A 275,483-nucleotide genomic window follows, 5' to 3' on the forward strand; every position below is an offset into this window, starting at 1 on the left:
TAGTTCACTCCTAGTAGTGTGATTGCCCCTTTTTTATTTCTTAGCTCAACCCATATGGCCTCGATTGATGATCCATTTAGTGTATCATCCCTTCTCACAACTGTAATTAATTCTTTAACCAATAATGCTACACCCCCCTCCTCCTTTTTATCACCCACTCTATCCAGCCTAAAAACTCTATATCCAGGGATATTGAGCTGCCAATTATCCCCCTCTTTCAGCCAGGTTTCCGTTATAGCAATGATATCATGCTGCCAATTGTCTATCTGTGCCCTTAGCTCATCTGTTTTGTTTGTAATACTCCTTGCATTGAAGTATATACCCTTTAACCCCGTCAAATTCCTGTGCTGAACACTATTTAACCTTTGCTTCTTTTGCTTTTCTGAGTCGCTAACTACGTCACTAACTGCTTTTCTACTTCCTGTTTCCTGGTCTGAATTTATCCTATCTGTACCTGCCCTTTAGTTCCCATCCCCCTGCCATACTAGTTTAAACCCTCCCCAACAGAACCAGCAAATGCCCCCGCGAGGATATTGGTCCCGGTTCTGCTTGGGTGCAACCCGTCCAGCTTGTACAGGTCCCGCCTTTCCCAGAATCGGCCCCAATGTCTCAGGAATTTAAACCCTTCCCTCCTACACCATCTCTCAAACCACGCATTCATCTGGTCTATTCTCCCATTTCTGCTCTCTCTAGCACGTGGCACTGGGAGTAATCCTGAGATTACTACCTTAGAGGTCCTGCTTTTTAATTTATTTCCTAACTCCCTATATTCGGCTTGCAGGACCTCATCCCTTTTTTTACCGATGTCGTTGGTACCGATATGGACCACGACCTCTGGCTGTTCACCCACCCCCTTCAGAACGTTCTGCAGCCGCTCCCTGACATCCTTGACCCTTGCACCAGGGAGGCAACATACCAGCCTGGAGTCATGTCTGCGGCCGCAGAAACACCTATCTGTTCCCCATACGATGGAATCCCCTATCAGTATTGCTCTCCCATTCTTTCTCCTCCCCTCCTGTGCAGCTGAGTCACTCGTGGTGCCATGGTCTTGGCTCTTGCTGCATTCCCCTGATAAGCCATCTCCCCCAACAGTATCCAAAGCGGTATATCTGTTTGAGGGAGATGGCCCCAGGGGACTCCTGCTCTACCTGCCTAGTCCTTCCACTCTGCCTGGCAGTCACCCATTTCCTTTCTGCCTGCGTAATCTTTACCTGCGGTGTGACCACCTCACTGAACATGCTATCCACGATAGTCTCAGTATCGCGGATGCTCCACAGTGAATCCACCCGCAGCTCCAGCTCTAAAATGCGGTTAGCCAGTAGCTGCAGCTGGACACACTTCCTGCACACATGATCGCCAAGGACACTGGTAGTGTCCATGACTTCCCACATAGTGCAGGAGGAGCATATCACGGGTGTGAGCTCTGCTGCCACGATTTGCCTTAGATTAAGCTCGTTAGTTACTCCCTTTAAGGAGTTTACTCCTTTAAATTACTCTTAATTTAGAGAATGTTAACTATACTAGGGACCTCGATTCAGTAAAAAACACGACATGCCATAACTAAATTAAGTTTAGCTTTTTAAAAAAAATGTAGTTTTATGCTATAAGTTACTGAGCCCACAGTCCTAAGAAAGAAGAAAACAGAAGAGAAACTCACCACCAACCACCTACCTGCCTTACCTGTGACGTCACACTGCAGTTTTGTTTTGTTGTTGCTGTGACCCGCTCTCGGTACTCTCCTCTCCACTCTCGGTACGCCCCTCTCCACTCTCGGTACGCTCCTCTCCACTCTCGGTACTCTCCTCTCCACTCTCGGTACTCTCCTCTCCACTCTCGGTACTCTCCTCTCCGCTCTCGGTACTCTCCTCTCCTCTCTCGGTACTCTCCTCTCCACTCTCGGTACTCTCCTCTCCACTCTCGGTACTCTCCTCTCCGCTCTCGGTACTCTCCTCTCCGCTCTCGGTACTCTCCTCTCCACTCTCGGTACTCTCCTCTCCACTCTCGGTACTCTCCTCTCCACTCTCGGTACTCTCCTCTCCACTCTCGGTACTCTCCTCTCCCCTCTCGGTACTCTCCTCTCCCCTCTCGGTACTCTCCTCTCCCCTCTCGGTACTCTCCTCTCCACTCTCGGTACTCTCCTCTCCACTCTCGGTACTCTCCTCTCCACTCTCGGTACTCTCCTCTCCGCTCTCGGTACTCTCCTCTCCGCTCTCGGTACTCTCCTCTCCTCTCTCGGTACTCTCCTCTCCACTCTCGGTACTCTCCTCTCCACTCTCGGTACTCTCCTCTCCACTCTCGGTACGCCCCTCTCCACTCTCGGTACGCTCCTCTCCACTCTCGGTACTCTCCTCTCCACTCTCGGTACTCTCCTCTCCACTCTCGGTACTCTCCTCTCCGCTCTCGGTACTCTCCTCTCCTCTCTCGGTACTCTCCTCTCCACTCTCGGTACTCTCCTCTCCACTCTCGGTACTCTCCTCTCCGCTCTCGGTACTCTCCTCTCCGCTCTCGGTACTCTCCTCTCCACTCTCGGTACTCTCCTCTCCACTCTCGGTACTCTCCTCTCCACTCTCGGTACTCTCCTCTCCCCTCTCGGTACTCTCCTCTCCCCTCTCGGTACTCTCCTCTCCCCTCTCGGTACTCTCCTCTCCACTCTCGGTACTCTCCTCTCCACTCTCGGTACTCTCCTCTCCACTCTCGGTACTCTCCTCTCCGCTCTCGGTACTCTCCTCTCCGCTCTCGGTACTCTCCTCTCCTCTCTCGGTACTCTCCTCTCCACTCTCGGTACTCTCCTCTCCACTCTCGATACTCTCCTCTCCGCTCCCGGTACTCTCCTCTCCACTCTCGGTACTCTCCTCTCCGCTCTCGGTACTCTCCTCTCCACTCTCGGTACTCTCCTCTCCACTCTCGGTACTCTCCTCTCCACTCTCGGTACTCTCCTCTCCACTCTCGGTACTCTCCTCTCCGCTCTCGGTACACTCCTCTCCGCTCTCGGTACTCTCCTCTCCACTCTCGGTACTCTCCTCTCCACTCTCGGTACTCTCCTCTCCGCTCTCGGTACTCTCCTCTCCACTCTCGGTACTCTCCTCTCCACTCTCGGTACTCTCCTCTCCACTCTCGGTACTCTCCTCTCCGCTCTCGGTACACTCCTCTCCGCTCTCGGTACTCTCCTCTCCGCTCTCGGTACTCTCCTCTCCACTCTCGGTACTCTCCTCTCCACTCTCGGTACTCTCCTCTCCGCTCTCGGTACTCTCCTCTCCACTCTCGGTACTCTCCTCTCCACTCTCGGTACACTCCTCTCCTCTCTCGGTACTCTCCTCTCCACTCTCGGTACTCTCCTCTCCGCTCTCGGTACTCTCCTCTCCACTCTCGGTACTCTCCTCTCCACTCTCCGTACTCTCCTCTCCACTCTCGGTACTCTCCTCTCCACTCTCGGTACTCTGCTCCCCACTCTCCGTACTCTCCTCTCCGCTCTCGGTACTCTCCTCTCCGCTCTCGGTACTCTCCTCTCCGCTCTCGGTACTCTCCTCTCCGCTCTCGGTACTCTCCTCTCCGCTCTCGGTACTCTCCTCTCCGCTCTCGGTACTCTCCTCTCCGCTCTCGGTACTCTCCTCTCCGCTCTCGGTACTCTCCTCTCCGCTCTCGGTACTCTCCTCTCCACTCTCGGTACTCTCCTCTCCACTCTCGGTACTCTCCTCCCCACTCTCCGTACTCTCCTCTCCACTCTCGGTACTCTCCTCCCCACTCTCCGTACTCTCCTCTCCACTCTCGGTACTCTCCTCTCCACTCTCCGTACTCTCCTCTCCACTCTCGGTACTCTCCTCTCCACTCTCGGTACTCTCCTCTCCACTCTCGGTACTCTCCTCTCCGCTCTCGGTACTCTCCTCTCCACTCTCGGTACTCTCCTCTCCGCTCTCGGTACTCTCCTCTCCACTCTCTGTACTCTCCTCTCCGCTCTCTGTACTCTCCTCTCCGCTCTCGGTACTCTCCTCTCCGCTCTCGGTACTCTCCTCTCCGCTCTCGGTACTCTCCTCTCCACTCTCTGTACTCTCCTCTCCGCTCTCGGTACTCTCCTCTCCGCTCTCGGTACTCTCCTCTCCGCTCTCGGTACGCTCCTCTCCACTCTCGGTACTCTCCTCTCCGCTCTCGGTACTCTCCTCTCCACTCTCGGTACTCTCCTCTCCACTCTCGGTACTCTCCTCTCCTCTCTCGGTACTCTCCTCTCCGCTCTCGGTACTCTCCTCTCCACTCTCTGTACTCTCCTCTCCGCTCTCGGTACTCTCCTCTCCCCTCTCGGTACTCTCCTCTCCGCTCTCGGTACTCTCCTCTCCACTCTCGGTACTCTCCTCTCCACTCTCGGTACTCTCCTCTCCACTCTCGGTACTCTCCTCTCCACTCTCGGTACTCTCCTCTCCACTCTCCGTACTCTCCTCTCCACTCTCGGTACTCTCCTCTCCACTCTCGGTACTCTCCTCTCCACTCTCGGTACTCTCCTCTCCGCTCTCGGTACTCTCCTCTCCACTCTCGGTACTCTCCTCTCCGCTCTCGGTACTCTCCTCTCCACTCTCTGTACTCTCCTCTCCGCTCTCTGTACTCTCCTCTCCGCTCTCGGTACTCTCCTCTCCGCTCTCGGTACTCTCCTCTCCGCTCTCGGTACTCTCCTCTCCGCTCTCTGTACTCTCCTCTCCACTCTCGGTACTCTCCTCTCCGCTCTCGGTACTCTCCTCTCCGCTCTCGGTACTCTCCTCTCCGCTCTCGGTACTCTCCTCTCCACTCTCGGTACTCTCCTCTCCACTCTCGGTACTCTCCTCTCCGCTCTCTGTACTCTCCTCTCCACTCTCGGTACTCTCCTCTCCGCTCTCGGTACTCTCCTCTCCGCTCTCGGTACTCTCCTCTCCACTCTCGGTACTCTCCTCTCCACTCTCGGTACTCTCCTCTCCACTCTCGGTACACTCCTCTCCGCTCTCGGTACTCTCCTCTCCACTCTCGGTACGCTCCTCTCCACTCTCGGTACTCTCCTCTCCACTCTCGGTACTCTCCTCTCCTCTCTCGGTACTCTCCTCTCCTCTCTCGGTACTCTCCTCTCCTCTCTCGGTACTCTCCTCTCCACTCTCGGTACTCTCCTCTCCGCTCTCGGTACTCTCCTCTCCGCTCTCGGTACTCTCCTCTCCGCTCTCGGTACTCTCCTCTCCGCTCTCGGTACTCTCCTCTCCGCTCTCGGTACTCTCCTCTCCACTCTCGGTACTCTCCTCTCCGCTCTCGGTACTCTCCTCTCCGCTCTCGGTACTCTCCTCTCCACTCTCTGTACTCTCCTCTCCGCTCTCGGTACTCTCCTCTCCGCTCTCGGTACTCTCCTCTCCGCTCTCGGTACGCTCCTCTCCACTCTCGGTACTCTCCTCTCCACTCTCGGTACTCTCCTCTCCACTCTCGGTACTCTCCTCTCCACTCTCGGTACTCTCCTCTCCTCTCTCGGTACTCTCCTCTCCGCTCTCGGTACTCTCCTCTCCACTCTCTGTACTCTCCTCTCCGCTCTCGGTACTCTCCTCTCCACTCTCGGTACTCTCCTCTCCGCTCTCGGTACTCTCCTCTCCACTCTCAGTACTCTCCTCTCCACTCTCGGTACTCTCCTCTCCACTCTCGGTACTCTCCTCTCCACTCTCGGTACTCTCCTCTCCTCTCTCGGTACTCTCCTCTCCGCTCTCGGTACTCTCCTCTCCGCTCTCGGTACTCTCCTCTCCGCTCTCGGTACTCTCCTCTCCGCTCTCGGTACTCTCCTCTCCACTCTCGGTACTCTCCTCTCCGCTCTCGGTACTCTCCTCTCCGCTCTCGGTACTCTCCTCTCCACTCTCGGTACGCTCCTCTCCACTCTATGTACTCTCCTCTCCACTCTCGGTACTCTCCTCTCCACTCTCGGTACTCTCCTCTCCGCTCTCGGTACTCTCCTCTCCACTCTCGGTACACTCCTCTCCACTCTCTGTACTCTCCTCTCCGCTCTCGGTACTCCCCTCTCCGCTCTCGGTACTCTCCTCTCCACTCTCGGTACTCTCCTCTCCACTCTCGTTACTCTCCTCTCCACTCTCGGTACTCTCCTCTCCACTCTCGGTACACTCCTCTCCACTCTCTGTACTCTCCTCTCCGCTCTCTGTACTCTCCTCTCCTCTCTCCGTACTCTCCTCTCCACTCTCGGTACTCTCCTCTCCACTCTCGGTACTCTCCTCTCCACTCTCTGTACTCTCCTCTCCACTCTCGGTACTCTCCTCTCCACTCTCGGTACTCTCCTCTCCACTCTCGGTACTCTCCTCTCCACTCTCGGTACTCTCCTCTCCACTCTCGGTACTCTCCTCTCCACTGTCGGTACTCTCCTCTCCACTCTCTGTACTCTCCTCTCCGCTCTCGGTACTCTCCTCTCCACTCTCGGTACTCTCCTCTCCACTCTCTGTACTCTCCTCTCCACTCTCGGTACTCTCCTCTCCACTCTCGGTACACTCCTCTCCACTCTCGGTACTCTCCTCTCCACTCTCGGTACTCTCCTCTCCACTCTCGGTACTCTCCTCTCCACTCTCGGTACTCTCCTCTCCACTCTCGGTACGCCCCTCTCCACTCTCGGTACTCTCCTCTCCACTCTCGGTACTCTCCTCTCCGCTCTCGGTACTCTCCTCTCCTCTCTCGGTACTCTCCTCTCCTCTCTCGGTACTCTCCTCTCCACTCTCGGTACTCTCCTCTCCCCTCTCGGTACTCTCCTCTCCACTCTCGGTACTCTCCTCTCCACTCTCGGTACTCTCCTCTCCACTCTCGGTACTCTCCTCTCCACTCTCGGTACTCTCCTCTCCGCTCTCGGTACTCTCCTCTCCGCTCTCGGTACTCTCCTCTCCGCTCTCGGTACTCTCCTCTCCACTCTCGGTACTCTCCTCTCCGCTCTCGGTACTCTCCTCTCCGCTCTCGGTACTCTCCTCTCCGCTCTCGGTACTCTCCTCTCCGCTCTCGGTACTCTCCTCTCCGCTCTCGGTACTCTCCTCTCCACTCTCGGTACACTCCTCTCCGCTCTCGGTACTCTCCTCTCCGCTCTCGGTACTCTCCTCTCCGCTCTCGGTACTCTCCTCTCCACTCTCGGTACTCTCCTCTCCGCTCTCGGTACTCTCCTCTCCGCTCTCGGTACGCCCCTCTCCACTCTCGGTACTCTCCTCTCCGCTCTCTGTACTCTCCTCTCCGCTCTCGGTACTCTCCTCTCCACTCTCTGTACTCTCCTCTCCACTCTCGGTACTCTCCTCTCCGCTCTCGGTACTCTCCTCTCCGCTCTCGGTACTCTCCTCTCCGCTCTCGGTACTCTCCTCTCCGCTCTCGGTACGCCCCTCTCCACTCTCGGTACTCTCCTCTCCGCTCTCGGTACTCTCCTCTCCACTCTCGGTACACTCCTCTCCACTCTCGGTACTCTCCTCTCCGCTCTCGGTACTCTCCTCTCCGCTCTCGGTACTCTCCTCTCCACTCTCGGTACTCTCCTCTCCACTCTCGGTACTCTCCTCTCCGCTCTCGGTACGCCCCTCTCCACTCTCGGTACTCTCCTCTCCACTCTCTGTACTCTCCTCTCCGCTCTCGGTACTCTCCTCTCCACTCTCTGTACTCTCCTCTCCACTCTCGGTACTCTCCTCTCCACTCTCGGTACTCTCCTCTCCGCTCTCGGTACTCTCCTCTCCGCTCTCGGTACTCTCCTCTCCGCTCTCGGTACGCCCCTCTCCGCTCTCGGTACTCTCCTCTCCACTCTCGGTACTCTCCTCTCCTCTCTCGGTACTCTCCTCTCCACTCTCGGTACTCTCCTCTCCGCTCTCGGTACTCTCCTCTCCGCTCTCGGTACTCTCCTCTCCGCTCTCGGTACTCTCCTCTCCACTCTCTGTACTCTCCTCTCCGCTCTCTGTACTCTCCTCTCCGCTCTCGGTACTCTCCTCTCCGCTCTCGGTACTCTCCTCTCCGCTCTCGGTACTCTCCTCTCCGCTCTCTGTACTCTCCTCTCCACTCTCGGTACTCTCCTCTCCGCTCTCGGTACTCTCCTCTCCGCTCTCGGTACTCTCCTCTCCACTCTCGGTACTCTCCTCTCCACTCTCGGTACTCTCCTCTCCGCTCTCTGTACTCTCCTCTCCGCTCTCGGTACTCTCCTCTCCGCTCTCGGTACTCTCCTCTCCACTCTCGGTACTCTCCTCTCCACTCTCGGTACACTCCTCTCCGCTCTCGGTACTCTCCTCTCCACTCTCGGTACGCTCCTCTCCACTCTCGGTACTCTCCTCTCCACTCTCGGTACTCTCCTCTCCTCTCTCGGTACTCTCCTCTCCTCTCTCGGTACTCTCCTCTCCTCTCTCGGTACTCTCCTCTCCACTCTCGGTACTCTCCTCTCCGCTCTCGGTACTCTCCTCTCCGCTCTCGGTACTCTCCTCTCCGCTCTCGGTACTCTCCTCTCCGCTCTCGGTACTCTCCTCTCCGCTCTCGGTACTCTCCTCTCCGCTCTCGGTACTCTCCTCTCCACTCTCGGTACTCTCCTCTCCGCTCTCGGTACTCTCCTCTCCGCTCTCGGTACTCTCCTCTCCACTCTCTGTACTCTCCTCTCCGCTCTCGGTACTCTCCTCTCCGCTCTCGGTACTCTCCTCTCCGCTCTCGGTACGCTCCTCTCCACTCTCGGTACTCTCCTCTCCACTCTCGGTACTCTCCTCTCCACTCTCGGTACTCTCCTCTCCTCTCTCGGTACTCTCCTCTCCGCTCTCGGTACTCTCCTCTCCACTCTCTGTACTCTCCTCTCCGCTCTCGGTACTCTCCTCTCCACTCTCGGTACTCTCCTCTCCGCTCTCGGTACTCTCCTCTCCACTCTCAGTACTCTCCTCTCCACTCTCGGTACTCTCCTCTCCACTCTCGGTACTCTCCTCTCCACTCTCGGTACTCTCCTCTCCGCTCTCGGTACTCTCCTCTCCACTCTCAGTACTCTCCTCTCCACTCTCGGTACTCTCCTCTCCACTCTCGGTACTCTCCTCTCCACTCTCGGTACTCTCCTCTCCACTCTCGGTACGCTCCTCTCCACTCTCGGTACTCTCCTCTCCTCTCTCGGTACTCTCCTCTCCGCTCTCGGTACTCTCCTCTCCGCTCTCGGTACTCTCCTCTCCACTCTCGGTACTCTCCTCTCCGCTCTCGGTACTCTACTCTCCGCTCTCGGTACTCTCCTCTCCGCTCTCGGTACTCTCCTCTCCACTCTCGGTACTCTCCTCTCCGCTCTCGGTACTCTCCTCTCCGCTCTCGGTACTCTCCTCTCCACTCTCGGTACGCTCCTCTCCACTCTATGTACTCTCCTCTCCACTCTCGGTACTCTCCTCTCCACTCTCGGTACTCTCCTCTCCGCTCTCGGTACTCTCCTCTCCACTCTCGGTACACTCCTCTCCACTCTCTGTACTCTCCTCTCCGCTCTCGGTACTCCCCTCTCCGCTCTCGGTACTCTCCTCTCCACTCTCGGTACTCTCCTCTCCACTCTCGGTACTCTCCTCTCCACTCTCGGTACTCTCCTCTCCACTCTCGGTACACTCCTCTCCACTCTCTGTACTCTCCTCTCCGCTCTCTGTACTCTCCTCTCCTCTCTCCGTACTCTCCTCTCCACTCTCGGTACTCTCCTCTCCACTCTCGGTACTCTCCTCTCCACTCTCTGTACTCTCCTCTCCACTCTCGGTACTCTCCTCTCCACTCTCGGTACTCTCCTCTCCACTCTCGGTACTCTCCTCTCCACTCTCGGTACTCTCCTCTCCACTCTCGGTACTCTCCTCTCCACTGTCGGTACTCTCCTCTCCACTCTCTGTACTCTCCTCTCCGCTCTCGGTACTCTCCTCTCCACTCTCGGTACTCTCCTCTCCACTCTCTGTACTCTCCTCTCCACTCTCGGTACTCTCCTCTCCACTCTCGGTACACTCCTCTCCACTCTCGGTACTCTCCTCTCCACTCTCGGTACTCTCCTCTCCACTCTCGGTACTCTCCTCTCCACTCTCGGTACTCTCCTCTCCACTCTCGGTACGCCCCTCTCCACTCTCGGTACTCTCCTCTCCACTCTCGGTACTCTCCTCTCCGCTCTCGGTACTCTCCTCTCCTCTCTCGGTACTCTCCTCTCCTCTCTCGGTACTCTCCTCTCCCCTCTCGGTACTCTCCTCTCCACTCTCGGTACTCTCCTCTCCACTCTCGGTACTCTCCTCTCCACTCTCGGTACTCTCCTCTCCACTCTCGGTACTCTCCTCTCCGCTCTCGGTACTCTCCTCTCCGCTCTCGGTACTCTCCTCTCCGCTCTCGGTACTCTCCTCTCCACTCTCGGTACTCTCCTCTCCGCTCTCGGTACTCTCCTCTCCGCTCTCGGTACTCTCCTCTCCGCTCTCGGTACTCTCCTCTCCGCTCTCGGTACTCTCCTCTCCGCTCTCGGTACTCTCCTCTCCACTCTCGGTACACTCCTCTCCGCTCTCGGTACTCTCCTCTCCGCTCTCGGTACTCTCCTCTCCGCTCTCGGTACTCTCCTCTCCACTCTCGGTACTCTCCTCTCCGCTCTCGGTACTCTCCTCTCCGCTCTCGGTACGCCCCTCTCCACTCTCGGTACTCTCCTCTCCGCTCTCTGTACTCTCCTCTCCGCTCTCGGTACTCTCCTCTCCACTCTCTGTACTCTCCTCTCCACTCTCGGTACTCTCCTCTCCGCTCTCGGTACTCTCCTCTCCGCTCTCGGTACTCTCCTCTCCGCTCTCGGTACTCTCCTCTCCGCTCTCGGTACGCCCCTCTCCACTCTCGGTACTCTCCTCTCCGCTCTCGGTACTCTCCTCTCCACTCTCGGTACACTCCTCTCCACTCTCGGTACTCTCCTCTCCGCTCTCGGTACTCTCCTCTCCGCTCTCGGTACTCTCCTCTCCACTCTCGGTACTCTCCTCTCCACTCTCGGTACTCTCCTCTCCGCTCTCGGTACGCCCCTCTCCACTCTCGGTACTCTCCTCTCCACTCTCTGTACTCTCCTCTCCGCTCTCGGTACTCTCCTCTCCACTCTCTGTACTCTCCTCTCCACTCTCGGTACTCTCCTCTCCACTCTCGGTACTCTCCTCTCCGCTCTCGGTACTCTCCTCTCCGCTCTCGGTACTCTCCTCTCCGCTCTCGGTACGCCCCTCTCCGCTCTCGGTACTCTCCTCTCCACTCTCGGTACTCTCCTCTCCTCTCTCGGTACTCTCCTCTCCACTCTCGGTACTCTCCTCTCCGCTCTCGGTACTCTCCTCTCCGCTCTCGGTACTCTCCTCTCCGCTCTCGGTACTCTCCTCTCCGCTCTCGGTACTCTCCTCTCCGCTCTCGGTACTCTCCTCTCCGCTCTCGGTACTCTCCTCTCCACTCTCGGTACTCTCCTCTCCGCTCTCGGTACTCTCCTCTCCGCTCTCGGTACACTCCTCTCCGCTCTCGGTACTCTCCTCTCCACTCTCGGTACTCTCCTCTCCACTCTCGATACTCTCCTCTCCTCTCTCGGTACTCTCCTCTCCACTCTCGGTACTCTCCTCTCCGCTCTCGGTACTCTCCTCTCCGCTCTCGGTACTCTCCTCTCCGCTCTCGGTACTCTCCTCTCCTCTCTCGGTACTCTCCTCTCCGCTCTCGGTACTCTCCTCTCCGCTCTCGGTACTCTCCTCTCCGCTCTCGGTACTCTCCTCTCCACTCTCGGTACTCTCCTCTCCACTCTCGGTACTCTCCTCTCCACTCTCGGTACTCTCCTCTCCACTCTCGGTACGCTCCTCTCCGCTCTCGGTACTCTCCTCTCCGCTCTCGGTACTCTCCTCTCCGCTCTCGGTACTCTCCTCTCCACTCTCGGTACTCTCCTCTCCTCTCTCGGTACTCTCCTCTCCACTCTCGGTACTCTCCTCTCCGCTCTCGGTACTCTCCTCTCCGCTCTCGGTACTCTCCTCTCCGCTCTCGGTACTCTCCTCTCCGCTCTCGGTACTCTCCTCTCCGCTCTCGGTACTCTCCTCTCCGCTCTCGGTACGCTCCTCTCCGCTCTCTGTACTCTCCTCTCCACTCTCTGTACTCTCCTCTCCACTCTCTGTACTCTCCTCTCCACTCTCGGTACTCTCCTCTCCGCTCTCGGTACTCTCCTCTCCACTCTCGGTACTCTCCTCTCCGCTCTCGGTACTCTCCTCTCCGCTCTCGGTACTCTCCTCTCCACTCTCGGTACACTCCTCTCCGCTCTCGGTACTCTCCTCTCCGCTCTCGGTACTCTCCTCTCCGCTCTCGGTACTCTCCTCTCCACTCTCGGTACTCTCCTCTCCACTCTCGGTACTCTCCTCTCCACTCTCGGTACGCCCCTCTCCACTCTCGGTACTCTCCTCTCCACTCTCTGTACTCTCCTCTCCGCTCTCGGTACTCTCCTCTCCACTCTCTGTACTCTCCTCTCCACTCTCGGTACTCTCCTCTCCACTCTCGGTACTCTCCTCTCCGCTCTCGGTACTCTCCTCTCCGCTCTCGGTACGCCCCTCTCCACTCTCGGTACTCTCCTCTCCACTCTCGGTACTCTCCTCTCCGCTCTCGGTACTCCCCTCTCCGCTCTCGGTACTCTCCTCTCCGCTCTCGGTACTCTCCTCTCCACTCTCGGTACTCTCCTCTCCGCTCTCGGTACTCACCTCTCCGCTCTCGGTACTCTCCTCTCCACTCTCGGTACTCTCCTCTCCACTCTCGGTACGCTCCTCTCCGCTCTCGGTACTCTCCTCTCCTCTCTCGGTACTCTCCTCTCCGCTCTCGGTACTCTCCTCTCCGCTCTCGGTACTCTCCTCTCCACTCTCGGTACTCTCCTCTCCGCTCTCGGTACTCTCCTCTCCGCTCTCGGTACTCTCCTCTCCGCTCTCGGTACTCTCCTCTCCGCTCTCGGTACTCTCCTCTCCGCTCTCGGTACTCTCCTCTCCGCTCTCGGTACTCTCCTCTCCACTCTCGGTACTCTCCTCTCCACTCTCTGTACTCTCCTCTCCTCTCTCGGTACTCTCCTCTCCGCTCTCGGTACTCTCCTCTCCGCTCTCGGTACTCTCCTCTCCGCTCTCGGTACTCTCCTCTCCGCTCTCGGTACTCTCCTCTCCGCTCTCGGTACTCTCCTCTCCTCTCTCGGTACTCTCCTCTCCACTCTCGGTACTCTCCTCTCCACTCTCGGTACTCTCCTCTCCACTCTCGGTACTCTCCTCTCCGCTCTCGGTACTCTCCTCTCCGCTCTCGGTACTCTCCTCTCCACTCTCGGTACTCTCCTCTCCACTCTCGGTACTCTCCTCTCCGCTCTCGGTACTCTCCTCTCCGCTCTCGGTACTCTCCTCTCCCCTCTCGGTACTCTCCTCTCCGCTCTCGGTACTCTCCTCTCCACTCTCTGTACTCTCCTCTCCACTCTCGGTACTCTCCTCTCCACTCTCGGTACTCTCCTCTCCACTCTCTGTACTCTCCTCTCCGCTCTCGGTACTCTCCTCTCCACTCTCGGTACTCTCCTCTCCTCTCTCGGTACTCTCCTCTCCGCTCTCTGTACTCTCCTCTCCGCTCTCGGTACTCTCCTCTCCGCTCTCGGTACTCTCCTCTCCCCTCTCTGTACTCTCCTCTCCGCTCTCGGTACTCTCCTCTCCCCTCTCGGTACTCTCCTCTCCACTCTCTGTACTCTCCTCTCCGCTCTCGGTACTCTCCTCTCCCCTCTCGGTACTCTCCTCTCCACTCTCGGTACTCTCCTCTCCACTCTCTGTACTCTCCTCTCCGCTCTCGGTACTCTCCTCTCCCCTCTCGGTACTCTCCTCTCCCCTCTCGGTACTCTCCTCTCCACTCTCGGTACTCTCCTCTCCGCTCTCGGTACTCTCCTCTCCACTCTCGGTACTCTCCTCTCCGCTCTCGGTACTCTCCTCTCCGCTCTCGGTACTCTCCTCTCCGCTCTCGGTACTCTCCTCTCCGCTCTCGGTACTCTCCTCTCCACTCTCTGTACTCTCCTCTCCGCTCTCGGTACTCTCCTCTCCACTCTCAGTACTCTCCTCTCCACTCTCGGTACTCTCCTCTCCACTCTCGGTACTCTCCTCTCCGCTCTCGGTACTCTCCTCTCCACTCTCAGTACTCTCCTCTCCACTCTCGGTACTCTCCTCTCCACTCTCGGTACTCTCCTCTCCCCTCTCAGTACTCTCCTCTCCACTCTCTGTACTCTCCTCTCCACTCTCGGTACACTCCTCTCCACTCTCGGTACTCTCCTCTCCACTCTCGGTACTCTCCTCTCCACTCTCGGTACTCTCCTCTCCACTCTCGGTACTCTCCTCTCCCCTCTCGGTACTCTCCTCTCCACTCTCGGTACACTCCTCTCCACTCTCGGTACTCTCCTCTCCTCTCTCGGTACTCTCCTCTCCACTCTCGGTACTCTCCTCTCCACTCTCGGTACTCTCCTCTCCACTCTCGGTACTCTCCTCTCCGCTCTCGGTACTCTCCTCTCCGCTCTCGGTACTCTCCTCTCCACTCTCGGTACTCTCCTCTCCGCTCTCGGTACTCTCCTCTCCGCTCTCGGTACTCTCCTCTCCACTCTCGGTACTCTCCTCTCCGCTCTCGGTACTCTCCTCTCCACTCTCGGTACTCTCCTCTCCACTCTCGGTACTCTCCTCTCCGCTCTCGGTACTCTCCTCTCCGCTCTCGGTACTCTCCTCTCCGCTCTCGGTACTCTCCTCTCCGCTCTCGGTACTCTCCTCTCCGCTCTCGGTACGCCCCTCTCCGCTCTCGGTACTCTCCTCTCCGCTCTCGGTACTCTCCTCTCCGCTCTCGGTACGCCCCTCTCCGCTCTCTGTACTCTCCTCTCCACTCTCGGTACTCTCCTCTCCACTCTCGGTACTCTCCTCTCCACTCTCGGTACGCTCCTCTCCACTCTCGGTACTCTCCTCTCCACTCTCGGTACTCTCCTCTCCACTCTCGGTACTCTCCTCTCCGCTCTCGGTACTCTCCTCTCCACTCTCGGTACTCTCCTCTCCACTCTCGGTACTCTCCTCTCCGCTCTCGGTACTCTCCTCTCCGCTCTCGGTACTCTCCTCTCCGCTCTCGGTACTCTCCTCTCCGCTCTCGGTACTCTCCTCTCCACTCTCGGTACTCTCCTCTCCACTCTCGGTACTCTCCTCTCCGCTCTCGGTACGCTCCTCTCCACTCTCGGTACTCTCCTCTCCGCTCTCGGTACTCTCCTCTCCTCTCTCGGTACTCTCCTCTCCGCTCTCGGTACTCTCCTCTCCGCTCTCGGTACTCTCCTCTCCACTCTCGGTACTCTCCTCTCCGCTCTCGGTACTCTCCTCTCCTCTCTCGGTACTCTCCTCTCCTCTCTCGGTACTCTCCTCTCCGCTCTCGGTACTCTCCTCTCCTCTCTCGGTACTCTCCTCTCCGCTCTCGGTACTCTCCTCTCCTCTCTCGGTACTCTCCTCTCCTCTCTCGGTACTCTCCTCTCCTCTCTCGGTACTCTCCTCTCCACTCTCGGTACTCTCCTCTCCTCTCTCGGTACTCTCCTCTCCTCTCTCGGTACTCTCCTCTCCACTCTCGGTACTCTCCTCTCCACTCTCGGTACTCTCCTCTCCGCTCTCTGTACTCTCCTCTGCACTCTCGGTACTCTCCTCTCCACTCTCGGTACTCTCCTCTCCACTCTCGGTACTCTCCTCTCCACTCTCGGTACACTCCTCTCCACTCTCGGTACTCTCCTCTCCGCTCTCGGTACTCTCCTCTCCGCTCTCGGTACACTCCTCTCCGCTCTCGGTACTCTCCTCTCCGCTCTCGGTACTCTCCTCTCCACTCTCGGTACTCTCCTCTCCACTCTCGGTACTCTCCTCTCCGCTCTCGGGACTCTCCTCTCCACTCTCGGTACACTCCTCTCCCCTCTCGGTACTCTCCTCTCCACTCTCGGTACTCTCCTCTCCTCTCTCGGTACTCTCCTCTCCACTCTCGGTACTCTCCTCTCCGCTCTCGGTACTCTCCTCTCCTCTCTCGGTACTCTCCTCTCCGCTCTCGGTACTCTCCTCTCCGCTCTCGGTACTCTCCTCTCCGCTCTCGGTACGCTCCTCTCCGCTCTCGGTACTCTCCTGTCCACTCTCGGTACGCTCCTCTCCGCTCTCGGTACTCTCCTCTCCGCTCTCGGTACACTCCTCTCCGCTCTCGGTACTCTCCTCTCCACTCTCGGTACTCTCCTCTCCACTCTCGGTACTCTCCTCTCCGCTCTCGGTACTCTCCTCTCCGCTCTCGGTACTCTCCTCTCCGCTCTCGGTACTCTCCTCTCCGCTCTCGGTACGCTCCTCTCCGCTCTCGGTACTCTCCTCTCCGCTCTCGGTACTCTCCTCTCCCCTCTCGGTACTCTCCTCTCCGCTCTCGGTACTCTCCTCTCCACTCTCGGTACTCTCCTCTCCGCTCTCGGTACGCTCCTCTCCGCTCTCGGTACTCTCCTCTCCGCTCTCGGTACTCTCCTCTCCCCTCTCGGTACTCTCCTCTCCGCTCTCGGTACTCTCCTCTCCACTCTCGGTACTCTCCTCTCCGCTCTCGGTACTCTCCTCTCCGCTCTCGGTACTCTCCTCTCCACTCTCGGTACTCTCCTCTCCACTCTCGGTACACTCCTCTCCACTCTCGGTACTCTCCTCTCCGCTCTCGGTACTCTCCTCTCCTCTCTCGGTACTCTCCTCTCCGCTCTCGGTACTCTCCTCTCCGCTCTCGGTACTCTCCTCTCTTCTCTCGGTACTCTCCTCTCCGCTCTCGGTACTCTCCTCTCCGCTCTCGGTACACTCCTCTCCGCTCTCTGTACTCTCCTCTCCGCTCTCGGTACTCTCCTCTCCGCTCTCTGTACTCTCCTCTCCACTCTCGGTACACTCCTCTCCACTCTCGGTACTCTCCTCTCCACTCTCGGTACTCTCCTCTCCGCTCTCTGTACTCTCCACTCCGCTCTCGGTACTCTCCTCTCCGCTCTCTGTACTCTCCTCTCCACTCTCGGTACTCTCCTCTCCACTCTCGGTACTCTCCTCTCCACTCTCGGTACGCCCCTCTCCACTCTCGGTACTCTCCTCTCCACTCTCGGTACGCCCCTCTCCACTCTCGGTACACTCCTCTCCACTCTCGGTACTCTCCTCTCCACTCTCTGTACTCTCCTCTCCGCTCTCGGTACTCTCCTCTCCGCTCTCGGTACTCTCCTCTCCACTCTCGGTACTCTCCTCTCCACTCTCAGTACACTCCTCTCCGCTCTCTGTAATCTCCTCTCCGCTCTCAGTACACTCCTCTCCACTCTCGGTACTCTCCTCTCCGCTCTCGGTACACTCCTCTCCGCTCTCTGTAATCTCCTCTCCACTCTCAGTACACTCCTCTCCACTCTCGGTACTCTCCTCTCCGCTCTCGGTACACTCCTCTCCACTCTCGGTACTCTCCTCTCCGCTCTCGGTACGCTCCTCTCCACTCTCGGTACTCTCCTCTCCGCTCTCGGTACTCTCCTCTCCGCTCTCTGTAATCTCCTCTCCGCTCTCTGTACTCTCCTCTCCACTCTCGGTACTCTCCTCTCCACTCTCGGTACTCTCCTCTCCGCTCTCGGTACTCTCCTCTCCACTCTCTCTACGCTCCTCTCCGCTCTCTGTACTCTCCTCTCCACTCTCGGTACTCTCCTCTCCACTCTCGGTACTCTCCTCTCCACTCTCGGTACTCTCCTCTCCACTCTCGGTACTCTCCTCTCCGCTCTCGGTACTCTCCTCTCCACTCTCTGTACGCTCCTCTCCACTCTCGGTACTCTCCTCTCCGCTCTCGGTACTCTCCTCTCCACTCTCGGTACTCTCCTCTCCGCTCTCGGTACGCTCCTCTCCACTCTCGGTACTCTCCTCTCCACTCTCGGTACTCTCCTCTCCCCTCTCGGTACTCTCCTCTCCACTCTCGGTACTCTCCTCTCCGCTCTCGGTACTCTCCTCTCCCCTCTCGGTACTCTCCTCTCCGCTCTCGGTACTCTCCTCTCCGCTCTCGGTACTCTCCTCTCATCTCTCGGTACTCTCCTCTCCACTCTCGGTACTCTCCTCTCCGCTCTCGGTACTCTCCTCTCCACTCTCGGTACGCTCCTCTCCGCTCTCGGTACTCTCCTCTCCGCTCTCGGTACTCTCCTCTCCCCTCTCGGTACTCTCCTCTCCGCTCTCGGTACTCTCCTCTCCGCTCTCGGTACTCTCCTCTCCACTCTCGGTACTCTCCTCTCCACTCTCGGTACTCTCCTCTCCGCTCTCGGTACTCTCCTCTCCGCTCTCGGTACTCTCCTCTCCGCTCTCGGTACTCTCCTCTCCGCTCTCGGTACTCTCCTCTCCACTCTCGGTACTCTCCTCTCCACTCTCGGTACGCTCCTCTCCGCTCTCGGTACTCTCCTCTCCACTCTCGGTACTCTCCTCTCCGCTCTCGGTACTCTCCTCTCCGCTCTCGGTACTCTCCTCTCCACTCTCGGTACTCTCCTCTCCGCTCTCGGTACTCTCCTCTCCGCTCTCGGTACTCTCCTCTCCGCTCTCGGTACGCTCCTCTCCACTCTCGGTACTCTCCTCTCCGCTCTCGGTACTCTCCTCTCCTCTCTCGGTACTCTCCTCTCCACTCTCGGTACTCTCCTCTCCGCTCTCGGTACTCTCCTCTCCGCTCTCGGTACTCTCCTCTCCGCTCTCGGTACTCTCCTCTCCTCTCTCGGTACTCTCCTCTCCGCTCTCGGTACTCTCCTCTCCACTCTCGGTACTCTCCTCTCCGCTCTCGGTACGCTCCTCTCCACTCTCGGTACTCTCCTCTCCTCTCTCGGTACTCTCCTCTCCTCTCTCGGTACTCTCCTCTCCTCTCTCGGTACTCTCCTCTCCACTCTCTGTACTCTCCTCTCCACTCTCGGTACTCTCCTCTCCCCTCTCGGTACTCTCCTCTCCGCTCTCGGTACTCTCCTCTCCACTCTCGGTACTCTCCTCTCCACTCTCGGTACTCTCCTCTCCGCTCTCGGTACTCTCCTCTCCACTCTCGGTACTCTCCTCTCCACTCTCGGTACACTCCTCTCCACTCTCGGTACTCTCCTCTCCACTCTCGGTACTCTCCTCTCCGCTCTCGGTACTCTCCTCTCCTCTCTCGGTACTCTCCTCTCCACTCTCGGTACTCTCCTCTCCGCTCTCGGTACTCTCCTCTCCGCTCTCGGTACTCTCCTCTCCGCTCTCGGTACTCTCCTCTCCACTCTCGGTACACTCCTCTCCTCTCTCGGTACTCTCCTCTCCACTCTCGGTACTCTCCTCTCCGCTCTCGGTACTCTCCTCTCCGCTCTCGGTACTCTCCTCTCCGCTGTCGGTACTCTCCTCTCCGCTCTCGGTACTCTCCTCTCCACTCTCGGTACTCTCCTCTCCACTCTCGGTACTCTCCTCTCCGCTCTCTGTACTCTCCTCTCCGCTCTCGGTACTCTCCTCTCCTCTCTCGGTACTCTCCTCTCCGCTCTCGGTACTCTCCTCTCCGCTCTCGGTACTCTCCTCTCCGCTCTCGGTACTCTCCTCTCCACTCTCGGTACTCTCCTCTCCGCTCTCTGTACTCTCCTCTCCGCTCTCTGTACTCTCCTCTCCTCTCTCGGTACTCTCCTCTCCACTCTCGGTACTCTCCTCTCCACTCTCGGTACTCTCCTCTCCGCTCTCGGTACTCTCCTCTCCTCTCTCGGTACTCTCCTCTCCACTCTCGGTACTCTCCTCTCCACTCTCGGTACTCTCCTCTCCGCTCTCGGTACTCTCCTCTCCACTCTCGGTACTCTCCTCTCCGCTCTCGGTACACTCCTCTCCGCTCTCGGTACTCTCCTCTCCACTCTCGGTACTCTCCTCTCCTCTCTCGGTACTCTCCTCTCCACTCTCGGTACTCTCCTCTCCTCTCTCGGTACTCTCCTCTCCACTCTCGGTACACTCCTCTCCACTCTCGGTACTCTCCTCTCCACTCTCGGTACACTCCTCTCCGCTCTCGGTACTCTCCTCTCCACTCTCGGTACTCTCCTCTCCTCTCTCGGTCCTCTCCTCTCCACTCTCGGTACTCTCCTCTCCACTCTCGGTACTCTCCTCTCCGCTCTCGGTACTCTCCTCTCCACTCTCGGTACTCTCCTCTCCGCTCTCGGTACTCTCCTCTCCACTCTCGGTACTCTCCTCTCCGCTCTCGGTACTCTCCTCTCCACTCTCGGTACTCTCCTCTCCTCTCTCGGTCCTCTCCTCTCCACTCTCGGTACTCTCCTCTCCACTCTCGGTACTCTCCTCTCCGCTCTCGGTACTCTCCTCTCCACTCTCGGTACTCTCCTCTCCGCTCTCGGTACTCTCCTCTCCTCTCTCGGTACTCTCCTCTCCGCTCTCGGTACTCTCCTCTCCGCTCTCGGTACTCTCCTCTCCACTCTCGGTACTCTCCTCTCCACTCTCGGTACTCTCCTCTCCACTCTCGGTACTCTCCTCTCCACTCTCGGTACTCTCCTCTCCACTCTCGGTACTCTCCTCTCCGCTCTCGGTACTCTCCTCTCCGCTCTCGGTACTCTCCTCTCCGCTCTCGGTACTCTCCTCTCCTCTCTCGGTACTCTCCTCTCCGCTCTCGGTACGCTCCTCTCCACTCTCGGTACTCTCCTCTCCGCTCTCGGTACTCTCCTCTCCACTCTCTGTACTCTCCTCTCCACTCTCGGTACTCTCCTCTCCGCTCTCGGTACACTCCTCTCCGCTCTCGGTACTCTCCTCTCCGCTCTCGGTACTCTCCTCTCCGCTCTCGGTACTCTCCTCTCCGCTCTCGGTACTCTCCTCTCCGCTCTCGGTACACTCCGCTCTCGGTACACTCCGCTCTCGGTACGCTCCTCTCCGCTCTCGGTACACCCCTCTCCACTCTCGGTACTCTCCTCTCCGATCTCGGTACTCTCCTCTCCGCTCTCGGTACACTCCGCTCTCGGTACTCTCCTCTCCGCTCTCGGTACACTCCGCTCTCGGTACTCTCCTCTCCGCTCTCGGTACTCTCCTCTCCGCTCTCGGTACACTCCGCTCTCGGTACTCTCCTCTCCACTCTCGGTGCGCTCCTCTCCGCTCTCGGTACTCTCCTCTCCGCTCTCAGTATGCTCCTCTCCGCTGACTAAACAAATGCACCTCACCTCTTACTGCACCGAATCCCCTCACTCACCAAATTCCAAATTATAGACTCAGTCGAAACCAGACTCCATCGATAGCTGCTACTCTGTGCTCCCTCATCTCGAGCAGCAATATGATCAGCTGGTTTGGGAGCCCCATCTTCCTCTTCCTCTTCCTCGGTATTGGAATCCTTGTCAGATGAGGTGTGTTGAGCCGCTTGTTCCTCCTGCACCTCGTCCTCGCTGCTGCGTTATGTTGTGCAGAACACAGCACACCATGATTATCCTGGAGACCCTCACTGGTGAGCACTGAAGGGCGTCTCCAGACCTGTCCAGGCACCTGAAACACAACTTGAGCGTGCCAACGGCTTGCTCGACGACACATCTGGTTGTCATACGGCTCATGATGTAGCACTTCTGATGTTCATCGGTGGGGTTCCTCAGAGGTGCCATCAGCCAGGTTTGAAAGGGGTATCCTTTGTCGTCTGGCAGCCACTCCTTAAGAGTGGTTCCAGGTCTGAACATGTTGGGGATGTTGGACTGTCGCAGTATGAAAGCATCACGGCAGCTCCCAGGGAATCTGGCTCAGACCTGCATGAACCTTTTCTTGTGGTTGCACACCAGCTGAGCATTGATGGGAAGAAATCCCTTGTGGTTGATAAATGCTCCTGTTTGATCAGGTGGTGCTCAGATTGTCATGTGTGTGCAGTCAGTGACACCCTGAACCTGTGGGAAGCCAGCCAGAGATGCAAATCCGAGTGAACGCTCACTCTGTCTATTGTCATCACAGGGGAAGTTTATATACCTCCTAGCCCTGGGACACAAGCCATCGATTATCTGCCTTATGCATTTATGTGCATCCTACTGTGAGACCCTCGATATGTCTCCAGTAGCACCTTGGAAGGAACCAGAGGCAAAGAAATTGAGGGCAGTGGTGACTTTCACAGCCACTGGTGATGCGTGGCCACCAGGTCCAGCAGGCAGCAGGTCTTCCTCTAGAAGGCTGCAGATGTCTGTAACCACCTGACGTGACAATCTCAGCCTTCGGAACTACTGCTCTTCCGAGGGGTTAAGCAAGCTGAGCCTCTGTCTGTAGACCCTGTTAGCTGAATAGTGACTCCTGCAACCTCGACCCCTCTGTTGCTCCCTTCTCTGCCGGCCACCTGAAGCTCCCTCCACAATAGGCCCTTACTGCTGTTGATCCTCATTCTCTTCCTCTTCTGAAGTCCAATCAAAAGCAGCCATGACATCACCCATCATGAGCTTCTCTATTTGAACAACTCAAAACTCTCCAAAGGATTCTCTCATACCAAGTACTCTCACCAAACTGTGTCCCAGAGGGAACTGAGAAAGCAGCTGTGAGCACTGAACCTTTATTCAGATCGGGCCTCCTGACCTTTAATCATCCCGATAAGGTGACACTCAATCTCGTCTCCGTTTCACTGCCGAATTTTCCGACCCCTGGGAAACCTGTGCAGCAGCGATAATTCCAAATTGGCAAATTGGGCTCCCGATTGCATTATAGGAGAGTGATTTAAATATGTTAATTAATTGTCCCGCCTCTCGGATGCCTCAATATCCACTGCCATAAAAATGGCATGTGTGCACTCTGTTGGGTCTGGTTATGCGGATTTCATATTTTAACCTCCGACCCTCTCCCGCCCGTTGTGAGGGAATTAATATTGAGGACAATGGGTCAACATAACAGTAGCTTTGAGTTTGAGGTTTAATCTTTCATTGAATTAATAATTCTGCCCATTAATATGTCTTTGATTGGCTTAAGCACCTGTCAACTATATGTAAAAGAAAGGTTTTGCATTATTATGCATGAATCTAGGACATCACATCTCAAGGAGGAAAAACAATCATAATTAGTAAAATAACCAATTAGTAAAATAATTGTTAAATTAGTGACACTGATTGGATGAAATATTCGACTGACTAAATGTAAAGCAATTAAAATCTACAAGAATATTATGAGGCAATTGTACATTTAGATATACATTTACATATACATTAAGTGGAAGTGCACATTTAAATATATATTTTATGAAGCTACTGCACATTTTCACTGCACAGTTCTTGTGGGCAGAATGCATGCTTAAATATATTTTGGTTTAATAAAAAAAAATTTTTATTCGTTCATGGGATGTGAGCATCGCTGGCGAGGCCGGCATTTATTGCCCATCCCTAATTGCCCTTGATTCCTGAGAAGGTGGTGATGAGCCGCCTTCTTGAACCGCTGCAGTCCGTGTGGTGAAGGTTCTCCCACAGTGCTGTTAGGAAGGGAGTTCCAGGATTTTGACCCAGCGACGATGAAGGAACGGCGATATATTTCCAAGTCGGGATGGTGTGTGACTTGGAGGGGAACGTGCAGGTGGTGTTGTTCACATGTGCCTGCTGCCCTTGTCCTTCTAGGTGGTAGAGGTAGCGGGTTTGGGAGGTGCTGTCGAAGAAGCCTTGGCGAGTTGCTGCAGTGCATCCTGTGGATGGTACACACTGCAGCCACGGTGCGCCGGTGGTGAAGGGAGTGAATGTTTAGTGTGGTGGATATGGTGCCAATCAAGCGGGCTGTGTTGTCCTGGATGGTGTCGAGCTTCTTGAGTGTTGTTGGAGCTGCACTCATCCAGACAAGTGGAGAGTATTCATCACGCTCCTGACTTGTGCCTTGTAGATGGTGGAAAGGCTTTGGGGAGTCAGGAGGTGAGTCACTCGCCACAGAATACCCAGCCTCTGACCTGCTCTTGTAGCCACAGTATTTGTGGCTGGTCCAGTTAAGTTTCTGGTCAATGGTGACCCCCAGGATGTTGATGGTGGGAGATTCGTCGATGGTAATGCCGTTGAATGTCGAGGGGAGGTGGCTAGACTCTCTCTTATTCGAGATGGTCATTGCCTGGCACTTGTCTGGCACGAATGTTACTTGCCATTTATCAGCACAAGCCTGGATGTTGTCCAGGTCTTGCTGTGTGCGGGCACGGACTGTTTCATTACCTGAGGGGTTGTGAATTGAACTGAACACTGCGCAATCATCAATGAGCATCCCCATTTCTGACCTTATGATGGAGGGAAGGTCATTGATGAAGCAGCTGAAGATGGTTGGACCTTGGATACTGCCCTGAGGAACTCCTGCAGCAATGTCCTATGGCTGAGATGATTAAGAGCATATGTGATTATGAGTATGTATGATGATGAGTATGTGAGATGATTATGAGTATGTGTGAATGTACACCTATATACAATGACTTCATAAAATACATATGATTGTACACCTATATATACAGTGCCTTCATAAAATACAAGTGAATGTACACCTATATATAGTGACTTCATGAAATACATGTGAGTGTACTCCTATATATAGTGACTTCATAAAATACAAGTGAACGTATACCTATATATACAGTGATTTCATAAAATACATGTCATTTTGCACATAGATATAGTGATTTCCTAAAATATGTGAGTGCACACCTATATATAGTGACTTCATAAAATACAAGTGAATGTACACCTATACATACAGTGACTTCATAAAATACATGTGAGTGTACTCCTATATATACAGTGCCTTCATAAAATACAAGTGAATGTGCACCTATATATAGTGACTTCATAAAATACATGAGAGTGTACACCTATACATACAGTGACTTCATAAAATACATGTCATTTTACACATATATAGTGATTTCATAAAATATGTGAGTATACATCTATATATGGTGACTTCATAAAATACAAGTGAATGTACACCTATATACAGTGACTTCATAAAATACAAGTGAATGTACACCTATATATAGTGACTTCATGAAATGCATGTTAGTGTACACCTATACATACAGTGCCTTCATAAAATACAAGTGATTGTACATCTATATATACAGTGCCTTCATAAAATACAGGTGAATGTACACCTATATATAGTGACTTCATGAAATACATGTGAGTGTACTCCTATATATAGTGACTTCATAAAATACAAGTGATTGTATACCTGTATATAGTGACTTCATAAAATACATGATTGTACACCTATATATACATTCACTCCATAAAATACAAATGAGTGTACACACATATAGAGAGTGACTTCATAAAATACAAGTGAATGTACACCTATATGCACAGTGACTTCATAAAATACATGTGATTGTACATCTATATATACAGTGACTCCATAAAATACAAGTGAATGTACACCTGTATATACAGTGAATTCATAAAATACAAGTGAATGTACACCTATATACAGTGACTTCATGAAATGGATGTGAGTGTACTCCTATATACAGTGACTTCATAAAATACAAGTGAATGTACACCTATATATAGTGACTTCATGAAATGCATGTAAGTGTACACCTATACATACAGTGCCTTCATAAAATACAAGTGATTGTACATCTATATATACAGTGCCTTCATAAAATACAGGTGAATGTATAGCTGTATATATAGTGACTTCATAAAATACATGTCATTTTACACATATATATAGTGATTTCATAATATACGAGTGAATGTACACCTATATATAGTGACTTCATGAAATACATGTGAGTGTGCTCCTATATATACAGTGACTTCATAAAATACAAGTGAATGTACACCCATATATACAGTGACTTCATAAAATACAAGTGAATGTACACCCATATATACAGTGACTTCATAAAATACGTGTGATTGTACACCTATATATACAGTGACTTCATAAAATACATGTAATTGTACACCTATATACACAGTGACTCCATAAAATACATGTTAGTGTACACACATATACAGCAACTTCACAACATACATGTGAGTGTACATCTATATATACAGTGACTTCATGAAATACGTGTGATTGTACACCTATATATAGTGACTTCATAAAATACAAGTGAATGTACACCTATATACAGTGACTTCATAAAATACATGCGATTGTATATCTATATACACAGTGACTTCATAAAAAAGAAGTGATTGTATAGCTGTATATACAGTGAATTCATAAAATACATGTGATTGTATATCTATATATACAGTGACTTCATAAAATACAAGTGAATGTAAACCTATATATTGTGGCTCCATAAAATACATGTGATTGTACACCTATATATACAGTGACTTCATAAAATACAACTGAGCGTACACCTATATATAGTGACTTCATAACATATATGTGAGTGTACATCGATATATGCAGTGACTTCATAAAATACAAGTAAATGTACACCTATATATAGTGACTTCATAAAATACATGTCATTTTACACATATATAGTGATTTCATAAAATATGTGAGTATACATCTATATATGGTGACTTCATAAAATACAAGTGATTGTACTCCTATATTTACAGTGCCTTCATAAAATACAAGTGAATGTACACCTATATATAGTGACTTCATGAAATACACGTGAGTATACTCCTATATATAGTGACTTCATAAAATACAAGTGATTGTATACCTGTATATAGTGACTTCATAAAATACATGATTGTACACCTATATATACATTCACTCCATAAAATACAAATGAGTGTACACACATATAGAGAGTGACTTCATAAAATACAAGTGAATGTACACACACATAGATAGTGACTTCATAAAATACAAGTGATTGTACACTTATATGCACAGTGACTTCATGAAATACATGTGAGTGTGCTCCTATATATACAGGGACTTCATAAAATACAAGTGAATGTACACCTGTATATAGTGACTTCATAAAATACAAGTGAATGTACACCCATATATACAGTGACTTCATAAAATACGTGTGATTGTACACCTATATATACAGTGACTTCATAAAATACATGTAATTGTACACCTATATACACAGTGACTTCATAAAATACATGTTAGTGTACACACATATACAGCAACTTCACAACATACATGTGAGTGTACATCTATATATACAGTGACTTCATGAAATACGTGTGATTGTACACCTATATATAGTGACTTCATAAAATACAAGTGAATGTACACCTATATACAGTGACTTCATAAAATACATGTGATTGTATATCTATATACACAGTGACTTCATAAAATACAAGTGATTGTATAGCTGTATATACAGTGAATTCATAAAATACATGTGATTGTATATCTATATATACTGTGACTTCATAAAATACAAGTGATTGTATAGCTGTATATACAGTGAATTCATAAAATACATGTGATTGTACATCTATATATACAGTGACTTCATAAAATACAAGTGAATGTAAACCTATATATTGTGGCTCCATAAAATACATGTGATTGTACACCTATATATACAGTGACTTCATAAAATACAACTGAGCGTACACCTATATATAGTGACTTCATAACATATATGTGAGTGTACATCGATATATGCAGTGACTTCATAAAATACAAGTAAATGTACACCTATATATAGTGACTTCATAAAATACAGGTGATTGTATATCTATATATACAGTGACTTCATAAAATACAAGTGATTGTATCGCTGTATATACAGTGAATTCATAAAATACATGTGATTGTACATCTATATATACTGTGACTTCATAAAATAGAAGTGAATGAAAACCTATATATAGTGACTTCATAAAATACATGTGAGTGTACACCTACATATACAGTGACTTCATAAAATACATGTCATTTTACACATATATAGTGATTTCATAAAATATGTGAGTATACATCTATATATGGTGACTTCATAAAATACAAGTGATTGTACTCCTATATATACAGTGCCTTCATAAAATACAAGTGAATGTACACCTATATATAGTGACTTCATGAAATACACGTGAGTGTACTCCTATATATAGTGACTTCATAAAATACAAGTGATTGTATACCTGTATATAGTGACTTCATAAAATACATGATTGTACACCTATATATACATTCACTCCATGAAATACAAATGAGTGTACACACATATAGACAGTGACTTCATAAAATACAAGTGAATGTACACACACATAGATAGTGACTTCATAAAATACAAGTGATTGTACACCTATATGCACAGTGACTTCATAAAATACATGTGATTGTACATCTATATATACAGTGACTCCATAAAATACAAGTGAATGTACACCTATATATAGTGACTTCATGAAATGCATGTGAGTGTACTCCTATATATTCGGTGACTTCATAAAATACATGTAATCGTACACCTATATACACAGTGATTCCATAAAATACATGTTAGTGTACACACATATACAGCAACTTCACAACATACATGTGAGTGTATATCTATATATACAGTGACTTCATAAAATATGTGTGATTGTACACCTATATATAGTGACTTCATAAAATACAAGTGAGTGTGCACCTATATACACAGTGACTTCGTAAAATACAAGTGAATGTGCACCTATATATTGTGGCTCCAGAAAATACATGTGAGTGTACACCTATATATACAGTGACTTCATAAAATACAACTGAGTGTACACCTATATATAGTGACTTCATAAAATATATGTGAGTGTACATCGATATATGCAGTGACTTCATAAAATACAAGTGAATGTACACCTATATACAGTGCCTTCGTAAAATACAAGTGATTGCACACCTATATATAGTGACTTCATAAAATACATGTGAGTGTACACCTATATATACAGTGAGTTTGTAAATTACATGTGAGTGTACACCTATATATAGTGACTTCATAAAATACATGTGAGTGTACACCTATATATACAGTGACTTCATGAAATACATGTGAGTGTACACCTATATACAGTGACTTCATAAAATATATGTGAGTGTACATCGATATATGCAGTGACTTCATAAAATACAAGTGAATGTACTCCTATATATAGTGACTTCATAAAGTACAAGTGAGTGTGCACCTATATATACAGTGACTTCATGAAATACATGTGAGTGTACACCTATATACAGTGACTTCATAAAATATATGTGAATGTACTCCTATATACAGTGACTTCATAAAGTACATGTGAGTGTACTTGCTTCGGAATTCAGATTAAAAGAACACTTCTATTCACCACCAATCAGCAATGAGGGAGCACACTACAAACCATCCAATTAAATCAATCATTTTGCAAACCTAGGAACCCAAAAGTAGTTACCACATGAGGAGCAGAGGGAGCAGGAGAGCAGGAGGAGGAGGAGTGCAAGAGAACCAGGCGTGCAGGAGGAGCAAGAATGCAGGAGGAGCAGTAGTAGTAGGAATCTAAGAGCACCAGGAAGAGCAGGAGTGCAGGAGGAGTGAAGGAGGAGCAGGAGTGAAGGAGGAGCAAGAATGGCCGGAGGAGCAGGAGTGGAGGAGGAGCAGGAGTGGAAGAGCAGGAGTGAAGGAGGAGCAGGAGTGATTGAGGAGCAGGAGTGGAGGAGGAGCAGGCGTGGAGGAGGATCAGGAGTGAAGGAGGAGCAGGAGTGATTGAGGAGCAGGAGTGATTGAGGAGCAGACGTGGAGGAGGATCAGGAGTGATTGAGGAGCAGCAGTGAAGGAGGAGCAGGAGTGATTTGGAGCAGGAGTGATTGAGGAGCAGGAGTGGAGGAGGAGCAGGCGTGGAGGAGGATCAGGAGTGAAGGAGGAGCAGGAGTGATTGAGGAGCAGACGTGAAGGAGGAGCAGGAGTGATTGAGGAGCAGCAGTGAAGGAGGAGCAGGAGTGATTTGGAGCAGGAGTGATTGAGGAGCAGGAGTGGAGGAGGAGCAGGCGTGGAGGAGGATCAGGAGTGAAGGAGGAGCAGGAGTGATTGAGGAGCAGGAGTGATTGAGGAGCAGACGTGAAGGAGGAGCAGGAGTGATTGAGGAGCAGCAGTGAAGGAGGAGCAGGAGTGATTTGGAGCAGGAGTGATTGAGGAGCAGGAGTGGAGGAGGAGCAGGAGTGGAGGAGGAGCAGGAGTGAAGGAGGAGCAGGAGTGAAGGAGGAGCAGGAGTGAAGGAGGAGCAGGAGTGATTGAGGAGCAGGAGTGGAGGAGGAGCAGGCGTGGAGGAGGAACAGGAGTGAAGGAGGAGCAGGAGTGAAGGAGGAGCAGGCGTGAAGGAGGAGCAGGAGTGAAGGAGGAGCAGGAGTGATTTGGAGCAGGAGTGATTGAGGAGCAGGAGTGGAGGAGGAGCAGGAGTGAAGGAGGAGCAGGAGTGAAGGAGGAGCAGGAGTGAAGGAGGAGCAGGAGTGATTGAGGAGCAGGAGTGATTTGGAGCAGGAGTGGAGGAGGAGCAGGAGTGAAGGAGGAGCAGGAGTGGAGGAGGAGCAGGAGTGAAGGAGGAGCAGGAGTGGAGGAGGAGCAGGAATGCAGGAGGAGCAGGAGTGGAGGAGGAGCAGGCGTGGAGGAGGAGCAGGAGTGAAGGAGGAGCAGGCGTGAAGGAGGAGCAGGAGTGATTGAGGAGCAGCAGTGAAGGAGGAGCAGGAGTGATTTGGAGCAGGAGTGATTGAGGAGCAGGAGTGGAGGAGGAGCAGGTGTGGAGGAGGAGCAGGAGTGATTGAGGAGCAGCAGTGAAGGAGGAGCAGGAGTGATTTGGAGCAGCAGTGATTGAGGAGCAGGAGTGAAGGAGGAGCAGGAGTGGAGGAGGAGCAGGAGTGAAGGAGGAGCAGGAGTGATTGAGGAGCAGGAGTGGAGGAGGAGCAGGAATGCAGGAGGAGCAGGAGTGGAGGAGGAGCAAGCGTGGAGGAGGAGCAGGAGTGGAGGAGGAGCAGGAGTGGAGGAGGAGCAGGCGTGGAGGAGGAGCAGGAGTGGAGGAGGAGCAGGAGTGGAGGAGGAGCAGGCGTGGAGGAGGAGCAGGAGTGAAGGAGGAGCAGGAGTGGAGGAGGAGCAGGAGTGGAGGAGGAGCAGGAGTGGAGGAGGAGCAGGCGTGGAGGAGGAGTGAAGGAGGAGCAGGAGTGAAGGAGGAGCAAGAATGGCCGGAGGAGCAGGAGTGGAGGAGGAGCAGGAGTGGAAGAGCAGGAGTGAAGGAGGAGCAGGAGTGATTGAGGAGCAGGAGTGGAGGAGGAGCAGGCGTGGAGGAGGATCAGGAGTGAAGGAGGAGCAGGAGTGATTGAGGAGCAGGAGTGATTGAGGAGCAGACGTGGAGGAGGATCAGGAGTGATTGAGGAGCAGCAGTGAAGGAGGAGCAGGAGTGATTTGGAGCAGGAGTGATTGAGGAGCAGGAGTGGAGGAGGAGCAGGCGTGGAGGAGGATCAGGAGTGAAGGAGGAGCAGGAGTGATTGAGGAGCAGACGTGAAGGAGGAGCAGGAGTGATTGAGGAGCAGCAGTGAAGGAGGAGCAGGAGTGATTTGGAGCAGGAGTGATTGAGGAGCAGGAGTGGAGGAGGAGCAGGCGTGGAGGAGGATCAGGAGTGAAGGAGGAGCAGGAGTGATTGAGGAGCAGGAGTGATTGAGGAGCAGACGTGAAGGAGGAGCAGGAGTGATTGAGGAGCAGCAGTGAAGGAGGAGCAGGAGTGATTTGGAGCAGGAGTGATTGAGGAGCAGGAGTGGAGGAGGAGCAGGAGTGGAGGAGGAGCAGGAGTGAAGGAGGAGCAGGAGTGAAGGAGGAGCAGGAGTGAAGGAGGAGCACGAGTGATTGAGGAGCAGGAGTGGAGGAGGAGCAGGCGTGGAGGAGGAACAGGAGTGAAGGAGGAGCAGGAGTGAAGGAGGAGCAGGCGTGAAGGAGGAGCAGGAGTGAAGGAGGAGCAGGAGTGATTTGGAGCAGGAGTGATTGAGGAGCAGGAGTGGAGGAGGAGCAGGCGTGGAGGAGGAGCAGGAGTGAAGGAGGAGCAGGAGTGAAGGAGGAGCAGGCGTGAAGGAGGAGCAGGAGTGAAGGAGGAGCAGGAGTGATTGAGGAGCAGGAGTGATTTGGAGCAGGAGTGGAGGAGGAGCAGGAGTGAAGGAGGAGCAGGAGTGGAGGAGGAGCAGGAGTGAAGGAGGAGCAGGAGTGGAGGAGGAGCAGGAATGCAGGAGGAGCAGGAGTGGAGGAGGAGCAGGCGTGGAGGAGGAGCAGGAATGCAGGAGGAGCAGGAGTGGAGGAGGAGCAGGCGTGGAGGAGGAGCAGGAGTGAAGGAGGAGCAGGCGTGATGGAGGAGCAGGAGTGATTGAGGAGCAGCAGTGAAGGAGGAGCAGGAGTGAAGGAGGAGCAGGAGTGGAGGAGGAGCAGGAGTGAAGGAGGAGCAGGAGTGATTTGGAGCAGCAGTGATTGAGGAGCAGGAGTGAAGGAGGAGCAGGAGTGGAGGAGGAGCAGGAGTGAAGGAGGAGCAGGAGTGATTGAGGAGCAGGAGTGGAGGAGGAGCAGGAATGCAGGAGGAGCAGGAGTGGAGGAGGAGCAGGAGTGATTTGGAGCAGGAGTGATTTGGAGCAGGAGTGGAGGAGGAGCAGGCGTGGAGGAGGAGCAGGAGTGAAGGAGGAGCAGGAGTGGAGGAGGAGCAGGAATGCAGGAGGAGCAGGAGTGGAGGAGGAGCAGGCGTGGAGGAGGAGCAGGAGTGATTGAGGAGCAGGAGTGGAGGAGGAGCAGGAGTGAAGGAGGAGCAGGAGTGAAGGAGGAGCAGGAGTGATTGAGGAGCAGGAGTGAAGGAGGAGCAGGAGTGATTTGGAGCAGGAGTGATTGAGGAGCAGGAGTGGAGGAGGAGCAGGCGTGGAGGAGGAGCAGGAGTGAAGGAGGAGCAGGAGTGAAGGAGGAACAGGAGTGAAGGAGGAGCAGGAGTGAAGGAGGAGCAGGCGTGAAGGAGGAGCAGGAGTGAAGGAGGAGCAGGAGTGATTTGGAGCAGGAGTGATTGAGGAGCAGGAGTGGAGGAGGAGCAGGAGTGAAGGAGGAGCAGGAGTGAAGGAGGAGCAGGAGTGAAGGAGGAGCAGGAGTGATTGAGGAGCAGGAGTGATTTGGAGCAGGAGTGGAGGAGGAGCAGGAGTGAAGGAGGAGCAGGAGTGGAGGAGGAGCAGGAGTGAAGGAGGAGCAGGAGTGGAGGAGGAGCAGGAATGCAGGAGGAGCAGGAGTGGAGGAGGAGCAGGCGTGGAGGAGGAGCAGGAGTGAAGGAGGAGCAGGCGTGAAGGAGGAGCAGGAGTGATTGAGGAGCAGCAGTGAAGGAGGAGCAGGAGTGATTTGGAGCAGGAGTGATTGAGGAGCAGGAGTGGAGGAGGAGCAGGTGTGGAGGAGGAGCAGGAGTGATTGAGGAGCAGCAGTGAAGGAGGAGCAGGAGTGATTTGGAGCAGCAGTGATTGAGGAGCAGGAGTGAAGGAGGAGCAGGAGTGGAGGAGGAGCAGGAGTGAAGGAGGAGCAGGAGTGATTGAGGAGCAGGAGTGGAGGAGGAGCAGGAATGCAGGAGGAGCAGGAGTGGAGGAGGAGCAAGCGTGGAGGAGGAGCAGGAGTGGAGGAGGAGCAGGAGTGGAGGAGGAGCAGGCGTGGAGGAGGAGCAGGAGTGGAGGAGGAGCAGGAGTGGAGGAGGAGCAGGCGTGGAGGAGGAGCAGGAGTGAAGGAGGAGCAGGAGTGGAGGAGGAGCAGGAGTGGAGGAGGAGCAGGAGTGGAGGAGGAGCAGGCGTGGAGGAGGAGTGAAGGAGGAGCAGGAGTGAAGGAGGAGCAAGAATGGCCGGAGGAGCAGGAGTGGAGGAGGAGCAGGAGTGGAAGAGCAGGAGTGAAGGAGGAGCAGGAGTGATTGAGGAGCAGGAGTGGAGGAGGAGCAGGCGTGGAGGAGGATCAGGAGTGAAGGAGGAGCAGGAGTGATTGAGGAGCAGGAGTGATTGAGGAGCAGACGTGGAGGAGGATCAGGAGTGATTGAGGAGCAGCAGTGAAGGAGGAGCAGGAGTGATTTGGAGCAGGAGTGATTGAGGAGCAGGAGTGGAGGAGGAGCAGGCGTGGAGGAGGATCAGGAGTGAAGGAGGAGCAGGAGTGATTGAGGAGCAGACGTGAAGGAGGAGCAGGAGTGATTGAGGAGCAGCAGTGAAGGAGGAGCAGGAGTGATTTGGAGCAGGAGTGATTGAGGAGCAGGAGTGGAGGAGGAGCAGGCGTGGAGGAGGATCAGGAGTGAAGGAGGAGCAGGAGTGATTGAGGAGCAGGAGTGATTGAGGAGCAGACGTGAAGGAGGAGCAGGAGTGATTGAGGAGCAGCAGTGAAGGAGGAGCAGGAGTGATTTGGAGCAGGAGTGATTGAGGAGCAGGAGTGGAGGAGGAGCAGGAGTGGAGGAGGAGCAGGAGTGAAGGAGGAGCAGGAGTGAAGGAGGAGCAGGAGTGAAGGAGGAGCACGAGTGATTGAGGAGCAGGAGTGGAGGAGGAGCAGGCGTGGAGGAGGAACAGGAGTGAAGGAGGAGCAGGAGTGAAGGAGGAGCAGGCGTGAAGGAGGAGCAGGAGTGAAGGAGGAGCAGGAGTGATTTGGAGCAGGAGTGATTGAGGAGCAGGAGTGGAGGAGGAGCAGGCGTGGAGGAGGAGCAGGAGTGAAGGAGGAGCAGGAGTGAAGGAGGAGCAGGCGTGAAGGAGGAGCAGGAGTGAAGGAGGAGCAGGAGTGATTGAGGAGCAGGAGTGATTTGGAGCAGGAGTGGAGGAGGAGCAGGAGTGAAGGAGGAGCAGGAGTGGAGGAGGAGCAGGAGTGAAGGAGGAGCAGGAGTGGAGGAGGAGCAGGAATGCAGGAGGAGCAGGAGTGGAGGAGGAGCAGGCGTGGAGGAGGAGCAGGAATGCAGGAGGAGCAGGAGTGGAGGAGGAGCAGGCGTGGAGGAGGAGCAGGAGTGAAGGAGGAGCAGGCGTGAAGGAGGAGCAGGAGTGATTGAGGAGCAGCAGTGAAGGAGGAGCAGGAGTGAAGGAGGAGCAGGAGTGGAGGAGGAGCAGGAGTGAAGGAGGAGCAGGAGTGATTTGGAGCAGCAGTGATTGAGGAGCAGGAGTGAAGGGGGAGCAGGAGTGGAGGAGGAGCAGGAGTGAAGGAGGAGCAGGAGTGATTGAGGAGCAGGAGTGGAGGAGGAGCAGGAATGCAGGAGGAGCAGGAGTGGAGGAGGAGCAGGAGTGATTTGGAGCAGGAGTGATTTGGAGCAGGAGTGGAGGAGGAGCAGGCGTGGAGGAGGAGCAGGAGTGAAGGAGGAGCAGGAGTGGAGGAGGAGCAGGAATGCAGGAGGAGCAGGAGTGGAGGAGGAGCAGGCGTGGAGGAGGAGCAGGAGTGATTGAGGAGCAGGAGTGGAGGAGGAGCAGGATTGAAGGAGGAGCAGGAGTGAAGGAGGAGCAGGAGTGATTGAGGAGCAGGAGTGAAGGAGGAGCAGGAGTGATTTGGAGCAGGAGTGATTGAGGAGCAGGAGTGGAGGAGGAGCAGGCGTGGAGGAGGAGCAGGAGTGAAGGAGGAGCAGGAGTGAAGGAGGAGCAGGCGTGAAGGAGGAGCAGGAGTGAAGGAGGAGCAGGAGTGATTGAGGAGCAGGAGTGATTTGGAGCAGGAGTGGAGGAGGAGCAGGAGTGAAGGAGGAGCAGGAGTGGAGGAGGAGCAGGAGTGAAGGAGGAGCAGGAGTGGAGGAGGAGCAGGAATGCAGGAGGAGCAGGAGTGGAGGAGGAGCAGGCGTGGAGGAGGAGCAGGAGTGAAGGAGGAGCAGGCGTGAAGGAGGAGCAGGAGTGATTGAGGAGCAGCAGTGAAGGAGGAGCAGGAGTGATTTGGAGCAGGAGTGATTGAGGAGCAGGAGTGGAGGAGGAGCAGGTGTGGAGGAGGAGCAGGAGTGATTGAGGAGCAGCAGTGAAGGAGGAGCAGGAGTGATTTGGAGCAGCAGTGATTGAGGAGCAGGAGTGAAGGAGGAGCAGGAGTGGAGGAGGAGCAGGAGTGAAGGAGGAGCAGGAGTGATTGAGGAGCAGGAGTGGAGGAGGAGCAGGAATGCAGGAGGAGCAGGAGTGGAGGAGGAGCAAGCGTGGAGGAGGAGCAGGAGTGGAGGAGGAGCAGGAGTGGAGGAGGAGCAGGCGTGGAGGAGGAGCAGGAGTGGAGGAGGAGCAGGAGTGGAGGAGGAGCAGGCGTGGAGGAGGAGCAGGAGTGAAGGAGGAGCAGGAGTGGAGGAGGAGCAGGAGTGGAGGAGGAGCAGGAGTGGAGGAGGAGCAGGCGTGGAGGAGGAGTGAAGGAGGAGCAGGAGTGAAGGAGGAGCAAGAATGGCCGGAGGAGCAGGAGTGGAGGAGGAGCAGGAGTGGAAGAGCAGGAGTGAAGGAGGAGCAGGAGTGATTGAGGAGCAGGAGTGGAGGAGGAGCAGGCGTGGAGGAGGATCAGGAGTGAAGGAGGAGCAGGAGTGATTGAGGAGCAGGAGTGATTGAGGAGCAGACGTGGAGGAGGATCAGGAGTGATTGAGGAGCAGCAGTGAAGGAGGAGCAGGAGTGATTTGGAGCAGGAGTGATTGAGGAGCAGGAGTGGAGGAGGAGCAGGCGTGGAGGAGGATCAGGAGTGAAGGAGGAGCAGGAGTGATTGAGGAGCAGACGTGAAGGAGGAGCAGGAGTGATTGAGGAGCAGCAGTGAAGGAGGAGCAGGAGTGATTTGGAGCAGGAGTGATTGAGGAGCAGGAGTGGAGGAGGAGCAGGCGTGGAGGAGGATCAGGAGTGAAGGAGGAGCAGGAGTGATTGAGGAGCAGGAGTGATTGAGGAGCAGACGTGAAGGAGGAGCAGGAGTGATTGAGGAGCAGCAGTGAAGGAGGAGCAGGAGTGATTTGGAGCAGGAGTGATTGAGGAGCAGGAGTGGAGGAGGAGCAGGAGTGGAGGAGGAGCAGGAGTGAAGGAGGAGCAGGAGTGAAGGAGGAGCAGGAGTGAAGGAGGAGCAGGAGTGATTGAGGAGCAGGAGTGGAGGAGGAGCAGGCGTGGAGGAGGAACAGGAGTGAAGGAGGAGCAGGAGTGAAGGAGGAGCAGGCGTGAAGGAGGAGCAGGAGTGAAGGAGGAGCAGGAGTGATTTGGAGCAGGAGTGATTGAGGAGCAGGAGTGGAGGAGGAGCAGGCGTGGAGGAGGAGCAGGAGTGAAGGAGGAGCAGGAGTGAAGGAGGAGCAGGCGTGAAGGAGGAGCAGGAGTGAAGGAGGAGCAGGAGTGATTGAGGAGCAGGAGTGATTTGGAGCAGGAGTGGAGGAGGAGCAGGAGTGAAGGAGGAGCAGGAGTGGAGGAGGAGCAGGAGTGAAGGAGGAGCAGGAGTGGAGGAGGAGCAGGAATGCAGGAGGAGCAGGAGTGGAGGAGGAGCAGGCGTGGAGGAGGAGCAGGAATGCAGGAGGAGCAGGAGTGGAGGAGGAGCAGGCGTGGAGGAGGAGCAGGAGTGAAGGAGGAGCAGGCGTGAAGGAGGAGCAGGAGTGATTGAGGAGCAGCAGTGAAGGAGGAGCAGGAGTGAAGGAGGAGCAGGAGTGGAGGAGGAGCAGGAGTGAAGGAGGAGCAGGAGTGATTTGGAGCAGCAGTGATTGAGGAGCAGGAGTGAAGGAGGAGCAGGAGTGGAGGAGGAGCAGGAGTGAAGGAGGAGCAGGAGTGATTGAGGAGCAGGAGTGGAGGAGGAGCAGGAATGCAGGAGGAGCAGGAGTGGAGGAGGAGCAGGAGTGATTTGGAGCAGGAGTGATTTGGAGCAGGAGTGGAGGAGGAGCAGGCGTGGAGGAGGAGCAGGCGTGGAGGAGGAGCAGGAGTGAAGGAGGAGCAGGAGTGGAGGAGGAGCAGGAATGCAGGAGGAGCAGGAGTGGAGGAGGAGCAGGCGTGGAGGAGGAGCAGGAGTGATTGAGGAGCAGGAGTGGAGGAGGAGCAGGAATGCAGGAGGAGCAGGAGTGGAGGAGGAGCAGGCGTGCACCCCCCTACTCCACTGGATACCAAGCACCCACCCTAACGATCGGGCCACTGCTGGTGAGGCAAGTGGCCCGAAACTCATTTGGTCCAATGGACGAGCTGTCTGTGGAGGTGCGACAGGCACCGGCAGCTCATCCATATTAACGAGGCCTGAGGCCCAATTTTGGCCTGGCCTCGGCTCGCCTGGTTTGGACCGTACACTCTGCCTTCACACCCGAAACCGGGCACCAACAAATTTATCCCCTGCCGTGAACCATGGGAGTGCAGCCCGATTGGTTGATGAATTCTTTCCCTCAACGTGGAGAGACATTTTCCCTCTTTTCTCACCACTTGTCTCCTTTTTATTTTTTTTTCCTGAAGACGTTGGTGGTGAAATTGGTCTTCACCGGTCGTGCTCAACGTACTCGAGGTGAATCAGCTGCCTGTTTCACACTGCGACCCAGTCTCTTTTCTGTTGAACTCAATGGACAAGAAAATGGGGTGCAGTGTAAAATGGCTGCCGATTTGCTGCGAGCTTGTTTCGCACTACTGGTAAAGACCAATTTCACCATCATTGGTTCTTTGCTGTGCCATGCTTCTGTGAGGGCTGGGCACCCTCCTTTACCTCACCCAAGAGACCATTCTGAATGAGAGAGCCTTGACGGTCCCTTGCACCAGCTTCTCACAAGGGCCCCCACCCTAGGGTGCTGGGGCAGGGGTGGGAGTGGGGGAGGGGCAAAAGTCCAGGAAAATTAAGCGGGTGACTGGGAATTTCCCCTCCCACCTCATTAAAATACCTCCGGTGACCTGTCCGTACCTTAGGTGCAGGCCTGGCTACTGCTCGCTGGGAAAGTCCAGGGGAGATCCCAGAGCCACACTTTACCCAATGGGTCTCCACCCAATTTCCCTCTACTCTACCCACCCCACCCCATCCAGGCAAAGGACGGGGGACGTACGCTTCTCCCATTTGCACCTGAAAATTGCAAACGGGGATCCTACAATAGGTGTGGGACCCCCATCGCCATGTGTAAGCTGCCTCCCGCCCATTTACAAGCATGCTTTGAAAATTGCATCAGGTGGGCTTTGGGTGCCCAAGAGGGAGTGAAGGGGGTCAAGGTGTATACTGGAAGGTCTGTGCTGCGGGACCACAGATCAACTTTTACATACAGTTAAGAAGCAGACTGCAGGGCTCTTCTAAATCAGAGTCATTTTTAGTGATTTTAGGGCTTCTGAGGACACAAACCTCCAACTCCACCTTTTTATCATCAACCAGTAATATACATACTGATGGGAACCTGATTAGCACTGGTGGTGTATGCATTGTCTCAATTACACTCTTGCAATATGTCATGTTTGGATTTATTCCATTATTAATATTGGATGTCCATTTCAGACTGGGTTGGATTTCTGTCAGATGTATGTACAATTTGTTTCTCAGGAGAAAGCAAAATCATTGGAAGATGGAACTGAACAGGGTCTGTGCCAGACCAGAACATGAACACAATAATAAATCATCTCAAATATTCATCAGGGATTACACTCACTTGTTTAAGCATCTGCGATACTACTTTTTTCCAGTACACCAATAGCAAGTAAAATAGAGAAAGGCTTCACAGCCCCAGGCTCCCTACTGCCCCAGCTGCAAACCCACATCTTTCTCCAGTTTCTGTCCTATCTCCTCTCATGCCCTCTCTGAGCTCATCTTGTCCATGAGACCCACATTCTGCCCCCTTCACTCCATTCCCACTATATTGCCGACTATCCAACTTCCATTTCAGGCCCACATGCTAGCTGTCATTGTAAATGGTTCCCTCTCCTCAGGAACTGTCCCCCCTCCTTTTCAAAACTGATATCATCACCCCCCTCCTTAAAAAACTCGCCCTTAACCCATCTTGCCTTCCAAATTACTGCCCCCTCACCAAACTCCCTTTCCTCTCCAAAGTTCTTGTTGTCGCCTCCCAAATCTGTGACCATCTTTCCCACAACTCCATGTTAGAACCTCTCCAATCGGGTTTCCGCGTGGGCTCCACGCCGAGTGACCATGATGCTGTCGGATTGTCGTAAAAACCCAACTGATTCACTAAAGGGAAGGAAACCTACTGCCCTTACCAGGTCTGGTCTAAATGTGGCTCCTGTCACACACCAAGAGTGGTTGACTCTTAACTGTCTTCTGAAGTGATGTGGAGATGCCGGTGATGGACTGGGGTTGACAATTGTAAACAATTTTACAACACCAAGTTATAGTCCAACAAATTTATTTTAAATCCCACAAGCTTTCGGAGGCTTCCTCCTTCCTCAGGTGAACGGTGTGGAAATGAAATTTTCGAATCCTTCGAATTTGAAAATCACAGAACAATGCCTGGTGATTACTGCCCGTTGCCAAGGCAATCACAGTGAGCAGACAGAAAGGTGTCACCTAAAAGGCCACCGAATATACAAACCCCCCAAAAAAAAAGAGAGAGAGAGAAGGAAGATTGTCAATGACCCGTTATATTAAAAACAGATAACATTTGTTCGCTGGTGGGGTTACGTGTAGTGTGACATGAACCCAAGATCCCGGTTGAGGCCGTCCTCATGGGTGCAGAACTTGGCTATCAATTTCTGCTCGACGATTTTGCGTTGTCGTGTGTCTCGAAGGCCGCCTTGGAGTACGCTTACCCGAAGGTCGGTGGCTGAATGTCCATGACTGCTGAAGTGTTCCCCGACAGGGAGAGAACCCTCCTGTTTGGCGATTGTTGCGCGGTGTCCGTTCATCCGTTGTCGCAGCGTCTGCATGGTCTCGCCAATGTACCATGCTCTGGGGCATCCTTTCCTGCAACGTATGAGGTAGACAACGTTGGCCAAGTCACAGTAGTATGAACCGTGCACCTGGTGGGTTTTGTCCTCTCGTGTGATGGTGGTATCTGTGTCGATGATCTGGCATGTCTTGCAGAGGTTGCCGTGGCAGGGTTGTGTGGTGTCGTCGACGCTGTTCTCCTGAAAGCTGGGTAATTTGCTGCGAACGATGGTCTGTTTGAGGTTGGGTGGCTGTTTAAAGGCGAGTAGTGGAGGTGTGGGGATGGCCATAGCGAGGTGTTCGTCATCATTGATGACATGTTGAAGGCTGCGGAGAACATGGCGTAGTTTCTCCGCTCCGGGGAAGTACTGGACGACGAAGGGTACTCTGTTGGTTGCGTCCCGTGTTAGTCTTCTGAGGAGGTCTACGCGATTTTTCGCTGTGGCCCGTCGGAACTGTCGATCGATGAGTCGAGCATCATATCCCATTCTTACTAGGGCGTCTTTCAGCGTCTGTAGGTGTCCATCGCGTTCCTCCTCGTCTGAGCAGACCCTGAGCAGGGCCTGTCCATAGGGGATGGCCTCTTTGACGTGGTTAGGGTGGAAGCTGGAAAAGTGGAGCATCGTGAGGTTGTCCGTGGGCTTGCGGTAGAGTGAGGTGCTGAGGTGCCCGTCTTTGATGGAGATTCGTGTGTCCAAGAAAGAAACTGATTCTGAGGAGTAGTCCATGGTGAGCTTGATGGTGGGATGGAACTTGTTGATGTTATCGTGTAGTCTCTTTAGTGATTCCTCACCGTGGGTCCATAGAAAGAAAATGTCGTCGATGTATCTGGTGTATAGTGTTGGTTGGAGGTCCTGTGCAGTGAAGAAGTCCTGCTCGAACTTGTGCATGAAAATGTTGGCGTATTGGGGTGCGAATTTGGTCCCCATGGCTGTTCCGTGTGTTTGGGTAAAGAACTGGTTATTGAAGGTGAAGACATTGTGATCCAGGATGAAGCGGATGAGTTGTAGGATGGCGTCTGGAGATTGTCTGTTGTTGGTGTTGAGTATTGATGCTGTCGCAGCGATGCCGTCATCGTGGGGGATACTGGTGTAGAGTGCCGAGACGTCCATCGTGGTGAGAAGTGTTCCTGGTTCAACTGGTCCGTGGGTACTGAGTTTTTGTAGAAAGTCTGTAGTGTCGCGACAGAAGCTGGGGCTTCCCTGCACGATGGGTTTCAGGATGCCCTCGATGTATCCAGAGAGGTTCTCACACAGGGTTCCGTTGCCTGATACGATAGGACGTCCGGGTGTGTTGGCTTTGTGTATCTTTGGGAGGCAGTAGAAGTCTCCCACGCGGGGAGTACGTGGAATGAGAGTGCGTAGGATGTTTTGAAGGTCTGGATCGAAAGTCTTGATCAGTTTGTTGAGCTGATGGGTGTGTTCTTTGGTTGGGTCTGTGGGTAACCGTCTGTAGTGTTCCTGGTTGTCCAGTTGTCGGTATGCTTCTTTGCAATAGTCCGTTCTGTTCTGTATGACAATGGCTCCTCCTTTGTCCGCTGGTTTGATGACGATGTTGCGGTTGGTCTTGAGAGCTTTGATGGCGTTGCGTTGTGCTCGGGTGACATTCTGGACTGTCTTCCGAGTGCGGCTGATGAACCTGGCATAGACGCATTTCCTGACAGCTTGAGCATACATGTCAAGCTGAGGGCAGCGACCCTCTGGAGGAGTCCAGTTTGACTCTTTCCTCTTCGGTTGCTGTACCGTGGATCCCTCTGTCTGCTGTTCCGGATCATTGATTGTCTCATTGGTTTCGCTGCTGAAATCTTGGGGTTTGTGGTAGAATTCCCGGAGCCTCATTCTCCTGATGAATTCCTCTGTGTCTGCCGCGAGACTAGTGGGGTCCATTTTGGTAGTGGGGCAGAAATTGAGCCCTCGGCTGAGAACTTCGATTTCGTCTGGTTGAAGGGTGTGGTCTTTGAAGGGGGTGTCTTCTGAAGTGGTCTAGCAAGCTGCTCATTGTATCAAACAGCTACATGCAGCGGTTTAAGAAGAAGGCCCATAATCACCTTCTCAGCGCATCTAGGGAGGAACAATAATTGCTGGCTTTGCCAGCGACGCCCACATTCCAAGACTGAATTTTTTTAAAACAGCAAAAACTGGCCCTTTACAGCTTCAGATCATTTGCAAAATTTTCAGCAACATAAATCATTACAGTAATCACAGAGCACTACATCGAAAACTGCTCCTGACAAGTTGTATCCAGATTGTCATCAAATAAAACACTGTTCTCTTGTGAAACTGTATTAGTTGTTAGCTGCTCTACTCCAGTCACTGAACAAATTTACAGCAATTACTTTAGCCAATTTTGTCCAAGGTTGAAAAAATATATAAATGGAGGGTTTCAGCCACAAGCCAGCTCGTAATCTTCTGCTTTTGTAAGATCACCAGATATGCATGTATCACTTTTTGAAATGCTTCCATTGTCCTACTTCAGTAATTGTTTAAATAATGCCTTATGTTCTGTTGGAGATGGGGAGAAAGCTGTTTGACTAACAGTTAAGAATCGGGTAACAAAGGGGTCGATTTTCGGATGGCCGAGCGGGTGCGTTATGGGGGGGGCTCCTAAAATGGTGGAATCCCGGAGCATGTTCAGAGCCCGGCTCCAACCCGCTGACTTCCGGGTTCCCCAGTGACGCGTTCGGGTGCGCGCGCAGCTCCCGCATGTGGGACTCCCACCGACAATAAAAGCCGGCTGGATGCTGCTTTAGTTCGTTAGTTAGATACTTGAGGTACTTGATAGACCTCATTGACTGGAGATTTTGGCAGGGGTGCAATTTTGAAGGATCCTCAGCGTGTTTCCCGTGCTGTGGGAAACACTCCCTATTGGAACAGACATGTTTCAGTCAGCAGCCAGTCGGAGATGCAAAGGATAATTTGACAGTTCGGGGGAAAACCTCATTTATTGCAGCAGGGCACTCTGTCACTTCAGACAAAGTTTTGGCTGTAACACCTTTGTCTTTCCACTCAAAATTATTAATTTATACCCTAAACTCTGCTGTGCAAACACATTTACCTATTTTGCGGACCCCCTCAAACTCACACCATCAGGATGGGGGACGCCAGAGCTGCATTCATCACTTCATCCGAGGACGAGCAACTTCACCAGCCTCGCCAGGCACGCCATCCACCTCCGCCACGTGGAGCTCCACAACACAGTGCTGCACCACAGGCACCTGCACAAAGTAGTCGTGCAACTACACATACACCCACTGTAGGGTGACCCAATGGGTGGCATCAAGTGTGGGTGCTCATGGTGAACCTCATGAAAGGGATTTATTACATAAGCCAGTCAAGAATGGCCAAGATGTGGCAGTAGTGGTGACAATAATAATATTTAATGTGCCATTAACAAAAATCAAATATAAATAAAAAACATGACAAACCTTCAAACACCCTTGTACATCCCCTTTGTGCTCACAAAACCTTCGCCTTGCACTTACAAGTACTCCTACATGGTCCCTCCCCTGTGGCTGCAGCAGAGGTAGTGGCAGGTTGCTTTTGTTCATGCCCTGACTGATAAGATGCTTTGGGCCCTCTGGGTTTCGGTGCCCATGAGGGCCCCTCCAAAGACTGCTCCACCTGCACCTGTGCAGGGGCAGACTCGGCCACCTGGAGAGGAGGCAGCATTGCGGGTACTGGTTGAGTGGGGGGCAACGGTTGAGACGTGGGGGCACTTTGAGTGGCATCCCCACTTCCATGTCCCCTTTCGCCATCATCCCTCTCCTGGGCCAGGCCCACATCACTCCTACCACCCTGCTGGACGACAGTTTGGGGGACATGTGTGAAGCTTTGTAAGGCCAGTGCCAGAGTGTCTGCCTGCCTGTTTAAGGCGGCAGAAAGTTGCTCACCCTGAGTCCGAAGGGCCGTTGTCAGGGCCTCAATGGACTCATTGGTGAGCTGTGCTTGAAGCTCGATGGAGGCTAGCCTTCCCTCCATTGCAGACATTCCCGCACTTACCAACGACACTATCTCAGAGATGCCCTCACTTCCTTGTGACAGTATCTCAGAGATTCCCTCCTGTACCTGTGCCACCATTCCACTCATGCAGGAGTTGGACTCCTCCATCATCTGCGCTATTGTGGAGAGAGCATGTGGCACCTGTTCCAGCACCTCGCAAATGTGCTGCTGCCCCTCGATCATTCTCCTTTTCATGGTTGGCCCCCAGGGTTCAGCATCTGTGACCAGCTGAGCAGAGCCTGGAGAATATTGCTCCCACCAACGCGGACTCTCCACAACTGCCCCTGCCACCAGTGCCTGCTCGTGCTCACATGTGTGTGGTGACTCACCATGTGCGACCCCCAACTAAGTGAGGACGAGGACTCACCGAGGTGTGTGTATCTGCGCTGGTGGATGGCTCGCTCAGATGTGACGGTGCCCCCTCAGAGGCTGGCAGTTCCTCTGAGGAATTGCCCTCTGCTGTCACGGCGGCCGCTGTAGGCCCTGTAAGAGAACAGAAGGCAATATTAAGCATGATGACAGATGTTGAGGTGCTGAAGATGGCAAGGCATGTTAATATCATTTGCTATTGTGAGTGCTGAATGTTAAAGTTTTGTCACCAGCCATCTGTCGGGTGGCAGTCTCGGCGTCCCCGACGGACAGGCACTCAAGGGTGCGGCTTAGTTCCAGAGCCTCCTGCTCCGTGTCCGTGAGGACGACATGATGTTGCGGCCCCACTCCGGTCTACGCCCTCTCCCGTGCATTCTGGGCTCTCTTCTCCTATAAGGGGAGAAAGTAGAGAGGCGTGAGTGAGGGTTGGTGACGTGGCCAATCGCTGAATGCATTGGTTTGGGTGAGGCTGACCATGAAAGAGATGCATCAGAGGGTAAGTATGAGACTGAGTCATGACATTGTATGAGGATTGGGTTGAGTGGTAGTGGTGGGGTGAGTAATGGGGAAGTGAGGAAGTGCAGGTAAGTTGAGGATGAGGTTTGAGTGGGTGTGGGGAGTGATGTGATAGAGTAGTGTTGGCAGTGTAGAAGGAGTTGTGGGGTGGGGGCGGTGATGTGGAAGACGGAGTGTAGGAGAATGAGTAAGTGTACTCACTTTGGCTGACCTAGTTAGGTCATTGAAGCGCTTCCTGCACTGGATCCAGGTGCAGGAGACATTGCTGCTGCTGGTGACCCCCTCTGCCACCTCGAGCCAGGCCTTCTTGGTGGCAGAGACAGGCCACTACCGCCCGTCCGCCGGGTAGAAAATATCCCTCCTCCTCCTCACCCCATCCAGTAGGACCTGGAGTGAGGCATCGGTAAATCTGGGAGCGGCCTTTCCCCTGGGCTGCTCCATTGTGTAATGTTAAGTGTTTGCTCCAGGAGCAGCATTGGAGGACTGCCCCTTTAAATATGGCTCCTCCAGCTGACAGCCAGTGATGCGGGTGCGCAGTCTGCCCGCTGCGCAGGTTTACGACGGGAAACCCGAAAGCCACAGTAAGTGCCTTCAATTTACCTGCGATCGCGTGGGGAACGGACCGATTTCACTGGGCGGGTTACCCACGCGCCCAGTCGCCCCCCGCGGCTATCCCGCCTCCCTGGTAATATCGGGGCCAAAGAGTCTGTTCATTTTCAAATTGGCATGGGAAGGCATTGGGCCGTGAGGATGGAGGTGTCAGGCCACCGATGGAGGGAGGGTGGGGGCGGGGCGGTTGGAGGTGGGAGGTCATGTGATGAAACCTCCAGGAATACGTCCTACCAGAGTTGGCAACCCTAGCACAGGCTCACTGCACCGACAGTTCGGGGGAGTTTTGTGATGGGTCACCCCCCCTAATTTAAATATGCTCCTCATACATTAAAAGCTTACCGAGAGAGTTCGGCCTGTAGCGCACTTGGGCTAGAAAGTGGAAAATCCATCTCTTAAAGGACTGTGATTTAAAACTAAGAGAATCCCATGGTCAAAACTATTTTCATCCCAGGATCTACATCCAAAATGATAACCCATCTTCCCTTTGCACATGCTAATCGATCTAATTGCAGCATTTTCTGTTTTCATAAGAAAGATTGCTACACCAAAAAAAATCTGGAATCTGGAAAGCTAAAATGGCATTGAGCCCAAAATGATAATAAATCTTGTGTCAAGGAGAAAAACACAAGCGTTTATCTATTGGGTTCAATTAACCAAGCAGCAGAATTTGTTCACAATGTAAAGAGCTACGTCAACCCACATTCATCCACATTACTGATAAGACAGTGGATGACATTTGAGTAAATAACATTCTGTTTTGTTCCAACAATACTTCCTCCAGGCCCAAAAAATACATACGCACCATTTACCAAGTCTACTCAATTGTCCGGAAGCAGTGACTTTGGTGATAAGCCTTTACTTAGGGTTGTTTTGGCAGTTGTACCTTGTTTTCTGAGTTGTCAACTTTTCCGAGTTTTGTAGGTTGGCGCGTGTGAAGACATCTTTAGCAGGTGGAGAGAGTTGAGAAGTGGAAGGATTTAGGGAAGGAGTTGTGGAGACTAGGGGCAAGAGCAGCTCAACTCTCTGGCACCAATGAACGGGGGAAAGGAACGGGTGATGCTGAGGTAGGATGGGGTGATGGAGGAGATTGCTGAGGTAGGATGGGGTGATGGAGGAGATTGCTGAGGTAGGATGGGGTGATGGAGGAGATTGCTGAGATAGGATGGGGTGATGGAGGAGATTGCTGAGATAGGATGGGGTGAAGGAGGAGATTGCTGAGGTAGGATGGGGTGATGGAGGAGATTGCTGAGGTAGGATGGGGTGATGGAGGAGATTGCTGAGATAGGATGGGGTGATGGAGGAGATTGCTGAGATAGGATGGGGTGAAGGAGGAGATTGCTGAGGTAGGATGGGGTGATGGAGGAGATTGCTGAGGTAGGATGGGGTGATGGAGGAGATTGCTGAGGTAGGATGGGGTGATGCTGGAAAGGATTTAATGTTGAGGATAAGGATTTTATCTCATTGCTGTTTGTGGTGTTTAGAAATTGGTTGCTGCTTTTCCCTACATAGCAACAGTGATGACACTTCAAAAGCACTTCATTGGCTGTACGGAACTTTAGCGGCATCCTGAGGTCATGAAAGACGATATAGAAAGACAAGTTCTTTTATATTAAGTGCATTGGGGAAAATGGAGCATGTACAGGTCAGCAAGGATTAGGATTACGGGCAGGTAGAACTTAGTGTGGACAGGGTACAGGCAGCTGAATTCAGGATGAGTTGGGGTTCATGAAGGGTTAAGGGTGGGAGAGGAGAACAGAGTGGAGAGCAGCAGAGAGGAGAACAGAGTGGAGAGCAGCAGAGAGGAGAACAGAGTGGAGAGCAGCAGAGAGGAGAACAGAGTGGAGAGCAGCAGAGAGGAGAACAGAGTGGAAAGCAGCAGAGAGGAGAACAGAGTGGAAAGCAGCAGAGAGGAGAACAGAGTGGAGAGCAGCAGAGAGGAGAACAGAGTGGAGAGCAGCAGAGAGGAGAACAGAGTGGAAAGCAGCAGAGAGGAGAACAGAGTGGAGAGCAGCAGAGAGGAGAACAGAGTTGAGAGCAGCAGAGAGAAGAGCAACAGGAGGGCTGAGGTCGCAGGAGGCACTACCCACGTAAAAGGGTGTACAGACAGAGACTGAGCTTCCTGGACCTTTCTGAGGAGCAGTGCTTCTGGAGACTCAGATTGAGACGGCAGGTGGTCGCAGACATCTGCAGCCTCCTAGAAGAAGAGCTGCTCCCTACTGCTGGACCTGGTGACCATGCATTGCCCGTCACTGTCAAGGTCACCACTGCCCTCAAATTCTTTGCCTCTGGCTCATCCTGGGTGCCACCAGAGAATCGTGAGTGTCTCTCAGTCGACCGCACATAAATGTATAAGGCAGGTAACAGATGGGTTGTTTGCCGGGGCGTTGACTTATGTAAACTTCCTCCACAATGACAATAGCCAGAAAGAGCGGGCACTTGGATTTGCGTCTCTGGCTGGCTTCTCACAGGTTCAGGGTGTCATCGATTGCACACACGTGGCAATCCGAGCAACACCAGATTAACCAGGAGCATTCGTCAACTACAAGGGATTTCATTCCATCAATGTTCAGCTGGTGTACAACCACAAGAAGAGGTTCATGCAGGTCTGAGCCAGATTCCCTGGGAGCTGCCATGATGCTTTCATACTGCGGCAGTCCAACATTCCTACCAGGAAACAGATTTAAGGGCTGGCTCGTAGGAGACAGGGGCTACCCCCTTCAAACTTAGCTCATGACACCTGTGAGGAACCCCACCAATGAGGCGCAAGAGTGCTACAATGAGAGTTACATGAGTACCAGGTGTGTCATCGAACAAGCCATTGATATGTTGAAGATGCGCTTCAGGTGCCTCGATAGGTCTGGAGGTGCCCTTCAGTACTCGCCAGCGAGGGTGTTCTGAATCATAGTGGTGTGCTGCGTCCTGCACAACATTGCACAGCGGAGAGGGTTAGAGGTGGAGGACGACTAAGGCACTCATTAATCATCGTCTGATGATGAGATCATTGAAGAAGAGGAGGAGGAGGAGGAAGAGGACGAGCAGGAGGAGGAGGACGAGAAACAATATGAAGATGGCGCACCCATCGCCAGACCAGCCGCGTACATTGCTGCTCGGGATGCCCTCACAGTTGGTCAAACTGGAAACAATAAAAAATTAAATCTTCTGCTCCCTTCCCCCCCCCCCCACCGCTCTTGCACAAAACAGTCCTTCAAACAAGCATATCCCCAATGCACATCCGTCTAATGGGTCCCCTCATGTATTCACATTCATCATGAAGCAAATGAAAGGGCGAAATGGCACCTGGGACGCAATAATAGGCAAGATGGGGAAGTGGTGCTAAGCAATAAACTTTATGTGCCGTTATAAAAAAAGGAAACTTCACAACATAACATTTCTTCAAGCTCCCATGTACATACCCTTGGGGAATTACAGTAGATTTCTCTTACGCTTCCTACTACTTCTACGTGGTGCATCCCCTGTGGCTTCAGCATAGGTAGAGGCAGGCTGCTCAGGTCCTGACCTGACTGCTGAGATGCTTTTGGCCGATGACCTCTGGATTTGAAGCCCGTGAGGCCCCCACCAAAGACTGCTCCACGTGCACCTGTGCAGCGGCAGACTCGGCCATCAGGAGACGAGGCAGCATGTCGGGTACTGGCTGAGGGGCGGGGCGGGGGGGGGGGCAATGGATGAGACATGGGAGCGCTTTCAGTGGAGTCGCCACTTCCATGTCCCCTTTCGTCATCATCCCACTCCTGGACCAGCGCAACATCACTCCCACCACTCTGCTGGAGAGCAGCTTGGTGCAGATCAGTGATGCGTTGTAAGGCCACGGATAAGGTATCTGTCTGCCTGTTGAAGGCAGCAGACATTTCCTGCATGGCCGTGGTCATCACCTGCATAGACTCATTTGAGAGCCGTGCTTGAAGCTCCATGGAGGCGGCCACTCTCTCCATGGCAGACATTCTCACACTTACCTGTGCCACCATTCCACTAATGCTGAAGGTGGATTCCTCCATCCTCTCCGCTATTGCAGAGAGTGTGAGGGCACTTTTTCCAGTACCTCACTAAGGTGCAGCTGTACCTCAATCATTCTCACTCTCAACAATGGCCCCCAAGGTTCAGCACCTGTGTCCAGCTGAGCAGAGCTTGGAGACGAGTCTGGCCCCCGACACGGACTCGCCACAGCTGCTTCTGCCACCAGTGTCTGCTCGTGCTCACTTGCGAATTGTGAATCACCAGGTGACAACCAAACTAATTGTCAAATTGGGCCCACCGAAGTGCGAGTATTTGTGCTGGTGCATGGCTGTACGTCCTGCGACAGTGCACCCTCAGAAGGAATGAGGTCCTCTGAGGAACCATCATCAGGCATGTCGCTCTACATGTGAAGGCCCTGTAAGACAGAAGAAACGGATATGAATTATCATATCATAATATCATAGTAGGTACAGCACAGGAGGAGGCCATTCAGCCCATCATGCCTGTGCCGGCTCTTCGCAAGAGCTATCCAATTAGTCCCATTCCCCTGCTCTTTCCCCATAGCCCTGTAAATTGTTCCCTTCAAGTATTTATCTAATTCCCTTTGGAAAGTTACTATTGAATCTGCTTCCACCGCCCTTTCAGGCAGTGCATTCCAGATCATTACAACTCGCTGCGTTAAAAAAATGTTTCTCATCTCCCCTCTGGCTCTTTTGCCGATCACCTTCAATCTGTGTCCTCTGGTTACCGACCCTTCTGCCACTGGAAACAGTTTCTCTTTATTTACTCCATCAAAACTGTTCATGATTTTGAACACCTCTATCAAATCTCCCCTAACCTTCTCTGTTCTAAGGAGAACGACCCCAGCTTCTACAGTCTCTCCACATAACAGAAGTCTCTCATACCTGGTACCATTCTAGTAAATCTCTTCTGCACTTTGCCTTGACATCCTGCCTAAAGTGTGGTGCCCAGAACTGGACACATTGGGGGAAAAATTGGATAGGGACCGTTTTTGGGCGTAGGTAGTGTGATGTGCTATTACCCCACGCCCAATAACCTCCAATCAGCGTTTCATTCTGGGCCTCGCATGTGGAATCAATGCAATTTGCACTTTGCACCAAAAGGGGAGCTCAATCTCTTAAAGGGAGGATGTTTCTTAGAAATCTCTTAAAGGTAGCTGGTACCTGTTATTTGCTGAAAATAACAGTCTACTGTCTGCACGGAGTCTGAACAGAGACCAGACATTGCACATGTAAAACACAGATGCAGGTACCATCCCTATGTTTACATACTGATGAGTTATGTTAAAACATTGAATAAAGGTTGCGCACTACTAAATCACACATCCTCCAATCTGCACATCAGACCTCAACAATCTGCCGATCTGAGTTTGTACCAAGCCTGTGAGAGTGCATGCACCAAGGTTCTCTGCTGATGCACTAGAGACCTTGGTGCAAGAGGTGGACGGAAGGAGGGACATCCTATATCCACAGGAGGGGGGAGGGGGGAACAAGAGGACCTCCAGACATATACTCAAAAGGCAATGGGAGGCAGCGGGGGACAAAGTCAATGCCAGGCGCACAGCATCATGAACATGGATGCAGTGCAGGAAGAAGTTCAATGCTTTGACATGAGTGGTCAAGGTGAGTGAGGTCAACTGTCAAGTGGCGTCTCCCACCAGCTGCACCACGCATTACACCCCCCCATCACCCACATACCAACAAACTCTTTCCATCAGTACTCAACCCTTCCAACCAGATGCTTCTCCTCACCCTTACACATTACCATGGTTTCAAGCCGCCTAACCATAACTCACAGGCCACACGCACTGGCAGCTATTCAACCATGAAATACACACACCGTGCTTTCATGCAGGAGAAGGTGGCTCATATCAGGAGGCAGCAAGTGGCATTTAGCCCCTCGAGCCTGTTCCTCCATTCAGTGAGATCATGTGGACCTGTGACCTAACTCCATATACCTGCCTTAGCTCCATATCTCTTATTACCCTTGTTTCACAGAAATCTATCAATCTCAGATTTAACATTCACAAGTGAGCTAGCATCAACTGCCGTCTGCAGAAGAGCGTTCCAAACATCTCCCACCATTTGTGTGTAGAAGCATTTCCTAACTTCACTCCTGCACGTCCTGTCTCTAAATGTTAGGCTATGTCCCCTAGTCCTAGTATTCAAGAATAGGAGACCTCTAAAAACAGTTACAAATGTCTCGGCAGCCAGAAGCAATAATCCAGCCACTAACCTGTAAATCCTGCATGGTCCATTTAAATATTGCTGGTGGGGGGTCCTCCAGGCACTCTAAGACACGTTCAGATGGTCGGGGTTAAGACTGTGCGTTGAGTTGAGAGTAAAAATGGTGTCTATCACTTTAAATCAGCATTGCACACTGATTGAAGCCATTTTCTCCTTACTTTACATGATTCCAGCGTTCGTTATCTGCGCCTGCAGTAACTCCTATACCGGTGCACGTCACGCTCGAAACCGCGTGCGCGAAATAACGGGCGCTACACGGCCCAATTTAGCGCCCAATATTTCAGCTGAGGCCTAACCAGTGTTTTATAAAGGTTTAACATAACTTCCTTACTTTTGTACTCTAAGCCTCTATTAATAAAGCCCAGGATCCAATAAACTTTTTTAACAGCCTTCTCAACTTGTCCTGCCACCTTCAAAGATTTGTGCACCTATACGCCCGGGTCTCTCTGTTCCTACGCCCTCTTTAAAATTGTACCATTTAGTTGATATTGCCTCTTCCTACCAAAATGCATCACTTAACACTCCTCTGTGTTAAATTTCATCTGCCATGTATCTGCCCATTTCACCGGTCTGTCTATGTCCTCCTGAAGTCTGTTACTATCCTTCACATTGTTTACTACATTTCCGAGTTTAGACAATTAGTCCTGGCAAAGTAACAATCTTGACTCAGGATTCTCATCGTGGTTCAGTAATTTATGAAATAAAGTCAACATGTGTGTCAGAGATATTTTTAATTCTGCCACCGAGCATCTGTGAGTTCCCAGTCTCTCCATCTCTGATTGAGAGGGATGCAGATGTGCCACTTATCTCCAGGGCCTCCTCCTCTGCATCTGTCAGCTGTACAATTTGTGGCCGGCCACCACCAGTCCTCGTCCTCTCCTTTGCGTTTTGCGGTCTCTTCTCCTACAAGGGGCGATAGAACTGACCTGTGAGTGACTGAAAGTATTCACCCGATGGATGCAGTGCATTGGGTGAGGGTGACTAACTGACAGATGCATCACATTGCATAAGGATTGGAGTGAGTGGCAGCGATGGATGGATACATGGGGAGGGGAGGAAGTGCATAGAAAGTGACGGATGGATGGATGCTGAAACTTAAATGGGTGTGAGGAGTGATATGATGCAGTACTCTTGGCAAGACAGAGTGAGAGGGGGAAGGTTGTACATCACAGGATGTAGGTGAATCAGCAGATGTACTCACTTTTCCTGACCTGGTTAGGTCATTAAAACACTTCCTGCACTGCAGCCAAGACCGGGGCACAGTGCTCCTGCTGCTCATCTCCTCAGCCACCTTCAACCATGCCTTCTTCATGAGAGCAACAGGTTTCATCCTCCCGTTGCAGCGATAAATGATCTCCCTCCTGCTCCTGACTGCACCCAGCAGTAACTCAAGGGAAGCATCATTAAATCTCTTGTTAGTCCTGAATCCATCTTCAATAACTCTCGCTAGCTCCTTCCAAAACTTCCCAGCTCCTCCAAAAGCCATTTTCGCATTGGCCCTTTAAATAGTGGAGTTTCGATCGTGTCACGCGGGTGCGCAGTACGCCCGCTGTTGCATCATGGAGACGCGAAACCCGGAAGTGATATTGTAATTAGGCAGCCATGTTGAAATTGGACATTCCGACCCGATAAACTTTCTTCCGGGTTTCTCGCACGCAATTCCCCTGCCCCCACCCCCCCACCACCATCCTCAACAGGGGCATGTTGTTGTCAAGGATCAGCTGGTTGGCTGTCATACTGATGCCAGCCCTGGACAGTCAGGCAGCTCAATAAATGGCTGGCATGTGCAGCTGTTGAGATGGCTGTCTCAACGTCAGGCCCTCTGTGGAATTTTTAGAAAAACGCACTGGGGTAGATCTTAACTTTGTGCGATAGTGTAAAACGGGTGATAGCGAGACGGCAGCCCGTTTTATATCTCTCCCCAATTTTTATTTCCATTGACTTCACCCATTTTAGACTAACGCACAAAGTCAAGATCTACCCCACAGCATTTTACATTGAAACTACAGCACAGAAAAAGGCCATTCGGCCCAACTGTTCTATGCCAGGTTTTATGCTCCACACGAGCCTCCTCCCTCCCTACCTATGTCATCTAACCCTATCAGCATATCCTGCTGTTCCTTTCTTCCCCATGTGTTTATCTAACTTCCCCTTAGATGCATCTATGTTATTTGCCTCAACTACTCCTTGTGGTAGCACGTTCCACATTCTTACCACTCTTTAGGTAAAGAAGCTTCTTCTGAACTCCTATTGGATTTATTAGAGACTATTTTATAATGATGACCTCAAGATTTGGACTTCTCCACAAGTGGAAACATTTTCTCTACATCTACCCTATCAAACCCCTTCATAAATTTTAAAGACTTCTATCAGGTCACCCCTCAGCCTTCTCTTTTCTAGAGAAAAGAGTTCAGCCTTTCTTGATAAGGATATCCTTTCAGTTCTGGTATCATGCTTGTGAATCTTTAAAGCACCCTCTTCAATGCCTATAACATGGAGACCAGAACTGTGCACAGTACTCCAAGTGTGGTCTAACCAAGGTTCTATACAAGTTTAACATAACTTCTTTGCTTTTCAATGCTATCCCTCTAGAAATGAACCCTAGTGCTTGATTTGCCTTTTTTATGGCCTTATTAACCTGCATCGCTACTTTTAGTGCTTTGTGTATCTGTGCCTCTAGGTCCCCTTAGCTCCTCTACCCCATTTTGATCTTATTATCCAAGCAGTATGTGGCCTCCTTATTCTTCCTACCAAAATGCATCACCTCACACATTTCTATATTGAAATTCATTTGCCAATTACATACCCATTCTGCAAGTTTATTGATGTCCTCTTGCATTTTGACACATTCTTCCTTTGTATTAACTACATCCCCCAATTTGGTGTCGCCTGCAAATTTTGAAATTGTACTTCCGATTCCCGAATCCAAATCGTTAATGTAAATTGTGAACAACAGTGGTCCCAGCACGGATCCCTGTGGAACACCACTTCCCACCTTTTGCCAATCTGAGTAGCTCCCCTTAACTCCTACTCTCTGTTTTCTGTTTTGTAGCCAGCTTACTATCCATTCTGCTATTACCTGACTCCACGTACTCTGACCTTAGTCATGACTTTACAATGCGGTACCTTTTCGAAGGCCTTTTGAAAATCCAAATATATTACATCTACTGCATTACCCTGGTCTACTCTTTCTGTTACTTCTTCAATGAATTGAATAAGGTTGGTCAAGCATGATTTTTCCTCCTGAAATCCATGCTGACTATTCTTTATTATATTTTCGTTCTCTAGATGTCTCTCCATTACATCTTTGAGTAAGGATTCCATTATCTTTCCTATCACCGATATTAAACTAACTGGTCTATAGTTCCCTGGACTTGATCTATGTCCCTTTTTAAATATAGGATTAACATTAGCTGTCCACCAGTCCTCTGGCACTATTCCTTTTTCTTATGAATTTTTATATGTATGTAATAGTGTCTCTACGATCTCCTCCCTAACTTCTTTGAATATTCGCTGATGCAATCCATCCAGACCAGGGGTCTTATCCTCCCCTGGTTTGAATAGCTTATCAATTATCTGACCCCTTTCTACCTTAAATGTTTTAATATCTTTTTCGATCTCTTCTTCTAATGTCCTGCCCATCTTGTTAATCTCCCTGGTAAATTCGGAAGCAAAGTAATTATTCAATATTTCTGCCATTTCGTTGTCATTACCTGTGAGTTTATTGTGTATCCCTTAATGGCCCTATCCCTATCTTGATTTTTCTTTTGTTATTTATTTGTCTATAGAATACTTTACTATTTTTTTTTATATTCCTTGATAATTTAATCTCATAGTTCCTCTTTGCTTTCCTAATTTTTTTTTACTTCTTTCCTAACCTCTTCATATTCCCTTTTGTCATCCTCTCCTTTATTGTCTATGTACTTAGAGTATACTTTTTTCTGTAGTTTCAATTTTACCCTTAACTCTTTATTCATCCTTGGTGTTTCATTATTGGCTAGTTTGTTCTTGCTTTTTAGATGTATGTATTTCTCCTGAACTCTATTGATCACCATTTTAAATATTATCCACTGTTCAGATTCATTTCCCATTGCAAAATCCAGCAGTGATTCTTCTCTTGTTGGGTTTCTCACATACTAGGTAAGAAAGGAGTCACGTACACACTGTAAAAACTCCATTCCCTTTTCTCCTTTCTCAACCTCTTCTTGTCAGTTTATTTGGGGATAGTTGAAATCTCCCATGATTATTATTCGAAGTTTTTTACTCATTTCGTAGATTTGTCTACATATTTCTTCCTCCACTTCCCTTCCACTGTTAGGTGGTCTGTAGAATATATCTATTAATGTGATCAATCCCTAAGATGGTTAAAGAAGGCATATGGGATACTTTCCTTTATTAGCCGAGGCATAGAATATAAGAGCAGGGAGGTTATGCTGAAACTCTATAAAACACTAGTTAGGCCACAGCTTGAGTGTACAGTTCTGGTCACCACATTACAGGAAAGATGTGATTGCACTCGAGGTGGAACAGAGGAGATTTACGAGGATGTTGCCAGGACTGGAGAATTTTAGCTATGAGAAAAGATTGGATAGGCTGAGGTTGTTTTCTTTGGACAGAGGAAGCTGAGGGGAGATTTAATTGAGGTGTATAAAATTATGAGGAGCCTAGAGTGGATAGGAAGGATCTATTTCCCTTAGCAGTGAGGTCAGTGACCAGGGGGCGTAGATTTAAAGTAATTAGTAGAAGGGTTAGAGGGGAGTTGAGGAGAATTTTTTTCACCCAGAGGGTGGTGGGGGTCTGGAACTCACTGCCTGAAAGGGTGGTAGAGGCAGAAACTTTCATCACATTTAAAAAGTACTTGGATATGTACTTGAAGTGCTGTAACCTACAAGGCTATGGATCAAGAGCTGGAAAGTGGGATTAGGCTGGATAGCTCTTTCTCAGCCGGCACAGATATGATGGGCTGAGTGGCCTCCTTCTGTGCTGTGAATTTCTATGATTCTATGATTCTATGAAATAAGGTAATGATGTGTGAAATTCCTGTATACTTGCACCACACAAGCAGCGTGCTAAGATCTCCATTCAAAATGGGTATTAAGTCCCAATTTTTACACGGCTCCATCCGTGGTAGGGAGCCTTTCTGACAGTGAGCAGGGTCAGAAAATTTCCCCTCTCCCTCCTCCCCTCCCCAGCCCCTCACATACCAGATTCATGGTGTGCCGAATTTTGTAAAGAGCAATTTTGGACGTTGCACTCCAGGCATGTGCGAGCCTCATTTACATCCAACGTTTATGCATACAGATTCCACATGGAATTTCACAACTTCAGGAGTGGATCAGGAGAGGATTTGCCCTCAGTAGACACACCCCCATTTAAAGTGGTCACCGATAGCGAAAAAGTCATGGTCTATTTTGGAGTGTCTCCAAAAGCAAGGTTGATGTTCTTATTTGTAATGTTTGAATTTTATTATTTTTGGCAGTGAGCATGTCTCTACTTGTGCACTGAACATCCTGCACAGTTTTTGTCCCTGTCTATAACATTACCTCTTTGCTGAAAGGCTAATTTCACTTAAGGCAGTTTTTGCATTTTGGGGCATTTATGCTCCAGTGCAAATTGGAGTCAACAAAGTTGGAAGGATGGGTAATGGTTGGGTTTTCGCTGGAATATTTAACGACAGACCATTGGAGGTATGCCTAATAAAGAACTGAGAGGTGGAATTCTATGATGATTCTACTTGTAAACAGAAACAGTTTAGTTTTCTGTTCTTAAAGCGCAAGGAGATGAGATCATAAGGGAAAAATTGGATAAGGGCCGTTATTGGGTGCAGGTAGCGTGATGTGCTATTACCCCATTCCCAAAGGCCCCTGTGCAGGCAGGACGCAAGTTTCAGCCCACAGGAGGACTCACTTGCGATCAGCCTTCCATTCCAGGCCTTGCACGTGGAAACAATGCTATTTGCACTTTCCACCACCAGAGGGAGCTCAATCTCTTAAACGGTGGATGTTACTAAGAAATCTCTTAAAGGTAGCTGGTACCTGTTATTTGCTGAAAATAACAGTCTACTGTCTGCATGGAGGTCCCATCCTTATGTTTACACACTGATGAGTTATGTTAAAACATTGAATAAAGGTTACGCACTACTAAATCCCACATCCTCCAATCTGCACGCCAGACCTCACCAATCTGCCGATTTGAATTGGTACCAGGCCTGTGAGAGTGCGTGCACCAAGGTTCTCTGATGATGCACTAGAGACCTTGGTGCAAGAGGAGGACAGAAGGGGGGACATCCTATATCCGCAGTGCAGGGTGGGGGGGAGGGGGGCAAGAGACCCTCCAGACATATACTCAAAAGACAGTGGGAGGCAGCGGGGAAGGAAGTCAATGCCAGGCGCACAGCATCAAGAACATGGATGCAGTGCAGGAAGAAGTTCAATGCTTTGACATGAGTGGTCAAGGTGAGTGAGGTCAACTGTCAAGTGGCATCTCCTACCAACTGCTCCACGCACTACACCCCCCATCACCCACATACCAATAAACTCTTTCCATCAGCACTCATCTCTTCATCAGATGCTTCCTCTCACCCTTACACATTACCACAGTTTCAAGCCGCCCACCCACAACTCACAGGCCACACACACTGGTAGCTAGTCAACCATGATAGGCACATCACCCAGACACACGTCCCGCTTTCTTACAGGAGAAGGTGGCGCATATCATGAGGCAGCAAGTGGCAGTGGCATTTAGCCCCTCGAGCCTGTTCCGTCATTCAATGAGATCATGGTGGACCGGTGACCTAACTCCATATACCCGCCTTAGCCCCATATCCCTTAATACTCTTGGTTCACAGAAATCTATCAATTTCAGATTTAACTTTCTCAAGTGAGCTAGCATCAACTGCCTCCTGCAGAAGAGCGTTCCAAACATCTCCCACCCTTTGCGTGTAGAAGCATTTCCTCACTTCACTCCTGCACGTCCTGGCTCTAAATGTTAGGCTATGTCCCCATGTCCTAGTATTCAAGTGTAGGAGACCTCTAAAAACAGTTACAAATGTCTTGGCAGCCAGAAGCAATAATCCAGTCACTAACCTATAAATCCTGCATGGTCCCTTTAAATAATGCTGGTGGAGGGTCCTCCAGGCACTCTAAGGCACGTTCAGATGGTCGGGGTTAAGACTGTGCTTTGAGTTGAGTATTAAGTCCCTAAATGGTGTCTATCACTTTAAATCAGCGTTGCACACGGATTGAAGCCATTTTCTCCTCACTTTACATGATTCCAGTGTTCGTTATCTGCGCCTGTGCTAACTCCTATACCAAGATGGTGTCTGGCGCACGTCATGCTGGAAACATGCTTGCGCATCCAAGACGCCATCTTGGATGTCGGAGAGGCCGTGTAGCACCGAAACAACGGGCGCTACACGGCCCAATTTAGCGCTCCAAATCCCTTAATGTGGTGCTGACATAAACGGACTCAATGGGTTTGCTGGGATGGGAAAAAAATAACAATCCAATAAAATGGTACAGTATTCTTATACAACTTTGATTGTCCAGCTAGATTACCACAGGAATCACAGGTCATTAAGAGTAAAGAATTATAGAGACTGAGTATACTAATTTTTAATCTTTTCTTTCAGAAGCTGTACATCGGGTGAGGCACCAAGGAGGGAGTCGGCTTCACTGTCGGCAGCAGCAGGGGTGGGCAAGATGGAGCCGAGCGGTTGGGCCGTGCTCTTACCTGGATTGTCCTGGTGTCTCCAGGAACTAGAGGTTAATCTCCTGGACACTGCTGTAAGAAACTTGGGTGGAGGGGGGGCGGGTGGTGAAATCATAGTGGCATTAAAACAAATTGTGTGTTTTTTCATTTTCTTTGAATGCTTTCATTTATTAGTTATAAAAGTATTGGTGATGGTGGAAAAGCGGCAGGAGGTCATGTGATGAAACCTCTCAGAATATGTCCAACCAGAGTTGGTGACCCTAGTGAGGTTTGGGGGAAGGGCAGGGGTTTACAATATCGGGAAGAAAGAGTTGAAGAAAAGGAGCTGGCTTTACCATAGTGACGATCGTCTTCCTCTCCTCCCATGCGTTTGCTGGTTCCCCTCTTACTCTTTTCTTTCACCTTCCTTTATTCTTATAATGAAAGATGGCTATGGATAAGAAAATAAAACACCTGCGCGAAGGACCCATTGCCATGGTAACATGTTGGTTTGGTTAGGCATGTATACCTGTGCCTCACCTGTCGAAAAGGTCACCAGTTACCTGTTTTCATTATTCTCAAGGTTTAAACAAATGCCATTAGTTGCACAAAAACTCTTATATTCTACAATAAATAATACCAGTAGATGGATGATTGACATTAAGTGTTTCCTTTGAAGGGAATAAATGGCTTCCTGCAGCAGTTTCCTGCCTGACACATTTATCTCAAATTTCTAGACATTCCTTTAATTGCAAGAACCCACTTTAATGCTGCGAGGGAATAGTTTTAAGAGAGATTGTAGAGAGGTTGACGTCTAATGGTACAGATTGTAGGACGTCCTTGAGGAGTTCTGCATTGATATGGAACAGATGTTCAGCTAATGGGGTATCTAAGAATAAGAAATGTATAACATCATGGCAGTCTGCAAAGTCAGTTCTAGAATTGATTTGTTCCTCATTCCCTGAAGTTCTTTGAAGAGCTCCTTTTGATTTATCAATTAAAACTTGTGAATTCTCAGAACACATCTCCATTACTGCAGGACTATGACCAAGCACAGCGCCTCCTGGATATTTGAGATGGAGTTTTAATCAACCTTACAAAATGATAATGGACTGGTGGAAATTATAGAGCAAAATAGGCCCATTTCCAGAATTTAATTGGGCCCAGTGGCTCATCTATTTGATGTGAAATATCTTTAGCTTTATATAATGTTTATCAATTCTAGTGAATCAGATACCAGTGAAAAAAAAGCATGGGGGGATTTTCCTTCACTATTTGCCCAAAGTCAGGTGGGATCACAGTGGAAACAGGAGAAAATGAGCCTGTATGGTCTACCAGTACCTCATTGCCTCGACGAGGATTTTGCTCCCCTCGCTCCTTCCCTGCTCGCTGCATGCAATTGGAGATAGGGAGTAGACCCCGGGTCTTTCTGCCCACATTACTGATTGTAGGATGATTGGGTTCTTCTTGACCTGTTGAGAGAACAGATGGCACATTATGAGTACATAAGCATGGTTATCCTTGCACACAATCAAAGTGTGGAGGCAACAAAATAGAGAGGGGGAAAATAGATTGGATAAGGTCTGTTTTTGGGCGTGGGTAGCGTGATGTGCTATTACCCCACGGCCAATGGCCCCTGCGCAGGCAGGACGCAGATTTCAGCCCACCCCAGGACTTACCTGCAATCAGCATTCCATTCCAGGCCTTGCACGTGGAATCAATGCAATTTGCACTTTCCACCACCAGAGGGAGCTCAATCTCTTAAAGGGAGGATGTTTCTTAGCAATCTCTTAAAGGTTGCGCCACACGGCCCAATTTAGCGCCCAGAGCTTCTGATTGATATGGCATTTACCACGACTTCCTCGTTGTATTCTGATCTTCACAGACTCAATCCCTCTCAAACTGTGGCAGAAAGATCCACCCTTCTTTCTTCATATCCACTGAGTATGGGCGTGGGCTCCACTAGCTGTTGCATCCTACTCTGCCATCCTACTACAGGAGAGTTTTGCTTTTAAAGATGAGGTTACTGTGTGCTCCTGTCCCTCTATCACCGTTCAGCAGCACTAACAGAGCCTCTTCACTGAGATAGAATTTGTACTGTTAACACTGAATCATTTTTCACTGCAATTATGCTTTTCACACCTGGAGTTCCAGACTTTTCAAATTTGACAGATGTTAGCTCATTAGCTGCTTCAGTTTTTTTGCCGAAAACAACTGCCAAAAACAACTTCCATTTATATAGCACCTTTAATGTAGTAAAACGTCCCAAGGCGCTTCACAGGAGCGATTATCAAACAAAATTTGACACCGAGCCACATAAGGAGATATTAGGACAGGTGACCAAAAGCTTGGTCAAAGAGGTAGGTTTTAAGGAGTGTCTTAAAGGAAGAGAGAGAGGTTTAGGGAGGGAGTTCCAGAGCTTAAGGCCTAGGCAGCTGAAGGCATGGCTGTCAATGGTGGGGGGAAGGAAATCAGGGATGAGCAAGAGGCCAGAATTGGAGGAGCGCAGAGATCGCGGGGGCCAAGTAACGGGCACTTACCTGGTGGGTACGACATCCACTCATTCCTTGCATTTCCCAGCTACCAAACCATCACAGCCATGGAGCTGCACCTCGGTTGGGTAGATTATAATCTGCAATGTATTAGACAATATACGGGTGGAGTAGTGCACTCTTTTAGTGGATCACTTACACCAGAAGCATAAAAAGAGTTGGTGTTAACGGTTCAAATTTGGTGATTGGTTACCTTTCGGTGAGTTGATTGGACCTGACGTGATATCCGAGCTCAGTTTGCAGCAAAGTGGAATGGCTTGAAAACATAAGGAACTTGTTTGTACCTAATGGTCTCCCATGGCGCTTATAATTTTTACGGCCTGGATGAGTTTCATATTTTTTTGAATGCAAAAGGTTGCAGCCCCTGTTTGATTATTTAAGGGGGCTGCTCCTCAATTTCAGGCTCCACTTCAGTCCAACGAACCTGATCTTTGGTGCAGAGGGAGGTGGGCAAGTCGGAGGACCTTCTTGTGGGTCTGGTCCTGGGCCTGGCCAAGGCGGCCATCTATAGGTCTAGGTTGGATGCGGCCCATGGGGGTGGTTGCTCTGGCTGCCTGCTTCCCTTCTGCGGCCTTGTCTGCGCTCGGGTGGCCCTGGGGAAGGAGCACGCGGTGTCCATCGGTGCGCTTGAGGTCTTCCGCGACCGGTGGGGACCGCAGGGACTGGAGTATCTTAATGGATGTCCGTATTAATATTATAATTTAGTTTTATAAGCTTGCTTTTGTTTTGTTGAATGTACATTTTAATTTGAGCTTTTTCTTACTAGTTGAGCCCCTATAAATAAAAAGGGGGGAAGGCGCATGTAAATTTGTTTTTTTGTTGATGACTCTGGAGCAACCCAATGTAATCTTTATGGATTTGTTAGAAAAGGCAAATCTACCAAGGGGAAAAGATCTGAGGTCATTTGTAATTCTACCTACCATGCTGTGATACTGGAACTCACATCAATCCCAAAAGAAATTAAGCGTGTATTTAAAAAAAATGTGCAAAATGATTTATGTACTCTAGGAGTTTATTGTAATAACTATAATAAATACTGACAGTTACAGCTACTTTGGGATGAGAAAGGAAGCAATGGTGCTCCAACAAGAATATTTCTTTGATTAATTAAATTTAATGTTAAATGTCCTGGGCTGGAGTTGGAGTTCTAGTTTGATAAATGTCTCCCACTATTAGTTTCTGACCATGTGCACTGTGGCACCAGCTGAGGCTGCTGCAGCTACGTAATGTGCAAGTGTTGGAGGTTGAAGGCTGCAGCACGCCAGATGGCAGATTCAAAAGGAACTTGAGCATTCTTCAATTGTTGGCACAGTTTGAGTTTAGTTCCTTGCTCATGGTGTTTGGATAGTTTCATGGTTCTGTGCCAAGCTGTCAAAAAGGAGCACTATTATCTGTGTTTGTGGTGGCAATAAGCACTTCTATTGTATTGCAGTGCTTCTTAAAAACTGAAAGAAATTGGCCCAGAAATTGCCTAAAAAAGATTACCATTGTTAGTGGCGAATTCAAGGAGCAAGTTCTGGTATTCACACATGCACAGACAAACACAGAAATCCAGAACTCGCTCCTCCTGGGTGGCCAGCAATATGATAGCTTCACATTAAAGGGATATTGCCGGCTGGAATCAGTGGAATCAATGGACCAACGCCAACTTGCTCATCTGCCCAGCTGGAAAGTAATTAATATCGCCACAAAACAGGTACGCTTAAAAAAACAGGTCTAAACTAAGATTTAACTAAGTTTAACTAAGTTTTAACTAAGTCTTAATGACTGCCAAACAACTGAAAATTAACATTTAAAAACATAGAGTCTCATTACTCCTTATTTTAATAGCTTTTGGTCATTGTCGCTCTGAGCAATTTCTGGGCCAATATATATAAAGGAAATTACTCAGACACATTCACTAGTATTTCAAAGAGTGCGTGTTTGTTTCATTCAGTTTTCATATCATTTGGAAGAAAGTCATTGTCTCTTCTAATATGGCTATGGACAGGTTTGATTTTATCTAGATGATCAGGGTCATCTGACTTCCAATCTTAAACTGTATACAGTGTCGCAAACTTAGGGCTAAAAATCAAAGGATCACATCCTGCAAGGAAATTGAATCGCAGGAATAGTAACTGAAGTAGGTGGAGCACGTGTTTGGAAATGAAAAGGATACGTTTCGGAATCACTAGTCCATTTCAAAACAACACAGTGAATGAAGGAGGGGCCGAGCGTCTCCGCAATGAGGCATCTCTGAGCTGTGGTAACATATCACACAATACAGCTAGAGAAAAGTGAATCAATTGAGCCTGATGTTTGCTGAAAGTGCAGACAGAATGGGAGGCATTATAATGAGGAACTGATAGACAAGTTTACCAAACCACCCACTCGGTGGGAGTGAGTATCAGGGATCCATAATTTTCCACCCGAATTGCCAATATCTACTCCCAGCAGGTAAGGCTTCCTGCTTGGAACACAAAACAAATTAGCCCACTGATAACTTTAATGCATGTTCTGGAAACCCTGTGCAGCCAGTAATGGCGGACTCTTTGGCCACGATATTAACCCCACCCCGATGGGGGGGGAGGGGCGTTAAACTTTAAAAAATGAGGAAAATGTCTCCAGCCCGCTGAGTACAGTCGTTGCCATTTTTACGGTGGGGATTTTCGAGTCACGCGAGTACCCTGCCCTCGAGAGGCAGGTGACCTTATAATAATATTTAAATCAGGCTCCCACAGTGTAATTGGGAGCCTGATTTAAATTTAACTGCTGCCGGCTGAGATTCCTAGGGCTCAGGAAGCCCAGCAGTGAAAGGGAGGTGGGAGCTACCAGCTCATGAAGGTAAGTGTCTTTTACAGGACTCCTTGTGGGCCAGGAGGAGCATAGGAACATAGGAACAGGAGTAGGCCATTCAGCCCCTCGAGCCTGCTCCGCCATTTGATAAGATCATGGCTGATCTGTGATCTAACTCCATATACCTGCCTTTGGCCCATATCCCTTAATACCTTTGATTGCCAAAAAGCTATCTATCTCACATTTAAATTTAGCAATTGAGCTAGTATCAATTGCCATTTGCGGAAGAGAGTTCCAAACTTCTACCACCCTTTGTGTGTAGAAATGTTTTCTAATCTCGCTCCTGAAAGGTCTGGCTCTAATTTTTAGACTGTGCCCCCTACTCCTAGAATCCCCAACCAGCGGAAATAGTTTCTCTCTATCCACCCTATCCGTTCCCCTTAATATCTTATAAACTTAACCTTCTAAACTCTAGAGAATACAACCCCAATTTGTGTAATCTCTCCTCGTAACTTAACCCTTGAAGTCCGGGTATCATTCTAGTAAACCTACGCTGCACTCCCTCCAAGGCCAATATGTCCTTCCGAAGGTGCGGTGCCCAGAACTGCTCACATACTCCAGGTGCGGTCTAACCAGGGTTTTGTATAGCTGCAGCATAACTTCTGCCCCCTTGTACTCTAGTCCTCTAGATATAAAGGCCAGCATTCCATTAGCCTTCTTGATTATTTTCTGCACCTGTTCATGACACTTCAATGATCTATGTACCTGAACCCCTAAGTCCCTTTGGACATCCACAGTTTTTAACCTTTTACCATTTAGAAAGTACCCTGTTCTATCCTTTTTTTGATCCCAAGTGGATGACCTCACATTTGTTTACATTGAATTCCATTTGCCACAAATTTGCCCATTCACCTAATCTATCAATATCGCTTTGTAATTTTATGTTTTCATCTACACGGCTTACAATGCCACCAATCTGTTGTGGAGATGCCGGTGATGGACTGGGGTTGACAATTATAAACAATTTTACAACACCAAGTTATAGTCCAACGATTTTATTTGAAATTTACAAGCTTTCGGAGGCTTCCTCCTTCCTCAGGTAAATGTCAGCAACTCCTCGAAGCCTACGCATTTATAAATCACAGAACAATACATGGTGATTACAGATAGTCTTTGCAACTGCCCGTTGCCAAGGCAATCACAGTGTTCAGACAGAGAGGTGTTACCTACAGAGCCCCCGGATATACAGTCAACAAAAAAAAACAAACAGAAAAAAAAACAGAAAGAGAGAGGCAGAAACATCCGGAAGGCAGAGAAAGCCAACAAATGACCCGTTATATTAAAAACAGATAGCTTTTGTTCGCTGGTGGGGTTACGTGTAGCGTGACATGAACCCAAGATCCCGGTTGAGGCCGTCCTCATGGGTGCGGAACTTGGCTATCAATTTCTGCTCGACGATTTTGCGTTGTCGTGTGTCTCGAAGGCCGCCTTGGAGGAAGCCTCCGAAAGCTTGCAAATTTCAAATAAAATCATTGGACTATAACTTGGTGTTGTAAAATTGTTTATACCAATCTTTGTGTCATCGGCAAACTTAGATATGAGACTTTCTATGCCATCATCTAAGTCGTTAATAAATATTGTGAATAATTGAGGCCCCAAGACAGATCCCTGCGGGACTCCACTAGTCACATCCTGCCAATGTGAGTACCTATCCATTATCCCTACTCTCTGTCGCCTTTCACTCAGCCAACTTCCTAACCAAGTCCGTACTTTTTCCTCGATTCCATGGGCTTCTATCTTAGCTAACAGTCTCTTATGCGGGACCTTATCAAATGCCTTCTGGAAGTCCACATAAATAACATCCATTGACAGTCCCCTGTCCACTACTTTAGTCACCTCTTCAAAAAATTCAATCAGGTTTGTCAGGCACGACCTACCTTTCACAAATCCATGCTGACTCTCTCTGATTAACTGAAAATTCTCGAGGTGTTCAGTCATCATATCCTTAATTATAGACCCCAGCATTTTCCCCACAACAGATGTTAGGCTAACTGGTCTATAATTCCCTGGTTTCCCTCTCTCTCCTTTCTTAAAAAGCGGAGTGACATGTGCAATTTTCCAATCCAGAGGGTCAGTTCCTGAATCTAGAGAACTTTGAAAGATTATAGATCTGCAGCCTGCCCCGTGATCCAATTGCCTGGGTCAGTCCCCAAGGGTCCTTGTCAGCGGCCTCCTGCCACTGGTTTTCCCGCTCGGCAGCCTGTCAGACTGTCAATTGGTCTGGCTGCCATGCAGGAAATGGAAGAAAAATATTATAATGAGGCCCTGCCGTTAAATTCAGCCGGACCTCCGCGTGCCCAGCCTTGCTGGATTACCCCCGCAGTACCGTGCTCCCCAGCCTCCCCGTAAATATCGGGGCTTTTGTCTCGGGTTCCACCGATGGCACGGTTAGTTAAGGTGGTGAGCAGCTGAGACAAAGAAGATCCCAGCTTCAATCCTTAGGCTGTGTTCAATCAGCTGATCTCAGCTTGGCAGTGGTAAAGGGGCATCACAACCAGACTCAGTGTCTCTGGACGGTGATAAAGGAGCATCACAACCAGACTCAGCGTCTCTGGGCAGTGATAAAGGGGCATCACAACCAGACTCAGTGTCTCTGGGCAGTGAGAAAGGGGCATCACAACCAGACTCAGTGTCTCTGGGCAGTGAGAAAGCGGCATCACAACCAGACTCAGTGTCTCTGGGCAGTGAGAAAGGGGCATCACAACCAGACTCAGTGTCTCTGGACAGTGATAAAGGGGCATCACAACCAGACTCAGCGTCTCTGGGCAGTGATAAAGGGGCATCACAACCAGACTCAGTGTCTCTGGGCAGTGATAAAGGGGCATCACAACTAGACTCAGTGTCTCTGGGCAGTGAGAAAGGGGCATCACAACCAGACTCAGTGTCTCTGGACAGTGATAAAGGGGCATCACAACCAGACTCAGTGTCTCTGGACAGTGATAAAGGGGCATCACAACCAGACTCAGTGTTTCTGGGCGGTGAGAAAGGGGCATCACAACCAGATTCATCATCTCTGGGCGGTGAGAAAGTGGCATCACAACCAGACTCAGAGTCTCTGGGCAGTGATAAAGGGGCATCACAACCAGACTCAGAGTCTCTGGACAGTGATAAAGGAGCATCACAACCAGACTCAGCGTCTCTGGGCAGTGAGAAAGGGGCATCACAACCAGACTCAGTGTCTCTGGGCAGTGATAAAGGGGCATCACAACTAGACTCAGTGTCTCTGGGCAGTGAGAAAGGGGCATCACAACCAGACTCAGTGTCTCTGGACAGTGATAAAGGGGCATCACAACCAGACTCAGTGTCTCTGGACAGTGATAAAGGGGCATCACAACCAGACTCAGTGTTTCTGGGCAGTGAGAAAGGGGCATCACAACCAGACTCAGTGTCTTAGGGCAGTGAGAAAGGGGCATCACAACCAGACTCAGAGTCTCTGGACAGTGATAAAGGGGCATCACAACCAGACTCAGTGTCTCTGGGCAGTGAGAAAGGGGCATCACAACCAGACTCAGTGTCTCTGGGCAGTGATAAAGGGGCATCACAACCAGACTCAGCATCTCTGGGCGGTGAGAAAGGGGCATCACAACCAGACTCAGCGTCTCTGGGCAGTGAGAAAGGGGCATCACAACCAGACTCAGAGTCTCTGGGCAGTGATAAAGGGGCATCACAACCAGACTCAGTGTCTCTGGGCGGTGAGAAAGGGGCATCACAACCAGATTCAGCGTCTCTGGGCAATGAGAAAGGAGCATCACAACCAGACTCAGAGTCTCTGGACAGTGATAAAGGGGCATCACAACCAGATTCAGCGTCTCTGGGCAATGAGAAAGGAGCATCACAACCAGACTCAGAGTCTCTGGACAGTGAGAAAGGGGCATCACAACCAGATTCAGCGTCTCTGGGCGGTGAGAAAGGGGCATCACAACCAGATTCATCATCTCTGGGCGGTGAGAAAGTGGCATCACAACCAGACTCAGAGTCTCTGGGCAGTGATAAAGGGGCATCACAACCAGACTCAGAGTCTCTGGACAGTGATAAAGGAGCATCACAACCAGACTCAGCGTCTCTGGGCAGTGAGAAAGGGGCATCACAACCAGACTCAGTGTCTCTGGACAGTGATAAAGGAGCATCACAACCAGACTCAGCGTCTCTGGGCAGTGAGAAAGGGGCATCACAACCAGACTCAGTGTCTCTGGGCAGTGAGAAAGGGGCATCACAACCAGACTCAGTGTCTCTGGACAGTGATAAAGGGGCATCACAACCAGACTCAGTGTCTCTGGGCAGTGAGAAAGGAGCATCACAACCAGACTCAGTGTCTCTGGGCAGTGAGAAAGGAGCATCACAACCAGACTCAGTGTCTCTGGACAGTGAGAAAGGGGCATCACAACCAGACTCAGCATCTCTGGGCGGTTAGAAAGGGGCATCACAACTAGACTCAGCATCTCTGGACAGTGAGAAAGGGGCATCACAACCAGACTCAGTGTCTCTGGGCAGTGATAAAGGGGCATCACAACCAGACTCAGCGTCTCTGGGCAGTGATAAAGGGGCATCACAACCAGACTCAGCATCTCTGGGCGGTGAGAAAGGGGCATCACAACCAGACTCAGAGTCTCTGGGCAGTGATAAAGGGGCATCACAACCAGACTCAGTGTCTCTGGGCGGTGAGAAAGGGGCATCACAACCAGATTCAGCGTCTCTGGGCAATGAGAAAGGAGCATCACAACCAGACTCAGAGTCTCTGGGCGGTGAGAAAGGGGCATCACAACCAGATTCAGCGTCTCTGGGCGGTGAGAAAGGGGCATCACAACCAGATTCATCATCTCTGGGCGGTGAGAAAGTGGCATCACAACCAGACTCAGAGTCTCTGGGCAGTGATAAAGGGGCATCACAACCAGACTCAGAGTCTCTGGGCAGTGATAAAGGGGCATCACAACCAGACTCAGTGTCTCTGGACAGTGATAAAGGAGCATCACAACCAGACTCAGCGTCTCTGGACAGTGAGAAAGGAGCATCACAACCAGACTCAGTGTCTCTGGGCGGTGAGAAAGGGGCATCACAACCAGACTCAGTGTCTCTGGACGGTGAGAAAGGGGCATCACAACCAGACTCAGCGTCTCTGGGCAGTGAGAAAGGAGCATCACAACCAGACTCAGTGTCTCTGGGCAGTGAGAAAGGAGCATCACAACCAGACTCAGTGTCTCTGGGCAGTGAGAAAGGGGCATCACAACCAGACTCAGTGTCTCTGGGCAGTGATAAAGGAGCATCACAACCAGACTCAGTGTCTCTGGACAGTGAGAAAGGAGCATCATAACCAGACTCAGTGTCTCTGGGTTAGAGAGAGGAGAAGTAAGCCTCGCTTTCCACTTCTGGTCACTAATCAATGTCCCCCTCCTGAAAGGTGTGGACGTTAGGAGAGAAAGCAGTTCCTTCTTCAGTTGGATAGCTTGTTGATACTTTGGGGGGGAGGGGAGAGGGGGGAGGGATTTCCTCAAGGGCAGAAAGTGGGGTTGGAGTGGCACTTCCACACACCCATTCAGCCCCTGATGAGCCCAGCCCAATTTCCTGAGTCGAGGTCAATTCAATATGCAGAATGGGCTCCCAGTGCTAACTCCACTCTTCAGGCGGAGTCTACCTTTGAAGGGGAGGGAATTGTCACGGTGCAGCGGAGGGCCACTCACTGCAGCAGCTGAAATGGGACGGGCAGTTTTAAATGGAGCTGAAGTCCCCTAAATGTGCCTGGATTAAATGGGTTGTGTACCACTGTCAGGCGTGCATATTCTATTGTGAATGTCTTCAAAAAGGGAGATGGAACTAATCCAGGGAACTATAAACCAGTTACCTCAAATTCAGTGGTAGGAAAGATACAAACATTTTTGCGAAAAGATCAGACAACAAAATATCTAGAAAACGCAATAAAAAATAGTCAGTGTGGATTTTTAAAAGGAAGTTCAGGTTTAGCCAAACTTAATGAATTTTTTGAAGAAGTAACAGAAAGAGTAGACAAAGGCAATAAAATGGATGTGGTATATATGGACCTTCAGAAGGACTTTGATAAGGTGCCATATAGGATTTACAAGGATATTACCAGAATTGAGAGGATGCAACTATCAGGAAACATTGAGCAGGCTGGGGCTCTTTTCTCTGGAAAAGAGAAAACTAAGAGGAGACTTGATTGAAATCTTTAAATCATGAAAGGGCTACATAAATTGCATCAGGAGAAACTGTTTCCATTTGTGGGTGATTCCAGAGCAAGGGGGCATCAATGTAAGATAGCCACTAACAGATCAAATAAAGAATTTAGGAGGAATCTCTATACACAGAGATTGGTGAGAATGTGGAACTCCCCGCCATGTGCAGTGTTTGAAGCAGATAGAATTGACACATTTAAGGAGAGGCTTGATGCATACATGAAGGAGAAGGGGATAGAGGGATACGAGGGCAGGGTGAGAACATAGGAGCATAGGAACAGGAGTAGGCCATTCAGCCCCTCGAGCCCGCTCCGCCATTTGATAAGATCATGGCTGATCTGTGATCTAACTCCATATACCTGCCTTTGGCCCATATCCCTTAATACCTTTGGTTGGCAAAAAGCTGTCTATCTCAGATTTAAAATTAGCAATTGAGCTAGTATCAATTGCTGTTTGCGGAAGAGAGTTCCAAACTTCTACAACCCTTTGTGTGTAGAAGTGTTTTCTAATCTCACTCCTGAATGTCCTGGATCTAATTTTTAGACTGTGACTACTCGTCCTAGAATCCCCAACCAGCAGAAATAGTTTCTCTCTATCCACCCTATCTGTTCCCCGTAATATCTTATAAACTTCGATCAGATCACCCCTTAACCTTCTAAGCTCTAGAGAATACAACCCCAATTTGTGTAATCTCTCCTCGTAACTTAACCCTTGAAGTCCAGGTATCATTCTAGTAAACCTACGCTGCACTCCCTCCAAGGCCAATATATCCTTGAAGGGGTAATTAGAGTGGGAAGAGGCTCGTGTGGAGAATAAACACCGACATAGACCAGTTGGACCAAATGGCCTGTTCCTGTGCTGTAGATTCTCTGTAACAACATGATTCTGTTCACTAAATTAAAAATCAGTTTTTGTGTCTCTGATTTCTGAGTTATTATTTATTTTGGAGTTGGCAATGGCATAGAGAGACTGACAATTATTTCACTGTAACGGATACAAATGCACTTGGAATGTTACAGGAACCGCATTCCTCAGAGTTTATGGATATTATAATTGATTTATTGTTGCTCACCAAGCACTGTAGTGAGGTATAAGGTAACACTGTGAAGTAGCTGAAATTTCAGGGGCAGGGAGAGAGTGCAGTGGCCAAATCACCTACCTTACAGCTAAGAAAATCCTTCCTCCTGCTTCCGGCCACCATAATCCCCAATTGCCTCTTTCCCTCTGGCCTTCTCATCCATTGGTGGTGCAGAGGCAGAAATGGAGGGAAACTTGCCAGTCCTAAGCCCCGCCCCTTTGCCTCATTTACATGTGTCGGGATGGGCAATGGTGGGTGGCAGTCATCGATGACAGTGGGAGTGAATGAAAATCGCCATGGCCAATTGTAGGGTTGGAGATTCTGCTGGTGGCCGTCTCGCCTCATTTACCTCCATTTTCTTCCCTGGAACCACAGACTATGGACATCTCCCTCCGCTCAAGTGGTAATTCTATGTGAGTGAACCCTGACCACTGAGGGAGAACAATTCAAAGGGACTTGAAATTTAGATCGTAGGTCACTCTAAAATTGGTCCGAAAATTGAGAACACGACAGAGAAATTTACACAGGAAGCATTGTGGAGAATGGATCCACATCAATAGGTCAGTATCTGAATGTGTTATAACTTAACTGCTGGGTCAATGTGTTGGGAATGAAAATCATAGAATCATAGAAAGCTTACAGCATGGAAGGAGGCCATTCAGCTCATCGAGTCTGCGCCAGCTCTATGCAAGAGCAATCCAGCTAGTCCCACTCCCCCGCCCTTTCCCGGTAGCCCTGCAAATATTTTCCTTTCAAGTATTTATCCAGTTCCCTTTTGAAGGCCATGATTGAATCTGCCTCCACCACCCCCTCAGGCAGTGCATTCCAGATCCTAACCACTCGCTGTGTAAAAAAGTTTTTCCTCATGTCACCTTTGGTTCTTTTGCCAATCACCTTAAATCTATGTCCTCGGTCCTTGACCCTTCAGCCAATGGGAACAGTTTCTCTCTATCTACTCTGTCTAGACCCTTCATGATTTTAAACACCTCCATCAGATCTCCTCGCAACCGTCTCTGTTCCAAGGAGAACAACCCCAGCTTCTCCAGTCTACCCACGTAACTAAAGTCCCTCATCCCTGGAATCATTCTAGTAAATCTCTTCTGCACCCTCTCTAATGCCTTCACATCTTTCCTCAAGTGCGGTGCCCAGAACTGAACACAATACTCCAGTTGTGGCCGAACCAGTGTTTTATAAAGGTTCATCATGACTTCCATACTTTTGTACTCTATGCCTCTATATATAAAGCCCAGGCTCCCGTATGCTTTTTTGACTGCTTTCTCAACCTGCCCTGCCACCTTCAACAATTTGTGCACATATACCCCCAGATCTCTCTGTTCCTGTACCCCTTTTAGAGTTGTGCCCTCTAGTTTATATTGCCTCTCCTCGTTCTTCCTACTGAAAAGTATCACTTTGCATTTTTCTGTGTTAAATTTCATCTGCCACGTGTCCACCCATGCCACCAGCCTGTCTATATCCTCTTGAAGTCTATCACTATCCTCCTCACTGTTTACTACCCTTCCAAGTTTTGTGTCATCTGCAAATTTTGAAATTGTGCCCTGTACAACCAAGTCCAAATCATTAATATGTATCAAGAAAAGCAGTGGTCCCAGCACTGACCCCTGGGGAACACCATTGTACACCTCCCTCCAGTCGGAAAAACAATCGTTCACCACTACTCTCTGTTTCCTGTCACTTAGCCGATTCTGTATCCATGTTGCTACTGCCCCCTTTATTCCATGGACCACAATCTTGATGATAAGCCTACCATGCGGCACTTTATCAAATGCCTTTTGAAAGTCCATATACACCACATCAACTGCATTGCCCTCATCTACACTCTCTGTTACCTCATCAAAAATCTCTATCAGGTTAGTTAAACATGATTTTCCTTTAACAAATCCGTGCTGGCTTTCCCTAATCAATCCGTCCTCATCCAAGTGATTGTTAATTCTGTCCCGGATTATCGTTACTAAAAGTTTCCCCACCACTGAGGTTAGACTGACTGGCCTATAGTTGCTGGGTTTATCCTTACACCCTTTTTTGAACAAGGGTGGAACATTTGCAATTCTCCAGTCCTCTGGCACCACCATCTATGGATGTTTGGAAGATTATGGCCAGTACCTCTGCAATTTTCTCTCTTACTTCCCTCAGCAACCTAGGATGCATCTCATCCAGACCAGGTGACTTATCTACTTTAAGTACAGCTGGCCTTTCAAGTACCTTTTCTTTATCAATTTTTAGCCCATCCAGTATCTCAACTATATCTTCCTTTACTGACACTGTGGCAGCATCTTCTTCCTTGGTAAAGACAGATGCAAAGTATTCATTTAGTACCTCGGCCATCCCCTCTGCCTCCATGGGTATATCTCCTTTTTGGTCCCTAATCGGCCCCACCCCTCCTCTTACTACCCGTTCACTATTTACATGCCAGTAGAAGACTTTTGGATTCCCTTTTATATTAGCCACCAGTCTATTCTCATACTCTCTCTTTGCCCCTCTTATTTCCTTTTTCACTCCCGCTCTGAACTTTCTATATTCTGCCTGGTTCTCACTTGTGTCAGGTTGATAACAAATGAAAGACACATGCAAATTTTCATGGTTCAAATTGGAAGGGCATGGTTAAAAATGCTTTCATTTTTTGTTTTAAGCTTAGCTCAGCTGTAAATTTCTCCGAATTTATGACAAAACCTTCTCACATACAGTAATATCCTGAAAGTTCATGCTTCCTAAAACACACCACGAGTTCAGTGCAGGTCCACAGCACTGCCAATAAAAATACGCAAGCTAAAACGGGTGATAGCGAGTCCCTGGTTTTCATTTCCATTGACTTCAATCGGGAGAGATGTAAAACAGGCTGCCAACTCGCTTTGCACAAAGTCAAGATCTATCCCAATGTGACCAGTTTTTGTGAGAATGTTTGACTCGATCTGGTCACCAAGTATAAATGTCACTTCATCATCTGCGATTTATGTGCAGCGGTGGTTCTCGAATTGTACTCCCGCTGTTCTCACACTGTGCATTTATATTAAAAAAAACTTTATTAATCGTAACTGCATTCCAATACATGTGAAAAAAGATTCAAACTGCTGTACACCACAAGCCTGTCATTTGCGTTGGATCTGCATCTTCCCCTCCCGCTACCCATGCAGTCCAGAGTCTGAAGTTCCCTCCTTCTTGTACCTTCTTTAGCCACAAATTGGCATATTTCACCTCTAACCTCCGCTCCCAACTAGCATACCAGCTATTCCACCATAGCAGGCACATTCTCTGAACACCTCAAAAGACTGTGGGAGAACCTTCACCACACAGATTGCAGCGGTTCAAGAAGGAGGCTCACCACCACCTTCTCAAGGGCAATTAGGGATGGGTAATAAATGCTGGCCTTGCCAGCGATGCCCACATCCCATGAACGAATTTTAAAAACCTAACAAACTCCCTTCTTTCTTAAAAGGAGAAGGTCGTACACAACTCCAGACAGGAGCCTGCCACCGGAGAAGGCCAGGCCCTGCCTGAACACCCTCTTTCCCCTCAAAGGAAGCGTGCTGCCCATCATGGGCAGGGGCAGAGTCGACGCGGTGGTGACTGGCGATGCTGTTGAAGACGTCGCGCAGGGTTTCTTCGCACCTCATCCTCTTTGTCCCTTCTGACTTCCAGCTCATCCTACACACCCTGCATGAAAACTGCAGCTGCTTACAGCACTCACTCACCTCGCTCTCTGCTCGCCCTTCACACTGAAAGCTCACCCTTCTCCCTCGCTTTCATTTCAGGTGCTGAAGATGTGGAGCTACCTCTGCCAGTGGAGGAAGAGGAGGCCAGCCTTCCTGAAGATGCACTGTCACCCTTTTTCAAGCACCCTCAGAACACTACTGTACACCAGCCCCATCATTGAAATGAAAACTTTTCATTCTGGCAACTTGCTGGCCACCTCTTTCTCCTGCTGCAGCAGGTCCCCAAGGTCTATGAATGTAACTAACTGAAATACAGTGGGGGTCAGTGGGTCATCTCTGGGGTGGGGGGGTCAGTGGGTCATCTCCGGGGTGGGGGGGGTCAGTGGGTCGTCTCTGGAGTGAGGGGGGTCAGTGGGTCATCTCTGAGGTGGGGGGGGTCAGTAGGTCATCTCCAGGGGGTTGTCAGTGGGTCATCTCTGGGGGGGAGTCAGTGGGTTATCTCTGAGGGGGGGTCAGTGGGTCATCTCCGAGGGGGGGTCAGTTGGTCATCTTCGGAGGGGGGTCAGTGGGTCATCTCCAGGTGGGGGGTCAGTGGGTCATCTCCGGAGGGGGGGTCAGTGGGTCATCTCCGGGTGGGGGGTTCAGTGGGTCATCTCCGGGGTGGGGGTCAGTGGGCCATCTCCGGGGGAGGGTCAGTGGATCATCTCCGGGGTGGGGGTCAGTGGGCCATCTCCGGGGAGGGTCCCTCCCCAACGACGTAACATTCCAACCTAGAGTTGGTGGGGTGGAAAACCAAGGCTTTTTGCTCCAATCTCTGTCTTGATCTGTGTGTTTTTATTTTACAATGGAGCTCTACATTTTTCATTTCAGTTCAGATGAATGATATTTTATACTTTTTAATTTAATTCCAGTCCTTGCATCCTGCCACCACATTACACTCCTCACTCCAGAACTTCCTACATTCCTGCTGCCAACTCACACATTGAGGGGCAATATCAATCTGTTTAAGTGTATGCCTTCTTTGCCTAAGAAAAGCTAGGGCTCACTGGTAACACTCTCATCTCTGAGTCAGAAGGTTGTGGGTTCAAGGCCCACTCCAGAGACTTGAGCACTAAATCTAGGTTGATGCTCCAGTGCAGTACAGGGGAAGATTGGAGCAGGCGAGGGAGGGAGGGAGACTGATCACGACTCCTGTGGAATCGGGGGAGCACTCCATCTCAACAGGATCATGTTTTATTAAATGTCCACCTATCTGCCGTTGGTGGCTGCACTGAAGAATCCAGAGCCGGACAGGCCCTGACACCTGCCCATTCATTGGCAACAAATTTCGAAAAGGGGTCCTCAATGGGCGTTATGCCTCTAATTTACATATTCAAGGGGCCGAATGCCTGTTTTTGGCTTCCGCCCAAGATGGCTAAAATATGGGGTCCACGAATTTAACAGTGGGACCAACGCCTGCACAGATTGGGCACAAACCATCCCACTAAATTGTATGCTTTTGCACTCGTTTTACACACGAAAACAGGCACAACGCAAACAATTTCTAGCCCGTAATCTGGGCTTACTCCTATTAACACTAATTAAACATTGATACCAATGCCAATTCCTACCAATACCTCTAATTCATAGTATTTCATATCCTCGATTGAATACTTGTCACTGAATTACTTAATGCATGTTAAATATACATTTTATTGCGTGGGGATTAGTAATAACAAATACATAAGCAAGTTAAACTGATACATTTGTTAGAAATGGTTGTCAATGTAAGTAAACAAAATCACCAGAAGTTTAATGTACATGTTTACATATTAATATATAGTTCAGCTTGGGACAGTGGCTAGGAGGGGGATGGAGTTAGTGGCGGGGTCTGAAGACGATGGCTATTGTCTTCCAAATGTTTAGCTGGAGGTAATTGTACTATCTTACTTGCTACATCTTTACTAACATGTCTGTGTATGAGTACAATGTGAGCAGAGGGAATGTGAACATACCTTTAGCAACAATGACTTTCCTTCATCTCCACCTGTCTCTTATTTTAAAAAACTTGTGTCGCCTCTCCCATATCTCCTGCCAGGTCATCACAATAGTCAATCTATTGCTCACATTCCCTCTGCTTGCTGTCTCCAGGTCTTCTTTGGCAGGGGGTGGGGTGGTTGGGAAGAGTGTCCACTCGCATTAAACGGGTCTCCAATGTCTTCATTGCATGGTTGACAACAACATACAGGGCATCATGGGAAAAACAGGCTTTTCTAGCTTGTCTATCAGCCATTATGCAAAAATATTAAAAGAAAGAAAGAACTTGCATTTCTATAGCACCTTTCACAACCTCAGGACGTCCCAAAGCGCTTTACAGCTAATTAAGTATTTTTTGAAATGTAGTCACTGTTGTAATGTAGGAAACACGGCAGCCAATTTGTGCACAGCAAGGTCCCACAAACAACAATGAAATAACAACCAAATAATCTGTTTTAGTGATGTTGGTTGAGGAATGAATGTTAGTCAGATCAAGTCCCCTGCTCTTCTTCAAAATAGTGCCATGGGATCTTTTACGTCCACCTGAGAGCACAGACAGGGCCTTGGTTTAACGTCTCATCTGAAAGATGGCACGTCCGACAGTGCAGCCCTCGCTCAGTACTGCACTGGACATTCAACCTGGATTATGTGCTCAAAGTCCCTGAAGTAGGACAATGAACCCATGACCTTCAGGCTCAGAGGCGAGAATGCCACCACTGAGCCATGGCTGACACATGTTGTGCACTCCATGGCTGGATTACTTCTTGACATTTAAACCACATACATGCTGACATACAAGAGCCGACGAAAACTATTTTTTTTTAAAACTGACAACTCAAAAAGCAACGTACAACTAAAAGGACTCTGGGTCAAGGACATTGCTTCGAGGCAACCGAATAAGTTAAATTCCTTTTTATTACACGGGATTTCGGGATTTTTATTAACATTTTGAGATCACATTCCACAGTTCAGGTTGGTTTCCTGTGAAATATTAGATGGATAATGACTTAAAGCTGGTAGATAAGTCTGGCCAAGCAGAGAATAGGAAGAGATGCACACATGGGTGAGGCAAAGTTACCAACTATCCATTTTCCACATGGGCAATCAGCTTTTCCAGCTCTCAGTTGCTCTGCTCATGTGGGGGCCTGGAAATTTTTCGTTCTTTAAGACCACTCCCCCGATCGCACAAACCTTGGCGGGGTCAGCTGTGGAGGCTATAATTAGTCAAGAACTCCATTATCATTGTGTCATGCAACTACCAGGATGGTGGAACTGGATGGACCTTAGCCTTTAGTTATCTAACAATTCCCAAGTTGCTGTGGGTGGGAGAATCCTGGAATTAGCCCCGTGATGAACCTTCCTCCAGGGGTTTGGAAAGCCCAAATCTTTTTTTCAGCTGCACAGCTGGGAAAAAAAAAACACAAGAAAAGTCAGCCAAGGAGACATGAATTTCCCTGTACATGCCAGAAGAATTTAAAACCAATATTGTAAAGCCATCAGACCCTGCACTGAGCAGTCTGTCATTAGTTGGATTATAATCTATAAATGTGGCTCTTTATTCTGTTCTAATTTGTGTTTCTTCTGTAATTTCAGACGGAACAACATGAACTGTTCTCAGGGACGGGATTGAAGATTGAATTCTGAATTCAATTGCTGTGAAGAGCAGCAGCAGCATTATGTTTAGTTCTGTTTGGCAGAGTAACATCAATGTGATAGTCACAGGCTGTACATGTGATAAAAGCCGAAATATACAGAGCAGCTAACTTAAGCTGTTGTATCGGCTATCCAGGCTTCAAAGAGACACCATTTACTCCAAACTAAACATTTACTGAAATTTAAACTTCTGGATTAACATGCTGATAAAGGTCACATCATCAAACAGATGCCCAAATGTGAAGAAGGTGAACTTTAATAAGCATCTCATTAGAAGAACAGGATGAATTCAAAGCAATTTGATAGTACATGAACCTTAAAAAATGTAAATGTAAAAAAAAAATCAATTTATTTTTTAAAAAATATATAAAAAATGCTAAAATAAAATAATGCAATGTAACAATGTCACCACAAATTTAAAACTGTACACATTTTTAAATGGTGAGTACTAGTGCACACAACAGTAACTTGCATTTATCTCACCCTTTAACATAGAAAAATGTCCCAAAGTGTTTCACAGAGGTTCATCAAACAAAACACAGATGTCCCGGAGGCTCTGGGAGCTTGATCCCTCAGAAAATTTTGAAATTTTGCATTAAAAATTATACATTTTGATTCATTTCAGGCATTTCTTTTGATTAACAATTGATAGATTTTAATCTACTAACGCATAGGATAAATAAGTAACATTCCATATTCAGAAGACAAATCAGATCATCACTTTCCCCAAAGGCAGCCTCAAAAGTCATTCTCTCCGTTTCAGAGGGACTCTTTCCCTCTAACCACCTCCCCCTAATTCAGAGGGACTCTTTCCCTCTAACCACCTCCCCCTAATTCAGAGGGACTCTTTCCCTCTAACCACCTCCCCCTAATTCAGAGGGACTCTTTCCCTCTAACCACCTCCCCCTAATTCAGAGGGACTCTTTCCCTCTAACCACCGCCCCCTAATTCAGAGAGGCACTTTCCCTCTAACCCCTCTCAATTCAAGTTGGCACCTTTCCCTTTCCACTGTTCACGCTGGCATCTTTTACTCCTTATTCCTCCCACAGCTTCTTCTGTCAATTTTCACCTACCTGCGCCCCCCCCCCCCCCCACTTTCCTCAGTTCCTCCTGGCAACATTCACCCCCTCAGTTTCTGCTTGCAGTCTCATCTCCCTCCATTCTTTCACTCTCAACACGACCGGGCTCTTGCCTCCTGCTGCTCCAGCGATGAAGTGCTACTGTGGCCGAGAATTTTCAGTCCTGAGTCGGAAAGCCATTGCTCCACCGTGGCTTTCAGTCTGCATACCCTTTAATTGTGGCCAACGTTTACTCACCTTTAAACAGCAGCCTTTTAAAGAGTTGCAGCAGTCTAGGAAATCCAACCCTCTCTGGCTCTTCTCTCCCCACTGTGTCAGATCCAAGAGAATCCATGCTGATAGCTTGTTCTGCATAAGAAATAAGCCCCAACCTGGAAATCAGGATGTAATCCGACATGCTTATCTCAAGTGGGCACAAGTCCTGCACTGCACGGTACTCACTAGCTCCTCACACAATGCAGGAGTTCCCGTTCCTTTCTCCAACAATGAGCAGAACTACTCGCCCTGCAATCCCACTATTAACAGACATTTACGCCATTTCTCTGGGGCTTCTGCTAATCTGAGATCGGGAGCACCTCTGCCGAATTTCCAGGTCACTGTACTATGGATACTGAACAGAACGAAAACTGTCACTATTTGTAAGTATTTTCTATTTATTTGTAAAGTCAACTACACTGATTTGACAATAGAAGTGAATATTTACTTTGCCTCCAATAGAATCCCCCAAGGTTTATTTTTCTCATTTCTGTCTCTGGTATTTTTTCCCGACCATCCCAGGTTTTTAGCACTGTTTCATATGTAAACTTGAAACCTTTGACCTTGGTGGCTGTTCATTATCAATTGCTAGCATTTCCTCAATGTTCAGCCACATGTGACGCTCTTTTATCCCACGGATCCCACTGTCACTAACATTTCTGTACAGGGTGTGTGACTTCCACATTAATATCCTGCTCCAATGTGTCCATACAAGATACACAAACATACAAGATTCTGAGGAGACTCGATAGGGTAGATGCTGAGAGGATGTTGCCCCTCATGGGGGAATCTAAAACTAGGGGGCATAGTCTCAGAATAAGGGGTTGCCCCTATAAGACAGAAATGAGGAGGAATTTCTTCTCCCAGAGGGTCTTGAATCTTTGGAATTCTTTACCGCAAAAAGCTGTGGAGGCTGAGTCATTGAATACATTCAAGGCTGAGTTAGACAAATTTTTGAGCAGCAAGGGAGTCAAAGGATATGGGGAAAGGGCGGGAAAGTGGAGTTGAGGTAAAAATCAGATCAGCCATGATCTCATTAAATGGCGGAGCAGGGTCGAGGGGCCGAATGGCCTACTCCTGCTCCTATCTCTTATGGTCTTATGGTCCACTCAGAATGATGCACTAATACAGTACAATGCAAAGAGGTTTGTTACATGGAATTGCATTGATTTAAATCTGTATTTGGTAATCTACTCTTGCTTGAATTATAACTTGGAGTTTCATATGGCATTTTAAGATTCATAATATACAGAGTTATTTCAATTAATTGATCATCTCATGGCTTCTCTTCAATAATAGGGTACACTCCCATCATTCTCACCCAATAATTGGCTATGCTCTAATCAACCGCCCCCCAGTAATAGGCTCACCATCAGCTCACTTACCCAGTGTCTTATCGAGTGAGCCTAGTCTGTACGGCTCACTTACCCAGTCTCTTACCCAGTGAGCCTAGTCTTACGACTCAGATACCCAGGCCTAAATTCTGACCCGGAAGAACAGGTGGATTGGGGGCGGGGGGGTGGGGGCAGTAAAGATTATAAAAGTTTGGAGCACAAATGAATCCCGGCTCCAACCCACTGAATAATGTGTTTCATCCAGAATGCATCTGGCTGCACGTGTGCTTCAGGAACCCAGAAGTCTCGCAGGCAATTAAAGCCAGCGGGATGACATTTAAAGGGGCAATTAAGGTATTTGAAGTAGTTAACTGAATTAAATTTTTGTGGATTGAGGCAGACAAACGATTTTAACTCTACCTGAACGTGTCTCCCATGGTCCCTGAAACACGCCATGGAAATGGAGGCGAGTTGTAGCCGGCAGCCATTTGGACCTTTAAACCAGTGATTGACGTGAATAAAAGGAGAGTTTTTGCAGCAGGGCAAGGAGTTCTCTCAGACAAACCTTTGGCTGGGAGTTCTTTGTGTATAGACTCAGATTTCCTTGTTCACACTCAGAATTCCTGTGTTCAGACATATTTACCTGCATTTTGAACCCCCACAAACTGACACCATCGGGGGGGGGGGGGAGGGGCACAATATTATGTATTCAGCAGTACATCTGAGGAGGAGGCACATCACCATCCACACCAGGCACGGCCTGCAGTTCTGGGAGTTGCAGCTCCGCAAGACAGAAGTGTGCCACAGGGACCTGCAGAAGAGCAGAGAGGGGAACAACAGAGGAGCCAAGATCACAGGAGGCATTACCCTTGTGAGAGGGTCTACAGGCAGAGGCTGAGTTCCTGGACCTCTCTGAGGAGCAGTGGCTACGACCGCTCAGATTGAGTCGCCAGGTGGTCGCAAACATCTGCACGTTCCTTTATGCAGAGCTGCTCCCAGATGGGCCTGGTGGCCACATATTGCCCATCGCAGTTAAAGTTACCACGGCCTTCAACTTTTTCGCCTCGAGATCCTTCCAGGGCACCACCAGTGACATCACCAGGATCTCTCAGTCGACTGCACGTATATGTATATGACAGACGACGGATGGCTTGTTTGCCAGGGCATCCGACTACGTCAACTTCCCCATCGATGACATCAGCCAGACTGAGAGGGCAATGGGTTTCCACTCTCTTGCTGGGTTCCCATGGGTACAGGGTGCAATTAATTGCACACACGTAGCAATCCAGGAGAGGTTTCTGCAGGTGTGTACCAAATTCCCTGGCAGCTGCAATGATTCCTTCATTCTGCACAAATCTAACCTCCCGGCCCTCTTCTATGCACACTCAAGGGATATCCCCTGCAGAATTGGCTCATGACACCTTTGAGAAACCCCAGCAGCGAGACTCAGCAGCACGACAGTCACCTTACCACCAGGTCTGTCACTGAACAAGCCATAGGAATGCTGAAGATGCACTTCCGGTGCCTGGATCGATCTGGAGGAGCCCTTCAGTACTCACCAGCGAGGGTGTGCAGAATAATAGTCATGTGTTGCGTCCTGCACAACATCGCTTAACAGAGAGGGTTACCAGTGGACGAGGTCCCATGCGCTCAAGAAACAGCCGCACCTGCCATCAACATTGAAGAAGATGACGATGAGAATGGGGAGGAGAAGGATGAGAAGAAGGAGGATGATGGGTGAACCATCGGCAGAGCTGCGTCTCACCAGGTTGCTCTTCATGCCAGGGAGTCACTTATATTTGATAGATTCTCATTCAGCAAAGTGACTATAGCCAAGCGCTCAGGCCACCTGTAATGACCACCACAACCACAACCCTACCACCACCCCCCACCCAAGTTGCACAAAATAGTCCTACAATGACACATACACCCATTGTAAACACACCCAATGGGTGGCATCAAGTCTCGCCGTTCATGATGAAGCCCATAAAAGGGCACTATCACAAAAGGGACTCAAGAATGGACAAGACGTGGCAGTGATGGTGAGAATTATAACATTTAATGTGAATTTAACAAAAAACAAATATAAATGAAAAACATGACATTCTGTCAAACACCCTTGGTGATCACAAAATCTTCGACATCCTCTTCCTACTATTTCTACGTGATGCATCCCCTGTGGCTGCAGCAGAGGTAGTGGCAGGTTGTTCAGATTCATGCCCGGACTGCTTAGATGCTTTTGGCCTACAACCTCTGAGTTTCGGAGCCCGTGAGGGCCCCTCCAAAGACTGCTCCATCTGAAACTGTGCAGGGGCAGACTCGGCCATTGGGAGAGGAGGCAGCATTGCGGGTACTAGTTGAGAGCGGGGCAACAGGTGAGACGTGGGAGGACTTTGAGTGGCGTCCCTACTTCCATGTCCCCTTTCACCATCATCCCTCTCCTGGGCCACAGCCACATGACTCCTGGCACTCTGCTGGACAACAGCTTGGAGCAGATCTGTGACGTGTTCTAAGGTCACTGCTAAAGTATCTGTCTTTTTTTTATTCGTTCATGGGATGTGAGCGTCGCTGGCAAGGTCAGCATTTATTGTCCATCCCTAATTGCCCTTGAGAAGGTGGTGGTGAGCCGCCTTCTTGAACCCCTGCAGTCCGTGTGGTGAAGGTTCTCCCACAGTGCTGTTAGGTAGGGAGTTCAGAATTTTGACCCAGCGACGATGAAGGAACGGCGATATATTTCCAAGTCGGGATGGTGTGTGACTTGGAGGGGAACGTGCAGGTGGTGTTGTTCCCATGTGCCTGCTGTCTTTGTCCTTTTGGGTGGTAGAGGTCGCGGGTTTGGGAGGTGCTGTTGAAGAAGCCTTGGCGAGTTGCTGCAGTGCATCCTGTGGATGGTACACACTGCAGCCACGGTGCACCAGTAGTGAAGGGAGTGAATGTTTAGGGTGGTGGATGGGGTGCCAATCAAGCGGGCTGCTTTGTCCTGGATGGTGTCGAGCTTCTTGAGTGTTGTTGGAGCTGCACTCATCCAGGCAAGTGGAGAGTTGTCTGTCTGGTTAAGGCGGCCAGAGTCTGCATGACCGCTTGAAGCTCAATGAAGGTTGGCATTCCCTCCATCGCAGACTTACCTGCGCCACCAATCCACTAATGCAGGTGCAGACCCCTTCAGCCTCTGCGTAAATATGAAGACTGAGCGTGGCAATTCTTCTAGTACGTTGCAAAGGTGCTTCTGTACCTCTTTCATTCTCCTTTTCAAGGATGGCCCTCAGGCTTCAGCATCTGTGCCAAGCTGAGCAGAGCTTGGAGAGGAGTGCGCCCACTGACGCAGACTCTCCACAGCTGCCCCTGCCACTAGTGTCTGCTCGTGCTCACTTGTGTGTGGTGAATCATCAGGTGACAACCCAACTACCTCTCTAATAGGACCCACCGAGGTGTGAGTATCTGCGCTGGTGCATGGCTCACTAAGATGTGACGGTGCACCCTCAGAGGCAGGGAGCTCCTCTGAGGAATCGCCCTCGTCCATGTTTCCAGCCCATGATGCACCTGGAAGAGAACATACAGCAATATTAAGAATCATCGCAGAAGTAATGTTGCGATGACCATACTGAAGTGTGCAACAGGTCAATCATTGATAACATCAATTCAGGTTGTGTGTGAGGGATGTTAAAGTTCTGTCACCAGACGTTTGCGGGGTGCCAGTCTCAGCATCCTCTATGGCCAGGTACTCCACCGTTCGGCTTATATCCAAGACATCCTCCTCTGCCTGTGTGAGGGTCACGATTTGTGGAGGCCCCCCTCCAGTCCTCGCCCTCTCCCTCGCATTTTGCGCTCTCCTCTCCTACAAGGGGAGAAAATACAGACGTGTGAGTGAGTGAGGGTGAAGTGGTCACCCGATGGATACATTGCTTTGGGTCAGGGTGACAATGAAGCAGGTGCATTAGAAGGTGACTATCAGACAGATTGATCACATTGCATCAGGATTGGGATGAGTGGGAGAGGTGGGTTCACAAATGGGGAGGTGAGGAAGTGCACAGAAAGTGAAGGCAAGTCGATAATGAGCCTTAAGTGGGTGTGAGGAGTGATATGATGGAGTGGGCTTCGCAGGGCAGTGTGAGGGGGGTGGGGGGATAATGTTCACCACAGAATGCAGATGAATCAGTAACTGTAATGACTTTTCCTGACCTGGTTAGGTCATTAAATTACTACCTGCATTACAGCCACGACTGGGACACCGTGCTCCTGCTGCTGACCTGTTCTGCCACCTCCAGCCACATCTTCTTTGTGACAGAACCAGGTTTCTTTGAACCTCCCTCCTGTTTCTGATAGCGCCCAGTAGTGTCTCCAGGGCAGCATTTGAGAACCTGGGTGCAGGCTTTGCTCTAGGACGTTCCATACTCATTTTCCCTCCTTTCTCCTTCAAAATGCATTATTGGAGTGGCTCTTTAAATAGTGGGCTTTAAATGCATCATGCGGGTGCACTGTACGCCCGCAGAGCTGCTTAAGGACGCAAAACTCGGAAGTTCAGTTAAGTGGCTTTAATCGCTCAAAAAATTTTTTCCTGGTTTCCCAGCTGATTATTGACCCCAACCCTGCTCAGGTCCCACCTCATTATAAAAATCTAAGCCCCAGTGTCTTAACCAGTGAATCTAGTCTGTGTGGCTCACTTACCAAGTGTTTAAACCAGTGAACCTACTCTGTACGGCTCAGATACCCAGTGTTTTAACCAGTGAATCTAGTCTGGACGGCTCAGATACCCAGTGTTTTAACTAGCTGAGCTGTCAGAGGAGCTTGTTGTCTGATTTTAATGAATAATTTACTGAATGTTGAATGTGTGTTTTTAAATGTGTTTGAGAAATATTTATATAACTGTATTTGATAGTCGTCCCTGATAAACTGAGTAACAAAACAAATCTGTAACTCAACTAAAATCACCATAAAAATGATGCTTTGCTTCCCCCTTCAGGACACAGGTGCTAATTTGCTTTTATAAAATGTAGTAGCTGCTGACCCTCCAATGTGAGGTGTCACACATATCAGCATTGGTCTGGTTGGAAGTACTTTACTGGAGGGTGGAAGGATTAACTTCAGTGGAAATAAAAATCGGGAGAGATGTAAAACGGGCCGCCATGTGGATCAGTGGCTGTGGAAACGTTACCGCCAGCTAAATGCTGTGTGAAAGTGAAGGAAGTAACATTGGCCCATGAAGATATTGGTGATAACATTGGACCCTTGCACATAGTCCCGTCTGAAGCTTTAAAATGTTCAACCTGAAAGCGAGGAATATTTTATAAAGGTTGTGTAAAGTGACACCACTATTCCTGGCCAGAATGGAGATGATTGGGTAATTGCCCCATCAGTCACCCCTGGAGCCCGCACCGTTAGGAAGATAGGAACAGGAGTAGGTCATTTAGCCCCTCGAGCCTGTTCCGCCTTCAATGAGATTATGGCTTATCTGTGACCTAACTCCATTGGCCACATATCCCTTAATACCTTTGGTTAACAAAAATCTATCAATCTCAGATTTAAAATTAACAACTGAGCTAGCATCAACTGCCGTAAGTGACTGGGATTGATTTTAGCATGTAATTTGCATTATGTAACTATCCTCCATTCACTACAATTTGCTGGAGAAATCATCCTACTTTTATTGGAAGAGGTTGCCGTAGTTTCAGTCATAATTTCTGTTTGCTGTAGTTCATGGAGACTCTTTTTAAGTAAACTCTGTAGGCTGTTTACAGTAGTGCGCTGTTTAAGTAGGCTCTGTTTGCTGAGTAGACTTTGGTTGCTGTGAGTCCTGCTATAAGTCCCACACCGCCTCCAGCTCATCGACTGACACAGTGACGTCAACAGACACTCTGTACAGAAACTGTGCAGACAAAGCCGTCATTGCAAACAGTGAGACATTTTAATGGCTGACAGAACTACCAAGAAACAACATTATCAGCTGGGTGTGAACCCACAGGCCCCGATATTAATGCAAAGGCGGGATCGGAGTGGGGGGCGGGGGGGCAGAATTGCTTGTGCGAAACCCGGAAGAAAATGTAATTGGTCAGATTCTGTGATTTCAAGCTGGTTGAGTAATTACATTTTATCTTTCGGGTTTCACGTCTCCAAGCTGCGCAGTGGGAGTGATGCACGGCCGTATGATGCGATCCCAAGTCCACTATATAAAGGGCCAATGCAAAAATGACATTTGGAGGAGCCAGGAGGTCTTTAATATGGATTCAGGACGAGCAAGGCCAGCACCCAGATACAATGATGCTTCCCTTGAAGTACTGCTGGGTGCTGTCAGGAGCAGGAGGGACATCATTTTCCAGAGCAATGGGAGGATGAAACCTGTTGCTCTCTCTAAGAAGGTGTGGTTGAAGGTGGCTGAGGAGATGAGCAGCAGGAGCACTTGGCTGCAGTGCAGGACGCAGTTTAATGACCTAACCAGGTCAGGAAAAGTGAGTACATCTGCTGATTCACCTACATCCTGTGATGTACAACCTTCCCCCTCTCACTCTGTCTTGCCAAGAGTACTGCATCATATCACTCCTCACACCCATTTAAGTTTCAGCATCCATCCATCCGTCACTTTCTATGCACTTCCTCCCCTCCCCATGTATCCATCCATCGCTGCCACTCACCCCAATCCTTATGCAATGTGATGCATCTGTCTGATAGTCACCCTCACCCAATGCACTGCATCCATCGGGTGAATACCTTCAGTCACTCACAGGTCTGTTCTATCATCCCTTGTAGGAGAAGAGGACGTAATACGCAAGGGAGAGGACGAGGACTGGTGGTGGCCCACCATAAATTGTACAGCTGACAGATGCAGAGGAGGAGGCCCTGGAGATAAGTGGCACATCTGCATCCCCGTCAATCAGAGATGGAGAGACTGGGAACTCACAGATGCTCGGTGGCAGAATTAAAAATGTGTCTGACACACATGTTGTCTTTATTTCATCAATGACTGAACTATGAGACCTGAGTATGGTGATTGTCAATATTGTTACTTTGCCAGGACTAATTCATATCCGTTTCTGTTGTCTTCCAGGGCTTTTATGCGCACAACAAGAGTCAGCAGAGATGCATGATGACGATTCCTCAGAGGACCTCATTCCTTCTGAGGATGCACCATCATAGAGGATGTACAGCCATGCACCAGAGCAAATACTCGCACTTCGGTGGGTCCAGTTAGTCATTTAGTTGGGTTTTCACCTGGTGATTCACAATTCACAAACAGGTATTGGTGGCAGCTGTGGAGACAGATGCTGAACCCCAGGGGCCATCGTTGAGATTTGAATGATTGATGTTCAGCTGCTCCTTTGCGAGGTACTGGCAGATGTTCCACGCATGCTCTCCACAACAGCGGAGAGGATGGAGGAGTCCAACTGCAACAGTCGTGAATTGGTGTCACAGGTAATTGTGAGTCTGTCTGCCATGGACAGAGTGGGCGTCTCCACGGAGTTTCAAGCACGGCTCTTAAATGAGTCTATGCTGTGTAATGTTGTGCAGGACACAGCACACCACTATGATTCGGAACACCATCGCTGGAGAGTACTGAAGGGCGCCTCCAGACCTATCGAGGCACCCGAAGCATCAACATCCTGGGGGTCACCTTTGACCGGAAACTTAACTGGACCAGTCACATAAATACTGTGGCTACAAGAGCAGGTCAGAGGCCGGGTATTCTGGGTATTCTGCGGCGAGTGACTCACCTCCTGACTCCCCAAAGCCTTTCCACCATCTACAAGGCACAAGTCAGGAGTGTGATGGAATATTCTCCACTTGCCTGGATGAGTGCAGCTCCAACAACACTCAAGAAGCTCAATGCCACCCAGGACAAAGCAGCCCGCTTGATTGGCACCCCATCCACCACCCTAAACATTCACTCCCTTCACCACCGGCGCACTGTGGCTGCAGTGTGTACCATCCACAGGATGCACTGCAGCAACTCGCCAAGGCTTCTTCGACAGCACCTCCCAAACCCACGACCTCTACCACCTAGAAGGACACGAGCAGTAGGCACATGGGAACAACACCACCTGCATGTTCCCCACCAAGTCACACACCATCCCGACTTGGAAGTATATCGCCGTTCCTTCATCGTCGCTGGATCAAAATCCTGGAACTCCCTACCTAACAGCACTGTGGGAGAACCTTCACCACACGGACTGCAGCGGTTCGAGGAGGCGGGTCACCACCACCTTCTCAAGGGCAATTAGGGATGGGCAATAAATGCCGGCCTCGCCAGCGACGTCCACATCCCGTGAACGAATTTTTAAAAAGCGCATCGTCAACATGCCAATGGATTGCTCCATGATGCACCTGGCGGTCATGTGGCTCACGTTCTAGTGCTCTTGCGCCTTATTGGTGGGGTTCCTCACGGGTGTCGTGAGTTAAGTTTGAAGGGGGTATCCCTTGTCTCCTACAAGCCAGCCCTTAAATCTGTTACCTAGAAGTAGAAATAGTGAAATTTTCAAATGCGACCTCAACCCGCCTCCAACCCACCCACTTCCAGGTTTAACAGAAGCACTTGTGGGGGAAAGATTTGCAGATTTCTACCATCCTTCATGTGAAAAAGTGCTTCCTGATTTCACTACTGAATGGCCTAGCTCTAATTTGAGGATTATGCCCCCATTGTTCTGAATTCCCCCACCAGAGGACATAGTTTTTCTGTATCTACCCTATCAAATCCCTTTACCATTTTATACAGCTCGATTAGATCACCTCTCAGCCTTATGACTCAAGGGAATACAAGCCAAGTTTATGCAACCTGTCCTCATAATTTAAAGTTTTAAGCCCTGGTATTATTTTGATGAATCTGCTGTGCAATCTCCAAGACTAGTATATTTTATGTGAGGTTTAGTTCCCAAAACTGAACACAGTACTCCAGATGTGGTCTGAGCAAGGCTCTGTACAACTGAAGCATCACTTTCTCACTTTTGAATTCCAACCCCTTGAGATAAAGGCCAACATTCCATTGGCCTTTTTAATTACTTTTTGTACCTGTCCACTAGTGTTTAATGATTTGTGTATATGGATACCTAAATCCCTTTGTTCCTCCACAGCTCCTAGTCTCTCACCATTAAGAAAATAATGGGTGGTGGAAGGTATCTGATGCTCAGATGAGGGACCTTGAGATGATCGTAATCAATGGTCTCTCGGAGCTTGGACCTGGGAAGGCCCAGCATTTTGGCTGCTGCGAGGCAGTCTGGCCCAGTGGGTTTCCTGACTCCAGAGCAGGCATTGGTTGAGGGGTTGGCGAGGGAGCAGACGTGCTGTTATGCTGAGGGAGGGCCATTGCACCACTGCAGTTCCCGTGGGGCTGCGGGTCAGCATTCCCACTGATTTGCAGGAAAGTAGACTATAGAAGATTTATGACATGACTGAAACCCATATCAATGTGATTTTGAAGGTGAGGGAGATGGTGGAGCTCAGAGCCTGAATTTGATCTTTAATCAAAGCTGCTAGTGGTGGTGGCACAGCCTCTTGTACAGAGGACCCAGCTGCAGTGTGCAAGGAGGTGACCACATGCTCCATGGTAGACTGCAGAGTGTTTGATGCCTTGCACCACGACACCACACAAGCCAGAAGCGGACTCCTCCTTATTGTCAGACACCCTGCGGCAGCTCTTAGGCAAGTTGTTCAATGCCTTTAGCAACTGCTGGAGCACATGGAAGATCTTCCTTTTAAATGCTAGGCTGTTGAAGTCAGCCTCTCCATACCCTTCAGCACAGCTTGTCCTCCAGCAAGTCATCTCCTTGGATCAGTCGCACTAGCTCCTGCTTCAGCTCGCTAGTACGGAGTAATTCACCCTTTGCAGGCCCCTCTCACTCACTATCTATCCCACACTGGGTGCAATTTGTGTATTTGTTTGTAGCTCAAAAACTTTCATTAGCATCAATTCAATGCACACTGAAGATGCAAAAGATTGGAGGCATAGGAAGTGGTGCAGGATAGAGCAACTAAACTGATACAGTCATCAAGGCATCTGAGCACTGAGCAGAGAGTGAAGAGTCTGGGATTATTTACTCAGGAGAAGAGATGTCTCAGGGAACAGATTATTCAAATATTCCAGATTCTTAAGGGAATGGATAAATTGAACCTGGATAATATGTTCAAGATTGCAAAAACCAACTCCACCAGCAGGTGGCATGGCTGAAGCTGAGAGAGGGAGAGTGCACTGACAGTTGAAAATTAACTGTTGCACAGAAGATGGTGAACATGTGGAATGGCCTGTCCAGGGAGAATTGGATAGTTGTGTGAGGGAGTGGGTGGCTGAGAGGTATCAGTTCTTTGGCACCAGTCAGACCGACTGCAGAGTCTTGTACTTTCTTATTCAAGCCCTCACCCAGGTGGAGGAAGAAGGTCTCAGATCCTTTTTGGTGATTTGTATATTCTGAGACCTGGCAGGTAACACCTGTCTGTCTGCACACTGATTGCCTTGGCAACGGGCAGTTGAAAAAACTGTCTGTACTCACCAAGCATTGTTCTGTGAATTATAAATGCGACTTCATTTCGAGGATTTCATTTCCACATCGTTCACCTGAGGAAGGAGGTAGCCTCCGAAAGCTTGTGAATTTAAAATAAAATTGCTGGACTATAACTTGGTGTTGTAAAATTGTTTACAATTGTCAACCCCAGTCCATCACCGGCATCTCCACATCATGACTACCATCGACACCACAAACTGCCGGCTCACAGTGGAAAGGATATCCAAGAAGATCGCGCATTTAGACACAGACATCAAGTTTTTACAGAGCTGCAAGAAAGCAGACAAGATCCCGAAAGGACTACAGATCACGAATCCACTCAGGTCCACATACAACTCGGATTACGCTGAGAGACTCTGCCGCCGTACCTCTCGCACACTCCGCAACCATCTCATACACCAACTCTACAGCAGACGCCACAACCTCGAAACCAAGATAGAGTCCATACTCTCAACCTGTACTCAGGACACAGCAGACCAGCTACGAGACACCGCCAAACAGACGAGGCAACGGAACTACGCTGCCTACATGAAAACCAAGAGCAGGAAGCTTGAGAAACTCGGCATCACCACCAGCATCGACCAAGCTTCCCCTGGTACCACGGTTGCAACCACAGGGAAGTCTATCGTCAATTTGTCCGACCACACCCTTCAACCAGACGAAATTCTCAGCCGAGGGCTCAATTTCTGCCCCACTATCAAAATGGACCCCACTAGTCTCGCGGCAGACACAGAGGAATTCATCAGGAGAATGAGGCTCCGGGAATTCTACCACAAACCCCAAGATTTCAGCAGCGAACCCAATGAGACTATCAACGATCCGGAACAGCAGACAGAGGGATCCGCGATACAGCAACCGAAGAGGAAAGAGTCAAACTGGACTCCTCCGGAGGGTCGCTGCCCTCAGCTTGACATGTATGCTCAAGCTGTCAGGAAATGCGTAAATGCCAGATTCATCAGCCGCACTCAGAAGACAGTCCAGAATGTCACCCGAGCACAACGCAACGCCATCAACGCTCTCAAGACCAACCGCAACATCGTCATCAAACCAGCGGACAAAGGAGGAGCCATAGTCATACAGAACAGAACGGACTATTGCAAAGAAGCATACCGACAACTGGACAACCAGGAACCCGCAGACCCGACCAAAGAACACACCCACCAGCTCAACAAACTGATCAAGACCTTCGATCCAGACCTTCAAAGCATCCTACGCACTCTCATCCCACGTACTCCCCGCGTGGGAGACTTCTACTGCCTCCCAAAGATACACAAAGCCAACACACCCGGACGTCCTATCGTATCAGGCAACGGAACCCTGTGTGAGAACCTCTCTGGATACATCGAGGGCATCCTGAAACCCATCATACAGGGAACCCCCAGCTTCTGTCGCGACACTACAGACTTCCTACAAAAACTCAGTACCCACGGACCAGTTGAACCAGGAACACTTCTCACCACGATGGACGTCTCGGCACTCTACACCAGTATCCCCCACGATGACGGCATCGCTGCGACAGCATCAATACTCAACACCAACAACAGCCAATCTCCGGACGCCATCCTACAACTCATCCGCTTCATCCTGGATCACAATGTCTTCACCTTCAATAACCAGTTCTTTACCCAAACACACGGAACAGCCATGGGGACCAAATTCGTACCCCAATACGCCAACATTTTCATGCACAAGTTCGAGCACGACTTCTTCACTGCACAGGACCTCCAACCAACGCTATACACCAGATACATCGATGACATTTTCTTCCTATGGACCCACGGTGAGGAATCACTGAAGAGACTACACGATAACATCAACAAGTTCCATCCCACCATCAAGCTCACCATGGACTACTCCTCAGAATCAGTTTCTTTCTTGGACACACGAATCTCCATCAAAGACGGGCACCTCAGCACCTCACTCTACCGCAAGCCCACGGACAACCTCACGATGCTCCACTTTTCCAGCTTCCACCCTAACCACGTCAAAGAGGCCATCCCCTATGGACAGGCCCTGCGAATACACAGGGTCTGCTCAGACGAGGAGGAACGTGATGGACACCTACAGACGCTGAAAGACGCCCTAGTAAGAACGGGATATGACGCTCGACTCATCGATCGACAGTTCCGACGGGCCACAGCAAAAAATCGCATAGACCTCCTCAGGAGACTAACACGGGACGCAACCAACAGAGTACCCTTTGTCGTCCAGTACTTCCCCGGAGCGGAGAAACTGCGCCATGTTCTCCGCAGCCTTCAACATGTCATCAATGACGACGAACACCTCGCTATGGCCATCCCCACACCTCCACTACTCGCCTTTAAACAGCCACCCAACCTCAAACAGACCATCGTTCGCAGCAAATTACCTAGCTTTCAAGAGAACAGCGTCCACGACACCACACAACCCTGCCGCGGTAACCTCTGCAAGACATGCCAGATCATCGACACAGATACCACCATCACACGAGAGGACACCACCCACCAGGTGCATGGTTCATACTCCTGTGACTCGGCCAACGTTGTCTACCTCATACGTTGCAGGAAAGGATGCCCCAGAGCATGGTACATTGGCGAGACCATGCAGACACTGCGACAACGGATGAACGGACACCGCGCAACAATCGCCAAACAGGAGGGTTCCCTCCCAGTCGGGGAACACTTCAGCAGTCAAGGACATTCAGCCACCGACCTTCGGGTAAGCATACTCCAAGGCGGCCTTCGAGACACACGACAACGCAAAATCGTCGAGCAGAAATTGATAGCCAAGTTCCGCACCCATGAGGACGGCCTCAACCGGGATCTTGGGTTCATGTCACGCTACACGTTACCCCACCAGCGAACAAATGTTATCTGTTTTTAATATAACGGGTCAGTTGCTGTCTTTTCTATGTTTCTACCTCTCTATCTCTGTTTTTTTTTGTTTGTTGTTTTTTTTTGGTGATTTGTATATTCTGAGACCTGGCAGGTAACACCTGTCTGTCTGCACACTGATTGCCTTGGCAACGGGCAGTTGAAAAAACTGTCTGTACTCACCAAGCATTGTTCTGTGAATTATAAATGCGATTTCATTTCGAGGATTTCATTTCCACATCGTTCACCTGAGGAAGGAGGTAGCCTCCGAAAGCTTGTGAATTTAAAATAAAATTGCTGGACTATAACTTGGTGTTGTAAAATTGTTTACAATTGTCAACCCCAGTCCATCACCGGCATCTCCACATCAGATCCTTAGTTCAGGCAGGAAGAGTGTTGGTTATGGTGAGGCTGGAGGCCATACTCAGCAGGGTGTCTGATCATTTCAACTTAGATTTTCTCTTATCTTAAGCAATCACAGGAAATAATAATTGGAATAAAAACAGATAAATTGATTGACATTGGTTTTAGAATTCTAGCATTGTTAAAGTGTGGTAAAGAGAGGGATTTATAGCACTGTTAGAGTATGCAATGTGACATAAAAGCATTTCCATTCTTACCCCAATAATTGGCTCAATTGGTATTTTTAATCCACTGGTAGAAAATGATTGTTGCTGTGGGAAATCTATATCGGAATTTGTGAACTGCCAACACTGACCAAGGTAGCCTTAATGACCAGTCTACTATTTACAACCTGCTGGTAAATGGGTGCAAAAATAATCACCTATTAAAGTTAGGTCCCTAAACTGGGGTCTTATATATAAACAAATGATTTATAATCACCCAGGGTAATAAAACTTTGTATTTTGTGTTTTAAATCATTGACAGATTTTAAACATATAACGTAATTCTGCAATTCAGAATTTATAAAAATAATCAAACAACGATCTTACTCTGATTTTGATTCCAAACCAGGTTTAGGTATTCTCCAGTGAGATTGTACCTTAGAATTTTTGAATTAGGTAATTTCTGAATGGTAGGCAAATCTGACGTTGAGATATTTCGTCATTGGAACACTGAAAATTTCCTTATGGATACCAGTCTCACATTGTAATCTTTTAATTAGCCAGTTGGGGCACATTTCACAAATGATGGGCCCAATAGGATTCTGATTTATCGCTAACTGATCTCCTACAGTGTTGCTCACAATTGGGAGGGGAGTAGGATACAGAATGTTAAACTTAAAACTATTGGACCTTAGGGGTAAAGGATTGTCATGGTTTATAATGACATCAAAACAAACTCAGACAACTCACCAGAGCAATAAAAACCACTGCAGTGATATTCAGTGCAGTCACACAGTCAGTTCCAAACAACTTCCATTTCACTTAGCAGCCAGAATGTAGGACCCGTGTTAATAAAGTAACTACTGCCTGTTAGCAAACCAAACAGCCTCCTTCTGATCTACTTTACTCCATGGTTTACCTGCTTAGTAACTCAAGGCTATGATGCCAGTTGTTTCGGAGAAAAAAAATCTCTTTGTCATTAGTTATATGCAGGAGGAAAAAATTGTTTTGTTTTTGACCAGTTTTTTTTGTTTGGTTGACTAGGACTGGTAATTCACAGATCTGGTTCAGTTGGCAAAACTGCCACAAATTTAAGGAGAAAGTTGCAACCTGGGAGTTGTAGTCTTCCAGAGTTCAATGGCCAGAATGGGCACTAATGCACTCTGAGAGTTGTAGTGCACAGAATGATACTGCCACATTCAGGAATTTGTGCAACCTGGTTGAACCTCCATAGCAGCAGGAAAGAAGATGCAAGCCCCAAGAACATTGCAGAACTCAACCCCCAGGCTTAAGAGATATGCAGGCCTCCAGGAAGAAACATTGATATAGAAATATACTGGGTACGGTAGCATAGTGATTATGTTATTGGACTAGTAATCCAAAGGGCTGGACCAATAATCCAGAGACATGAGTTCAAATTCCACCGCAGCAGCTGGGGAATTTAAATTCAGTTAATTAAATAAAATCTGGAATAAAAAACTAGTATCAATAATGGTGACCATGAAACTACCGGATTGTCGTAAAAACCCATCTTGTTCACTAATGTCCTTACCTGGTCTGGCCTCTATGTGACTCCAGAACCACAGTAATGTGTTTGATTCTTAATTTCCCTCTGAAATGGCCTAGCAAGCCACTCAGTTGTACAATCCTGCTACTGCAGCGGTTCAAGAAGGTGGCTCACCACCACCTTCGCAAGGGCAATTAGGGATGGGCAATAAATGCTGGCCTTGCCAGCAGCGCCCACATCCCATGAACAAATATAAAAAAATTTCAAATGCAGGCAAAGCAATTCTGTAAGATTTAGTTGCGATGTTTTTAATTATTTATGTTCTTATTATGTTGGATTGTTATTTTTAGTGCTATATCTTGTATTACTGAGGGAGTAAGATGGCGGTTCAATATTGGAAAACATTTTTCAAAGTTCCTCTTTTAGTTGTTTATTCATTGCTTTTTGGATGTTTTCTTTGATTTGTAGCATTTTTGCTTTATTTTGTACTTCATTGGTAATTTTTCTATCCACTCAGTAATATTTAAAGTATTCAGCAGTGTTCAATTAATGGTAATTTATGATGTTTACTTTTCTATTAATATGGTATTTAATGGACAATATGGCACACACTTTGCATCTATGACACCTTGAGGTGTGATGGGTGCATGCTAGGCTCAAAAGACCTTTAATTATACAAAAATTGGTGAGGATGCCAACTGGGACACGATTCTGGCAGAAGGGGCCATAATTTGGAGCACATCTCCAATTTTACAGGCTTCAACCAACCCACCCCAGCCCCCCAATAAAGACCAAAAAATTGCACTTGTGGACTGGGGGAGTCACAGGTGCTTCTTATGCCCACCTCTTGTTACATCACAGAACAATTTTAGGGGCATGCTGGGGAAGTTCCTGGGCTACTCCAGTCGATTCACCCAGTTGGACCTATATCTGCTGAGAGCAGATGTAGGTTCTGTTGTGAGGCTACTGAAGGCCTCTAGACTAGCAAATATAAAGGTAATCAACCCCAGTGGAATCGATTGTCATACTGGGTCTTCACTCTGAAGGTATTCGATCTTGTAAACTTTGCCCTCCTCCACCGTCAGCCCAATCTGGCCTGGGCACCCATCTGGGAGATGTAGGGTGCCGCTCCGAGATTCACTGTTTCCGTGGGGCAGGCACCTCTTTGCTCTGCTAAGAGTGCAGGTTTCCCTGGGATTGGAGCTGGGGGCAGCAGCAGGTGGAAGTCCTGTACCACCAGCTCCAATTGTTCAAAGAATTTCTGCCCTAGAAAATTTCATCATCTCACGCCCTCTCTTTTTTTCTTTTCCTTATTTTGTTGCAATTGTGGATACATTGACATGTATCACATCGATACAGTGTAGAGGGTATAATTTACATTGTGAGTAAGCTTTATAGATTGGTTGGGATTATCATTAGCCTTAGAATCAGAGAATCATAGAATGGTTACAGCACAGAAGGGGGCCATTTGGCCCATCGAACCCATGCTGGCTCTTTGTAAGAGCAATCCAGTTAGTCCCATTCCCCCTCTCTTTCCCAGTAGCCCTGAAAATTTTTTCCCTTCAAGTATTTATCCAATTCCTTTTTGAAAGCCACGATGATTGAATCTGCTTCCACCACCCTTTCAGTCAGCCCATTCCAGATCATAACTACTCGCTGTGTAAAAAAGTTTTTCCTCATGTCACCTTTGGTTCTTTTGCCCATCACCTTGAACCTGTGTCCCCTGGTTCGCGACCCTTCCGCCAATGGGAACAGTTTCTCTTTATTTACTTCATTGCAACCCTTCATGATTTTGAACACTTCTATCAAATCTCTCCTTAACCTTCTCTGTTCTAAGGAGAACAACCCCAGCTTCTCCAGTCTATCCACATAACTGAGGTCCCTCATCCCTGGCACCATTCAAGTAAATCTTTTCTGCACCCTCTCTAAGGCCATCACATCCATCCTAAAGTTCAGTACCCAGAATTGAACACAATACTCCAGTATGGCTAAACCAATGTTTTATAAAGGTTCAACATAAATTCCTTGGGGGCTGATTCCAGGTAGTAGTAGTGGTCCTACTGCATACCACTGTGTTAGTCCCCTGTATCAGTGCCTGGTGGGTTTTGGTTCTGCCATCAGCACTTTTGACAGTTACCTTCTTCAGATGGGCTGAGTCTTCTGGATGCTTGCTGGGCAATATCTGCATGCTGCTGTTGATATGTCAGCCAATTGTTCCATGTAACAATCCAATTTTGAACTCTTAATAGATTTCCCAATCTATTCCTGGTAAAATGAAGTCACCCATAATAACTGCATCTGTTCCTGTACACAGTTCCCTTACTTGATTACAAAATTCGTGGTCCAGTCTCCTCCTTGCCTGGTGGTCTGCAGCAACCACCCACAATTAGTTTTCTTTCACTTACTCCTCTCCTCCCTATCCATAAGGTTTCCACCTTACCCGTACCTGGACCGGATAGGTCATCTCTGTTATAAATAAATTCTCTTTCAGTCTTGATGAAGTAATCTGTATCCCTATATGTTTACCTACCCCATGCCAGGTACCAGTGATGTCTATGATATCATTATTTCTCATTTCATGGTCATATCCCTGTAAAGATGGCCTACTTCCACCTCAAACATTGCCCACCTGCAGCCCTGCCTCAGCCCATCTGCGACTGAAACCATCATCCATGCCTTTGTCACGTCCAGACTGACAATTTGAATGCTCCCCTGGCCGGCCTCCCATCCTCTACCTCTGTAAACTTCAGCTCATCCAAAACTCTGCTATCCCTCACCAAGTCCTACTCAACAATCACCCCATCCTTGCTGACCTACATTGGCTCCAAGTCTCCCAACGACATCAATTTAATATTCTCATCCTCGCATTTAAATCTTTTAATGGCCTCGTCCCTCCTATCTCTGCAACCTCCTCCAGCTCTACATTCCCCTCAGAACTCTCCATTCCTCTGAATCTGGCATCCTGCATCCACCCACCTTCCCCTTTGGCCCCACCATTGGCAACTGTGCCTTCAGGGCCCCGATATTAACTTGGAGCTGGGAAGACAGTGGGGGGCTGCAGACGGGAAACCCAGAAGGAAGGGTTTCCCGCAGGTCCTACTGAATTAACGATAGGACCTGCTTTAAAATTTTTCTAATGATTTTCCGCCCGATAGCCAGCTTGATTGACAGGCTGGCTGCCTGTCGGGCGGGAAAGCAGCCCAGGAGCAGATGCCAAGAGGGAGATTGCTACAAGCAGATGCTGGAGGGCTGGAAGGTGGGTAAATGTTCATAATTATATTTGTACAGTTAGGAGTTGGGTCTGACATTGCGAGAAGGGGGTGGGGCAGGGGGAGGGTCGGCCGATCGCTGTGGTCCGATCGCGGCAGGTAAGCTTGTTGGGTCAGGAGGAAACACTCATGCTCCTCCTGGCCCACAAACAAGTGCAATAAAGGCATTTACCTCATGATCCGACACTTCTCACCTCCTTTTCATTGGCAGGATTCACGAACTCGGGATATAGCCATGTAACAAGAAATGATGATATCATAGACATCACTGGTACCTGGCATGGAGTAGGTAAACATATAGGGATACAGATTACTTCATCAAGACTGAAAGAGAATTTATTTATAACAGAGATGACCTATCCGGTCCAGGTACGGGTAAGGTGGAAACCTTATGGATAGGGAGGAGAGGAGTAAGTGAAAGAAAACTAATTGTGGGTGGTTGCTGCAGACCACCAGGCAAGGAGGAGACACTGGACCACAAATTTTGTAATCAAGTAAGGGAAGTGTGTACAGGAACAGATGCAGTTATTATGGGTGACTTCATTTTACCAGGAATAGATTGGGAAATCTATTAAGAGTTCAATATTGGATTGTTACATGGAACAGTTGGCTGACATATCAACAGCAGCATGCAGATATTGCCCAGCAAGCATCCAGAAGACTCGTGCTGGAGGCATTAAATATAAAGGTCTGTGAAAATCAATTTACAAAGACCTAATTAACGTCTCATAATGACGTTAATTGCTCCAAGAACTATCCACCCGCCTGCACTAATTAGGGACCCTCTCTCGCACGCATCCAAACTTGCCTCCGTTAAACTCTCAAGTGGATGCGTTGGAGCCGGGTTGTGGTCGCGCTGAAAAAATCAATTATTTTAACTGCCCACAACCCACCCGTTCTTGGGTGATAAAAATCCCCCCCAGGGTCTGAAAGTCGCATCCATTAACGTGCGTAGCGTTAAAAGCACTACGCGATGTGTGTCGACCTTGGACTACCTGGCCAAGGTCAAGAGCGACCTGCTGTTCTTACAGGAGTGCGGCCTGCCGCATCTCAGCAATTACAGGCAATAGTCGCAGCGCTGGGCCCACGGGCCGTCTATCTGGTCGGGAGGCAACGATAACCGTGCCTCCGGCCTGGGGATTCTGCTGCGGGGGGGCAACTTCACCATCACCGAAGTAAAGGAGGTGGTGGGGGGTCGTCTCCTCGTAGCAGACGTAATGTACAAAAACGCTCCGCTCCGGCTGATCAACGTGTACGCCCCGGCTCTGAAGGACGAGCGGCTGGCCGTCTTCCAGCAGCTCCCACTGCTGCTGGCGACGTCCAAGCCGGTCATTCTCGGCGGTGACTTCAACTGCATCATCGATGCGGCTGGACGATCCGGCAGAGCCGACAGCAAACTGGACGCCACGTCCAAACTCCTGATGGAAGCGGTGAAAGACGCCAAGCTGTGCGACGTCTTCAGCAACCCTGCAGACGGAGCGGCGCGTCAATACACCTGGTCCAGACCAGACGGGTCCGTCCGTTCCAGGATAGACTTCCTGTTTGTATCCCCGAAGCTCAAGGTCAGATCCACCAAGGCCACACCGGTGTTCTTCTCTGACCACTGCCTCCTCCTGGCCGACTGTCACCTACAGGACGATCAGAGAGTGGGCAGGGGGACATGGAAGCTGAACGTGAAACTGTTGACCCCGGGAAACATTGAGGAACTGACGAGGGATTACAAAGGTTGGAGAACCGTAAAGCCCCTCTTTGATTCCCCAGTGCACTGGTGGGAAGCCATCAAGGCGAACATCAAGAGGTTCTTCATCCTCAAAGGTGTTCAGAAGGCGAGAGAGAGGCAGAGGGAAACGTCCCGACTCCAGAAAAGCATGCAGAATCTTCTCCTGCTGCAGTCGATGGGGATCGATGTCGGGGAGGAACTCAGAGAGGTGAAGGACCAGCAAGCCTCGCTCTTTGCCTCCGAGGCCTCCAAGATCATCTTCCGGTCCAGAGTCCGCTCCGTGGAGCAGGACGAGACTTGCTCGCGCTTCTTCTTCCAAAAGGTGTACAGAGAGAGCTCTGTGATCAGCAGCCTGAAGGAAGAGAACGGCTCGGTCACGTCCTCGCAGCCCGACATACTGAGGATCTGCAAATCATTTTATGCCGGACTGTACGACGCGAAGCCCACAGACAGCGCGGCCTCCCACTCCTTCTTGTCGTCTATCACGGAGGTTCTAGACGACAGCAAGCGGGAGAGTCTGGATCACCCGCTAACTCTGGACGAACTGACAAAGGCCGTCCGATCCTTCGAGAAGAGTAAGACTCCCGGAAGCGACGGCTTACCGATGGAGTTGTACTCGGCTCTGTGGGACTGGATAGGCCCAGACCTGCTGGAAGTGTACGGGGGTATGCTTCTGGCAGGCAGCATGTCAGACTCCATGAGGAAAGGCATCATCACCCTCATCTACAAACGGAAGGGGGAGAGGGAAGAAATCAAAAATTGGCGACCCATCTCACTACTTAACGTGGACTACAAAATTCTGTCCAAGGTCATCACCAATCGGGTCAAGTCAGCCCTGGAGGTGGTGATCCACCCCGATCAGACCTGCACCGTACCCGGCAGGAAGATCTCTGATAGCCTGGCGCTACTCAGGGATACGATTGCCTACGTACAGGACAGGGGGGTGAACACCTGCCTGATCAGCCTGGACCAGGAGAAGGCCTTTGACAGAATATCCCACACGTACATGATGGACGTGCTCTCCAAAATGGGGTTTGGGGAGGGAATCCGCAATTGGATCCAACTGCTCTACACAAACATCAGTAGCGCAGTTTCAATCAACGGGTGGGAATCAGAAAGCTTTCCGATCAAATCTGGAGTCAGGCAGGGCTGTCCTCTCTCCTCCGTCTTGTTCGTGTGTTGCATCGAACCCTTTGCCGAGTCCATCAGGAGGGATGCGGGCATAAGAGGGGTGACGATCCCAGGCAGCGGAGGCACTCAGGTCAAGGCCTCCCTGTACATGGATGACGTCGCCGTCTTTTGCTCGGATCAGCTGTCGGTCCGCAGATTGATGAGCATCTGCGACCGTTTCGAACTGGCCTCGGGGGCCAGGGTAAATCGTAGCAAGAGCGAGGCCATGTTCTTTGGGAACTGGACCGACCGATCCTTTGTCCCCTTCACCGTCAGGTCGGATTACCTGAAGGTGCTGGGGATCTGGTTCGGGGGGGCCGGGGCGTGCACCAAAAACTGGGAGGAGCGTATCTCCAAGGTTAAGCAGAAACTGGGACTGTGGCATCAACGATCCCTCTCGATCGTGGGCAAGAACCTGGTCATCAGGTGCGAGGTGCTCTCGGTGTTGCTGTACGTGGCGCAGGTCTGGCCCATACCTCGCTCCTGCGCCGCGACAGTCACCCGAGCCATCTTCCACTTTGTCTGGAGATCAAAAATGGACCGTGTCCGCAGGGTCACGATGTACAAATCTCCAGAGAAAGGGGGGAAAGGCGTGCCCAACGTGGCCCTCATCCTGATGGCCACCTTTGTGTGCGGCTGCATCAAGCTGTGCATAGACCCTCAGTACGCAAACACAAAGTGTCACTACGTGCTGAGGTTCTACCTGTCCCCGGTGTTGAGAAGGATGGGCCTGGCCACGCTGCCACGGAACGCTCCGTCCAGTTGGACCGTTCCGCCCCACCTGTCCTTCGTGGAAAGGTTTGTGCAGGAAAACACCTTTGACCACAAGGCGATCAGCAAGTGGTCCGCACGTAACGTCCTCGAGACCCTGCGGGAAAAGGAGATGGTGGATCCTGTCGGTTGGTTCCCCGAGCAGACTGTCAATGTCATTTGGCAGAACGCCTCATCGCCAGAGCTTTCAAACAAGCACCAAGACCTTGCTTGGCTGGTGGTGAGAAGGGCCCTTCCCGTCAGATCCTTCATGCACTCCCGGACTCTCAGCGCCACCGCGCACTGTCCCAGAGGAGGCTGCGGTGGAGACGAGACCGTCACCCATCTCCTTATGGAATGTGCCTTTGCAAAGAAGGTCTGGAGAGAGATGCAGTGGTATCTGTCCAGGTTCGTCCCGAGCAGTTCCGTAACACAGGTTTCTGTGCTCTACGGGCTGTTCCCGGGGACGCACACTGAGACGGACATCAGCTGCTGCTGGAAGACCATCAACTCGGTGAAAGACGCCCTTTGGTCTGCCCGAAACTTGCTGGTCTTCCAGCACAAGGAGCTGTCCTCGACCGAGTGTTGCAGACTGGCACATTCCAAGGTCCAGGACTACGTGCTGAGGGATGCACTGAGGATGGGTGCGGCCGCCACAAAGGCCCTGTGGGGAAAGGCAACCGTTTAGAGCCTTCCCGCCATTGTAAACCGAGGGGCTGCAATCAGGGAAAAACCCCCTCGGGCAGAATGTAAAATTCAAATTGCTGTAATGTACCTGTAATGAATCTGAAATGAATCTGTAAGCAATAATCTGTGTTGAGTATGATGCAATGAGACACCCGAGAGTGTCATGAACTGTAATTATGTCCAATGTGTTCATTGAACTGTACTTGACGTAACCTGCAAATTGTATAATCTGTATTGTGTACGTTTGGAAAGTGATATGACAACTGTATTGTATGTACTGCTGCAAATTTTATGAATAAAGTATATTTTTGGAAAAAAAAAAAAAAAATCCCCCCCAGCTGTCTCGGCTCTACGCGTTGAAATTCCCTCCCTAAACCTCTCCACTTCCCGCTTTTGGTCATCTTCCTAATAACTCCTTCTTTGGCATGGCATCCATTTTTGTCTGAGTATGCCTCTGTGAAGTGCCTTGGGATGTTTTTCAACACTAAAGGTGCTATACAAATGCAAGTTGTAGTGGTACATGTACTGAAGATTCCTGAATCAGTTTGGCCTGATCTGAAACTTATCCATGGTCTTCATTTGTCAAGACTGATGCCCATAATTGATTTAACATATTTGCCTTTCCCTTATAGGCCACGATATTTCTAACCAACTTTTACCTATATGTTCATGTTGCTGGCAATATAGACGGAAGTAGGTAACACTAGTTGGCACCACCTTCCTGGAGATGGTGTGTCACAATAAATGGCTTCCAATAAGCATTTGAGAATACAGGAAAGAAAATATACATAAGAAAACCCCTCACATCATTTTTTAAATTAACGTACAGTTTGAGTTCTACTTTAAAGGGGTGGCTTTTAAACATTCGCACTCCCACTGGGAGTGCATATCTGGAATTCAGATATAGGAATCAGCAAGCCCTGCAGTTTTTCATCCATTAATTTTAATGCTGACCACCTCTTTGGAATTCTTAATATGTGCTCCCGCCAGGCTAAACTGCCAGCTAAGTGCACCAATTCATAAAATGTACCCTTTAGGGTCAATCTGCAGGAGTTCATTGCAAAAGCAAAGACAAATATATCATTGGTATTGTGTCAAATGGGTAATTTGTTTATTGACCAGCTGTGCAGTACATAGAACAAGCTAAAAATACTCTCAGAATCTGACATTAATATTCATAAGTATACAGTTCCTTTATCTGCAGGCTAGAATTGCTTTGAATCAAATTTGTATCCAGAAAATGCATTTTACCAGCTTTTTTTAAAGATTGTTCTTGGGATGTGGGTGATGCTGGCATGGCAGTATTAATTGCCTATCCCTAGTTACCCTGAGGGCGTTAAGAGTCAACCAAACAGTGTTGGACTGGAGTTTCAAGTAGGCCAGACTGGGTAGGGGTGCCAAGTTCCCTTCCCTGAAGGACATTAGTGAACCCGTTAGAAAATCTAGCAGATTTTATGGTAATTGTCATGGTGGGATTTAGTCCAGTACCATAACCACTAGGCTACTGTATCCATGAAATGCAATAGCCCAAAACTCAGTTTGAATTTTTCAATTTTGCTATGTTCAAACTCTGATTGTTGAAGTATTGCAAAGTGTCTGAAGCCAGAATAGTAGGGAAGAGTTGGGCCTGCAATGGTTTTAAGGTTAGACTATAGCAATACAGAGGGAAGTGTTGAGGTGCTTGCAGGTAATGTGGGGCACAGCAGCAAAGCAGAAGTTACCAAATAGACTCAGAGGTTGGCCAAAAACCTAAATCTAAGGTCATACATAGGTCTGGAATTAAGTTAGAGTAGGGGAATTACAACAGTGCAGATTATGGAGAAACTGCCTTTCTGGAGCTGTGCCCTTTTGTAAATTAAACCTTTATTTTCTTTTATGGGAATTGCAACAACTGTTGACTATTTTCACACCATTCAAACCTGGGGATTTCAAATGAGGTTGATCCAAATCCATCAGAATCCCACAAAATACTCCCTTGTTCAGTATGTAAGATAACATGGAGACACGAGTACTCAATGTCTGCATATGCCTTATGCAAATATATTCAAATACAATCAGCAAAATCTAATTAACCTACTGAGTTCCTCCTACACACCATTGTTTGAAAGTTGTGATTCATGATCTGGTTTCAGTTTCTTGGGCCCAAGAACAGAAGGCAGCCTACGCCTTGGGAGGCAACATTTACATTTGCTGCCAGGGTGATGATGTTTCCTCTTCAGCCATGTCTCAGTTTGACCTTGTTTACTTCACACCATTGCTGTCAAAGTTGAGGCTGCCACCATAGCATCACTGCATGGTAACTTTAGCACAAGTCTCTGAGCAGAGTGTAGGTTTTGCTAACTCATCATGAAAGTGAATTGAGAGTTGTAGAGATATTCATAGATCTGCTTGATTCACATTGGGGGAAATTTAAGGAGACAATATAGTAATCCTGTTCTTGTTCCAAGCTCCTTATGTTATTACACATACAACTTTAATTTCAAATAATTAAATATTCTGCCTGAGACAAATGTTTGCCTAAAGACTTCAAGCAAATAATACATGAGACTATAATGCAAGGTGTTGTTCAAATTCATACTCACTGTAGTAACAAAATATGCAAATTCCTCTTAACTGAGTACACACCAAAGTTGAATGGTATATGTAAAGTAGACAGTTAAAGTCTGCAGTGTTGGAATATAATTTACATACAAAAATTTAACTCATGGCAACTTTATACTGAACCTTTGGCAGTACTGCCATTTGATTTTTTTATTGCATTAGTGCAAAAGACACAATTAGCATTGGTGATGCATACCTGTTTTTGAAAATGGCACTGTCTGGAAAGAGTAGTCCGATACTGTTTGCACCAGATAGCAACTGCAGTGTAATTGGAGTCTTTGCAAATGTTAATGGCTTTTTGCCCCAGAATGTCAACCACCAAAGTGTCACAATCTTGCACTTGCACATACATACATGTGTTTGTTAATGCTTTCAAATATGCATACACAGAGGGCATGGGTCCAAGAAATTCATACCTCTAGAAGTGGAGTGAGCAGACAGTAGAACTCTGAAACAGGATTAATATTGTCTGTTACAACAGTATAATGAAGACATTACTTCTTTAGTAACAACTCACGCAAGAGATTTTAATTAACCTGGTGCAATGTTTCTTCATATTCTATAGTCAGAGGCACACCTTCAGGAATTCTAATGCATTTTACAAGGTATTTATGGGGCAGGTTTTAGACACAAGGCTTCACATTCCTGTTGGGTGTCAAATCTGTTTTTATTTCCTCCACAGCCACCATACCAGAACCGTGCGCAGCCTTTTTCTTTGTTGTTGAAGAACCACTTTATGCTGTAATTGTTACAGTCCCCTTCATCCTGATTCAGTGCACACTCATCTGAAAAGAAAAAAAAACACAAATTGTTAATTGTATGATTTATATCAATTAGTGTTAAATTGCATTCAGGTGATGCATATCAATTGGGGACTCTCTGGTATCCATTTATATGAGAGCTTATCTAGGGTGTGAGAGCTTGTAATATGGAGCTCTGTGGATAAAGGTTTGGAAGCAACTGAAGACCAGGCTCTAGTATTCTATCCTTCACCACCTGGCTATCCAGTTTGTAACACAAATAAGCATTTAGGAGTAATTTACAGGTCATGCTGGTGAAACACATAAAACAGGAAAATCTGCTATATTTATATCAATGTATCAAACTTGCTTTATCAAATCACAAATTATTCTGAAGCACACCACTTGAGTGAGTAACTGAACTCAGAGATGAGGGAGCAGGCAGTTGAAGTAGGCAGCAAGGAAGAACCAATGACAGAACACTAAATATTTTATACAGCATCCCTACAACAACTTTGAACACAACAGCCTAGAAATTTGGTTATGCAGCGCCTGTTTTTCAGTGCCCAGGGTATGATCTGCAGGCCAAGGCATTACTTAATGCTGGCAACTGAGAAATATATCTGCAACCAGCAGTCTGAGACTGGGAGTAGCCCAGTATAAGCATAGCATAAAATTCTATCACTGATCACACACAAACTTTTTTTCTCTTTACCTACCATAATTGTTGGTGTAACTCTGGGGTTCCTCACTATCATCCATAATAACCACCCTGTAATTAAGAGGGAATGCTTTAACTACTATAAAAGTTCCTTATAACAATGTTCAACATCTGGTAGCAGGTATCTTTAAAACGTACAGCTCTAAATCAGGAGATGGTTTTGTTTCTGCTTCTTTCACTGTGTCCTGAGATTTTATTCCTCTGCATTTCTTCACTAGATCTGGAGGGGGATAGCTGTTGATTCCAGCTGTAAAATAAATAAAAGCTTTAAATGGAATGAGCTCTCTTAGTTATAAACACCTGGAATTTCTGTGGGGGTTCCTCCGATAAGTTCAGCAGAAGATGGCGTTTCTCCAGGGTTTCGGCTGAAGTTATGGTGGGAGAGCGGGGAACCCCCACAGAAATTTACCCCAAAATCTTTTATTAGTTAAATACCCAATTGATAATTTATCTGCAACCTCCAAAGACCAAAACAGAACATGAAATTGTATGATTTTTTTTTAAACAAAAATTCTAAAACGTTATTAACAATTAATTCAAACCAGCTCTTCAAAGCTGTATTTAAATAAACATGAGCGAGGTCTTTATTCTTATGCGAGACAGAATTCTGACAACCTAGGAGGATATTTTCCTCTTTTGCTAAGAAATAACTTTCTGTGCTATTTTTTGAAGATTTTGATGTTCATCATTCAAAATATTAGCTGGTTATGATTTTTTTCTAGTCAGCTTTGTGAAGCATGAATTCCAAAGCAGCATTGACAGGCAAATATCCAATCATGACACACATGTAATCATGCAATTTTTACACTTCTCAAACATCCTCATTATCACTTAACCCAATACATAAGAACATAAGAAATAGGAGCAGGAGTAGGCCAATCGGCCCCTCGAGCCTGCTCCGCCATTCAATAAGATCATGGCTGATCTGATCCTAACCTCAAATCTAAATTCATGTCCAATTTCCTGCCTGCTCCCTGTAACCCCTAATTCCCTTTACTTCTAGGAAACTGTCTATTTCTGTTTTAAATTTATTTAATGATGTAGCTTCCACAGCTTCCTGGGGCAGCAAATTCCACAGACCTACTACCCTCTGAGTGAAGAAGTTTCTCCTCATCTCAGTTTTGAAAGAGCCGCCCCTTATTCTAAGATTATGCCCCCGAGTTCTAGTTTCACACATCCTTGGGAACATCCTTACCGCATCCACCCGATCAAGCCCCTTCACAATCTTATATGTTTCAATAAGATCGCCTCTCATTCTTCTGAACTCCAATGAGTAGAGTCCCAATATACTCAACCTCTCCTCATATGTCCACCCCCTCATCCCCGGGATTAACCGAGTGAACCTTCTTTGTACTGCCTCGAGAGCAAGTATGTCTTTTCTTAAGTATGGACACCAAAACTGTATGCAGTATTCCAGGTGCGGTCACACCAATACCTTATATAACTGCAGCAATACCTCCCTGTTTTTATATTCTATCCCCCTAGCAATAAAAGCCAACATTCCGTTGGCCTTCTTGATCACCTGCTGCACCTGCATACTAGCTTTTTGATTTTTTTGCACAAGGACCCCAGATCCCTTTGTACTGCAGTACTTTCCAGTTTCTCGCCATTAAGATAATAACTTGCTCTCTGATTTTTCCTGCCAAAGTGCATAACCTCACATTTTCCAATATTGTATTGCATCTGCCAAATCTCCGCCCACTCACCCAGCCTGTCTATATCCCCTTGCAGGTTTTTTATGTCCTCCTCACTCTCTACTTTCCCTCCCATCTTTGTATCATCTGCAAACTTTGACATGTTACACTCGGTCCCCTCCTCCAAATCGTTAATATAGATTGTAAAGAGTTGGAGACCCAGCACCGACCCCTGTGGAACACCACTGGCTACTGGTTGCCAGTCCAAGAATGAACCATTTATCCCAACTCTCTGCTTCCTGTTAGATAACCAATCCTCCACCCATGCCAGAATATTACCCCCAATCCAGTGATTCTTTATCTTGAGCAATAATCTTTTATGTGGCACCTTGTCGAATGCCTTCTGGAAGTCTAAATACACTACGTCCACTGGTTCCCCTTTATCCACCCTGTACGTTATGTCCTCAAAGAACTCAAGCAAATTTGTCAGACATGACTTCCCCTTCATAAAGCCATGCTGACTTTGTCCTATTAAATTATGTTTATCCAAATGTTCCGCTACTGTCTCCTTAATAATAGACTCCAAAATTTTACCCACCACAGATGTTAGGCTAACTGGTCTATAATTTCCAGCCTCCTGCCTACTACCCTTTTTAAATAAGGGTGTTACATTAGCAGTTTTCCAATCTGCCGGGACCTTTGCTGAGTCCAGAGAATTTTGTAAAATTATTACCAAAGCATCCACAATCCCTACGACCACTTCCCTCAAGACCCTAGGATGTAAGCCATCAGGTCCAGGGGATTTATCCGCCTTGAGTCCCATTAATTTACTGAGTACCAAGTGATGAATTTATTGTTCCTCCAGTTGTGGCGTGTGCAAGGGAAAGCAAACTGTGCAGTTATAGCTAAGCCTCCAAGTCATAAAGCAAGACTGATTGACGAGGAAATAGATGGCAAGCTGAAGGACAAAAAGAGGGGCGTAAATCTTAATCTGTCATGGTTTGAAAAAGCGGACACATCCACCCATTCAGTAGATGGAAAAGTGTGAATCTGGTGCACACCCAAATTTCCAAGATGCATCCCCAGCCTCTGCGACTCGGTGTATTAATGAAAAAAGTTTACCCCATGATCTTTTTGGAGTTGCAGCGTAGTCAACCATAGTAAAATACAGACAATGGGATGGAAATTAGACTTCTTTGTGCCTGTATTACGGACGTAAAATGGGTACTACGTGACCCAGTTTTGGGGTTCAATGACCTGCATCCCAAGGATGCCTGAAAAACTTCTGACCCAAAATTGGGTCGGGCCATTTTTCAGACCAGGTTGCTAGCAGCAGTGCCTGGGAGATTCATCTTCCATTCCTGGAGGCTCCCGGACAACCTGGGAGGGTTGGCGACCGCATTTGTAGTGCAAAATGAGGGAATGGCAACAATACTAAATAAGTACTTAGCCTCAGTATTCTCAGAGGAGGCGCATGTTGGGATTGTAGAATCACCAGAGGTAGGTGTAGAACAGTCAGTGGAAGTTGATATTCAAAGAGAAATGCTTCTCTTTGAATGCTTCAATTTGTATGAAGTTATTCAAACTTCATACAAATTCCTGGTTTATATCTGAGGATCCTGGGGGAAGCTGGGCAGAAATAGCAGAGGATCGGGCGACAATTTTCCCAAAATTCTGTGGAAAAGGAAATTGTGCCAGATGACTGGAGGGGCCACATATGACTCCCTTCTTCAGAAAATGAGATAAGGATAAACCAGGCCAGTTCATCTTACTGTTGGTAAATTACTAGGTCTTCACCTTCTGCTGGGCAATAATGCGGGTGGAAGAATGGCAGGTTGAGACTCCCTCCTGGTGCAAGGATGTAACCCTCACAAGTTCCCAGGTCAGGCCATTTAACTAATTTTGGTGGGCTCCCCAGCCTTTGCCTGGGAGCCCACACTGAAACATCTGGATAATGGCTGTGGCATGCCTCAGGGGCATAGTATGACCAGTTGTCTCTGGACCGGGCCTCCCAGCAGGGCTCCTGCCGTCAGCTGCCCGGACACCACTCTGGGGCAAATCCCACCCCTACCATTCAGGTGGATTCAGCACCTGTTTGTGACCTTTTAAACACACTTTATATCATACACGAAAAATTAGGTCCAATATCTCTGTTGAACCTGAACTTGATTGAGTATTGATCCTTCATCATGCCCAAGCAAATGACTCCAGTGTAGCAGATCAGCTCACTGGGATAGTTTGTTTTGTGAGTAATCCTATGCCTTCTGTCTTCCAGTCTTTTCTCTCCTCTAGCTCCGATTGCACTATGAAATAAGCGACAATGGCTGGTGCACTTCTTTTGTGTGGGTGAAAAATCCTTCTGATAATGTTGTGCTGATACATCCAAGTCTTAATCTTCCTTTAAATAACCAACTCCTGCTCTGACTGAATGTTCAGGACTCATTTTTCACTTGTATCCTCCCCTTGTGCAATTTTACACAATTTTCTCAGGATCTGTCTTAAATAAAGTGTTTCACACTGGTAAAAAATGCCATTGTTTTGACTAATTTACTTATACCCATTTCAGGCCATAAGCAAACATAAATGTAAAGTCTGTTGTTGTTTCCTTGGTGGTCTTGCTTGCCTGCCAATTCTTTAGTTTGAATTATTTACCCAATAGTAACTACAAAGGATTTATTCCTATCCATTTAAATTAGAATTAGAATGTTTTTTATTGCACTTACTTGCCAGGTTTTTCAGAAAAGCCACTGCAAATTTTTGTGCATATTCCATTTCAACCTCCAGGGCTTTGTCCAGATGAACTAAATGTTGATCAAAAGGAAAACTGACAAACTCCTCCAGGTCTGTGACATTAGTTACCTCCCCAAGGACCAATGTAAATATCGCGAAACCTTTACATTTGGCTTCCTGTGATATTTCCAGTAATTTCTTCTCATCAATACTTGCTTCCCCAGAAAATATTGTAAAAATAACCTTGTGATAACCTTGCTGATTTGTGGCATTTAAGAAGAAATTCTTCAAGCTCCATTCAATGGTACTGCCAATGCCAGAGGAGCCCTCGAGCTGACTGAACGAGTCTTGGATGTGTCTCTTCTTCAGTGTTTTTGTGGTGTAATCCAAAATCCCAAACTCCAGGTTAAATGGATCTTTCCCATATCTTGGTGTGTAACTTGGTGTGTGTTGCATTAGAGCCACCCTAGGATGAAGATCAGAGGCCTTTGGTTCTGTGGAACTTAGAAATGTGTTAAGCATTGAGTTTAAGAAATGCTGAACTGTTTCTGATTGTGCTGTTTCCATTTGCTGTAAGTCATCAACAACAAAAGCTATTTCCAGGTTTACTGGTAGAGGAGATGGCTGGGTATCTCCTAGACACAAGTCATATGGTTCACATTTATCTGTAAAAGAAAAAATAGTTCTTAGTTTCATTTTATTCCTTATCCCCTATGAATTTATTTTTAATTTAATTCACTAAAACACTATGAACTATGTTGTAGTGTAAACCCAGAGTCATGGCTCACCCTCACTCGGGAGTGAAGCAGAGTGAAACTCCAGAGTGGAGGAGAAAGTCTCAATCTGCTTCGCTCTGGAGTCAAGTTGGGCCCTAACTCTAGGTTTACATTGCAGCTTTAGCATTGGTACAAAACCATCTGCTTCACAGCAACATTATGGTTGCATCTTAAATTAACAAAGGACAGCAGGCTCTTTTGATGGCCCAAAAAAACAAAATTTATATTTATATGATGCTATTTCCTATGCTTTTCACATCAAAATGTCTTGAAGCACTTTACACAATAACACTTTTTGAAAGGTACTGATTATTCTTAGGTGTTTAAATATAAGCTAGCAATGCCCTCACAAACAGCTTTGAAATATCTGCCAGTTAATCTGTTTTTAGGTGGTATTGGTACTGGGGTAATTCCCTGCTCTTCTCCATAGAGTGCTGTGGGATTTTTAATGCACACGTGAAGATGCAGATTGGATTTCTATTTAACATCTCATCTGAAGGGCAGCACCTCCAATTATGTAGTGCTCCTTCAGTACTCCACTGGGAGCACTAGCTTAGATTATGTACGCAAATCTTGTTGTGGGGTTTGAACACAGAACCTTATGACCCAGATATTACCAAGCACATGCACAAAGATGGCAGATAGCTGAACCACAGAAACTAGGACATTTCAAGATCTATTCCCTGGTTGGTGCTGATTTAGCTAATCTCAACGAGGGCCACAATTGACCTGAGTACTCCTGGAATGGGCGGGGAAATCATGCAGAGTTTCTGATTTGGGTTATTTCTCAATGACCCTTGGAAAGATGTCTGTGCATATTAAATGAGGATATTATCAGGCTCAGATACAGTGCTTTCTGAGGTTAAATAAAAGGGTCACTCATGAGGAATGCCTATTTGGGCAAGGTACTGGAGGGTGGCAAGTACCTGTGAGAATGTACTTCTACAAGTCAATGCCTTCAGGAGGGGAGGGAAGAAACTTCACAGGAAAAGGAGGAATAAACTCACCAGTGGATTAGGAAAGAAGATACAAATAAAAACCTACTAGTCTGACACTGATGATCTTTTATAATATTTTATTGTTTTCTATTAAGCAGTTTAAAAGTCATTCAACATGTTAAATCCTCCTCTGTGATTGATACCTCTGTTAGTTCTCTTTTCCTCTCTATTTTTCCAATCTTACTAAAATGCCCGTTTATCTCTTAGTCTTTAGTTTAATGCAAGGTACACACCCAAAACATCATAGTCCACCTTTTATCTTTACAGATGCTGACTGACCTGATCTGTATTTCAGGAATTTCTGTTTTCATTTCAGATTTCCAGCATTTGCAGTTTTCCCTTTTCTATTTTTAAATAATTTCCAAGTTTGAATGAAAATTATTTCAAATATTACATGGCATTTAATGAATATATGATCAATTTAAAATCATACCAAAGCACAGTGTGCACAACAGGAGTCTGTGTAACAATTCCTCGGAGTCTTGCTGCTGACTTGGCAGTACAACTACTTTAACTGTATCGACCTTGGTTAAATTAATTGAAAGAAAATGCAAAATTCAGAAACAAAGATATTTTTCATAAGTGCTCCATCAGGAGAAAATCAAAGACTAATTATAGCAGAAGACCATAAAGACCACATTACTGTGACTAATTATTTAATGAATTGGATACATATTAGTCTAATTGCAAAAAAAGCACAGTGAATACTAAGTAAACTGATCAGTAAACGATTTTACATCAGTGTAAGACAGTACTTTAAGGAAAAATAGATTCCTTGCATAGAGTGGAGCAATTCTGATTCTCTAATAAGTCTCCTCCATATACCATGGGTATAGTCCTAAAGAATATAATTTCTTACAACAATGTAAGTGGTTTGGATCTAGAGTTCTGCTAATAACGGGGGCCTTTTCACTACCATTTCCAAAATGAGCCATTCAACTATATATTGACCACAAAAGCTGTTGATTTCTGTAGAAGCCCAACCGGCTCACCAATGTTCTTCAGAGGAAGGGAACCTGCCACCCCTACCCTGTCTAACTTCAGTTACATTCTATGTGGTTGACTCTTAATGCCCTCTGATATGGAACTTGTGACCTCAATTAGTAGAGACTTTGGCTAAGGTCAGATCATCACCATATCCTTTAAAATCCAAGCTTGCCACAAGAGGAACATGTCCATTTGAAACCTATATAGCTTATGAAGCATGAAATGACACACGCATTTTTTCAATTTATTGGCTGTTTTTCATATAGAGGAAAATAAAAATATAATCGGAATTCTTCATCTTAGATAGTTAGGCAACAGTTTGATGTCCACATCTTTCTTCATCAAAGAAGTGTAAAAGATAAATAAATCAGCAGACAAGGGTAGTCTAATAGATGTAGTGTACTTGGATCTTCATATTAGACTAGTAGGAAAGGAACAGAAGTCAAATTTATCCAGATGGATGTAACGTTGGATTTGCAACAGGAGAGGGAGAGAGGTGATAAATGATAAATGTTCTGCCTGGGAAAAAGCAAGCAGTGATATTTCACAAAGATCTGTTCTGTAACCCATAGGTGTGAATGATGTGGGAGGAGTAACATAGGAACATAGGAACAGGAGTAGGCCATTCAGCCCCTCGTGCCTGCTGCACCATTTGATAAGATGATGGCTGATCTGTGATCTAACTCCATATACCTGCCTTTGGCCCATATCCCTTAATACCTTTGGTTGCCAAAAAGCTATCTATCTCAGATTTAAATTTAGCAATTGAGCTAGTATCAATTGCCGTTTACGGAAGAGAGTTCCAAACTTCTACCACCCTTTGTGTGTAGAAATGTTTTCTAATCTCGCTCCTGAAAGGAATGGCTCTAATTTTTAGACTGTGCCCCCTACTCCTAGAATCCCCAACCAGCGGAAATAGTTTCTCTCTATCCCCTTAATATCTTATAAACTTCGATCAGATCACCCCTTAACCTTAAACTCTAGAGAATACAACCCCAATTTGTGTAATCTCTCCTCGTAACTTAACCCTTGAAGTCCGGGTCTCATTCTAGTAAACCTACGCTGCACTCCCTCCAAGGCCAATATGTGCTTCCGAAGGTGCGGTGCCCAGAACTGCTCACAGTACTCCAGGTGCGGTCTAACCAGGGTTTTGTATAGCTGCAGCATAACTTCTGCCCTCTTGTACTCCAGTCCTCTAGATATAAAGGCCAGCATTCCATTTGCCTTCTTGATTATTTTCTGCACCTGTTCATGACACTTCAATGATCTGTAGTATCTGTAGTACTATTATTAAATCTGACGACACAAAGCATTATCAGTAGGTAACCAGTAACAGAAAAAATAGATTATCTTCCAAGACTTGGACCAACTATACAGATGAGTTGATAGGGTAAATGGATTTTAATGTGGATAATGTAGAGTGGCCAATATATCAACAAACGTCAGTAAATGCAGTTGACATGAAAGATCCTATTTATAAACCACTGACAGAGACTAACAGGAAAAAAAATAGGAATGATGAGTGATCATACCCTGAAAGCATCAGTGTAAAGCAGTTATCAATAAGAAAAATCAGTTACTGGGAGTAACTCCTGGAGGGCACTGGGTTACAAGTCCGAACAAGTTACACTAGTATAGATTAATTGTGAGGTTAGTTTTGGAGCACAGCATACAGTTTTGGTTATCCTCTGTCAAAAAAATGATATTGATGTATTAGAAAGGATTAAGAGACGAGTGATCAAAATAATTCCAGGCTTTAGGGGACTAATTTACAAAGAAAGGCTCAAATAACTAAACGGAAGGAGACATGATACAGGCCTTTGAAGTTAAAGTAAATTAATCCTAGTCAAGTGATATTTAAAAAAATAAGAGAGCAAGAGATATTGGATCATAGAGATATTGGATCCGATATTAGCGGGGAGGCGGGATGGCAGTGGGTGGGCGATTGGCGGTGTGGGTAACCAGCCCAATAAAATCTGTCCATTCCCCATGCGATTGCGGGTCAATTGGAGCCACTTAACGTCCAAAAGCTGCGCAGTGGGCGGACTGCACACCCGCATCACAGGCTGTCAGCTGGAGGAGCTCCACTTAAAGGGGCAGTCCTCCAATGGCTGCTCCTGGAGCAAACACCCACAGACAACAATGGAGCAGCACAAGGGAAAGGCTGTTCCTAGATTCAGTGATGCCTCACTCCAGGTGCTACTGGATGGGGTGAGGAGGAGGAGGGATGTCTTCTACCCAGTGGACGGGAGGAAGTGGCCTGCCTCTGCCACCAAGAAGGCCTGGCTTGAGGTGGCAGAGGAGGTCACCAGCAGCAGCAACATCTCCCGCACCTGGATCCAGTGCTGGAAGCGCTTCAATGACCTAGCTGGGTCAGCCAAAGTGAGTACACTTACTCATTCTCCTACATTCCGTCTTCCACATCACTGCCCCCACCCCTCAACTCATTCTGCACTGCCAACACTACTCTAACACATCCCTCACACCCACACAAAGCTCATCCTCAACTTACCTGCACTTCCTCACCTCCCCATTACTCACCCCACCACTACCACTCAACTCAATCCTTATACAATGTCATGGCTCTGTCTCATACTTACCCTCTGATGCATCTCTTTCATGGTCAGCCTTACCCAAACCAATGCATTCATCGGTTGGCCACGTTACCATCACTCACTCATGCGTCTGTACTTTCTCCCCTTATAGGAGCAGAGCCCAGAATGCACGGGAGATGGCGAATTCCGGAGAGGGGCCACAACAGATAGTCGTCCTCACAGACGCGGTGCCGGAGGCGCTGGAGCTGAGCCGTACCCTCGAGTGCCTGTCGTCGGGGATGCCGAGACTGGCACCCGACAAACGTCAGGTGACAGAACTTTACCATTCAGCACGCACAATATGAATTGATGTTATCTTGCCTTGCCTCAGTATGCTCATTGCAACATGACACATCTGTGATCATGCTTTATATTGCTTTCTGTTCTCTTACAGGGCCTTCAGCGACCGCTGTGATGGTGGAGGACAATTCCTCAGAGGACCCACCGGCCTCCGAGGGTGCACCGTCACATCTGAGCGAGCCATCCACCATCGCAGATACACACACCTCGATGGTTCCCAGTCTGCAGTTAGTTGGGGTCGCACATGGTGAGTTACCACACACGTGTGAGCACGAGCAGACACTGGTGGCAGGGGCAGCTGTGGAGAGTCCACGTCGGTGGGAGCATTCCTCTCCAGGCTCTGCTCAGCTGGACACAGATGTTGAATGCTGGGGGCCAACCTTTAAAAGGAGAATGATTGAAGGACAACAGCACATTTGCGAGGTGCTAGAACAGGTACCACGCGCACTCTCCACAATCGCGCAGTGGATGGAGGAGTCCAACTTCTGCATGAGTGGAATGGTGCCACAGGTAAGGGAGGGAATCTCTGAGATACTGTCACAGGGACGTGAGGGCATTTCTGAGATAGTGTCGCAGGTAAGTGCGGGAATGTCTGCAATGGAGGGAAGGCTAGCCTCCATGGAGCTTCAAGCACAGCTCACGAATGAGTCCATTCAGGCCCTGACAATGGCCGTTCGGACTCAGGGTGAACAACATTCTGCTTCCTTAAACAGGCAGGCAGATACACTGGCACTGGCCTTACACGGCTTCACACATGTCCTCCAAACTGTTGTCCAGCAGAGTGGTAGAAGTGATGTGGGCCTGGCCCAGAGGAGGGATGATGGCGAAACAGTTCATGGAAGTGGGGATGCCACTCAAAGCCCCCCCAGGTCTCACCCATTGCCCCCCTCTCAACCAGTACCTGCAATGCTGCCTCCTCTCCAGGTGGTCGAGTCTGCCCCTGCACAGGTGCAGGTGGAGCAGTCTTTGAAGGTGCCTTCACGGGCACCAAAAACCAGAGGGCACAGGCCCAAAGCATCTAATCAGTCAGGGCATGAACAAGAGCAACCTGCCACTACCTCTGTTGCTGCCACAGGGGATGCACCACATAGAAGTAGTCAGAAGCGAAAGGCGAAGGTTTTGTAAGCACGAAGGTGATGCACAAGGGTGTTTGAAGGTTGGTCATGTTTTTTAGTTATGTTTGTTTTTTGTTAAACTCAGATTAAATATTATTATTGTCACCACTACTGCCACATCTTGGCCGTGCTTGACTGGCTTCTGTAAAAAGACTCTTTCATGAGGTTTACCATGAATGCCCACACTTGATGCCACCATTGGGTCACTCTACGGTGGGCGTATGTGTAGTTGCAGTACTGTTTTGTGCATGGAGTGGGGGGTGGGGTTGGTGATGCTGGTGTGGCCGCTGCTCTATCCAAGTGGTGAGGACTGGACCCTTCACACTGTCTGATGTTAGGAGAACCGTTCACATATCAGTGACTCCCTGGCCTCACACGCAGCCAGGTGTTCTGCTGTTCTGTCCATGGGTTGCTCCTGCTCCTTCTCTGCTTACTCTTCCTCCTCTGCCTCCTCCTCCTCCTCCTCAACATCGGTGCCAGATGTGGATGGGGCCTCCTCCAGCAGCACCCCTCTCTGTTGTGCCCTGTTTTGCAGGGCACAAGAAACTACTATAAAGCATCCCACTCTGTCTGGTGCGTATTGAAGCGTTCCTCCAGAACAATCAAGGCAGCTGAAGAGCATCTTGAGCAGCCCTATAGCATGCTCAATTGTAGAACTGGTAGGGATGTGGCTGTCATTATATTGACACTGTTGCTCGGTGGTGGGGTTCCTCAGAGGTGTCATGAGCTACGTGTGCAGGGGGTATCCCTTGTCCCCAAGAAGCCAGCCCTTGCGGGTGTTTGGTGCGTGGAAGAGGGGCAGAATGCTGGACTCCCGGAGGATGAAGAAATGGTGGCAGCTGCCAGGGTATCTGGCGCACACGTGAAGGAATTTCTTGCGGTGGTCACAGATGAGCTGAGTGTTGATGGAGTGATAGCCCTTCCTGTTGATGAACAGTCCTGGCTCGTGTGGAGGCGCTCGTATTACTATATGGGTGCAATCGATTACACCCTGCACCCTTGGGAAGCCAGCCACAGCTTGGAATCCCACGGCCCTTTCCATCTGGCTGAGGTCGTCCATGGGGACGGTGACGTAGTGTGAGGCCTACGAAACAAGCCATCGGTGACCTGCCTTATGCACTTGTGTGCAGCTGATTGAGAGACCCCGGCGATGTCCCCGGTGGCACCCTGGAATGATCCGGATACAAAGAAGTTGAGGGCAGTGGAGACTTTGACAGCGGCAGGTAAGGAGATGCTCGGCCCAGCCGGGAGCAGCTCGGCATGAAGGAGGCTGCAAATGTCTGGGACTACCTGACGACTGATTCTGAGGCTGCGTATGCACTGCTCCTCAGAGAGGTCCAGGAAACTGAGCCTCGGTCTGTAGACCTTGTTGCGAGGGTAGTGCCTCCTGCGACATCGCTCTCTCTGTTGTTGCCCACCGTGCTCTTGTGCAGGTGCCTGTGACGCAGCACTGTGTTGTGGAGCTCCACGTGGCGGAGGTGGACGCTGTGCCTGGCGAGGCTTGTGATGTTGCTCGTCCACGGACGGAATGGTGAATGCAGACATGGCACCCCCCATCCTGACGGTGTGAGTTTGAGGGGGTCTGCAAAGTAGGTAAATATGTTTGCACAGCAGAGTTTTGGGTGGAAAGTAAGAATTTTGAATGAAAACACAAAGCAGAATATAGGGAGTTAGGAAATAAATTAAAAAGCAGGACCTCTAAGGTAGTAATTTCAGGATTACTCCCAGTGCCACATGCTAGAGAGAGCATAGGAACAGAGGAACAGGAGTAGGCCATTCAGCCCCTCGTGCCTGCTCCGCCATTTGATAAGATCATGGCTGATCTGTGATCTAACTCCATATACCCGCCTTTGGCCAATGTCCCTTAATACCTTTGGTTGCCAAAAAGCTATCTATCTCAGATTTAAATTTAGCAATTGAGCTAGTATCAATTGCCGTTTGCGGAAGAGAGTTCCAAACTTCTACCACCATTTGTGTGCAGAAATGTTTTCTAATCTTGCTCCTGAAAGGTCTGGCTCTAATTTTTAGACTGTGCCCACTACTCCTAGAATCCCCAACCAGCAGAAATAGTTTCTCTCTATCCACCCTATCCGTTCCCCTTAATATCTTATAAACTTCGATCAGATCACCTCTTAACCTTCGAAACTCCAGAGAATACAACCCCAATTTGTGTAATCTCTCCTTGTAACTTAACCCTTGAAGTCCGGGTATCATTCTAGTAAACCTACGCTGCACTCCCTCCAAGGCCAATATGTCCTTCTGAAGGTGCGGTGCCCAGAACTGCTCACAGTACTCCAGGTGCGGTCTAACCAGGGTTTTGTATAGCTGCAGCATAACTTCTGCCCCCTTGTACTCCAGTCCTCTAGATATAAAGGCCAGCATTCTATTAGCCTTATTGATTATTTTCTGCACCTGTTCATGACACTTCAATGATCTATGTACCTGAACCCCTAGGTCTCTTTGGACATCCACTGTTTTTAACCTTTTATCATTTAGAAAGTACCTTGTTCTATCCTTTTTTGATCCAAAATGTATGACCTCACATTTGTTTACATTGAATTCCATTTGCCACAGTTTTGCCCATTCACCTAATCTATCGATATCGCTTTGTAATTTTATGTTTTCATCTCCACTGCTTACAATGCCACCAATCTTTGTGTCATTGGCAAACTTAGATATGAGACTTTCTATGCCTTCATCGAAGTCGTTAATAAATATTGTGAATAATTGAGGCCCCAAGACAGATCCCTGCGGGACTCCACTAGTCACATCCTGCCAATGTGAGTACATACCCATTATCCCTACTCTCTATCGCATTTCGCTCAGCCAACTTCCTAACCAAGTCCGTATTTTTCCCTCGATTCCATGGGCTTCTATCTTAGCTAACAGTCTCTTATGTGGGACCTTATCAAATGCCTTCTGAAAGTCCATATAAATAACATCCATTTACATTCCCCTGTCCACTACTTTAGTCACCTCTTCAAAAAATTCAATCAGGTTTGTCAGGCACGACCTACCTTTCACAAATCCATGCTGGTTCTCTCTGATTAACTGAAAATTCTCGAGGTGTTCAGTCACCCTATCCTTAATTATAGACCCCAGCATTTTCCCCACAACAGATATTAGGCTAACTGGTCTATAATTCCCCGGTTTCCCTCTCTCTCCTTTCTTAAAAAGCGGAGTGACATGTGCAATTTTCCAATCTAGAGGGACAGTTCCTGAATCTAGGAGAATAGACCAGATGAATGCGTGGCTTGAGAGATGCTGTCAGAGGGAGGGGTTTAAATTCCTGAGGCATTGAGACCGATTCTGGGAAAGGCGGGAACTGTACAAGCTGGACGGGTTACACCCAAGCAGAACCGGGGCCATATCCTCGCGGGGGCATTTTCTAGTTCTGTTGGGAAGGGTTTAAACTAGTATGGCAGGGGGATGGGAACTAAAGGGCAGGTACAGATAGGACAAATTCAGACCAGGAAACGGGAAATAGAAAAGCAGTTAGTGACGTCGTTAGCGACTCAGAAAGGCAAAAGAAGCAAAGGTTAAATTGTGTTCAGCACAGAAATTTGACGGGGTTAAAGGGTATATACTTCAATGCAAGGAGTATACAAACAAAGCAGATGAGCTAAGGGCACAGATAGACACATGGGGCCCGATTTTACCAGGGGTGCGGGATCCCGGCGGGTAGGCCTGTGGGCACGTTCAAAACGCGCCCGTTGAAATTAGTGGGTTGCCCGCGCGATTGTAGCAGGCAACACACTAATTGGATCCACTTACCTTCTCCTCCGGGTTCTGCGCTGCTGATCTGCGCGTCGGGCGGGCTGCGCATGTGCAGTAAGATCTGTCAGCTGGAGGCGCTCTATTTAAAGGGGCAGTCCTCCACTGACAGATGCTGCCACAAACAGTAAATATTACAGCATGGAGCAGCCCAGGGAGGAAGCGGCCTGCCTCTGCCACCAAGAAGGCCTGGCCCGAGGTGGCAGAGGGGGTCAGCTGCGCCACCAACATATCGCCCACCTGCATACAGTGCAGGAGGCGCACCAATGACCTCAGTAGGTCAGCCACAGTGAGAACACGTAGTCTTTCCCCTACACTCCGTCTGCCACAACACTGCCCCCACCCCACATCTCCTTCGGCACTGCCAACACTACTCTGCCACATCACCCCTCATACCCACTCAAACCTCATCCTCATCTTACCTGCACCTACTCACCTCGCCAGTACTCACCCCGCCACTACCACGCAACCCAATCCTCATACAATGTCATGGCTCTATCCCATACTCACCCTCTGATGCATCTCTCTCACGGCCAGCCTCGCTCAACCTGCCACCACCTGTGCTGCAGCCACAGGGCATGCATCACATATGTGCAGTAGGCAGCGTAAGGCAAACGTGCCGTGAGCATGAAGGGGATGCACAAGGGTGTTTGAGGGTTTGTCATGGTTCGTACTTCTATTGAATTAAATAACAACTCACATCACACATTATATTGGCACCACTACTGCCATGTCTTCGCGAATCCTGTCCGGTTTGTGCAATAATGCCCGCTCCTGGGTATCCCTATGAGGACCCACCACTGATGCCACCCAGTGTGTCACTGCAGAGTGGGTGTAGGTGTATTTGCAGGGCTCATCTGCGCAGACGATTGAGAGACACCGGGGATGTCCCCGGTTGCTGCCTGGAAGGCTGTGGAGGTGCCCTCACGGGCACCGAAACACAGGGGGCGTCGGCCCAAAGCATCTACCAGGTCAGGGCATGAACAGGAGCAACCTGCCACCACCTCTGCTGGAGCCACAGGGGTAGCACCACGTAGGGCTACCAGGAAACGAAAACCCAAAGTTCCGTTAGCACACAGGGATTGCACCAGGGTGTTTGTCTATTTGTTATCTTTTTATTTCCAGTCTTTGAATGGCAACACGAAATAAAGTCACTTTTTCTCACCAATGCTGCCACCTCTTGTCCATAATTCTGCGGCTTGTGCAATATGTCCCTTCCGTGCGCCTCATCATCACGACGACCACCCCGTCCCACCCATTGGGCATAATACAGTGGGTGCAGGTGTACAGGCACCACTCTTCTGTGGAGGGAGCCTGTATGGACCCTCGTCTGCGCACGTTATGACATGTGAACGCCTTACACAGTGTGATGCTAGGAGAACCGTTGGCATATGAGTGCCTCCCTGGCCTGACGAGCACGCAGGTGAGCCGGTGTTCGGGCCATGGGTCGTTCCTCCTCCTCTCGCTCGTACTCCTCCTCCTCCTCCTCATTGTCGTCCTCAATGTGGGTGGCGGGTGTGCATGGGGCCTCCTCCAGCGGCACCCCTCTCTGTAGTGCCATGTTGTGCAGGGCACAGCAGACAACTATAATTCGTCCCACTCGGAGTGGCGTGTATTGGAGCGCTCCCCCGGAACGATCAAGGCACCTGAAGAGGATCTTGAGCAGCCCTATGGCCTGCTCAATTGTAGACCTGGTAGCAATGTGGCTGTCATTATATCGACGATGCGGCTCGGTACTGGGGTTCCTCAGAGGTGTCATAAGTCACGTGTGCAGGGGATATCCCTTGTCGCCGAGGAGCCAGCCGTTGCTGGTGTTGGGTGCGTGGAAGAGGGGTGGGACGGTGGACTCCCTGAGGACGAAGGCATCGTGGCAGCTGCCAGGGTATCTGGCGCACATGTGTAGGAATCTCTGGCGTTGGTCACAAATGAGCTGGGCGTTCATGGAGTGATACCCTTTCCTGTTGATGAACAGCCCTGGCTCATGTGGAGGTGTCCGTATTGCTATGTGGGTGCAATCGATTACACCCTGCACCCGTGGGAAGCCAGCCACAGCATGGAATCCAACCGCCCTCTCCGTCTGGCTGCGCTCATCCATGGCGAAGTTGATGTAGGTCGAGGCCCTGCGGAACAGCCCATCGGTGACCTGCCTTATGCACTTGTGTGCAGACGACTGAGAGACCCCGGTGATGTCCCCCGTGGCACCCTGGAAGGATCCGGAGGCGAAGAAGTTGAGGGCAGTGGGGACTTTGACGGCGACGGGTAAGAAGATGCTGCTTGGTCCATCCGGGAGCAGCTTGTTATTGAGGAGGCTGCAGATGTCGGCGACTACCTGGCGAGTGACTCTGAGCCTACGTATGCACTGCTGCTCAGAGAGGTCCATGAAGCTGAGCCTCGATCTGTAGACCCTGTGCGGAGGGTAGTGCCTCCTGCAACGCATCTCTCTCTGCGGTTGCCCTCCATCCTGCTGTGCAGGTGGGTGTGCCACAGCACCGTGTTGTGGGGATGCACGTCTCTGAGGCGGACGGCGTGGACTGCGAGGCTGGTCATGCTGTTCGTCCTCCGAGGATGTCAATGCAGCACCCATCTGGCAGGTGTAGGTCTGCGGGGTTGTGCACGGTAGAAAAGTGTGTCCTCGCACAGGGGTTGCACTTCCACGCCGGTGAATCTTCTTGCTTGGAGGAGGGTGGTGGAGGGCAGGCGTTGCCCAATGTTACGGAATGTCCTCCTGCGTTGGGGAAAGCTCTCCCCCCCAACCTGTGGAATGCACCTTGGCAGCTGCCACAGGCTGCTGGCTGCTGGAGTGAGACTGTTTCCCCCAGTATGTGAAACAGTCTGAGTTGAAGGTAAAATCCCACACTTCGTAATTAGACAGCTGCATCAGGTCATTTAATGACCTGAACAAGCAAAGTAAATACACTCAAGTGGCATCCCGCTGGCTTTAATTGCCTGCGGGATTCCCACCAGCGGGGGCTACGCACGCACCCCCGCACATCAGCGCGGAACCTGGAAGTGGCTGGGATCGAGGCGCGATCCGGTCACGCACCTGGATATCGGGATTTTCGAGGCCCCCCCGCCGAGAACGCACCGGAAACCCGCTGCTAAAATCGGGCCCATGGCAGCATGATATCATTGCTATAACAGAAACCTGGCTTAAAGAGGGGGATAATTGGCAGCTCAATATCCCTGGATGTAGAGTTTTTAGGCAGGATAGTGGGTGATAAAAAAGGAGGGGGGGTAGCATTATTGGTTTAAGAATCAATTACAGTTGTGAGAAGGGATGATATGCTAAATGGATCATCAATCGAGGCCATATGGGTTGAGCTAAGAAATAAAAAAAGGGCAGTCACACTACTAGGAGTGTAATACAGACCCCCGAATGGCAAAAGGGAGAGAGAAGAGCAAATATGTAGGCAAATTTTTGAGTCTAAAAATAAGAGGGCAATTATTGTCGGGGACTTCAACTACCCTAACACCTGGATTCAAACAGTGTGAGGGGCACAGAGGGCACAAAATTCTTAATCGGTGTCCAGGAGAACTTTTTTAGCCAGTACGTGACAAGCCCAACAAGAGGGGATGCAATTCTAGATTTAGTCCTAGGAAATGAAGATGGGCAAGTGGGTGAAGTGACAGTGCCCATATTGGGGATAATGACCACAATTCAGTTAGTTTTAGCATTATTATGGAAAAGGACAGAGTTAAATCAGGAGTAAATGTTTTAAATTGGGGGAAGGCAAATTTTACAGAACTAAGAGAAGATTTGGCAGAAGTGGACTGGACACAACTACTTGAGGAGGCGCTAAAAAGTGAAATTCTATGAATACAATGCAGACACGTCTCCTCAAAGAAAAAGGATGGCACTGCCAAATCTAGAGCACCCTGGTTGTCTAGAAGTATATGAGACAAGATAAAGCAGAAAAAGAAAGTTTATGACTGTCACAGAAAGCCTAGAGGAGTATAGAAAGTACATGGATGATGTAAAAAAGGAAATAAGGAGAGCAAAGAGAGGGCATGAAAAAATATTAGCTAGTAAGATTAAAGAAAACCCAAAGATGTTTTATCAGTACATTAAGAACAAGAGGATAGCTAAGGAAAAGGTGGGACCTATCAGGGATGATAAGGGTAACTTGGGTGTAGAGGCAGAGGGTATGGGTAGCCTTTTAAAGGAATATTTTGTCTCTGTATTCACAAAGGAAAGGGATGATCTGGACGTAGTAATTAAAGAGGAGAGGTGTGAAATATTGGATAAGGTAAACATAACGAGAGAGGAAGTACTAGAGGGACTGGAATCCTTGAAAATTGATAAGTCACCAGGGCCGGATGGATTGTTTCCTAGGCATTGAAGGAAGCCAGGGAGGAAATAGCGGATGCTCTGAGGATCATTTTCCAATCCTCACTAGGGGAGGTACCGGAGGACTGGAAGACTGCAAACATAATACCATTGTTTAAAAATGGTATGAGGGAAAGGCTGCACAATTATATACCGGTCAGTCTTACCTCGGTGGTGGGCAAACTATTAGAATCAATACTGAGAGATAGGATAAACTGTCACTTGGAAAGACATGGTTTAATCAGGATTAGTCAGCTTGGATTTGTTCAGGGAAGGTCATGCCTTACAAATCTGATTAAATTCTTTGAGGAAGTGACAAGAACGATTGATAAGGGTAGTGCAGTGGATGTTGTCTACATGGATTTCAGTAAAGTATTTGACAAGGTCCCACATGGCTGACTGGTCAGAAAGGTGAAAGCCCATGGGATACAGGGAAATGTGGCGAATTGGATCCAAAATTGGCTCAGTAACAGGAAATAAAGGGTAAAAGTCAATGGATGTCTTTGCAAATGGAAATCTGTTTCCAGTGGTGTGCCACAGGGCTCAGTGTTGGGTCCTTTGCTGTTTGTGGCATATATTATTGATTTGGACTTGAATGTAGGGGGCATGATTGGCTAATTTGCAGACGACACAAAAATTGGCCATGTAGTGATAGTGAAGAGGATAGCTGTAGACTCCAAGAAGATATCAATGGGTTGGTGGAGTGGGTGGAAAAGTGGCAAATGGAGTTCAACCCAGAGAAGTGTGAGGTAATGCACTTAGGGAGGGCAAAATGTAAAAGGGAATACGCAGTAAACAGGAATATATTGAGGGGGTAGAGGAAGTGAGAGACCTTGGAGTGCATGTGCACAGGTCCCTGAAGGTGGCAGTACAGGTAGATAAGGTTGTGAAGAAGCCATAAGGAATGCTATCTGTTATTAGCCGAGGTATAGAATACAAAAGCAGGGATGTAATGATGGGACTGTATAAAACACTGGTAAGGCCACAGCTGGAGTATTGTGCGCAGTTCTGGTCACCACATTACAGGAAGGACATACTTGCTCTGGAGAGAGTGCAGAGAAGATTTACAAGAATGTTACCAGGGCTTGAAAATTGCAGCTACGAGGAGAGATTGGATAGGTTGGGGTTGTTTTCCTTGTAGCAGAGGAGGCTGAGGGGTGACTTGATTGAGGTGTACAAAATTATGAGGGGCCCAGATAGAGTAGACAGGAAGTACCTGATTCCCCTAGCGGAGAGTTCAAAAACTAGAGGACATAGGTTTAAGCTGATTGGCGGAAGGATTAGAGGGGACATGAGGGAAAACTTCTTTACCCAGAGGGTGCTGGGTGTATGGAATGTGCTGCCCGAATTGGTGGTAGAGGCAGGGACCCTCAACTCTTTTAAAAAATACCTGGACCTGCACCTAAAGTGCTGTAAGCTGCAGGGCTACAGACCGGGTGCTGGAAGGTGGGATTAGAATGGGCACCTGGTTGTTCTTCGAGCCAGCGAGGACAAGATGGGCTGAATGGCCCCCTTCTGTGCTGTATTTTTTCTATGGTTCTATGGTCTTGCAGCCAAAACTTTGTCTGAAGTGACAGAGTGCCCTGCTGCAATAAATGAGGTTTTCTCCCCACCTGTCAAATAAACATTTGAATCTCCCACTGACTGCTGGCTGAAACATGTCTGTTGCAACAGGGAGTGTTTCCCACAGCAAGGGAAACACGCTGAGGATGCTGCAAAATCACATCCCTGCCAAGATATCTAGTCAATCAAGTAGTTTAAGTATCTCAACTATCAGAGAAACTATGCAAATTATCAACCCGCCGGCTTTAATTGCCGGTGGGACTCCCGTATTCGGGAGGCGAGCACATCCGGACGCGGAACCCAGAATTCAGTGGGTTGGAGCCGGGCTCCGAACCCGCTCAGCATTTTAGCGATTTTCGGAGTACCCCCGCCCCCAACGTACCCACTCCATCACCTGAAAATCGGCCCCATTAACTGTGTTACTTGACTTTTCCCCCCAAGGGAGGTGAAGGAAGGAATTTAGTGTTCCGTAAAATTGGGAACCAACAGGTGGTGGTGCTGCAGGGCAGTCCATGATAGAATGATCATACATGAATGGAGCCATGGATTCTCAATGGAGCACCAATGACGGAATGAATGTCCTTTTCTCACTTCAGACTTTTTCATATTCTTAAGGTCTATCCTAGATCAATCCCTTTAAATGTCCCTTCTTTTTGGACTTGGAATCTTATTTCTTTTCCTCCCATTCTGAGCCTGTAACTCAGCAAGTTGCCCTTCAAATTTGACTCAGAAGCTACTGGAGTGCTGATCTAAACAGGTGCTGAGAATATTCATGGGTACATTAATGGACCTTTGCCTATCAAATGCAGTCACTATCTTGTATTAGAGTGTATTGAAATGGATTTCATTTGAGGCCTTTGACATTGTGTGTATGGTCTGCAGGCTGAACAGGAATAACCAGTGTCAATCAGTTTAAGGAGTCAGAGAGATCTTGTGATGAATTCCAATCTTTTACACAGAGTCTAAACTGCATCAAAATGTGAATCAGGTTGGGGGGGTGGTAAAGAGAGGAGGGGGGCTTCCCATTATTCATCAACCTCAGGAAAGCAAAGCGTGAAAAGGTGATGGTATCTGACTTACTTCCAGTACTTTCATAAAAAATAATCAGGATAATTCCCTTTAACAATTAGCTAAATGGTATGTGCAAGAAGGAATTGACTCTATTGATAATGGAGAAACTTTTAAGGTTGAAGGAACTTCTATAGGAGCTAAATTGTTTGCACAAAACATCAAAGTAGGAATTGGAATTAATTTAAACTATATTTGTTGGTGGGAGGAGGTAATCCTTTGATAGCTATGGATGACTGGCTGATCAGGTGTAGGGAGATGTTGCTCAGGGCAAAGATGGGAATGCAAGCATAACAAAAAATCAACTAGGGGAAGAAGGGTGTTGAAGGAAAATGTTCTTATAGTAATGCAAGAAACAATAGGAATAAGCTTAAGAATTTGATATAAATACAGTCAATGAAAATATTGACATTTTTAGCACCACAGAAATATGGCTGTGAGATAGACATGAGATGAAGCTAAAAAGGTGTAGAATGATTCTCAAAAACAGGCCAGTGAAGTTAGATTTAGGACTGTTGTTACTATTAATGCAGAATATTATTGCTGTCAAGAACGTGTATGTAGCAACAGAAGGAGAAACAACAGAAATAATCTGTGTAGAGTGATAAACGCAAAAGAATAACTGGCAACTGCTATCAACGAGCAGTTCAAGCTGAACAACTGAATAGAAAGTGGTATAGCTGTATAGGTAAAGGAGCCTACAACAAATTATAAAAGAGATAATAGTGGGAAATTTCAATGTACTAAGGATAAAGTGATCAGATTGGAGACAACCAGAGAGGAGGAATGAAAGTGCATAAAGTGGAAGTGGAAAAATCTTGGGTTGTATTGACCATAGATGATAACATTTGGTATTATATTAAAGGTCAACAACTGCAGTACAGAGATGTAAGACCCAAGAACATCGAACTTTGGAGCTATGAAGGCAGCTTCAGGGAGGATTCAGAGAGAAGCAGAACTGGAAAATGAAATAGAATAAGCTCTGATTTTTTAAAAATACCATTTAAAGGAATATGAAAAGTAAATATTGCCCAGAAATTTTAATGCTGGCATTAATCTGTTTATTTTATATGGGTTAACCCTTCCATTAAAACAAAACAGAAAACAGAACAGAAAAATGCCATATGAAGAAGTTAAACATTCATTAATATCAACAACAAAATTTAAGGCAGATATTGAGAAACCTAATAAAAAAATAAGATAGTGCACAGTTTTACAAGCTTACTTCTCATGCACAGTGTACAACGCACACTTGGGACTATTACACACCCTATATTGGGACATGATGGGATTGTCCCTTGTACATTCCTCTGAGTGTCCAGGCTAATTACTCATCCTACTCACTGTTATAGAACGGAATAAATGGGGAAATAGTTTTCTTACCTTAAAAGCCCGTTCTACTTCTGGGATGTCCTTAAAGGAGATGATGACCGGAATGATACCTGAAGCACTGAATTGCGAGGCAGCTGTAGCTATAGTGTTGGTGTCTTTGGATCCCCCATTAGTGATAAACACAGCTATTTTCTTCACAAGGACACCATTACGAACTCGTTTAAAAGTATTTCTTGCAACAAACTGCATACCAATGCCGATATTCCGTCTTCTGGTTGATCGTTCATGTGCTAGTTCTTCTAATTCTTTCAGAAGTAATTGTTTTTTCTTAAAGTCTGAAAATCGAATGAAAGGCCTTGCTACATTATTGTATGTAAGAACCGCCACACGAGCACCGATGGGACAATTGTTTTCAGCGATGTTAATGTTCTGCAGCAAATTAATTACAATTCCCTTCATCCTTTCAAATATAAGTGGTGTGACATCAGCAGACATGTCCAGAGCGAACGCCAGCTCCGTGGGATATGCAGGGCACTCTCCTCTTCCTGGAACAATCCAAAAGCAGTTAGTACTTATGAACATCATTTAAGTAAGAAATCAGTTTAAAAGTATGGTTGTTGTGATACTCAATAAGGGTTACTTACTTTGTGAACAACAAGCTATAGGAAAAAAAAGGGAAAAATAAAATTAACAGTTGAGGGCACACTAATTAAGGTTTCATTCATCTTCCATTATTATCTAATTAGCTTGAATGTAAACTGAGCTCATTTGTTCAGGTGCTATGGTGTCTGAAATTTTAATTGTGGATTGTTAACTTGTGCATGAAGCAGATATACTGGTTTATAACTTCACCTGAAAGTTTGCTGAGCCAAGTGCATCATAGTGTCATTCACTTACTATATTTACTTGTAACAAATGCAGCTTACACACCAGCATATCCTTACTGCATTATGAGTTAATTGACTTTGGTCACTGACTTTTCACTGGAAATGGTTGACTTGGGAAAACAAATTCGAAACAATATCTATTGAATATCTATTGAATTTTGTTCAACACAGAAAGACGACATTCAGAAGGAGCACCAGGATGCAGGATAAAATCATTGTGAGCTGCGATCTCAGTTTTAATGAACCACTGCTTCATTTGCTTCTTTTCACCTGTCCATTGTACTGTGCACACAACTAATGGAAAATCTTCCGCTGTTTCAATATATATAACATCCACCTTATTAACATATCATTACTTAACTTATTATGACCCAAGAAGGAAAAAAACAATAGAATTTCTGACATTCTTCACTGACAAAGCATCACATATTAACTGCTGTTGCCTCCACAACAACAGTTATTGCCTGCCAACATGAAAATGCAACCTAATGTGGCTTTCTTCAAACATTTCCATCAAGACTCACTCTGTGCTATGTTGGTCAATCATTTAAGATATTTGATGGAAAGCTGCAAGTTAAAACACAGGAGGAAATGGAAAGCCTTCATGTTTCAACAAACAGATATTTCAACATTGTCTGGACTTGTTGTTCCAAGGAAGCCTACACATTGTGGCACCTTTGTAAACTCTGTAAGCCTACATATACGTAGATAATAAGTTGCTTGGATGGCAAGCTGCTGCTAAGAACAGATGTGAATGGACCGACATATTTGTAGCTTTTAAAAAACATACTTACGACAGTTAGTTCGCACCATTGATATGAGGTCACATGGCTGTAATGAAAATATGAAATTTAAGGCTTAAAATGCAAACATTAAATAAAATGTATGAATTAATGTTGCCATCAATAACTGCTTATACAGATAGGTTACATACCCTGTATGGAGGGCCTGATGGTCCTCTGGGGCCCTAGAATGATCAAAAATAGTTTCTTAGAATAAAATCAGATTTCCTCACTTATGTTTACAGAACATTGAGGTATAATATGAAAAATTCTAAGCATAAAGAAGCTGTAGGCAGTAACAAAGGCAAAATATCAGAGGATTTGAATGGTGTCTAAAAACTTTCATTAGGAACATATCCAGCATATTTGTCATTGAACAGAATATCACGTAAGTGAATGTTACTCTAGTAATTCCAGTTTTATCCAAAGCAAGGTCTTAAGGAACAGTCCAAAATTAATATCAAGTGAACCTAGAAATGAGAAGACATTTTTCCTCACAGAATAGTGAGTTTGTAGAATAGCCTCCCAGCAGAAGCACTAATCTGGTCTTGACTAACTCCTTTGAAAAAAGCTGGATAACCATTGGGTTAGGATATGATTGAGGATTATGGAGATAAATAGACAGATAAGTAGCTAAGGAACATTGTGGCTTCTGTGGTTTTATGATCAAGGAAATGTCATCTGTGAAAAGTAACCAGTCAGAGTTGAACAGTGGAGATATGGGAATGGATATTCTGTAGTTTTATTTGATTCCTTTGGGGACATTTTGCAAAATTTTCTCTGGAGTGATGAAATAATTGAGGTAGAGTCTATGATCGTTTGGATTATACATGTTATAGATGTTTTCTTATCTTCTTACACATGTGCATTAAATCTGCATAACCAAGCTTGGCAACTGTGCTTGGGAGATGCTGAGGATGTGATGAGTGCATTCCCTATAAACACCTTTGATTTGAAGATGATGATATTTCTATGGGATGATGAATACACAGGAGTTGCTAAACCAAATAACACTGCCTGCTCCTTCATATCTACCATACTTGTAGGGTGACTATATTTTTCTCCAGTTTTTTCCCCATCTCTCCTGGAGATGCTGGAATATGATTCCACAGGTGCCAGCAACCCTTTGGTAGATCACCCAACTGGTCATTCTTCCTGCAAGCCTGGATTGTGAATGTTGGTAGATTATTTGACTGTGGACGGTGTCACAGCCAGAGTTCAATTTTATTCCCACCTGACCTCCACATATAATTTCCTGCAGGGTCACTGGATAACAATTAGGAGTAGAAAGCCTTGTGGTATAGCTCTAAACTATAGCTCCAGACTATTACCATGCTGTATGGTATATTTCAACTCACAACAACTTGCATTCGTACAGTGCCGTTAACAGAGGAAAACATCCCAAGGGGCTTCACAGAGGTTTAAAAAAATGGACACTAAGTCAAAGAAGGGGATATTAGGAGGGGTGACCAAAAGCTTGGTCAAAGAGCTGGGTTTTAAGGAGGCTCTTCTTGGAGGAGAGGGAGGTGGGAGAGAATTGCAGAGCATGGGGCCTAGGCAGCTGAAGGCACTAAACTTTCAAATTTAAATATTCATTAATTGCTGCATGCCAGTTATTTAAAATATCTTTTCAAAACACTTGGCTGTGTGTTTCCACATGTTCAACAAATTCAGATATAAAAACATTGAGGAGAATAGTGTAACCTATAAACAGCAGGACAAGTGCAAAGATCTGTGTGATATTTTTAAGTATCTGTATACATGTGGATTAGTACATTGGTGACTTATTAAATTTAAATTAAATGACTAGCATATCTGTACATCTTACCTTTAGTCCGAGAAATCCAAACTCTCCTGGTTCACCAGGATCACCAGGATCACCAGCACTACCCTAAAAATAGTGAGCATATCACACTGATTAATGGGGAATCTTATTTATTGATTATCATTAGATGATTACTAATAGCACTGGAGTTATACATGGGTGCTGCTACTTTAATTATATTATTAATATACTGGAAATTTTATTCTTCACTAATTCTTTGTTCCAACTTTATACTTTTGGACCATTTTCATAACTTGTTTCCTTTTGAAAATATTTTAATAAATTCCTTATATCTCAGTTTGTAATAACATGAGCATAATGCCAACTAAACTGTAATAATCCTATATTTTATATAAAAAAGTGCTATGGACTGTAAATAATGAGCTTAATTATTAGACAACAGTAATTTTGATTTTTAAAAAGTCATCTATGCTTTAAGAATTTTATGTTTTAAATTAAGTTTCTACCCTGTTCCCTCTCATCCCTTGGGGTCCTTGTTCTCCACTTTGACCAGATTTTCCATCTTCTCCCTAAAACCATGATAACAAATGTAGAATAAAGAACAGGTTATCTTCTGTAGTAAACAATCCAAAGCTGAGATACAAATAGCTCTTCTTATAAACATTAGAAGTACCTTTTGACCAGGGTTTCCTAGGGATCCTCCATCTCCCTGCAGGATACAAAAAAAAAATAACTTTTCGCCTGCAAGTTAGGAGAAGACTATCATTTTTCGCATGTGTTGAAACATGATAATATAGAGCTAGAAAATGGATAATATTTTTGATTTTGCACCATATGATAGCATTAAACATCCCAGTGCCAATTGTTAGATGGGTGGAATGTAGCTGTTCTATACTGTTCAATCAATCTTCTTATCCCGGTTCCAGGAAGTCACCTTCTGCAGAATTTCCATAATAATTCTAATTCGCATATATGGGGAAGATTTTCCCCAGTTGCATATGTTAGCTACATCATAAACACTCTGGAAAGATTTTCTTTGTTAGCTATCTCTGGTGAAATTGTAAAAAATGTTCTGTAGAATGGCTTTATGATTTCACTAGAACCATTAACATGAGGGAGAGATGGGAGGATTTTAACCTTACTTTTAATAATACAGGATAATAATATGCTAACCAGGTTATTACTGTTACCTTTGTTTTCTTTTGTTTTCACAATCAAGTAAATTTCTTAATGTGGGTGTGGCATCACCCAGTTGGAACAGAGGGATATTAGACTCCTTTTGTGTACAAGAATCCACTTAACAAGATTTTAATATTTAGGAACATAGGAACAGGAGTAGGCCATTCAGCCCCTCGTGCCTGCTCCGCCATTTGATAAGATCATGACTGATCTGTGATCTAACTCCATATACCCGCCTTTGGCCCATATCCCTTAATACCTTTGACTGCCAAAAAGCTATCTATCTCAGATTTAAATTTAACAATTGAGCTAGCATCAATTGCTAAATTTGTTAATTGCTATTTGTTAATTGCTTAAATGCTATTATAAATAAAAAACAGCTTCTTACTTGTCTTAACTTCACCATTATTGCAGAGGTGAGAGAGGAAAATTGGCATAACCTATGCTACATGATCCCACGCACGGAGTGTGTGCGGTCTGTGTGAGAATGTAGGTGGGTGGGGGTGTACTGGTACAACAAGGTAAAAATCAGATCCCATCTTGCTCAATAATAATTCACTAGTTAAAGGCACATTTCTTAAAACAGAAAGCAAACAGGAAACTTTTCTGGATGCAGAACTAAAGTACATCAGTAATATGATTTTATTTTGTTACCTTTTTTCCTTTTGAGCCTTGAGGACCAAATCCATCTCTGCCATCCATTCCCTGAGTGATAAACAACATCATGTTGGTACATAGTCCAATATTGTTTAGTTTGGTGATTCCTTGGTGGAATTTGACAATCATGGACCTGATTCTCTGAGGCTTGCTGCAATGCCTTACTGCTAATCAGTGCTGGTCAGAAAATCAGGCTTGTGTAAGCTTAAAAAACAGGGTTAAAAATTACAGTAGTTCCCTAAGTTCACTTTTCTGTGAATCTACCACAGGAGAACCTCAAAGCAACTAATAAAGGGCTCTTTTTCAAAGAGTAACAGACATAACAACTGGCCTGGTATTCAGGCTTGTACTGAGCAATGATTCAGCAATATGGCTTCAGACTTTTATTAATGTCTCTTTGCAACACCAAATTTGATCTAGACACCTTTGCAGAATTTGAACAGAGTTTTCACACTTCAGCTAGAAGGCTGTACCCAGTGTTATGCTTGATAAAATGTGTGCTGATCATACACACAATCCTTGCCAGCTCAAACAGTGGTCACATCCTTTATATGGTCCTGCAGCTCTCCTGTTCACTCAATTTCTTTAAACACTATTGGCTCCTTTGTGTTTCTCTCGAGCCTTAAAATGTCATTGCCAAAGTTTATCCTTTCCTTAATGGATAGTTTAATGCTCACAACACCGTCAATTAAGTTGTCAGTTTCATTGGCACATGCATCATGGACTAACAAATCATCTCACTTTGCCATTTTTTTATGACATTAACGGACACTGTGACTGGCAATCATAAACACAGATTGGAGAATCCGACATGGAAGTCAGTGCCCCTGATCTACGCTGCTCCTGATTAATTTTAATCCTGGGTCTTTGCAGCCCAGTACCGAGCACATGAGCATGATTTTTAGTCGGAGCTGGAAACCCAGCACGTAGGTAGATGTCCGCGTGGGGAACCCGGAAGTCAAGTGAGTACACGCAATCTGCGATCACGACTCAATTGGAGGTAATTAATTATGCTTCTGGGTTCCCTGCGTGCCACCCAGTTGGGGGGGAGAGGAGCCACGAATCGGAGAGGAGGGAGGGTGGGAGAGATCATGGACCATGGATGACATGGGGGAGAGGGGGCGTGGAGAAGATTGCGGGGGGTGGGGGGTAAGTGATCAGGTCGGGAGAACAGTCGGAGGTCAGAGAAGGCTGGAGGCATCGAAGAACACTGGAGACTTCCGAAGGCTGGAGAAGATCACGGGGCTGGTCGGAGACATCGGAGGGGGAGGGGGAGGGAGGGAGGGGGGGGATCGGAGACATTGTGGAGGGGGGGGGGCTCGGAGACATCGGAGGACAGGGGGTTGGCCATGGGGGAGGCCTACAATCTGGGGGTGGGAGGGGGGTCAGATGATCGTGGGGGTCCGATCATGCCAGGTGAGCTTGTTGGGCCTGGATGAAGAACTCCTGCTCCTCCGGCCCACAAGCAGTGCAATAAAGGCACTCACCTCATGGAATCCGGCCCTTCCCACCTCGTCTCACCTGACGAGAATCAGAAGCAATGGGAAACCCATCCAGGTACGGTTAAATATGTTTTACCTTTAAAATCCACAAAAAATTGAGTGCCTCAACTATCGCAATGAGGTACATTGTCCCTTCAACATCCAAACGTGCCTGGGCTAAACCCGGAAGTGGGCATGTTGGAGCTGGGTTGCAGTCCCACTTCAAAAAGCTGTTATTTTTACCCCTCACCCACTCCCAATCCATCCATTCTTTGGGGTTAAAATTACCCCTCATGGGTCAGTGACAGTGGAAATATTGCCACCAGCTCAAAGTTGTGTGAGAGTGAAGGAAGTGTCAGAGGACCATGAAGATATTGGTGTTAACACTAGAACCATAACAGTCTAATTTAGACCCACGTATGTGGTCCAAACGACTCAATCTAAACCTTTAAAATGTGAAACCGAAAAGGAAAGGATATTTTATATAAGCAAATTACTCATGATGTCCACAAGGGGGAAGTAAAGCATCATTTTTTAAAAACGTTTCTCAGCTGGGTCACAGATGCCTTTTCTTTTGTTACTATGTCGGAAATATTTCCCAAGCACATTAAATACTGTACAAACTTTCACATTTAATAAATTACTTATTAAAATTAGACAACAAGCTCCTCTGATGGCTTAGCTAATTAAAACATTGGGTATTTGAGCCAGACAGACCAGGTTCATTGGTTAAGGGCTCGATTTTACAATGGTGGTGGGTTGGCAATGGGGTGGGGGGGGGAGAGGCGGGGGCGGGTGAAGGTGCGCATGGCAACGCGACAGGGAAGGGGCGAGAAAGAGAGAGGGCCAGACGTTATCCGGCGCTGGAACAGAAGACCGGGGTGGGGGGGAGAGAGTGGAAGATCGGAGGGAAGAGGGGAAGATCGGGTGGGGGGGGGGAGAGGGGAAGATCGGGGGGGGAGAGGGGAACATCGGGGGGAGAAAGGGGAAGATCGGGGGGGGGAGAGGGGAAGATCGGGGGAGGGGAGAGGGGAGGATCGGGGGAGGGGAGAGGGGAAGATCGCGGGGGAGAGAGGGGAAGATCGGGGGGAGAGAGGGGAAGATCGGGGGGAGAGAGGGGAAGATCGCGGGGGAGAGAGGGGAAGATCGGGGGGAGAGAGGGGAAGATCGGGAGGGGAGAGGAGAAGATCGGGGGAGGGGAGAGGGGAAGATCGGGGGAGGGGAGAGGGGAAGGTCGGGGGAGGGAGAGGGGAAGGTCGGGGGGAGAGAGGGGAAGATCGGGGGGAGAGAGGGGAAGATCGGGGGGGGAGGGGGGAAGATCGGGGGGGAGAGGGGAAGATCGGGGGGAGGGGAAGATCGGGGGGAGGGGAAGATCGGGGGTGGAGAGGGGAAGATCGGGGGGGGAGAGGGGAAGATCGGGGGAGCGAGGGGAAGATCGGGGGGGCGAGGGGAAGATCGGGGGGGGAGAGGGGAAGATCGGGGGGGGAGAGGGGAAGATCGGGGGGGAAAGGGGAAGATCGGGGGGGAGAGAGGGGAAGATCGGGGGGGAGAGAGGGGTAGATCGGGGGGGGTTGAGGGGAAGATCGGGGGGGGAGTGGGGAAGATCGGGGGGGGAGAGGGGAAGATCGGGGGGTGAGAGGGGTCGATCGGGGGAGGGAGGGGAAGATCGGGGCGGAGAGAGAGGGGAAGATCGGGGGGGAGAGGGGAAGATCGGGGGGGGAGAGGGGAAGATCGGGGGGAGAGAGGGGAAGATCGGGGGGGCGAGGGGAAGATCGGGGGGGGAGAGGGGAAGATGGGGGGGGAGAGGGGAAGATCGGGGGGGTTGAGGGGATGATCGGGGTGGAGAGGGGAAGATCGGGGGGGAGAGGGGAAGATCGGGGGGGAGAGAGGGGAAGATCGGGGGGGTTGAGGGGATGATCGGGGGGGAGAGGGGAAGATCGGGGGGGAGAGGGGAAGATCGGGGGGGAGAGGGGAAGATCGGGGGGGAGAGGGGAAGATCGGGGGGGAGAGGGGAAGATCGGGGGGGAGAGGGGATGATCGGGGGGGAGAGGGGAAGATCGGGGGGGGAGAGAGGGGAAGATCGGGGGGGAGAGAGGGGAAGATCGGGGGAGAGAGGGGAAGATCGGGGGGGAGAGGGGAAGATCGGGGGGGAGAGGGGAAGATCGGGGGGGGGAGAGGGGAAGATCGGGGGGGAGAGGGGAAGATCGGGGGGAGAGAGAGGGGAAGATCGAGGGGGAGAGAGGGGAAGATCGGAGGGGAGAGAGGGGAAGATCGGGGGGAGAGAGGGGAAGATCGGGGGAGAGAGGGGAAGATCGGGGGGGGAAAGAGGGGAAGATCGGGGGGGAGGGGAAGATCGGGGGGGAGAAGGGATGATCGGGGGGGAGAGAGAGAGGAAGATCGGGGGGGAGAGGAGAAGATCGGGAGGACATTGGGGGACGTTTGGGGGGAGATCGGGGGGGAGAGAGGGGAAGATCGGGGGAGAGAGGGGAAGATCGGGGGGGGAGAGAGGGGAAGATCGGGGGAGAGAGGGGAAGATCAGGGGGAGAGGGGAAGATTGGGGGGGAGAGGGGAAGATCGGGGGGGGAGAGAGAGAGGGAGATCAGGGGGGGAGAGGGGAAGATCGGGGGGGGAGAGGGGAAGATCGGGGGGGAGAGGAGAAGATCGGGAGGACATTGGGGGACGTTTGTGGGGAGATCGGGGGGGTGAAGAGGGGGGCATCGGGTTAAGACCGAGGGGTGAAGAGGGAGACATCGGGGGAGGGGTGAAGAGGGGGACATCAGAGCGGGAGGCATTGGTCTTTGGAGCAGGTTTCAAAGGTAGATTCAGTTAGTGTTATCACTTCCTTCTATGATGTTTTATTTCATTTATTTAGTTTCTTTTTCCCCGATCCGGCCCTTCACGTCTGGTTTCACTAGGCGTGAATCAGAAGCGGTGGGCAAGCCGCCCAGGTAAGTTAAAAATCGTTCCAATCCCTTCATCTGTCACAGGTAAAATGCCTAAAGTACCTTAATGAGCTACATTTGGCTCTTTAACTGACATCCCGCCGGCTTTAATTGTCGGCGGGACTTCCGTTTTCGGTAGGTCCCTGGGAAACTCAGAAGTCAGCGGATTGGAGCCGGCTTCCGAACCCGAATGGGATTTCCACAATTTTCGGAGCCTCGCCAGCCCACAACGCACCCGCAATTGCCTCCTAAAATCACCCCCTATGACTCTGGGGAGATAATTTTAACCCCCAAGAATGGGTGGGTTGGGGATGGTTGTGAAGGTAAAAATTATAAAAATGTAAAACCCGCCTCCAACCCACCCACTTGAGGTATTAACAGGCAGGTCGGGGAGGCCGACGACCAACCCACTCTCAGGAGGCGGGTCAGTCAGTGAAATCTTTTAAGGAGGCTGGATGCCTCCATTTTAATAGGTTTTTTATTTTTAACTCCTGGGGGCCGGGATTCTCGGGCCTTCTGATTCACGTTACATAAGAGGAGACGGGAAGGGCCGGAACAACGGGTAAGTGCCTTTGTTTCACTGCTTGTGGGCCAGAGTGCTTCCTCCAGGCCCAACAAGCTTACCTGCCGCAATCCCACACAAGCGATCGGCCAACCCCGCCCCCCATATCCGTCGACCCCTCCCCCCACGATCTCCGACCCACCCCACGATCTCCGACCCCCGCGATCCCCGACCTCCCCCCACGATCTCTGACCCCACCTCCCCCACGATGTCCAACACCCCCCCAGTATCTCCGACATCCCCCACGATGACCGCCCCCCCCACTTTGATGACCGGACCCCTCTCCTCCCGATGACGACCCCCCTCCTGATGTCCGGCCCCAACCCCCCCCTCCCCCCACAGCTGTCCCACTTACCTGGCATCTGCTCACTGGCTGCTTTCCTGTCCAAACAGGCAGCCAGCCTGTCAATCATGCTGCCTGTTGGGTGGGAAAACGGCTGAAAAAGTCGTCAAGACACCCAAAAAACCCGTCCGGAAATCCTCCCCCCCACCGACTCTCTTCGCGGCCCCAAGTAAATATTGGGGCCTGGGTATCTGAGCCATACAGACCAGGTCCACTGGTTAAGACGATGGGTAGTTGAAGTGGGCAGGAGTGGGATTTCAGGAGACAGGAGACCGCCCCCAGGGGCCTGAGGGAACGATCCCCAGCAGTAAGGTAAGTCTGTTGCGGGCAGGGGGGAGCCCGGGCAAAGGAGGCCCAAGGTTTTCTTGTGGGCCGGGACGAGCACTCATGCTCCTCTCAGCCCACAAGGAGATGGTAAAATCATTTAAAAGTTAAACTTACCTCGGCCTCTTCTGGCCCATTCTTGCTCGGTTTCACTGATGGCTTCTGGACTGTCCACGATTTTTTGTTAAAATCGTATCGGTGTCTTAGGAACATAGGAACAGGAGTAGGCCATTCAGCCCCTCAAGCCTGCTCCGCATTCAATTTGATCATGGCGGATCTGCATCTTAACTCCATACACCCACTTTGGTTCCCTAACCCTTAATACCCTTGCCTAACAAAAATCTTTCAATCTCGGTTTTGACATTTTCAATTGACCCCCAGCCTCAACAGTTTTCTCAGGGGGTGTGTTCCAGATTTCTACTACCCTTTGTGTGACTATGTGCTTCTTGACATCACCCCTCAATCTAATTTTAAGGTTTTTCCCCCTTGTTCTGGACTTTCTCACCAGAGGAAATGATTTCTCTCTATCTACCCTATCAAATCTTTTAATCATCTTAAACACTTAAATTAGATCACCCCTTAATCTTCTATATTCAAGGGAATAAAAGCCTACTTTCTGCAACCTGTCCTCATACTTTAACTCTTTTTGCCCTGGTATCATTCTGGTGAGTCTGCGCTGCACCTCCTCCAAGGCCAGTATATCCTGCCTGAGGTGGTGCCCAGAACTGAACACAGTACTCCAGCTGTGGCCTGACCAGAGCTCTGTACAGCTGCAACATAACTTCCACCCTTTTGTATTCCAGCCCTCGAAATAAAGGTCAACATTCCATTCGCCTTTTTAATTATTTTTTGTATCCGTCCATTAGCTTTTAATGTTTTCTGCACTTGGATCCTTAAATCTCTCTGCTCATCCACAGTTCCTAACGTCTCATCATTTAGAAAATACTCTGATCTATCTTTCTCAGGTCCAAAGTGGATGACCTCACACTTTCCCACTTTAAACTCCATCTGCCACAGGTCTGAATCACATCACCGGGCCCCGGTATTCCAATATTCATGAGGCCCCCGCCTACCTGTAGCGGGTGGCCACGATGCTCCCGAAAACCCCAGGAGTTAAAACGGCGGGGTGCAAACGTAGCAGGAACGCAGCTGCCATTTTAATCCCTCACCTGAACCGTTCACATCCAGTGGGCAGGGTTAAAATTAGGACTTGGACTGCTGAGATGCACAGACATGATAACCAGGCCATTTCTGTACTGCTAGCTGATCTCAGCTGGGGCAGTGGTTAGGAACGCTGTAATTATCCTTACTGTCCCCGAGGTAGGGAAAGGAAAATCAGCCAGAGTTCTTGCTCCTGTATTTGCATAGCCTGCCAACACAAACTGTCCCAGGATTGTGCTTTTTTTTTGTTTTCTTTGCCTCTCCTAGGCAATTACTTGGCTGCAGTTGGGTGGGAGCATCTTGATGCTTAATTGCAACATGGCTGTATTGGACAAATGGTCATATGTTCGTAGTAGCCATTTGGATGACGTACTGGAGGCTGCCAGACATCTGCAGAACTGTGTGTCTCAGCACAGGTCAACAGTTTAGGAGAGGAAGGGAGTGGAGAAATTGGTGGGAGAGAATGGAGGGGGGAGAAAAAGACAAGCCTTTCAGAAATTAAGGTAGATCTCCAAACCTGTCATCTCATGCTTAGGTCGACACCTGCAGGTAAATTGTGCAGGACACCTGCAGCACTGAGGTGAGCACGTCCAATTCACACTAGCAGAAATTTGGGAGTGCCACAAATCGAGCCTGTTTACCTCCACTCCGGACTTTGTGATCCACACTCCCAGCAAGTGAGGCTTCACGCTGGGAGTTCAGCCTCGTAAAATTTACTTCGCTGTATTAGATCAAGATTAGGGGTCTCTCGATTATCAGTCAACTTCCATTATCCACCAAGAGTTCTTTTCCATTATGGGAGTTAATTGAGTTTCTACGAGACATAAGGGTAGAATTTCCGAGGGGGTTTCCCTGATCGCCAGCCATAACTGCTGCGTGCAATCAACGGAAACCCTGGAGAAATGATGTAAGTTGCCATTTACGCTGTCCCTCTGTGACTTCTGCCGAAGTTACAGCAGGGGATGGGAAGAACCCCAGCAGAAATTCCAGGTGATGTATTTAATGGGGAGGAGCTCTGCAACTTTATTTCTATTTCTCACTTGAATCATTTGTTAGCTGCAAATTTTCACCAGAGAATAAGTAAAAAGATTTAAGAAAAAAAAAGAACTCACCGTTAACCCCCGGGGTCCAGATGGTCCTCTTACACCTTTGTCCCCAGGGTTTCCAGGGTCACCCTATTAAAACATTTCCATGGGGTAATTAATATTATATTAATGACATAATTATATCTTTCTATTCTGATTTTTGTTGATCAATTGGGTAAGTGTCTGACATTGGGAGCCCATCACCATGTTTAAGAATCTCCAACCCAAGCTACTGAAAAATTGACACAGAGTTTTCTGTTCGCCTGACATGCAATGATGCAGTGCATACTCTTTCTCTTAGAGACATATTTTATTTAACTGAATTCAGAGAACTTAGGCACAGATGCACAGAGACAAAACTTAGGGACCCCCCACGTTTGCTTAGGGTACTGCTGGAGTTTAACCATCTCACAACACTAAGTTTTGCTGCTGTTTGTGCAGTAAGGATTACCCTAGCTTATTGCATTGCCTTGCAGGGTTAACTGGAGTAGGGTGGGAAGAATTGCATCCCTAGTAATGGGTCTCCTTCTCCATGTGCTATTGATAAGCCAGGCTGGCTGATCAATTGTCAACAGTTCCCTGGAGCACTTCACTTATCAGTTATCAGCTATCGGTTTACCAAGCTTACCAAGCTGAATTTAGTTCCAATTTTCTAGCTATCTTGGAGCCATCTCAACCATGAAGAGACCCCCACCCCCCTTACCTCTCCCCAAGAAAAACAGTCATTAGTTATTCAATAGACATTGAGAAGCATAGGTTTTAGCCCTTGCTAGGTGGACAGCAGGAAATGGGAAGCATGGTGAACAGCACAATTCCCCATCATCTCCTAACCGCAGCATAGATACACACCATATCCCATTGAACCGGTTGAGATGCACAGCATCAGCAGGAGGTGTGGATCTGCAGCAAAATATGCTTGCCTTTCTGCAACCCATTCATGGTAAGGAACAAACAAATGAACATATGAGCGCATGTTCTCCGACCCAGTCTCCAGGTAATATCTCCAAGCAGCTCTCATTCCAAATCTGAGAGTTTTTTCTCTCTCAGCTATAGGAGGGATAACCACTTTTCAGCATGTTAGAAGGCCCTGTAAGGGGCAACTTATGGGACACAATTTTAATATGCCGACGGGAAGAGTCCGGGCGGGGGTGGGGGGTGATTTGTGGGCACCAAACCCGGAAGGGTAGTAGGCGGGTTGTGATGCAATCGCAACCCTAATGAGGCCAATCAAAGCCTCGTCCAGGTTTCGGGCCCAGCATCCAGCCTGATTGACTGGCTGGCTGCCGTCAGGAGCTGCACATCCGAGGCGGGGGTGGGGGGGGGTTGGAGAAAGAGAGCGATAGAGACGTCATCAGCAGTTAGGATAGAAATGAGGGAGGGTAACAAAGATCAGAGGGCAGACATCAGGATAAGAGGGCAGACATCGTAATCAAGATCAGAGGGCAGGCATCGGACATCGGGATCAGAGGGCAGACATCGGATATCGGGATCAGAGGGCAGACATCGGACATCGGGATCAGAGGGCGGACATTGGACATCGGGATCAGAGGACAGACATCGGACATCGGGATCAGAGAGCGGACATCGGGATCAGAGTTGGGGGGAAGGCTCCAGGCAACATCGTTTTTAAGGTGTGTTTATTTAATTTGTTTGCAATGGGAAATGTAATTTTATTTATTTAGTGTATTTTTCATTGATCCGGCCCTTCATGCCAGGTTTCACTAGCCGTGAATTGGAAGCCGTGGGAAAGCCGCCCAGGCAACGTTAAAATCTTTTTAGGTGTCCAATACACAAACAATAAACTACTTTAAGTAGCTCAATGAAGTACATTTGCTCCTTTAATTTTCAGCCTGCCAGATTTAAGTGGGGGCAGGACTTCCTGTTGACTGATTTTCGCACGCACACAGATTTGCCTGAGTTTCATTCAAAAATGTGCGGGTTCCAGCTAGGATGTCTGCCCGCTCCCAAAAACAGCGATTTTGATTGCCCCTGCATCCCCAACCCACCTGTTTTTCCCTTTTAAAATTGTACCCATGGGGCCCGATGTTAGCAGGGCTGCGGGTTCTCGGCGGGGGGGCTATCAGGTGCGTGGGTAGTAGCATCCAATCCACTAATTGGAGCCACTTACCTGCTCCTCCAGGTTCCCCACTGTTGATCTGCGCGTCGGGCGGGCTGTGCATGCACAGTAAGATCTGTCAGCTGGAGGCACTCTATTTAAAGAGGCAGTCCTCCACTGACAGATGCTGCAACAAATAGCAAAAATTACAGCATGGAGCAGCCCAGGGGGAAGGCTGCTCCCAGTTTAATGATGCCTCACTCCAGGTATCAATACATGGGGTGAGGAGGAGGGGGAGGACAGAGATCTTCCTCCCGGCGTGCGGGTGGAAGCGGCCTGCCTCTGCCACCAGGAAGGCCTGGCTCGAGGTGGCAGAGGAGGTCACCAGCGTAACCAACATATCGCTCACCTGCATACAGTGCAGGAGGCGCTCCAATGACCTCAGACGGTCAGCCAAAGTGAGTACACGTAGTCTTTCCCCTACACTCCATCTGCCACATCACTGCCCCCACCCCACATCTCCTTCAGCACTGCCAACACAACTCTGTCACATCACCCCTCATACCCACTCAAACCTCATCCTCATCTTACCTGCACCTACTCACCTCGCCAGTACTCATCCCGCCACTACCACTCAACCCAATCGTCATACAATCTCATGGCTCTCTCTCATACTCACCCTCTCGTGCGTCTCTTTCACAGCCAGCCTCACTCAGCCTGCCACCACCTGTGCTGCAGCCACAGGGCATGCATCACATATGTGCATTAGGCAGCATAAGGCAAACGTGTCGTGAGCATGAAGGGGATGCACAAGGGTGTTTGAGGGTTTGTCATGGTTGTTACTTATATTGAATTTCTGAACAACTCACATTACATATTATATTGGCACCACTACTGCCATGTCTTCACGTATCCTGTCTGGTTTGTGCAATAATGCCCTCTCCTGAGGATCACTGTGAGGACCCAAAACTGATGCCACCCAGTGTGTCACTGCAGAGTGGGTGTAGGTGTATTTGCAGGGCTCTTTTGCGCAGACGACTGAGAGACATCAGCGATGTCCCCGGTTGCACCCTGGAAGGATGCGGAGGAGAAGTTGTGGAGGGCAGTGGTGACTTTGACAGCGACAGGTAAGAAGATGGTGCACGGGCCAGCCAGGAGCAGCTCGGCATGAAAGAGGCTGCAGATGTCCACGACCACATGTCGAGTGACTCTGAGCCTCCGTGTGCACTGCTGCTCAGAGAGGTCCAGGAGGCTGAGCCTCGGTCTGTGGACCCTGTGGCGAGGGTAGTGCCCTCTGCGACGCATCTCTCTCTGCGGTTGCCCTCCCTCCTGCTGTGCAGGTGGATGTGTCACAGCACTGTGTTGTGGAGCTCCACGTGTCAGAGGTGGATGGCGTGGATGGCGAGGCTGGTGAGGCTGGTGATGCTGTTCGCCCTCCGAGGAGGTCATGACTGCAGCTACGGCGGCCCCCATCCGGAAGATGTACATCTGAGAGGGTCCGCAAGGTAGGTACATGTCTCTGGACCCCGGGGTAAGTGTGCAGGTTGGTGACTTTGACTGTCAGGAGGAGGGTGGTGGAGGCCAAACTTTGTCCCAAGTGACAGAGTGGCCTCCTGCAATGGGTGAGGGTCTCCCCCACCACCTGTCAAATGGACCTTTGCAGCTGCCACAGGCTGACAGCTGCAACACGTCCATTTGACCTGGGAGTGTTTCCCCCAGTATGGGAAACAGTCCCAGTTTGCTCTAAAATCCCACATAATCCTTTAATCAGGTCAGTTAATGGCCTGAAATACCTAAATAAATACCTTCAAGTGGAACCCCGCTGGCTTTAATTGCCTGCGGGATTCCCACCAGCGGGGGCTGCGCGCCCACGCCGGCGCGTCAGCGGGGAACCCGGAAGTGCGCGAGTTCGGGGCGGGCTCCGGTACCGCGCCAGGATTCTCCGAATTTTGGAGCCCCTCCGCCAGGAATGCACCCGATAGTGGGTGCTAAAATGACGCCCTTGATGTGCCTGCTGCTTTGATGTGGTGCAATTTTTATTGAACTGGCACAAAGAAGTCTGAAAGTTATCACTATACCACACCAACTTTTTTAGAAGAAAAATCTGGAATGGAAGAGGCAGTGATTGGAGGGAAAATCAATGATGGTGAACTTTAACCTTTTCTTATATTTATGGGATGATTTATCTGTATACTTATGTGCCTGAGAATGTACCAAGAAAAATGAAGACAGCGAAACACCTTAAAGGAGAAGGAAACTGCAGATATTGTTAATTTAAAGTAGTCCTGCCATTCAATTGCCTTCTCATTTAGGCTATTTCATTGTCTGTATTTTTCTTGGTGCATTCTCAGGCATATATATAAAAAAGGAAAAGTTATGAAAGTACCCTGTCTGTTTGGAAACATTCAGGTTGATTTTCTGACTTTTCATGTGACAGTAATCTTAAATGACTTCAGATATCAAATCAAACAGGAATGCCACAGTTTCCAAAAAGGAGCAGCTTAAAACTATCATAAACAAGGGTCAACTACGGTAAAACACTCCAATACATAAGACTTTTTCTGCTTTATTGGGCTAGATAAATAATAGAAGTTGCTACTTACATTTTGTCCTGTTAATCCAAGGATGCCGTCAATCCCCTTATGACCTGGACTTCCAGGTAGGCCCTGTCGTATGATTGATACAAATAAATACTAATTAAAGCTGTATGACAACTCCCCTCTTTCCAATATTTATCTTTTTAATTTTAGGACTGCTCATTAGAATAAGAACCTGCTGAAAAATGATTAGCAAATACAGTGTATGTCTGAAAATATAAAATATTAAAACATTCCTTTTATTCATGCCCTGACTGCATTATAAAGCCTAATTTTTCACTGGAACCCATGGATCTGGAGTTGATAGAAAAGACTTTGTGGTGGCAATTTTTGATTTTCTGAACAGGTGTACATGTGAATGCAAATTCATAAGAAAACAGGTGCAATTTGTCTCTATACAAAATAAAATAAAGGAGTTTGTGTTGAATGATGTGGGGATAGACAATCACCAATGCAATGACCATTGGGGCATATTTACCAATCAGCTTTGCTATTGAGAACAGGTGAAATGATTGCAAGCAAACCTATAGCTTAGAAATTATTAGCTCACAAATGCTTAACACGTTCTTAAGACATTCCTCTCTCAGCTATTTTAATGTAAATGTTAAACTGTTTATTTTAAATGGCTTAAAACCTCTGTTAAAATACTGGATAGTGCAATGTCATAAGAATGCATTAAACATTTAGGTAAAATGTGTTAACAGAAATTTCTAAACTTATAAGGGGTAAAATTGGACATGGCCAGGGACACAAAACAGGCGGAATCGCATTTGCCGACTGTTATATGACACACCTGATATTCAGTTCTATTGAAATCCTTGGAACTGAGTACAAGGCAGAGCGTATAACGGGGGGTCAATGCAATACTGCCCGTTCTGCATCTCCACCCATGTACAATTTCATCCCCATTAGTTCTTATGTATTTAAACCTAATTTATTGGAAAATGATATTTTCTTTCGAAAGTCAGAACTTTTTAAAAAGTATGTTTATTGGATCACAGTTTGGTATGAAGGCCAGTTTGAAGATGCACAGAACATGAGTGGGATCACACGGTCACTTACCAAATCTACACGTATATTGTACTGGAGCAAATTATATATTCACTGTGCAAAGAAGTAGTGATTCACTGCAGAGAAAAACAAATCAATGGCCTCGCCCCTACGTAACCTCTGTAACCTCCTCCAGCCCTTCAACCCTCCGAGATATCTGCGCTCCTCCAATTCTGGCCTCTTGCTCATTCCCGATTTTAATCATTGGGGGCCGTGTCTTCAATTGCTTAGGCCCCAAGCTCTGGAATTCTCTCCCTAAACCTCTTCCCCTCTCTCTCTCTTCTCCTTTAAGACGCTCCTTAAAACCTACCTCTTTCCCCTGTCCTAATATCTCCTAATGTGGCTCAATGTCAAATTTTGTTTGATAACGCTCCTGCGAAGCACCTTGGGATGTTTTACTACGTTAAAGGCGCGTTATAAATGCAAGCTGTTGGTGTTTGCTTTGAACCACTTAACCTTTCTGTGTACATGTAATGCATTGCATGGAAATTCCACATTAAAATCTTCTAATATTCTATTGTTTCTACTCACCTTATAACCTATACAATCAACTTTCGTTGAAAGAACAGAATAATACTGTGCCCTGTGTCATGCAGATGTCACTGACACACGTTGCACTTGTAAACAGACATTCATATCCATCCAGGTTCTAAGTTACCCTGTAACCTCCATTACAATGGCTTAGCAGAATAATTATACTTTTACAAACCTGACTTAAAACTGCATAAAGCCTCTTCATCAGACATGCCAAGATTCAGCTCTATTACAAACCTGCCAACCTCGAGCTCCCAGTTCCCCTTTTGGGCCCTGAGACCCAGAGGGACCAGATATCCCCTGTAACAAGGAGAAAAGCACAAGTCAGAAATTGAAGTATACGAGTACAAGTCAATGTTACATTATAAAAAATAATAATTGACTCTTTTATCAGTTAATCTGGGGATCTAAAAATGAAATCTTTGTCACTCTAAAAAATATATTAGCAAGTTATTTATATACACTGATCCTACCATCAGAATTCAGCTTGTGTGATCAGGACCAAGTCAAACCAAAACCAAACTTCATTCTGTTCAGGTTCAAATGATTATAAAGGGTCGAGTGGAAATCACCACAACTCATATGGTTTATTTGTGATCATTTTTTTAAAAGATCATTCTAATGTCCTCAAAGATACTTTAATAGTCTCAAAAATACACTTATGCAATAAGCAGAAAACATCAATGACTGTAAGCACAGTTTATACAGAGTCTGATGGTTATCTTAAATATTTACAATTGTTACTAAATATTTACAATCAGTAACCACTTTACATGCAGAACAACCACATTACTGACATTACACGATGCATGCAGAGATCCCAAAAGTTAAATTAGCTTATGTATCTTTTTTAAAGTAAGTTGTTTGTTCGGTGTGAAATAATGCACTGCTGTGAACATCCAAATTCCTATTTTTTCCTATCATGGATCTTGTATTTGTTGCAATGAATGCACACTTGAGAATCAAAGAGCAATCAACTGCTTTTAGACATTTAATCACTCAACAAACCTAAAATACATTACTTAAGCACTACAAATACTGTTTATCCATGAAAGAGGCTCTGCTGTAGGGTTGACTTTTCAAACATGGAAAGGTGGAGGAGATTCAGAAAAACCTCTTTCGAAGGATATGGCCTCCAGGCATTAGTTGATGAGGTACAGCAGAACAGAAATGTTCTGTTTGGGTCAGACAAAATCTTTAAAAGACAGTTGATTCACCAGGCAAGATGTAACATAGCAGAGGAGGTGAATACGGAAGAAAAGCAGCAAAGTAAGAAGCAAAAGCAATGGTACATCATAAAACATCATGGACATGATTATATCTCCGAAGTTCGGGTGGGTTGGGGGCGGGGGGGCAAACGGAGCGGGAAGGAATCCCGACTCCAACCCGCCAAAAAACGCGTACGACCCAGACCCATCTGGATGCGTGCACCGTTCCGGAACCCGGAAATCCCGCCGGGAATTAAAGCCAGTGGGACGATATTTAAACCAACAATTGAAGTACTTAAAATACTTGAACTCTGCCTTAATGTAATTAATCATGCTGGCAAGTGGTTTCAACACTGCCTCAACATGTTTCCTGTGCTGTATGAATCACACCAGGGGAAACTAGGCAGGTTGCAGCCGGCAGCCATTTGGACATTTAAATCCCTGCTTGACAGATGGGGATAAAAGGTGAGTTATTACAGCAGGGCACTCAGTTCTCTCAGACAGACTTTTGGTTGGGAGATCTTTGTGTTGAGACTGAAAATTCTTAGTTCATACTCAGAATTGTTCTGTTTACACATATTCACCTACTTTTTGGGCCCCCTCAAACTGACATCAGGATGGGGAGGAGTTGGGGGGTGGGGGGGGGTTGCAATGGCTGCATTCAGCAGTACATCTGAGGAGGAGCTACATCACCTCTGGTGGGTACTCTGGATGGAGGACTTCAATGTCCATCACCAAGAGTGGCTCGGTAGCACCACTACCGACTGAGCTGGCCGAGTCCTGAAGGACATAGCTGCCAGACTGGGCCTGCGGCAGGTGGTGAGCGAACCAACACGAGGGAAAAACCTACTTGACCTTGTCCTCACCAACCCACCTGTCGCAAATGCACCTGTCCATGACAGTATTGGTAGGAGTGACCACCACACAATCCTCGTGAAGACGAAGTCCCATCTTCGCACTGAGGACTCCATCCAACGTGTTGTGTGGCACTATCACCGTGCTAAATGGGATAGATTCAGAACAGATCTAGCAGCTCAAAACTGGGCATCCATGAGGCGCTGTGGGTCATCAGCAGCAGCAGAATTGTATTCCAGCACAATCTGTAACCTCATGGCCTGGCATATTCTTCACTCTACCATTACCAACAAGCCAGGGGATCAACCCTGGTTCAATGAGGAGTGTAGAAGAGCATGCCAGGAGCAACACCAAGCGTAGCTAAAAATGAGGTGCCAACCTGGTAAAGCTACAACTCAGGACTACATGCATGCTAAACAGCGGAAGCAACATGCTATAGACAGAGCTAAGCGATTCCACAACCAACGGATCAGATCAAAGCTCTGCTGTCCTGCCACATCCAGTCGTGAATGGTGGTGGACAATTAAACAACTAACGGGAGGAGGAGGGTCTGTAAACATCCCCATCCTCAATGATGGCAGAGTCCAGCACGTGAGTGCAAAAGACAAGGCTGAAGCGTTTGCAACTATCTTCAGCCAGAAGTGCCGAGTGGATGATCCATCTCGGCCTCCTCCCGGTATCCCCACCATCACAGAAGCCAGTCTTCAGCCAATTCGATTCACGCTACGTGATAGCAAGAAACAGCTGAGTGCACTGGATACAGCAAAGGCTATGGGCCCCGAAAACATCCCGGCTGTACTGCTGAAGACTTGTGCTCCAGAACTAGCCGCGCCTCTAGCCAAGCTGTTTCAGTACAGCTACATCACTGGCATCTACCCGATAATATGGAAAATTGCCCAGGTATGTCCTGTCCACAAAAAGCAGGACAAATCCAATCCGGCCAATTACCGCCCCATCAGTCTTCTCTCAATCACAGTGCTATCAAGCGGCACTTACTCACCAATAACCTGCTCACCGATGTTCAGTTTGGGTTCCGCCAGGACCACTCAGCTCCAGACCTCATTACAGCCTTGGTCCAAACATGGACAAAAGAGCTGAATTCCAGAGGTAAGGTGAGAGTGACTGCCCTTGACATCAAGGCAGCATTTGACCAAGTGTGGCACCAAGGAGCCCCTGTAAAATTGAAGTCAATGGGAATCAGGGGGAAAACTCTCCAGTGGCTGGAATCATACCTAGCACAAAGGAAGATGGTAGTGGTTGTTGGAGGCCAATCATCTCAGCCCCAGGACATTGCTGCAGGAGTTCCTCAGGGCAGTGTCCTAGGCCCAACCATCTTCAGCTGCTTCATCAATGAACTTCCCTCCATCATAAGGTCAGAAAGGGGGATGTTCACTGATGATTGCACAGTGTTCAGTTCCATTCGCAACCCCTCAGATAATGAAGCAGTCCGTGTCCGCATGCAGCAAGACCTGGACAACATCCAGGCTTGGGCTGATAAGTGGCAAGTAACATTCACGCCAGACAAGTGCCAGGCAATGACCTTCTCCAACAACAGAGAGTCTAACCACCTCCCCTTAACATTCAACGGTATTACCATCGCCGAATCCCCCACCATCAACATCCTGGGCGTCACCATTGACCAGAAACTTAACTGGACCAGCCATATAAATACAGTGACAAGAGCAGGTCAGAGGCTGGGTGTTCTGCGGCGAGTGACTCACCTCCTGACTCCCCAAAGCCTTTCCACCATCTACAAGGCACAAGTCAGGAGTGTGATGGAATACTCTCCACTTGCTTGGATGAGTGCAGCTCCAACAACACTCAAGAAGCTCGACACCATTCAGGATAAAGCAGCCTGCTTGATTGGCATCCCATCCACCACTCTAAACATTCACTCCCTTCATCACCGGCGCACTGTGGCTGCAGTGTGTACTATCCACAGGATGCACTGCAGCAACTCGCCAAGGCTTCTTCGACAGCACCTCCCAAACCCCCGACCTCTACCACCTAGAAGGACAAGAGCAGCAGGCACATGGGAACAACACCACCTGCACGTTCCCCTCCAAGTCACACACCATCCCGACTTGGAAATATATCACTGTTCCTTCATCGTCGCTGGGTCAAAATCCTGGAATTCCCTTCCTAACAGCACTGTGGGAGAACCATCACCATACAGACTGCAGCGGTTCAAGAAGGCGGCTCACCACCACCTTCTGAAGGACAATTAGGGATGGGCAATAAATGCCGGCCTCGCCAACGACGCCCACATCCCATGAACGAATAAAAAAAAAACATCCTTGCCAGGCACGCGTGCACTTCCGCCACTTGCAGCTCCACAACACAGAGGTGTGCCACTGAGAATCTGCACAAGAGCAGAGAGGGTAGAAGGAGCGACGTCACTGGAGGCACTATCCTTGTGAGAGGGTTTGGAGGCCGAGGCTGAGCTTCCTGGACTTCTCTGAGGAGCACTGCCTATGGAGGCTGAGATTTGAGTTGCCGGGTGGTCGCAGACATCTGCAGCCTCCTTCATGCCGAGCTGTTCCTGACTGGGTCTGATGGCATTGCATTGCCCGTCACAGTTAAAGTGACCACTGCCCTCAACTTCTTCGCCTCTGGATCGTTCCAGGGTGCCGCCGGTGACATCCCCGGGGTCTCTCATATTCGTCTGACCACAAGTGCATAAGACAGGTCACTGATGGTTTGTTTTGCAGGGCGTTGCAATATGTCAACTTCCCCATGGACGACCCCAGCCAGACAGAGAGGGCAGTGGGCTTCCACTCTGTGGCTGGCTTCCCACGGGTACAGGGTGGCAATCGATTGTACACATATAACAAGCCAGGATTAATCATCAACAGAAAGGGATATCACTCCATCAACGCGCAGCTCATTTGTGACCATCGGAAAAGATTTCTTCACGTGGGCCAGATTGCCTGGCAGCTGCCATGATTCATTCATTCTGAGGGAATCTAACACCCCGGCCCTCTTCCACGCACCAAACACCCTTAAGGCTGGCTTCTCGGAGACAAGGGATACCCACTGCAAACGTGGCTCACGACACCTCTGAGGAACCCCATCAGCGAGGAACAGCATCAATACGACAGTCAGATCGCCACCAGGTCTGTAATTGAACATGCGGTAGGACTGCTGAAGATGAATATGCGCCATCGAGATTGGGTCGAATTGTAGTCGTCTGTTTTGTCCTGCACAACATGGCGCAACATAGAGGGTTACTGGTTGATGAGGCCCCATGCCCTCATTCAGTAACCACATCTGCCATCAACATTGAGGAGGAGGACGAGGACGAGGAGGAGGAGGAGGTGGAGGAACCCATCGGCAGAGCAGCGGCTCACCTGGCTGCACATGAGGCCAGGGAGTCACCAATATTTGAACGATTCTCATAAGGAGATCACAAAGTGAGAATAATCCAATCCTTAGACCACCTGGAAAGAGCAGCGCCAATACCAGCACCCTCCCCCCAACTGTACAAAACAGTCCTACAACTGCACATACACCCACTATAAACTCACCCACTAGATGGCATCAAGTCTCACCGTTCATGGTGAAGCACATAAAAGGGCACTTTCACAAAAGGCAGTCGAGAATGGGCAAGACGTGGCAGTAGTGGTGAGAAGTATAACATTTAATGTGAATTTAACAAAAAACGAATATAAATGAAAAATATGACAGTCTGTCAAACGCCCTTCGTGATCACTAAACCTTTGCCTTTCTCTTCCTACTACTTCTACGTGGTGCATCCCGTGTGGCTGCAGCAGAAGTAGTGGCAGGTTGCTCGTGTTCATGCCCTGACTGCTTAGATGCTTTCGGCCTATGCCCTCTGGGTTTTGGAGCCTGTGAGGGCCCCATCAAAGACTGCTCCACCTGCACCTGTGTAGTGGCAGACTTGGCCAACTGAAGAGGAGGCAGCATTGCGGGTACTGGTTGAGAGGGGGTAATGGGTGAGATGTGGGAGCGCTTTGAGTGGCGTCCCCACTTCCATGTCCACTTTCACCATCATCCCTCTCCTGGGCCAGGCCCACATCACTCCTACCAGCCTGCTGGACAGCAGTTTGGAGGACATGTGTGATGCCTTGGAAGCCCAGTTGTAAAGTTTCTGTCTGCCTGTTTAAGGCGGCAGAATGTTGTTCACCCTGAGTCTAAACGGCCATTGTCAGGGCCTGAATGGACTCATTTGTGAGCCGTGCTTGAAGTCAATGGAGGCTAGCCTTCTCTCCATCGCAGACATTCCCGCACTTACTTGCGCCACTGTTCCACTAATGCAGGAGGTGGACTCCTCCATCCTCTCTGCTATTATGGAGAGTGTGCATTGCACCTGTTCCAGTACCTCGCAAATGTGCTGCTGTCCCTCGACCATTCTCCTTTTAAAGGATGGACCCCGGGGTTCAGCATCTGCATCCAGCTGAGCAGAGCCTGGAGAGGAGTGCGCCCACCGACGCAGACTCGCCACAGTTCCCCCTGCCACCAGTGTCTGCTCATGCTCGCTTGTGTGCGGTGACTCACCAGGTGCGAACCCAACTAACTGACTATTAGGACCCATCGAGGTGTGAGTATCTGCGCTGGTGGATGGCTCACTAAGATGTGACGGTGCGCCCTCAGAGGCCAGGAACTCCTCTGAGGAAACATCCTCGACTATGTCACTTCGGTCGTTGAAGGGCCTGTAAGAGAACAGAAGGCAGTATTAAGAATCATCACAGGTGTGTAATGTTGTGATGAGCATACTGAGATGTTCAACATGCCAATCATTGTTAACATCAATTCATGTTGTATGTGATGAATGTTAAAGTTGTGTCACCAGACATTTGTGGGGTGCCGGTCTCGGCGTCCCCGATGGACAGGCACTCGAGGGTATGACTGATCTCCAGCACCTCCTCCACCGCATCTGTGAGGACCACTATTTGTTGTGGCCCCACTCCAGTCCTCACCCTCTCCCGTGCATTTTGCGCTCTCTTCTCTTACAAGGGGAGAAAGTACAGACGTTTGAGTGATTGAGGGTGAAGTGGTCAGTCGATGAATGTATTGCTTTGGGTGAGGCTGCCCGTGAAAGAGATGCATCAGAGGGTGAGTATCAGACAGAGACATCACATTGGATCAGGATGGGAGTGAGTGGTAAAGGTGGGGTCACAAATGGGGAGGTGAGGAAGTGCTCAGGAAGTGAAGGCAAATTGAGGATGAGCCTTAAGTGGGTGTGAGGAGTGATGTGATGAGTAGCCTTGGCAGTGCGGAACGATGTGAGGGGGAGGGGGGTGATGTGCACCACGGAAGCAGAGAATCAATAAGTGTACTCACTTTTGCTGACCTAGTTAGGTCATTGAAGTGCTTCCTGCACTGGATCCAGGTGCGGGAGATGTTGCTCCTGCTGGTGACCTCCTCTGCCACCTCAAGCCAGGCCTACTTGGTGGCAGAGGTCGGGCCCTTCCTCCTATCAACTGGGTAAAATATTTCCCTCCTCCTCCTCATCCTGGCCAGCAGCACCTCAAGTGAGGCATCACTGAATCTTGGAGCTGGCTTGCCCCTCTACTGCTCCATTCAGCGTGCTTGCTCCTTGCTCCAGCAAAAGCTATTGGTGCAATGGCCCTTTAAATACAGACACTCCAGCTGACAGCAGGTCATGCGGATGCGCAGTCCGCCCGCTGTGCAGCTTTTGGATGGCAAACCCGGAAACAATGTTAAGGGGCACCAATTAAGTCACGATCGCGTGGGGAACGGTAAGATTTTGTTATTCGGGTTTGCCGCGCGCCATTGACCCCCCCCCACCACCGCTGCCATCCCGCCACCTTATTAAAATCCCCACATATGGGCATCCAAGCCTCTAACATTTATCAGCAATTTAGTTGTGAATATGTGGAAATGATGATTGACAGTGTTAAACTAATGCGGTTTCAGCACACAACAATGTTTACATCCTATAGTTTATACAGTACAAAGTATGCTGAATTCTTACACTGACCACACCGCAGCTACTTTAGCTGAAAGTATATCATTGGTCTCTTTTCAGGATGAGTTAGCAGTAATGCTGAGTGATGATGGGCAGATGATGTTGCCCAAGGGAGAAAGTGCTTACTCCATGTGACCAATCCGTTATGAATATTACTGGCATTGAGTCCAGCAAGAGAGTGAGGAAAAAGAAGTTGCAGCTCCCACTGTGGTGGTGATTAGCCTCATTTTTATGGTAATATTATTTGCTGATCTTACACCGAGCTAAAACATAATTGCTGTCCCTTTAGTCTGCATAGCATGTTATTACAGTGTTACAGAAAAATATCTAACAATGAAGTTACACTCATACTATGCTCATTTTTCTTGTTACAGAATGACCAGGCCCCCATGGGGAGTCACTTGTGGAATAACAAGTTAATACTTGTTATTGCAAGTCACTTGCAATAACAAGTATTAACTTGCAATACTACTGTCACCATTCTTCAGCCACACAGATACCACTTTGAGATATTGAAATAGTGAGGAGCATGAGTTATTATACAATGAGGCATAGGTCACAAATGATGAAGGGGCAGTGTTGGTGGCAACAGAAAATGAGGCACATTATGCACAGAGGTTCAACATGCTTGTGGGCCCAGCAAAGTCACTTTTCGATTCCAAGCTATTGGGGCCACAGGCGGTTCTGGACAAGCATAAATCTGTACACGAATCACATTAGGCAGTAAGGAGTTGAAAGTAGCATGAAGGAACTCACCATCCAGCTTTTTTCCTGTTACATAGTATTACATAGAATTTACAGCACAGAAACAGGCCATTTGGCCCAACTGGTCTATGCTGGTGTTTATACCCCACACGAGCCTCCTCCCACCCTACTTCATCTAACCCTAGTGATGGATAGTAAACTAACTGCAGTAATATATCAATTGCATCAGAAGTAAAAATTAAGAGCCGAAAGCTGGGCCTTGCGTGACTAAAGTTAAGTCAAACTTTGCTTACGGGCACAGCACACAGTCATTGCTTCAAAGCCTGGTTTCGACTACATGGAGATCACGAGCAGTGTCCTCCAAGTCCACGTTTGACTTGCTGCCCAGTCCTCATTCACAGATTGAGAGTCAGGTCAGCCCTGCCCAAGGATCTAGCCTGGACGCTGGTGAGTGTGCAAAGGAGCAGTTGGATTCTCTTGATGGATCTGCGATGCAGTCTGCCATTGAGTCCACGGCACTGGATAGTTTATTGAGTCACATGCTGTGCTTGGTGTGAGAATGTCTTAGGATCCTTATCAGCAATACTGTTTAGATATTCAGACCACTAATTGCGGAGGCAATTGCAGTTGGCTTTCACTCCCTTGGCAAAAATGATGCAGAGCATCCAAGTGAGGGTGTTGAATCTTTGTGGGAGAGTGAATGGGGGTGAAATTGGTTTTGGGCAATGGCGATCATGAATCGGTCACCCCTTGTACACCCCACCCGATTTTCTTCTCCATTAAAGTGTGTTGACCTGCTGACTTGATATCGCGGTTTTGCACTAGCGCCCAAGACTAATTTCACCCCCAATGTCTCTGAGAGTGTGTTTGTGGTGTCGAGCAAGGGCGGGGTTAGGTTTGACTGTAACAACCTCTGTGGCCCAATAGACTGCTGGAAGAAAGGTCACTTGAGTAAAATAACAGAGGGCTTTTGGCATCTGTGGAATCATACTCTGGTAGGAATCAACATTTGAAGGGAGGAGGGCAGTAAAATGGGGGGGGGGAGGAATCGTATACACATCACAAATCGTAACTTGGAGATAAATTTGTGTTAAGCAAATTAATAAAACTTCAGGATGCAAATTAGAGCAATTAAACAGTGAGCTCCTACAGTACTAAGGTACTGATTAAATAATGATCGTTACAGGTGACCACCTGTGGGCCGCGGTTTCCTCGTTCTCCTCTACGACTTCGCTTACCAGTCTTTCCTTTCTGACCCTACACAGAAACAGAGAACTATTATTTAACAATAAGAATCTCATTTTTTTTGTAAACATCACTTCACTTTGCTCCAGAAAAATGTACTTGATTTAAAGTTTAGAGTTAAGAATAGCCCAGCAGCTCTAGGTATAGAACATTATGCTGTCATGCTGGAAATGCAGTTGTTTCAAACTAAACCTAAACTCACATTAAAGCCCCTCTGCGCCCCCTCCCCCCCCACACTGACCAATGAATGTCTTTTACCAACTGTCAGTCAGCTCATATGTTGGAGCACTCTGTGTCAGCCAAATATTGTATAAAAGGGCAAAGGGATTTTAAATTACTAATATTGATGGGATTCACGATCAGCTGCTTGTAATCAATTAGGGATCAGTAAATTGTTTGTAAGTTTTAGGCTCCTGGTCAATGATTGGTTTTCCTTCTCTTTTAAAGATTGCTTTTCCTCTGCAACAAAGTGTGATGTCTGGAATGAGTCATCTGGGGCATAATTTTAGCTGGGAGCCAGGAGTCCAGCGTGTCCGCAGATATTCGGATGGGGAACCCGGAAACCAAATGAGTGCATCGCAATCTGCGATCGCAACTCGATTGAAGGTAAGTATTTGTGTTTCCAGGTTTCCCACGCGCCAGGCAGCCAGATTGACAGGCTGGCAGCCTCTCAGAGGTGAAAGGAGCCGCGAATCGGAGAGGGGGGAGGGAGGGAGCGAGATAGTGGGCCATGGAGGAAACTGGAGGGGTGGGGGGACCTGGATGACATCGGCCTTGGGGAAGATGGGGGGAGGTGGTCTAGCATATTGGAGGGGGGGTGGGGAGTGGGTCCTGCATCGGGGCGGGTAGGGGGGTGACCGATCGCAGGGGTCCCATTACGCCAGGTGAGCTTATTGGGCCTGGATGAAGCATTCCTGCTCCTCTGGGCCCACAAGCAGTGCTTTCAAGGCACTTACCTCATGGATCCAGCCCTCCCCCTGCTTTCACCTGACATGAATCGGAAATGTTTGACATTACTAATATACAAAAAATTAAGTGCCTCAACTATCACAATGAGGTACAATGCCCCTATAGGTATTGGGGAGGGACCCGATAGTCCCGCTGGCTTTAAGTGGGGGCGGGACTTCCTGGTTTCTGTTGCATGCGCGCATACAAACGAGCCTGGGTCAAACCTGGAGGTGGGCACTTTGGAGTCGGTATGCGGTCCCCCTCCAAACTGCCCAACTGCCCCCAACCCATCTGTTCTTGAGGGTTAAAATTACCCCCCTGGAGTGTGATGCTGTGAAGTCTTTAATAGTAGAGCTAAAGGGCAATTTGGACCTCTTTATACTGCACTACCCAGTTTTGCCAAACAGAAATAGCTGATTGTATTAAAATCACCTGAAAGCTGATTTAAACACACTCAAAGGCTGAAAAATGTCAATTTTAAAAAACATAATACATGAGGGTGGAACTTCTGATTGGTGATGTTCTCGTATGAATGCTTAACACACTCATAATGTATTATTCATAGGCAGGTGTTGGCCCATTTAAAATAAAGAGGTTAATGTCTGCTAAATCCTTACTGGAAGCATGTATGTTGGACATCAGGTGAAGATGAGATTAGACTAAGTGACGATGCCATTCATAGTTGAATAGTTTGCTAATATTCACAGTTCGGGGTAACGTGTGAAAAATGGTCCCTTCCGTAAAGTACTGGAAGGCTGTCTACTGGAAAGCGAAACTATACCTTAGCAATGAGTCACCACTTTCAGTACAGAATAAGAGAACTTGTTTTTGACTGGACCATCCTTCATCATATTGTGTTTCTTTGTAATCCATTGATTAAGGGGATTCTGGATCATCTTATATAAAGTATGACTGGTGTGCATTAGTCAGTCATTAAATACATACCTCCTTAGTAATGAACTATAAGATTATTTGTGAATCTGAAGTAATTCTAATTGGCTTAATTTGGGATGTTCCTGAATTTGCTTGACTAAGAACTGTTTAGGCATCAGCTGGCCAGTTGAGAAAGTGTAGCAGCAGTGACTCAAGCACAGATGTAGCAGCTCAGTAACCAAACCCTGCACCACAGAAGGGATTCACAACTGAAATTTAAAAAGCACATTTCTGAATTGTAACTTCATATTTAGGTTGTATTCCCTCAGCGGGCATCTTCCCATTAGTTATTGTGGGTTACATAGGAAGATAGGAATGTACAGGACTGGAAAAGGCTATTGCAGTCCATCTGGCTCATCGCACTGAAATCACACATAAATATCACCAGTAACATTGTGCAACATGTACTAAATTAATATGATGCAGTTCGAATCAATAGAATGAAAATACCGACAAACTCACTTTTTTACCAGGTGGCCCTCTGTGACCATGGAGACCCTAAAGTAAAGAAAAATATTACATTTTTAAGTTAAATCACCTGATAACTTTATTACATGAGTTGTACATCATAACATGGGTTGTACATCTTAACACTTTTGAAGAAGGCATTTCTATTTTCAAATGATTAAATTACATCATGCATTATGAAACGAGATAACAGTTTATACATAGTTTAGCATTTGTCTCAGTGTCAATCTATCTTTTTTTGTACATGAGGTGGCAACTGTTACAAAGAAAGGTTTCTTGCAAAGTTAATCCTATTGGTCACTGGGAGCATAACAGAGCTTGGAGAAACAGCATGGGGGGATGGGGACAGAAGGTACCAAGGACCAAATCACAGAATTCTATAGTCTAATTCAGCCTCCAAAACTCTGGTCTGTTCTCCATTTAAGAGTTATGTGTACAAATCATTGAGTTACCTCAAAAGAGAGGTAAAAGTAAAGTTTCATCGCTAGGATTCTGTGCAAACTTTTGGACTGCTACCCAAGTGCAACTTGTGTTAACATAAGCATCAAAGTCTGGTTTATATGCAAATAACCCTTGTGACGTTGCTCCAGTCATATTATTTTAGACAATCAACCACATTGCTTTCAACATTTTTAGATGGTACATCCTAGCATGGAGTAGAACTTCCTTCTCAGCGAGATGGTTGAGATAGCATTCATTGAGTTAGAGTAGAGATGGCATAAATCTTGAATTTAATGCAGGGAAGATGAAGGGAGGAGGAACATCATGTTGGATAGTGTTTTTGGACATTAGGAGGAACAAGAGGGAAAAATTATTACCACCATAATAATATCATCAATAAAATTCAGAAATGTAAAAACATTAGACCGATAGAGAGAGATTAGAAGCCAAAAAGAATTGTGCAAGAGATAACAAGCTTTTTCTTGTATCCTGTCCAGAAGTACGAGAGAAATATTAAGAGACTTCCCAGATATGGGAGCAATATTGAAGTCTTGGATGAACTTTGGTTTGATAAAAAGTTTAGAGCTGTTGATCTGAGATGAGATATCTCTGTGACCTTGGGTTAAAACATTGGTGAAAGAAACATTTGGCAAGAAAGAGGAAATCAAGCTCTCTAGAGGCAGCATTAGCAATGAAAATTATGTGAGAGGAATCAGAGGAAAATATCGAGGCCCTGAATATCACCCGATGAAGAAGGACTAAGTGTGGAGCCATCGAAGGTAAGAAGTGGTAGATATTAGTTCCAATTGCAAGAGACAAAAGGGGTAATTTTGACTTTGGGCGATAGTGTAAAACGGGCGCTATCGATTCAGCTGCCCGTTATACATAACTAAAAATGAAAATCGGGAGAGATGTATAATGGGCAGCTGAATCAATAGCGCCTGTTTTACACTATCACCCAAAGTCAAAATTACCCTCCCCCTGCCCAACTTAAGGAGTTGAAGAATATAGAGGGGAATCATCAGCAACGGAGCAGATAGGGTTTAGAATAAAGTACTGTGGAACTGCAGTCTTTCTGATTAAAGGTAATGGAGACTTTCTTACAGTGTTTCCTGCACCACCACGCTTTCCTGGATCACCATCCTCTCCTGGATCACCCTATAAAAGAATGTTTCATTATTATCCCTGCTCTACTACTAGAGCCCTACTGAGTAACAGTATCGTGAAGGTCAGCATGAACCATTTGGAATTTATGTAAAATGTATTTAGAACAATAATACAGAACGTACACTGCATTTCTTAATTCCACAGATGAGATAACTGATGTTAGCTCATCCATTGTTTCAGTAGTATAATTTCACTTGGATGAATAACTCATTCACAGTACACTAAGGTACTACTGAGTCTTGTATATATTAAAAATATAACTGTATACTTGGAGATGTTGGAATCAACCTTGTATTTTTGGATGTAACAGAAAAATAATTGTTTTTAAACTAAATACTTTCTTAAATGGACAAACGGAGGAAGGTTGAGAGAGGTCTCAAATCACTCTAGGGAGTTTTAAAGTACTCTATGTACTTGTAATGGATGCCAAAGACATTGACATTTAAAAAAGGGAGATAGAAAGAGAATATTCAGCAAAAACTTGCAGAATATCACCATGATCTCACTCCTAAAGAACTTCACTTGTGAATTTTCACAACTAAAATCTGTTTTATTCTCTCTTGAATTCATACCATCTTCCTTATGAGTGAAATTTAAAAAAATTATAATTCTTAGTTAACCACTTAAGCCCCAAATCAGAGCCATTGGGAGCTGGGAAGGGGGTAGGGGGTCAATTTGAGGTTGGAAAACCCATTAGTACGGGTTTCCTGGACGTCCTTACGATTTTGACGTAAGGACGTCTTTTTTTTTGTCGGTTTCCCGTCCGACTGACCGGCCCGCCCCGACCCACCTGTTTTTAAATTTGAAAATTGAGCCAATTGTCTATGTACATTAACAGTATGTATAATAATGCCATAGTATGAAAGCAGATTAAAGTTTTCAGAATTTATATAAACATCACTGTAATACATTAGGAAACAAATATATATTTAAATGTGAATATAGCATACCAGCAGTCCTAGGTCTCCTCTTTCACCTTTTGGACCTCGAGTATTATTATTGATGCCAGATTCACCCTAAATAAAATGAAATAAAATCCAGCAATCCAACAAAATCATATAACAGTAACCTTTTGGCAGTAGCTTGTGTTGAAGGATGCATTTTGGAATAAAACCGTAATTCTAGGAACCTATTCAAACCAGCTCTGTGCACCTTGTAACCCAGCTACCTATTTCCTGGATGTAATGTATGAATAAGCAGAATGTGAAGTGGTACCGCGACAAGTAACACTGACAGTTTCTTTGCTAAAATATCCATTTTTACACAGGTGGAAGAGATGGGCGGAGGGGGTGAAATTGGGCCGTGTAGCACCTGTTTTGTAGGCCTAAGCTAAGCCCCGAAAATGGCATCAGAGATGCATGCGCTCACTTCCGACGTGAAAAAGTTGCTTTCAGACATGGGTAGCCTGCTAGGGTTTCCTCTGGAAATTGAGCATGACTGGGAGAATGAAGAGAGGTCACGCAGAGCAGGACAAGCTGCTAGAAGAGGGAGGAGGAGGAGGAGGAAGAGCAGAGCACTCAGCAGGAGACCGTATCCAAGGAGAGTCTTCAGGGATCAATTCATTTACCTCAACTTCAGCGACGACCAGTTCATCTGACTTCTGCGGTTCACTAAAGAGGTCATGATTGAAATTTGTCAACTGCTGCAGCCACAACTGCAGCCTTAGAGCAGGGCAAGGACAGCATTGCCTGTGGCTGTCAAGGTAACCGTGGTGCTTAATTTTTACAGCTCTGGCTCCTTTAATGCTGCTGCTGGAGATATAACAACATCTTGCAGTTTGCAGTGCACTGCTGTGTAAGGGAGATCACTGAGGCTCTGTACGCACTCAGAAACAGATTCATCTCATTCCCTCTTGCCAGAAACAAGCAGCATGAGTGAGCACGAAGGTTTGCTCACATTGCAGGCTTCCCCATGGTGCAGGGTGCCATTGACTGCACGCATATTGCCATGCGTGCTCCACATCTGAACTCGGCCATATTCATGAACAGAAAGGGATTCCACTCCATCAATGTGCAGCTGGTGTGTGATCACACGTAGCACATCATGCAGGTCAATGCCCACTATCCTGAAACAGTCACAATTCCTTCATCCTGCGGCAGTCCTCCGTGCCACCTATATTTCAACCAGCACGACAAGTCAAAGGCTGGCTTCTGGGCTACAAGGGTTATCCACTCATGAAATTGGTCATGACTCTAGTCTGGAACACATGTACACGTGCACAGCAGGCGTACAAAGAGAACCATGCTGCTACACGGAACATCATAGAGCAGACCATAGGCGTCCTCAAGCAACACTTCCGCTGCCTGGACCACTCTGGAGGAGCCCTGCGGTACTCAGCTGAGCAGGTATCAAGACTTGTCGTTGTATGCTGCATGCTGCACAACCTGGCCATTATGAGGGAACGGCCTTTGCCACTGCCTATCAGGCAAGAACCTGAGCAACAGGCAGAGGAAGAGGAGGAAGTGGAGGAGGAATAGGAAGAGACAGGAGGAAGTGGAAGAGGAGGGAGTGCAGCAGGAAGTGAAGGAAGAAGCAGGGAGGCTACAAGGTAGACAGGCCCTGTCTGCTAGACTTCTGCGTGATCAGATGATTAATGAGCGATACCAGTAATCTCAACGACTCCTCCCCATTCACCAACAGTCCTGCACTCCTGACCTTTCCTCTCTCACATGACCATCAAATCGTCCTCCTTATGATTACACATTGCTTCCTCCCTCAGCTCATCACAGAAATAAAAACCACCACCAAATACCAATTCAAATCCACATTTATAAATACATGAAATTATGCAAACAAAATGAGACTATTCACCCTTGTGCATTCTGTTGTTCATGTGCCTTTACCTATCCTAGTGCTCCTACGAGGTGCATCCCCAGTGGCTGGAGCATGGGAGGTGGAAGGCTGCTGACCGTCAATTGAGGAGACTACAGATGGCCTTGGAGGACGACCTCGAGCAGCTCCGGGCCTAAAGAGCCCGGCTTAGACTGCACCATCTCAGCCTGGGCTGCAGCAGTCTAGCCTGGCTGGCTGACAGGCAACAGTGGCAGAGTGGCAGGGGTAGGAGCAGGAATGCTGTCATCCTGAGAGAGGACAGCAGGTTCATCTTCCATGGTGCCACTGCCACTCTCCCAGGGTGACACCTCAGCAATCCTGGTGATCTGCTGGAGAACAGATGGCTGGATTGCTGTGATGCCCTGAAAGCCCCTTTCAACAGTGGTGCCACGATAGCAGCAGTCTGAGCTTGTAAGGCAGCACTCTGAGCTTCCAAGGCAGCAGTCTGAGCTCCAAATGCAGCAGTCAGACTTTTGATGGCAGATGTTTGTGCTGTAATGGAAGCTGTGACATCGGTCATCAGACGCTGTATCATGGTGGGTTCTATAGGTGTGCTGATGGAGGTGACCACCCATTCCATGTGGGAAAGGATGGGCTCCAAGCTCTGTGCAAAGCCCTGTGCCAAGTTGGAACTGGACTTCTCCATGTTCCTTGACATTTTGCGCAGGCTTTCTGGCAGACTTTCCAGTGCACAAAGCATTTGGTTGTGTACGCCCCATCAGCCTTCTTCTGTAGCCTGGCCTGTCGAAGTCATCATCTGACTCCTCGGCAGCAGAACTAGTGTGCGATCTCTCCCTTCAGCGAGCTGGCACATGGGAATCCATTCCCCCCACTCTGGCTCCTGTGCAATTGTGCCCAGTGCCTCACCACGAGCAGATCCCTCCTCTTTCCTAGCCTCTAAACTATGCGCAGTGTCATTATCTGAGCTGGTGGCTGCGAGTTCAAGATCGAGTGACAGTGTCCCTTCATCATCACTGTCATCTTCCTCTGCCTCCTCTGACTGGGCAGGTTCCAGTTCTTGGATATCTGAAATGAGAAAGGGACAAGGGTTGAGTTGTGGTGAGGGGAGAGGAAAAAGTAAGAAGTGCATGCTTACACCAACTGCAGCATGTGAGTCAGAAAAGATTGTGGGATGAGAGAGAAGTGGGAAGCGAGAAGGAAGATTGGGTATGCAGAGACCCTCATCATCGATACCTCCAACACTGCCAGTGGCCATGGCCTCAGCGATGGCCCTTCCAATGATGGCCAGCACTGTCTCCTTCATGGGAGTTAGGACAGGTGCGCCTGTCCTCCTCCGGTTCTTTCTTGCTACCTCCTGTTATGCGCCACCTTCTCCTCCAAGAAAGAGGGAAGTGTGTCACTGAGTGTCCTGCAAGATATTTAGGTGATGTGGTGTCATGATTGAATAGCTGCCAGTGTATGCGACCTGTGAGTTTTGGGTATGTGGCTTGCAACAGTGGTAATGTATGAGGGTGAGAGGAAGCAGCTGATTTGAAGAGTTGAGTGCTGATTGAAAGAGTTTGTTGGTATGTGGGTGGCGGGGGGTATAGTCCGTGGAGCAGTGGATGAGGCTAGTGGTGCAGTTGGTAAGAGATGCCACTTGACAGTTGAACTCACTCACCTTGACCACTCATGTCAAATCATTGAACTTCTTCCTATACTGCATCCATGTTCTTGGTGCTATGCTCCTGGCATTGACCTCGTCCTCTACTTCCTCCCACTGCCTCTTCAGGATATGTCTGGAGGGCCTCCTGCCCTCCTGTGGATATAGGAAGGCCCTCCTTCTGTCCACCTTTTTCACCAAGGCCTCTAGTGCATCATCCGAGAACCTTGGTGCACGCTCTCTCGCAGGCACAGCCATTCTTCCAACTATCAGAGCCCAGGAATCACTTCTCACACCACTTCCCGCAGACACAGTGCACCTCCCCTTTAACAGGTGCAGGCTGCCTTTAAGTAGTGCTAGCCACTCACGCGATACCTGGGGCTCCCTGCTGATGCATGCCGCCAATCATTTATATCATCAGACAGCATGAATGTTACGTGCAATGCACAGGCGCGGGTTAATCTTGCACTGCGATCCCAGCGCTCGCTTTCGGAGGTAATCCAATGTAATCCCCATACAGTCACAATGTGCAATATGGTGCTTCTGTCAATACAACTTGTTAGAGTATATATTTTAACAGTAGCTAAAAGTTTCTAACAACGACCTATGGAGAATAGTTTTAAGCTGTAACAAGTTATAGTAGCCCAGAAATTGCTCTCAGCAGCGAACCAACGGTGCCCGCTGCTCCTTAGATTTGAACTCACCTACCAAGTTACCACAGTCTTTTTGACGGCAACTTACTTCAAATGCGAGTTCAAAAAACCGCAGCTTTCTTTCCCCAGGCTGTGTGAGCAGGGAAAGGATCATTCTGTCCCCTCCACCTTGAAGCAACCCACGCTGCGAGAACCAGGAAGTGAATCTCATTTACAGAGTAAGAACTGGGAAGTGTCAGATAAGATTAGTAAATGTACTATAGAGAAAGCAAAATTAAGAGAGGGTAAGATTAAAAGGCTGAGAGAAAAGAGACAGAAAGAAAAAGTAAAAAAATAAAAATTTTAAATTAATTTTTTTAAATGTCCAAAAACTATTATAATCAGGAGTAATGAGACTCCATGTTTTAAGAAGTTAATTTCAGTGCCAGTGAGGTTGTTTGGCAGTCATTAATATTTATCACACTGTTAAAAGTTAGTTTAGACCTGATATAACCCAGTGTACCTTTTCTCTGGCGAGATTAGTTAGTTTCCAGCTGGGCAGGAGAGCACGTTCGCGTTGGTCCATTGATTCCAGCCGCCGATATCTCTTAAATGTGAAGCTGTCAGTAGGGAATCAGAAAGAGCAAGTTCCGGATTTCCGCATTTGACTGCTTATGTGCGGTCGCTGGAACTTGCTCTTCAATTTGTCCATTAATAACGGCGAGCGCTGTTAGACTCACCATTATTTTACGAGCAATTTCCGGCCCAATAAATAGCAGTGTTTAGTGCACAAACTACAATATGAACATAACCTAAATGTCACTGACAAACTCAATTATTAATGGAGCAAGCCTTTAGCTTAGTGGAAATAAAGTTAACGTATACAGAAGTGCATACTGTACACAAGATTTATACACACATTCCCGCCCCTGAGTCAGAGGTTCAAACCCCGCTCCAGACAGTCCTGGCGAGTGGAGACTGGAGCTCCAGCTCTGAATTCTGGGGTGACATCCAGTGGGATAGATACATTCAGTGGATGTGATGGGCCCCCTTCATGGTATGGATTGTAATTGCTCATAAAACCCTCCCACCATATAGGACTAACCACCCCTATCGGCTGGTATAAAGATGGTTACGGTCATGGAAGGAGTGTTTATGTTAACATAGAAACAAAGAAAATAGGAACAGGAGTAGGCCATTCGGTCCTTCGAGCCTGCTCCGCCATTCAATATGATCATGGCTGATCCTCTATCTCAATACCATATTCCCACTCTCTCCCCATACCCCTTGATGCCTTTTGTGTCTAGAAATCTATCTAGCTCCTTCTTAAATATATTTAGTGACATGGCCTCCACAGCCTTCTGTGATAGAGGATTCCACAGGTTCACCACCCACTGAGTGAAGAAATTTCTCCTCATCTCAGGAGTTGAGGCCTGTCAGGCTTTTAATCAGCCTATGAATCACAGAATTACATAGAATGTACAGCACAGAAACAGGCCATTCGGCCCAACAAGTCCATGCTGGTGTTGATGCTCCACATGAGCCTCCTCCCACACTTCTTCATCTAACAGATCCTTCTATTCCTTTCTCCCTCATGCGTTTATTTAGCTTCCCCTTAAATGCATCTATGCTAGTCGCCTCAACTACTCCTTGTGGTAGCAAGTTCCACATTCTTACCATTCTCTGGGTAAAGAAGTTTCTCCTCAATTCCCCATTGGATTTGTTAGTGACTATCTTATATTTATGGCCCCTAGTTCTGGTCTCCCCCGCAAGTGGAAACATCTCTATACATCTACCCTATCAAACCCTTTCATAATCTTCAAGACCTCTATCAGATCGCCCTCAGTCTTCTCTTTTCTCAAGAAAAGAGCCCCAGCCTGTTCAATCTTTCCTGATAGGTGTAACTTTTCAGTTCTGGTATCATCCCAGAAAATCTTTTTTGCACCTTCTCCAGTGCCTCTATATCATTTTTATAATCTGGAGACCAGACTTCTCACAGTACTCCAAGTGTGGTCTAACCAAGGTTCGATACAAATTTAACATAACTTCCCTGCTTTTCAATTTTATCCCTCTAGGAATGCTTTGTTTGCTTTTTTATAGCCTTATTAACCTGCGTCACTACTTTTAGTGATTTGTGTAACTATACCCCCAGATCCCTTTGTTCCTCTACCTCATTTAGACTCTTATTTTCTAAGGAGTATGTGGCCTCCTTTTTCTTCCTACCAAAATGAACCATCTCACACTTATCTATGTTGAAATTAATTTGCCAATTACACGTCTATTCTGCAAGTTTATTAATGTCTTCCTGTATTTTGTCGCAGACCTCCTCAGTATTAACTATACCTCCTAATACAATAAATAAACACCTAATTCAGAGTCTCTTTTTACCCATAGATGATGTGAACGATATGGTTTTACTTACCCGATCTCCACGTAAACCTGGTATTCCACGCTCACCAACGTCTCCTTTTTGGCCTTTCCTACCCTAGAAATTATGCACAATGTATTAGTTCTCAAAGGACTGTAGAAGTATTTTTGTAGCAATCATATATAATGCATTCTACAGGTTAGGTCTAAATAATTCAGTCTCTGTCAAAGTGACTGCCTCTGTCTTTATTGCAGTAATCTGATTATTCACAAAAAGTGTAGAAATCATCATTCTTCACATAAATGTTCTTCACCAAGAGGAGAAAGATGGAAGGTGTAGTCCAGTGAACCATTTGGGGGAAATGTTTATGGGCCTGTAGCTCTTTTGAAGGCTGAAGCTTATCTGTGCATTATGTTTAGCACTTAGAATAACATGTTCATTTCAAACTCTTGTTTGCACTATATTAACAAAGTTATGAAACCATTTATTTGCAAAAAAATAATGCACAGAAGAACTTTACTTTACAATTGTGCATTACATCATCTTTGTCACAACTTTCCTTTCTTGCAATCTATTTAGAGCTCCTATGTCATCTCTTATCCACTTGAATCAAACTTTTCCAACAATTAAAAATAAAATTTGCTGAAATTGCTAGTAAATATTTATAAAGTCTGTAAGTGATTGCATTCATATTCTTGTTAATATAATTATCCTAAATTAAGTATTGTGTGAATCTTATTTTTAAGAGCACAGAGAGCCAATAACAGAGGTCAGAACATTTGCATCAGTATTTCTTGGGGTACCAAATAAACCCACTTTCTACCCCACGGTGTGATGCTACAGGTTTTCATTAATGCTGATTGACAGATGGGTCCGAATAATGTGATAGGTGGCATTGTATTTTGAGTGATGTGGCAACAATTCCACTGCGATTATTGATAGTTTGTCACTTTCTGTTTTATTGGTTAAGAATATATTCTGCAGTTAAGTTAAGCTCAGAATTTAAATTATTTCTATGCTTTAAAAATATTTAGGATTAGCCCAGTTCTGTACATGACAGTTTAAGATTTGTGCTGAATACTGGAAGAACTCTACTCACTTTTTCCTATTGATTCTGCTAATTCCTTATTTCAAGCTGACAATTTAAAGAAAAACAGATTTACTTTTTCGACAGCTTACAATCTACTAGCTTTCTCCAGCAACTAAAAATAAATGAACATGTGATAATGTTCTGCTAGTACTTAGGCAAGTAAAGTAAGGGTCACAGTGCAAGAAACAATAGATCTTTCTTTCCTCAACCTTGCACTCAGCCCAGAGTGTAGTTTCAGTACATGGGCAAATCCTTCCTCACTGAGGACAGGGCTCTTGTGTCTGAGAAGATCCACATAACAACAAAATAAATGGCAGTCTAAACCTTTCTTTGCCTCATCTCTGCTGCATTTTGAAAAACAGAACATCTATTCCCTATTGCCTTAGTCTGCCTTTTTAGTGGTAACTTTTCACCACTAATATTCCACTTCAGTGTAGTGCTGAGGGAGTGCTACTGTGTCTGAGGTGCCCTGCTTTAGATGAGAGGTTAAACTGTGGCCCAGTCTGCCTGTGCTGATAGCACAGCTGGATGTTAATGATCCCCCTGCCAGTATTTGAAGAGATAGAGCTATCCTGCTGTCACAGGAGCATCAGAGAAATAAGGATGAAAAAGCCATTCAATCCATCTACTCTCATCCCGCCAGAAAAAACATCTGGATGCTTCTTAAATTACTCCAGGGATTTTGGACATCCGTTCTGTACCTTGATCACTCTGTGTGAAAAAGAACTTCCTGAATTTGCATTTCACTTGTTTTAACTTACTGTTAACTTCCGCAACCGCAGATTGTGAGTCCCGTACGGTGTGCTGCCTCCCTGGTGCAAGGGTAAAGGACATCATTGAGAGGGTGCAGAACATTTTGAGAAGAGGAACAGCCAGAAGTCGTGGTTCATGTGGGAACGAATGACACAGGAAAGAAAAGGGGTAAGGTCCTGTAGTCAGAGTTTCAGGAGCTAGGGTGAGAGTTAAAAAGCAGGACCTCTAAGGTAGTAATCTTTGGATTACTCCCAGTGCCCCACTCCAATGAGTATAGGAATAGTAGGATAAGACAGATTAATGAGTAGCTGGGGGAATGGTGCAGGAAGGAGGGCTTCAGATACCTAGGGCATTGGGACCAGCTCTGGGGCAGGAGGGATGGGTTGCACCTCAACAGAGCTGGGAACAATGTCCACACCGGGAGGTTAACCAGTACTGTGGGGGAGAGTTTAAACTAATTTGGCTGGGGGATGGGCACCATGATGAAACAATAGAGAGGAGAAACAAGGTACACAGAGGACAGGGAGGGACAAATAGAACTAGAGTAAAGAATAATTCAGAAATACAAGGGATCAGACAGGGAGCAAATGCAAGGCAGTCTAAGGTGAATTCAAAAGGGAATAGGGTAAATAACTGAAAGGAAAAAAATTACAGGGATATGGGGAAGGAGATGGGGAATGGGACTAATTGGATAGCTCTTTCAAAGAATCGGCACAGGCACAATGGGCAGAATGTCCTCCTCCTGTGCTGTGATAGAATTGTACAACACAGAAGGAGGCCATTCAGCCCATTGTGCCTGTGCCAGATATATGTGTCACTTATATTGTATATATAAAACTCTATGAGGTCGCATCTCAGTTACATTTCATGGCCTAGGTTTCTCCAATCTTTCTTCATACCTCAGTCCTCTGATACTAGAGATTAGTTTCATAGGTCCTCTCTGCATTGCTTCCAGGTATTGAATGTCACCCTTGTGTCTTGGTGAGCAGAATTGGACATAGTGCTCAAGATGTGGTCTGACTTGAGCACTGAACAGTATAACCATTATTTCTTCCAACTTATATTGTACTATTTCGGCTATATAGTTCAGCATTCGTTGTTTATTTCTGCTCTGCAGTGATATGTTAAGTGCAAATCAACTTCATCTTTGGTAATTGTTAACGTAAATTGGACCGTAGAGCCCCAACACCATCTATTGTGGCACTCCTCTTAGCATGTCCCAACAACTGGACACCACTCCCCTAAAGGTACCTGCTGCTTTCTGTCTTTCAGCTTCTTACACATCGCTACATTTTACTTTGAATCTCACTGATTTAAGGTTAAGTAACAAAGTTTAAAGCAAACTTTGCTAAAGGTTTTACAGAATTAAAATCCCCATGATACATCATATCATGGGGATTTTAAGTGAGTGGGCAAAACTGTGGCAGATGGAGTACAATGTGGGGAAATGTGAGGTGATCCACTTTGGATCTATAAAAGATAGATCAGAGTATTTTCTAAATGGCGAGCAGCTAGGAATTGTGGATGAGCAGAGAAATTTAGGGGTCCAAGTACAGAAATCACTAAAAGCTAATGGACAGGTACAAAAAATAATTAAAAAGGCTAATGGAATGTTGGCCTTTATCTCCAGAGGGCTGGAATACAAAGGGGTGGAAGTTATGTTACAACTGCATAGAGCTCTGGTGAGATCCCCTCTGGAGTACTGCACTCAGTTCTGGGCACGAACCTCAGAAAAGATATATTGCAGCGCAGATTCACCAGAATGATACCGGGACTAAAAGGGTTAAATTATGAGGCCAGGTTGCATAGACTAGGCTTGTATAGAGATTAAGGGGTGATCTAATTGAGGTGTTTAAGATTATTAAAAGATTTGATAGAGTAGATAGAGAGAAACTATTCCTTCTGGTGGGAGTCCAGAACAAGGGAGCAGAACCTTAAAATTAGAGCTAGGCCGTTCAGGGGTGATAACAGGAAGCACTTCTTCACACAAAGGGTAGTGGAGATCTGGAACTCTCCCCCAAAAAGCTGTTGAGACTAAGTCAATTGAAAAATTTAAAAACTGAGATTGATAGATTTTTGTTAGGCAAGGGCATTAAGGGTTATGGAACCAAGGTGGGTAGATGGAGTTAAGATACAGATCAGCCATGATCGAGGGGCTGAATGGCCTACTCCTGATTGCATGTTCCTATGTTCCTATTTCCAGAGTCCACTTGAGATACCACATCATCAAAAAAAAACAAACAGGTTGATCAAACAGGACCTTCCCCTTCTGAATCACTGTTGGCTGTTATTTCTTAGGTTATGCTGGCCAGCATTCCTCCTTCAAACAATACCACCAAAAACTCAAGATTAACTTGTGATTCATGTCACACTTCAAAGTACTTCACTGTAACATGCTTGGAGACGTTGCAACAAGATAAAGCACGTATAAAGGTAAGCATTATTATTTTTAACATTTGCATTCAGAGAATTATTTTACTGGATGGTACTTATCATTTGCTTGGTAAAAGATTCCCCCCTCCCGTGCTGTTTCTAAACTTGAACGGTAAAGGATTTGTAGACACAGTGGCACCCTGCAGGCTGACTTAATACTTTACTTTGCAACAGAATAACAATAATGTAGTTTGCTGCAAGTTTACATTTTATAATTTTACACTTCTGTTGGTAAAAAATTGTTATAAGTCATGCTTTTCCTCACATTTTGTCTCCCACCATATTTCTCATTTCAAAAACATAGTACATGGTGGCCTATGAACTAAGATTCATTAACCATAATTGCTAAATAAAGAAACTGTATTTGATGCAAAAAGTTCTGATAAGGGGCAGCAAATACACATTTGTTGGTAGAAGTGCTTTAATCTGATTGTTAGAAGATAACAGTACCGGATTTCCGGAGTTGCCTTTTTCACCGGGAGCTCCAGGAACTCCATAGTTTCCCTGTAAAAATGCAATATTCTATTAATACTTGTAACGTATTTGTAAATAGTCTTTCTCTGCAAATCTAGTTCAGAAAATTATTACCTGCTCTCCAATTATTCCATCGATACCACGGTACCCATCAATACCCTGTTACAATAGCAATGTTAAGTCTTAGTACACTGGTAAAATTTGGAATATCCTGTTTTTGCTGAATAAATTATAAGTAAAATTTAATTTAGAATAAACATCCTATACTTACCTTCTCTCCTGGGTACCCTGCTTTTCCCTGAAAAAAAATTTTCATTAATTAAATTGTAACTGTAAAAATACAAATATTTGAGATATATTTCTGGTCTATGGTTCACAAAGGGGAGATTCTTGCCTTAGGGCCTCTGGGACCTGCACATCCTTCATTCCCTCGAGTTCCATTTGTACCTAGTGGGCCCCTCTCACCCTATAAATGATTAAAAAAAATTCACTTGGTCTTTTGAAATTATTATTTTTTGTTAAACTTACAATGTATCATGTAAAATGTCTAAGGTTTTTGTTCACACTGTCTTTTGTTTCCTTAATACAAAGTTAAAAATAATTCCCACAATTTCATTTCATAAGAATATCAAAATAATGTTGTTCAGAACTGTCCTTTATTATTCTCAATGGCCAACTGCGAAATAAAGAATTTACCAGATTGAGGAAAACACAATGGTCAAGAACAACAAAAATCTACAGAAATGAGAGCGAAATCTTAGTGCTATTTTAGAATGAAGATACCAATAAACATAAATAATGGAAGTTTCAGAAGGCTGAGGTGATCAGCATATATCAAAGCTAAGGTATTTAATTAATATCTTTAGCTTCGTAGGTGACCATTGTATATGATATGGTCATTTTCAAGTTGGTTTATTTCTTAAATTTAACTTTTATTTGCAGGTGATATTTACCTCCACTTATGCTTCATATCATTATTGGATGGGTTTTTCAACAATGAAAATAACATTTTAAAGAAAAAGAAATGATAATGCTATATTAGGGAAGAGATTTCTGGGCCTGGCTGCTATCTCGTGTGGGGTAGTGAAAATTTTCTACACATATTTTTAATTGAAACACACTAAAGTACTGCTCGAAGACTACAAAAAAGATAGTAATATCTGAGTAGTTATGTCAGTACATAGTAACTTATAGAAAAATGTCAATTAGATTTGATACATTAAATGTACCAGATCAATTGCCATTTTTCATGGATCTAATTATTGCTGAGCAGTAAGGAGTGAATAAATTGTGAATCAGAGTCTTCCTTCCAAGTAGGAACATTTCTGTATTTCCCAGTTCACCAATGAGTACTGTGCTTGTGCCACAATTATGCAATAATTTATCTTAAACAGTACCTAATTCTTTTAGTATTCCACTTATACTGCACCAACCAGTGTATGTGCCTGTACATGTGCGATGGGAGCTTTGAGTTTTAGAGGAGACGAGCATTTCTAGGGTGTGCGGCCAATTCACACAGCCATGGATATACTCTTAAATCTACTTACCGACAGGAGTCCCTGTTTTTTTTTGGAGGAGGGGGGTGGTTGAGGGGTCAAACTTTTATATCATAAAACAATTCGAGTTTACTATATTAGGTGCAAAAATCTTCAGAAAGCTTTCAGGCAAGAATATATCTTGCAGAGTTTGAACCTAGTGATTTATTGTCTGTACCAGTCATAAAACAGCTGTGTTTAATTGAATTATATACAAAACAGCACTCTCATCAAGGAACAAATGTTAGAATCAGTCATCTTCCTGTTAGGATATAAATTTATTTTGTGTATGTTGCTAAGATGGTTCATAATAAATAATAAAAGTGTCAGACTTTCCAAATGAGTTAAACATTTGGAGAAATTTGGATAGAGTTGGATAAACATTGAGATAAGATTTTTCATAAAGTTGATAGTTTGTGTTGTTTTTGTTTCCAAGTTTACATGTTTAGAAAATATTCAGACACTATTCGGGCCAATTTTAACTCTCAGCAGATGTCATGCGGACAGTGGCCGAGGTGGATATCAAACTGTCTGGCCCTCTGCAACGTGAAACCCGGGAGATTTTAACTCCCAGGACTCGTCTGCATAGGCCCCGTCAGTCTCCCACCCAAATGCGGTGGGAAGCACTAGCTGGCCGGTGGACAGCAGCAGGATTTCGGGTGGCAGGAGGCCACCACCGGGGACCCGGTTCCTGGCACTTAGGTTAACTGGTTGGGGGGTTAGGGGGGTCGGGAGAGCATTGCAGCCAGTGTTGGTGGGGGTGGGGGGGTGCCAAAGAAGCCCTGGAGAGTGTCTATAACTCTCTACTTGTGCAATGAATTCAGAGTTAGCATGTACAAACAGGCCTTAGAGTTACTGTGGAATCTATCTTTAAAGCTTTTAATAGTTTTCAACCAAAGATGTGTTTTAAATGTATATATTGCCGTGCTGTCCCTATGTTGGCTCTTTTACTGTGTTTCTGAACATGGGTCCATGTCTTCAGTTTACTGCGGGGTAAACACAGCAGAGCTCAAAGCCAATCAAAAGCAGCTCCACTTCACTTCATGGAAATGGGGAGGGAGTCATAATGTCCTTTGCAAAAAAAATGTTAAAGTACCAACTTACTGGTCCTCCTTCTTCTCCTTGATAGCCTAGAAATCCCTTTGCACCTGCATTTCCCTGAAATAACATCATCGACATATTTATTTAATGGAGACAGGTAAGTTACACGTTTAACGGAGTTGGCAACATTGGACAAACTTTCAGCCATGAGTCAGCTGTATACTTCGGGTGTCAACATGCTCCAAAAAAAAGGCAGTTAACAGGAGCGTGCTGCGCCTGTTACATGTCTGTGCCCTAATCCAAGAATGCTGTCCTTTTACAGCTAGTGCAGCTGCGGAGTCCCAGATATTCTTCATAGGCCATGTAGGGCCAAAGAAGTCCAATGCATTGTGGTGTTCTTGAATGATACTGAATTGAAGAATTGAAGGGGGGGGGGAGGAAGGAGAAGAACTAATGGCAGTGGTGAAAAGGTAGATCGTGTTAAACAGATGAGGACATTTTACTGATCAGTTGTGCTCTAATGCCTCTTGCAGCAGTCACTTAGGAGTTCCTGATGCTCCCCTCCATGAAGTTCGGTGGCCAGATGACTGTGGCTGCAGGTCTTCATGCAGTAGCTGGCACAGCTTTCTCATTGCCTCCTTGATTAAGTGCACTCTTCTGATACACAGCTCCTCACTAAAGTCAAAATTGGGCCATTTCAGTCCCATGACTTATGTCCCCACATATTCTTTGGGGGGGTGGGAGGGTATAATATCTTGAAAGGCGCATGCTCCCGAAACAATGCCTTACTCTTCTTTTCCCCACCCTTTCCTGTACCTCCTCCTCCTCTATGATAATGGCATAGGAAAGTATGCCCATTGGGAATTCTATAACTGCTCCTGAAAGGTTCTCCCTGTTGAGGGGAAATATCACAGTCATCCCACAGTCCCACAAGCAGTTAGAAGCAAGTCCAAGGCTGTCCAGAATCAAAGCATATAATTACATTTCCTGTTCTAACTTACCCCTAGTGCATTGTGAATGTAACTACAGAAAATTCTAGGCAACAACACTGACCCTTATTTAACTATATTTAAGTTAGATGTATGGGGACTTTGCAGGTGGATCACAGGAAGGGCCAAATCATGTTTGAAAATTTGGCCGCATCGTTTTTGAGGCAGAAAACCAATGGAAATTCTTTCCATCCTAATTTGCTGGCCAGGAAAAAACATTGCCTCATTTTAGATCCCAGTAATGCCAAAAAATGCTATATAATTTCTAGGCCCTTAAGTTTACACCAAGTTTAATTTCAGCAAGATTGGTACATCTTTTGCACAATGACTTACCTTTTTTCCCTTTCTTCCCGGAGGACCCTGGGCACCTGGTTCTCCTATGCATTTGCAAAAGACATTGCAACATTCTTTTTCCATAACTGCATTCTGGAAAAACATGTAATTTTATCAAATCTTTATGGAGTACTAGTGCAAATTCACTGATGAATGACGAACTAAAAGCTACAATTTTCCATTTTAAAAAATTAATTCTATTTAAATCATGAAATATTAAGGGCAGCGAGTGACATGATCTCAATCATGTGGTGCCATCCCAGTGAAGAATCTTCAACAGAAGCTGTCATGGATGGGCTACTGGCCAGCTGACGGTAACACTCACAGAAGCCTGGAATCAAGAAGTTCAAGCATGCCCTTTAGCAGGCTATAAGAAGTATGTTAGGCAATACCTAAACAAGGATTGAAATAGGATAAAAAGGAATTCCATACACTGAACAGCAAAAGTTTTCACTTGATAGTAAACTCCTTGTGGTTAAAAAATTCCACTTCTGCATTCACCAGCTGACAATTTTTCCTCCACTAAAGTGAGCAGGCAGAAAATCCTGGGCTGGCAAGTGTAGAAGTATAATTTCTATCTTTAAAGGCAGATCAACCCTGTCTAATGAAACAATTAAAAATCAGAATCACTTTCAATATTAGATGTACATTGAAAAGAATTCTACTTGCTAAAGAAAACTGCTTTTCTCAGGGTCACGTACTATTTGTCTATGCAAAGCACTTCCAATATCCTCCATTTCAATTGATAGCTGTTGTTTGTATCCAAATCTTCTTCCAAACTCAACAAGAGGGATGTCATCAACATTCAGAGCACCTTCCAGAGCCACAGTGATGAGGGCATGGACTTCTGTAATTATAAAATGACCATTTATTATAATATACCACAGATAGGTGAGTAGTATCAAAGATTCTAATTGCATGGCTGGCCTATTTTACTTTAAGGAAAACAATTTGTTTTAAGAATAAAATCAAATTATGCGGTGGACTATTTGTACAGTTATCCTGAACAGGAATGAAAATCCAGACAAATTTACATAGAAAAGAAAATATACCTTAAATGAACTTTACTGTACAGTCATGTTATCTGTATTTATTTTATTTAACAACTTTGTAAATAGGTTTACAATCCTTTTGCAATAATAAGAACAAAACATGGGTACAAAAGGAATTTTTTTAAGATGTTGTATGGAAATAATAAATAACAGCCTTCTGAACTCACTGTCTACACTCCTGCAGCAAGAATAACCACATGGGTTAGATAATGGAGCACAGCTGGTGCCTTTTGGAACTGGAACTGGGACTGGGCATAAATCACTATTTTAGAAGAGTAAGAGAAAATTAGGAAAATGAATCAGAAAGCCTATTTGTCAAGAGTTAAGGTTGAAGTGCTGTCGTCAAAAATGAGAGGACTTGTTACACTTGATGAGATATAAATTAGATTAAATCTTTTCGGGTCTGGCCACAATCAATAATGAAAATAACCAGATTCTAAATAACAGATTGTAATTGATGATTCTGTTGTAAATTATAATATTGGATTATTAACCTTGAGCAAATGTGTTGAAGCATAAAAATTCATGTTCATTATTAACAAAAATGCCTCATTATCATGCATGAGGAATTGGAAGCTAGCAGGGCTAAGCTTTATAGGGATAATTTTAGGAAATCGCCCTTTTATGGATGCACTTGAATTCCTGATATGCACTCCCAACAGATAAGATTCCTCAACAGGAGGGCAATTTCATAAAATTACCCCTTATATCTTCATGCTATTGCATCTACCTAATGGGATGGAGTGAAACTAGAAGAGGTACAGCATAATGGGACGGGGGCACATTTCTTCATTTATTTTTCTATTCACACTTCCAGAACTCAGAATTCCATGGAATTGAAAAACTGCTTCCAGAAAAAATCCTAAACTACAACCTGGTAGGTTGTTGTATTTGAAGATAAGCAGGCTCATTTTTCCAAAACAGCAGATGCAGTCTTATGCTTCAGCATCTAATATCTGGGTAGTGCCAACATTCAGAAAACATCTAAGTTACAATATGAACAGAGCACAAGACAATTTAATCAGTCAACAGAATGTACATGTGACTTAGGTGGAACTTAACTGGTTGAGTCCTTAGTGTATGTAAAACAATTTTCCTTTCATTTTCTAATCATATTTTCTATTTTTAGCACTAATAAGAACATAAAAAATAGGAGCAGGAGTAGACCATCTGGCCCCTCACGCCTGCTCCGCCATTCAACAAGATCACGGATGATCTTCTACCTCAACGCCATTTTCCTGCACTATCCCCATATCCCTTGATGCCTTTAATATCTAGAAATCTATCGATCTCTGTTTTGAATGTAATCAATGACTGAGCCCCCACAGCCCTCTGGGGTAGAGAATATACATTATTTGAAATATTCACTATTAAATACCAGTTGTCCATGTCTTTGAATTTTACTCTTTTCATCAAGACATAAGAAAATAAGAAACAGGAGCAGGAGTAGGCCATTCAATAAGATCATGGTTGATCTTCGACCTCAACTCCACTTTCTCTCCCTATCCCCATATCCCATGATTCCTTTACTGTCCAAATAGTCATCAATCTCAGTCTTGAATATAATCAACTACTCAGCATCCACAGCCTTCTGGGGTAGAGAATTCCAAAGATTCACAACCATCTTGTGAAGAAATTTTCCTCATCTCGGTCCTAAGTGGCCACCCCTTATCTTGAGACTATGACCCCGAGTTCTAGACTCTCCAGCCAGAGGAAACAGCCTCTCAGCATCTACCCTGTCAAGCCCTCTAAGAATTCTATACGTTTCAATGAGATTATGGAACAGTTCCTGCAGATTGGAGGGTAGCAAATGTAACCTCACTATTTAAAAAAGGAGGGAGAGAGAAAACAGGGAACGACAGACTGGTTAGCCTAACATCAGTAGTAGGGAAAATGCTAGAGTCTGTTATAAAGGATGTGATAGCAGGACACTTAGAAAATATCAACGGGATTAGACAAAGTCAACATGGATTTATGAAAGGGAAATTATGTTTGACAAACCTACTGGAGTTTTTTGAGGATGTAACTGGTAGACTAGATAAGGGAGAACCAGTGGATGTGGTTTATTTAGATTTTCAGAAGGCCTTTGATAAAGTCCCACATAAGAGGTTAGTGTGCAAAATTAAAGCACATGGGATTGGGGGTAATATACTGGCATGGATTGAAAATTGGTTAACAGATAGGAAATAGAGAGTAGGAATAAATGGTTCTTTTTCGGGGTGGCAGGCAGTGACTAGTGGGGTAGTCCTTTTTTTAAATAGTGGGGTTACATTTGCTACCCTCCAATCTGCAGGGATCAGTGCTTGGGCCCCAGCTATTCACAATATATATCAATGATTTGGTGAGGGAACCAAATGTAATATTTCCAAGTTTGCTGACGACACTAAACTATGTGGGATCGTGAGTTGTGAGGAGGATGCAAAGAGGCTCCAAGGCAATTTAGACAAGTTGAGTGAGTGGGCAAATACATGGCAGATGCAGTATAATGTGGACAAATGTGAAGTTATCCACTATGGAAGGAAAAACAGAAAGGCAGAGTATTATTTAAATGGTGATAGATTGGGAAATGTTGAAGTACAAAGGGACCTGGGTATCCTTGTACACCAGTCACTGAAAGCAAACATGCAGGTGCAGCAAGCAGTTAGGAAGGCAAATGGTATGTTGGCCTTCATTGCAAGAGGATTTGAGTACAGGAGCAAGGATGTCTTACTACAGTTATTCAGGGCATTGGTGAGACCATACCTGGAGTATTGTGTGCAGTTTTGGTCTCCTTACTTAAGAAAGAATATATTTGGCATTGAGGGAGTGCAGCAAAAGTTCACTAGACTGATTCCTGGGATGGCAGGACTGTAGTATGAGGAGAGATTGGGTCGACTCGGCCTGTATTCACTAAAGTTTAGAAGAATGAGAGAAAATCTCATTGAAACATATAAAATTCTGACAGGGCTAGACAGACTGGATGCAGGGAGGGTGTTTCCCCTGGCTGGGGGGTCCAGAACGAGGGGTCACAGTCTCAGGATATGGGGTAGGACATTTAGGACTGAGATGAGGAGAAATTTCTTCATGCAGAGGGTGGTGAACCTGTAGAATTCTCTACCACAGAAGGCTGTGGAGGCCAAGTCACTGAATATATTCAAGAAGGAGCTAGGTGGATTTCTAGACACAAAAGGCATCAAAGGGTATGGGGAGATAGCGGGAATATGGTATTAAGATAGAGGATCAGCCATGATCATATTGAATGACGGAGCAGGCTCGAAGGGCCGAATGGCCTACTCCTGCTTCTATTTTCTATGTGTCTATGTTTCACCTCTCATTCTTCTAAACTCCAGAATATATAGGCCCATTCTACATAATCTCTCCTCATAAGACAACTCTCTCAGACGTACTGCCTTTCTATAAACCTAAGATATTTACTTAAAATAGCCTACAAAATCATTTGCTGACTTTATAGCAAATATTTTTCCACTACAGCTGTGAAGCTAAGTCTTATCATTTCCAAGATCATGCTTCTGGTCCTTTTTGAATGACTGGAATAGTATGAGGTATTTTATAGTTTTCTAGTACTGCCCTACATCCAATGAGAAAAAATTGTAATTTCTATCCTCAGTTTTTTTTTCAGTAACTTATATTTTATGATTTTTAAAAAAAATATTTTTGAATACATTACACATGGTCCTGATTCTTTATGAATATTCAAGTGCTCCAGTTATTAAATGCTAATTTCATTCATGACCTCTATTATGTCCATCAATTCTAATACATTCATCACCTTTCCTATTGCCAGAATGGTTTGTGCAAAAAAATTTAATTACAGCAAGTCATTTAAATTTCAATATCTGGTTTTCTTTCCTCACTATTTCACTCTATAGTCCATAAAATACCTCAATTGCCCCTTAATACTTTGCCTGTTTAAAATTATTTAGTTATGTTTGTAACTCATTTACTGTCCACTGCAGTTTTTTTCCAATTTTCACTTTTCACATCTTATTTTATCTTCACTTTTACATTTAGATATTTTTCCAATTTTACCCACCCACATTTCCTTAAATATTTTAAATATTCTTGCTTTTCCTTTGTTATTTTTGTCCGTTTTATTTAAACATCTGGGTCTAGATTTTATTTTAGTGAAATAGTGATTTGATTTTATTATACAGTGAAAATATGTATGCTTCTCATTCTGTTGAGATATGGCTTAATGTTCTCTAGTCCGAGCAGTTACATGGTGCTCAAATGCAATAGTCTATGTTAATGTGCCCTTGTATTTCAAATGGAAGTCACCAAAATTTAGCCATTCCTTTTTAACTTTTTGAAAGTGACTTCAAACTTTCATTCAGAAAATGAAAAAAAAACTATTCTAGCAACATTATAAAATAATTCTGCAACCTTTACAATATGTTGCCAAGAGAATTAGTCTATAATGTTGCTAGAATATTTGTGTTTTTTAAAATTTTCCTCTCCTGTTCTGGTGCACAGTTTCACTTGTACCAGCAGCCTTCATAGTAGGTGTTGGCAGTAGATTTTAATATGGGAGGCATCCTAGACTAGTTTAATCCTGTCCTCAGTCAACATCCATCACATCAGGTGTCACTGGATGACAATAAGGCAAAGAATTCTGACTGATTTTTCACCTCCCTAGCTTAAGAATGCTGAGGTCATTTGCAGCACCCTAACTGCCACCTGATGAAGTAAGTCAGCACAGATATGAGTTGAACTTCCGAATCTGTACAACTCTAAAACCACACCATGTTGGTATACTTATCCAGGTTTTAAATATATATTTTAATAGACCTAGAGGGGGTGATTTTCAACTGCCAGCTGCCTGTGTATCATCAGAGAAACGGATGGCCAGAAACTGAAAATCGTAGGATGCTCCTCGGCCACCCCATTGACGCCCAAGGCCTGCCTGATACAATTTTTAAGCTGGGTCTGTAAATGGGCGAGCAACTCACCTGCCTGAAATAGACAGGAGGCTGCCTAAATATGCAAACCAGAGTCCAATGCTGATTGTAGGACCTGGATTGAAACAAATGGGCAGGACATGCACCGCACACACTCCATCCATTTGTACCAGGAATTGAGTGGTCTAACCAGTGGCCCTTAAAGGAACCACTGGGGGTCACACAAAAAAATGGGCCCGGAAACTTTTAATTCTTTTTACTGAGTCTAGGAGTAGCAGGATTGCTCCTTCCACCTCCCCCCCACCCCATGATTGTCTCTCCCCCGGATCAGCGTGGGAGCTGGCCGATTTCTCGCCCTCCCACAATGAGCAAGCTATAACAGTGTGCCCGCTTGGTGCTCACAGCGTGCCAATAGCATATTAATAAGGACCGGGACTCGACATGGCTTGGGCTTTACAGCAGCACTAATGGGCAGGCGGCTCAGCACCTCCATCGACTTTGCACCCGTTCCGAGTGGAAATTGAAGTTCTCCAATAAAACTTGAATAAATAAATAAAGTCTTTACCTTTTTCGCTGAGCCTTTTGGCTGTTTTTATAAACCTCTCTTTGGTGTCATCTAAGCCATCTGTAAATATAAGTATCACCTGCAAAGAGATTATGTTGAAATATATTGATTGTAAATTGTTTACTTTTCAAGTAACACATTTAGTGAACAGGAATCTGATTTAATGACTATGCTGCTATGAAGGGCTGGTATCGTGTGATAATTTCCAAATGTGTAACAGAAGGCAGAATCGAATTGGTCTCACTTGCTGGATGGAAAAATGGTGGGGCCAATTTAACTTGGTCCGCCGGAAGAGAACAGGGCAGTAGCCGCCCTGAAATCGGAGCGCTGCACACCTGTTCCTGTTCCAAGGCCACCCACTACAACTTTGCTCAGGGCCTTTACAAGGGTAACCCAGGAGCCTGGCTGAATCACGTGGAAGCCTCATTAAATTATGCAAATTGGGTTCCTGTAACACATATCGGACCTGATTGCAATTTCGAGGTACTAAAGGCCAGAGCTGCACTGTGCACGCTCCACCCTTTTGTACAGGACAGTGAGTATCTGAACCAGCCCAGAAATTATTGCATTTTTTTTGCTGGGACCGAGAGAAGCAGGCGTGGCCTCTTCCCTCCCCCCCAGGCTCCATCTGCTAGCCGGCTCAGCATGGAAGCCTACTGATTCACCACCCTCCCAGAACTGGTGAGGTGCAGCCATCTGTCTCCTCTCCACCGATAGTTAAGTTCAGCCTTGGTGTGTCAGAACTAGGAAAGTGCAGCTGATCATAGTTGAATCATATTATCGTACTTTCTCCACATTTATTTATTTTCCACTCTTAATTGCTGGTTATTGTCCCCATCCTTTCTTTGTCCCTCTCAACTGGTTACTTATGACCAACCTGATGTTACACGCTCCCACTCACCCTCTCATTTTCAATTTTTTTTCAGCTTATGTCCAGCCTCAAATAGAAGTAGAAAACCTAAATGCAGGTACATGTAGTTCACATGTCTGTGCCTTTATCAAAGTTTTAGCACATCATGTTACATAAAATCCTGCAAAGTTTCAGGGGAGGTTTAACTGAAAGATTTATTGTAGAAAAATCCTTACCTTTGCCTTTGAAGTTGTTTCCTCAAATTTGTTCCAAAGTGACTCCAAATACTCAACATTAAAATCAATTTTGGCTGCTGTTCGGATTGCCATGAGGTTATTAATTATTTCTGGACTATATTTTTCAAATTTTGTTTCAAAGATAACCTGGCCAGTTTCACTTTGTATGTAAAATGCCACTCTGCTCATTGGCTGGGAACCAGAGACACAACTGATATCACTCGCAGATGTGATTCTCTGCACAATTTCCTCTAGCTTTAGTTGTAATTTTTGCTGACCAGTAAATATGTTCTGTGATCCAAACCATCCAGGGAGATCAAATCCCACAGCAATGTCTATGATGCAGTCTGCAAATCACATAAAACGAAGGCAGTCAGAATCTGCGTTTTTGCTTTTCATTTCGTACATAAACAGTTTACAGACAAATGTAGACTTTTAGAAATAGGCTACTATAATATATACAGGATAGTGAATTATAATGCAATTCCAATATTATATATAATGCTCTACACCACAAAAAAATCATATCCTAGGGCATTCTAAGCTGTTTGAAAATATTCACCATGCCTGTGACAATACATAAATCAGCTGGCACCAACATTACTCATTAAATATATTAAAAAATCACTAACCTCTAAATGACATTGATAATAATGGATGTCTGCCTGTGTGCTACAAGACAATAATAAAGTATTGGTAGCTCAACTCTTGTTTGGACTAGTGCTTTGTAATTCAGTGACGCCTATGGCTTTCCATTAGGGCTTTCTGTCACAAGATAAATCCATTGGAGGAGACTTTCAACTACTGGCTGCCCATTTCTCACCTAAAAAACAGGTGACCGGTAGTTGAAAGTCTGGTTGTGACCTTGTGCACCTATTTTCCTGCCTGAAACAACTATCAGGTAGGCCTTTAAACTCCTGCCCTAAACAGGTGGACGGCAGCTTAGATTTGCTAATCAAAGTCCTACGCTTGTTGTATGACCCCGATTGCAACTTAAAAGGAGAAATGGACAAAGCATGCATGGTGAACGGTCCATTTCTCCAGGCGTTGAAGGACCTAATCAGATGGTAGTAGGTCACTGATTATATTACAGTGCATGTAATGGCAACTAATGAACACAATGGGGCCGATTTTCGGTGATGGAGCGGGTGCGATGGGGGCTCCTAAAATTGCTGAAATGCCGAGTGGGTTCAGAGCCTGGCTCCAACCTGCTGACTTCCGGGTTACCCAATGACGTGTCTGAGTGCGCGCGCGCCTCCCGAATGCAAAAGTCCCACCGGAAATTAAAGCTGGCGGGATGATAATTTGTATAATTTGTCACATAGTTGAGGTACTTGAACTACTTGATTGACTTGACATTTTGGCAGGGTTGCGATTTTGAAGCATCCTCAGCTTGTTTCCCGTGCTGTGGGAAACCCCCACTCCCTGTTGCAACAGACGTGTTTCAGTTAGCAGCCAGTGGGAGATGCAAATGCTTATTTGACAAGTGGGGAGAAAATGTCATTTATTGCAGCAGGGCATACTGTCACTTCAGACAAAGTTTTGGCTGTAAGACCTTTGTGTTTTCGCTCAAAATTCTCACTTTCCACCCAAATCTCTGCAGTTTCCACATATTTAACTACTTTGCGGACCCCCTCAAACTCACACCGTCACGATGGGGGGGTGCCATGGCAGCATTCACCACTGCATCCGAGGACGAGCAACATCACCAGCCTCGCCAGGCACGGCGTCCACCTCCGCCACGTGGAGCTCCACAACGCAGTGCTGCGTCACAGTTAGCTGCACAAGAGCACAGAGGGCAACAACAGAGAGAGCGACATCACAGGAGGCACTACCCTTGCCACAGGGTCTACAGACCGAGGCTTAGCTTCCTGGACCTCTCTGAGGAGCAATACATACGAGGCTCAGTCAGTCGCCAGGTAGTCACAGACATCTGCAACCTCCTTCATGCCGAGCTGCTCCCGACTGGCCCGAGCAGCATCTCCTTACATGTCACTGTCAAAGTCACCACTGCCCTCAACTTCTTCACCTCCGGATCACTCCAGGGTGCCACCGGGGACTCTAAGTCGTCTGCACACAAGTGCATAAGGCAGGTCACCGACGGCTTGTTTTGCAGGGCCTCATAATATGTCAACTTCCCCATGGATGACCTCATCCAGACGGAGAGGGCAGTGGGATTCCACCCTGTGGCTGGCTTCCCACAGGTGCAGGGTGCAATCAATTGCACCAATGTAGCAATACGAGGACCTCCACACGAGCCAGGACTGTTCATCAACAGGAAGGGCTATCACTCCATCAACACTCAGCTCATTTGTGACCGCTGCAAGAGATTCCTTCACGTGTGCGCCAGATACCCTGGCAGCTGCCACGATTCCTTCATCCTCTGGGAATCCAACATCCCGCCCCTATTCCACGCACCGAACATCCATAAGGTCTGGCTCCTCAGCGATAAGGGATATCCCCTGCACACGTGGCTCATGACACCTCTGAGGAACCCCATCATCGACCAACAGCGTCGATAAAACGACAACCACATCGCTACCAGGTCTACAATTGAGCATGCTATAGGGCTGCTCAAGATGCGCTTCAGGTGCCTTGATCGTTCTGGGGGAGCGCTTCAATACGCCCCAGATAGAGTGGGGTGCATTATAGTCATGAGGGATGCCGCTTGAGGAGGCCCCATCCGCATCTGCAACCCACATTGAGGAGGAGGAGCCGGAGCAGATCAGCGGGCAGATTAGTGGCTCACCTGGCTGCTCGTGAGGCCAGGGAGTCACTGATATGTGAACGGCTCTCCTAACATCAGACAGTATGAAGAATCCAGTCCTCACACCACCTGGATAGAGCAGCGCCCACACCAGCAACCCCCCCCCCCCCCCCACCACTCCCTGCACAAAACAGGCCTGCAACTACACATATGTCCACTGTAGAGTGACCCAATGGGTGGCATCAAATGTCGACGTTCATGGTGAACCTCATGAAAGGGCCAAGACATGGCAGTAATGGTGACATTAATAATATTTAATCTGAGTTTAGCAAAAAGCTAATATAAATAAAAAACATAACCAACCGTCAAACACCCTTGTGCATCCCCTTTGTGCTCACAAAACCTTCGCCTTTCGCTTCTGACTACTTCTGCGTGGTGCATCCCCTGTGGCTGCAGCAGAGGTAGTAGCAGGTTGCTCTTGTTCATGCCCTGAACGATTAGATGCTTTGGGCCTATGCCCTCTGGGTTTTGGTGCCCTTGAGGGCCCCTCCAAAGACTGCTCCACCTTCACTCCACCTGGAGAGGAGGCATTATTGCAGATACTGGTTGAGAGGGGGGCAACGGGTGAGACGTGGGGGCGCTTTGAGTGGCGTCCCCACTTCCATGTCCCCTTTCGCCATCATCCCTCCCATGTGCCAGGCCCACACCACTCCTACCACTCTGCTGAACAACAGTTTGGAGGACATGTGTGAAGCCAGTGCTAGTGTATCTGCCTGCCTGTTTAAGGTGGCAGAATGTTGTTCACCCTGAGACCGAATGGCCATTGTCAGGGCCTGAATGGATTCATTTGTGAGCCGTGCTTGAAGCTCCATGGAGGCTAGCCTTCTCTCCATCGCAGACATTCCCACACTTACCCGCGACAGTATGTCAGATATGCCCTGACGTCCCTGTGACAATAGCTCAGAGATTCCCTCCCGTTCCTGTGCCACCATTCCACTCATGCAGGAGTTGGACTCCTCCATCCTCTGCGCTATTGTGGAGAGTGCGCGTGCTACCTGTTCCAGCACCTCGCAAATGTGCTGCTGCCCCTCAATCATTCTCCTTTTAAAGGATGGCCCCCAGGGTTCAGCATCTGTGTCCAGCTGAGCAGAGCCTAGACAGGAGTGCTCTCACCGACGCGGACTCTCCACAGCTACCCATGCCACCAGTGTCTGCTCGTGCTCACATGTGTGTGGTAACTCACCATGTGTGACCCCAACTAACTGAGGACTAGGACCCACCGAGGTGTGTGTATCTGTGCTGGTGGATGGCTCGCTCAGATGTGACGGTGCACCCTCAGAGGCCGGCAGGTCCTCTGAGGAATCGTCCTCTGCCGTCACAGCGGTCGCTGAAAGCGCTGTAAGAGAACAGAAGGCAATATTAAGCATGATCACAGATGTGTCATGTTGCGATGAGCATACTGAGCTGCTGAAGATGGCGTGGCATGTTAACATCAATTCATATTGTGCGTGCTGAATGTTAAAGTACTGTCACCAGACGTTTGTTGGCTGCCAGTCTCGGTGTCCCCGACGGACAGGCACTCGAGGGTACGGCTCAGCTCCAGCGCTTCCTGCTCCGCATCAGTGAGGACGACGCTCTGTTGCGGCCCCCTTCCGGTCCTCGGCCTCTCCCGTGCATTCTGTGCTCTCTTCTCCTATAAGTGGACAAAGTACAGACGCGTGAGTGAGTGATGGTGATGTGGCCAACCGATGAATGCATTGGCTTGGGTGCGGCTGACCATGAAAGAGATGCATCAGAGGGTGAGTATGAGACAGAGCCATGACATTGTATGAGGATTGGGTTGAGTGGTAGTGGTGGGGTGAGTGACGGGGAGGTGAGGAAGTGCTGAGGAAGTGCAGGTAGATGAGGATAAGCCTTAAGTGGGTGTGGGGAGTGATGTGTTAGAGTAGTGTTGGCAGTGCAGAATGAGTTGGGGGGTGGGGGTGGTGATGTGGAAGACGGAATGTAGGAGAATGAGTAAGTGTACTCACTTTGGCTGACCTAGTTGGGTCACTGAAGCGCTTCCTGCACTGGATCCAGGTGTGGGAGATGTTGCTGCTGCTGGTGACCTCTTCTGCCACCTCGAGCCAGGCCTTCATCGCGGCAGAACCAGGCCACTTCCTCCCGTCTGCCGGGTAGAAGTCATCCCTCCTCCTCCTCACCCCATCCAGTAACACCTGGAGTGAGGCAACGTTAAATCTAGGAGCAGCCTTGCCCTGTGCTGCTCCATTGTGGTGTGTGGGTGTTTGCTCCAGGAGCAGCCATTGGAGGACTGCCCCTTTAAATAGAGCTTCTCCAACTGACAGCCTGTGATGCGGGTGCGCAGTCCTCCCACTGCGCAGCTTTTGGACGGCAAACCCAGAAGCCACGTTAAGTGGCTCCAATTGACTCGCGATCACGTGGGAAACAGACAGATTTTATTGGGCGGGTTACCCACGCGCCCAATCGCACCCCCCGCGCTGCCATCACGCCTCCCCAATGAGTTAGAAAGGTGTTATTACTCAGAGAACTACACTTACCTCCTGCAGAAGAATCACTACAGACATCACGGGCAACTCTTCGTTTAACTTTAATTAAATTGAAGTCGGGGACTTTAACTATATTCTCATCATCTCCAGTAATAATTCTCAGTTGATGAGCATTTAACTTTCCTACATTAAATGCGATAATTTTGATGCTCTCCTGCTTCAGATCTTTAGCTGGACCCCCTACAGGGTCACGCGAGTCACCATCTGTAATCAAAAAGAGATATTGAGGCACAGCGTCCAGCTTTCGACTTCCTGCTGACGGTTCAAATAATTCCTTGACAAATGTTAGTGCCGCTCCAATATAGGTTCCTTCCTTAAGCTGATTGATCTTCTCAATTTTTCCAAGTAATGTAGTTTGGGAATCGGATTCATTCAGATAAATTTCTGTTTGTTGCTCCTTACTGAACTGGGCTATTCCAATCTGGACTTCTTCTCGACTGACAGCAAACAAATTCACCACTTCTTTCAAGAACTCCTTTATAGCATCAAATTGTACATCTGTTATACTTTCTGATCCATCGATTAGGAAAACAATATCTGCTTTTCTACATGCTATCAAAAAGCAAAATAACAAAATGATTAGCATGCTGGAAAATAAAGCAATTTGGTGATTTTCATTTTGTAATCAGTATGGGTGAAATTTTCTGAGACTCGAGTCACTGACAAAAAGTGCAGTGGGCAACTGATTAGAAAATCATAAGTGCCCATGGTTTCCCATTAAACAATGGTTGAAAGATCGCAGGCAGTGCAACTGTGATCTTTTGATAAGCTACTGGTCGCATGCAAGACCCAATGAAGCTTGGGGTCTCAGAACGTTTCTCTACATGTTCTACATTTAGGGGAAATCTTTCTGAGGCCCTGAACCATCAGCAGGGTCTCACAGACAGCAAACAGCCTATCCGAAAGCCGTAGGGACAATGCCCACAATTTGCTGTCCATTGATATCAAAAGGATGAAAGATCGCAGGCATTGCAACCAGGATTTTCCAATAAGCCACCGACTGTATGCCCGATGTCTCAGGAAATTTTGCCCATAATGTTGTTGCTCGAGTCCTATTTACTTCAGCTACAAAAACACTTTTTACACTGTCCTCTTATGTTTCACTTTCTTGAAATAAAGATGGAAATTAATATTCATTATTTACAAGCCATGTTCAAAGTTTCACTAAAGGAGGATATCATCGTTTATATATAAAATGCAGCTTAAAAGACAAAAATGCAAAACTCCGATTTGGAGACAATAAAGATGATTGTGACCACTGAATCAAAACAATTTTTATATTTGAGCTTTTCAAAATTTGACGATTAGATAAAATCTAGATTTAACATTTAAAACTTAAAAAACATTAAGGAAAATTCCTCTGATGGTTTAGCAAGTTTACCCCGTGAGTAGCTGAGCCATACAGAGCATGAAGGACATCGGTTCAATCCCCAGTCTTTGCTGAGGTAGCTGATCTCAGCCAAGAGGTGGTAAGGGTACTATAACTAGTCTCAGTGCCATTGAGTTAGGAAGAAGAAAATCAGCCAGAGTTCCTGTTCCAATTGGATCCACTGAGTCTTGCTGAAATGTGTGGACATCCAGTGAAGATCAGGTTCAACTGTGATACCTCTGCACTGCAATAGCCTACTGACACTCACTGTCAAGGCATACATGAATAATAGCCACTTGAGTAAAGTAGCTCTTGGGGAGGAAGAGAAAATTGCCAAGAAATAAATCAGGATAATTTTTAAAGAATTCATGACTTTTGTCTCAAATGCTTCTTCTGCAAATTTTATGGCTGAATTATTTGAAATCTGGTAATTCTGGAGATTTCTAAGGCAAAGAGGCAAAATAATCCATTGCAACGATTGGCGGAGAATCTGAAGGTATTTCATTCTAAAACAATCAAAGCTACTGCCCCATGGGGATAATTTGAATTGAAAAGAAAATCACAAGATGTGCTTCTCCTGGCCCCACAATGGAAAGTTTTAAACTTATCTTACAGGACCTCTTCAGTGTTCTGACCAAGTTATTGCTGTCGGGGCATCCGCTGTGGGCACCCCAGCGACTTCCTGATTAAAATGGTATTGGGGTCCTATTGATATAATTGGACCCCAAATGATGCTTCCGCCTTAGTCTGGCGGAAGTATCATTTGCCTGAAAAATCAGGCATTTTAAAATCACATCAGATTGGGGTCTGAGCGGGTAATTCACCCATTCCATTTTTATTTTCCCCCCCACCCAACCTGGTTTCTGCTGGGCAGGGGAGTTAAAATTCCCCTCTATAAGTTTGTCAGGTGACCTATCTCATCTCTGACATGACGAGGCCCAAAAGTTGTTGTTTATGCTTGCTTTCTTCTCAGTGGGGAAGCAACTTTTTAATTTTTTTTTATTTCCATCCCTCTGAACTTGGATGTGTTGTATATCTTTCCACTGATGTATACACAACCAGTTATCTTTTACAATGAGGTAACACAGTAATGCCCAGGAAGAATATTCACTTATTGTCAATCAAATCTCTCACTCACCAACAGTCTATAGAAATTGTTTTTACAGGTCCACACTTACCTGGTTTAATTTTATTGCATAACGTTTTAGAAATATTTTTAGGTAAACTTTTCAAGCCATCAAAGCTTTGAACATAAAACCATTTGTCGTTCCACCCTCCAATCTTTAAAAGTTCATCCTCCTTGGCACCATTTACACCAATAGCCAAGATATCAATATCATTATCTCTAATTGCTTCAGCTTCAGCTGGTAGGTTGCTTTTATCTCTGGCTCCCCCGCCGGTGATGACTATAAGGAACTGTGGCACTCCACGTAGTTTTCGACCACCTCTTTCTGAATCCAAAAGCTTTTTAGCATGATTAAGGGCCCTTGCTGTGTATGTATCTCCACCTTTCAGTTCCATTCCAATAATTGCATCTCGAATCTTAGTTTTGCTTGTGAATTCATCAAGCTGGAATTTGGTTTGTGGATTGTCATCATACAGTACCGCTCCAAATTGAACCCTATCTGTTTCAACTTCAGATTGGTTGACTAGATTTATCATAAAGTCTTTCATGCTGTCAAACAGAGGAGCTGTTATGCTGCTTGAGCCATCTATTACAAAAATAATATCTGCAACTTCCATCCTCTTACAATCTGAAAAAAAAAATGCAACATAAATGTTAGACAACTTTTAAAAAGTCAACTGGTCTTTTTAGTCTTTCTGTCTCCCTTGTGCTATTCGTCACTAAAAGCCTATACACTTACTGTTGAACCATTTCAATCCTAAATGCTAAAAATAAAGAAGTTTCTCAGTCATTCCTTGTTATTATGCTCTCTGCATTAGAACCACTGTTTGAGGCAACCCAGGGGGCAGATATTTTGTATTAAACTCCTTCTAAAGTTCTACATCATGAATTGGAATGGTGAAATGTGACCAGCCATGAAATCAAGGGATTGACACAAAATGTCTGCCTCTGGTCAGCAGTTTCAAAGGATAAAACGCAAGAAGCAGTGACTAAGAAAGATTGAGCAGATACATCCCCTTATAACAGCTAGGATTATGCAGATAGAATACTCTTGCCTTTCTATTAAGATGGCTCTATCTGTTCAATAATTTCACAGCAATTTTCCTCAATGAGTTTTGAAAAAGGAATACTACATGCTACTCCAATAGCAAAACATAATTAGCAGACTAGATAGTTTTTAAATAAGAAATAATTTAGTATTCAGCTTAAAAGTGATAAAACCTAGCTTAAATCAATACTAATAACTGATTTTCAAGAAAAAACTGCTAATTTTTATTTTTAGGGGTGTAACACAGCTACAGTAGGTATAGTAATAACTAACTGCTTGTTAACCATATTAGATCTCCAAGGATTATAAACTAACTTAAGAGATGGTAAAAATTACAGCTTAGTGACTTTTTTGTCACATACTGCAGAGGTCCATATCCTCATGGTGAGCTTAATCTGATTTTCTGGTGGCAGCAATGCAATTCTAAGAATGAAGAATAAAAATTAAGAATAAAACCAGACGGACCACCCGGCATCGGACCACAAAACACCAGACACGACAAAGGCAAACCAAGCCCAGTCGACCCTGCAAAGTCCTCCTCACGAACATCTGGGGACTTTTGCCAAAATTGGGAGAGCTGTCCCACAGACTAGTCAAGCAACAGCCAGACATAGCCTTTCTCACCGAATCATACCTTTCAGCCAACGTCCCAGACTCTTCCATCACCATCCCTGGGTATGTCCTGTCCAACCTGCAGGACAGACCGACCAGAGGTGGCAGTACAGTGATATACAGTAAGGAGGGAGTGGCCCTGGGAGTCCTCAACATTGACTCTGGACCCCATGAAATCTCATGGCATCAGGTCAAACATGGGCAAGGAAACCTCCTGCTGATTACCACCTACCGTCCTCCCTCAGCTGATGAATCAGTCCTCCTCCATGTTGAGCACCACTTGGAGGAAGCTCTGAGGGTAGCAAGGGCACAGAATGTACTCTGGGTGGGGGACTTCAACCTCCATCACCAAGAATGGCTCGGTAGCACCACGACTGACCGAGCTGGCCGAGTCCTGAAGGACATAGCTGCCAGACTGGGCCTGCGGCAGGTGGTGAGAGAACCAACACGAGGGAAAAACCTACTTGACCTCGTCCTCACCAATCTACCTGTCGCAGATGCATCTGTCCATGACAGTATTGGTAGGAGTGACCACCGCACAGTCCTCGTTGAGACGAAGTCCTGTCTTCGCACTGAGGACACCATCCAACGTGTTGTGTGGCACTATCACCGTGCTAAATGGGATAGATTTAGAACAGATCCAGCAGCTCAAAACTGGGCAGCCATAAGGTGCTGTGGGCCATCAGCAGCAGCAGAATTGTATTCCAGCACAATCTGTAACCTCATGGCCCGGCATATTCCTCAGTTTACCATTACCAACAAGCCAGGGGATCAACCCTGGTTCAATGAGGAGTTTAGAAGAGCATGCCAGGAGCAGCACCAGGCATACCTAAAAATGATAACAAAGCACATAAAACTGAAAGGGTTTCTCAGTATAGCAAGTAAATTGCTGCAATAACATTCAAAACAATAATTATCCTTCAATGGTCTAATCCAAGAATGGATTTAAATTTAAAAAAGAATGACATATTGAACTAATTAAATATCCTACCATCTGTGGTTTGTTACTATCAGTTCTTCATTCATCATTATTCACTCGGGCTGCCAGCTTTCAGAGTTGATGGGTCTTTTACACTTGAGTAACATATTAACAATGTAATAACTGTTCCAAAAATGCTTTCTTATTGGAAATAATTACTTTGTTTGGCAATATTCCCAATAGTTACATGTTTCTGTTGCTTTTAAGCACAATTTTAAGCTCTGTTCTTAAAATTCAATAGTGTGAATAGATCCAAAGCATATTTAATCAATTATTTGGTCATTTCAAATGCTTTACTCACCAGTTGGTTTACAGATTTTAAACACAATTTTTGATAGTATTTTCTCGAGATTATCGAAGTTATTGACATTATAAATGTTATCCTGGGATCCTCCAATATTCATCAGAATGTCTGTAGTCGAATTGGGTGGAATACCTATACCAATGGCTAAAACAGTAATTCCTCTGTCTCTTATGACTTTAGCAGGTTCATTAACTGAATCATGTGCATCTCCATCTGTAATCAATATAAGGTACTTCAGTACACCAGGCCGACCACCTTTTGGTTGGTCGAAGTAGTCGGCTGTAAAATTCAATGCAAGGCCTGTGTACGTGTCCCCAGTCTTCCGTGTTATGCTTTTAATTCCTTTCATGAGCTCAGTTTTTTCAGTGAATTTATCAAGCTGAAATTCCAAATGTGGTTTTGTGCTGAATTGTACTGCACCTACTTGAACTCCATCAATATCAATTTTATCAACCAAGTCTGCCACAAATTGTTTAATTTTGTTGAAGTTAGATTCGTTTATGCTTGTTGATCCATCAATTAGGAAAATTATGTCAGTCATATCCAGGTTATTGCAAACTAAAAAAAAAATAAAAGTTAGAAAGTTAATTCATCATCAGATTTTCTAGTAGTTCACTAAGCCAATTATGCCTTTGCAAAGGATATTAACATCGCAACATCGCACATCTCTACTCCTGCCTCAGCTCATTTGCTGCTGGAACCTTATGCCTTTGTTACCTCTAGACTTGACTATTCCAATGCTGTCCTGGCCAGTCTCCCAGCTTCCACCCTCCATAAACTTGAGCTCAACCAAAACACTGCTGCCCGTATCCTACCTCGCACCAAGTCCTGTTCTCCCATCACCCCAGTGCTCACTGACCTACATTGGCTCCCGGTCTGGGAACGCTTCGATTTTAAAATTCTTAACCTTATTTTCAAATCCCTTCATGGCCTCGTCCCTTCTTCTCTCTGTAACCTCCTTCAGCCCTACAATCCTCCAAGATCTCTGCACTCCTCCAATTCTTGCCTCTTGTGCATCCCCGATTTTCTTCGCTCCACCATTGGCAGCCGTGCCTTCAGCTGCCTAGGCTCTAAGCTCTGGAATTTCCTCCCTAAACCGCTCCACCTTTTTACCTCTCTCCCCTGCTTTAAGACACTCCTTAAAACCTACCTCTTTGACCAAGCTTTTGGTCACCTCTCCTAATATCTCCTTATGTGGCTCGGTGTCAAATTTTGTTTGATAATCGCTCCTGTGAAACACCTTGGGACGTTTTACTGCTTTAAAGGTGTTACATAAATACAAGTTGTTGTTGTTGTTATTACAAATATGGTAATAGGAGATGCCCATGGATTAGTGCACCGGACTATATTTCAGAAGCTTTGCATGCAAAACTCATTCTCAACTGTTATTCAAACTCGATTTACACTAGTGGGCAAGTTTAGGCAGCTTATTTATGCAGCATGGTGCTCATTCTCAGGAAGAAAATCTAGCAGAACCATAAATAGTTCCACAAGTTCCATCAGGAAATCTCAAAACTCCAGTGCGCACTGGTGGCAACTATAGAAGACCATAATAATAGTAAAAACAGAAAATGCTGGAAATACTCAGCAAGTCAGGCAGCATCTGTGGAGAAAGAAACAGAGTTAACATTTCAGGTCGATGACCTTTCGTCAGATCTGATGTTAACTCAGTTTCTTTCTCCACAGATGCTGCCTGACTTGTTGAGTATTTCCAGCATTTTCTGTTTTTAGCTCAGATTTCCAGCATCCACAATATTTTGCTTTTGATGTAGAAGGCCCATAGTTAGGACACGTGCAAAGTATTGGGTGAAAGCGTTCTCTGAAATGAGAACAGACCACCTTCACTGTCCAACTTAATGTTGTCTTCTGGATATGATGCCTTCCAGTGGCACTACCAGCACTGAGGAATCACAAGGATCACAGTCAAAGCTACATAAGGACATATGAAATAGGAGCTGGAGTAGGCCATACGCCCCCTTGAGCCTGCTCCGCCATTCAGTAAGATCATGGCTGATCTTTGGCCTCGACTTCACTTTCCCACCCTATCTCCATATCCCTTGACTCCCCATAGGTCCTCAAAGAAAAGCCATAATTGTGTCTTACAGGTTAAAACACACAATAATCTACTAGGATCCAATAAGAAAGAATCTCTGATGTCTTGACTGATATTTAGTATGATTTCAATTTCTAAATCTTTGATCATTTTTAAAAATTGTGAAAGATCTTACCTTTGTCCGAACACAAATCCTGTGCAGCTTGTTTGTTAAAATGTTTCAAGGTACCAAAATTACTTATCTGAAAAACTCTTTTCCTTGATCCCCCAATCAGCAAAAGCTCAGAATAATTACGACCAATAGCATAAATGTCTATTCCATTATGTCTTAAGTCTGCTGCAGGATCTTTTGCATTGTCTAGTGAATTTCCAACTCCAATGGTGACAAGGACTTGCTGCGCCTTTGTTTCACGACCATGAACTGCTTGATTGAAGACATTTTTCATATAATTTAATGCATGTCCAGTCTTGGCATCTCCTCCCATCACACAAATATTTTTGATTGCAATATCCAAGCTACTTTTACTGGTATATTGGTCAATGCTAATTTCTGTTTGTGGAGTAGAGGCGTACTGAACAACACCAATTCGAACTTTGTTTGGGCCAACATTTAATAAGTTTACCATTGCTCTTATAAAATTTTTTGCATCATTGAAGTCTGCTGGTTTTATAGCATCTGATCCTTCAACCAAGAAAAATACATCAACATCTTCAGCTTCTATGCAACCTAAGAAGGAAGAATGATATGTACCTTCAGTTACTGAGAAAACACTACACACAATGCATTGTTTAATACTCACGAACATCTGTACCAATGGTTCTAATTTTCAGCACCGGTAAATGTAAACAAATTTATTATCTTCTTTCTGTAAAACCCATGCAATTGGATTTCTAAAAAATAAAAATTTATACCATTTTATTAAGGGTAGAGACAACTGTCAATGCCTCTGATTTGAACAAATTATTCAACTGCAAGGGTTATTGAATAATCATAATAATATCATCCAATTACATTTAAGGGTAGAAATTATTGTGAGTGATGTTATTGTGCAAATGCTTATCACAATCATATTAACTTCATCTCTATTTAAGATAATGGTATTAATACCTCCATTAAAATAACAGAAAGAGAAATTTCATAAGACAATCATAAACCAATATTATTAAACTGTACTTATATTTATGTCAGATTGCATTATTATACTTACGTAACATTTAAATTGCCAAAGAGTCATGGAGCTCAAAATTTTAATTAGTTCTGTGATATATCAGGAGATGATCTTTCACCTTACACCAGAAGGGTATTTTGGTGGATTTCTCACTATTTTCAAGAAAATAGTCCGTCCATTTTCTATCAAATCAATCACCATGACAACAAAACATTTTGACCAGTAGAAAAATAAAACATTCATTCAGCTGAATTAATCTAACATTGCTGCTATAACTATCTGAAATAAAATACTTGATCTTCACAAATTACAAATAGAAAGAAAGAACAAATTTGCACTTATATAGCGCCTTTCATGTCATCAGGACATCGCAAAGCGCTTCACAGCCAATGGATTACTTTTGAAGTGTATTCACCATTGTTAGCAAATGCTACAAGCAACACTCAATGGAAACCCGAATGGCTTGGCACATACTTGTAAAATAATCTGCAAAATTATAAAGCGTACTTCTAGCCACAATCAACAAAATGCTCACTAGTGAAGGCCATCACCATAACTGGTGCATTATTGCCAGAAAGATCAGCAAAATTTCCAAAGTAGCTGAAACCTGAAAACTGTTGAAAGTGCACCAATTATTTATCATGTTTTTGCATGAGCAATATGTCATTTTTAACGAAAATAGAAAGGTACAATCCAAAATACAGAAATGTCAAAAGAGAGATGTAGCATGAGCAGAAGAAAGGGGAGGGAGACAATATGGGACAATTTTCATGTCCCTACCACCCCGTTGACACTTAAAAATGGGGTGGTAGCAGGACCAAAACAGTAATGGAAATAGAAGCACCAACATACGGCCGAGTTCCCGTCTGTTTTAATTTTCAGGCAAATCTTGATTCCGGCAGCCAGAGCTCTCACTGAAAAGAGGCGGGACGCTCATGAATATATACTAATCGGTGTCCGATTACGTAGGTTGTGGGCTTTGAGTGTAAAAGGTTTCCGCATTTAAAGTCCTTGCTGCTGTGGGTGCTGCAAAAATTTGCCTTCTGCTTTAAACTGGTGCTTCATTTCAGTCCTGATGCTTCCACCCCTCCTCCTTATGGCAGAGCTGCTGGCCCTTCAAATGTATTCTGCCTGCCGGATTTCCTGCCCTCCAGAACAGCAAGCTGTCTATAGAGAGCACGTTTCATGCTGGCAATTCATTTAAATTAGGCCCAATCGCAAAAATGTCAATGCCAATGCTGCCTCCTTCAAGTGCATATAGTGTATGCTCTGCCTACTGCCTGCCCAATATGCACTCTTCTCTAAAATTGCCCCAACACTTCACATTATCAGCCATGGATCCTACTTCTGACTTTTTAATAAATTGTTGTTGGAGTGTCAGTGACGTTTGAAAGGCTGCATTTATTGTGCAGTCTTAGTTGTCCTGGGGCCTCGTGGGCCTTCCTACTGAACAACTGCAGTCCTTGCGGTGATGGTAATCCCACAATGCTACTAAAGAGAATTCCAAGATATTGACCCAATGACAATGAAGAAACAGTGATTTATGTCCAAGTAACTTCAAGGAGAATTTGGAGGTGATGGTTTTCTCATGAAATTGCTGATCTTGTCCTTCTCAGTGGTAGGGGATGTGGGGGGTTGTTGAAGTAACCTTGGTGAGTTGTTGCAGTGCACCCTATAGATAATACATATGCAGAGGGTAGATGTTTTGTCCAGTGGCAGGAGCACCGCTCATTGCACAGGTCATTGATGAAGCAGCTGAAGATGGTTGGGCCTAGGACACTGCCCTGAGGAACTCCTGCAGCAATGTCCTGGGGCTGAGATGATTGGCCTCCAACAACCACTACCATCTTCCTTTGTGCTAGGTATGACTCCAGTCACTAGGGAGTTTTCCCCTTGATTTCCATTGACTTCAATTTTACTAGGGCTCCTTGGTGCCACACTCAGTCAAATGCTGCCTTGATGTCAAGGGCAGTCACTCTCACCTCACCTCTGGAATTCAGCTCTTTTGTCCATGTTTGGACCAAGGCTGTAATGAGGTCTGGAGCCGAGTGGTCCAAAAGGAGCATCAGTGAGCAGGTTATTGGTGAGTAAGTGCCACTTGATAGCACTGTCGATGACACCTTCCATCACTTTGCTGATGATTGAGGGTAGACTGATGGGGCAGTAATTGGCCAGATTGAATTTGTTCTGCTTTTTGTGGACAAGACATACCTGGGCAATTTTCCACATTGTCAGGGAGATGCCAGTGTTGTAGCTGTACTGGAACAGTTTGGCTAGAGGCGCGGCTAGTTCTGGAGCACAAATCTTCAGCACTACAGTCGGGATGCTGTCGGGGCCCATAGCCTTTGTTGTATCCAGTGCATTCAGCCGTTTCTTGATGTCATGTGGAGTGAATCGAATTGGCTGAAGACTGGCTTCTGTGATGGTGGGGATATCGGGAGGAGGCCGAGATGGATCATCCACTCGGCACTTCTGGCTGAAGATGGTTGCAAACACTTCAGCCTTGTCTTTTGCACTCACGTGCTGGACTCTGCCATCATTGAGGATGGGGATGTTTACAGAGCCTCCTCCTCCCGTTAGTTGTTTAACTGTCCACCACCATTCACGACTGGATGTGGCAGGACTGCAGAGCTTTGATCTGATCCGTTTGTTGTGGAATCGCTTAGCTCTGTCTATAGCATGTTGCTTCCACTGTTTAGCATGCATGTAGTCCTGAGTTGTAGCTTCACCAGGTTGGCACCTCATTTTTAGGTATGCCTGGTGCTGCTCCTGGCATGCTCTTCTGCACTCATTGAACCAGGGTTGATCCCCTGGCTTGTTAGTAATAGTAGAGTAAGGAATATGCCTGGCCATGAGGTTACAGATTGTGCTGGAATATAATTCTGTTGCTGCTGATGGCCCACAGCGCCTCATGGATGCCCAGTTTTGAGTTGCTAGATCTGTTCTGAATCTATCCCATTTAGCACGGTGATAGTGCCACACAACACGTTGGATGGTGTCCTCAGTGCGAAGACGAGACTCTGTCTCCACGAGGACTATGCGGTGATCACTCCTACCAATACTGTCATGGACAGATGCATCTGCGACAGGTAGATTGGTGAGGACGAGGTCAAGTAGGTTTTTCCCTCGTGTTGGTTCGCCGCAGGCCAGTCTGGCAGCTATGTCCTTCAGGAGTCGGTCAGTAATGGTGCTACCGAGCCACTCTTGGTGATGGACATTGAAGTGCCCTTGCTACCCTCAGAGCTTCCTCCAAGTGGTGCTCAACATGGAGGAAGACTGATTCATCAGCTGAGGGAGGGCGGTAGGTGGTAATCAGCAGGGGGTTTCCTTGCTCATGTTTGACCTGATGCCATGAGATTTCATGGAGTCCAGAGTCAATTTTGAGGACTCCCAGGGCCACTCCCTCCTGACTGTGTTTAACCGTACCGCCATCTCTGGTGGGTCTGTCCTGCCGGTGGGACAGGACATACCCAGGGATGGTGATGGAAGCGCCTGGGACGTTGGCTGAAAGGTATAATTCTGTGAGGCTACTTCAGGCTGTGGAACAGCTCTCCCAATTTTGGCAAAAGTCACCAGATGTTAGTGAGGAGGACTTTGCAGGGTCAACTGGGCTTGGTTTGCCTTTGTTGTGTCCAGTGCCTAGTGGAACCTCCGGTTTTATTCTTATTATGACTTTTTGTAGCGAGATTGTACAACTGAGTGGCTTGCTAGGTCATTTCAGAGGGCCATTAAGAATGAACTACATTGCTGTGGGTCTGGAGTCACATATAGGCCAGAATGGGTAAGGACGGCAAGTTTCCTTCCCTAAAAGGATATTAGTGAACCTGATGGGTTTTTACGACAATCCGGTAGTTTTATGGCTACCATTACTGATACTAGTTTTTTTTAAATTTCAGATTTTATTTAATTGAATTTAAATTCCCCAGCTACTGTGGTGGGATTTGAACTCATGACTCTCGATTACTAGTCCAGTAACATAACCTCTATGCTCCCGTATCCTATTATATAATGCCTTACATACATGTATCATTATTCTTCGCAAACTAGTTATTTTTTCATTTGCAGTTTTGAAACTATCCTTAATAGGTTTAAATTCTCGTGCATGAAGACTTTTTTTTCTGGTGGACAATTAGTCAGTGCACTGCTCCACAGATCAGTTTGTGCCAACAATGCAGCACAAAAACCTAAATTGTGCTGGGAGCAGAATTTCAGCCCTGTTGTTGCCAAATGCACCAATAAAGGAAGAGGGTGTTTGAGAAGTTTAATACTCAATCTTCAAAATGAACAAAAAAAAAATCAGTAAGTGTACTAAATCGAAACTTGAACTCACCTCGTGTAATGTAATCTTGTGACTGAGTTTCAGAAAATTGACTATATATGGCAATGCAAATTTTCTTCAGGATGTATCTTTCAATGTCTTCCAAGTTCCTTATCGTCATAGCAAAATGCTCTGGAGGAGATGACGCAATATTTTCAAGTTCTGCATAACTGACATTTTTGATACCTAATGCATACACATTAACGCCAGCACGTTGGAGCTCAGCGGCCGGTGCAGCTACATCATCCTTTGAATCTTCTGCAGTGATCACAATTGCAATTTGAGGAATTCCTTGCTCAATTCGACTACCAGCTCTTTCTATAAAGTAATTGTGTCTTATAAAATCTATAGCAGCCCCAGTATTTGTAACTCCTCCACTGTAAATAATTTCTTTCAGGTACTTGATTATGTCAGTCTTGTTTGAAAAAGTATTGAGGAAAAAATCTGCTTTTGTGACATTGCTATACCGGGCCAACCCAATCTGTATTCTTTCAGCACCTACATCCATTGCTGCAATAACCTTAACCAGAAAATTGCGAATGTTTTGGAAGTCGCTATTTCCAATCCTGCTAGATTCACTCACTAGGAAAACAATGTCAGCCAACCATGGATAGGTGCATTCTGTGGAAAACAGACAAAAATATATATATTTCTTCAATTTTTAATAAAAAAAGTATGACCTATTAAGTACGTAATTACAGTAAACAAAACGGCATATCAATATGTCATAGAAAGAGTCTTATCTGAATGACTCAAGTACAACCCTACCAAAATAAATTGGGAGAATAGTTAACGCAATACAGATCGATTCCTCATTTGCAATTCTTGCCATATTACTTGAATTTGCTTAGGTTTACAGAATCATAGAAATTTACGGCACAGAACGAGGCCATTCAGCCCATCGTGTCTGTGCCGGTGGAAAAAGAGTTATCCAGCCTAATCCCACTTTCCAGCTCTTGGTTTTTCTAGCCTTGTAGGTTATGGCACTTCAAGTGCATATCCAAGTACTTTTTAAATGCAATGAGGGTTTCTGCCTCCACTAAACTTTCAGGCAGTCAGTTGCAGACCCCCACCACCCCCACTAGGTGAAAAAAATTCTCCTCAATTCCCCACTAATCCTTCTACTAATTACTTTAAATCTATGACCCCTCGTTATTGACCTCTCTGCTAAGGGAAATAGGTCCCTCCGAGCCACTCTGTCTAGGCCCCTCATAATTTTATACACCTCAATTAAATCTCCCCCCCGCCTCTTTTGTTCCAAAGATAACAACCTCAGCCTATCCAATCTTTCCTCATAGCTAAGATTCTTCAGTCCTGGCAACATCCTTGTAAATCTCCTCTGTACCCTCTCTAGTGCAATCACATCTTTCCTGTAATGTGGAGACCAGAACTGTGCGCAGTACTCTAGCTGTGGCCTAACTAGTGTTTTATACAGTTCCAGCATAACCTCCCTGCTCTTATATTCTATGCCTTGGCTAATAAAGGAAAGTATCCCGTAAGCCTTCTTAACCACCTTATCTACCTGTCCTGCTACCTTCAGGGATCTGTGGACATGCACTCCAAGGTCACTCTGTTCCTCTACACTTCTCAGTAACCTACCATTTATTGTGTATTCCCTTGCCTTGTTTGTCCTTCCCAAATGCATTGCCTCACACTTCTCCAGATAGAATTCCATTTGCCACTTTTCTGCCCACCTGACCATTACATTGATATCTTCCTGCAGTCTACAGCTTTCTTCCTCACTATCCACCAAATGGCCAATTTTTGTATCATCTGTTTAATCATGCCGCCTACATTTAAGATTTAAGTGTAAATCATTGATATATACCACAACAAGCAAGGGACCTAGTACTGAGCCCTGTGGAACCCCACTGGAAACATCCTTTCAGTCACAAAAACACCCATCGACCATTACCTTTGCTCCCTGCCACTGAGCCAATTTTGAATCCAACTTGCCACTTTCCCTCGGATCCCATGGGCTTTTACTTTTCTGACCAGTCTGCCATGTGGGACCATGTCAAAAGCCTTGCTAAAATCCATGCAGACTACATCAAACGTGCTAACCTCATCGACCCTCCTTGTTACCTCCTCAAAAAATTCAATCAAGTTAGTCAGTCATGACCTTCCCTTAGCAAATCCATGGTGACTGTCCTTGATTAATCTGTGCCTTTCTAAATGACGATTAACATTGTCCCTCAGAATTTTTTCCAATAATTTACCCACCTCCGAGGATAGGCTGACTGGCCTGTAATTACTCGGTCTATCCCTTTCTCCCCTTTTGAACAACGGTACAACATTAGTAGTGCTCCGGTCTTCTGGCACCATGCTTGTAGCCAGAGAAGATTGGAAAATGATGGTCAGAGCCTCCGTTAGTTCCTCCCTTGCTTCTCTTAACATCCTGAGATACATTTCATCTGGGCCTGGTGATTTATCTACTTTCAAAGATGCTAACCCCCTTAATTTTTCCTCTCTCACTATGTTTACCCCATCCAATATTTCACACTCCTCCTCCTTAACTACAATGTCTGCATTGTCCCCCTTTTTTGTGAAGGGGTGATTTTAAGCCCCAAGAACGGGTGGATTGGGGGTGGGTGAGAGTTGAAAATAGTTGTTTTTTGGGTCGCGACCGCAGCCCGGCTTTACTTCCGGATTTAATATCGATGCGTAAAAGTACAGGCTTCCCACTGGGAACGCAAAGTCCGAAAATTTTGGGGTTGCGACCCAAAAAACAACAATTTCTAACTCCCCCCACTCACAACCCACCAGTTCTTGGGATTTAAAATCACCTCCAAAGTATTCGTTAAGAAACATACCTATGTCTTCCACCTTCACACACAAGTTACCTTTTTGGCCTCTAATAGGCCCTACTCCTTCCTTAGTTATCCTCTTGCTCTGCATATATTTATAAAACATCTTTGGGCTTTCCTTGATTTTACTTGCCAATACCTTTTAATGCCCTCTCTTTGCTTTCCTAATTTCCTTTTTAATTTCACCCCTGCACTTTCTATACTCCTCTAGGCTTTCTGCAGTATTGAACTCTCAGTATCTGTCATAAGCTTCCCTTTTTTGCCTTATCCTACCCTGTATGCTCCTTGATATCCAGGGGGCTCTAGATTTGGGAGTCCCACCCTTTTTCTTTGTGGAAACATATTTGCTCTGAACCCTCACTATCTCCTCCTTGAATGCCTCCCACTGGTCTGACACTGATTTACCTTCAAGTAGCTGTTTCCAGTCCACTTTTGCTAAATCACATCTCAGCTTAGTAAAATTGGCTAGTAAGCCTGATGAAGCTATACATGATTACCACTGTATCTAAGAAATTCAATGTTCTTGTTCCAGTGCAGATATGACATCTAATTCAAACTAACTTCTGTGGGCACCAACAATTTTTTTGTTGGTTTATGTAAATGTTTAGCAGGCATATAAAAAGCACCTTAAATCATTTTCTTCAGATTTTATTTTCAATACATGTTCGGGCACGAAGGTTAATAATTTTGGTTACCAAACTTGAAGATCATTGCTGAGTATGTTTTTACTTTTGTTAATATTGCAAAAGAAATACACACCAGACCACTTCCATGGCACTGCTCTCTCACTGTCACATCATAGACATTATTTTTCAAAGACTAGTAGTTCTTCAAATTCATTTTACAAAGCCCAGTAACTCTATAAATAGCCTGCTATTTTATAAGTAAAGCTTATTCTTTTCCGTGAACTTTTACAATGAATACTAATTTGATTTTCTTTAAGCAATATCTATCATTTACATAGTGAATAAAATTTTATGTTAATTGATTCATAAAGAGTACAAAAACCCTACATCTGACAAATAATTTCAATCTGGATGAAAGAGAAGTCATTTGACTTTACCTGTTGGTAGTTCTATTTCTTTAAGTTTTACAGCTTCATGTATATTTTGTATTGTTTTAGTTAAATTTCCAGTTAAACCTGTAAAACCAACAAAGGTATTCATCTTGAAAACAAATGGAGGACTTTCAAGATAGGCGATCTTTTGTAGTTCACTTAAGTCAGAATTCTTTACACCAATGGAAATAGCTATCACACCATAATTTCTCAAAGATGTGGAATAACTTTCAACATTATCTTGCGATGGTGCAGATGTAATTATTATTGCAATCTGAGGAATGCCTTTATTCTTTCGACTTCCAGCAGATGCTATGAAGAAGGTTTTATGCAGAAGATCCAAAGCATGGCCTGTTTTTAGTGAGGATCCGCCTTTATACTGAAATTTTTTCTTTATGTAGTTCAGCACATCCTTCTTGGTTTGAAATGTATTGAATAAAAACTCCACGTGTTGATCATCACTGTACTGAGCAAGGCCAATTCTGGATTCATCCATTCCTACCTTCAGCTTGCTAACAATTTTTAAAATAAGAGCTCGTGTGTGTTTAAATCCTTGGAGTCCCATATTTTGAGATCCATCAACCAGAAACAAAACATCAGCAACAGGTTCAGCACGAACTGTCAATTTAGAAAAAATAATTAATGCCAAGATGGAAACTTGAACACTTAAGTATCATCCTCAATATTACTGAGTGACATCAGACTTCTAATTCCCATTTTTCAGGTCCTTAATCCTATGATTTCACACCTTTATTAAAAAAAATATTTACAATGACATACAGAATACTAATTTTAAATAATGAAGTCTGCTTGCCTGTTTGAGCAATGCAACCTGAATCTGTGGGCATGACTTCTTTTCCTGACAGATTTTGTTGGCGTGTCTTCTATTCTCACAGACTGTTCCATGCACGTCAACTCACACTGCTCAGAGGCTGGGTTGATAGCACACAATCTTTTTAACGTTCAAAATCAAGCAATTCAACGCCACAGAGCCCGCAGTAAGAGTTTTCGTTAATTTAAGTCATGATGAGCGTTGCCTCGCCGCTCTGCGCGATTTCTGGCCCACATTTTTAGCATTTCTGGTAGCCAATAATCAGGCATAGTACTGGTAAACTGTGACCCCGTTCGTTCAGTAACAAACCGCGTAGAATGTCAGAAAAGACCCAATTTCCATCAGAACAAAGTCAATCTTTTTTACTATAAATGACCAGGAATGGTCACCAAGATCCAATGTGTGGGCCTCAGAGCAGTTCCCTGGAGTATTTATTCAACCCAACAGCAAACTCTATTAAAAGTCATGTCAAGCTAACACATGGGCCTTAAAACATCTTTGTTTACATCACATGACTATAATCAAATGTTTCTCTGGATTTAGTGGTTATGATACATAGATGTACAATTAAAAAAAACACCTCTAGAATATTTTATATAAGTATATAATTTAATTTGCCAAATAGAGGAAACTTTGATTAATGTAAATAAAACTACTTAAATACCATGTTGCTGAGAGCTGGTAACATATAGATTTATTGTCAGAAGGAATAAGGTCACTGTTGCTTCAAACAGTCTCATGTTGGTGAGAGTTCCAAATGGTTGTCCTATCAAAAACAAAAAGAAAAACAGTAAATATATTATGTATCTCTTTATTTTTTGCTGCACTGTTACAGTTATATATTAAACCATGCACTCTTGGAAATGCAGAACTAGTTATTTTAAGTGCCGTTTTCATTCTTTTAAGAAACTGATTAACTGATCTAACTCTGCAATTAAAATTAAAGGAATGCACTATATTGCTTTGCTATTAGATCCCAGTGGACCTGTGAGCAATCCATACAATTATTAATTATCTAAAGTTCTGTGATGTGGATTTATAATATTTCTATTGTACATTTCTCTAGTCTTGGGTAAAATTCTTGCCTCTGTGAAAAGTGAGCCTGCGCAAACCTTTAGAGATAAACACGTGCAAAAGAGATGTATCTATCTCCTAAATAACTATTTAAATCCTCAGAAAATGCATGAAAAAATAATGGTCAAAACTATCATTAAAGACAAAGCTTAAATTTTTTTAACTTGTAAATACCTGATCAGTTGCAATTAGCAATTTTCTTAGAAATTGAAAAACCCAAGATGTGGGGGGGCGGGGGGTATGTATTTATATTACCTTTTAAAGTAAGGTGAACAATTTTTGTTAATTTTAGTAAGGAGCAGATGTTGAGAGCCACAGTTACTTAACAGTTACTTGTACAGACATCTGTGGGTGGGGAGAGTTGTCTCTAAACAACATCTTGAAGGGATCTGAAATTGAGCCAGAAGTTCCAACCGTAAGCTACAACAGAACAAGCATTTACTTCTCCTCTTTAGACCTCAGAGAAGGAGATCAAACCAGGCCAATGAGATGAAGTAAGATTCCACATAAAAGAAGAAATAAAGGGGATGCTCATTTCCCAGGTTCAAAGGTCAGGAAAAGGGGAGCAGAGATGCATTTTGCAGAGACTCCGCCTCCATTCTGCTTCCCCAGAATTCTCTGTGCCAATATCTGAGATGGATTTGCAACAATGCAGCTCTACCTGGAGTGAAGGGCACTTCCAGGAACCTCTATATCGCCAACCCCACAATAGACAGGCCACTAGACCAGTTAGTGCTTCAAATGTAGAGGCATTCACCATTGGCCTTCAGGCCTTGAGGGACCACGTTGAAAGAATGATGCCAACGGGTTTCAGAGATCTTCAGTGTGCCATCTTTCAGGGTCTGCATGATATAAATGTCACAATAAGGTTTGTGCTGACCTGATCAGCGGGTATGCAGATCCAGGACCCAGAACAAATGGTCTGGCACGAGTCCACCCTCATGATGCTGGTATCACTCCAATAACAGCTCATGTAAGTGTCAAAGTAAGTGCCAGGCTGCCCATGCACCTGTAGAGGTAACACAGCCTGCAGAAGAGCCCCTGGGAGTCAGGAGCTCTGTGATGTGGGCTTCAGGGTTGCACTCGGGTAAGCACTAGATTAGGTTTAAGAATACACCTTCACAGAGAAGTATGGTGAGTAAAGGAAGCACTTGTTATAAATATTAATGAGGCAGAAAACCTTGTTTGGATAAACATAATTTAATAGGACAAAGTCAGCATGGCTTTACGAAGGGGTAGTCATGTCTGACAAATTTGCTTGAGTTCTTTGAGGACATAACGTACAGGGTGGATAAAGGGGAACCAGTGGACGTAGTGTATTTAGACTTCCAGAAGGCATTCGACAAGGTGCCACATAAAAGATTATTGCTCAAGATAAAGAATCACTGGATTGGGGGTAATATTCTGGCATGGGTGGAGGATTGGTTATCTAACAGGAAGCAGAGAGTTGGGATAAATGGTTCATTCTCGGACTGGCAACCAGTAGCCAGTAGTGTTCCGCAGGGGTCGGTGCTGGGTTCCCAACTCTTTACAATCTATATTAACGATTTGGAGGAGGGGACCGAGTGTAACATATCAAAGTTTGCAGATGATACAAAGATGGGAGAGAAAGTGGAGAGTGAGGAGGACATAAAAAACCTACAGGGGGATATAGACAGGCTGGGTGAGTGGGCGGAGATTTGGCAGATGCAATACAATATTGGAAAATGTGACGTTATGCACTTTGGCAGGAAAAATCAGAGAGCAAGTTATTATCTTAATGCGAGAAACTGGAAAGTACTGCAGTTCAAAGGGATCTGGGGGTCCTAGAGCAAGAAAATCAAAAAGTTAGCATGCAGGTGCAGCAGGTGATCAAGAAGGCCAACGGAATGTTGGCTTTTATTGCTAGGGGGATAGAATATAAAAACAGGGATGTATTGCTGCAGTTATATAAGGTATTGGTGAGACCACACCTGGAATACTGCATACAGTTTTGGTGTCCATACTTAAGAAAAGACATACTTGCTCTCGAGGTAGTACAAAGAAGGTTCACTCGGTTAATCCCGGGGATGAGGGGGCGGACATATGAGGAGAGGTTGAGTAGATTGGGACTCTACTCATTGGAGTTCAGAAGAATGAGAGGCGATCTTATTGAAACATATAAGATTGTGAAGGGGCTTGATCAGGTGGATGCGGTAAGGATGTTCCCAAGGATGGGTGAAACTAGAACTAGGGGGCATAATCTTAGAATAAGGGGCTGCTCTTTCAAAACTGAGATGAGGAGAAACTTCTTCACTCAGAGGGTGGTAGGTCTGTGGAATTTGCTGCCCCAGGAAGCTGTGGAAGCTACATCATTAAATAAATTTAAAACAGAAATAGACAGTTTCCTAGAAGTAAAGGGAATTAGGGGTTACGGGGAGCGGGCAGGAAATTGGACATGAATTTAGATTTGAGGTTAGGATCAGATCAGCCATGATTTTATTGACTGGCAGAGCAGGCTCGAGGGGCCGATTGGCCTACTCCTGCTCCTATTTCTTATGTTTTTATGTTCATTAGGTAAGATAACTGAAGATAAAGATAATTATTGATATCCATCTCTGAGACATTTCCAATGGAGACTAAAGCCCCGATTTCAACTGGGGGTGAGGAGCGAGTCTGGGGTCGGTGGAGTGGATGTCAGGCTATTTTAAGTCCCGGGCCTCATTTAAATATATTGGGCCTGACTGCCACCCAAATGCAGCGTCAATGACATCAGGCTAGCAGACAATCGTGGCAGGAGGTTTGAGATTCGCGGAAATGGTTCCAGGCATTCAGATAAGTGATGGGGGGAGTAGGTGATCGTAGGTTAGGAGAAGCAGGAGTGCTTCTCCTAGCCCACAAGGAAACCATTTTTTAAAAATGTACTTCCTTTTCAGTCAGCTGTTCCTTTGCGCTCAGTGCTCCTGGCGAAGCCGAACTTGACTGCTGGTGGTTAAAATACAGTTGGATTCTGAATGACATTATCAGACCCTGCGTTTTCAATTTCAATGAGACTCTCGCCTGCCTGATGCGAGGGCGTTGCTGGCTGGCCAGAGTGTTGCCTGTCAAAGAGGCACATGGCGCGAGGCCAGCCAGCGAAGACCAGGTGAGTAGGTCACTGCAAGCATTTTAACCCCCTGCCTGTCTCATTCTCATTAAAATCAGGATTTAAGAGCTTCTATGGAGCTTTGTGCTAACATTTCCAGTTGAGATGGAGTAAAAACACTTTGTGATAAGAAGGTAAGTGTTCAGAAGTATGTCGGTTCTTTGGTTGCATTTTGCGTTTCAGAGTTCTTAGAGAATTTCATTTATAAAGGATTGACAAGGAGAATGGAGCTTCTTCTGCTTGGTTGAATGAAATAGGGCAAGATATTGGGTTGTCATTAAGACAAAGAATGTTCAGGTCAGTTTAAGAACTGAGAGAGGGCCACCTCTTTATTGGGTGGCGAAGGAGATGTTTAGCAGATGTTGTCTAATTTGCCTCCCTTCAGATCCTGTGGCCTCCTCTGCTTCTTTCTCCCGCTGCTGTGACTAGTAAAAGGGCTGCTAAGCTATGATTACTGGCTCCTCTCCCTCTTGTGGGATCTCCACTGAAAGCCCCTTCATCAGAGCAACGTTATACATGATATAGCATGCCACAACTATTCTGGAGACATTGGTGGTTTGTACTGCCATGCTCCCCCCCCAACCCTGATCAATGGAGGCAGCGGAAATATGCTTTCAGAACGCCTATGGTGTGCTCCACAATTACAGGAGACCTGACATGGGCCTCATTTTACCTTTGTTCTGCATCAGCGGAGGGGGATACAGATAGGGGTCATTAGCCCTTGCCACCAAGGAGCCAGCAGAGCCCTTCACCTTCTCCCTGGAAAAGAGGAGGGATGCTGGAGTTCCTTAGGATGAAGGCGTTGTGTTAGCTTCCCACTTGCGAAAGTCATACAGGCAACTCAAGGTTGCTTTATATTGGCGTGAGTCAAGTCAAGTGCAGAACTAGCAGGATTTCTGACAGGTGACATCATCCATCATTCTCTCGTCATTTCCACACACTCACCTCTTGGAGAATGGGAGTATTGTTTACTTGGCTCCACTTCTGCCGGAATTTATCACGTATCTTAGATGAGGCAGAACTCTGGCATACCAGAACACTGCTATATTTCCACTAAAAACATTACGGAATTTCTAGGCCACTTTATAGTCATACTGAAGTCTTAACTTGAATTTTAAAAATTCATACAGATAACTTCTTATGGACCTTCCACTAGATCCCTCAAGTTGTTGGGACCACAATGATTCTATCCATGACTTTCTGCCACACTAGCTGCCTTCTTTACATTGTTGTACCAAACACCTGTTCAGGTCACTCTACTATAGCTTTGATCACTACCCCTAGGGGCCAGTCTGTAAAATTGACTTTTTGTAATTGGTGTCAAACCATTTCTCACAAAAATTGTACACTCCACAGCTGGATGAACAAACATACCAACATTTATACTATTTAACTGGCTCATTACTGATATTTACCAGTATTGCAGGTGTTTTGTGATTGGTTGAGTTCATTTGTTCTTCCCCTGATGAAATCGTACTCTCATAAGTTGCACGTTTCTAAATCACATCTTCTGGTTATTTCATTACCAGGTTCAAATTACTTTTTAAAATGGGCGTTTCTTCTGTTTTCATTAAGGAAATGAAAATATAGCCCTGTATTATCCCACAGTGTGAATATTCAACCTGCCCTTCCTAAACCATAAAGATATGCCATTTTAATTACAAAAAAAAAATAAAAATATCACTAAGTACTCATGGTACCAGTACACAATCAGAAACTATATGATGTCACTGAAAAATTAAAACACACTTGTAACTTTATCACTCATTTTTGATTCTGTCTGGGTCACAAACCTCTTGTATACACTTTTTAAAATATTGTAGCATCCTGTCTTCACTTTTATTTTGGTAAATGAGACTGAAATGTACCTTTAGCCTTCTGAAGGGCTTATTTTTTTAAGATGTGGAGATGCCGGTGATGGACTGGGGTGGACAAATGTAAGGAATCTTACAACACCAGGTTATAGTCCAACAGTTTTATTTGAAAATCACAAGCTTTCGGAGGCTTTCTCCTTCGTCAGGTGAGTGTGGGATTCCATGGAAGGTACCGCATATATGTTTACAAAAGCCTCCGAAAGCTTGTGATTTTCAAATAAAACTGTTGGACTATAACCTGGTGTTGTAAGATTCCTTACATTTGTATTTTTAAAATACATATTTTATTTTTTGCTTTGACTACCAGCTAGGTTGAAGGTGGGAGTGATAAGCTTTTCTTTTCTATTTGGTGGGATTGTTGATAAGGACAATTTTTTTTTAATTTGTGAAAAAGTAGTCATCTGATCAAAACCATGCAACCAATCTGATCATTTGAATATAAAAACTAGCTTTCTGTTGCCAGACTGCATAAAGAGGAATAAGTGAGAGAGATCCAGATATATAAATCAACAGATTAATTAACACTCCAGTCCAGCCAAAGTAAAATCTCGAATGTGCAATGTAACACAAAAGTGATAAATACAGAAACATCATAGTTGCTGCAAAAGCCCATTAAATTTATATCAAACTAGTGATATGATCAAAAAAGCAATATTTAACCGTAAACTTTCTTATAAATCATATTAATTTCCAAATAAAAACCATTCCCCTGTGAAACAGATTACATACTGAATAAAATGTTTCAATTTAAAATTTATGTAATTATTTAAGTTCCTTGCGATATAAAAGCTTTGTACAAGTACAGAATCAGCTTAATGTACAATCTTAATGTGCTTGGAATATTTCACATTTGGCAACTGTAACATTTGTCATGATAAAAAAACTGCATTGCTGAATTATTATACATTGAACTGGCAAAGATAAAATCTAACCATATACTGTTTATACTCCATATTCAAAGTGCATTATGCCAACATCTTAGAAGAAAAATACTACTTACTACACCAGACGATTTACAGCTGCCCTGTTCAGAACAGGTTCGGAAACTCCAAGCTAATATTCCAGCTTTATATTAATAAAGCTCTGAGAAGCTCCTCCTCCTTCTCCTCACTACCAATGCTAGTGAGCATCTCCCAGTGGCAAAAAGTCAGGACCAATTAACCCTTGGCATACTGTCTGAATTTTAAAACCTAAATTACTAAATGAGGCTGCTTAGTGATCCCAGGTATAGCTAAGAAACCAGAAAAACTCGACTGGTCAAAATAAAGTCCAAATAATGCTTGGAGTCATAGTAGTGGTTAATTTCTTCATTTGTGTACTTGTACATCCTTTTCAAGGTGCCCATCACAAAAAAAAGTTAAAACAGTCACAGATGGACTTGATGTTATGGCTACCTGTAAAAACATTCCTATCCTTGGCATTGATTATGTGGAGTGCTTTTTTGCTCTCTGCCAGTTCTAGCAATAATTGTGTCACTTTCTCCATCATGACTCAAAAATGTCAGATGCAAGTTTGCCATCTGATGATCTCGTGATCTTGTGAATAAGAGAAGAATGGTTAGTCACATCAAACCAGAAGACTAACACTCTAATACAACCTACTTAGATCTTCAGTCATTTAACATGGGCAAGACAGTGAAGATTAAACAATGGCTGAAAATCTGAAAGAATTAGATTTGTCAGAATGTCACTGATTATACCATTTCTGGAGATCTCCCCTCTCCTCCACACATTGTTGTCTCCAATCTCATTGTTCCTCAACCCTGCATTGTCTGTTTTTCTTTCTCCCCGGGGTTCACAAATAGGATTGTCCCAGGAAACCCACCATTTCTCCTGTTCCACCAAAAGTCTATCCTCATATTGACTCCATTCTCTTTCTCCTTGTCTACTCTCTATCTACCTAAATCCATGATCCTTCTGATGCTCTCTGTCCCTTTGACATTTTCAGGTGCTCTAACCACTATCATCTTGTCGGTATGCATATCCAGTTCCATTACACCTTCACCCCTCACCAGGATGGTCACCAGTTCCTCTGCTACTTCCTCTAGCAGTACCCCAATGAGGTTCCATCCATCATCAATCTCCTCCTCCTGGCTAAACTTGTTGTAACCCTCAATAATTTCTCTTTGAACTCCACATGCTTTCCCCAACTCAGAAGTATCATTATAGGAACCCACGTGGATCCCAGCTGTGATTGTCTTTTCATAGGACAAGCTTTCCCTTCCACTAGCATCTAAAATTCTGCTCAGCAGGGGTAACAGGACTACCATTCTGTGTGTGATGCGAGGTTGGGGAGGTGCTAGTCTTCCCACTTCAACAAGATGCAAGAATCTGCTCAGTGTGTTGGGGAGCAGTTAAGGTGGTTATGATTGACCCCAATAGGAAGAGTGAGAAGGTGATTCATCATCAGGATCCTCTATTTGGGCAGAGGCATCTACAAATGTAAGAGCCTTCTATTACTGCCCAGATGCTGAGCTTGGTTCATAACATAACTTTTTTTTTACAGTGAAAAGATGTCCTTATATCAGGTGTGGTTTTTGGCTTTTCAATATGGCTTGTGCAGCAATGGTAAGTTTGATAGTCAACAGCTGAGGAGAACTTGGGGTTCAAAGGTAGAGCAAGGAGGGATTTGTTTGCATGGAGAGTTTTTAGAATGCCGAGCATCTGAATGTTTATCTGCGCTTATTAAAGTCAAGATGGTGCACTCCAAGGGGGCAGTTTCAGGCAGTGGATAAAAATTCTATGATGAAAGGTCATCAACCTGAAACGTTAACTCTGTTTCTCTCTCCACAGATGCTGCCTGACCTGCCAAGTATTTCCAGCATTTTCTATTTTTATTGCAGATTTCCAGCATCTGCAGTATTTTGCTTTTGTTTTAGTGTAACACTCTTGACATTGGTAACTCCTGTCATAGCACCACGTACAGACATTATTGATACTGCAGGCAGAATAATGGATTTACTCACAGAAGCAAAGTGACTAGGAGAGTTTTCAATGAAACATGTGCTGCCTTTAATGTATACTAGATATGTTGGAACTGTTTGTTCCAATTCTAGTTAGGTATATTTCCTGATCTCTTCCTCTATTAGATTGTTGATTGTTGATTGTACTGCTGCTATTTTCTACTTTCACTTCAATTTGGAGAAGTTCGTTGTCTAAGTTTCCCATTTCTACTTGTCCCTCACTTCTGAAGAATTCATCTCTAACTCTTCCCTCTCTTTCTGATTTCTTTCTCTGGAAACAGATCTTTCACAGATATCTATTATGAGCCCACAGGCTGAAAACTACTTGTAAGATATTTCTTCCTGCCCTTTACTTTGAAAACTCCAACCCGTAGTTTCTCTGCTTCTATCAGATCAGCTCCAGTGACACCACTTGCCACTCCACAGCCTCTGAACTATCTTCTGCTTTTCTCTGCTTTAGGTTTCCCTTATCTGTGATTAGCATGGCCCTATACCATATGAACCCTGTTTCCAGTGCCTGTGCTCTCAAACTTATCCTTCTTCTCACAACAAAGACAGTCCGTCTTGTCCTCAGATTCCATTCAACCAGCCTCCACATCCACCAGGTCTTCTTAGACTATTTCCAACATTCATAATATGATCCCACCACTAAGCACTTTATCCCCTTCCCTTGCTTCTGTTTTCTGGAGGGATTTTACCATTGCTGATACCCTTGTTCACTCTTCTATCACCCCAGCTCCTGGCTGATCTTCCCTAGGTACTTTCCTATGGTTGATCTTCCAATCTCTGCCCTCATCCCCAACAAGAAGGAGGCGTTGGAGCTCATTGGAGGCAGCCAACAGAGGAAGTCAGAAACGGGGAAGCCGGAGGACAGGTGCCAGTTTCGGGTTAATCATGACATTCTGCTTCTCTTCCTTTTTATCCTATTATACTGTGCATTACTTGCCTAATCATGAAACCGTCATGTAACTTATTCCACTGAATATTACATGTGAACTGTGCTCCTCTGCAATCAATTCTAACCTCTTCTTCTACCCTGAATGTGGCACAGCAAAGAAAAATAGAGAGGAAAGATGTACCAGGCCTCTCTGGTTCCAACCTGGTTTCATCGCGTGTGCCATCAATTACTGTCACCCTGCTAAGCACCAGCCCAGACAAGAACCACATCCATCCAAGGGGCAATAGACAGTGAGCTAGAAGGGAAACACAGGTGGCACATGGAGCATGAGTGGGTGCGTATCAGGAAGTCACTGATCTGACTGGTATCACTAGGTCTGCTTTCCAACAGATCCATGGCCCTACAGTCAGTGCCCAGTTCTAGTATCATGGTAGGAGTGCACACATATGATGCTGTTTCCCCTGGCTGGAGAGTCTAGAACTAGGGGTGATAGTCTCAAGACAAGGGGTCGGCCATTTAGGACCGAGATGAGGAAAAATTTCTTCACTCAGAGGGTTGTGAATCTTTGGAATTCTCTACCCCAGAGGACTGTAGATGCTCAGTCATTGAGTATATTCAAGACTGAGATCAATAGATTTTTGGACACTAAGGGAATCAAGGGATATGGGGATAGGGTGGGAAAGTGGAGTTGAGGTTGAAGATCAGTCATGATCGTATTGAATGGTGAAGCAGGCTCGAGAGGCCTACTCCTACTCCTATTTCTTATGTTCTTATGATGTTGTCTCGCATGATAGCAGCACATGGGTGACATCTTGCCAGCCCCCTCATGTGCATGTGGCAGAGAGGCAGGACCAGCTGCTTATGTAGCAGCACAAAAGGTACAGCATTCAGCAGGTTCATCTTAGGACGTAGTTACCATGAGACACCGGCCTCCTCAATCCCAGGAGACTTCTGTTGAAATGCAGCAATTAGCCATCTCATGCACTACTGCCTCCCAGATAACACCAAGGGAGAACAGTAGATTAACATTAAGAGGTCACACACTTGCATTATAGAATCTTACAGTACAGAAGGAGACCATTTGGCCTATTATGGCTGTGCTGGCTCTATGAACGAGCCATCCAATTAGTCCCACTCCCCCGTTCTTTCCCTATAGCCCTGAAAATTTTTCCTTTTCAAGCTTCCAAGGAGAAGCACCTAAGAAAGAACCACTTGGAACACACACACTATAGGCATGATTTTAAATAGGAAAAACAGGTGGGTTGGGGGCAGGGGGGTAGTAAAAATTTTAAAAATCTAAAACCCACCGCCAAACTGCACACTTACAGTTTTAACGGAGGCGAGACGAGATGCGGGCGACCAACCCGCTCTCAGGAGGCGGGTTGGTCAGTAAAAGCTTTCAAGGTGGCGGGGGGCCTCCATTTTTACAGATTTTTTGTTTTTAACACCTGGGGATCGGGATTTCTGGGCCTTCTACTTCACGCCACGTGAGAGGAGGCGAGAAGGCCCGAAACTGCAGGTAAGTGCCTTTATAGCATTGTTTGTGGGCACTGAGGAGCAAAAGTGCTTCCACCAGGCCCAACAAGCCTACTTGCACCGACCCTACGCACACGATCGACCGACCCCCCCATGATCTCTGACCCCCGACCCCCCGTGACTGACTCCCCCTGATGACTGACCCCCCCCCCCGATGAATGACACCCCCCACTCCTGATGACCCCCCATGATTGACCACCCCCCCCAGTGACTGACCCCCCTGGTGACTGAGCCCCACAATGACTGAGCCCCCCCGTGACCCCTGACCCCCTCGATGATTAACCACCCCCGATGACTGACCATCCTGATGACTGCTCCCCCCCGCGGACTGGCGCCCACCTCGGTGACCCCCAATCCCCCCGATGACTGACCCCACCCCGATGACTCACCACTCCCCGATGACTGACCCCCCCAATGACTAACCCCCATGACCCCCGAGGACTGAGCCCCCCAATGACTGCCCCCCTTGCGGTGACCTCCAAACCCCCCACCCCGGATGACTGAGCCCCCCTGTTAAATGACCCCGCCCGATGACTGACCCCCCAGTGATCCCTGACCCTCCCAGCATCTAACACTTACCTATTCACGTCCACTCCCTAGCTGCTCTCCCGTCCGACTGAGACTGGCCTGTCAATCAGGCCGGCCTGTCGGGTGGGAAGCGTACACAAAAAAAAAGTCATCCTTACATCAAAATCGTAAGGACGTCTGGGAAACTCATACTTCCGGGTTTCCCGTCAGGAATTCTACCCATCCCCCCGATAAAATTTAATTGAAATTATGGTTGCATTAAATTTGTTGTGCATGCAGGTGTTGTTTTTGCTATGATTTGGAAGTTATTTTTGAGATGAAGTGTGAATTGACGTGCTCAGACACAGTGGGCTCGATTTTAGCACCCGCTATCGGGTGCGTTCTCGGCAGGGGGACATCGAAAATCGTGAAATGCAGGATCCCGACCGGATCCCGCCTCGATCCCGCCCACCTCCGGGTTCCCTGCTGACGCGCCGGCGTGTGCGCGCAGCCCCCGCTGGTGGGAATCCCGCAGGCAATTAAAGCCAGCGGGATGCCACTTGAGAGTATTTATTTAGCTATTTCAGGTCATTAACTGACCTGATTAAGGGACTGTGTGTGATTTTGGATCAACATGGGACTGTTTCCCACACTGGGTGAAACACTCCCAGATCGAATGGACGTGTTGCAGCTGTCAGCCTGTGGCAACTGCAAAGGTCCATTTGACAGGTGGTGGGGGGAGAAAGTTTGGGACAAAGTTTGGCCTCCACCACCCTCCTCCACCACCCTCCTCCTGATGGTCAAAGTCACCAACCTGCACACTTACCCCGGGGTCCGGAGACATGTACCTACCTTGCAGACCCCCTCAGATGTACATCTTGCGGATGGGGGCCGCCGTAGCTGCAGTCATGACCTCCTCGGAGGGCGAACAGCATCACCAGCCTCACCAGCCTCGCCATCCACGCCGTCCACCTCTGACACGTGGATCTCCACAACAGAGTGCTGTGACACATCCACCTGTACAGCAGGAGGGAGGGCTACCGCAGAGAGAGATACGTCGCAGAGGGCACTACCCTCGCCACAGGTTCCACAGACCGAGGCTCAGCCTCCTGGACCTCTCTGAGCAGCAGTGCACACGGAGGCTCAGAGTCACTCGACATGTAGCCGTGGACATCTGCAGCCTCTTTCATGCCGAGCTGCTCCTGGCTGGCCCATGCACCATCTTCCTACCTGTCGCTGTCAAAGTCACCACTGCCCTCCCGAACTTCTCCTCTGCAGCCTTCCAGGGTGCAACCGGGGACATCGCCGATGTCTCTCAGTCGTCTGCGCAGAAGAGCCCTGCAAATACACCTACACCCACTCTGCAGTGACACAATGGGTGGCATCAGTGGTGGGTCCTCATAGTGATACCCAGGAGTGGGCATTATTGCACAAACCGGACAGGATTCGCGAAGACATGGCAGTAGTGGTGCCAATATAATGTGTGATGTGAGTTGTTCAGAAATTCAATAGAAGTAACAACCATGACAAACCCTCAAACACCCTTGTGCATCCCCTTCATGCTCACGACACGTTTGCCTTACGCTGCCTACTGCACATATGTGATGCATGCCCTGTGGCTGCAGCACAGGTGGTGGCAGGTTGAGTGAGGCTGGCCGTGAGAGAGATGCACAGAGGGTGAGTATGGGAGAGAGCCATGAGATTGTATGAGGATTGGGTTGCGTGGTAGTGGCGGGGTGAGTACTGGCGAGGTGAGTAGGTGCAGGTAAGATGAGGATGGGGTTTGAGTGGGTATGAGGGGTGATGTGACAGAGTAGTGTTGGCAATGCCGAAGGAGATGTGGGGTGGGGGCAGTGATGTGGCAGACGGAGTGTAGGGGAAAGACTATGTGTACTCACTTTGGCTGACCTACTGAGGTCATTGGACCGCCTCCTGCACTATGTGCAGGTGGGCGATATGTTGGTGGCGCAGGTGACCCCCTCTGCCACCTCGAGCCAGGCCTTCCTGGTGGCGGAGGCGGGCCGCTTCCTCCCGCCCGCCGGGTGGAAGATCTCTGTCCTCCCCCTCCTCCTCACCCCATGTATTGATACCTGGGGTGAGGCATCATTAAACTGGGAGCAGCCTTCCCCCTGGGCTGCTCCATGCAGTCATCTTTGCTATTGGTTGCAGCATCTGTCAGTGGAGGACTGCCCCTTTAAATAGAGCGCCTCCAGCTGACAGATCTTACTGCGCATGCGCAGCCCGCCTGACGCGCAGATCAGCAGCGGGGAACCCGGAGGAGCAGGTAAGTGGCTCCAATTAGTGGTTTGCCTGCTACGATCGCGCGGGAAACCCACTAATTTCACCGGGCGCGTTACCCACCGGCTCGCTTGCCCACCCGCCGAGAACCCGCACCCCTGCTAAAATCGGGCCCAGTATCTTTGTCTGTAGACAATGACACCTTTCTGGTGAGAAGGAGGATGATGTTGAAAAGACTGTTTGTATACTGGACAGATTTGATGGGTAATAGAAGGTATCCCATATCAAATTGGCACAAATGTCTCTTGCAGCTGACAACTGGTAGTGCTGCTTATCTTCTTCAGGCTGATAACCCTGATGCCCTTGGTTTCCTTCTTTCATCTGATTGACTAAGGTTACTGATGTCCCAAGTGGCAGTCTGGAATAACCCTGCAGCATTAAAGTTCAGAGCAGTAGCCATTGTGATAGTGGGAAGGAGGTCAGGTTGCTGCATGTAACATAACTCATTAATGGATTCCTTTCTGAAGCGAGACTGCTGCAATTAGTCCTTGGTCTCTGACCAAACTTTTCACCCATCTCTTCGGTTGCCCCAGAGATTACTTGCTATGTTGTTGCAGCAGGCACCCGAGGGTGCATTTTTCACCTCTGCGACGGGTTCCCTGTGCAGTCGAAAACTTACCAAATTATGCAAATATTGCCGACCCCAGGATTTCGTTGGATCAGAAAATCTAGCCCATTGTGTCTGAAATATTAACTTGTCTTTTTTCTTTTCAGACACCGACAGACCTGCTGTGTATTTCCAGCATTTATTCTTTCTCGACTCTATTTTGTTTTGTCCAATGGAGTGATTTTGGGCTAGCCCAATGCAACCAAGGTCAAGTGTCTTTATAAGTGCCCCTCCCAGGGTGAAGGCACCACTAAAACAAATCAAATGGCCCAATCAACCAAAAATGCATGAAAGTAAGATATGCCAATTTCATTCTCACTGTTGATGAAATATATAATATTCTCTCTTGCCTACCCGTTGTGGAAGGCTTCAAGCGAACAGGTGGACACTGTGTGATCTCATGCCAAGGTCACCCAGGTATGCACTAGGCCTGGGACAAGCAGTCAGAACAACCCTATGTATCCTGGACCTGTGGATGGTGGTTTTTGCCAGGCCCAGGAGCACCAAGAGGTCCTTCAATCTCCTTGGCCCTCTGCAGATTTGTGACCAAAGGTAATGAGTGTTGGCTTGGAGTTTAACCAAAAATTGAGGAGCAGCCCTTTCTGGTAATAGCAGAGAGGCGGGAGCTTCTGACACTGTGCAAAAATGTGGAAATTGGTTTCATCATTGTTGCAAAGCGGCAAGGTCATCAATGAAGTAGTTCAGATAACTGTTTGAGGCTACAGCACCATGCAGCTCTCTCCAACCCAGGTGATCCCAGTGTTAGGGAGGATCCCCTGGATGTCAAGGAGCATATAGGGTAAGATAAGGCAAAAAAGGGAAGCTTATGTCAGATACCAAGAGCTCAATACTGTAGAATGCCTAGAGCAGTATAGAAAGTGCAGGGGTGAAATTAAAAAGGAAATTAGGAAAGCAAAGAGAGGGCACGAAAAAATACTGGCAAATAAAATCAAGGAAAACCCAAAGATATTTTTATAAGTACATAAAGAGCAAGAGGATAACTAAGAAAGAGTAGGGCCTATTAAAGGCCGCTATGTGTGGAGGTGGAAGATGTGGGTATGGTTCTTAATGAATACTTTGCGTCTGTCTTCACAAAAGAGAAAGATTCCTTACATTTGTCCACCCCAGTCCATCACCGGCATCTCCACATCTTCACAAAAGAGGGGGATGATACAGAGATTGTAGTTAAGGAAGAGGAGTGTGACATATTGGATGGGATAAACGTGGTGAGAGAGGAAGTATTAAGGGATTTAGCATCTTTGAAAGTAGCTAAATTGCCAGGTCCGGATAAAATGTATCCCAAGCTGCTAAGAGAAGCAAGGGAAGAACTAGCTGAGGCTTTGACCATTTTCCAATCCTCCCTGGCTACAGGCGTGGTGCCGGAGGATTGGAGGACTGCTAACATTCTGTTGTTTAAAAAGGGAGAAAAGGAAAGACCGAGTAATTTCAAGCCAGTCAGCCTAACCTGGGTGGTGGGCAAATTATTGGAAAAAATTCTGAGGGACAGTATTAATCATCATTTAGAAAGGCACGGATTAATCAAGGACAGTCAGCATGGATTTGTCTAGGGAAGGTCATGTCTGACTAGCTTGATTGAATTTTTTGAGGAGGTAACAAGGAGGGTCAATGAGGTTAGCGCGTTTGATGTAGTCTGCATGGATTTTAGCAAGGCTTTTGACAAGGTCCCACGTGGCAGACTGGTCAAAAAAGTAAAAGCCAACTTGCCACTTTCCCTTGGATCTGTGGCAAGTTGGATCCAAAATTGGTCAGTGGCAGGAAGCAAAGGGTAATGTTCGACGGATGGTTTTGTGACTGAAAGGCTGTTTGCAGTGGGGTTTTGCAGGGCTCAGTACTAGGTCCCTTGCTTTATGTGGTATATATCAATGATTTAGACTTAAATGTAGGGGACATGATTAAGAAGTGTGCAGATGATACAAAAATTGGCCGTGTGGTTGATAGTGAGGAGGAAAGCTGTAGACTGCAGGAAGATATCAATGGACTGGTCAGGTGGGCAGGAATGTGGTAAATGGAATTCAATTCAGAGAAGTGTGAGGTAATGCATTTGGGGAGGGCAAACAAGGCAAGGGAATATACAATAAATAGGAGGACACTGAGAGGTGTAGATGAAAAGAGGGACCTTGGAGCGCACGTCCACAGATCCCTGAAAGTAACAGGATAGGCAGATAAGGTGGTTAAAAAGGCATACGGGATACTTTCCTTTATTAGCCGAGGCATAGAATATAAGAGCAGGGGGGTTATGCTAGAACTGTATAAAACACTAGTTAGGCCACAGCTTGAGTACTGCATACGGTTCTGGTCACCACATTACAGGAAAGATGTGATTGCACTAGAGAGGGTACAGAGGAGATTTACAAGGATGTTGCCAGGACTGGAGAATTTTAGCTATGAGAAAAGATTGGATCAGCTGAGGTTGTTTTCTTTGGAACAGAGGAGGCTGAGGGGAGATTTATTGAGGTGTATAAAATTATGAGGGCCTAGAGTGGATAGGAAGGACCTATTTCCCTTAGCAGAGAGGTCAATAACCAGGGGGCATAGATTTAAAGTAATTGGTAAAAGGATTAGATAGGAGCTGAGGAGAAATGTTTTCGCCCAGAGGGTGGTAGGGGTCTAGAACTCACTGATTGAAAGGGTGGAAGAGGCAGAAACCCTCAACTCATTTAAAATGTACTTGGATATGCACTTGAAGTGCCGTAACCTGCAAGGCTACGGACCAAAAGCTGGAAAGTGGGATTAGGCTATTTTTCGGCTGGCACAGACACAATGGGCCGAATGACCTCTTTCTGTGCAGTAAATTTCTATGATCCCGAACACAGGCCTTTCCATTGGGGATGTTTGCCCCTGTGGGTTGCCAGGACATTCTGCCAAGATGTATCAGGGTTTCTGTTTCTGGGGAAGACAATAATCTAGGTGGCGTTGTTCTGCTATCCCACAATACGCTGTACGTAATAACATCCTCTGGGATGCCGGTTGGAGTCTTGCCTTCCTGTTGGTATTTTCTAGTCACTGGATAGAAAGGTCATGGACCATATGAAGCTGTTGTTTATAGGGTTGCTGAACCATCCCACTTATGATGCAAATGATTAAAAAAGGAATGTACCAACGAGTACTTTCTTCATTCTCCCCTCTTCTCCTGAAGGTCAAGTGCGTAATGCTGGAGTACTGTCCTGCCTTATGCCTGAAATCCCTGGGACCAAGTATCAGGCTTCAGGTGTGAACCGGACAATGTGTTGGGAAGCTATTCCCCCCCCATTTGTAGGCGGAAGACATTTTTCTTGGTTCGGTTTTTAAGCGATTCCACAAATATGCAAAAATGTAAACAGATTTTACAATGAAGCAAGCTTTCCTGTAGGTCTCTGTTTCACATTTCTTCCGAAGTTCTCATTACCAGTTAGCACTTCACAATGGCAGGGGTGTTGGGAATAACAACTAAACTGATTTGACATTAAATGGAAGCCCGGTGCCTCTTGAACTCTGCGGATAATTGCAGAAACGTGGCACGGCTCCAGCTCCAGCCGCGCGCCGCCAACGGCTCAAACTGCACCCTCGCGCCGCCAACGGCTCAAACTGCACCCTCGCGCCGCCAACGGCTCCAGCTCCAGCCGCGCGCCGCCAACGGCTCAAACTGCACCCTCGCGCCGCCAACGGCTCCAGCTCCACCCTCAGCTGTAGCCATTCGCTTCTGAAGGTTTCCAACTCCCCAAGCAGAAGCCAGGACGGAATCACCGGCAGCTCCACGGGTGCATTCCCGCTTCCGCGCCGTGGTAATAATCAGCAAAGACTTAGTGTATTTATATATTTTATTCCATAATTATAATTTTAATACACTGTTATTCTTTATTGCAGTTGATTTCCAATCCCATCAAAACAGCGAAATGATGAGGTGTGGAAGGTCTCATTAAACGAAAGTCCCAACACAAATGAGCGTCGTCAGTGATTCAAATAATATACTTGACAAGGTAATTCTGAAGACATTTGAGAATCCCACCTACTGTCAGTCAGCACTTTGGGGTTACTTTTCTGTGTACGTGCTGGTTGGGGAACCTGAACCCCCCCCCCCCCCCCTTCCCTTCATTGTATACTATAACCCATGTTTTCCTAAACAATCAGTTTCTCATATTATTCTATCTGAAATGGAAAATTGAATATTAACAGATATTACAATCCAAAATTGCTGTAAGGCATAGCAGTCGGCAAGGTACCACAAATAAGACTATTGGAGAAGGTTAAGAAGTGTGGAATTAAGGGGGAGGGTAGAAAACTGGATTAATAACTGGTTAGAAGTGAGGAAGCAGAGTAGGAGTTAAGGGTAGTGTCTTAGAATGATTGGAAGTACATAACAGTGTCCCACAGAGTTCTGTTATGGGATCACTTCTGTTCACTGTGTACATCAATGATTTGGATATAGGGCTAGCGGGAGTGGTGTGCAAATTTGCAGATGATACTGAAATAGGAGGCGTAGTAAATAATTCTGGGGACCAAAGGAAGATACAAGTGGATATTGATAAGATGGAGGAATGGGCAAATGTCAGTAAATGTGAGGTGGTACACTTTGGTTAAAAAAAGTAATAATTATACTTTGAATGGGGATAGTTGTGTGATGGAAGAGCAGGGGGATTTGAGAGTTATGGTTCAAAAGACATTAAAAGCAGCACCTAAAGTGGATGAGGCCTTTAAAATTGGTAATGGAATACTGGGTTTTATGGCAAGAGTAATACAACATAAAAGTCGAGATGTAATGATTAATCTGTACAAAACCGTAGTAAGACTACAGTTGGAGTACTTTGTGCAGTTTTGGGCTCCACACGATTGAAAGGATTTTTAGGTAATAGATTATTACCTACGCAGATTCACTAGAATACTAGCATGAGGAAATACAAGTACAGAGAAAGACTTGAAAAATTGGGGCTAGTTTTATTAGAACAGAGGAGATTAAGGGTTGATATGATCAAGGTAGAAACAGATAGTTTCCAGTAATTGAAGAATCTAGAACAATAAGATCAAATGTAAGAGATTTTGCACAGAGAGCAGGAGAAACTTTTTTTACACAGAGGGTTTTGAGGCTGTGGGATGCATTGCCATAATTATTGATTAAAGCAGAGCATATATCAGTATTTAAGAATAAGTGGTTGAAGGAAGCGGGGATATAGGAACAGAGTGGGCCAATGGGACTACTGTTCATGTGGAGGATGAACACCAACTTGGACTGGTTGGGCCAAATAGCCTGTTTCCCAGCTGAAATTTTTATGTAATTCTATGATGAGAAAGGTCTCCATTGGTGGCTTGAAGCCATCTGGTAGCATAACCGTCCAATGCGGTGCAACAGAAAAGATCCCTGTGCTTGATGTAGGCTTCAATAGATGGCATAATTCAGTGACATCCTCCTTGCTGAAGTATAAAAAGGACAGACCGGTTTTTCAGATGTCTACAAGTAGTTCTGCCTGATTTGGATCATGTAATTCTTAGGACACTTTTGGTTGGCTGCCAGACACCTGATCTGCAAACCTGCCTTTCCTACCTCTGCAAGAACTTCCTTCCCTCCAAATCCAGTGCATTGGCAGCCCAACAGAATATCTGTACCGAGCAATTAGGTTGGAGCTACAGAAGGCAACTGATGGCAGCAAGAATTCTACCAAAGGAATGCTGAACTGCAGCAAAACAGCAGCAAGAGACAGATAAATTAAAATGCCCTATCTATAAAGCAGTAGCAATAATGCACAAAGTTCATTTTGTCAGGTCAAAAAGTAAAGGAAAAATGGAAGACTCAAAAATATGGCAACCTAGCTGGATTGAACACATTGAGGGTAATTTTAACCCCCAAGAACAGGTGGGCTGGGGGCAGGTGTGTAGTAAAAATTATAAGTAAAAAACCCAAAGGTCGCGTCCCCTATTAATGCCAGCGGGCAGATTGTTAAGGGAACATAGGAACGTACCTGTTGGATAGGATCATTTTCTCCAAATCTACGTTCTCTATCTCACCTGGGTTCCCCTTACTCTGTACACAGTTGGTCACATCAACCTCATTCTGATCCTGTACCTCTCTGAGGTGTGACCCAAGGTCTGGAGCAAACTGTCCAGATACCTCTCCCCCTCACTTATGTGTCAGAGTGTCTCTAACTCGCACTCCAGCTCAATGACTCTGAGCTGTAGATATTTGGGGCGGAGATCTCTGCTGCAGATGTGTTCGCTCGGGAGATTCTTGATGTCCACAAACTCCCACATACTGCAGTCCAGACATACAACCTGCTCTGCTGTATCTTAGTCTATATTTATTTACAGATAATTACCTTTTAGTCTATTTTGGTTGTTTTTCGCTTTTTAAAAAAAAAATTAGCACCTCCTTCCCCCTCTACACCTAATTCCCACTCTCACCAAATTCTCAAGTTCTTACTTGGTTCATGGTCCACTCTCTTTGCGATACCCGCTCTGTGCTTCAGCTCTCAAAGGGGCAATTTACCTACTTCAAATACTTAATGTAGTTAATTTTTTGTGGATGCTGAACCTGAAACAAATTTAACCTTACCTGCATGGGTTTCCCATGGCTTCTCAAACTCAGTGAAATGGAGGTGAGATTCATGCAGAAGTTAATTTGGCCCTTTAAACCTGTGATTAACACATCACAATAAAAGCTCATGATGTGGAGATGCCGGTGATGGACTGGGGTTGACAATTGTAAACAATTTTACAACACCAAGTTATAGTCCAGCAATTTTATTTTAAATTCTATTTCAATTTTATTTTAAAAGCTCAAGCATTGCAGCTGGTCTCTCAGGCAAACGTTTGTCTGACAGTCCTTCTAGTGTTGAGACTGAGAGTTCTTTGTTGAGACAGCTATATGAAGACTTTACAGCCTCTCAAACTGACAAGGTCAGGATGGGGGGCCCAATACATAAGAACATTAGAAATAGGAGCAGGAGTCAGCCACATGGCCCCTCGAGCCTGCTTCGCCATTCAATCAGATCATGGCTGATCTTCGACCTCAACTCCACTTTCCTGCCCGATCTAGTCCAGAGGACATTTGAGGAAGAGGAAAATGAACATCCATGGCAGCCACGTCATGCTATGTCAGGATATGCTGGTGCACAAGACAGAGGTGCGCAACAAGGACCTGGAGAACAGCAGAGAGGGGACTAACAGAGAGGCCGATGTCGCAGGAGGCACTACCCATATGAGAGGGTATACAGGCAGAGGCTGAGTTTCCTGGACCTCTCAGCAGGAGCAGTGTCTACGCAGGCTCAGATTGTGTTGGCAGGTGGTTGCTGACATCTGCAGTCTCCTTCATGAAAAGCTTCTCCCTGCTGGACCGTGTGCTGCGTCCTGCACAACATTGTGCAGCAGAGAGAGTTACAGGTGGAGGAGGACAAATGCGCTCATCAAGCATCCTCTGCTGGTGGCAACATTGAAGAAGAGGAAGATGAGGAGGAGGAAAGTGCAGATGGGGAATACATCGCCAAAGCAGCCGTGCACATTGCTGCGTGATGTCAGGGATGCTCTCATCTCTAACAGGTTCTTACAATGAGAGGTGAAAATGAAGAATTTGAGATACTCAGGCTGCCTGGCACAACCACCACCAGCACCTCCACCACCACCAACCCCCCGTCCCTTTACTTCAACCACGCATACACCAACTGCACACCCGCCCAATGAGTATCGTCATGTCTTGGCATTCATGATGAAGCCAATGAAAGGCGACTTCACACTCAGGTCACAATAACGGCCAAGTCATGGATGTGGTGATAATGAATAAATTTAATGTGCCAATACAAAAAAAAATGAGCAACATGACATTTCGTCAAACATCCTTGTGCATACCCTTGGTGAACTACAATTGCTTAACCTTATGCTTTCTACCGCTTCTACTTGATGCATCCCCTGTGGCTTCAGCAGAGGTAGTGGAAGGTCGCTCGGATACCTGCCCTGACTGCTGAGATGCTCTTGGCCTATGCCCTCTGGGTTTTGGAGCCCTTGAGGGCCCAGTCAAAGACAGCTCCACCTGCACCTATGCAGGGGCAGACTCAGCAACAATCCACTAGTGTTGGAGTTGGACTCCTCCATCCTCTCAGTTATCGTGGATAGTGTGTATTGCACTTTTTCCGGTACATTGCAAAGCTCAATCTGTACCTCAATCATTATCCTTCTCAATGATGGCCCCCGGGGCATGCTGCACTATATGTGGTGGAGCACCTCCAGTTCTCATCCTCTCCTGTGCGTTTTGCGCTCTCTCCTACAAAGGGAGAAAGAACAGACTTGTGAGTGACTGAAGGTGACGTATTCACCCAATGAATGCATTGCTTTGGGTGAGGCTAACAATGAAACAGATGCATCAGAGGGTGACTGTCAGACAGATGCATCACATTGCATCAGGATTGGAGTGAGTGGCAGTGGAGGGTGAATGAATGGGGAGATGAGAAAGTGCATAGAAAGTGAAGGATGATTGATGCTGAAACTTAACTGGGTGTGAGGAGTTATGTGATTGAGTGGGCGTGCCAACACGGAGTGATGTGGCAGGGCGGGGGGGGGTGGTGGTTTGCACAACACAGAATGTGGGTGAATCAGCAAATGTACTCACATTTCCTGACTTGGTTAGGTCATTAAAACACTGCAGCCAAGACCTGGGCACCATGCTCCTGCTGCTGACTTCTTCTGTCACCTCCAGCCATGCCTTCTTGGTGGCAGAATCAGGTTTCTTCCTCCTATCACTTGGGTACAACACCTCTCTAATGCTTCTCACAGCAGCCAGTAATACCTCAAGGGATGCGTCTGAGAATCTGAGTACTGCCGTTCCTCTATATCTGTTTTTCCCCATTTCTCCTTCAAAATCCATTTTTGCATTGGCCCTTTAAATAGTGGACTTCAGATTGCATCACGCAGGAGCGCAGTAAGCTCGCTGCGCAGCATGGAGATGCAAAACCCAGAAGTAAAATTAAGTGCCTTCAGTTGAGTTGCGATCGCACATTCCGATGCGCTCAAATTACTTCCAGGTTTCCCACGCGATTATTTACCCACCCGCTGAGTTCCTGGCTCCATGCTAAAATCATGCCTATTGACCTTTTGGGCCACCACTTCCCAATCAATCTGATGGTTCTGCTGTGGGCTGGGATACCCTTCAGTGGCAAACAGGGCAACCTTCCTGTGACAAATGAGGACCTGTTGCAATTCAAATAAGAAAGATTATATAAATATCTGATTGTGAGATGTAATGGGTCACTACAAATTTGCTTACTGCCAGCAGATTTTCTCTTCCTGGTAAAAATACCAGTTACTGTTTGGTATGAGACATTGAAAGGTTTATTTTCTAGTTCATCACTTATGGGTGAGGAACATTTATATTTCTTCAAACACTGGACCAGCTGCAATCCTATTCGATCTTCATATTTTCCAAATCCAATTCTAAATCCCATTTCATAACCCTCAAAATATGTAACATTGTCCAAATATGTGCAAGCATGGCAACAGGCTCTTTGTATGAATGGATACTGCAAAAAACTATACAGTGATCCAACTAATATGGAAACTAAAGTAAATCAGTGGAAAAAAATATTTTAAAAATGTCCATAATGGATCAGGCACCCACATTTCTAAAAGTTAGTTTTGTAATCTATTATGTTGAAGGACAAGCAATCTTTCTGGTCTAGAACTAGGAACAGTATACACACGTGTAATAGCACTCAGTTCAATGTAGAGAAAGGTGAAATTGTACATTTTGGGACAAAAAGTATGCCCTTAGTAGAGTGGAAGTACAGAGAGATCATTAAAAGTTGGAATGCAGTAGGAAGTCTTAGCGAGCTAGAGTTAGGGCCATAAAAAACAAATGGGGGTTCTGGGTTTTAGATATCACAGCATTAAATAGAAAGGCAAGAATTACATAGAAATTGCAATACAGAAACAGGTCGTTTGGCCCAATCAGTCCATGTTGATGTTGATCCACCACTTGAACAGCAGTCCTAATATCATATGCTTGCTCTGTTCCCATATCTCTTTATCCCTCTTTCCTTCAATCACCTATTCTTAAATATTGACATATTCTCTGCTTTAATCACTAACTCTGGTAGTGCGTTCCACAGCCTCACAATCATCTGTGCTCTCTGTCCTAAATCTCTTACATTTAATCTTATATCTATGTCCCCATGTTGTAGACCTCTCAATCACTGGAAAGTCTGTATCTATCTACTTTGTACCATCCCTTCCTAATTTTGCATACATATCAAATCATTCTTTGGGGTGGGGATAAAAGGTACATACTCAGATTGGCAGGATGTGACAATGGTGTTTCCCAGGGATCTGTTCTGGGGCCTCAATTTTCACTATATTAATGACTTGGATGAAGGAATAGAGTATATCTAGTTTGTAGATGACACTAAGTAGGAGGGACAGTAAATAGTGCAGATGGGAGCAGTGAGTTGGAAAGGAACATAGACAGATTAATTGAGTGGGCAAAACTATGGGAGATGGAGTTCAGTGTGGGCGAATGTGAAGTCATCTACTTTGGACGTAAGAAAAATAAATTGGCTTATTTTCTAAATGGTGAGAAACTAGGAACTGTAGAGAAGCAAATAGATTTGTGAGTCCAAGTACAGAATTATTTAAAGCTGGTAGACAAGTTCAAAAAGCAGTCAAAAAGACTAATGGAATGTTGACCTTTATCTCAAGGGGGCTGAAATACAAAGAGGAGGAAGTAATGCTTCAGTTGTATAGCGCCTTGGTTCGACTCCATCTGGAATACTTCGTTCAGTTTTGAGCACCACACCTCAGGAAGATTGGCCTTGGAGGGGGTGCAGCGCAGATTTACCAGAATTATACCGAAGCTTAGAGGGTTAAATTATGAGGACAGGTTGCATAAACTTGGCTTGAATTCCCTTGAGTATAGAAGATTGAGGGGTGATCTGATCGAGGTGTTTAAAATGTTAAAAGAATTCAATAGGGTAGATACAGAGAAACTATTTGCTGTGGTGGGGGATTCAAGAATCAATGGACATAATCTTATAATTAGAGCTACGCCATTTAGGAGGGAAATCAGGAAGCACTTCCTCATACAAAGAGTAGTAAAAATCCAGAATTCTCTCCCCCAAAAGTCTGTGAATGCTGGGACAATTGGAGCTTTCAAGACTGAGATTGATAGATTTTTGTTAGGTAAAGGTATCAAGCGATATGCATCTAAGGCAGGAAAATGGAGTTGAGGTACAGATCAGCCATGATCTAATTGAATGGCGGAATAGGCTCGTGGGGCTGACTCCTGTTCCTATGTTCCAGTGATGAGAGGAGCATGCTCCGGTCCAGCCCTGTTTCACTCAGGACCCTGCAGCAGTCAATACAGCCTAAGCAGCGACTGCCACCAAAAAGTAAATTTTCTTTATATAAAAAAAAGTTCCTGTGCAGCCAGAAGGAATAGGGGTATTCATCCCGGCACCACAGCACTACTGAAGGCCACTGCCAGCCTGCGATTAGGCCCCCTCCCATTGTCCTTTAAGGACTGCTGGTTAGGCCATATGTAGACTTGGTTATCCTGAACGCAGCAACCCTGGCACCAACTGTGTTCAGGGCAGGACAGTTTCAGGAAGGGGTACTTCAACAGGTGTTAGACCCATTATTAACATATTTAAGGAGCTGACCGCCTGTTCTGGTGCCCGGGAAGCCCAAAAAATGAGCCCCATGACTTTAGCAGTGGGATCAACACCTGTGCAGATTTGACGCAAGCCATCTCAGTGCCACATTGGTATGTTTTGCAATTGTTTTATACCCAAAAAACAGGCACAAGGCATACCAATTTTTACCCCCATGGTTTTTATCTCCATTACCTTAAAAGAGGTTTTCTTTCATCTGCTGATCACTTTTTGTGAAGTTGAACTTCCTGCTATCAGTCTTAAATTCATCATCTTATGGTTTTGGCTTTCTTGTGACTCATTGACTAGAACTGATCACAATACTCAAGGGGGTCTGATCAGAGCACTTTATAACTTAATACTTGTCCTACTAACACTCTAATTTTTGGCTATATACCTTATCATTCTATTTGCTTTCTTAATTGGTGCTGCAGTGATTGGGCATTTTGAACCCTGTGTCTACTAATACCTCTAGATCCCTTTCAACTTCACCCGTAGCTATTTCAACCCTTAGCTATTTCTGACTATGTGTGGTATTTTACATTTGTCCATATGACTTTTCATTTGCCACTATACCATCCACTTATATATAGTCTAACTCATTTTGTTGTTCCTGAGCTGTCTCCTCGGATTCAACTGCCACCCCTTCGTTTGCTAACATTCACAAATCTGAAACAGTTGCGGTCCCAAAATTGATGCTTGGGGCACCCCACTCAACATTTCAGCCCATTCCGACATCACTTCCTTAATAAGTAATGCTGCTTTCAACACTTCAATTTCTTATTAATTTCTAGGCTTTACTTTGAATCCGCATGATTCTAAACTGAAGAGCAGTATGTCCTGCTGATTTAAATATTATGAGGCATGCCGAACTGGAAAGTTTTCTACACAGTTGTGGGTGTGGTATCTGACCACAGGATTGTTTCCTATGAAAGTAGTACTGCAAAAATAAAGCTTTAGAAATCTGTACTATTTATACTTGTTTGACAGGAACCTTTCTGCTTTTTCATAGCAATCCAGTGATACAAGTCAAGTTAATTGTAATGTTGATATAAACATTTATGTAAACTATATACACATTTCAAGCTCTGAACTTAAAAATATGGGATATCTCATCGTGTTTGACATCTTTGCTTTTGCTGTATTTCAGCTGTCTAAATTTAAAATCATTGGAGCAGTAAGCTAGCCAGCAGTAAGTGTAACCAGTGTAGAAAATAGCAGTACGGCTCTTAAAGGTGCTTTGGCTAGTATTAGTGGCCGGTCACAAATTCCAGCGGAGGCTTAATGTGGCAATAAAGGATAAAATCAGCACCCTGCACTACCACGGAGCAAGGCTTGAAGAATTAACACAACAGCGTTCCTGCCATATCTCTGACCCATGCGCGCTGTGAGCGTTGCTCCCTGCTGGGAATGCAGGATCACTAAATTTACCCATAAATCCTTTGCATCTAGTACATGGTGAAAACAACTAAAACCAAAATTTTGTTGGGAGGGAAATGGATCAAATTATTGGGGTGGAATCGTATCCAATTAACTTTAGTAGTGCTGCAAATTTTGATTTGGTACCCAGCGAGCATTACAGGTATAAGTTACACTCAAGACCAGGACTATGGTAATAGATTAAATTTCAATACAATTTAATTTTCTTTCAAAATCTCTGTCTAACCGTCTCAGTTAAAACAATTATGCCTATCACTGTATCACTGTAGGTGGAGTTATCATACATTAATATTGCTGAACATTGTCGACGTTGTTGCACTTTGCAATTGCGCTTTATTCAGAACACCCATATTCATGGGTTCAAGTACAACAGTAACATGGAAGAAATATTTCTTCTGTTGACACCCTCTTTGTGTATATATTAATAATCACAGGAAAAATAGGTTATAAGAGCGCTACACGTGCCTGAACATTCCAGCATAGTGTGACAAAAATATAATATGCCAGGGGCTTTTCCTCTAGGGCAGGATCACTGCCAGAAGTGGGTCAGGCAGGACTTCTGCCCAACAGTCTGACCCCACCACGACCCATTTTCCTGAAACCTTTGTGATGCTGCAGAGGGGTACTCACTGCAGCAGCTGAAATGAGTAGGGTCAGTTTTAATGAATGGAGAAGCCCCCTAAATGTTGCCCTTGATGTTTTTAATTCGCTCTGAATGAGCCCAACTGGAAAGGAACCAGGAGTTGGAGGAGTTGGGTGATTTTGGGAGTAGAATGGGCCTACACTCCCTGGAGTTTAGAAGAATGAGAGGTGATCTCACTGAAAGTTATAAGATTATGAGGGGGCTTGACAGGGTAGATGTTGAGAGATTGTTTCCCCTGGCTAGAGAGTCTAGAACTAGGGAGCATAGTTGCAGGATAAGGGGTCGGCCATTCAAGACTGAGATGAGGAGGAATTTCTTCACTCAGAGGGTTGTGAATCTTTGGAATTGTCTACCCCAGAGGGCTGTGGATGCTGAGTCGTTCAGTATATTCAAGGCTGAGATGAATAGATTTTTGGACTCTAGGGGAATCAAGGGATATGGGAATCAGGCAGGAAAGTGGAGTTGAGGTTGAAGATCAGCCATGATCTGATTAAATGGTGGAGCAGGCTTGAGTGGCCATATGGCCTACTCCTGCTCCTATTTCTTATGTTCCTACCTTGCAGCCAGAAAAATCCTTCCTCATGCTGCCTGCTGCCACAGTTCCCCGACCACCTCTATCCTTTTGATCTTCCCCATCATCAGCTCTGCACAGGTGAGAATGGAAAGAAATTAGCTGGACTCCTAAGGCTAATTCATATAATTTACACACAGCAATTACTATTAGGAGGTAAATGCCAGCAGCTGATTCTAGGCAGAAGGCCTATCTGCCCCATTTTCCTTGATTATCTATGATGGCATCATCTGTTTTCAGACAGTAATTTGGAGGAAAATCCAACCCATGTGACATAAATGAAACAGTTGTGTATTAGCTTATTGATTTCAATTTCCTTATTGCTAATAACATGAGGGTTAAAAACTTAGGTCCACACAGAAAATTACGCAGCATTTTCGATATAGAACAACTAAGCCTAGACAACTTGTTTCTTTGGGTGTCAATAGGGATACACATGTAAATGGGTAATTATATAAGTGGTTCCTGTCAGATTTTGTTTGTCCTTTGACATCAAAGAAGACAGCTAGAATATCATCTCATTTTCTGCAGTGAGTTCTTCGATGAGACCAATTTTTGCTTGAGCATCCACAGAGTGAATGGTGAATCACGGATATACCAAGTTGGGAATCTTGATTCTTCAAGCGTAGACCTCCTCAGCTGGTATTTACATTCAGCATCAGAAATGCACGGGGGTGCCTTCATGGATCGTTTTGAACCATGCTTTCTTGTCTTGAGCAAGTTGTTCTCGCATATGGACATTTATTTTGCACTGTTTCAGAGTCATTTTTAAGTAGTCTTTATATCTCTTGTGGTTCACCACAAAATCGCTCGCAAATTCACTGTAAAAGGTCCTCAGAATTTCTTCATTAGACATTCGCACCACATGATCTGACTATCGTAGCCATGCCTTCATGATCAGAACATCTATGTGTGGTATGTCAGCTTTTTTAAGAACTTTGGTTTTAGGGATCTTGTCTTGTCATCTGATCTTCATTAGTCATCTCAGGCAGATGAGCTATCAGTCCTGTCTGATAATAGAGCTTAAAATGCTGATTATTTAAATAGCCAAACTTTTCATTTCAAAGGATCTGATTCATAGATAGTTCTAAACTTATACAAGCATTGTCTATATTTGAATACTGCAAAATGGCAGCCAGTCTATGTAGTCATATAGTTACTGGCCTCATTTTAATACCCCCCTCCACCCACAATGGGCAGGAAATGGTCGGGTAAGGGGTTGAAACCCTAAAAATCGAGATCCCACCTCCAAGTCGCCTCGTTCCCAGCCACCGTAATATTTACGGTGGCGATTCAGGCCCTGGATGGGGCTCCCACTAAATGCAGACTGATTACTACTTAAGATTCAAAAATTGCGGCCTGATGATGTCATCAGCGCCATTTATAGACGCACACATTTGTTGCTAACAATGTCGAGCTGCTCCTCCTCCAGGACAAAGACGTATGCTCTCCCTCCTCCTGTTTGCGGATGTTATGCAACAGCATCTCCTGCAAGAAAGAAGGAGTGTGTTAGTGGAACGTCCCAGAATCTTCCATCACCATCCCTGGGTATGTCCTGTCCCACCGACAGGACAGACTGACCAGAGATGGCGGTACAGTGATATACAGTCAGGAGGGAGTGGCCCTGGGAGTCCTCAACATTGACTCTGGACCCCATGAAATCTCATGGCATCAGGTCAAACATGGGCAAGGAAACCTCCTGCTGATTACCACCTACCGCCCTCCCTCAGCTGATGAAGCAGTCCTCCTCCATGTTGAACACCACTTGGAGGAAGCACTGAGGGTCGCAAGAGCACAGAATGTACTCTGGGTGGGGGACTTAAATGTCCATCACCAAGAGTGGCTCGGTAGCACGACGACTGACCGAGCTGGCGGAGTCCAGAAGGACATAGCTGCCAGACTGGGCCTGCGGCAGGTGGTGAACGAACCAACACGAGGGAAAAACTTACTTGACCTTGTCCTCACCAACCCACCTGTCGCAAATGCATCTGTGCATGACAGTATTGGTAGGAGTGACCACCGCACAGTCCTCGTGGAGATGAAGTCCCGTCTTCGCACTGAGGACACCAGCCAACGTGTTGTGTGGCACTACCACCGTGCTAAATGGGATAAATTCAGAACCGATCTAGCAGCTCAAAACTGGGCATCCATGAGGCGCTGTGGGCCAGCAGCAGCAGCAGAATTGTATTCCAGCACAATCTGTAACCTCATGGCCTGGCATATTCCTCACTCTACTATTACCAAGAAGCCAGGGGATCAACCCTGGTACAATGAGGAGTGTAGAAGAGCATGCCAGGAGCAGCACCAGGCGTACCTAAAAATGAGGTGCCAACCTGGTGAAGCCACAACTCAGGACAACATGCATGCTAAACAGCGGAAGCAACATGCTATAGACAGAGCTAAGCGATTCCACAACCAACGGATCGGATCAAAGCTCTGCAGTCCTGCCACATCCAGTCGTGAATGGTGGTGGACCATTAAACAACTAACGGGAGGAGGAGGCTCTGCAAACATCCCCATCCTCAATGATGGCGGAGTCCAGCACGTGAGTGCAAAAGACAAGGCTGAAGCGTTTGCAACCATCTTCAGCCAGAAGTGCCGAGTAGATGATCCATCTCAGCCTCCTCCCGATATCCCCACCATCACAGAAGCCAGTCTTCAGCCAATTCGATTCACTCCACGTGATATCAACAAACGGCTGAGTGCACTGGATACAGCAAAGGCTATGGGCCCTGACAACATCCCGGCTGTAGTGCTGAAGACATGTGCTCCAGAACTAGCTGCGCCTCTGGCCAAACTGTTCAAGTACAGCGACAACACTGGCATCTGCCCGACAATGTGGAAAATTGCCCAGTTATGCCCTGTCCACAAAAAGCAGGACAAATCCAATCCGGCCAATTACCGTCCCATCAGTCTACTCTCAATCATCAGCAAAGTGATGGAAGGTGTCGTCGACAGTGCTATCAAGAGGCACTTACTTGCTTGGGTGAGTGCAGTTCCAACAACACTCAAGAAGCTCGACACCATCTAAGATAAAGCAGCCCGCTTGATTGGCACCCCATCCACCACCCTAAACATTCACTCCCTTCACCACCGGCGCACAGTGGCTGCAGTGTGTACCATCCACAGGATGCACTGCAGCAACTCGCCAAGGCTTCTTCGACAGCACCTCCCAAACCTGCGACCTCTACCACCTAGAAGGACAAGAGCAGCAGGCACATGGGAACAACACCCCCTGCACGTTCCCCTCCAAGTCACACACCATCCCGACTTGGAAATATATCGCCGTTCCTTCATCGTCGCTGGGTCAAAATCCTGGAACTCCCTTCCTAACAGCACTGTAGGAGAATCGTCACCACACGGACTGCAGTGGTTCAAGAAGGCGGCTCACCACCACCTTCTCAAGGGCAATTAGGGATGGGCTGTAAATGCCGGCCTCGCCAGCGACACCCACATCCCATGAACGAATTTTTAAAAAAACCTGCTCACCGATGCTCAGTTTGGGTTCCGCCAGGACTACTCGGCGCCAGACCTCATTACAGCCTTGGTCCAAACATGGACAAAAGAGCTGAATTCCAGAGGTGAGGTGAGAGTGACTGTCTTTGACATCAAGGCAGCATTTGACTGAGTGTGGCATCAAGGAGCCCGAGTAAAACTGAAGTCAATGGGAATCAGGGGGAAAACTCTCCAGTGGCTGGAGTCATACCTAGCACAAAGGAAGATGGTAGTGATTGTTGGAGGCCAATCATCTCAGCCCCAGGGCATTGCTGCAGGAGTTCCTCAGGGCAGTGTCCTAGGCCCAACCATCTTCAGCTGCTTCATCAATGACCTTCCCTCCATCATAAGGTCAGAAATGGGGATGTTCGCTGATGATTGCACGGTGTTCAGTTTCATTTGCAACCCCTCAAATAATGAAGCATTCCGAGCCCACATGCAGCAAGACCTGGACAACATCCAGGCTTGGGCTCATAAGTGGCAAGTAACATTCGTGCCAGACAAGTGCCAGGCAATGACCATCTCCAACAAGAGATGGTCTAACCACCTCCACTTGACATTCAACGGCATTACCATCGCCGAATCCCCCACCATCAACATCCTGGGGGGTCACCATTGACAAGAAACTTAACTGGACCAGCCACATAAATACTGTGGCTGCAAGAGCAGGTCAGAGGCTGGGTATTCTGCGCGAGTGACTCACCTCCTGACTCCCCAAAGCCTTTCCACTATCTACAAGGCACAAGTCAGGAGTGTGATGGAATACGCTCCACTTGTCTGGATGAGTGCAGCTCCAACAACACTCAAGAAGCTCGACACCATCCAGGACAAAGCAGCCCGCTTGATTGGCACCCAATCCACCACCCTAAACATTCACTCCCTTCACCACCGGAGCACAGTGGCTGCAGTGTGTACCATCCACAGGATGCACTGCAGCAACTCGCCAAGGCTTCTTCGACAGCACCTCTCAAACCCGCGACCTCTACCACCTAGAAGGACAAGAGCAGCAGGCACATGGGAACAACACCACCTGCATGTTCCCCTCCCAAGTCACACACCATCCCGACTTGGAAATATATCGCCGTTCCTTCATCTTCGCTGGGTCAAAATCCTGGAACTCCCTACCTAACAGCACTGTGGGAGAACTTTCACCACACAGACTGCAGCAGTTCAAGAAGGCAGCTCAGCACCGCCTTCTCAAGGGCAATTAGGGATGGGCAATAAATGCTGTCCTCGCCAGCGATGCCCACATCCCATGAATGAATTTTTAAAAAATCTCGTAAGACGTTTTGAGGATGTGCATGTCACGGTAGAATAGTGTGGATATTATGTAAAAGATAGCAAAGGTGTGAGGAATTGAGGGAAGTAATTATAAGGATAGTAACCGATGCAGAATGTACCAGTAGCAGCAGAAGGGGGGAAAAGTGGTGTGTTGCTGTGACTGGAGGAGAGTGAAGGGAAGCAGGGGAGGGCAGGCTTGTGAGTACTAGGGCTACAGGTATTTCAGGGCTCAGTAGAGAGTTACAGAGATGAGAATTAGGAGTTTTACCTTAGCAACCCTGGCCAGATCATTAAACTTCTTTCTACATTACAGCCAGGTCCTGATATTGATCTTCTGTGCCACCTCTTGCCAGTGGTGCCTTGCCATTTCTGAGACCCTTCAGCTGCCCCAGCAGGAAGAGCACCTACCCCATTCTACTAACCCCCTGCACCAGGACCTCCAATAAAAAGAAAGACTTGCATTTGTATAGCAGCTTTCATGACCTCAGGATGTCCCAGAGCGCTTTACAGCCAATGAAGTACTTTTGAAGTGTAGTCACTGTTGTCATGTCGGAAATACATTGTAATAAAGCATCAGAGAATCTGAGGGCCCTTCTAGCATTATGTGTTTCTGCCACTTTGATTTTATAAAGAGAATTACAGTTGCCTGCTGCTAAAAAGCACCTCCCCATTAAAAGGTGCAGGCTGCCTTTAAATTGCGTCACGGAGGTCCGATTTTCCTGCCTCCAATTAGAGCTGGCAGCTTGCCTGCTTTAACCAAATGAGGCCCAAACATGAAAATCGCTCGTGCCCATCTCAGATTAAATTGCCAGTGCTAACCCTTCCCCTGCACGGAGGCACAAATTGCCAGCTACCATCACCGAACTGCCCCCCAGCGCAGCACCACTGCCCCATCTGCCGAGGCACACATTGGAACCTAGAAACTACCCTACTAAGGCAAAATTCAAACTGATAACATCCTTTGACTTTCGTTGTGCCATTTATGTCTTTCCTCCTCCCTCTCTCTTTTCTCCCCACCCCTCCTCTTCTCCTTCTCACATGACCTTCTCCCCCACCCTCTCACTCCCCTCCTTTTCTCCCCCCATCCTGCTATGGCATAAATCAGTGCCAAAACTCCCCGCCCCCCCACCCCCAGCTGACATACAAATGGGAGCCTGGAAACATCCCCTCCACTGGGAAGAAATTGGAACAGAGATGCTCTCCATCCCCACTGAGACTCACACTCTCTTGTCCTATTTTCCTCCTCTCCCTTTGCCTCCCCCTCTAATCTTTCCCCTTTCCCTTCCCTCCTATCTCTTTACCCTACCCTTCTCTCATCTCCCTCTCTTTCCGCCTCTGCTTATCTCCACTACCCATTTTCTCTCCTCCTCTCTCCCCCTCTCCTGTCCTCTCCCCTTTCATGCCTCCCTTCATCCCCCTAATTTCCATTCACCCTGTACCTAGTCACTTGCCCCGCCCACCCTCTCCACTCCCTGCTTCCCACCTCTCCCTCTCTGCCCTCTCCTTTGTCTCTTCCTGTCCTCAGTCCCCCTCCCCCATCCTTATCGTCTCCCTCCTCTCTCCCTCTTTATGCTCCTCTTCCCATCCTTCCTCTGCCCCTCATCTTCCCTCTGCTTGCTCCCTTCCTTTTCTCCTCTCCTCTACCTCATCCCATCCTCACTCCCCTCCGCATCCTCACTCACCTCTGCATTCTTATCCACTCCCCTTCGCTCCCTTTCCCCTTTGCTCGCCCTCTCTTCCCCTGCTTTTCCCCTCCCTCTTCTACCCCTCTTCTTTCCCTGCTCTCCCGTTTCCGCTCTCCTCCCCTCCTAGCTCACCATCCTCATTCCCCATCCACCTTTCACACCCTTTCCCGTCCTCTCCCTCTACCTGACCCTTTCTCTCTTCCTCTCCCCTCATAATCTCTCTCCTTTGCATCACCTCCTCAGTCCCCTGTCCTCAACCTCTCCCTCCTCTTTCCTTCTCTGTTCTCCCCCTCCTCTCCTTTTTCCCTTCCCTCGTCTCCTCTCTTCCCTGCTCTCCTATCCCCTCCTCTCCTCTCTTCTCCCTCTGTCCCTAGCTCTTCCCTCTTTTCCCTCTCCTCTCCTCATTTCTTTTTTCTTCTCTCTTCCCCTCTTCTCTCACCTCTCCTCTTGCCTTTCTTATCCTTCCTTTCGACCCCTCCTTTCCCACTTCCTCGCCTAAAATGTGCCCTTGGTCTTGACTCCCCATGTGTAACACCATGGGAGATTGACTAGTTACTAATATTTCCTATTAGAAAATTGTTACTAAGGGTGTCAATTTCCTCTCTCTTTCCGACATACTTATGTTGCTGGAATTGCATCTATTTCGAATGAGGAAACTCAAGTGGAAGCGATTTCCAATGCTTGTATGCCTTTAAATTGCTTCCCCGGGGTCTCCTTGATCTTTTCGGCCGTCCCCCAATCCTCCCACTAAGTTTCCGTGGGGCTTATTTGCATACCTGCACCTGTTAGCCAGTGGCACTGCAGACATGAGTTTCCTGTTTTTGCGCTCCTATTGCACTGAGTAACTTACACTCAGATAAAAGAGGCGCACTAGCACCCCCTGTCATCCGATCCAGGCAGAAGTAAGGAGTTTAAGATCTTTCAAGAGTCCCCACACTTTGCTTACTGATTACTTTTTTTTTATTCGTTCATGGGATGTGGGCGTCGCTGGTGAGGCCGGCATTTATTGCCCATCCCTAATTGCTCTTGAGAAGGTGGTGGTGAGCCGCCTTCTTGAACCGCTGCAGTCCGTGTGGTGAAGGTTCTCCCGCAGTGCTGTTAGGTAGGGAGTTCCAGGATTTTGACCCAGCGATGATGAAGGAGTGACAATATATTTCCAAGTCGGGATGGTGTGTGACTTGGAGGGGAACATGCAGGTGGTGTTGTTCCCATGTACCTGCTGCTCTTGTCCTTCTAGGTGGTAGATGTCGCGGGTTTGGGAGGTGCTGTCGAAGAAGCCTTGGCGAGTTGTTGCAGTGCATCCTGTGGATGGTACACACTGCAGCCACAGTGCGCCGGTGGTGAAGGGAGTGAATGTTTCGGGTGGTGGATCGGGTGCCAATCAAGCGGGCTGCTTTGTCCTGGATGGTGTCGAGCTTCTTGAGTGTTGTTGGAGCTGCACTCATCCAGACAAGTGGAGCGTATTCCATCACACTCCTGACTTGTGCCTTGTAGATGGTGGAAAGGCTTTGGGGAGTCAGGAAGTGAGTCACTCGCGCAGAATACCCAGCCTCTGACCTGCTCTTGTAGCCACAGTATTTATATGGCTGGTGCAGTTAAGTTTCTTGTCAATGGTGACCCCCAGGATGTTGATGGTGTGGGATTTGCGATGGTATTGCTGTTGAATGTCAAGGGGAGGTGGTTAGACTCTCTCTTGTTGGAGATAGTCGTTGCCTGGCACTTGTCTGGCGCGAATGTTACTTGCCACTTATGAGCCCAAGCCTGGATGTTGTCCAGGTCTTGCTGCATGTGGGCTCGGACTGCTTCATTATTTGAGCGGTTGCGAATGAAACGGAACATTGTGCAATCATCAGCGAACATCCCCATTTCTGACCTTATGATGGAGGGAAGGTCATTGATGAAGCAGCTGAAGATGGTTGGGCCTAGGACACTGCCCTGAGGAACTCCTGCAGCAATGCCCTGGGGCTGAGATGATTGGCCTCCAACAACCACTACCATCTTCCTTTGTTCTAGGTATGACTCCAGCCACTGGAGAGTTTTCCCCCTGATTCCCATTGACTTCAATTTTACTCGGGCTCCTTGATGCCACACTCAGTCAAATGCTGCCTTGATGTCAAGGACAGTCACTCTCACCTCACCTCTGGAATTCAGCTCTTTTGTCCATGTTTGGACCAAGGCTGTAATGAGGTCTGGCACCGAGTGGTCCTGGCGGAACCCAAACTGAGCATCGATGAGCAGGTTATTGGTGAGTAAGTGCCGCTTGATAGCACTGTCGACGACACCTTCCATCACTTTGCTGATGATCGAGAGTAGACTGATGGGGCAGTAATTGGCCGGATTGGATTTGTCCTGCTTTTTGTGGACAGGATACACCTGGGCAATTTTCCACATTGCCGGGTAGATGCCAGTGTTGTAGCTGTACTGGAACAGCTTGGCTAGAGGCTTGTTTCTGAAAGTGCTTTTACATCTTGTTTTCATTTTGTTTGAGCGGAGAATGCACGACGTCTGTTTTAGGTGGGTTCGCAGGCACTTGGAAACCTCTGACTGCCAACTTCTGAGGGAAATTAGGTGTGCAAGATCGCACCCAGAAATTGGTCACCCCAACTCTTATTTTACACCCAAAACACAAGCATGACGAGAACCAATTTCTCCCCAGACATTAGTCTGGACTTCAGCACATCCGTGGAATGCAGCTGGTCAGATTACAATGTGGGTTGTAAAATCAGATTAATTTCCTTAAGTTTTGGTTCATTTCCTTTGGAAATTACAGAGAAATTTCACAGACCTCTATGTTTCCAGAGGTTTATCATGTGTGGTTTATGCATTTGCTTTCCTCAGGAGATTGAGTTGGGTAAGGTTTTTAATTGGACACCTTTCACATGGAACAGCTGGGGATAAGTTTGATGGGCTAAATGGTCTTTTCTCAGTCCATTCTTTCTCATGTTCTATGTTCAGATAATTTAACTACTGCCTTTTTTAAGGAGGAAAATTCTTTATAAAAAGGATAAAAAGCTGACGATTGAATAAAAGTCACAGGCTGGGCTATAGTCTTCTACCTCTTTATTTTAGTAAGCAAATATTTTTTAATAAAGGAGGAAAAAATAAAAATAAATGTATTGATCAACTAGCAGATCTCCTGTGGCATTGCTTGTAGTGAGCGCTGTTGTAAGAGGATAGGGGTGTAAGAGGTGGCGATTAGACTTCCAAAAAAGGCTTGAAAAGGTGCTTGTGAAAGATGTACTTAGAAACAGTAAGGATAGTGGCCTAGAAATTTGGACACACCCAATTTTGAGCACGTGGGGGATGTAGGGTTCAATGCCTGCGTCTGAATGGTGAAGCCCATGGCGCCTTTGATGTTGGGCCTTGGGCCTCATTTCAATGGAGCCGGCAAGCTGCACAGAGCTGTCACAAATCGGGACTGAAGATCAGGCTGCTGATGACATTGCAATGGCCCTCAGGTAAATGAGAAAGGGTGGGAAATCGGGCCTTGGCTCGAGGCAGGTGCAATCAGTAGCCGGGTTGTGGGGACTCGAGCCATGGACCAGGGAGTGGGCGATCGTTGACCAGGGCAGGGGGGGCGGCGGGTGGTGAGGGGGGAGGTAGTGTCGGCCAGAGGAGGGGGGAGCAGAATGATCGCTGGTCAGGTCGAGGGCATCGGTAGCCGGGGGATTGGTGGCTGGGTATGTGGAATGACCCACGTTCTTTTAATGTGGGGTTGGGGGTTGCACACCTGCTTCATTCGGCTCCACATTCAAGTAAATATGAACACTGTGCTGTTCTACTTTAGCACGAGGCAAGTGACATGCTGGGGCATTCGAAAATTGCGAATGAGTCCTGCAAGAAGTGCAGGATGCCGAATTTATATAAATTATTTCCACCTTTAAATGTTGCTGCGAGTTCAAACTCTTTTCCCAATATGGCGGGTGACACACTTGTGGACAGAAATGTGCACGAGTTTCCTGCCCACCATATTGGGGGCTTATTTGTCTGGATCGCGCCAGAAAAACGGGTGTTACATGGCCAAATTTATAGACGAGTGTCTTTGACTCAAATTTCCCAGAAACAATTAAATCAGGATTTTTTATGTATTCATATTCATGTGGCGTTGCTGGCAAGGCCGGCATCAGGATGCTGTGTGACTTGGAGGGGAATTTGGAGGTGATAGTGTTCCCGTGCAACTGCTGTCCTTGCCCTTCTAGGTAATGGAGGTCACGGGTTTCGGAGGTGTTACTAAAGAAGCTTTGGTGATTTCATCCTTTAGATAGTACAGATGGTGGAGGGAGTGGATGTATAAGCTAGTGGATAGTGTGCTGATAAAGCGGATTGCTTTGTTCTGGATGGTATTAAGCTTCATGGGTGCTGTTGCAGCTTCACCCATCCAGGCAAGTGGAGAGTATTCCATCAAACACCTGACTTGTGCCTTGTAGGCGGTGGAGAGGCATTGGGGAGATGGGAGGTGAGCCACTTGACACAGAATACCCAGCCTCTGACCTGCTCTAGTAGCTATATTATTTATGTGGCTGTTAAAATTGAGTTTCTGTTCAGTGATAACCCCCAGGATGTTGATGATGGGGGACTTGGCGATGGTAATTCCATTGAATATCATGGGGAGGTGGTTAGGTTCTCTCGTTGAATAGCTAGCCTCTCAGAATTAACATTATTGAGAGGTCAATAAAATACAAACTGAACCAATCCAAATTTGAAAAGTGAGTCAGAGATTTTCTACTAAATTTGTTGTTGGGGCAACACCTTTTGCAACATAATATCAGGTTGCCACAGCTGGCTACTGTGACAGAGGAACTTGGACGTGAGAGCACAGCCGAGTCACAGACAGCTGCTGAGAGAGAGCTGCCAAACAAACTGACCAACGAGACTGATCATATCATTGCTGTGTAACACCTGCAATGACCAGGATGCTCCACGTAATTTAAACCTACAATCCATTCATCACTAAAAGCAAAAGTCCCATGAAGGTCCCGAGTTCATAAAGATCTATTTCAATTCCAAGCCAATTTTATGTTTCCATCAAAAAAATCATGACCATCATAAATAGAGCTCAAACAACAAAAAGCATATAAGGTTTCTGGAACTTTATAACTGAAAGTCACTTAGTTTCATTGTGCACCCCCCTTGTGCCATTTCTAGTTTCCTTTGTCCTATTCTAACACTTCTAAGAACATAAGAAATCGAATCATAGAAAAGTTACAGCACGAAAGGAGGCCATTTGGCCCATTGAGTCCGCGCCAGCTCTATGCAAGAGCAATCCAGCTAGTCCCACTCCCCTGCCCTTTCTCTGTAGCCCTGCAAATTTTTTCCTTTCAAGTACTTATCCAGTTCCCTTTTGAATCTGCCTCCACCACCCCCTCGGGCAGTGGGTTCCAGATCCTAACCACTCGCTGTGTAAAAAAGTTTTTCCTCATGTCACCTTTGGTTCTTTTGCCAATCATCTTAAATCTATGTCCTCGGTCCTTGACCCTTCAGCCAATGGGAACAGTTTCTCTCTATCTACTCTGTCTAGACCCTTCATGATTTTGAATACCTCCATCAGATCTCCTCGCAACCGTCTCTGTTCCAAGGAGAACAATCCCAGCTTCTCCAGTCTATTCACGTAACTAAAGTCCCTCATACCTGGAATCATTCTAGTAAATCTCTTCTGCACCCTCTCTAAGGCCTTCACATCTTTCCTGAAGTGCAGTGCCCAGAACTGGACACAATACTCCAGTTGCAGCCGAACCAGTGTTTTATAAAGGTTCATTATGACTTCCATACTTTTGTGCTCTATGCCTCTATTTATAAAGCCCAGGATTCTGTATGCTTTTTTAACCACTTTCTCAACCTGCCCTGCCACCTTCAATGATTTGTCCACATATACCCCCAGATCTCTCTGTTCCTGTACCCCTTTTAGAGTTGTGCCCTCTAGTTTATATTGCTTCTCTCGTTCTTCCTACCGAAATGTATCACTTTGCATTTTTCTGCGTTAAATTTCATCTGCCATGTGTCTGCCCATGCCACCAGCCTGTCTATATCCTCACTCTTTACTACCCTTCCAAGTTTTGTGTCATCTGCAAATTTTGAAATTGTGCCCTGTACACCCAAGTCCAAGTCAATAATATATATCAAGAAAAGCAGTGGTTCCAGTGGTGACCCTGGTGAACACCATAGGAGCAGGAGTAGGTCATACAGTCCCTCGAGCCTCGATTTTAAAATTTGCATCCTTGTTCAAATCCCTCCATAGCCTCACCCCTCCCTATCTCTGTAACCTCCTCCAGCCCTACAACCCTCCGAGATCTCTGCACTCCTTCAATTCTAGCCTCTTGCCCACCATTGGCGGCCATGCCTTCAGCTGCCTAGACCCTAAGTTCTGGAATTCCTTCCCTAAATCTCTCCGCCTCGCTACCTCTCTCTCCTTCTTTAAGACGCTCCTTAAACCTACCTGTTTGACCAAGCTTTTGGTCACCTGCCCTAATATCTCTACTTGGCCTGGTCTCAAATTTTGTCTGATAACGTTCCTGTGTAGTGCCTTGGGACGTTTTACTACGTTAAAGATGCTATGTAAATGCAAGCTGTTATTGTTCCGGTATATGGTTACATCATCTAAGGCCTGAATACCACCGGTGCACATTGGAGGTCATGACTTACTTCATGGTCTGACTGTTCTATAGGTGGAAGCAGCAGTTTCTGCACTGTTGAGAAGCCTTCTCTGATGTTGCTGCAAAGGATTGGACTCTGCTGCTAGCCCTGCCATCTGATGCATATTTTTGGACAGGATTTACAATGCCTTTGCATGAGTTTGATGTTCTGTTAACATCCTGTATTCATGGCAGGACCCCTGACATCATTGTCCAAAATTTTCTTCAGCCAAGGATTGACCTTTCCTTAGCCTCCTCTACAAAGGAACATCATTCTCCACTTCTTCTGGCTTTCTTGTATGTTGTGCATCACCCAGTGTCCATTCCAGATCTAAACTGTGTATATCACCCCGAGTGAGTCAACCTAGGATGTTCAGTGCTAGTGAGAGGATGAATGATGGTACGGGTGAATTCCTGCTGGCAGTCCTTGCTGTTGAAGGCCTTGGCATTGGTTATATTTCTCTCAGCTTCTTGCTTCCAGCTTCTGTGGAGAAAAAAAAAACAAAGACATGCAGTGAGTTTCCTGTTATCCAGTTTTTCCTTACAGTTCTGCTCATGTAAGGGTTTTCATGTATGAGTGTCAGAAAACTAATTTTTTTGGTCGTTGAACTTGTTCAGCACAAACCAACTATGGTGCAGGACCTACTATGCCTTCTTCCCCTATGCCCAATGTGATTATTCTAACAAGAGGCCAAGAATAATTAATTCCTGCCTCACTGTGACAAAATGGAGGTACATAATTATATTAATTTAAAAAAGTTTCCTTTATTAGTGTACTGCAAAACTATAATGTAATCAAGACATGGTTATGACTTTCTAAACCACTTGAGCATTGCTGTTTAGCTTTGGTGCATCATTTTAAGCTTTGCAGCTGTGTAATGCACTCTCCGCTGCTTATTTATAGTTTATGAAATGCACTGTAACATTTGAACCACTGTTTATTTAACTATGTGTAGATATACACAGTAACCTGTCTTTTCCCTTTTCAGTTATTGATAGTCTCTCTGTGTATTTCCATGCTCCTTTTTTTTCGGATTTCAAGGATTCACAGTTTTTCTTTTCACCTTTGAATTTATCGCTGGGCAATTATGGAGCCATTCCTAAGGTACCAAGGGGGCGAAATTTGTCTTGGGCAGTAGTGCAAAATGGCAGCCAATTTTTCACTCCGCTCGATTTTCTTTTCCAATGGAATGGGCGGAGTGTAAAACGGGCTGCCGATTCGTTACTGACCAAGACGGATTTCACAACAAAAAGTCTAGGGTAAAGGCTTAGATGGCTGTCCTGGTAGATCTTAATCGAAAACCCACACCAAAGACTATTATTCTCTTTTTTTCCTTTGGGCTGTAAAACTATGTTCTATTTGTTTGCAGATGGGATAATATGATACTTTAAATAGTGCATTGCGTGGCAATGTTTGGCTTGTCCATTATTATAACAGAATTGATACTTCATGTGAAACTCAGTACTTGACTTTTTTTTTATTAGTTCATGGGATGTGGGTGTCGCTGGCAAGGCCAGCATTTATTGCCCATCCCTAATTGCCCTTAAGAATTGTAAACAATTTTACAACACCAAGTTATAGTCCAGCAATTTTATTTTAAATTCACAAGCTTTCAGAGGCTTCCTCCTTCGTCAGGTGAATGTTCGAGGATTTCATTTTCACATCGTTCACCTGACGAAGGAGGAAGCCTCCGAAAGCTTGTGAATTTAAAATAAAATTGCTGGACTATAACTTGGTGTTGTAAAATTGTTTACAATTGTCAACCCCAGTCCATCACCGGCATCTCCACATCATGCCCTTAAGAAGGTGGTGATGAGCCGCCTTCTTGAACTGTTGCAGTCCACGTGGTGAAGGTTCTCCCGCAGTGCTGTTAGGTAGGGAGTTCCAGGATTTTGACCCAGCAACGATGAAAGAACGGCAATATATTTCTAAGTTGGGATGGTGTGTGACTTGGAGGGGAATGTGCAGGTGGTGTTGTTCCCATATGCCTGCTGCCCTTGTCCTTCTAGGCGGTAGAGGTCACGGATTTGGGAAGTGCTGTCGAAGAAGCTTTGGCGAGTTGCTGCAGTGCATCCTGTGGATGGTACACACTGCGGCCACAGTGCGCCGGTGGTGAAGGAAGTGAATGGTTAGCGTGGTGGATGGGTTACCAATCAAGTGGCTGTTTTATCCTGAATGGTGTTGAGCTTCTTGAGTGTTGTTGGAGCCACACTCCATCACATTCCTGACTTGTGCCTTGTAGATGGTGGAAAGGCTTTGGGGAGTCAGGAGGTGAGTCACTCGCCGCAGAATACCCAGCCTCTGACCTGCTCTTGTAGCTACAGTATTTATGTGGCTGGTCCAGTTAAGTTTCTGGTCAATGGTGACCCCCAGGATGTTGTTGGTGGGGGATTCGGCGATGGTAATGCCGTTGAATGTCAAGGGAAGGAGGTTAGATTCTCTCTTGTTGGAGATGGTCATTGCCTGGCACTTGTCTGGCGCGAATGTTACTTGCCACTTATCAGCCCAAGCCTGGATGTTGTCCAGGTCTTGCTGCATGCGGGCACGGACTGCTTCATTATCTGAGGGGTTGCGAATGGAACTGAACACTGTGCAATCGTCAGCGAACATCCCCATTTCTGACCTTATGACTGATTAGTTTTATTTAATTTAGGTCTTGCTTTGCTACTTAAAGTATCGTTGAGCCTGCTGTATTGGTTTGCTACCCTGCTGCTATGTTCTGATGAACTGCTTTTGCCTCATAAAGCTATGTCACCCCTCCTTTTGAAGTTGTTGAGAGAAGGGAGTCTGGCTGTGCTGTAAGAGGCTTGGGGATGAAGCCATAACCCCAGTTACACATATGTTTGCGTACAATTAACCGCCTGCGTAGCTCATAAGTAATGAGACTTGTCGGTGTTGCAACACTGATCACCGACTTAGTTTCAATAGGCTTCTCCTTCAATAATTATTGCAAGAGTTGAAATTGGTAATAAAAAAAACAACTTTTCCGGACTCTGCAATGTATAATGTCACATTAATCCCTAAACTTAACTTGGAATACATGCAAAGGGTATTTTGAGAGTAATGAATGTTTGTGTTTCATTCTCCGGTGTATTCAGAGCTTAAGTGAAGGACTGGATACACTAGTTTGCAATCCAGTTTGTTTATACAGCCAAAAGTTTCAATATAGATTGTGGGAAAAGCTACTAAAAAGAAATCATTCAGTTCATAGTTCACAGATCAAACCCTCCCCTAGAACAAATGCTGCCAGTTCCATCTCCCTGAAAAGCAATATAAAGTATAATTGCATGATGCAGCTGTACTTGCAGCACAGAGATGTAAGTGAGACTCACAATGCCTTTCCCAATGGCAATGCTGATAGGAAACACTAAACAAACTTTGCTTGAACCTTTCAAAAAATCTTCACTCTTCAACTACGATTGCCAGCTCCCCTAATGGAGCAGCAGGATACAGCTGAAATTCCCACCCCCACACACACAGGGCAGATGCCCAGGGAGCACTGTAAATGGTACAGGCATCTGCCCTCTTTATGTAAATGATCCCATCTCAAGGTCAATGCTGGGGCCACCTGATGGACGGAGGTTCTGCCCCGCCGTATTTCTAGCATCACTGGCCTGCCAGGAAATTCTAGACTGAAGACGCCAACAGGCAGGTAATCTCTTTTTGCTTCAGTATGCATTCTCCATACACAACTGGATACTAACAAAGCAGTACTGGGCTAGCAGGAGAGAGAACCTTGTAGGAAAATAGAGACCCCTGCAGTCAAGACAAATGGGGCTATAAATCCGGCCGCATAGTGCTCGTTTTTTAGGCCCTATGCAGCCTCCTGGGGTCCCAAAATGGCATCCGGAATGCACACCCATGACGTGAACTGGATGCCATCTTGGTAAAGGCATTTGCGCACGTGCAGATATTGAACACTGTAAAGTAAGTAGAATATGCATTAGATCAGTGTGGGAGAAGTTTGGAATGCTCTTCCGCAAACAGTAGGTGATACTAGCTTAATTGTTAATTTTAAGTCTGAGATTGACAGATGTTTGTTAACCAAGGGTATTAAGGGATATGGGACTATTACGAGTATATGGAGTTAGGTCACAGATCAGCCATGATATTGAATAGTGGAACAGGCTCGAGGGGTTAAATGCCACTGCCACTTGCTGCCTCCTGTTATGTGCCACCTTCTCCTGCAAGAAAGCGGGACATGTGTCAGTGAGTGTCCTGCAGGATGTTTGGGTAATGTGCCTGTCATGGTTGAATAGCTGCCAGTGTGCGTGACCTGTGAGTTGTGGGTGTGCGGCTGGAAACAGTAGTAATGTGTGAAGGTGAAAAGAAGCATCTGATTGGAAGAGTTGAATACTGATTGAAAGCGTTTGTTGGTATGTGGATGATGGGGGTATAGTGCATGAAGCAGTGGATGCGGCTAGAGGTGCAGTTGGTAAGAGATGCCACTTGACAGTTAACCTCCCTCTCCTGGACCACTCATGTCAAAGCATTGAACTTCTTCCTGCACTGCATTAATGTTCGTGACTTTGTCCCCTACTGCCTCCCTCTACCTCTTGAGCATATGACTGGACGGTCTCTTGTCCCGCTGTGGATATATGTTGCCCCTTCTTCTGTCCGCCTCTTGCATCAAGGCCTCTAGTGCATCATCAGAGAACCTTGGTGCACGCTCCCTCGCAGGCCTGGTACAAACTCAGATCAGCAGACTGGTGAGGTTTGGTGTGCGGATTGGAGGATGTGGGATTCAGTAGTGCGCAACCTTTATTCAATGTTTTAACATAACTCAACAGTTTGAAAACAAAGGGACTTGTCCTGCATCTGTGTTTTACTGTGCAATGTCTGATCTCCGTTCAGACTCCGTGCGGACCCGTATCTTATTTTTTGCAAATAAGAGGTGCAAGCTGCCTTTAAGAGGTACAGGCTGCATTTAAGAGGTGCGAGCCACTCACGCGATATCTGGGGTCCCCCTGCTGGTGAGCAGCTGGAACAACTGAACAACGCAGCGAGGCCAGGCTACTCGCGCTGGAATCAGGTAAGTGAGCAAGCAGCACGAATCTCATGTGCTGCCTGCATCGAAACGACTGGGCTTAGGTTAATCGCCCAACGCGACCCCCGTGCCTGGATTTGGGGGTTATCGAATTTAACCCCCATGATATGAAGACACAGGTGTCAACAGGTAAAAGTGTGTGGATAGACATACAACTGACACCATCAATGGTAACTGTTTGAGAGATGCCCAGTTTGTAGCCATGGAACAAGGAAAATTAATCTTTACTGACCTCAAGAATGTATCATGATGTGGAGATGCCGGTGATGGACTGGGGTTGACAATTGTAAACAATTTTACAACACCAAGTTATAGTCCAGCAATTTTATTTTAAATTCACAAGCTTTCGGAGGCTTCCTCCTTCGTCAGGTGAACGATGTGAAAATGAAATCCTCGAAATTAAATCGCATTTATAATTCACAGAACAATGCTTGGTGATTACAGACAGTTTTTTCAACTGCCCGTTGCCAAGGCAATCAGTGTGCAGACAGACAGGTGTTACCTGCCAGGTCTCACAGAATATACAAATCACCAAAAAAAAACAACAAACAAAAAAAAAAGAGATAGAGAGGGAGAAACATAGAAAAGACAGCAACTGACCCGTTATATTAAAACAGATAACATTTGTTCGCTGGTGGGGTAACGTGTAGCGTGACATGAACCCAAGATCCCGGTTGAGGCCGTCCTCATGGGTGCGGAACTTGGCTATCAATTTCTGCTCGACGATTTTGCGTTGTCGTGTGTCTCGAAGGCCGCCTTGGAGTACGCTTACCCGAAGGTCGGTGGCTGAATGTCCATGACTGCTGAAGTGTTCCCCGACTGGGAGGGAACCCTCCTGTTTGGCGATTGTTGCGCGGTGTCCGTTCATCCGTTGTCGCAGCGTCTGCATGGTCTCGCCAATGTACCATGCTCTGGGGCATCCTTTCCTGCAACGTATGAGGTAGACAACGTTGGCCGAGTCACAGGAGCATGAACCATGCACCTGGTGGGTGGTGTCCTCTCGTGTGATGGTGGTATCTGTGTCGATGATCTGGCACGTCTTGCAGAGGTTACCGTGGCAGGGTTGTGTGGTGTCGTGGACGCTGTTCTCTTGAAAGCAAGGTAATTTGCTGCGAACGATGGTCTGTTTGAGGTTGGGTGGCTGTTTAAAGGCGAGTAGTGGAGGTGTGGGGATGGCCATAGCGAGGTGTTTGTCCTCATTGATGACATGTTGAAGGCTGCGGAGAACATGGCGTAGTTTCTCCGCTCCGGGGAAGTACTGGACGACAAAGGGTACTCTGTTGGTTGCGTCCCGTGTTAGTTTCCTGAGGAGGTCTATGCGATTTTTTGCTGTGGCCCGTCGGAACTGTCGATCGATGAGTCGAGCGTCATATCCCGTTCTTACTAGGGCGTCTTTCAGCGTCTGTAGGTGTCCATCGCGTTCCTCCTCGTCTGAGCAGACCCTGTGTATTCGCAGGGCCTGTCCATAGGGGATGGCCTCTTTGACGTGGTTAGGGTGGAAGCTGGAAAAGTGGAGCATCGTGAGGTTGTCCGTGGGCTTGCGGTACAGCAACCGAAGAGGAAAGAGTCAAACTGGACTCCTCCGGAGGGTCGCTGCCCTCAGCTGGACATGTATGCTCAAGCTGTCAGGAAATGCGTCAATGCCAGATTCATCAGCCGCACTCAGAAGACAGTCCAGAATGTCACCCGAGCACAGCGCAACGCCATCAACGCTCTCAAGACCAACCGCAACATCGTCATCAAACCGGCGGACAAAGGAGGAGCCATAGTCATACAGAACAGAACGGACTATTGCAAAGAAGCATACCGACAACTGGACAACCAGGAACACTACAGACGGTTACCCGCAGATCCGACCAAAGAACACACCCACCAGCTCAACAAACTGATCAAGACCTTCGATCCAGACCTTCAAAGCATCCTACGCACTCTCATCCCACGTACTCCCCGCGTGGGAGACTTCTACTGCCTCCCAAAGATACACAAAGCCAACACACCCGGACGTCCTATCGTATCAGGCAACGGAACCCTGTGTGAGAACCTCTCTGGATACATCGAGGGCATCCTGAAACCCATCGTACAGGGAACCCCCAGCTTCTGTCGCGACACTACAGACTTCCTACAAAAACTCAGTACCCACGGACCAGTTGAACCAGGAACACTTCTCACCACGATGGACGTCTCGGCACTATACACCAGTATCCCCCACGATGACGGCATCGCTGCGACAGCATCAATACTCAACACCAACAACAGCCAATCTCCGGACGCCATCCTACAACTCATCCGCTTCATCCTGGATCACAATGTCTTCACCTTCGATAACCAGTTCTTTACCCAAACACACGGAACAGCCATGGGGACCAAATTCGCACCCCAATACGCCAACATTTTCATGCACAAGTTCGAGCAGGACTTCTTCACTGCACAAGACCTCCAACCAACACTATACACCAGATACATCGACGACATTTTCTTTCTATGGACCCACGGCAAGGAATCACTAAAGAGACTACACGATAACATCAACAAGTTCCATCCCACCATCAAGCTCACCATGGACTACTCCTCAGAATCAGTTTCTTTCTTGGACACACGAATCTCCATCAAAGACGGGCACCTCAGCACCTCACTCTACCGCAAGCCCACGGACAACCTCACGATGCTCCACTTTTCCAGCTTCCACCCTAACCACGTCAAAGAGGCCATCCCCTATGGACAGGCCCTGCGAATACACAGGGTCTGCTCAGACGAGGAGGAACGCGATGGACACCTACAGACGCTGAAAGACGCCCTAGTAAGAACGGGATATGACGCTCGACTCATCGATCGACAGTTCCGACGGGCCACAGCAAAAAATCGCATAGACCTCCTCAGGAGACGAACACGGGACGCAACCAACAGAGTACCCTTTGTCGTCCAGTACTTCCCCGGAGCGGAGAAACTACGCCATGTTCTCCGCAGCCTTCAACATGTCATCAATGAGGACAAACACCTCGCTATGGCCATCCCCACACCTCCACTACTCGCCTTTAAACAGCCACCCAACCTCAAACAGACCATCGTTCGCAGCAAATTACCTAGCTTTCAAGAGAACAGCGTCCACGACACCACACAACCCTGCCACGGTAACCTCTGCAAGACGTGCCAGATCATCGACACAGATACCACCATCACACGAGAGGACACCACCCACCAGGTGCATGGTTCATACTCCTGTGACTCGGCCAACGTTGTCTACCTCATACGTTGCAGGAAAGGATGCCCCAGAGCATGGTACATTGGCGAGACCATGCAGACGCTGCGACAACGGATGAACGGACACCGCGCAACAATCGCCAAACAGGAGGGTTCCCTCCCAGTCGGGGAACACTTCAGCAGTCATGGACATTCAGCCACCGACCTTCGGGTAAGCGTACTCCAAGGCGGCCTTCGAGACACACGACAACGCAAAATCGTCGAGCAGAAATTGATAGCCAAGTTCCGCACCCATGAGGACGGCCTCAACCGGGATCTTGGGTTCATGTCACGCTACACGTTACCCCACCAGCGAACAAATGTTATCTGTTTTAATATAACGGGTCAGTTGCTGTCTTTTCTATGTTTCTCCCTCTCTATCTCTTTTTTTTTTGTTTGTTGTTTTTTTTTGGTGATTTGTATATTCTGTGAGACCTGGCAGGTAACACCTGTCTGTCTGCACACTGATTGCCTTGGCAACGGGCAGTTGAAAAAACTGTCTGTAATCACCAAGCATTGTTCTGTGAATTATAAATGCGATTTAATTTCGAGGATTTCATTTTCACATCGTTCACCTGACGAAGGAGGAAGCCTCCGAAAGCTTGTGAATTTAAAATAAAATTGCTGGACTATAACTTGGTGTTGTAAAATTGTTTACAAGAATGTATCAGCAGATGATAATACATTCAAAATACATTCCACAAGCTACTGGAAACATTCCTCAAGCTCACAAATTGGCCTATTTTCTGATTTAAGTAAAGGAGTTATCACTGAGTTCTAAACAAATATTATGGGCTCAATTTTCAAACGGAGCCGGGAAGTGGGCTGGGGGTCAATTTGCGGTTGGGAAACCCATTAGTACGGGTTTCCCGGACGTCCTTATGATTTTGACGTAAAGACGTCTTTTATTTTTTTTGTCTGTTTCCCGTCTGACTGACCGGCTGATTGGCTGGTCTCAGTCGGATGGGAGGCCAGCCAGGGAGAGGACGTCTGCAGGTAAGTCTTTGTTTGCATGGATGGGGGGGGGGGGGTAACGGGGGAGGGGGCACAGGTGGGCAAGAGGCATAGGTGGGCATGGGGATCGCGAGTCATGGGGGATGGGATCGGGAGTCAGTCACGGGTGGGCGGGATCGAGGATCATCACGGGGGTCCGTGATCGTTGAGGGGGAGGATCGGAGGATCGGGGTCGGAGGGGGAGGATTGGGGCCGGGGGGGTCGGTGCAGGTAGGCTTGTTGGGCTTGGGGGAATCACTTCTGCTCCTCCGGGCCCACAAGCTGTGCCTTTCTAAGCACTTACTTGCAGTCTAGGGCCTTCTCGCCTCCTTTCACGAGGCGTAAAACAGAAGACCTGGGAATCCTGGCCCCCCAGGGTTGAAATGGTTAAAAATGGAGGCCTGAAGCCTCCTCGAAAGGTTTAAGGCCCGACCCACCTCCTGGGAGCGGGTTGGCTTCCCGCCCCCGTGAAAACCGGAAATGGGCAGGTTGGGGGCGGTCTGAAATGGTGGCAATTTTCAATGCCCCCTGCCCCCAACCCACACGTTTTTAACTTTTAAAATCAAGCCCTATATGTCCATAGTAACACAAAAGCAGAATGACAAATCAGTGAGTTTGATCAATGAGCAGTGCTGAAACCAGAGTCACTAGAAGTCCAGTCTTTGTGCACAAATACTCAGAGGGTTTCAAAGGAGGATGTATGAATTTAGATAAAATTAGATTTATATCCTACTTAGGAATTAATGTTGGGCAGCTCACATTTGAATGTGCTAAGCCTTGCATAAACTAGGAAATCAATAGATGCTCCCTCAATGAGCTTCAGGCAAGATGATCGAGGAAAGTTGAGATAGAAGTGAAAAAGCCTTGGCGGAAGACTTCCCAAGATGTATGTTGCACCACAGGAGAAAGAATAAATTCTCATGGAAGTGCAAATTTTCCCCACTTAAGTGTGGGATACATGGTGGGGGGGGAGGGGGTGAGGAAGGGGACATAAGAATATCAACCACTGATGACAGAAAGGTATAGCATGATAGAATCTTAGAGCACAGACGGAGGCGATTCGGCCTGTCGTGCTTGTGCCAGCTCTTTGAAAGAGCTATTCATTTAGTCCCACTCCCCTGCTTTTTTCTCAGGATTCAGTAAATATCTCCTTGCAACAATCATGTCATCAAATAGAACCTTACTGGGCCTGTGTGGAGAATCTGACCTGACAATATGAAAGGAATCTCTCTTACAGCTAGTGTGATTGATTGAGGACTTCTCAACACCACGATACCTGAGAAAGAATGATTTCTGAGGTCAGTAAGGAGTATCAGAATCACATTCGCTTTCTTCACTCAATTTTTTTGTAAGACCCTTGAAATGAAGATATAGGCAAAAACAGGTAAGAGACCTATATGCCTGCAAAAAGATAAGACTGGTTGGTGCTCCTTAAGCAGAGACACTAAAGGAAATTATTGTCAGATGATGCACAAAAATCTGTCTAAGGATAACCCCAACTCCTCATGGTATCCTGGACTACCTTGTAGTGAGACTTCATTTGACTGACTACCTACCAGCTGCTGTATTGCCCACTGTGCCAGGATGCTGCATGGAGAGTATCACCTAATTCAAGCACCAAAGCATTTACAGGAACGTGTCTCGTCAGAAACTGGCAAAGCATCCCACTTTCTTTGTTGAGATACTGGACGACTGCCATTCTTTATGTCCAGAGGCCAACTGACTTGCTGTGGACCAGAATCTGAAACTTCTGTAAGACAATATGTACCACTCAAACTTCAAGACATTGTATGTGTCAGGGGGACTTAGACACAATTCAGTGGCCCTGAGCTCATTGGTCCTGTAGATGAGCAAGCCATCTGAATAAGGCTGTGCCTGAAACCAGTATTAATTGAGTATAAGGTGCTTGAATTAAAATGCCAAGAAGCACATTAAACTTTGGAGATCAGCACTTAAAATCCAGCCAAAGTTTGGTGGATCTTCACAAGCAGAGACAGAAGTGACATGTGGCAAAGTAGGCTCAGCTGAAGCAACCTCAAGAACTGTCACATATAGAGGACCTCAAATAAAAACAATTTACATTTATAGAGCACCTTTAACATAGAAAAAATACTTCAATGCCCTTCATCGAGGCGTTAGGAAAAAATGAACACTGAACCAAGAGGAGGAGATTGGGTGGCGGGGGGGAGGGTGAACGGGTGGGTTTTAAGGAGGATTTTAAAGGAGGAGACATAAGAACATAAGAAATAGGAGTAGGAGTGGGCCATATGGCTCCTCGAGCCTGCTCCGCCATTCAATAAGATCATGGCTGATCTTCAACTTCAACTCCACTTTCCTGCCCGATCCCCATATCCTTTGATTCCCTTAGAGTCCTAAAATCTGTTGATCTCAGCCTTGAATATACTCAATGACTGAGCACCCACAGCCCTCTGGGGTAGAGCATTCCAAAGATTCACAACCCTCTGAGTGAAGAAATTTCTCCTTATCTCAGTCCTAAATGGCCGACCCCTTATTCTGAGACTACGCCTCCTAGTTCTAGACTCCCCAGCCAGGGGAAACAGCCTCACACTACTCTGTCAAGCCCTCTCAGAATCTTATATGTTTCAATGAGATCACTTCTCATTCTTCTAAACTCCAGAGAGTATAGGCCCATTCTACTCAAGCTCTCCTCACAGGACAACCCTCTCATCCCAGGAATCAATCTAATGAACCTTCATTGCACCACCTCTAAGGCAAGTATATTCTTCCTTAGGTAAGGAGACCAAAATTGTACATAGTACTGCAAGTGTGGTCTCACCAAAGCCCTGTACAATTGCAGCAAGACTTCCTTACTCTTGTACTCCAACCCCCTTGCAATAATGGCCAACATACCATTTGCCTTCCTAATTGCTTGCTGTACCTGCATGTTAACTTTCTGTGTTTCACATACAAGGACACCAAAATCCCTCTGAACACCAACATTTAATAGTTACTCACCATTTAAAAAATATTCTGTTTTTCTATTCTTCCTACCAAAGTGAATAACCTTACATTTCCCCACATTATACTCCATCCGCCACCTTCTTGCCCACTCACTTAACCTGTCTATCTCTTTGCAGACTCTTTGTGCCCTCCTCACAGCTCACTTTCCTACCTAGCTTTGTATCATCAGCAAACTTGGATATATTACATCCGGTCCCTTCATCTAAGTCATTAATATAGATTGTAACTAGCTGAGGCCCGAGCACTGATCCTTGCAGCATACCATTAGTTACAGCCTGCCAACCTGAAAATGACCTGTTTATTCCTACTCTCTGTTTTCTGTCCATTAACCAATCCTCTATCCATGCTAATATATTACCCGCAACCCCATGAGCCCTTATCTTGTGTAAAAACCTTTTGTGTGGTACCTTATCGAATGCCTTTTGAAAATCCAAATGTACTACATCCACTGGTTCCACTTTATTTACCCTGCTAGTTACATCCTCAAAAAGCTCTAATAGATTTGTCAAACACAATTTCCCTTTCATAAAACCATGTTGACTCTGCTTAATCATATTATGATTTTCTAAGTGCCCCGTTATCACATCCTTAATAATGGATTCCAGCATTTTTGCAACTACTGGATGTCAAGCTAACTGGCCTGTAGTTCCCTGTTTTATCTCTCCCTCCTTTCTTGAATAGTGGTGTTACATTTGCTACCTTCCAATCCACTGGGACAGTTCTAGAATCTAGGGAATATTGGAAGATCACAGGCAATGCATCCACTATCTCTGCAGCCACCTCTTCCAGAACTTTAGCATGTAGGCCATCAGGTCCAGGGGATTTGTCAGCTTTTAGTCCCATTAATTTCTCCAGTACTTTTTCTTTGCTAATATTAATTACTTTAAAGTTCCGCACTTCTCATTAGATCCTTGGTTCCCCATTATTTCTAGTATGTATTTTGTGTCTTCTACTGTGAAGACAGATATAAAATATTTGTTTAACATCTCTGCCATTTCCTTATTCCCCATTATAATTGCTCCTGTCTCAGCCTCTACGGGACCCACGTTTACTTTCACTACTCTCTTCCTTTTTACATACTTGCAGAAGCTCTTACAATCTGTTTTTATATTTCTTGCTAGTTTACTCTCATTTTCTATTTTCTCCCTTTTTATCAATTTTTTGTTCATCTTTTGCTGATTTCTGAAACTCTCCAAATCCTTAGGCTTACTACAGTTGGCAACATTATAGACCTCTTCTTTTAATCTAATACTATCCTTAACTTCTTTAGTTAGTCATGGATGGATCACTTTTCTGGTGGAGTTTTTATTCCTCGGTCGAATGTATATTTGTTGAGAATTATGAAATATTTCTTTAAATGTTCGCCATTGCTTACCTACCGTCATATTCTTTAATGTAATTTGCCAATCAACCATGGCCAACTCGCCCCTCATACATATGTAATTAGCTTTGTTTAAATTTAATTCTCTAGTTTCGGACTGAAGTACGTGACTCTCGAACTCAATGTGAAATTCTATCATTATGATCACTCTTTCCCAGAGGATCCCTTACTATGAGATTACTAATTAGCCCTAAATCATTACACAAGACAAGATCTAAAATAGCCTGTTCCCTTGTTGGTTCCACGATGTATTGATCTAGAAAACTGTCTTGAATGCATTCCATGAACTCGACCTCCAAATTACTTTTGCGAATTTGATTTGGCCAGTCTATATGAAAACTAAAGTCCCCCACAATTATTGCATTACCTTTGTTACAAGCTCCTCTTATTTCCTGATTAATACTGTGTCTAACAGTATAACTATTGTTCAGGGGCCTATAAACTACTCCACCAATGTTTTCTGCCCCTTGTTATTTCTTATCTCCACCCATACTGATTCTACATCCTGATCTTCCGAGTCAACTTCTCACTACTGTCTTTATGTCATCCTTTATTATCAGGTCTACCACTCCCCCCCCCCCCCCCCCCCGAGCTTTTCCATTTTGTCTGTCTTTTCGAAAAGTCAAGTACCCTGGAATATTTAGTTCCCAACCTTGGTCAACTTGCAACCATTTCTCTGTAATGGCTATTAGATCAAACCCATTTATCTCTATTTGTGCCATTAATTTGTCTAACTTGTTGCAAATGCTTCGTGCATTCAGATAAAGCACCTTTAATTTTAACTTTTTACTATTGTTCCCTAATTTGATCTTATTCACTGATGCACTATTACCATTAAACTCTCAGGGGGAAAAATTGGATAAGGGTCCGTTTCTGGCGGGGGTAGCGCGATGCGCTAGTACTCCGCGCCCAATGGACCCTACGCAGGAAGGATGCAAGTTTGGACCCACCCAAGGACTTACCTGCAATCAGCCTTCCATTCCAGGCCTTGCACGTGGAATCAGTGGAATTTGCACTTTCCACCACCAGAGGGAGCTCAATCTCTTAAACGGTGGATGTTTCTTAGAAATCTCTTAAAGGTAGCTGGTACCTGTTATTTGCTGAAAATAACAGTCTACTGTCTGCACGGGGTCTGAACGGTGATCAGTAATCGCACACGTAAAACACTGATGCAGGTCCCATCCCTATGTTTACACATTGATGAGTTATGTTAAAACATTGAATAAGGGTTGCCTACTACTAAATTCCCACATCCTCCAATCTGCACGCCAGACCTCACCAATCTGCCGATCTGAGTTGGTACCAGGCCTGCGAGAGTGCGTGCACCAAGGTTCTCTGCTGATGCAATAGAGACCTTGGTGCAAGAAGTAGACAGAAGGAGGGACATCCTATATCCAGGGGGGGGTGCAAGAGGCCCTCCAGACATATACTTAAAACGCAGTGGGAGGCAGCGGGGGACAAAGTCAATGCCAGGCGCACAGCATCATGAACATGGATGCAGTGCAGGAAGAAGTTCAATGCTTTGACATGAGTGGTTAAGGGGAGTGAGGTCAACTGTCAAGTGGCATCTCCTACCAACTGCACCTCTCTACACCCCCCATCCCCCACATACCAACAAACTCTTTCAATCAATACTCAACTCTTTCAATCAGATGCTTCCTTTCACCTTTACACATTACCACAGTTTCAAGCCGTCCACCCACAACTCACAAGCCACACACACTGGCACATCACGCAGACACACGTCCCGCTTTCTTGCAGGAGAAGGTGGCGCATATCAAGAGGCAGCAAGTGGCAGTGGCATTTAGCCTGTCGAGCCTGTTCCGCCATTCAGTGAGATCATGGTGGACCTGTGACCTAACTCCATATTCCCGTCTTAGCCCCATATCCCTTAATACCTTTGGTTCACAGAAATCTATCATTCTCAGATTTAACATTCACAAGTGAGCTAGCAACAACTGCCGTCTGCAGAAGAATGTTCCAAACATCTCCCACCCTTTGCATGTAGAAGCATTACCTGACTTCATTTCTGCATGTCCTGGCTTTAAACGTTAGGCCACGTCCCTGCGTCCTAGTATTCAAGTGTAGGAGACCTCCAAAAACAGTTACAAATGTCTCGGCAGCCAGAAGCAATAATCCAGCCACTAACCTATAAATCCTGCATGGTCCTTTTAAATAACGCTAGTGGGGGTCCTCCAGGCACTCTAAGACACGTTCAGATGGTCAGGGTTAAGACTGTGCATTGAGTTGAGTATTAAGTCCCAGAATGGTGTCTATCACTTTAAATCTATGTTGCACACTGATTGAAGCCATTTTCTCTCTACTTCACATGATTCCAGTGTTCGTTATCTGCGCCCCTGAAACAATGGGCGCTACACGGCCCAATTTTGCGCCCTCAGTCCCTTCCTGACACACTCTACGTATCTTTACGCTATTCGTTGCACTGTCCTATGGCCTTGGCTTTTCTCTTTAGATTTACTAATTTACCCCTACCTGAACTGTCTCCCCCCCCCTTTTTTTGGTTTAAAGCCCTATCTACCGCCCTAGTTATTTTATGCCACCTCCTTTCCCTTCCCTTTGGCTTCAGCCTTGCGTTACACAACTCCCCACTTCTCTATCTCTTCCTCTCCTTCCCGACATTGAATAAGCTTTCTTCAATGCTGTTTGCAGCCTACCAACTCCCCACATTTTCTATTATTGCTTTTCGTCATCACTTCATTCAAGCCTGTGATTCTCCTGCAGTCCCTATTCTTTTGTCCGTCCTGGCCGTTATTTAATTTTTGGGGAGGGGCTGTTGCCGACCTACCCTGTCTCTGACATTTATCTCCACTTTTTCGTTGGTGCCTGCTCAGTTGTATCTCTCTCTCCATTGTGCCTCTAACCATATTTTTGTACCACTGCTCAACTCTGCTACAATTCTCATTTCTCTACGTCTTCTTCCCTGTCACTAATTGTTTTCTTTGGCTGGATCCACATGGCTGCCACTTCTGCACCTTCATCTTTCCCTTTTTTGGTGCATTTAATTTTATTTTGTCCCAGACAACAATAAAAAAAAAGACACAGAAAGAAGACAAAAGTACAGCTACAAAGAAACAAAGCAGTGATACAGAAAGTGAGCATTGGCAAGCTATTTGTCATGGTGAACTTTTGATTTATTTCTGCCAACTGATGTTTGTGTGCAGGGATGTTTCACATTCAATATCTATGCATTTGCTTTGCAGAATGTGTGCTGATTTGTATCTGTTTGTATTCATCCAGTTTCTGAAGAATGGCCACTTGGACAATGTGCTGGAGGGTTGCTGCCATCCATGGAATTGTACCTTAGCATTAGTCCATGGCTTGAGGAGAGAAAATTGCAAGAAAAAGAAATTCAAATACCCACTGGTAAGTCTGCCTTGGCTTATCCAATCATTTTTACCATTTAGCAATATTTTTTTTAAAATTTATTTTATTATTAGAAATGGAAGGTATAGAGAACACTAATTAAATATTGATTTTTTTTTCTCCTCTTCTGAAAGTATTACTTTCTTGCTGGGTTGAAGTCCAAACTTTCGGTCAAATCAAAAATATCTGTATTTGCCCTTTATTTTGGTGATCCATACGGCACAAATTGTAACAAGATGCTAGCTAGCTGCATGAGAATTTTGTACTACTTTGACCTTAATGTTCTTGATGCTAGATGGTTGCCAACAGTAAAGCAATTACTATCTCATCAATAAAGAGCAGCAGGGCAAATTCCACCTGTTAAGAACCTTAGAATTAATTTGAGTACTGAATGAGCATTCTGCTGTCTTTTTTGTAAGATCTGCTAAATTGATTGTAAATTTCCAGTATAGTAATCCTACAAAACTAAAGAACATTGCTTTACCCATAAAGCTTTTGTCCCTCCCTACATTCACGATTCCATTTTCTATATCCTACCACAGGGTAGAATTAATTGTAAGTAATACTGTTGAATGAATATCTAGGATTAGATTTTCCTCTGGGGTTCTACCCATTTTACAGCTGTCCTAGATCACAAAATAAAAGAAAATGAGGAGATGCCATTAGTGGTGGGCTCCCTTTGTGTGGCAGGCCTTAGTGGTAGCACTCTCACATCTGAGTTAGAAGGTTGTGGCTTCTTGTGTTCATATAGGCCCAGATTTTGCTAATGGCGCTCGCCGTTATTTATGCGCAAATGGTACAGCAACTTCAGGAGAGGGGCAGATGCGCTATTAAACTCAAATATCTAAAAGTTGCTGTCTGAGTTGCGCCCCTCCGCTGTTAGCTTTGTGAAAACGGCATCTCGCTGTCTGCCTCACCATTGAAATAGCGTGAAGTTGTTGTATTTACGCAGTAGATACAAACTAAACTCGCCACAGAAAGTTAAGTCTTGTCCATTTTAGTCTAAGTGCCTTTTTAACGACGTGATAAGCGTTAATTACTGCTAATCAACCTCTCTGGCACCGAACATTAACTATTACAAGCGTGGAGTCTCAATCCTTCAGGTTTTAATTGTTGGAGATTTAAAAAATGTAAAATTTGAAATTTAACTTTTTTTTTTACTTTCTGTATCTATTTTGTCTCTCTCTTAATCCAATGTTTCTTCCCCTCTCTTTAGTTCTTTTTCTGTACCTGATTTGACATAGGGCCAAATTTAGCTATAGCAGGGCATCTAACGACGTCTGCCGTTAGTTAGACTTGTCCTTGCTTGTTTAGGTTTTTAAATTTTTTGTGTGGCAAGTCGCTGAAAGTGCTAGGTGATGACGTTGCAGTGAGGGAAACACTCACTCTAATTTACACTTCCTTCTCAGTCCTTGCACTGTTTATTTCACAGTCCTTCAATCTGATTGGTTAAGAAGATACACTGTTGCTTGCCCTGTTCACTCAGGTCCTGGATACCCCGTTTCCCTCGCTGCGACGTTATCAGCTCGCAGTTTAAGCAAATTGCCCCGCAAAAAATGAAAAAAACCTTAATGTGTAAGGGCAAGTCTAACTAACAGCAGACACCATTAGATACCCTGCTACAGCAAAATTTGGCCCATAATTAAGGCTGACACTTCAATGCTGCACTGTCAGAGATGTCATGTTTCAGATGGGATGTTAAACCAAGGCCATGCCTGCCCTCTATTTGAAGAACAGGGGCGGAATCCCTCAAGCAACATCACTAATACAGACTATCTGGTTATTAATCTCATTGCTGTTTGTGGGACCTTGCGCAGAATTAGCTGCCACATTTCACTACAACAGTGACAATACTTCATTGGCTGCAAAGGGCTTTGGGATAACCTGAAGTTGTGAAAGGTGCTAGATAAATGCAAGTTTGTTCTTTCTTTTAGTATGCGTAACACTGAAATCTACATCTGGAACCAGCACAACAAATGCAGATGACTTTTTAATTAAATTTTCTATGTGATGAGCTAGTAGTGGTGTAGAATCATAGAAAAAATTGGTATATCTAGTAGGATTCATCCAACTCGTGACAATCTATTGGAGGCATCTCACTACTTGGCTATCTGGTGGTGAGAATGGCCTGAATTTTCCTAACATCATTGCTAAAATGGCAGGGCAGGACTTGCACCTGCAGAAGTGATCCTGCCAGCATCACATTTTCTCTGCGGGGTGGGCCAATTTAATGTACAGGGTGGCATTTCAGTGAGAAGGCTGAAATCCTTTGTAATGGCAAATTATGGAAATGCAGAAAGCCACTACAATTATTGCTGAACTATACTGAAGAGCTCCCCCGACCTGTCCAGGCACTAGAAATGGGACATGAGAATTCTGATGGTCTGTTCCAGACAGTCCTGGTAGCTCCACCAAATTCACGTCCGTTTTGGGCCCAGGGTAGCAACAGTCCAGATTATTTTCATGGGGCATTAAGTGGCAGTCCTGCTCCTCCTGGCCCCACAAAAATATTTTTTTCACCTATCTTTGAGGGCCTCCACTTCTTTGCCAACTGAGTTGGAGCATCATTGGGTACCACAGTAGAAAGGGCTGTTTCTTCTGGCCTTCAAGCAACTGGGTTGAAATCTAGACATGCATCTCTCAGGGTTTCAACGATCTGATTGATAGCGTTCGGGCAGCTCGCCCATTGATCAGTATCCAATTATAGTTGAAGCATGGTACTGGTACCTGGTAGGTGTGCATTCCCATGATCATGCTCTCTCTCAGGACAATAACATGTGTGCCCTCAGAAGCTTGCACATGTTGAAGATAGCAGCTGGGACAAACAGCATCACATGAACTTTCAACAGGTTAGTCCAAGCCTCAGCTGCCTTGAGACAAGGGCTACCTCAGTTCCAAAAGACTCCAGGAAGAATGCAGCAGCCAGCCAACTCACACCCTCCTGCCACTGAAAGAGCACCAAGGAAAAACAGATCAGCACTGAAAAGGTGCACAATTGCAGACACCAAGAGGAAGTGCAGTAGAAAGAAATAATAAACCACACAAATTTTTTGCCATTAAAATTTGGTTGCATCACAGTTATGTATGCAGTGTTTTTGCCTAGCTGGGGGTTAATGTATCAAGATAGACATGGAGCTTGTTTGGGATATACAGATGTCTGTATGTTGATGGATTGGTGGTTTGGAAAAGGGAGGGGACATGGGCACAGGACTGTTATTATAGTAGGTAGATGTCATCATTAGGACAAGGTGCCCTGTATTAGCTGTGATCGAATATCTCTTGCAGCAGCAAAGGGTTGTCCTCTTCAGTCTCTTCCTGCAGCGGGTCATCGCCTACCTGATCATTCTGCTGCCCTTGCACCCTTTATTCTTCCTCCTCCAGAGCATCCA

At 46.4% G+C, this 275,483-nt stretch overlaps 1 protein-coding gene and 1 long non-coding RNA gene across 2 annotated transcripts; both read right to left on the reverse strand.

The window, feature by feature from the left end:
- Positions 1-106,705: 106,705 nt before the first annotated feature.
- LOC137331880 (collagen alpha-6(VI) chain-like) lies at positions 106,706-221,168 on the reverse strand. The gene is made up of 35 exons (XM_067995749.1): positions 220,799-221,168; positions 216,806-216,981; positions 214,680-214,764; positions 213,513-213,614; positions 212,023-212,634; positions 208,165-208,773; positions 202,841-203,392; positions 200,610-201,170; positions 197,722-198,297; positions 195,166-195,726; positions 183,001-183,146; positions 178,673-178,699; positions 178,516-178,560; positions 178,378-178,431; positions 173,706-173,768; positions 167,167-167,232; positions 166,154-166,207; positions 164,603-164,638; positions 162,209-162,271; positions 152,531-152,593; positions 150,716-150,778; positions 146,084-146,146; positions 138,156-138,206; positions 136,996-137,031; positions 136,829-136,891; positions 136,365-136,427; positions 134,689-134,721; positions 134,549-134,585; positions 133,512-133,526; positions 132,919-133,412; positions 116,241-116,331; positions 114,027-114,698; positions 109,808-109,916; positions 109,668-109,720; positions 106,706-108,993 (listed from the first exon to the last, which is right to left on the reverse strand). Exons 1-35 carry the CDS (start codon positions 221,166-221,168, stop codon positions 108,818-108,820), a joined length of 6,840 nt encoding a protein of 2,279 aa, XP_067851850.1. The 3' UTR covers positions 106,706-108,817.
- LOC137335672 (uncharacterized) lies at positions 178,792-182,386 on the reverse strand. The gene is made up of 3 exons (XR_010966475.1): positions 182,300-182,386; positions 181,041-181,094; positions 178,792-178,867 (listed from the first exon to the last, which is right to left on the reverse strand). It is a non-coding gene; the product is annotated as an uncharacterized lncRNA (long non-coding RNA).
- Positions 221,169-275,483: the final 54,315 nt, after the last annotated feature.

The sequence above is a fragment of the Heptranchias perlo genome, chromosome 2 (assembly GCF_035084215.1).
Source record: "Heptranchias perlo isolate sHepPer1 chromosome 2, sHepPer1.hap1, whole genome shotgun sequence".
Taxonomy (NCBI): Eukaryota; Metazoa; Chordata; class Chondrichthyes; order Hexanchiformes; family Hexanchidae; genus Heptranchias; species Heptranchias perlo.

Excerpts from the sequence above, each read along its gene's own strand:
- LOC137331880 (XM_067995749.1), bottom strand. The coding sequence starts at position 221,168 with ATGGTAGTCCTGTTACCCCTGCTGAGCAGAATTTTAGATGCTAGTGGA. Across the intron at positions 212,635-213,512 it reads TACCAGCTCTCAGCAACATG|TTCGTGCTGAACCTGTTGCT; the intron begins GTATTTAAGTAG and ends CTAAATTGACAG. Across the intron at positions 195,727-197,721 it reads ATGCAATAAAATTAAACCAG|CATGTAGAAAAGCAGATATT; the intron begins GTAAGTGTGGAC and ends GCTTTTTGATAG.